Source organism: Hyperoodon ampullatus, assembly GCF_949752795.1.
Source record: "Hyperoodon ampullatus genome assembly, chromosome: 10".
NCBI classification, from domain to species: domain Eukaryota; kingdom Metazoa; phylum Chordata; class Mammalia; order Artiodactyla; family Ziphiidae; genus Hyperoodon; species Hyperoodon ampullatus.
Window position 1 is genome coordinate 93,443,539 of NC_136923.1, and position 288,358 is coordinate 93,731,896.

Consider the following 288,358-nt stretch of genomic DNA (forward strand, 5'->3'; position numbering starts at 1 on the left):
CTGCCCCTGTAACGACTGCTGCAAAACCAATGCTGAAACTATTTTTCTTTTCACTTGTTTTCCTAAATGCGAAAATACTCTTTGGATTTCTTTCCCTTAGCAAAAACAGGTGCTAATGTAAGTCTTTCGTAAAAGCAAAGTGGCGTAAAGTGAACTTTTGAAAATTGGGGGATACCTGTAGCAACAAGGGCATGATAGAACAGAAACTAGAACTTGAATATCCTGACTTTCTGTGCAGTGCACGTTCCATAATTCTAAAGAATTGATGGGAAATTTGGGTAAATGTGCATTATCAATGGGAGCATTTAAAGAGATATATAATTCTTCTGGAACATGACAACGCTATTGTGGAACCTGTGTCATTTGGCACCCTATTTTATAAGGAAATTCCAGAACTTTTCTTTTTTTTAGTATGTTAATAATGAAAGTAATTTTTAAAAATGCAACTTAGAAATTAATAAAAAATTCCTTTGCCCCAATCCCAAGCTCCTCTCTGGAGATCACTGCCAACAGTTGGATCATCCAGGCATTTTTTTATAAACACACATCCACACTTATACCCACATACATGATTATGGTGTTTGTTGTTATTTACATAGAAATAGAAATTGCCCTGGAACTTTAAAAAACAAAGCAGGTAATATCTTTCCATGTGAGTACTCTCTCACTCATTTTTCAGCTGCTTTGCATGTGTGGCTTGGATGTACCTTGATGCATTTATCCATTCCTCTGCTGGTGAACACTGAGATTGTTTCCAAGACTTCATTGTTAGAATGCTACAATTAAGATTTTTGAACATACATGTTTTCCACTTTTGCACATATTTGTGCCAGATAGATCCTTGGAAGAGTTGCTGTGTCAAAAAGACACATATTTTCGATAAATGTTGTTGAATAACTACAGAGAATCGAGGCCACTTGACTGCCAATTTACATTGACAACCCGGCAGTGCTCTTTGCCAGCAATAACACTAAATATTAATCTTAATAACCTTGCCAATCTGATAAGCAGCAAGTTCACACATCTTTGATTAGTGAGGTTAAGCTTATTATGTGCTTATTCATCATTTGTGTTTTTCTCTGAGGGTTTTTAATCTTTTTTCCCCATATAAATTAGGTTGTTTGCCGTTTGTTTATTGAGTGCTAGGAGCTTCTTACTGCAGTCTTCATGCTAACCTTTTGATTATGTATGTTGCAAGTATTCATATTTTCTCCAGGTCTGTTGTTTGTCACGTAATTGTGTTTAGGGAGTCTCTTGTCATATAGAGGTTTTAAATTATGAAGTCAAGTGTGCCAATCTTTTCCTTTATAAGGAAGCTCACATTTCTGATAGTCTTTCAATATAAATTATTAGTCCCCTAGTCACTCCTAGACTAACTGCAGCAGTGATACACTTTTTGTTGGAAATAAATCATTCTAAATTTAAAATGCAAATTCAAACTTGCTGCTGATGTCTTTGACTAACAAAAGCAATCTTTGGGCTTCCCTGGTGGCACAGTGGTTGAGAGTCTGCCTGCCGATGCACGGGACATGGGTTCGTGCCCCGGTCTGGGAGGATCCCACATGCCGCGAAGCGGCTGGGCCCGTGAGCCATAGCCGCTGAGCCTGCGCATCCGGAGCCTGTGCTTCGTAACAGGAGAGACCACAATAGTGAGAGGCCTGCGTACTGCAAAAAAAAAAAAAAAAAGATAAAAGCAATCTTTACAAAGGAAAATAAAATTCTCCTCTTAAATTACATACAGGTCAGAGAAGTCTCTAGAAGGCCCAGATAAATGGCGAGGATTTCAATTTGGAAACTGTGACATGATTGGAAATCTCATGTTAGAAAGCGCAAGCAGAGTTATACAAATTTCTGTCTCTTAACAGGATGTTCATGTATCTCAATACCTATTGTTTTTGTGAGCTCAATTCTTGCTCCTAGGAGTCAAGATATTATAGGTGATTGTTAACATATAAATGATCGTTAAGACTTTATAAGCAATTAACACCTTTGGATGAGCCTGTCAACTGTTTGAGGAAGTAGAACTCAAGAAGATTAAATTTGTTATATGAGATAAAGCTGGGACAGGTTTATCTTTGCCGCTATGAAAAAATTGAGGTCTTCACAGGAAATCACAGCCATGAAAGCCAGCATTGACTCTAAAACCACAGGGCACACAAAGGAGATGTGGGGGGAGGGGGGAGAGGTAGTAGGTGGTAGGGGAAGAGAGAAGGAAAAAATAGATTAAGACTGAGAAGAAGTCTAGAGAACTTCTTTTGCACTTACAGATGATGTTACATGGTTATTGTCTTATTTCTCTGCTACATTGTGAGGATCAATATCCCATCTCTAGTGACTGACCTAAAATAAGTATTCAGAGACTATTTGCTGCTTATTTTCACATAAATTTTGCTTATGTAACCCCTGTATTACCATTCAGTGACAGTGGTAACCTTGGTTCTTTGTGGCTGGAACAATGATACCCACTGGGGTGATCAAAATTAACAATAAACTTTAGCCATTACTGTGCTCTGGTAGGTACTATACAACTGTTTGGTCTAAAAATGGAGTTGGAAGGAAGATTTGCTGTTTGTGCTTGGACCCCAATGCCCTTTTTAAAGCCTAATTCAGAGGTTTTGAGAAGCCAGTGAGGGCATTCTGTCCCAGTGGAACTTTATCAGTTATGACAGGGATCAGTGGGGACTCTCTCTCTCTCTCCATCTCATTGCCTCAAGACAGATGGAAATGAAGACTGTATCAGGACTAAAAATGTTGTCCAAAATCAGGGGTAATAAATAGGCAAACAAATAAGCAGCACCCATCACCATTCCTTTGCAGTGTATTCTAGAAGGATGCAGAGATACATAAATAAAGATATAAATATATATAATCAGCAAGCCTGGGCATTTAGAGTGCTTATGTGAAAAAGATCCAGAAAGCCGAAAAGGAATTCAGTAGGCAATAACAGCTCAGTGCTAAGCTGAAATTGATGTGGCAACTCCAGTGAGGTCATACTGTTTTGGAGCTTTTACTAGGGGGCCAGACTGCTTGGGTTAAAATTCTAACTCTGCCACTTGCCAGCTATGAGTGTGGGCACATAGTTTAACCTCAGAGGCCCTCATTTGTAGAAAGGAGATAGAGTAACATCCGCCCACAGTGATGCTCAGTAGACTAAGTGAGGGAATGTGGATCACACACTTAGCACAGTGTTGGCTCATTCCCTGTCATTCCCTGCTTACTTTGAAAAGCTCAAGCTGTGTGAAGTTTGGGTTTGCATTTGGGTGCCCTGTTCCTGGTTTTCTGAAAAGAGTGGATCTGATTATAGATGTGTGCTTTAGAGCCAAAGATGTCTTGACTGTCAAAGAATCCCTTCTCCCCAGTAGAGCTCCCAATGAAGAAAGGTTCTTGGGTCCCTAACCTGCAGCTCTGAAGTAGGCACCTCAAAAGTCAGGTGTCTACAGGACACGAGGAAGGACACAGGAGGAAGAGAGGAGCCAACGATTCGTGCTCAGATGGGTTTCGTTTTGTTCCTCCTCGCTGCATAAGGCACTGCTGTGGTATAATTGAGCCCCATACCATTAGAGCTAAGTATTAAAAAAAATTTCCCTGATTTGTAGTCATTCAGGTCTGTCATCATGGCTTAAATATCCCAGAAAAGCAAGACAAAGGGGCAACAACCACAACCCCCAATTTAATGTCTTTTATCTAACAGTAGCTTGGTATATACAACTTTAAGAAAAATCAAAATTGTAAAACAATTTAGAATGCAGAGAGCCTTACAGGAGGGTTTCTTGTATTACAAACATACTCCTTACAGAATTCCTTTAAGTAGCAAGTTATGCTAGCACATCAAAACAGTATTGACTTACCCAAATTTATTATTTGTAGCTTTCTTTAGTATTCCTGGGTTTATGTGAATTTTTTCTTCATTTTTATTACTACAGAATAGCTCAAACTTCAAATCTTTTAACCTAGAATGAAATATGGCAAGGTTCATATGTAGTATATACTTACAGTGTTTTATATCCTCCTTTCCATGCCTGTGGACCAATTCCCAAATAAATAATGCGACGTACAGGCAAGGTTTCTGGTTACCTCTGACCCAACCCATTTGTACTCTCTGCGTGACTGACACATTCATTGCCAAGTATCTCCAGCCCCTTGCAGACATGTCAAGAGAGATGGCTGTGATCACCTAATTAGAGTAGAATCAAGGCAGGGGAACCCACACTGGTCATCCAGGATTCCTGTGATCAGCTATTATCAGAGTCCCCAGGCTTTCTCTTCTGATGAAAATGTCAACCTCAGGAAAAAAATGTCTGCTACAGCTTCTCAAAACACAGAGGACAGAGAAATTTAGAGAAAGTTTTTTAGAAAATTTAAACCAGGATCATCTGTTATGAGCATCAGTAAGGATCTTGCACAGGACTATGAACTTTTACATTTGCTCTCCTTCACCTCTCTCACCTCTTCTCTCCCAAAGGTCATCCCAGTCAAACAATCACCAGCTCTGTTTCCACTGTTGCCACAGCCTCCCTATCAAAAGTGTGAGCAGAATCCAGAAAATAGTTGCATAGATTTCAAAGTACAGCTACCTTGTCTTTTCCTACTACTCATGACATTAGTCTTCATCAGTAGACACTATTAAACTCATTTCTTTCTATTTTTTTCATTTCTCTCCCTTCTTATCTAAACCGTTCTCCATCTGCACATGCAGTAGGTAACCCACATGCTGGCATATATCTGACTTACCTTATGATGGAGGATGTGGCATGAAACTGCAGCATCCTTTTTTCCTGGGTAGGAAAGTGTTCTGGACATACCACACCAGGTGAGATGTAGGTGAGGACCAGATTCTGGATGATTTTGAATATCAAACTAAGGAGTTTAAATTCTGTCATACAGGTCAACAATTCTTAACCCTGCTGCATGTTAAAATAACCTAAGGAGATATGAAAAAATATTGAGATGCTGATTATCATAGTCTGTTTGGGCTGATACAACAAAAATACCAAAACCTGGGTGACTTCAATAACAAACATTTATTTCCCACAGTTCTGAAGGCTGGGAAGTCCAAGGTCAAGGCACCAGTAGATGAGGTGTCTGGTAAGAGTTTCCTGGTTCATAAACAACCATCTTCTTTCTGTGTCCTCACATGGCAGAGGGGCAAGAGGGCTCTCTTAGGTCTCCTTTTTAAGGGCACTAATCCTGATCCTTAGGGCTTCACCCACATGACCTAATCACCTCCCAAAGGCTCTACCCTTTCATACCATCCCATTGGTGGTTAGGATTTCAACATATGAATTTTTGGGGGTGACACAAGCATTCAGTCTATAGCTCTGATTCAAGTGTCTGGCCATCAGTATTAAAAAATTCTCTCCAGGTGACTCTAATAATGCAGTTAGAGCTGAGAACCACTATTAGAGGGACTGAGGAGCCATTGGTTGTTTTTGAGTAGTGGAGAAACATGGTAGAACTGATGCTCTAGGGAGCTGATGCCCAAGAGTCAGGGTGGCCTGAAGGAGGAGGCTGTTAGGAGTCTATCTCAATTGTACAGTCATGAGGATGTGATAAAGGTCTGCACTGACATTTGTGTTCAATTTAAGCCTAAATTGTGGTGAAGAACACAGTTCTCTGAGTTTGTGACCACTATGTGCACCAGGGGAGGTCCTGCACCCTGCTTCCTAAACAGTGACCTACCTTTCTAACCTACATAGCACAGAAAACCAGGAGCTGGGAAACAACAAGCCTTGCAAATGATCCTTTCTCTACTTAGCAATGCTGATGTTATTTTCAGCAACTGCTAGTGATGCTTTGGGAAGAATAACTTGACCAATACCCTTAACTTTTCCAGTACAGACCCAACCTAATCATTAGTTTCCTCCCTCCAAATTCACTCTCAAGCTGAGTGCACAAAAGGAAAATTCCCAGCCAAGTGAAACAGAGTTAATTCCAAAGCCATGTCAGCCACTACCCATTCGTTATTTGTGCTGTTCATCAGATCAGAGGGTGCCCCACGATCCTCCAAGCACTAAGACTCATCCAGCAGCTTTCCAATGACAGCCCCAGAGGACTCCCGTGGGATTGACATGGAACAGTCATCAATTCAGAGAACTCATCCTTAAGATTCTGTTCCTCTGAAGCCAGTTCTAGTACCAGAAGTGCACATGCCGAAAAATATCAATGTTTTTCTACCTATTGCACAGATAATCAAATCCAAAGTCTTTATCTCATTGTAAAAGGTCCTTAAAAATCTGGCCCTCCACCTCCTGCGTTCTCTCTGGCCTCATCTTGGCATACTGCCCTCTCTCTACCCCTCCCCTGAAATCCACACTCCAACTGAAGTAACTAATATTCTCTCTTTGGTTCATTTTTTTGGCCTGCCTAATTTCCATTCATTGTTTATGTCCCTGTTTAGCTATCATTTCTTTCAGGCAGCCTTCTCTGTTTCCCTAAAATTCGATCACATAACCCTCCTGGTGTTCCAATAGTATGCTGTGCTTTTGGGACCCTTGGGACATGAGCTTTTCCATGTTAACATGAGCTCGTGTCTCCTATGAGGGCAGGGACCATGTCTGTCTTTTCCATATTGTACCCTTGGTACCTAGCCACATGCCTGGCTAATGGTAGACAACGATAAATATTTGTAGAATAAATGAATACAATATACTCTTATTAGTTTTGTTACAGCATCCGTAAGCACTCTGCAGGATTCATTGACTGAATTTAGGAGAAAGATACCTAAGTGGCATCATGTAAATTCATCTCAGAACTATTCTTCATTCTAGTGGAAATGGATTGTAGAAGTGATGAAATTGCTGCTTACTAGTGAAATTACTGTTCTCCAAAATAAATGGATTGACTAAGTATTGGGGAGACCTTTTCCTCTTGCGTGAATAAGGCCTGTGGTGGTCAACGTGAGAGATGTAGACAGTGCAGAGTTCCTCATTTGAAATTCAAGAGCAAAAGAACATTAAGCAAAATTTCATCATGATTTTTGTGATACTAGCAACAGCCCAGAAATCTTGAGGGGAAAAAAGTCACACATAATAGCATGAAAAGGCAATGGGCTGGGTTTTTTTTAAAAACGGCAGAAAAATAATAGCGATGAAAAATGACCATGTTATACCAAATCCTTGGAGAATGGCCTTTATCATTCATTACTACTGCTATAGGGCTCGTGCGCGTACTTTTTAAACCTGACTAAAATATTTAGCTTTCCAGGGAGAAAGATTCTTTCATTTTCTTCCCTTACTATACCAGAAGGGTGTGTGTTCACTGAAAACTGGATTAAAATGAAACATCAAACAGTGAGTTATACCTGCCTAGAACACTGTGGTCATTTGTCATTTATTAGAACATCAACATTAACTATTTCAGAATTTTTAAATACCTATTATGAAATAAGGCATTCTTCCTGTGCAAAGGAAGTGCATTCTGATATGGAAAAATAAAAGGATACCTTTTATATTGATAGGAGAATGCAAAGATTTCTAATAAAATGAACTAAAAACTGATATGCACTATTTAAGATGATTTATATCTACTTCTATTATAGCATGCACATTTTCAGATAAAGTTATTGCTTACACTACCTCTTCTTGACTCTTTTAGAACATAAATAATAACATTAGACCATATACTTAATAAACACTAAATTATACATTCAGCTGCTGGAAATGGTAATCAATTTCTAAAATGCTCCAGCAATGTGACTTGACTATGAATACTTCCCTTAAGTAAAATATTTTGCTTTTTTTAAACTTTGTGAGCTAATAGTTTTAAAGGACACCTAGTCAAGGCCAAGATGTCTAACCCATTAGACCAGAATACTTGCATCCTATGCATGATTCATATGCCATGTTAGGACCTGCACATAAAGCACCTCTGCAGTTACAAGATTTCAATTACATTGGACACAACTTCTGTACCCCTCTTTGCTGGGTGGTGTAAACATTCCTATCTGAGCTCGAAAGCAGTAACAGAATTGTGACTTGAGAGAGGAGTCAGGGCCAAAGGCTGGCTAGGCAGTTCAAAACCATCTGTCGAAGGGGCTAGGCAGAAATAAAGTATGAGGCCACCATGGGCAGAGAGAGACCAAGAGAATTGTGGAATGAGGAGCAGAGAGAGAACAAAGACCTGGAAGAATTCTGGATTCAGAGTGTGATGGTGGCAGGGCTGTACTATTAGAAGGATTGTTACATGGTCTGTAATTTTTCTTAAAACACTTCATCACAGAAAGGCTAATAGTTTTCACTATTGTGGTGTTGATATTTACCAAAAGAACCACACACGACCCAATTCACCTACAACATGGCATCGGCACAAGTTCATATGGCCTGGTTGATTCATTAAAGAGGCCGGACAGAACCTTCAACCATGCTTCTTGAAAGAGAAGTCTAGATAGACTCACTTTCTCACTTTATCATTTCCCATTAACTTAGAAAAATGTTTTTGTTGTGAACTAAACACAAAACCAGAGGAGTGTATACAAATATACAGTTCAATGAATTGCCATAAAGCACACACCCATGTAACCAGGAATAGAACTTCTCAGCCTCCCACAAGCCCACCTTATGCCAAACAAAGATGTCCACTACCCTAACCTTTATGGTAACCACTTCCTTCCTTTTCTGTATGGTTTTGCCACTTAAGATGACATCCCTGATAAACTGGAGTTTGGGGTTTTTTATAATAGTTTTATTGAGGTATAATTGATATACAAAGAACTGTACCTATTAAATGTGTACAATTTGATGAGTTTGGACTTATGCAAACACCTGTGATACCATAACTGTCACTGAAGTAATAGACATATCAACCACCTCCCAGAGTTTCCTTGTGTCCCTTGTTTTTGTTTTTTGGTGGTAAGAACGCAAGATCCACCCTCTTAACAACTTTCAAAGTACATAATACTGTACTGTTAACTATAGATTCTATGTGGTACAGCAGATCTTTAGAACTTATTCGACTTAACGTAACTGAAACTTTATACCCCTTGAATAGCAACTCTCCATTTCCCCCAACCCCGCCCCGCTCTGGCAACCACCATTGTATTCTCTACTTCTATGAGTTTGACTATTTTAGATACCTCACATGAATGGAGTCATGCAGTATTTGTCCTTCTGTGTCTGGCTTATTTCACTTAGCATAACGTCCTCCAGGTTCATCTGTGTTGTCACAAATGGCTGTATTTCCTTCTACTTTAAGGCTGACTAATATTCCATTGTATGTATATACCACATTTTCTTTATCTAGTCATAAAACTAGAATTGAAATTTACCTCTTTTTTTCAACTTCATATAAATGGAAATCTGCAGTGTGCATTAGTTTGTGTCTGGCTTTTTGGATTATTTTGTTCAATGTTTTGTTTCTTAATTATATATATGTTAATTATGTATTTGTTTCTTAATTATATATTCTAGATATGAGTTAATTGTCAGTTATATGTATTTCAAATAATTATCTCACTCTGGCTTTTTTACTCTGTTAATAGTGACTTTTGGTAAGCACGTATTCTTAGTTTTAAAGTATTAAAATTTATTTGTACTCTTTTATGTCTCATTTAAAAAAATTGGAGGGATTTTGATTTGACTTTGTAATACAAAGTTAATTCTGTAATACAGAATTTAAAGAGAATTAATGTATTTACAATAATTGTCTTTCAATCCTTCAACAAAATATACCTCTCTACTTATCTACATCTTTAATATCTCCCAATAACATTTTATAGTTTTTTTGAGTAGGGATCTTACACATCTTTTGAGTCCAAGGTAGCAGAAAAATGTAGAGTATTTGACACCTGGATAGCATCTATAACACTTTCTCTATGTGATAAGATTAGTTTTGGAAGCAATTACATAATTATCAGTAACAATAATTTTCCTGATTTGTTCTTTCATTTTAAAATATACTAACAATTAAAAATAATAAAGTTAAATTTTAAAAATATTATTCAAACTCAATAAAAGAGTTCATGCATGAGGTAAAATTTTCCATTGCCAAGCAAAATTACATCTTGCAGTCTGCACTCTGTTTTATTGTTTTAAATTTTAAACACAAATAAAACCTCCAAAAGGTCACATGGAAAAACAGATTTGAAGTAACTCAAGTAACGAAGTAACTTCTATTTCTTTGTCTTTACTATCACAGGGCCATCACATTCTTTATTTCGAATCTACTGCTTAAATTGAGGAATAGGTAGTTTTCTAAGGGTAGGAAGCACTGTGCCCAAAGTGAGCTCAAAAGATTCTGAGAAGGAATGGACTTACTCTCAAAATGAAATACGTCTAGCTGAATATTCATGTAGAGTTCTTTATCTTTTTCTCATTGAGTTGTAGAAATTCTGTATGTATGCTGAGTATAGCACAGATCTTCTACTTGTTCCGTTGCCTTTAACTCTCAGTTGTGTCTTTTGAAGGACATACGTTCCTATTTTTGATGAAGCCCAACTTAATCTTTTTTTACAATTATAATATTGGCATACAGTTTACCTTAATTAATAATCTACCTGGACTAGATTTTTGTCTATGACAGAGGTCATATTTTTTTCCCCATGTGGACCTCAACTGACCCAGCATTATTTATTTGTTTATTTATTTATTTATTTATTTATTTGCAGTACGCGGGCCTCTCACTGCTGTGGCCTCTCCCTTTGCGGAGCACAGGCTCCGGACGTGCTCAGCGGCCATGGCTCACGGGCCCAGCCGCTCCGTGGCATGTGGGATCTTCCCGGACCGGGGCACGAACCTGTGTCCCCTGCATTGGCAGGCGGACTCTCAACCACTGCACCACCAGGGAACCACCCCCCCCAGCATTATTTATTGAAAAGATCATCCTTTTTCCACTCTTGCACGGTGCCAGCTTTGTCAAAAATCAAATGACCTATACACGTGAACTGTTTCAGGACTCTGTTCTGTTTTATTGGGTTGTCTACAATTGTAACAATTCCATGTTGTCTTTCATCATTTTATATTAAGTTTCAATGTCTGGTAGAGCAAGTTCTTCCACTTTGCTCTTCTTTAGGTTTTCCTTGACTGCTTGCAGCCCTCAACATTTATAAATAAATTTTAGAGTCAGTGTGTTAGTTTTTTGTATAAAACAAAAGGAAATCAAACAAGCCCTGTTAGGCTTTTGATTGGAATTGCTTTGAATCTTCTTTCTTTTCACGAATTTTCTTTCATGAAAAGAACAAGTGAAATTTTATCTCTAGATTTGGGAAGAAAGACATATATTTTATTTTTCTAGAATCCTGAGAGCTGTACAGTAATGATAGATAGAAATCAAATGATCTCATTTTAAATATTTATTTTTTAAGCAGAATAGTTTATTCCACAGATAATATCTCAGTTTTGAAAGGTCTCTGGTAAGCTTCTTAAATAAATTGTTTTCCTAAAACAAATAAGATTCTTTATTATCTAAACAGCTGGATGTTTCCTATTGCTTTGAACATGAGGGGAAACCAACAATTCAGGATCCATTAGGTCCAGTCTGGCTCCTGGACAGAGGAAAGAGGCTTTGTGTAATAATACACTTCTCAGTTTATATCCTTGTGAAAGATTATAAGGCAAATCATGTAATTTTATAAGTATTAATTATAATGTTTATTTAAACATTTTAAAAATAATGGTTGTATAATCAATCATTATTTGATTTAATTATGGTGCACAAGAATTACTGAATTGTCAGGAGAACTGGATGTGATTCTGGCAAGTCATGAACACTCTCTAGGCCTCCGTTCTCACCTGTAAGATGGGAGGGTTGAGATGATCTCTGAAATCCCTTCTAGAACCAACATGCTATTTTTCTACCTACCTTACATCTCCCTTCATAGTGCTAAAAACAACAGCACCATTATTATACCATGGATATATTTACCATTTGACTTCCAGCCTTTTATTGTTTCAAGAAAATTTTAATGTTTTGTATATTAAAAAATCTTTAAGGGAATTATCAAAAAGTTCTTTACCAATATTGGAAAATCCATATACTATTAAAAAATCACAAAAAATGTAGCATAGTATAAATTTCCAGTTACAAAAATGAATAAGATCTGGTGATCTAAAAGTACAGCATGATGACTATAGTTAACAATCCTGTATTGTATTTTTGAAATTTGCTAAGAGAGTAGATCTTAAAACTTCTCACTACAAAAAAAAAAAAAGGTAACTTGGTGAGGTGATGGATGTGTTAACTAACCTAATTGTGCTAATCATTTCTCTCTATATATAATATATATAGATATAGAAATATATCTATATATATTTATAAAATCTTCACATTGTACACAAACTTACACGATGGTATATGTCAGTTATATCTCAATAAGCCTGGGGGGGGAAGAACATAACATAATGTTGAAACTGAACAGATGGCTTTTATATAATAAGACATACATGTATTTAGTCTTGGGGATCACTTGAATAGAAATAAGGATTGGTGAAAATAAGAGGCATCCATGCTTAGACTCTCGTGAAATTAAGTGCACGTCAGTAAGACTGAAGTATCCCTAAAACTTTGACCTCCAACTCACTTTCCCAGCAGCTATTTTCTTCCAACTGGGAAGCATCACATATATTTAATAAGACCCAGTCCATCTCCCCAAATTATTTTTACTTCTCACTTTCTCTAGGTACTTGGACATGGATCCTATATTCTTTTAGCTTTTCATGCCCCCCAAGTCTGCTAATATATTAGTTATAAATATGGCAAAAGGCTATATTCTCAGCTAAATTATACAGGTCCTTGAGTACAAGGTCAAGAACAAGATCACTAACTCGATTGAAATGAAAATGTTAATTGAGTTACAGCTCTACACTTGGCATAGAAAGATGCAAAAAGGCGAACCAACCATCTCTAAATGTAATGAAAACCAGCTTTTTGTTATGGCCAAGACACTCTGACTTCATGTAAATGTCAGCTTGCTCATTAAAAGACCCACCCCACCGACCTTCCAGATATGTGTCCTAGTACAAGGTCATATCAACGAGGCTGATCTCTTAGCTGGCCAGGGACCTGGGGGTGTTTTGCTCCTAGGAAAACCATGGGGACCTCAACAAAGGAGGATGGGGGTGGGGACAGCAAGAATGGAGCCTCTGAGCATCAGTTTTCTCCTTTCCCCTAATTTTAAAGACAAATGACCAATTCTGAGTTGAGATGTTTTCTCCTAGAACTCTAATTAAATTTTTACAGTTGACTCCTGGCTATTGGGGTTCAGTATTTTTAGAACTGAGAAAAGAAACGTATGCCTTCTCTATCAGATTAAAACATAAGACCAGAGGCGGCAGAAAGGGTGAACTTTACATCACTTTGATTTCACTTCCACGGAATACTCAAGAGGACAAAACAAAAACCAAAGAAAATAGATGTCTGTGCTCACACTTAAATTTGGGAGAAAAAAAATTACTTATGATTAAATGAAATTCAAGTAATAATCTGATTATCAAAACCAAGACAAGAGGTGTGTTGATCTTTTTACAATATTTATTCATATTTCCTCTTTTAATATAATCTGTAGGTTGACATGATTAGAAGAGCTCTTAGAAGTACGAATCACTTATAGGAATGAAGTTTTCTTAATCTCGATAGCAATAGAGGTGAACTTCTGGCTTTGAATACGAGTGGCATCCTCTGACCCATAGTATATGTAACCCAGGTTAAAAACGTTTAGGATTCCACTGAAAGTTAAATGTGCACATAATTGCATTATATGTATAGTATTACATTATTTTCTAAGTATTTCTAAATACTTTGAAAAATAATACAAATAGCTTTCAAACCTAAGAAAAGATGTCCATGTTTCTTTTGTTGTTTTTTTATTAAAAAATTTTTTTATACAGCAGGTTCTTATTAGTCATCCATTTTATACACATCAGTGTATATATGTCAATCCCAATCGCCCAATTCATCACACCACCCCCACCCCCTGCTGCTTTCCCCCTTGGTGTCCATACGTTTGTTCTCTACATCTGTGTCTCTATTTCTGCCCTGCATACCAGTTCATCTGTACCATTTTTGTAGGTTCCACATATATGCGTTAATATACGATATTTGTTTTTCTCTTTCTGGCTTACTTCACTCTGTATGACAGTCTCTAGATTCATCCACGTCTCTACAAATGACCCAATTTCGTTCCTTTTTAAGGCTGAGTAATATTCCATTGTATATATGTACCACATCTTGTTTATCCATTCGTCTGTCAGTGGGCATTTAGGTTGCTTCCATGACCTGGCTATTGTAAATAGTGCAGCAGTGAACATTGGGGTGCATGTATCTTTTTCAATTATGGCTTTCTCTGGGTATATGCCCAGTAGCGGGATTCCTGGGTCATATGGTAATTCTATTTTTAGTTTTTTAAGGAAACTCCATACTGTTCTCCATAGTGGCTGTATCAATTTACATTCCCACCAACAGCGCAAGAGGGTCCCTTTTCTCCACACCCTTTCCAGCATTTGTTGTTTGTAGATTTTCTGATGATGCCCGTTCTAACTGGTGTGAGGTGATACCTCATTGTAGTTTTGATTTGCATTTCTCTAATAATTAGTGATGCTGATCAGCTTTTCATGTGCTTCTTGGCCATCTGTGTGTCCTCTTTGGAGAAATGTCTATTTAGGTCTTCTGTCCATTTTTTGATTGGGTTGTTAGTTTTTTTAATATTGAGCTGCATTAGCTGTTTATATATTTTGGAGATTAATCCTTTGTCCATTGATTTGTTTGCAAATATTTTTTCCCATTCTGAGGGTTGTCTTTTCATCTTGTTTGTAGTTTCCTGTGCTTTGCAAAAGCTTTGAAGTTTCATTAGGTCCCATTTGTTTATTTTTGGTTTTATTTCCATTACTCTAGGAGGTATATCAAAAAGATCTTGCTGTGATTTATGTCAAAGATGTTCTTCCTATGTTTTCCTCTAAGAGTTTTATAGTGTCCGGTCTTACATTTAGGTCTCTAATCCATTTTGAGTTTATTTTTGTGTATGGTGTTAGGTAGTGTTCTAACTTCATTCTTTTACATGTAGCTGTCCAGTTTTCCCAGCACCACTTATTGAAGAGACTGTCTTTTCTCCATTGTATATCCTTGCCTCCTTTGTCATAGATTAGTTGACCATAGGTGTGTGGGTTTATCCTCTGGGTTTTCTATCCTGTTCATTGATCTATATTTCTGTTTTTGTGCCAGTACCATATTGTCTTGATTACTGTAGCTTTGTAGTATAGTCTGAAGTCAGTCAGTCTGATTCCTCCAGCTCCGTTTTTTTCCCTCAAGACTGCTTTGGCTATTTGGGGTCTTTTGTGTCTCCATACAAATTTTAAAATTCTTTGTTCTAGTTCTATAAAAAATGCCATTGGTAATTTGATAGGGATTGCATTGAATCTGTAGATTGCTTTGGGTGGTATAGTCATTTTCACAATATTGATTCTTCCAATCCAGGAACATGGCATATCTCTCCATCTGTTGGTATCATCTTTAATTTCTTTCATCAGTGTCTTATAGTTTTCTGCATACAGGTCTTTTGTCTCCCTAGGTAGGTTTATTCCTAGGTATTTTATTCTTTTTGTTGCAGTGGTAAATGGGAGTGTTTCCTTAATTTCTCTTTCAGATTTTTCATCATTAGTGTATAAGAATGCAAGAGATTTCTGTGCATTAATTTTGTATCCTGCAACTTTACCAAATTCATTGATTAGCTCTAGTAGTTTTCTGGTAGCATCTTTAGGATTCTCTATATATAGTATTATGTCATCTGCAAGCAGTGACAGTTTTACTTCTTCTTCTCCAATTTGTATTCCTTTTATTTCTTTTTCTTCTCTGATTGCCGTGGCCAGGACTTCCAAAACTATGTTGAATAATAGTGGTGAGAGTGGACATCCTTGTCTTGTTCCTGATCTTAGATGAAATGCTTTCAGTTTTTCACCATTGAGAATGATGTTTCCTGTGGGTTTGTCATATATGGCCTTTATTATGTTGAGGTAAGTTCCCTCTATGCCCACTTTCTGGAGAGTTTTTATCACAAATGGTGTTGAATTTTGTCAAAAAAAAAAGCTTTTTCTGCATCTATTGAGATGATCATATGGTTTTTCTTCTTCAATTTGTTAATATGGTGTATCACATTGATTGATTTGCTTATATTGAAGAACCCTTGCATCCTTGAGATAAATCCCACATGATCCTGGTGTATGATCCTTTTAATGTGTTGTTGGATTCTGTTTGCTAGTATTCTGTTGAGGATTTTTGCATCTATATTCATGAGTGATATTGGTCTGTAATTTTCTTTTTTTGTAGTATCTTTGTCTGGTTTTGGTATCAGGGAGATGGTGGCCTCATAGAATGAGTTTGGGAGTGTTGCTTCCTCTGCAATTTTTTGGAAGAGTTTGAGAAGGATGGGTGTTAGCTCTTTTGTAAATGTTTGATAGAATTCACCTGTGAAGCCATGTGGTCCTGGACTGTTGTTTGTTGGAAGATTTTTAATCACAATTTCAATTTCAGTGCTTGTGATTGGTCTGTTCATATTTTCTATTTCTCCCTGGTTCAGTCTTGGAAGGTTATACCTTTCTAAGAACTTGTCCATTTCTTCCAGGTTGTCCATTTTATTGGCATAGAGTTGCTTGTAGTAGTCTCTTAGGATGCTTTGTATTTCTGCAGTGTCTGTTGTAACTTCTCCTTGTTCGTTTCTAATTTTATTGATTTGAGTCCTCTTCCTCTTTTTCTTGAGGAGTCTGGCTAATGTTTTATCAATTTTGTTTATCTTCTCAAAGAACCAGCTTTTAGTTTTATTGATCTTTGTTATTGTTTTCTTTGTTTCTATTTCATTTATTTCTGTTCTGATCTTGATGATTTCTTTCCTTGTGCTTACTTTGGGTTTTGTTTGTTCTTTCTCTAGTTCCTTTAGGTGTAAAGTTAGATGGTTTATTTGAGATTTTTCTTGTTTCTTGAGGTAGGCTTTTATAGCTATAAACTTCCCTCTTAGAACTGCTTTTGTTGCATCCCATAGGTTTTGGATTGTTGTGTTTTCATTGTCATTTGTCTCTAGGTATTTTTTGATTTCCTCTTTGATTTCTTCAGTGATCTCTTGGTTATTTAATAACGTATTATTTAGCCTCCATGTGTTTGTGTTTTTTACATTTTTTCCCTGTAATTGATTTCTAATCTCACAGCATTGTGTTCAGAAAAGATGCTTGATATGATTTCAATTTTCTTAAATTTACTGAGGCTTGATTTGTGACCCAAGATGTGATCTATCCTGGAGAATGTTCCATGTGCACTTGAGAAGAAAGTGTAATCTGCCGTTTTTGGATTGAATGTCCTATAAATATCAATTAAATCTGTCTGGTCTATTGTGTCATTTAAAGCTTGTGTTGTTTCCTTATTAATTTTCTCCTTGTATGATCTGTCCATTGGTGTAAGTGAGGTGTTAAGGTCCCCCACTATTATCGTGTTACTGTCGATTTCCTCTTTTACAGCTGTTAGCAGTTGCCTTATGTATTGAGGTGCTCCTCTGTTGGGTGCATATATGTTTATAATAGGAATCACTTTTAATTGTACAAGTTTTCTAGTTGCATTAGTTTAAGTTTTTTCTTTTTTTAAGAAGGGTTTTATTATATTTAAGAATTGAATGGTCCTAGCAGCATGTCCCCAAATCTCTCATTTCAGGGCCATTTAGTTTTCAGTTAAGGCAAAATTTTAGTTGAAATAAAATGTTGTTATTTATCTTGTGCCTTACAAAGTATGAACAATTATGAGACTGTGGACTCAGCTTCAGCTTTGTAGAATCTCCTGGATTAAGAAATATCTGAACATTTAGGATAGATTGGTGGGGAGGACCCATCAGAGTTCATTTTTGTATGGGGCCAAGGAAAGAATTCATGAACTCAAACTAACTCAATAAGCTTGTTGGGGGAGGACCAGAAAAGGGGCAGGGGGTTGACAGATACAATACTCTACATAAAATAGATAAGCAACAGAGAGTTACTGAACAGCACAGGGAATTATACCCAATATCTTATAATAACCTATAATGGAATATAATCTGCAAAAACCCCCTGAATCACTAGGCTGTACACCTGAAACTAACAAAATATTGTAAATCACCTTTACCTCAAAAGAAAAAAATCTCAGTGTAAGAGAGATCTTTACAGGCCAGGTCCAGTGGAAGTTTCAGAGGGATTGGGGGTAAAAACTGAAAATTCTGTCATGTATCAGGGTGAGAGGCTTTGGAAACTCTCCAAGCGTATGCCCTCTTCACCTGGCTGCTGGCCCATAGGGGCTCCAGCTCTCTAGCAACGGTGGTGCAAGGGTCCAGTCAGCATGGGCCACAACCCTCCCGGCCCAGTGGAACCCAACAGAAGTGATACGCACGCTCAACATTGGCAACTCTCCCTAGTAAAGGTGGGTCTTTCCAGAAAAGGCCAGGAGATCCTACAGGTGCCACATGGTAACAGCTTGGGAGCACATGTGCAATTCCTTTGGGAAGGTCTCCCAAATAGTTGTGGAGCAAACGTTGTGGAGAACTTGGGTCCTGCAGCAACAGGGATCAGTGAAAGCCAGCACAGTATGTGCTCTAACTAACATTTTTAAACAAGACTAAGTTACCCTCAGAAAACTCGAAAGATAAGTCATCATATCTCATAACATAAAATAGCACACATGTAGGCAATGCGTTTCTACAAGAAGCTGATTACAAATAAAGAAAAGCCCAAAGAATAGAACAAAATGTGACTTACCCTGCTGCGTCACCTCCCAGTCCATTCAGAGTCAGCCTCAGGTTGCTCCTGGGAGGCCCTGCACATTCCTCTCCCTTCGTTTTCCCCTTTCTGCTCCACTTCTCCCAGTGTCCTGGATCCATCCAACAGGTGACCCTTGTCATGAAGGTTGTGAAGATTTCATTCCTGGCTTCATGCTTGCAGATGATGGTGGCTTCTTAGAGTCCCACAAGGTGCTTCATATTCTTTAGTGTGGCTCACCCACATCATTGGGACCACCTGGTTTCTTGTTAAAATACAGATTCTGATTCAGTAGGTCTGGGGTAGGGCCCAAGATTCTGCCGTTTCTAACAAGTACCCAAGTGATACCAGCGTTGCTGGTTTGCAAAAATGATCAAAAGGACCAAAAAATGTTTTTCTTGAGGACGTTGATTACCATTCATAGCATAACTTCAGATCACCAGGGATGGAAAGAAACAAAAGAGATGAAGAAGACTGAGAACACTATCCTTCCATATGCAGGGAGATACACAGCAAACTTGAAATAATGTTCAGATACAGCTCTTGTGTTGTTCTGCTGCTAACAATCCATCCCTCCCTCCTTCCCCGCCAGTAGGAGAGTGACGGAACCCATAACTAGGGGTGGTAGGGGAAAGGCTGTCCTGCTTTTGGCCTGGGCCCTGGGCTTCCGCAGTTCCTCTACGGCTAGTTCATCTGATGATCTGAAGCTTGTCTCATTGTAGCTCCCATCAGCCTAATGAAGCTCATACTAGTCAATATGCAAATTACAAAGATTTCTCTTTCTGTATTTGCAATTACTGAGGCGGCAATCTTTGATGTAAAGCCTTTGCCAACTCTGTTTCCATTAATTTATTACTTTTGTTCAAAATTGTTATGAACTGCACAGTTTATTCCATCGCTAAAGGTACAACTCCCCTTAGTGTAAAAACACTCACAAAAAGAAGAGAGAAACCCTGATGTAAAATGACAGTAACCAAAGACCTTTTAATGAGCATGTGAGCCCTCTTGTTTTTATGCATCCAGATGGTCTCTGGCCTTTCCTTAGAAGCCTTTTACTCTGTGGTTCTTTTTATGTCTCACCATAAAAATGCTCCTTCCCAAACTAATTATAGTTTCAAAATCCACTTGCTGCCTTACTGCTGTTTAACCATACAATACTTCACTTGTTTGATTCACTCATACATAACGTTATTTCAACATGGAGGATGTGAAGTGATGGGAAGAACCCCAGATCCTGGGAAATAATATACTGGATTTTTGCTTTTAACTTGTATATAATCTGCAAGTGAGCTGTGAGCTGAGGAACAGTTGATGACATTTCGTTGATAATAGATATTTAGGAGCTAACAGGGTGAGAAAAGAATATTGGCCTAGCTCTGTAAAAGCACTATTGATTATAGTTATTTAGGCTCAATTTCCATGCAGCTCAATAGTAAATAGGCCTACACTAATATACATGTGCACATATCATTAAACGTTCGCTTTTAGTGTACATTTCGATTCACGCAATCAACTATGTGCAAGTCACGAGCCTAAAGTGGTGGGACCCATGCTGCAAACCTCACGAGACATATTTCATATGCCTGGTGTCCTAGTTCTTTTGGCGGTCTTTTCAATTATTTATACCACTTGGATTAATGATTATTGTCCTGTTGCCCTTAGGAATATGGCCTGAATGCCCACATCAACATCCCATTTCACCATGTGACTCCACCACTGTTTTTGTTTCTTCCTGTGTACAGCCATGATCTTGGGGCCTTTGTTTGATGGTGGTTCCTTCCCTGTCTCTGGAATGTTCCTGTCCCTGCTCTTGGCTTCCTGGTAAGTCATCCTTCGGGACTTTGCTTTAGATGCCTTCCTCTTCTCTCCCTTTCTTCCCTAAGACTGGATTAGATGCTCCTCTTACAGGCTCCTTATACTTGATAGTTCATTCATTTAAATTTTTTTCATACTCTGTTGACATTAATTGTTTATGTATCTGTGTTCCCTTCTAGACGTGAGCTCCTTGGGAGGAAGGAGTTAGTTTTAGTCATTGTTGTATCTGCTGTGCTTAGCACAGTGCATGACACTTAATAAGAGCCAATAAAAATTTGTTGAATAAATAAATGAATGAGTAAGCCCTTCTCTCCTGTTTAGCCCCAAGCACACTGCTTCTTCATGCCTCAGAGGACAATGGCAGGCTGATTAGAATAAATTATTTTCAAGACTACTGTGATTAATGTCCAAAGCCATGTTAAAATTTGGCCAATCAATTTTTCTCTTTATAAATCAACACCAGTCTGGCTATATCCACAGCTGTCATTTCACTGACATAATGAAATCCTTCATTACTGTTTCATCATGAGTTTTCAAGTATAAGAGCAAAGTAAAATGCCTTTGCTTTATTTTAAAATGCCCAGGTAGATTGGAATACTATGAAGAAATATTAGAAATTAATTTCATAATTAAAGAACAAAGTTAGTTAAAAACTAACGGGTCCAGAGTTTCATTTCATTCCCCTGATGTCCTGGTAAGGCATCATCATAGTATTCGGTCTATAGTAAGCTCCCAGTAAATGTGAGCTGTTATCTTTATAACCTCTTCCTTTATCTTCTTCTGCTACCCATTCCTTCCCCTTTAAGCACTGACCATAGGAAAATAGACTTCAAACTCTGAAGAGGATAAAAGAGCATTGAGATTTAATTCATTTCTGAAAAAGGGTTAGCTGCTCCTGCCCTCTTGCATGTACTAAGCCTCAGTCCTTCTTCTTAAGCTTCAGCTCAGTTCAACAAGTGGTTATTGTACATCTTCTATGTGCCAGAACTACATTAGGCTAATCTAGTGCAGCTACTAGGGTGAGTATAAAAATCTATGATGCTGCCAGTTCTTAAGCAGCTTCAAAGTCTATCTGTGATTACTCCCTTAGGGACTGGTACTAAGTATTTCCATAAACTCATTCTTACCACTGGTCTCTGTGCCTTTAAATATGCTCTAACACCCCATCTCTGATCAACTCATTTTTTCTTTTTTTTCCAGAGCAGAAAGCATGTTCCACTGGGAATAGACATTCACAGCCTATACAGTAATCTCCACAGTGGAGTAAAGAAGATCCTACAATGTATGTATAATATACATAAACACTATTAAAGACAGTTTGCAAAATATAACCCAACCTCATGAATCAACAAAATCCACAGCAGACTCCAAGAACCCTGAGACAGCCTGTCACACCTCAATGGAACAGTTACATTCACTGTGTTCTTATGAAGCCTATTTTGAAAATCAAATATACATTGAAAGTTAAGGCTTTCGCTTAAAGTCATGCAGCAAACAAATCATCAGGCATGCCTGGAATTCATTTCTCTAAGATCTCCTGCTGTGGTTAGCTATTGTGGAGGTGGCCAGATGGGAATTAACTTCAAATATTTTGCAATACTTTTCTACAGTGAGGTGAACTAAGGATACAACTTTAATATGGGTGTCAGATTCCTCTGTGGACTTTATAAGCCCTTTAAAGTTATATAAATATCAGCATCCATTTGCATGGGGTACAAAATAGGATCAGCTGTAGAAGGGAAAAGAACATTAGGTTTCCACTTGGTAGGCTTCTGCAAGCACTGAATTTATGCATGTTGCAATTCCTAGTTTATACGCATTGAAGGAGGTGATGGGGAGTGGGGGGATGGTGTACATACAAATTGGCCATTTGTATGAGACGTTTGTAAGTCTGGTAGTGCCTCTCTCTTTTTTTTTTTTTTAAGTGTATGGGGGTATTTATTGGACTTGCTGTTCACCCAGCAGTTTATTACTTTCTCCAAAGAGCAGAGGAATATAGAAACTTTATTACAAGGAAAATCATGTCTGGTGTCTTAATAACTGTACTTGTGTAAACAGCAAGGGGTACCTGCTGAAGGAAATCAAATTCAATATGTTCAGCCACCCTGTGAGGCATTGTTTTCTGGTACTTTCTCTTAACTTTTTTTTTTAACATCTTTATTGGAGTATAATTGCTTTACAATGCCATGTTAGTTTCTGCTTTATAACAAAGTGAATCAGCTGTACGTATACATATATCCCCATATCCCCTCCCTCTTGCGTCTCCCTCCCATCCTCCCTATCCCACCCCTCTAGGGGGTCTCAAAGCACCGAGCTGATCTCCCTGTGCTATGTGGCTTCTTCCCACTAGCTAGCTGTTTTCCATTTGGTAGTGTATATATGTCCATGCCATTTTGTGTTTGTGGACACAGATTATCTTTTGCATGTTGATAGAAATTCGAGTTTGATGGAGGCTCCTTTATAATAGATAGATGATGACTGGCGAAAACAGAACAGTGGGGATTATGGGTCTCAGGAGAGGAGATGATTGATGGGGAAAGCAGGAAATGTGAACCTAAGAAAACAAGGTATTAGCGGAAATGATAAATTCAACCAACAGCAAAACCATAGAGGTATAACAATAATAGATGTCAAACTAATCTGTAGACTGTTATTTGGTTAAAGATAAAGCAGAGGAGTGTCTTCTGGAACTTGATGCTGGTGGAGAGTGGAGACGCTATGACTAAATATGCAAAAGAAAAACAATAGCTCAGGCTTAAGGGGCAGGTGTATGTATAGTCATTAAATTTGGATAAATTCTCTGAAAAATATGTTGTCAAGAACTGGGACCAAGAAAAGGTACCAAATCAGCCTGGGGTGGAACCATTTAGACCAGGATAAGTCAGACTTATGTCTGGGGTGCGTGACTGGACTGTGTCTCATCATGGTTCCCATCAAGATAGGCACATGGGAAACTTGGCAAGACAGGAAATGAGTGTCAGCCTGAGCTGCATACTGGGGACACAATGAATAGTAGTCTCCTGCCCATAATGGGTGCAAAGGATGGTGGGGGAGACATGCATCCCAATAAAGGGAAACTCATCCAACTCCCACTGTTTTCCAGCCATATTCATATTTTTGTGCTTTTCTTCTGAAATTGCATATTAGAAGGCCTCTGGACCTTTAAAAGGGTTTTAGTCACCTGCAGATAAGTAGGAAAGCTTGCAGGAAGTAAAAGAGTATCAGGTGGGCCTTTATGATCTCTCTAAAATCCTACTGTCGGTTGTCAGGCAACATCCCATCCACCTGCTGCCTTGTCGGCAGAGCTCCAAATTCGGTTTGGAATCTATTTCTCCCTCACATGAATCAGGGGAGGTTGATCCCAACCCCAGCCCAGCTACAGGGGCAAATCCGAACCCATCTAAGCCAGCCTCAGTGGTCCTGCTCCGCTTGCCCATGGATTGTTTAGGGCTGAGCTGTGGTCCATTGTGACCCATGAGTTGAGAGAGAAGATCTTCTGGGGGGCCTCTGGGAAAGGTTTCCTCACTCTGAAAAGAGACATGTACGAATACATGGTCTCTTCTTCCTCTCGATGTGTCTGTGTCTGTGTGTGATGCACAAAAAGGCAGCAGCCATCTTCAGCCATGGGGGCGAGTGAGCCTAAGGATGAGGATGATACGCCCAGGCTGGCAGAATAGAATCCGGATCCTTGATGACCTTTTTTCGAACCAATGAATTTAGTGACCATGGATGTTTTCTTCTGTAGAACACTACATTTCCTGTTAGTTTAAGCCACTTTCAGTTGGTTTTGTTTCTCTTTCTTGTGAGCAAAAGCATTTTGACTGAGACACACACTGTTGTCTAGAAATGTCTGTGAAGGTTATTCTACATTAGTAACATGGGTGCCTGGCGAGGTTGAGTAGGAGGTACAGCTGTTTCCTCCTCTTCCCACTCTAGGTCATTTCTCCAGCCTGTGGAAGTAATCAAAGGCTTATTTGTACAGCTCCTGACCAGTGCCAACGATTGTTGCCCAGGTTTTTGCGCATGAATCCCGGAAACAAGAAGCAACTGGTGCGAGCACTGTCTTTTCATCACCTATTTCTCGTTAAGACCAACCCTTCACCTTCCATCCACCTGGACTCCTAGATGCTAAAGCTCCAGTGTTCTTTCCCTCTGTGCTCCCTATCCCCTCCCGAGTAGGATCTTCTTGGTCACCGATCCTTCTCCCCAACCTCCCAAAATATGGTTACAAGGCTGTGGCCCCTTCCCCAGACAGAGCCCATCAGCAGCCAGAACACTCAGGAGAACAAAAGGGGGAATATGTGAGTGTGCTTTAAAACTCCATGGAAAAGTGAGCTCCATGGGTGGGAGCATTTGGGAGACACCTGCAGAGTGAGAATGAGTGGAATTCGGAGTCAGGAAGGTTGTAAATAAGGGAAGCCCAAACTACACAGGATACACTTCAGGGCCCTCATCCTTGAACACAGGCGGTTGGGATGATTCAACCGTATTAGGATAAACGGTCAATATCTTCCTAGTTTTAGATACTGGAAGACAGTGTGAGAAGAGCAAAACTTTTATTTGCTTGTATAAAAGTAATACAAATTATAGTAATTTATGCAAATGGCATATTATTTGTGCCTAATTGCCATGCCACCATATCAGCTCTGCATACACTAAATATGGTGTGAGCTTTATTTGATAGCCTGTCCCCAGCCTCACTAGACTTACTGTGCATCACTGTCATCAGCTGATGTAGTATTGAGTACTAACTCACAGCTTTATAATGTTGGAACGGCCACTGCCTATAATTTACCTACGTGCTTCCCAGCATTCCTCGTGTTCCTTCATGATCCACTGTGGAACTTATTTAAATTTTCAAACAGTATTGCCTTTAGAGATGCATAATTTCAACAATTTAGTTTTTGTCATGTCTAATATTCTTCCCACTGCTTGGAAGGATGTCCACTCTTTATTTGACAGTCACTTAAGTAATACTTACTAAATGCCAGGCGTTTTTTTCTAAGTGATTCACAAATATTATTTCACATCATCTTTATAATAACCCCATGACATACTGTGCCAGACACTCTTGCCCTGCACACATGTCCCCGGTCCACCCCGAGTACCCCTGCAGTCCCAGTGGACTGTTCCGTGTGGGCTAATAGTGAGGACTGCTTGTCGGTGATGAGCATCCTGGTTGCTCACCCTACACAGAACCCCCGAGGGTCCGTGGCATGGCTACGCCCCATTCCCCTCAGGGATGACCTGCTCTTTGATGGCTCTGCTTGACATTCTCTCTGTTTCACTTGCCCTCCCTCCTTTACTTATGCTTCCTGGGATCACCTCTCAAGTAATCACCTGCACCTAAGCTCTTTCCTCAGGGTCTGCTTTGGGACTACCCAAGCACTAAGTTCTATTATTGCCCTCATTGTATAGATGGATAAACTGAGGCATGGAGTGCTTTAGTAATTTGCTCAAGTTTGTCTGGCTAGGAAGTGGTGGAGCTGGGATCTGAATTCATGCTATCCTAGGCTGCCTCTAAAAATCGTATTCTGTCATTGGTGAACCTGTGTGCCTTTCACTCATCCATACTGTTCTCAGTGATATAAACAGGGAGGAGAGGTTTGTCAGACTTCGGCCCTCGGCCAAACCTGGTGCAGGGCCTGCTTTTGTAAATAAAGTTTTATTGGAACATACCCATGACCATTTGTTTACGTATCGTCTGTAGCTGCTTTTGTGCTACAATGGCAAAACTGAGGAGTTGTGATAGAGACCGCATGGTTGGCAAAATCTAAAATTTTTACTATCTGGGCCGTTACCAAAAAGGTTGCCAACTCATACTATTTCTCCTTAAGGCATGATCTTTCCCAATTGGAATCTGTTTAGCAGCTATCAGTGGACTCCCAGAATATGGCTTGACTTCGGGCTGGGTAGCTTTGGGGATTCTGAATGTTCTGTCAGTAAGCCTGTTTCTTGCTGTGCTCTTCTGGATGAGCCCAGGGGTCAGCGACATACTCAACTGCTGAGCCTGTGGCTTACTTTTCTCCCAGCTGCCAATCGAACGACTTGTGACTATTTCTTCTTTTCCCAACCTTGTTGTGTTTTTTAAGAGATACAAGATATCCCTTTCCCATTAACCAGTATACAACACTAGCCATGCTTAAATAAGTGGGTTAGGCCCAAAGGAAGCTTCTGCCAGAGATGTAATCATGCAGAAGAGGAGCTTGACTAATTCTGTGCAGGCAAAAGAGATCTCCTCTTATTTTAGATGATTCAATGGGAACATTAGGATTAGTTCTGTAGAGTTGTTATGCTCAATGTTTGTTTGGGAATTTTTATATGTATGCCAAGCAGTTTCTGCTGGCCTGGCATCTCAATATTTGCTTTATGCATTTACACACAGGTGTCAAAAGCACGTTTACACACGTTCACGTCAAAGGCACCCATTTCCTAAGCTAGGCATTCAAAAGGATATCTTTTTATGCACCACTTATGCCGATCTGCCAATTTGGAACTTTTTTTTTTCTTTCTTCAGGAAACCATAGTAACACTGTGAATCACTGAGGGTGTTGATATTTGTTTAACCACACTTTGATAATAATATCTGCCTTTCCAGTCAATGCTTTGAGAACATTCTCAAATATACCTGTCTTAGTTCAGGCTGCTACTAAAAAGTCAATAGGCTGGCTGGCTTATAAACAAGAGGAATTTATTTTTCACAGATCTGGAACCTGGAAGTCTGCAATCAGGGTGGTTGGTCTCTGGTGAGGTTCCTCTTCTGGAGTGGTGACTTATTGTATCCTCACATGGCAGAGAGCAGAGAGAGGAAGCAAGCGCTCTCATGACACTTATAAGGATGCTCATCCCATTCATGACAGTTCCAGCCTCATGACTGCCTCTAATCATAACTGCCTCCCAAAGACCCCACCTCCTAATACCATCCCATTAGGGGGGTAGGGTTTCAACATACGAATTTGTGGGGGAAATGAACATTCATGTCCATAACAATACCACATTATAAAGCAGGGAAAGATGCCACTTGGCACTGAATGAAAGTATACCAAGAAAGTAGAAAAATCTTCATGCAGATTTTTCCCTTCAGCCAGAGTCATGTAGTAACTGTTTACATATTCTAGACTTAGAGACAAGGTCTTCCGATAGCATGATGAGTACTTCTTAATCTAAACTCCTCTATCTTCTCAAGAAGGTTTTTTTGCAGGTCAAAGAGGTTGAAGTAGGGAACTGCACACACATAACTCTTGCAATACCTGAGAACAAAGTTGATCCACATGCACAGTTAACTATCTTGCCCCAGCACAGCTACAGTTTAATCGAGGTCATTTATGAAACTCAGTGATTTCCATTTGTCCCCAAACACCTGGCCATCCCATGTACCTTCTCAACTTTCAACCATAATTAATTGATGATAAAGAATCACCAGTTCAGACAAGTGAATCTTACCTTGGGAAATCCTCTCTTCAGTGCACTGTGTCTAAGAGAGAAAGGATTGTTCTGAAACCATAAAGCAAATAAACGATGACCATTTAATAAAATACCTGGAGTTTACAAATCTTCATTCACAGCCTGAGCTTGCTGGGAATGTGTCAGAAGCAAATCTGCTCAGAGAATTTATTGTTTGTTGATCAAAGGACAGTGACTGATGTTCCTCCCCTTGAGAGGTTTTGACTGAACCACTGCTGAGACTAAAGTTGGTCATCGAGTGACAATGATTTGAAATCATTACCTGCTACCCTTACCAGTTTGGTCATTCAGGGAGCCACCTGGAAAGTGCAAACAATATGCTAATCACAAAGTTCCTGAATATTTGGGGCTTTCAGGGGAACCTTTTCGGGACAGTGATTCTCAGTGGAGGGCTGGAGGAGAAGAGGAGAGGGGAGGAGTGTGTCCAAACCACCCGAGCCCTTCAGGCTGAACAAAACCCCTCTCCCCTCTTTGTCCCCCATGGATTCTGATACACTTTGCCCCACACCCCACCTCCGAGCTGAGCGAAAGCCTGAGACTAGTGTTACTGCATTTCCACTGCTCTTAACAACATCCCTGCTCGGTCCTGGACACGCTGGGCCATGACCATCCTTCCTGGGAGGCTCTAGCTGCCTGTGGTGGGGCTTGTCAGTCATTTGTAAAGGCTGAGCTCCCTCAGGTATCCAAGGTGCTTATTGCTCTGAAGTTTCAAAAAGGCAGGACCAGACTTCCCTGGTGGCGCAGTGATTAAGAATCCACCTGCCAATGCAGGGGACACAGGTTCGATCCCTGGCCCAGGAAGATCCCACATGCTGTGGAGCAACTAAGCCCGTGCACCACAGCTACTGAGCCTGCAGTCTAGAGCCTGCGAGCCACAACTACGAAAGCCTGCGCACCTAGGGCCTGTGCTCCTCACCAGGAGAAGCCACGGCAATGAGAAGCCCGTGCACCACAACAAAGAGTAACACCTGCTCGCCGCAACTAGAGAAAACCCGTGAACAGCAACGAAGACCCAACACAGCCAAGAAATAAATAAATAAATGAATGAAAATTTAAAACAACAAAACAGGCAGGGCTCACTCACTAGCTTTCCTTCTTCCATCGGTATTCAGACCCGCAGACCTTCCCCACGTGGCCTCTCTCTCTGTTACATGTTCTTGGCTTTGCTTCCTGCCCTAGTTCTTGCAGCTCTTCCCATTTTTACATTATTCATGGCTTTTATTTCTCCCTTAGTAATTTATTATAAATTTTATTCCTGCTTTCACACCCCCTTAACCCAGGTTTTTATCTTGAAAAATGACTGCTTTGAATTGACCAGGAAAAGAAGAAGGAGCAAATTATCAGTATTATTTTTTATTTTAGAGAGAGTTTCTAAATTACTGTATTTTTGTGTTCAACAGCTGTCCCCAAGCTTGCCATGAGACAGTGCTTCTCAACCTTGGTGGCACATTGGCACCATCTGGGACGCTTTAAAAAATACTGGTGTCTGGACTCAGCCCCAGAAATACTGTTTTATTTGGCCTGGGGTGAGACTTGGGCACCGGGAATTTTAAAAGCTCCCCTGGTGATTGTTCTGTGCAGTCAGGGTGCAGAGTCACTACCACGGGCAAGGCTGTCTTTGGAAGTTCAGGATGCGTCCACCTCCTCTTTCAGCATAACTGTCTGCCTTTAAGATTCCATCCTACATCAGGGAAGCTGGGCTCAGGTTTTTGTCCTACCACTGCATAGCCCTGGGCAAGTCCCTCCCTCGGCCTGAGCCTCACTTTCTTCATCAGTAAAAGCTCCACTCTCCGCCCCAGTGAGGCTGTGATGTGGCACTGCCCACTGATGCTGCAGACCAGACTCCCAGGTTAGAACCCCTGGTCCACACTGCAGTGCATAGAGTCAGGGGTTCAGGGGAAACGAAATGAAAGTGAACCAACTAATGGTGCCTGTAGCCATGCAGGGATCCCCTGCCTATCACACCAATATGCCCCTGCTATACACACTGAGAAGGAGTCACCTCTTGGGACCCCAGACCAGCTCTTTCCAGCTTCCAGCTCTCAGAACTTCTGTGCCTCCTACTGGGTACCAGGCAAGGGTCCAAAGTGCCTTTGCAGATCACTACCACACACGTCAGCAAAGCTTTCAACTCTCTGGCACAGACCTTGAGGCGGTCCAGTGGAATTCTTTCCTGCCCTGGTCACTACACGTAGCCATGGAACGAGAGAGGATCCAGAATGTGTGGAGGAAGCCAGCCAGGCAGGGGGCAGAAGCTCACCTTCCTTCCCTCTGAAGAACATGCGTCGGTGCCCCTTCCATCACGAAGCAGAGGCTCGATGCATGTGAACAAGAGACTGGAATGTATGGACTCCGACCCCAGTTTTGCAGATGAGAAAACAAAGGCAAGTCTTCTAACTAGACACCAGTGGTCTCTTTCCACGATGTCACACTGTTTCTCCCCTGGTAGTAAGAGGGGGCCTTGATTTACACAGGTCCTTACTAAGAAGTAGAGTGTGTTTAAAAGAAGTGAAGGAAAGAAAGGAAAGAGGAGAGGAGAGGAGAGGAGAGATATAACAACCCATGAACTTATGTTCCATGACACTTGAAGCTCAGTCTGTCCCGGGCATTTGCCCTTGCTTTCCTCTCCTCTGGATTACTGTTCACCCATTGGCACATGGTTCATCCCTTCTCTGTTCAATCATCCCCTCAGTACCCGCTCACTTCTCTCTTTTTTTGGCTGCGTTGGGTCTTTGCTGTGTGTGGGCTTTCTCTAGTTGTGGTGAGTGGGGACTACTCTTCATTGCAGTGCATGGGCTTCTCATTGCAGTGGCTTCTCTTGTTGCGGAGCTCAGGTTCTAGGTGCGTGGGCTTCAGCAGTTGCAGCATGTGAGCTCATTAGTTGCAGAGCGTGGGCTCAATAGTTGTGGTGGGCGAGCTCTATGGCGTGTGGGCTTCAGTAGTTGTGGCACAGGGGCTCAGTAGTTGTGGCTCGCGGGCTCAGTAGTTGTGGCTCGCGGGCTCTAGAGTGCAGGCTCAGTAGTTGTGGCACAGGGGCTTAGTAGTTGTGGTGCTCAGGCTTAGTTGCTTCTCGGCATGTGGGATCTTCCCAGACCAGGGATCAAACCCACGTCCCCTGCATTGGCAAGCGGATTCTTAACCGCTTAAGAATCCGTTTGCCACCAGGGAATTCCCCCTCTCTCCCTGCTATTTTTTTCCATCACAATGATCGATACTTCCGATTCTATTATTTATTTATCTGCTGCATGTTTACTATACCATGAGCTCCCAAAGGGATAGATTTTACTCGTCTTGTTTATAGCTCTGCTCCAGTGCCTAGCACAGTATCTGGCAAAAAAAAAAAAAAAAAAGCAGAGTGAATGAATAAATAATGAATGAATGAATGAGTAAGTGAGTCCTTGGGAAGCAGAGTTGTCTGCTTTTGCAGGCATGAGACAAAATGGTCCCTGTGCCACTGACGCTACCTGACACCTCATTCCCTGGCCTGGCTCTGTTCTGCTCCCCACTAGAATGCAAACTCCATGGAGGAAGGGACTTTTGTCTGTAATGACCCCTGCTTTCTCCCCAAAGCTAGAAGAGTACCTGGCAACATAGTAGGAATTCAATAAATATCTGTTGGTAAATAAATGAATACCTCACTCGGGAGAGTTAACACCCATCAATCTTTGGAAAAGGTGGTACTTTTCAGGCGTGTCCCCTTTGTTGTCAGCATCTGGTTTTTCACTCTTGTCCTTGCTGACATCGCTCCCACCTCCATGGTGCCCAGCGGCCAGTGGACTTCCTCCTCTCCTCCCAGCCAAATACAGCAAGTCTCCACATCAGCCTCTAGCAGCTGCCCCTGTGTTGCTTCTTCCTTTGCTTCTTCCATGTCTTTGCTCTTGCTGTTTTGGTCTCCCTACCCCAGTGTTTCTCTTTCTCTATCCAGCAAAGGTCTACGGGTCCCTCATGGTCACCTCTTTCCTGAAGCCTTTCTGACCCACAGCTGGAAGTGCATTTTTCCTTCTCTAGATCTTTATGGTACCTGGCACCCCTCAAGTGGTACTTAGGACTTATTAAAAGAGATGGTGATTTTTTGGAGCTTATGTTGGTGAGATTTTAATCCAAGAATGTGTCCCCAAGACCTGGGGACAGGTCTCAGCAGCAGGGAGTCAGCTTCCCACTTACCCTTATGTTGACACAAGAACCTTTAAGCATTGCCAACATCTTTCTTTCTACACAGTTGAGGCCACAGTGCTTCTCCTATTCTTAAGCCTTGGAGAATTCCAATAGCTTTGCTGCAAACGGGGTTAGAAGGACAGATCCAAGAACTTTCCCAAAGTGCAGCTCCTGTCCTTTCCCTTTAACCCCCGAACTCCACCTGAGCCTCTTAGTCTCTGGGGAAGGGTCTCAGGATGAGAGGACTTTGTTTTCCTCTTTCAAACTCCTCCCATCTTCTCCCCCTCCTCCAGAAGCCCATATTCTCCCACAGCCTGCAGGCAACTCTGGGCTTCTCATAATAAATATCCTCCTTCCTCCACCCATCAAATTAGCATTATATTTGTTTGCTTCATTTCCTAGTAGACAACAGCTTACTGTGTTAGTTTCAGACTTTCACAGATTCAAAAGCATAAGGCTTAAGATAGAAGTTTCTCCCTTAAAACAGACCACGGAATTCGGGTCTAAAAGGAGGCTTTTTAACACCTCTCCAATATACTTTCTCCCCTGCTTGTCCACCCCAATTTTTATGGGAAGCATGAGGCAATCAGGAATGTGGGTGGACATTTCTGTTTTCTCAGGAGAAGTCATATCAGGAGTGGGAAACAGTGATGAGTGACAAGATTTTGAGAGATGGAATATTTTCAGACAAAGATTATTCAAGGGCAAACAGACTTTCCTTACACTTCTTCAGAGGCAAATTTAATATCTCCATATTGTTATTCCCACTTTTTTATGTCCTATCCCATTTTCACCCTTATATGTAGTCTATCGATTACTCACAAGTTGCATGCTCAGTGGGGGCATCTTTCAGAGAAACAACACTATAAATGTAAGAAGGCTTATGTGATATCTCATAATACCCCACCTTGTTAAAATAGCTAAATTCAATGTTATTCATTTATTCACTAATTAATTTACTCATTCATTCATTCACTCACTCAATATATATGGAGTCATGACTCTGTGCTGAGCAGTGTGCTGGGCAGTGCAGATACAGTGGTGAACATGACCCAGGCCCTGCAGTCATGGATCTTATGTGGAAATGAAAGGAGTCCGATGGTAAACAAGTGAACATACAAGATAATCATAGATTAGAATAAATGCCTTCACTTGGGGAGATCTAACTTAGATAAGGGAGTCAGGGAAAGCATCTTGATTTTTGAGCTAAGACCTGGGGAATGATGATAATCAGGCTTAAAAAGAGCTGGGGTGGGAGAGTCTTCCAGGCAGAAGGTACAACTGGTGCAAAGGCCCTGAGGCATGAGAAGGGTTGTGTGTGGCCTGAAGGAGGCCGGTGTGACTGGAGCCCAGTGAGCTGGCTGCCCTGGGAGAAGGAAAGACAGAGCCCTGCAATTGCTTTCTGGTCTCCAGGCCTCTGAGGAGACTTCGTGTTTTCAACACAACCCTTGAGTTGCTTGAATTTGGAATATTCATTAATCCAGGAGCGCATGTACTTCAGATGTTCCAGACATCTGAACCTTTCCTGGCAAACAGGAACCTTTCCTGGAAAAATCACAAAATTCTGCTCAGGGTGTCTAAACATCTTTGCCTCGTGAAACCTCCTCACAGCCAAAGTAGCATTTTTCTCAATATGGGAGACCTGAGTTCATTGCTGGTACGTTATTGGGTTCCGTAAAGTACAAAGAAGGAATCCAAATGTATAGCAAACACAGCTTCTGTCCTTGGATCATGTGAACTCTTCAAAATATAGCTAGTCTTGGAGGAGGAATGATCATGTTCGCAAAAGTAATCTTGTGCTTCAGCTAATCGCCAAGACAACAGCAATGCCATCTACGTATTGAGATAGCCCATTTTTCTTTCTCTTGTATCCCTTGAATCTTTTCTCATGCAATAAGATGTTTGTGAGAAACAGTAAAGCAATATAAAATATGACTCACCAAAAATGCCCTGTATTTCAGATTAACAAGAGATAATTCATGTAGACAGTTGTCACAGTCCCCAACAACCCCAACAAATGCTCAACTAGTGTTAGTTGTCCTTATTATTGGATAGAAGGAATAAACCCCAGCTTCAATCTAAAGAGTTTAGGTGTTCAGAGGAACAAAGCCCTCAAGTTTTATCTGAACAAAATCTCATATCACTTTGTTTAAGAAGGAAACCACAACCTTCAAATCGTAAGTAAACATACTTCCTTTTTTAAAAAAAAATTTATTTTATTTTTGGTTGCATTGGGTCTTCATTGTGGTGCGTGGGCTTCTCATTGTGGTGGTTTCTCTTGTTGTGGAGCGTGGGCTCTAGGCGCACAGGCTCAGTAGTTGTGGCGCACGGGCTTAGTTGCTCCACGGCATGTGGGATCTTCCTGGACCAGAGCTCGAACCCATGTCCCCTGCATTGGCAGGCAGATTCTTAACCACTGCGCCACCAGGGAAGCCCGACATATTTCCTTTTGAAGCTGAAAATCTCCCTGGATTTGTAAAACAAGGCACTTAGGATGCTATCCTTGGACGGGCTTTGTTTACTTGTTTGGTTTCCTCCTATTCTTGTAGGCCAAAACTTATTATCCTAATGGTTGACTAAGATTTTTTTTAAGTCCAGTTGGGTCAATCTGACAAATTCCAAACTGTTCTCAACAAAAATCTCAACTTAATTCAGAGTGCTGTTTTTAGGCTTAACAAACTGTTTGCAAGGCTGTTTGGCTCAGAGGAAAACTGCTGTACTGTGTCTGCTTCCTCGCTGACTTCATGTCTGCATCTGCAGTGTGGCAGGAAGCGACATGAAACCTGTTCTCCTGCTCTGTGGTTAAATGTGTTGGACGCCCTGGGGGGCCTCCAGAGACTGGGACTAGAGGCCTGCAGATAGAATGGCAGGATTACCAGCTTCACGAACCCATGATTCTTCAATCATATAATAAGCAGTTATACCACCCAGGAGTTCAAACGTGCCATGGGGTGTTGTTGCCACACTATGTTCATCTCTTGTTTGGGTTGGGGGATAAAGGAAGGGCAGGCGTCCCCTTATGAAGGCCACAACTGTGTGGGGATTTCCTCCATCACATCATCACACAGCTGTCTCCCTCTCAAGTTCATCGGGTAGGGGTCCTATGTCCCCCACCTTTGCGTCTCCAGAGTTTATCACAGTGTCTGTGCTCAATAAGCACACGTTGAATGAGCTTAATTTTTTTTTCAATATTTATTTTTATTTATTTATTTGATTGCAATGGATCTTAGTTGCCGTTTGTGGGCTCCTTAGTTGTGGCTTGCCAGCTCCTTAGTTTTGGCATGCGAACTCTTAGTTGTGGCATGCATGTAGGATCTAGTCCCCTGACGAGGGATCGAACCCAGACCCCCTGCATTGGGAGCGTGGAGTCTTAACCTCTGCGCCACCAGGGAAGTCCCAAATGAGCTTAATTTTAAACAATTCCCACATATTAGGACCAGCTTGGTTGTCTCACAGAGGACTGGGTCAGCAGCTTGGTGACAGTGACCTCTTGGACCACCCAATCACATAGATGTCCCTGTTACTGTGACAAGAACAAAGCATTGCCAGGAGACAGCAGGTCTGGGAAAGCATAAGCCATCCATACCCCTGAACCTGGCCCCTAGGAATCCAGCATAGCTACCTAACACCAGCCCTTCTCAGCACATTTTCACACCAGGACACACAGAGAAAGTGAGAATATTTGTACAGCAAACTGAGATAAACCACTAAGTCTGCTCGAGGCAAAAAGAGGCCGGCCTGAGGCTTCCAGGTGCCCCAGGTTGCACCACCTCCAGGGATCACAGAGATGTGCCCAGAAGCATATCTGAACCACTTGGCAGGACCGATACCCAGCCTGCGACAGCGTGGTGGCTAAGATGCCCTGCTGTGCTTGTTGCACCAAGTAGTTGTTAGCTAACTAGGGGCCCTAAATATAAAATCCATGATCCAGGGCCCTAAATATAAAATCCACTCCCAGCACCATCTTTCTGTATTTGCTCAGTCACATAATAATAACTTGTCCACCAGTATGTAGACAAGCGTGATCAGTTCAGAGCCTAAAACAGCTGGGCATGCCTATGGGTCGGGAATGATGCAGGTTATACAAAAGTCTCTAAAGATATCCACAGTACCTTATATCTGTACAGCACTTCACAGTCTATGAAAAGTTTTAGTGTATTACACATCAACTGATAACCAGGTATAGTTGAGAACCAGCAGAGTATAAATAAATAAATGAATAAATAAATCTCTGAATAAAATGTATCTTAAAGTTCAGTCACTAAGACTCATACCCCTTCCTCACAAACCCTCAAATGTTCATTGAGAATCAATTTATTCCTAGTTTACAAATAGCTTTAACAAACTTGGATTGGATTTACCAATCACTAAAAGCAATAAGGAGGGAGGAAGTGTCATATGTCCACTTAAGATGGACATATGACAGCAGTGAGAAGTGACAGCAGGTAGCAAGAGAAAATACTGATAAACACAGAAATCTGGGACTAATAAAGAGGCAAACAGTCCCATGGACTTAAAACTGATTTTGAGGGCGTCATTGTCTTAACACAAGACCGTATAATAATTGATATTAAAAAGAATTAATTGAAATCCCAAGTCAGGAGGAGGTTAAACTATGTTCTTTATACTCTGTTAAAGAATGTATAAAAGAGTGTGATCTATTTTAGAGAGATTTCCATTTAAAGTCTTAAAAATTCATTGCTTGAAAATATAAATCCTGAGCTATATAGAAAAAGTCAGCTATCAGCTGCTTTCCAAAGGGCTCCAGATAATCAAAATCTTACAGTATATGGTTTTATATTTTGCTGTTTGTTGGATAGAGTTTTATGTTCAGTGTCCTTTATTTTAATAGCCAATATAGAAAATGATTTCTATTTTTTCTTTTTCTTTGTTTAAGCCCACTACATTTAGTTGCTATTTATTGAAACAGACCTTGATTGACTTTGAGTGGCCCTCAGCTAGACTTTTTTTTTTAATTTTTTTTAAGTCTCCTCACCCCTGTTCCAGATAATGAAACTGCAGTATCCCAGCTATTTTTAGCATCCATTGGGAAGTTAGAAGCAGTGTTCTGATCTTTGTCTAACATAATTCAATACTTAACATTGAAACAATGGGCTCCTGTATGTCAAGTAGCTTGGACACATTTATCTGACTGAAAAATCATTCTTCCCTTTGAGAAATATCAAGGCTTCCCAGTATTCCTACTAAAGAACAGTCAAATATTCAGATCTCTTAAAAATAAAAAATGAAGTATGAATATACAAGTTTGTGGATGGCCTCAAAATATGGTTATAGCAGAACTTCAGCAAATTCTATCCAGAAATTCCAATAGGATTTGGGGGTGGAGGAAACTCAGCCATTCTTCTCCACTCCAGAAGAGATTTCAAGAAAGGGAGGAAACATGATGAGCACCTACTATGTGCCGACTGTTGAGGGTTATGTTAATTCCTACAACATTTCCATGCAGAAGGTGTGAGTATCCCAAGAAAATAGAGGTTAAGAGAGGTGACATAACAAGTCCGAGTGTCGCAGCCAATGGGTGAAGAGAATCGTCCCTAATATAGTGACCAGAACAGGAGCCCACAGGCCCAGGGAAGACCCTCCACTAAGGCATTTACAGATAGGTTACTTTTTCCAGGATGAGAGAATGAAATGCACTGAGGGCATGAGGTGCCATAACACATGTAAGAGAAACACTACGACTCCCCATTGGGTACCATGCCCATAATTATCCTAGAGCCCTGCTATCTAACTTTTCCCGAGGATGCTGTGAAGAGGAGTCAGGATACGATTGTGTGAAGCTGCAGGAGCCACTAAGCAGAGCAGCAGGGCCCATCTTGCAGATTAACCAGGAAGATTTCAGGGATAATTGGAAGATTGTGAAGATCCAGGGCCGGGTCTCTGCTGGGGACCCTTGATAAGCTGATTACGGAATATCCTTATTTGATTAGATTTCTATCCAATTGCTTATCCACAAATCTGAATAATGCCTGATTAAACAGTATTTGATTAAATGTGTTTGCTAGCAAAAAAAATTATTCATAAAGAATTGTGAAAAACCCTCCAGTAACTCTTATTTACTCACATGAGGCCCTCCCAGAAATAACATCCTTCTCTTACGGTTTCATTCAGGTAATATGGAATAAAGTCCAGTTTTTAAAATAAGCTGGATGATATACAATTTTGTAGCAAGTTCGAATTTCTCAGGCCACAAACTCAGAAGTGCCAAATATGGAGAGTTCTTTGTTTTATCATAATTGTACTTATTTTTTGTCTTGAGCCGGATGTTTCCTGATGGCAGAAATGACTTGACATGGCAAGTCAGAGTTCTCTGAGTCATTTCACAACTTGCTGCTCTCTCTCCCTGGGGTGCCATCTAAGTTCTGAGAAGATTATGGAAAGGCGAAGCATTGAGGGGGTCAGCTGACCCTATCGGCTGTCCTGGCTACACGCGGCATCATCTCCTTGTCCTTAGGGCACTGCCCCCAAGTCCTCTGTCACTGGACTGCATCCTTTCCTCTAGGACCCTTGAGAAAACATCACAGCCCCTGTGCTCCATAGGTCTGCAGGGGGCTTATATGAAAGCACCTCAGGCCCATCTCCCCAGGTGTCCCCTGCTGTCATCTCTCCTCCCCTGTGTCATAGTGAAAGAGCAGACACCATGGGTACCTACCATCACTCAAGACCCCAGGGAAAATTCAAGGCACAAAATGCCCAAACTGATGTAGAGGATCCATGGCACCCTGCCTTTCAGACTAGGCCAAAGGCAGCAGGGTACAGACCCCCATCATTTCTTCTCTTATTATTCTCCTCCCTGACTCTCCTTGTCTCCTTGTCCCCAGATGGAATCAAAACTTAAGAGCTGAGCACATTGGCTCTTATGTCATAGGATCAAGCATTTTCTCCAAATCTGTTGCTTATGGCAGAAACATTTGCTTTTAATACCCAGGAGCAAGGCACTGGGACACAAAGGCCCTTTCTGACAACCTATTATATCTGCTGGGAGTTCGAAAGTCTATTTTGAATCTCAAAGGCTGAGAGGTCTTATTTTAAGTTGTTCTGTTGTGGCCTTTCCTCCTTGAAGCTGTAAACCCTGCAAATATGACCCTCTCTAATTCCAGGGAGAGGCAAGCAGGATTATCCCATAAATAACCTAGCAAAAGATGCTGTACCTGAATCCAGTCTCCATGCACCTGGGCCTCCAGGCCCTTGAGTCCCCAGGTTTCCCAGCCTCCCCTCAGCAGCTGACCCCCAAATGCATATTCTGGCTTCAGCAGTCAATGAGTGGGTCCACAGGAGTGGGGTGGCATCCCTCTGTTTCATTGTGTCCAGGTGTGCCCCAGCCCGAGCATGCTGCTGAGAGAACAGGAGCACACAACCACCTGGAGACACATCTGCCCATGAATTCTAGTCATGCATGGAGGCCCCCAGAGACCCCTGCTTGGTAACTTCATTATATCGCTGCTTCTACACTAAGAGGTAACCCCTCCAACCAACATCGTCACCTGGGGATCACTAGCCCATGATTATATGAAGACCATTTTAACCACTGGGCTTGTGGACTGGAGTTAGGGGCCAAAATTGAGTTGCAGTTTGTACGGAGAGGCATTAAACAGTTCAGGTAGCTCTTCAGAGGACCTAGTACATGTTATACCAGGGACTGCTGGCTCCCTTCCATCCTTATAAGAGAACCTTTGTCTTTTAAAAGGGCACAAAGCTCTCAGGAATCAAGACTATATTGCCCTACCTCTGTTGCAACCAGGTGTAACCACATAATTAAGTGCTGGTCAATGAGATATTTGTACAAATGCTTTTCGGCAATTGCAGTAGAACCTCCTAGAAAGATAGCTGGCACACATACATTACATCACCCCTTCCTTCATCTGCCAGCAGAATGAGGTTTGATAGCTTTTGCACCACGAGGAAGAGAGTCATACCCTAGGGATGGATGGTGGGGCAGTTTATTGGAGGGAGCCTTGTTTACTGAAGGCTTTGCTGAGTAGCTGTAAATGCATCAGGTTGCTTATCTCCAGACTTTTTAAGTGAAAGAGTAAAACCTTGAGTGTTTAAGTCACTGCTCATTTGGATGGTCTATCTTATGCACCCGAACCAACTTCTGATAGATCTAAATTATAACTAGGTCCAATTCTCTTTGGGCTTGGGGTAAGGGTGATGGAGGAGAGTGTCAGACAGCCATCTGAAATTGTCAGCTTACAAGTAGTGACATTCATGAATGACTCTTGAACTCAGCAACAGCTTCAAGAATCAGGCTGGGTGCAGAGAGGTTTTTATTCTGCAGCTGTGGAATGTGTGTTTGATGGTGTCTCCTTCCTTTCTAGCAGTGAGAGGAATGGCTATGATGTAAAGGGTCTGTCTATTGTGCTTCAAGATGTCAAGTGCCCCTTTCCGGTGACTTGTGGGGATTTGCTGTTGTTGCCATGGAGACCAAGTGACTCCGAGTTCAACCACGATAGCTAGGCCTTTTTATTCAAAGGGACGTATTTTGAAGAGGAAGCCAATATGTAAGATAGTAAGGTGACTCATCTTTCAGTAATGCAGCGAAGCACCCTGAGGCCTTCCTTCAGGATCTTAATGGATATTATCCCAAGAAGCCCATATTTGTGAGTGAATCCTGAAACAATTAATTAAATACATTTTCCCTACCTACCCAGCACCTGTCTTCAAGGAATTCTCTTCCTCCAGAATTTTAAGGAGGAAAATTAAGCCATCAACTCACCTTTCTTCATCGTATCAAATAAATACATATTTTCCAGCTCTTTTTTCTTTCTCTCTCCGACGCACTTGAGAATTTTTCTCTGAACCAGCAAGTTGCAATGGAAATAGCACTGGACTTGGAGTTAGGAGCCCCAAGCCTGTTTTTGGCTCTGCCCTTAATCAGCTGTATCGCTTTGGGCAGGACTGCTCTGGGCTTCAGTTGCTAGATCTGATCTTGAGGAGGAATGTGAGATGACCTCTAAGATTCCTTCCAAACCTAAGAACCTGAAATCCCTCCTGATTTGAATTCTTCTCTCATGGCAAGTACCTTAATCAGGTTTCTCTGTTTCTATCTTCCCCAACCAGCATGCAGGCTGGTGTAACAGGTACTCAATACATGTTTATTTGATGAGTAAAATGAATGAATGAATAAATGATCAATCAGTCAATCAGTGTGTCTTCAAGACTGATTTACCTAAACATTATAGTTTTCAGGTTCTTTTTTCTTCTTCCTTAATCAGCCAGACTCAGAAATTGATTCCATACCTGGAATCAGTATCTACTGAAAGCGACTTGACTTTGGAGCCAAGGTCAGGGGCCCCTTGCTTTCTGTTGACATCCCCGGCCAACGTTTGTCCCTCAGTTGCACAAACCTTGACAGTTTGTGCAGGAGGTGCACAAACTGTGCTTCTGCCTTTTCCTGAGACAAAATTATATGAATAAAAAACTAATCCCAGGGCTTCCCTGGTGGCGCAGTGGTTGAGAGTCTGCCTGCTAATACAGGGGACACGGGTTCAAGCCCTGGTCTGGGAAGATCCCACATGGCTGCGGAGCAACTAGGCCCTTAAGCCACAACTACTGAGCCTGTGCGTCTGGAGCCTGTGCTCCGCAGCAAGAGAGGCCGCAACAGTGAGAGGCCCGCGCACTGCGATGAAGAGTGGCCCCCGCTTGCCACAACTGGAGAAAGCCCTCGCACAGAAACGAAGACCCACAGCCAAAAATAAATAAATAATTATAAAAAACAAACAAAACAAACAAAAAAACAAAACTAATCCCACGTCTGGTCCTTGGTAACATCCAAACTGAGCTCAAAGATTTTCAGATCACCTGCAGGTACTTTTCAAAGCTCATTTCTTGCCCTGTAGCAGACTTTGAATCACTTTTCTTAGTCAAAGGTCAAAAGAGAACAAAGGAATCTAAACTCTTTCACAGCCATTTCTGGAGAATTCCAGAGAGGAAGGGAAACTGCTGTAGGGGAAAAACGAAGCAGGCAGTGGAGGCCAGAAGTGACTGGGTTTAAATTCTGGGTCCCTGGACAGGTATTCTTGGTGCCCTGCACTCTTCAGGCTCTCCAGGGGAACTTTCTGTTTCCAGTGTTTGCCAGGTCTGGGAGACCAGCACCTGAGCTGCCATTTGTACCATAAAGCAAAGTGCACTTCCTTCCTGAGTCCCTCTCCTCCCCAGGCTATGGGTCTCCTGATATCATGGCTGTTGCTGAGATTCGGCCTCTGTACACCGGTGCCAGATTAAATCTCGGAGACAGAGTTTTGGGTGAAGTAGAAAGAAATAGCTTTATTGCTTTGCCAGGCAAAGGGGGGCCACAGTCGGCTAATGCCCTCAAGACTGTGTGTCCTGCCCAAGAAGGCTTAGTGAGGAGTCTTACAGTGTTCAGGGAGCAGGGCGTGATCAGCTCGTGGGCATTCTTCTGATTGGTTGGTGGTGAGGTAAGTGGGAGTCGGCATCATCAACCTGCTGGTTCCAACTGGTCTGGGATCTGCGTGCTTCTGGGCAGCAGACAGTTCACTTCTCCCACCTGGTGGGGTTTCAGTAGCTGCAAAACAGCTCAAAGGACATGGCTCAGAATAGTACCTATGGGCCTTGAGGAAGAACTAAAGGTCCTTGACTTTGTTTAATGGCTAAAGTATTATTATTTTGTCTTGTTTGACTGTTTTCCTTTCTTTCTGCATTTTCTCACTTCTCTGATTAAATTTATTCTTTGACTAAAGTTTTCCTACAGACAAAAGGCCGGCAGAGAACATGGGTGGCATCTATTCTGGGGAGGCCTCATAGGGTCCTGCTCGCTTACACGGTCACCTCTCGTCCCTGGGATTTGTAGACCTTCCACAAAGAGGGGGGATGGGGCTCATTTTGTGTGAACCAGGGACAACGTTGTGCAATATTTCCGTTAATCCGTATGGTACCCGTGTTACAGGTGATGAAACAGGATCAGAGATTAAGTTTCAAGGTGTACACTGTGCTGATTTTGAAAATTTATATATTACCATATGATTACTTCAGTAGCATCACCTTAAACTTCTATCATGTCACATACTTATCATTTCTTTCTTTGTGGGAAACAATTAAGACCTTAGCAACTTTGACGTTTATAACACAGTGTTTTTGACTATAATCCCTATGCCATGCCTTAGACCTTTAGGACTCATCCATCTACTGGTTATGAGTTTATATCTTCAACAACATCTCCCCCAACTCCCCCCCACCTCCAGCCCACTGTACTCTCTGTTCTTATAAGTTTGGCTTTTTTGTCTTTCTCTGTCTGACTTGTCTCACTTAGCATAATGCCCTCAAAGTTCATCCGTGTTATTGCGAATGGCAGGATTTCCTTCTTTCTCAAGGCTGAATAATGTTCTGTTGTATATATATCCCACAACTTCTGCATCCATTCATCTGTTGACGGACACTTTTAAGTTACTTCCTTAAACTCACCTTCCAGGCAGTGGCAGGTGGCAAATTCAGCCCCAGTTTCCCGTGTCTCCAGAGCCAGCAGTCTTTACCATCGTTCCTTCCAGGCACTTCCTGTTACGCCTGTTATGGGGCACCTGGGCTGAGTGCTCATCCTCCATATTCATTAATATTTCCAGAGGTTGCTGAGTGCCAGAGGGGTTGGATAGTAATTATCATTTTATGGAGAAAATTTCAACCCAGGAATCTCCCGGATTTCTGATGGTTGTTTAATGATCTAGTTAATATGTTCATGTTTTTTTTCCTTTTTGCCTGATTTTATTTTTCACTGTGTAACACGTTTTCATGGTTCAAAATCAAAATGATATAAAAAGTCTTTCTCACAGATGTCTCATTTTCATTCCTATTCCCCCTTCCCTGGCCCCCTATTCACATCTGTTATAGGTGACCATAGTTTCCGGTTTATTCTTCCAGTATTTCTTTCTACAAAAGAACCAGAACACGTAGACACACATACATGCATGAATGTATAATATATTTGTATATGTATATTTATATTCTTATTTCCTCTGATTTCATACACAAATATAGCATAGCACATTACTGTTTTGCACCCTTTTTCACTTAGCAATGTATCCTGTAGAACAATCTGTGTCTACAGAACTCTCTCATTCTTTTTATATGGCTGCCAAGCACTCCATTGTGTACTAGGCCCTTAGTACTAGTTTATTAACCTCATTGGTTTTCATTCTTGGACATTTCTATTTCTAATCCTTTGCTATTACAAAATAATTCTGCAATTAATGGCTTTATACAAATATGTTTTATATTGGTGGAGGTAGATGTATTTTAGGGGATTTCCAAGGAGCTGGGTCAAAAGGTAAATGCATATGTAACTTGGTGAGCTGTTGCTGAACTCCTCTCCATAGACGTTGTACCATTTTGCACTCCCACCTGCAATATGTGAAGTGCCAGATGCTCTAAGCCCAGCTAACAGAAAGTATTGTTCAACTCTTGGAGTTTTCACCAATCTGATAGGTGAGAAATATCTCAATATAATTTTAATATAAATTTCTCTTATTATAAGTCTGGTTGAACATTTTTTTTCATATTTTTAAAGGCCATCTCCTTCCTTTTCTCATGGATTGTTTGTACATTTTACCCATTTTTCTGTTAATTTTTCTTTTATTGTTGATGATATTTTATTTAAAGAGTGCTTTAACTATTTGAGAGCTTAGTCCCTTATTGATATAAGTTGCAAATATTTCTCCCAGTTTGTCATTTGTCTTTTGACTTTTGCCACACAAAAGATAGTATTAATGCTTGGACAAGTTTATTGACCTGTTCCTTTATTTCTTCTGAACAGTGAGTCACAGTAAGGCTTTCCAACTACTACGTTGGAAATTTACCCAAGTTTTCTTAGAAAAATAAATGGGTTCACTTTTCACATTGAGATCTCTAACCCATTTGGAGTTTTTCCTGGTATTCTGTATGATGTATGGATCCAATTTCATATTTTTCCAAATGGCTTTTCAGTTGTTGCAACATCTTTTATTAAAAAATCCAACTTTCCCCATTTATTTGAGATAGCACCTTTCTCATACCTTAAAAGTGTTCTTCTGTCTCTTTCCGGACTTTTAATTTTGTTCTATTTGTCTTTCTATTCATTCTTATACATTCTGAATGAGAGGGCAATAGTTCTCTACATTTGTAGGTGAAATGCCACCCTTTGCTGATTTTTTTTCTTTGTTGTTGCCTTTCTGTTCACACCCTGCTTTATTTTTATTGAAGTCAGGTTTTGTGTATTTGGCAAGCAATGAGGACCTACCACACTCCAAATACCGATGGTGGGGGGACAAGGGTGGGAGCAAAGACTCCTTGTCTAAGAGGGGAGACACTCACACATCAGTCTCAGGCTTGTCTCTGCATAGTGATTGTGGGACCTTCCCCCAAAGCCCCTGTGATTATTCCAAAAGCTCTTAGGATGTGTCTTAAGGGAGATGAGGTTCAGACTTCTGGCCTCCAGAGCAGTGAGAGGGAAAATTTCTGTTGTTTTAAGCCATCCAGTTTATGGTACTATTTAAATGGCAGCCTTAGGAAATGAATACAATCCCAAAGTTTTGTTTTAGGAGGAATTTGACCCACACAATTCCTTCCCTGAAGGAGAGACACAAGGAAAAACATTGTAAGTGCAAGTGCCCTTTTCTCTTTTTTTGTGAAACACTAATTTTTATTTCTCCACAGACTCAAGATCAACTCATAGGAATGAGGTGCTGTTTCTGGGCCTACATTCCCATAGTGAAATGGGGTCAGCATTAAGCACCTTCACTCTTGCCAACAGGCAGTGGTTCTGACAGACACATGCCCTCTTCTCCAACCAGGTGGTCCTACTGGTTGCCTGTTTCCCACCTGGAATTATCCTTACCTCCCCCTCTCCTTTCACTCAAAGCCCCATCTATCCCGGAGGCTCAGTTCAAGCTCCTTTTCCTACAGAAAGCCTGTCTTGACTGGACCAGGCACAATGATGTCTCCCACCTCTGCATTCCTATCATAATCTCTGTGCATATGTAGTGTGTGTTCCTCGCTATCTCACACAGGTATGGCTCTCTCATTCCAACCTGTTGATAAGTGCCTGAAGCCCAGGGATTATGACTCTGGACACTTAAGGCACTGCCTTGCACATTATGAGAGCCCAGAAAATTCAGTAAAGAAATGAATAGGTCTGAAAGTAGATCATCAACCATACACAAATAGAACCCCAAGGGCCATGAGCCGGAAAGTACGTGACAAGGGATTCTATTGAAAAAAGAGGAAACCAAGCAAAGATACTTGGGAAGAAAACATCAAAAATGACATTTCTCACTACAATAAATTTAGGAAAAGCCAATGACTAGAGAAAGCTGGCCAAATAGTTAAAACTGATTTCTCTGTCTCCACTCAAATGTTCTGTTTCGTTTGTACTTATTATTCCTTCTCTGTCTGATTTTGGCTCAGGGTTTATTGTTTTGATCAATGTTTTGTACTCTGCTCATTAAAGGTATCTTGAAAATACGAAATTTTATTGCTAGAAAAGAATTTAGAGATTTCCTTATTCATTTTGAGGCAGGAGAAAGACAGAATTTGGAACCAATCATGAGTAAAAAGCCAAATCCTCTGTTTGTTAACTGGGGGATGTTGTGTAAGTTACTCACCTCTTTGGACTTTGATTTCTTTACTATAATAATGAGATAGTAAATGCCTTCCAGGAGTGGTTAATTGGGAGGATTAAAACTATTGTGGACATTGGCTGGGCACAACAAAAAGGCACTCAAAAATGGTAGCTTTTTCATAGAAACAGGAAAACTTGTCCTTGGAGTAAGTCAGATCAATGGTTTTCAAACTCTGTTTCTTAGAGCCCAAGAAGTCACCACTCAGCCACACTGTAGCCACCATGTTGGCAGTAGCTGAAGGCAGAGGGGCTGCCTAGTGGGCAGAGTTCTGGTCCACAAACCCTCCTCAACAAGGGAAGCTCTACTTTCCTCTATTTTATGTATTGGAGCTCTGTGTAGGATTGATTCATGTAAAAAAAAAAAGAGTTCAAAAAGTTTAAACTATTAGAGTAGGACAGTGCTTTTTTTTTTTTTTTTTTTCTTTGCGGTACGCGGGCCTCTCACTGTTGTGGCCTCTCCTGTTACAGAGCACAGACTCCGGACGCACAGGCTCAGCGGCCATGGCTCACTGGCCCAGCCGCTCCGCGGCATGTGGGATCTTCCTGGACCAGGGCACGAACCCGTGTCCCCTGCATTGGCAGGCGAACTCTCAACCACTGCGCCACCAGGGAGGCCCGGACAGTGCTTTTTATTCCAGGTTTACGAAGGCATTCCTGTCTTAATTCTTAAAACTAAGTATTTCTGTCATTTAGAACAAAGGCCCCAGTATCAGGAGGAATACATTTGATATCAGTGGGTCTTTTGAAAATCCTCTGTTACTTGGGAAAACTATTACTGTTTTCCACAACAGACACCCAGAAAGTTAACTTGCTCCAAAAAAGAAAAAAAAAAGTATATTGGATAAATCCAATAAATACCTAAACTACATACATCAAAATGTTTTGAAAGAACAAATGAGATAAATGCTGGAAAATCTTTGCTATAAAAACATTGGGTGCTATGATTATGTTCGTGCTGTTCCATCATCAGTATTTAATTTGTACTCTCTTATCTTCGCCATGCTCCCCACAATCTGGAGATTAAACCAGAGGCAGGGATTGAAGGTCAGCCAACCAAAACTCAAACCCATAAAGGTCTCATAGCTCTGGTTAATTAAAACAACAATGTCTAGGAGAAGACAGAATAACAGGGAAGATGTCTCCTGACTGGGATGATGGTGATATTACTGCAGCTGCTGCTACTGGCTACCACCAATAGATTACCACACTCCAGGCATTATGCTGAATACTTGAATCATCACAAAACCCACAAAAAAAGCATCATTATCCCCATTTTTTACAGACAGGAAAACTGAGGCCCAGAGACTTTAAGTAATTGCACATTGTCACCTAGCTAGTAAGTGGAGTAACCTAGAGTCTGCCCTAAGTTTTCTGACTCAAAGACCAGGCTTTTAACAGCTATGCTACTCTAATTGTTAGGAAGGTGATAATGGACAAGATAATTCTTCTGACATTTTAGACCTGCTGTTTTTCCATTAGAAAATTCAATACAGTTATACCCTCTCTTTCTGTTTTAGGGAAATGTAGAAATGCTTTAATGACTGAATAAAATGTTTTAGGTCCAGTTCAAAAAGACAGAGCATGTGCGTTTGCCTACCCTTTCTCCCAAGATCCTATTGAAATGTCAATAAAGATATATAAAGACTAAGTCTATTAGAATCCTGAAAACAAATAGAATGTCCACAGCAGAAACTTCAATGACTTGGATAAATTTCTGGGAGTCAGAGAGCAGATGGGACCATATTGATGTAGCAAAGCAGAGTAATGCACAAGCCAAAACATGCGAGTGAGACGTCTTCAGCCAGGATCCTCACCTAGGGAGGCTCCAAGCTTGGGGCCCGTGGGCAAAGAGAACAAACAAGGGCCTGAGGCAGTGATCAGGGGAGTTGACCACAGAACAGACAAACCACAGAACAGCTGGGCCACTCAGGCCCTCCCTTCGCACTCCACGTACAGAGCAGCTCTTTATCCTTAGCGGGAGCACCAATGACTGCATTGTGAAGAGAGTAAGATCTTCCTGAAGGGAATGGGAGCTTGCGTGGAGGCAGAAAGAAGCATTTTCTAGCCTCAGCTTTAGAGCCTCCACAATGGACATAAATCCATCTCCACTCTGAAGTGGAATTCTACCCCCAGGTAAAGCTCTTCTGCCTTGGGCAGTTGTGATGGTCCTGAACTTGCTGGCTAAGTGGAGGCTTGACTGGCAAAGCCATCCACTTACACAGGGCTGTAATCAGCCTTCCCATTCAGAAAATGGCCTTCTGAGTATACACACCTATTAGTGAAATCCACTCAATCAACCTATATTTATCAATATAGTTCTTAGTACATATGAATAGTCAACAAAGGATCACCAAACATTTGAGGAAAATCAACGAGATGCAAGATAAAGACTGAGGTGAACACAGACTGGCTTCTGAGGAAACAGAGGAAAAATAATGGGAGATATCTTATAAAATATCTCATTATCTTCACAGAGATTCAAGAGGTTACTGCATCCTTTAAAAAAGTACTGGCTGCTAAGGGGGCAAAGTGAATCAGAGAACAAGAAAGGATTATTGGAAATTTGAAATGATTATCAGAATTTTTAAGAATTCAGTGAAAGATCTAAATAGTGGAATAGAAATAGTTGAAGGCCCAATTACGGACATGATTTTTAAAGTGAAGACATCTCCCAGGAAGCTAGATAAAAAAGAAAAAGACATGGATAATAGAAGAATTGTCAGTAAAAATAGATTTTTAAAAAGGCTCAGTGTTTATTTACAAGCAGTTCTAAAAACAATGGAAGGAAGGATGTAATCAAATACATAATATAGAAAAGTACTTTGATCTGAAAAAAGACTCAGGTCTGAAAAACTGAAAAAAATCCAACAAATACCAAGATTTTGAATAAAATTACCCTCAGTTGTACATAGACCCATCTGAAGAAACTGTAGAACACTAGGGCTAAAGAGACAATCCAGAAGCTTCCCAGGAAGAAAAGTAGATTACCGCCAAAGAACAAGTGTAAGATGAACAGCAAACCTCCAGCAACCCTGAAAGCTAAAAGACAATGCCATAACGTCTAAAACACTGAGAGAGATTTGGAGTCCAGACAATCAAGTGTAAAGGCAAAACTGAGAAGATTACAGATACACAATGACACAAACTGTATGTTTCATGCATCCTTAACAAATTACTTAAGCATGTGTTCTAACAGAACATACAAGGAGCCCAAGAGAAAGGATGGCATGAGATTCAAAAGCATAAGGCACTAATCCAGAGAATACTGAAATGAAATCCCAGTTTGACAATTGTGCAGCAAATCTAGGAAGCAGTGAGCCCAAAAAAGTCAGAGGACTCTGTGAAGAATGTCTTCAAGAAGAAAGTAGATTTCAATAGGAAATATAAAGCAATCATCTTTTCTGTTAACAAGAAAAAGGAATGCCAGATAAAAACTCTGAAAAAAATTTAAAAATCTGTACAGAAAACCTTTTCTCAGATATGAGGCAAACTAAAATATACATCATTTCAAGTAGCTGTACAGAATAAGAAGAGAACATTGATTTGATTTTAATGTTTGGAATATTTTTCTTTGAGTGAGACAAGTCAACTCTCTTCATTTTTTCTATGGGTCTAATCACCCTCACTGGTTTTACAGTAAGTTATTATTCTGGTTCTTATTGCTGCATAACAAATCATCCCAGAATTTATGACTTAAAACAACAACAGTCATCTCTCATAATTTCTGGGGGTGAGGAATTTAGGAGTGGCTCAGCTAGGTGGTTTGGCTCAAGGCATTTTGTGAGGTTGCAGTCAGATGATGGCTGGGCCTGGGGTCATCCTGAAGGCTCCCTCACTCATATGTCTGGTCCCTGAGCTGTAAAGACTAGAGGGCTAGACAGATGAGGACTGGGAATTCTTTGGCATCTCTATGTCCATGTAGCCTGCCCAGGTGGTTTCTCCAGGACGGCAGCTTCAGGGTAGCCAGACTCCTTTCATAATTGTTCAGGGTTCCAAAAACATGTGTTCCAAGAAAGAACCAGGCAGAAGCTACGTTGCCTTTATGACTTAGACTAAAATTTGAGAGGCTATTGCATCCTTTAAAAATGTACCAGCTGCTACAGAGCATTGCTTCCCCTGGATTCTATTAGGCAAGGCAGTCAACAGAAGCCCCCTGAGGTTCCAGAGAAGTGGAGATAGATTCCACTTCTTGATGGGAGAGTGGCAAAGCTCTAGAAGAACCTGTGGGACTGGAAATATTATAGCAGTCATCTTGGGGACATCATCTTTTTACACTAAAGTCAGTGTAAAAACTTTATCATACATATCAAGGGAAAGACAACCAACTAGAAAAATAGACGAGAGATTTGAACAGACACTTCACAAAAGGAAGTAGTTAAATGTCCAATAAATACATGAAAAGCTGCTCAACTGCATTAGTCATCAAAGAAAAGCAAATTAAAATCAAAATGCAATACCTGTACACATCCAACAGAATTGCTAAAATTTGGAAGACTGACAGACAACCCCAAGACCAACACCAAAGTTGTCTTTGGTAATAATATATATGAGATACATATTATATATATATATATAATATATATAAGATAATAGAAGAATTGTCAGTAAAGAAGAAGAATTGTCAGTAATTGTCAGTAATATAAGAGAAGGATTGTCAGTAAAAGAAGAATTGTCAGTCTTGGGTGTGGAACAAGGGGAACACTCATGCCCTGCTGGTGGACAGGGTGGAGATGGTAGAAAGCAAGCATAATTACTCTGGAAAACTGTTGGCCAGTATCTGCTAAAGGTGAACATATGCTTACCTTTCAACTTAGCAATTCCCCTCCCAGATATGTAGCTAAGAGAAACACATGCACGTCTATACCAAAAGACATATTCAAAAATGTTCAGTGATATTATTAATAAGAGCCCTGTGTTAGTCAGGGTTCATCAGAGGATCAATAGGCCATATATATATATATATATATATATATATACCTATGTCAGATATATATATATATATATAGAGAGAGAGAGAGAGAGATCAATAGGTCATAGATAGATAGATAGATAAAAAGAGATTTTACTGTGAAGAATTGGCTCATGCAATTAGCAAGTTAGCAAGTCCCAAGGTCTGCAGGGTGAGTTAGCAGGCTGGAGACTCAGGAGAGTCGATGGTATAATTCCAGTCCAAAGGCCAACAAGCTTGAGACCCAGGAAGAGCTGACATTTCAGTTTGAGTCTGAAGGCAGGAAAAAGCTGATGTCCCAGTTTGAAGGCAGTCCGGCAGGAGGAATTCTCCCTTACTCAGGGGAGGGTCAGCCTTTTTGTTCTATTCAGGCCTTCAACTGTTTGGATAGGGCCCACACACATTAGGAGGGCAATCTCCTTTACTCAGTCTACAGATTTAAATGTTAATCTCCTCCAAAAACACCCTTGCAGAAATATCCAAGATGTTTAACCAAATACCTGGGCATCTCATGGCCCAGTCAAATGACATAAAATTAACCATCCCAAGCCCCAAACTAGAAGCAACCAAACTATGTATTGGTAGTGGGAGAGCTTACTCGTGTATGGTCACACAAGGAAATGAAGGCAGTGATAGTGGATGTCATTAGCTGCACACAATAATACAAATACATCTCATAAACATTATGTTGAATGAAGATATCAGAAAGGAATTCATATAGTGTGATTCCATTTCTATAAAGTACAACCCAGAAAAAATCATCTCTAGTGTTAGAAATCAAGATATGGTTGTGTTTGAGGAGGGAAAGGGGCACTTTTGAGGTGCTTGTAATGTTTTTTACCTTGATCTTCATGGTTGTTCGTTGGGGTGTTTGCTTTGTTATAAGTCACTGAGTTGTACACTTGTGATTTGTAAATTTTTCTATATGGGTTATCCTTTAAAAAATTTGTTTTAAACTTTAACAAAAGAGAGTGATTGGGGAGCTGTTTAAACCTCCTAAGAAACATGAGCAAATATTACTTTCCTAATTTAAAAAATAATTAGAAAACAAATTTTCATCAAGTCAGTATCATAGCAATTTTGCAACATGCAACTCAAAATAAGCAAAACTATTCTTCAGTTGAATTTGTTTTCAATAAAATACTTACTTAAATGATTCATTATGATAAACACTCAGAAGGCAGAAAATTTTTCAAGTGAATAATGAATCATTTACAAAAGTATTACTGCTTTCCATAAACTCATTAACAAGCGATAGTAAAAAGATTACAAGTATCTGGGAATTGGCTGAAACATTTATTTTAAAATAAAGTGGCATATATACAAGTTTTACTATAATATGATGTTTCATTGTCATTCTATCTACGGCGAATGTTCTTTCTCCAAATTAAACCAAATTAGAAACTACAAAAGGAAAACTTTGGAAAAATAACATTTAACAGAATTAACTTTAGTCAGCAGATACATTCAGACTGCAAAAATATTGGAAAATGCAGTTAAACCCCTGATGCAGATCACAACGAAAACCACTTTAATTTTTAACAGTAGTATGTGTCTATTTGGACTAAACATTGCCTTTTTTTACTGTTATCATATTTTGTTTTGGCCTTTAAAGTTTTAAAGATATTTAGTGTTGGAAACATGTTTTTAGTTTATCAAAACAGTTTTTAAAGACTGGAAATAAAAAGAAAGTGAGCAAAACAAGCCTGTGCATGTATGTGATTCATTTTAAAAAATCATTTGAAATCATGAAAGACATTATGCAGACAAAATTAATATTTATTTGTGTTATTTATTGTAAATATTTTATAGCAAAATTAATGGACAGTAAAAGAGCTTCTTAAGCATGTAGCAGGAAACTGAAAAACAGGAATAGGGTATTAGAACCTTCCTTCTAAAACAAAGACTATCTTTTCTCCACTCCTAGCTTATAAAAGTGGCAACACGCAGATTGATTCTCGTGGAAGGGTAATATTGCAATTTTCTATAAATACTCTTTGAACAACAAACAATAAACAAAAACAAAGTTCTCCCTCTTTTAACAACTTAGTTTCTGATGGAATAGATTTCATAATAGTGTCAGGAGACCCAAAAGGTTATATCAACATTTGCTGGATGGGGCAAACCTAGAGCTGCCCATGGATTCTTGGCCAGATGCAAGGTCAAGAGGTCAAAACAATTGACCAGTAATGGACGAAGATAAACCTGGGCAGGATTGTCCTTTGGCTCCCAGAGTCCAGGTTAAAAAAATAAAAGACCTGGACTCTGGACCCCTTTATTCTCATGTCATACTGGAGAAGGGAACAGATTGAATCTTCTCTGGATTCAGCACTGATTCTGTTACAGAGTAAAGGTGAGCCTTGGACATGTTTCCCAGTGGCAACAACTTCATGAAAGCATCAGAGGGGTACAAATCGTAATCTAAGGGGATAAAACCTGGAGCAAATTAATTCAAGGTGGAGTAGCTCCCATCTTGCTTTCTTCTCAAAGTTCTGGGGTCACACCTGTTTTCCCCTCTGTTGAGGGGGCAGAACAGCTGCTAGAACCTCTAGTTTTGTGTCTTGGGGGCTTCAGTCCTGCCATTACTCTAAGCAAGCCAAGAGCACTAAGAATCATATTTCTTCCTTTTCCCTCCATAGCTTCTCCTTTTAGTTCTCTGGTTAAATAGAGATGAGGGTGGAGTAAACAGGGCTAATATTCGACCAATGAGCCCCTGACTGATTATTTAGCTCCACCAATGGTCTGATTGATCAGTGTCCCTGCTTGCTTTTAAATATTTCTCCTGAGAATAAACAACCTTTTACCTACCTTCTGTTCTTGAGTAGCTGTGAGACAAAACTGTTTGCTAAGAAAAAAGGAGAAAAGAAAACCTTTATTAACGTTTTTGAAATGCAAACTTCCCTCGTTTTTAAAGTAGGAATAGGTGGAATTGTAGTTAGTGGGACAGGTAAGCTACCTATGACACAGATGGCATCCAAGGGAGAGTAGCACCCGGCGGTGGTTCTCGACCCGGGCTGCCTATTGGATCACCTGGGGAGCAGGGTAGGGCCTGGGCAACAGGATTTGCAAAACCTGCCCAGGTGACTCCATATGTAGCCAAGGTGGATAATCATTCTACAGAAATATTTGGAAAAGGGAAAGTTGAGGATGACTGGATTAGAATAGACATACAAAGACATGTCTCATGAGAGAATCTCAAACGTGTAGGCAGCACTAACTCAGAGACATAGACTAGTGACAGAGACATGGGTACCTTTTCAACAATTATCCTTTAGTATATGATTAAGGATATACTCAAAAGAGACAAAAGAAAGCCCAGTGAAAGCAAAGGTAAATTCTTTCAACACAGGATTGACCTATCAGTGCTCAGAGAGTGTAATCAAAGGATGGTACTTTTCACTCCAGTTTTATTGAGAGCTAATTAACATACATCACTGTATAAGTTTAAGGTGTAAAGCATAATGGTTTGACTTACATATAATGTGAAATGACTACCACAATACATTTAGCTAGCATCCATCATCTCATACAGATACAATAAAAAGGAAAAAAAGAAAAAAAATTTTTTTTCCTTGTGATGAGAACTCAGGATTTACTCTCTTAACTTTTATTCGGAATGGATAACAGTATTATCTACAGTCATTATGTTGTACACTATATTCCTTGTACTTATTTATCTTCTGACTGGAAGTTTAGGGTGGTACTTTTTAAATTCGGTTTCTAAAAGGTTTTTATTTTAGGAGATTAAGATGTTTTATTTAGAAGTTTTACAGAAAAAGTGTGAAAATAGAGTTTGCATATACCCCTCACCCAGTTTCCCCTATTATGAACCTCTTACATTAGTATGGTACATTTGTTGTAATTAATGAACCAATATTGATACATTAATAATAAATAAAGTCCATAATTTCCTCATATTTCTCTAGTTTTTAACCTAATGTTTTTTTCTTTTCCAGGACCCTGTCCAGGACACCACATCACACTTAATCATCTTTCACCTTCAGCTTCTTTTGGCTGTGAGTTACCCAGGCTTTTCATATTTTGTATTATCTTGAGTTTTGAGGAGTACCAGTCAGGTATTCTGTAGCTTGTCCCTCAGTTGGGGTACATCTGATGGCTTTCTCATTATTAGACTGGGGCTATGTGTTTGGGGGAGAAAGACCACAGAGGTGAAGTTCCGTTGTCATCACGTCATGTCCTGGTATGTACGAGCAACATCACTTAGCACTGTTGATGTTGACCTGGATCACCTGACTGAGGTGGTGTTTGTCACGTTTCTCTACTGAAACGTTCCTCTTTCTCCTTTGTCCACACAGTACAAGTTAGAAGGAAATCACTACGTGCAGCTCACACTTAAGGAGTGAGGAGTTATACTCCTTTCCTTGAGGGTGAAGTATCTGCATCAGTTAAAGGATGGTACCTCTTTTATGTGCTTGCATCCACCAACTAAACGCATGAAATCTGTTCCCAATCCAGTCAGGCCTCAGTGGCAAAGGTGAGGCTTTTCAGTATTCCACTCCTCTGCTAACTAGAGCCCAGCTCCCTCTGACTAAGACCCCACTGCTGCAGGTCACACTTTCTTTCCCTTGGCCCTTCTGCAGCCCCAGTATTTCTAACACAGGGCATGGTGGAAATTCTGGGATCCCAGAACCAGAAATAGAACCCCCATAGAAAATGGTTGAATTGTATCCCTCCCCAGATTCATATACTGAAGTCCTAATGCCCAGTACCTCAGAATTTGACCTTATTTGGAAATAGCGTCATTGAAGATATAATTAGTTAAGGTTAGGTTGTACTGGGGTAGGATAGGCCCCTAATTCAATATCTGGTGTCCTTATAAATGGGAAATTTGGACATGTTGACACACACATAGGGGGAACATTATGGGAACATGAAGGCAGAGATTAGGGTTATGTGCCTATCAGTCGAGGAATGCCAAGGATTGCCAGCAAAACCACCAGAACCTAAAGGAGAGGCATGGAACACATCCTTTCCCAACGCCTGCAGAGGAATCAGGGCTCTGCTGACACTCTGCTTTCAGACTTCTGACCTTCAGAATTGGAGGACAATAAACTGCCATTGTTTAAGCCACTCAGTTTGTGTTACTGTTACAACAGCCCTAGGGAACTAATACACCCTCCAAAGATGACTCTTCTCATCACAAAGAGAAAAAAAAAACTCTTTGAAAGACCTATTTAGCTCATCCCAGGACCAAGCTGAATTCCATGAACACTCACCCATTACCCTATTCTGTGACTATTTACTAAGCAGGTGCACTGTGCTCAGAACCCATAAGCCCCTGGGGAGCAGTAGAACCTTAAAGATCCAGCCATTAGGCTGAGGACAGAGACAATGCTGAGACATGGTAGCATTCTATTTTCCTGACTATGGCTATTCACATTCCAGATTCCATATCAATACCAGTGAGTGTGGTCAATATATTTCTCCTCTCTCTGTCTCTCCCTCTCTCTCTCTTTCTCTCTCTCTATGTATTTTATATATATGTGTGTGTGTGTGTGTGTGTGTGTGTGTATATATATATGTATGTATGTATAAAAGGTTGACATATCTTAGATCAGGTTCCCTGGAAAAAACACTGACATTTGTATGCTGGGGTATTCAGGGGGGGAGTGCTCCCAGGAACAAGACCAGCATGAAGATGAGGGAAGCAGACCTGGACAGAAGTCAAATAGTGATGTAGCTGCATTAAAGGCCTCCGCCAATCCTATGGGGAGCTCTGGAGCTGGGATGACCCTTCAGAGATGTCCTGACTCGAGGCAGGGGTGGTGAGTCTTTGTACTCCTGCAGTGACCACTCATTAAATAACTTGAGCAAGGCACTTTGCTTCAGGCAAAGGCAGTCCCTGGAGAGGGATTCTCCTGTGAGCTCTCAGCAGCCAACATTCCCAGCAGCCAGAAGAATAACTGCCTCAGTCCTGAGGGGGGATTCCAGAGAATGCACTATAGAATTCACTTCAAAGGACATCTGTTTCTGGATGAAAAATAAAAATCTCTTAACCAACATTTATTGGGTATCTAGTAGAATTAGTAGACAAAAGGCACCTAAATTGGCTTCCTGGACCATCTTCCTGGAAGGCCATAAACACAGAGATAGGCAACGTTGGAGATGGACAAATCAGAATGGAGAATGTAAGTTAACCCTAAGGAGAGTGGTGCAAGATCAAATAGGCAGGGATCAGGCGCTGGGTCAATTAACTCTGAGATTTTGCAAAAAGAAGAGCTGACCTGTTCTGTCTCCTGTTAGCGAAATGGCCTGGGCTGAATTGTGCAGTAGACAAAGTTGGGGGCTTCCCTGGTGGTACAGTGGTTGAGAGTCCGCCTGCTGATGCAGGGGACACGGGTTCGTGCCCTGGTCCAGGAGGATCCCACGTGCCGCGGAGCGGCTGAGCCCGTGAGCCATGGCTGCTGAGCCTGCGCGTCTGGAGCCTGTGCTCCGCAACGGGAGAGGCCACAACAGTGAGAGGCCCGCGTACAGCGAAAAAAAAAAAAAAAAAAGACAAAGTTGGGCTATCTTCTCTTTCTTTAGGCACCCGTCCAAGCACCTGTTCTTTTGTAAACTGTGTGGCTCTGCTCAGGGATCTCAGGCTCCTCCTGAAGGTGACGCCCAGAGCCTTAGCAGAACTCTGGTTGGCTTGCACGAGTGTCTCCCTGGAGGAATGAACCCCAGGCCTGCAACTTTACCCACACAGAGCTGTTGGTGGCTCCTGCCTCTGATCTACAGCCATCAAGGGAGATGGCGCCCTGCATTCTAGTTCCATGGAAACTCACTACCCCTACATCAAGGCCAGCCTCTCCTTCCTATCTCTATTTGTTTCCTAGGATTACCTTAAATTACTATAACCTGGTGGATTCACACAACAGAAATTGATTCTTTCACAGTTCTGGAGGCCAGAAATCTGAAATCAAAGTATTGGCAGGGCCTTGTGCCCTCTGAAGGCTCTAGAAGATCTGTTCCATGCCTTTCTCTCAGCTACTGGTGTTTCCAGCAACCCTTGGCATTCCTTGGTTTATAGACACATCACTGCAGTCTCTGCCTCTGTCCTCACATGGTATTCTCTCTGTGTGTCTCTGTCTCCTCTCCTCTTCTTATAAGGACACCGGTCATATTAGATTAGGACACACCTACTCCAGTATGATCTCATCTTACCTTAATTACATCGGCAATGACCCTATTCACAAATAAGGTCACAGTCACAGGTACCAGGGATTACGACTTCAACGTAATTTCCAGGGAGGGGGATACAATTCAAATCACAACACTGTCTAAAGTTATGATGCCTAATTTAATGACCTAACATGTACTAATAGAAGAAACCTTGACAATTTCCTCAAGGCCTCTCAGCATAATGTCTGCATCTTTGTATTTTGAGAAAAATTGCAATCCTGCGGTTGACCTTCTGAGATCTAGTGTAAAAATAGGTAATGGGATAATTTCAGTCCACATAAGATGGGCAATATGAGCCAATATGTATCCAAAGTGATACAAAGGAAAGGTAGTTTGAGGCCTCTGGGGCCTTAGTGGGGGTCTATGAAATAGTAAGTACCAACTTCACCTACTCTTGGTCAGACTCCACTAACTACTTCCATTCATAGAACAGATTATATTGCTGATGAGGCCAAGATTTTTTTTTTTTTTTTTTTTTTTTTTTTGTGGTACACGGACCTCTCACTGTTGTGGCCTCTCCCGCTGCGGAGCACAGGCTCCGGACGCGCAGACTCAGCGGCCATGGCTCACAGGCCCAGCCGCTCCGCAGCATGTGGGATCTTCCCAGACCGGGGCACGAACCCGTGTCCCCTGCATCGGCAGGCAGACTCTCAACCACTGCGCCACCAGGGAAGCCCCGAGGCCAAGATTTGACCTTAATCCAGAACTACTTTATCCAAACCACAAGCCTAACCCTCACCAACCTTGTCACAGAGATAACAAGAACAATGATCCAGAGAAGACCTGTCAGAGAGGCCAGTGCAAAACCCACCCAGTCACTGGATAAACCTAGCTAAGATCCTCCAATGAACTGGGTCACAGAGGCCTCCATATTGGTAAAGGATCCCATCCTATTCTAAGCTGTGTAACTTTAAGACAGCTGCATTTTCATTATGTTCTTAAATAGAAATGATGATGAGATACTGTAGAACTCTGGCCATCCAAGTGTTAAGACGAATCACTGTGAAGCTGGCACCAGAAGTTGTTGAGAGGGTGCTGTAAATCTCAGAAAAGGGCAAAGTGCTCACGTTTATATTTTGTTGCTAAAAGAGAAAGAGAGAAAAAACACAGCTTTTTAAAAAATTTGTCATCTGATTTCACATGTAATTTCAGGCCTGCTTAACTCCTTCCTGAAAAGATCTTTGAAGGGATAAAAGAAAAGAAGTCTCTATCCTAAAGCCCAATAATGACTAGAAATTCCAGAAACCAACCCATCAGCCCTATCAGATCCCATACATGGTGAGATGGAGATGGAGATCATTTCCAACAATGATGAGGCTCATGACTGTCTTGAGGAAAAAAAAAAAAAGGCAATGGAAAGATGTATGGCAGCTGAGCAAGCTGTAAACTTCCTGTTTGGAAACCTCCTGCAGGTTATCTAGACTCAGAGCCTAACTCCTTCCCCCATAAAATGGGGACAGTCAGACTTTTCCTAGGAGCAGTGGAATGTACTGGCCAGACCATAAATCCCAGTTCTAATAGTGCCAAGACCTTGGGCAAAGAAACTACTGAATGTCCTAGAATCTCAGTTCCCTCATCTATAAAATGAAATTATAATAATATCTATTCTCATAGGGTTGCTGTAAGAATTAAAAGGGGTACAATATGTTCAATGTTTTCTCTATACCAGGTATGGGATATGCAATTTTTTATTCCCACCACATACAAGATAAAGCACCTCTAAATTAGAGACGTTTGCATCTATTAAATCTTTAATCTAGCTCCTAGACATGCCTGCTACCTGGATGTACTGCTTCATCCAGCACAACACACCCAGGCACTGTGCATCTGAGATTGTCAAGTAGGATCATTTAAATCCACAAGTAGATGGGGATTGAATCACCAGTGGGTGTTGGAATTATCCTCAGGTTATGGATAAAAATGCAGCCCAGCTACAGAGCAGTTAACTTCATTCCAGAAATCAGTGAAGTGCAGTGTGACATGGTAGGAGCAATACAGTGAAACACTGGTAAATGTAAACACAAATTAAACAAATAAATGAAGGAAGAAGAGATCATATCATTTGCTTTTGTTTTCCTTTTAGTATCTCAGTTTAAAATTGCTCTTTGAGGGCCATCTGACTCTGGTGACTCAGGGTAGGAGAGGGAACTCAGAGAGCTCCAAGGAGAAGTAGAATAGAAGCCTCATCCCTTGTGAGGCCCTGTCTACTAAAATAGTAAGTGCAACTCTGCGCTTCTAGGGGAAATTGGAGCTCCTGCCACAAGAAAGCAGAAGAGGAGATTTTTATTGATCAGGAGGCTGGCACTGACATTTGGGGAGCCTTCTTGAATGAATAAGGTTTGGAATTACCCATCAGGAACTTACTTCTCACCTAACTAAATTCCACAGCCTGGTTCTGAAGTTCCTTTAACCTTTCATCACAGAGGGGGCAGACCTCTGTAGCAGATCAGAACTTTTGCAGGAAATTAGGCTGATCAGTTCCTGTTCCCTTTGCAACTCTGGAGTGAAGGCTTTTGTTCCCAAACCCTTTCCTGCTGTTGCCAATCCCTTCACACACCCACACCCACATAGAGAGAGATATATTCTTTCCCTCAACAGAGTTAAGGCTTATATTAACCCCTTTCTTGGCCCTAAACTGTTTACTTGAAGCCGTGCCTCTCAACCTTAGAATGAATCAGTTGGGGAGTTTTAAAAAATCCTGATGCCCAGGCCATACACCAAACCAATTAGATCAGCATCCTGGGGGGTGGGACCCAGGCAGGGGTAGTTTTTTAAAGCTCTTAGATTATTCCAATGTGCAGCTAAGGTTGATATACACTGACTAATGAAATTGTGAATTGAAGCATTAGGGTGGTGTAAAATATAGTACAGGGAGCAGTCAGCCTGCCTGGGCTTTGAGATTGTCCCTTGTCATGTCCTAGAGTACAGGAGCCTCTGATTCTCCAGAACTCCTAAATGTCATGGGGCCAGAATATCTGGAGCAGACATCACAGTGGCTGTATCCGTCTACTTGGACTGCCATAAAAACATACCACAGACTGAGGGGCTGAAACAACACACATTCATTTCCTCACAGCTCTGGAGGCGGGGAGTTCAAGATCAAGGTGCTGGCATGGTTGGTTTTTGGTGAGAACACTCTTCCTGGCTTGTAGATGGCTGCCTTCTTGTCGTGTTCTCACGTGGCCTTTCCTCTGGGATTGAGTGGAGGGAGAAGGGGTGGGAGGGAGAGAGAGGAAAAGAGGGCGAAAGAGAGAGAGAGAACTCTGATATCTCTTCTCAAAAGGACACTCATCCTATTGGATCAGGGCCCCCTTCTGACTCATCTTTTTTTTCCTTTAATTTTTAGTTTCTATTGGAGTATAGCTGATTTACAATGTTGTGTTAGTTTCAGGTGTACAGCAAAATGATTCAGTTATTCATTTCATCTTAATTACTTCCTTAGCAGCCCCATCTCCAAATACAGCCACACCTGTAGTTAAGACTTCAACAGATGAATTTGGGCGGGCGAGGTACACAGACATTTAGTCCACAACCGTGGCCATGACCCTAACGGAGGCTCCAGCAATCACAGCTTACTCTGATATCATACGTCCCTGCTACTCATAGTGTGGTTCATGAACCAGCAGCAACAGTGTCCCCTGGAAGCTTGTTGGAAATGCAAAATGTTGGGTCTCAACCCAGCCAGACTCCCTGAACGAGAATCTGCATTTTAACAAGATCCCCTGTGATCAGTGTGTACATTGATGCATGAGCAGTGTTGTAATAGACTTGCCTCAATTCTGACGACTCTTCCAATCCTCAGAAATTTTAGCAGATTAGTTTGCAAAACAGCTAGCCATACCTTCTGCACACCCGGTTCCTCGATCTCAGAGAAGGGCCCACTTTCTCACCCTGTAGGTGATGGGGGTGAACCTCCTGGCTGTTGAGTTTGAGGAGTTAAGATGAAAAGTCCAGAGTGACTGTATCCCCACCAACTCCACCCTCTTCTTCCTGGAGTGTGCTCCTCCCCTCCAACCCTTTGCCTTTGCCTCCAAGGATTTCTCCGAAGAAAAACAGTCCAGATCAGTTTTGAGCCAGTTGCAGTGAGCATCTGTGAGACATCTTACTTAACCATCCAGTCCAGTCCCACTGGTTGAGCAAGAGTCTGTTTCTCAGGGGCTCCCTCAGGGCCCAAGAAGACCTGAAAAGGGCAGAGGTGAGAGGAGGGTGGGGCTGGTGCAGCCACAGCCCTACAAGCTCCAGTGACTAAACTCTGCTCCTGGGGGTGGTGTGGGGTGGAGTGAGGCTTTTAAAGTCAGAGTGTGTATGAGAAATAGAACCGGGCTAAAGAGCCCTCCATCTGTCTTGTCACAGCTGTTGCCCCAATAAGCATGCCACCAGATTACATCTCTTTAGGAATTCATTTTGTATCAGTAATGAAAGCTGCAAGGAATTTAACACAATTTCTCTCATGTCCTTCTGGAGAAATGTAGTCTACATTCCAGTTAAGTGAAATTTGTCACCTGACATGGGAATACTGTCAATTGCCCAACCCAATGTCTGTTATCGCCTTCTGCCTCAGCAACAGAAACCCAATGTACTCAAGACTCCTTCAAAGGAAGGGATACCTTTTGCCTCTATCCTTTGTCCTCCCTGTTGTCTGGATTAGTGATGTAATGGCTGGAGCTCCAGCAGTTATCTTGAACCATTAAGTGGTCTTTTGGTGTTCTGAGACCAATTTCAATGTGTTGGAGGGGGCATTTTCCACACCACCAACAAGTCATTCTCAAACATCAGCAGGGTGTCCAAGAATTCAACTCAATTCTGACACTATCTACTTGGGGATAGCATCAGATTCCACAGGCGGAGGGCTCAGTCCTACAAGACTGCCCTCCCCCACTTCAGACACCAGTAGCAAGCCCAGGTTTCTACCTGTGCTTCTGATCGACTAGCTATAAATCAGAGGTTCCCAAGACCCCCTCCTCAGGTTCAATTAATTTGCTAGACTTGCTCACAGAACTTAAACATTTTACTTAACAGATCACCAGTTTATAGCAAAAGGATATAACTCAGAAATAGCTAGACGGACGAGATGCATAGGGCAAGATATGTAGGAAGGGACACAGAGCTTCCATGTCCTCTCGAGGCCCACCACTCTCCCCAAATGTCCATGTGTTCACCAACCCAGAAGCTCTCTGAACTCTTTACTCTTAAGTTTTTATAAAAGCTTCATTACAAAGGCATGAAAGACTGACTCATTGGCCATTAGCAATTGATTCAACCTCCATGTCCTCTCCCATCCCCTGGTGGGCAGGAGGGTAGGGGGTAGACCTCTAATCACATGGTTGGTTCTCCACACACTTAGAGGATTAGAACTTTCCCATCCTTAGACAGGGTCCAAAACTCGTCACATTAACATACCAAGAGACACTTCTGTCACCCTCAACACTTAGGAGATTCAGAGGGTCTGAGAAGTTGTGAGTCAAGAACTGTGGACAAAGACTAGATATATATGAAAAATATATTTTGGTCATCTGAATGACCAAATATATATTTCTTAATAAATCACAATATCACAGGTGGCCTTAAGGATAGAAGCCACACGTAAGGGAGATGAAAGAAAGAAAACCCCTGGTCCTTGATATCTTTCAGAGTTGCCATACCAGCTCTGCACTGTCTATTTTCGGTTTAATTTAAGTGAGAAAGAGCTAAACTATCTTGTTTACGTATTTATTTTTCTGTTTCATGTAACTGAACTTAATCTTAACTGATATGGAGGTAAAGAGTGTTATTGGGCTTCCCTGGTGGTGTAGTGGTTGAGAGTCCACCTGCCGATGCAGGGGACGCGGGTTCGTGCCCCGGTCCGGGAGGATCCCACATGCCGCGGAGCGGCTGGGCCTGTGAGCCATGGCCGCTGAGCCTGTGCGCCCAGAGCCTGTGCTCCGCAACAGGAGAGGCCACAGCGGTGAGAGGCCCGCATACCGAAAAAAAAAAAAAAAAAAAAAAAAAAAAAGAGTGTTACTATTTTAAAAAGTGAATGTATGTCAACCTAGAGGAGGATTTCTATTGGCTTTGAATTTGGTCAATATTTTCAGTAGTTCACTTAAACTTATGGGTGATCTTATATTTATAGATGAAAAATCTTGGAGGGCCAGTTATGTATTGGATAATAGGTAAGTATCAGATTTCAAGAGAGGGAAACAATAGGTCAAAACTAAAAGGATAAAATTTAGTGAGAATAAACATAAAGTCTGGCTTTGGGTTTAAAAATATCTACTATTTACATGCAAAATGAGAGAACTTGAAACTGATTGAGAACTAGGGATATTAATACAGAGTTCTTCTATCCTCCACACTAGTATTATGTTAATACAGTCCTGCATAGTACATTTTCCAAAAGGCCATTGTTGGTACAAAGTTTTAACATGAACACACATGTTTATCATTTCTCCTCTCTGGGCCTTGCTGCAGTAAACAGAGCTGTAAGCAGAATGCATATTTTTTGTTTGTCTTTCTTGTGATCTTTTGTCAGTCTGGACATACCTACTAACTTGTTGAGCTTACCCATCCATTTACTCATAAATTCATTACTACCTGTTGAGTGCTTACTAGGTACTCTGCTTTGAGACTACATAGATTCATAGCCAGTGGTCACAGAGGTATCAAAGACCAATCAGGAAAGCACTCATGGAGCAAGACTCTGCCCTTCCCCTCTAATCGCCCCTGCACCCCTGACCCTAGAGGAGCCAGAAGCAGCAGAGAGAGGAGATGGATGCACAGTGCAGCCACAAACCATGTCCCACTCCCCCGCTGCTGGTCCCTGGTCTGAAGGTCCCATCTGAGCTGGAAGGAAGAGAGAAGCATTGTGTTGAATGTAAGATTGAAGCTTCAGTCTTGTACTAGAATAGGCCTTTTAATGCCTAAAGAGTTTCAGCGGATAGGCTAGCAAGAAGTAAGAAGACAAACTTCTGCTCACTGTTTAAAGGTAGTAATGAAACAAAAGTAAAGCTGTCTTCTGGTTGTACCCTATGTGTTCAGCCTATTCAATGAATATCGACTCTGTAGAGGATATCTTTAGAAGAAAGAACAAGAGACTAATAATAGGGGTTGGAGGAGAGAAGTGGGTGGCTGGGGGTTGAGTGGGAAGGAAACATATTCATGTCTTTTGAATTCTGTACTGTATGCAGGCATCACCTATTCAAAGACCAAATAACTTTTCTGTAAGGACTTAAACAAAGAGATGGATAAAATGGAGCATATTCAGAGGAGAATGACTTGAATCATAAAGGGTCTGATCACTATGCTTAAGGAGAAGTGGTTGATGGACCAGAAAATATTTAATCCAGAATGAGAAGACTTGGGGGCTGTAGGCATGGGGGTAGTATCTTAGTCTGTGTGTTTTCAGAGGACAGGGCTGGGATTAAAGAGAAGAAATTACAGGTAGGTGAATATTACTTCACCTTACTTACTTTCACTTTCCTTTTTAAGTATGAGCTTCCATCTTGTTAATGACAAGAGGTTCCAAAAACGTTTGCCACATTGAGTGAAAAGTGGCCTAAACAACTAACGTCACTTTCAAGCTGTGGTTCCAGGGCACTGGTGTTTTGGTTTGGTGCACATGTGAGAGTCTCAGGTCTTTTTGAAGTTGACATCTGCCAAGGCTATCTTCCTAATTCCCACCTGTCAATTCTAGTCACTGCTTAGATTCAGTAATCACAGCAAGATGGATGGGGAAACAGCAGAATGGTGGGAAGGTTCCAACAGGTGAGCTCCAGGGAGCTGGCTGCATCCACTCAGCACTGAGGGGCGGGAAGGAGCACAATATGCTGGTATGTGTAATACTCAGGTGTAGGAGTCAATGTCAGGAACTGCCAAGGCTCTGAGACTTTCCCCTGCTTGCAAGCTAGGTTAGCCTGCCATGGTTTCGTAGAAGTTGGAAGAAGATACAAGACTCCCGGGTCAGACACAAAAAACTTCATTAGTCATGACAATACTGGTTCTCCTTGGCTCCTAAGTCCCATGGGGGCAATTCAGAGGCAGGCCCAGGTGAACGGATGCTGTGCACCCAGTGGGCCTGTCACAGCTGAGGAACCTTAAGCTGTACCCGCTAATCTTCTTTTTTTTAACTGAAGTATAGTTGATTTACAATGTTGATTTATTTTCTAGGATACAGCAAAGAGATTCAGTTATACATATATATTCTTTTTCATATTCTTTTCCATTATGGTTTATTACAATATATTAAATATACTTCCCTGGGTTATATAGGAGGACCTTTTTGTGTGTTCTATATATAGTAGTTTATATGTGCTAATCCCAAACTCCTAATTTATCCCTCCCCTGCCTTTTCCCTTTGGTAACCATAGGTTTGTTTTCCATGTCTGTGAGTCTGTTTCTGTTTTGTAAATAAGTTCATTTGTATCTTATTTTAGATTCCACATATAACTGATATCATATGGTACTTGTCTCTGTATGATTTATTTCACTAGTATGATAATCTCTAGGTCCATCCATGTTGCTGCAAATGGCATTATTTCATTCTTTTTTATGGCTGGTATTATATATATTGTATATATATACAATATTCTATTGTATATATATACACCACATCTTTATTCATTCATCTGTCAATGGACATTTATGTTGCTTCCATGTCTTGACTATTGTAAATAGTGCTGCTGTGAACACTGGGATGCATGTATCTTTTCGAGTTAGAGCTTTCTCCAGATATATGCCCAGGAGTGGGATTGCTAGGTCATATGGTAGTTCTATTTTTAGTTTTGTAAGGAACCTCCATACTGTTTTCCATAGTGGCCGCACCAATTTACATTCCCACTAACAGTGTAGGAGGGTTCCCTTTTCTCCACACCCTCTCCAGCATTTATTATTTGTAGGCTTTTTAATCATGGCCATTCTGACCGGTGTGAGGTGATACCTCATTGTAGTTTTGATTTGCATTTCTCTAAATTGGCAAAGTTGAGCATCTTTTCGTGTGCCTATGGGCCATCTGTATGTCTTCTTTGGAGAAATGTCTATTTAGGTCCTATGGCCATTTTTTGATTGGGTTGTTTTTTTGTTATTGAGTTGTTGAAACCCCTAATCTTATAACCCCAAACTTGCCCAACCTTTACCCTTGAAGGAGATAGGACCCTTTTTTTTTTTACCCTAGTCAGGAAACAAATCTGCCTTTTGCCCTGGAGAGACCTCTATCTTTGCTAAACCACATCCTTCTGGGATAGAAAATGTCACAAGATATATAGAAACACCATAGAAAATTGCCCTCAATAATGTCCACCTGTAGGAATGAAGTTCTGGGCTCATCTTTTTGTTTGTAGTTGGATGTAGACCTGTCAGCTGGCTACACAGCCCTTGGCTCCAATTAATACCTTTCTGGACCAAGGAAGCAAACAAAGGTCTTAGAGTTGGATGGACCTGGATTAGAATCTTAGCTCTGTCATTTAATGACCAAATTACTTGCCTAGTATCTCTGACTCTCAGTTTTCTAATTTGGAAAAATGGGCCAATGATACTCACCTGAGTGTTGTTATGAGGATTAAAATACATAATAGATATAATTGTCTGGATAAGTGTTGATTGATGACCTAATATTCTTTGAATTTTACTGAAAAAAAATAGCATCCTGGTTACCCAAACTGTAGGAACTTATAAATGCTTTTTCTGTGATTTAGTTCTATAAATTAGAGGGGGTGAGTAAGGAATAGGAGAAGGTCTTTGAAATTCCCCAATGCAAAATCACTCATTTGTGCCCCTCAGTAACTCCTGGGGCAGCTCTCAGATCCTAACATTTCAGTAACTCTCCAGATTGGAGAACAAGTCATCTCAGCTTTTAGGTCTCTTGACTCAACTTACTGATGACCACCCACTTCTCCCTCCTGCGGTGCCTGCCTCAGCCCTTCTCTCTTAGCGAATTTAGGTTCTCTACCCTCAATTCTGCATCATAATCACCCCTTCCTATAATATCATAGATTTCCCTAGGGAACTCCAACCAAGTATCTCTCTAAACCTGTTTGGGGCATAATTTTTTCTGGCTGCTCCAAGCTTGATAGATAAAGAAACACTAAGTAAAGACTAGAAACCTGTACTTTATAAAACAATACTAAAACAGATGCCTTAATTATAGGAGACCAAATAATTTGTCGCCATTGCTTCATAAGATTATTTTTGCTTTGTTGGTTCCCAGACCAGAAATAGCTGCAGGGCCTCAGGTGTATCTTTTGTGTTTTTTCATCCTAGATGAGCCAAGATTTATCACTTTATTAGTGAGAATCATCAGGAAGAGGGAATTGGGTTTTGCTGCAGACAAGGAAATTAGAGGCAACAGTTAACAGTTGAAGTATCGCAGCAGATTTTGCAAAAATACTATCTTGCCATCTAAACTGGTTCTCAAACTTTATCGTGCAGGAGAATCACCTAGAAGTCTTGTTAAAACTGACTGCTGGGGCCCATCCCCACAGTTTCTGATTCAGTAGGTCCAGGGTGGGACCTGAGAATTTACATTTCTTATAAGTTCCCAGGTGATGCTGACAGCAGCTGCTTCAGGTCCCACACTTTGAGAACCAGGCTCCAAAGCAGTGATTCTCACCCCTGGCTTTACATTACAATCACTTGGGGAGCTTTCAGCAAGTACTGCCTGGTTCCCAAGCCCCTGAGATTTTGACTTAATTGGCCTGGGGATGGGCTCTGGGTTTTGAACAGCCTCCCAGGTGATGGAATACAATACCAGGATTGAGAATCACTGCACCTCTAGAAATTGCCCAGAAATACATGCTCTTCTCTCACTCCCAGCTCAGCAACTCAGGAGAAAAATGGATGGATATAAACAAGTGATTATTACAAGCCTTGTTGGATGTAAGCAAGTCATTTGAAAGCCAACTGGAAAGTGAAGGAAGAGCGTCTGAGCTGCTGTGTGTTTCTGCCAGTCAGGTCTGCAGATGGCATCAGCTCATGGGACCCAGTGTAGAATGCACTGGGTCTTCTTCAGTTGTAAAATAATCGACTCCGTGGTCCCTCCCCACTTCAACAGTGGGACCCAGTGTAGAGTGCACTGGGTCTTCTTCAATTGTAAAATAATCGACTCCGTGGTCCCTCCCCACTTCAACAGAGGGGCCCAGTGTTTGGATTTCAGTCCAATGAGAGTAGAAAATAGGCAAGCTGCTCCCTGGGTGTGGTGACTCTCCTGGGACCCTGACGGGGTGGGAAGGGTGCCATTTGGTCACAAAGTCTCATTTACAAAGGGCCTCTTATTATTATTATTGTCGTTGTTGTCATTTTAAAAGAATCCTCTACAAAAGAATAGTATTTTCTCAAATCTTGTTACCTGTCCTCAGCGTGTAAGTTTAGACTAGTTGTTCTCCACGCTGACTGCACATTAGAATCACTAGGAACACTTACAAAGAGAACCTATCTCCACGCACGGTGACCAACTAGTCCCAGATTCTCAGGACATTCTTCATTTTAGCAACGTCCTGCATCCTGGGAACGTCTCAGTCCCGGACAGACAGGGGCAGTTGGCCACCTTGCCCCACCCCAGAACCATTAAGTCAGAACTTCTGGGAGTGGGCCCTGGGCATCAGGATTTCAAAATCCCCCAGGGATTGTAATGTGCAACCAGGGTTGAGAACTGGAGGGTTTTAGATTAAATGAAGTTGTGCGCAGTGTGGTGTTTTGGTGCTTTCTGGAGCCCCGATAGCCTCAGGGTATATTAGTGGTGTGTGTGTGTGTGTGTGTGTGTGTGTGTGCATGCGTGCATGTGGGCGCGTGCACGCGCGCGTGTGTGTGTACATACTGGGAGATTTTCAAGTGGAGAGGAAATGGACTTCCTCTCCGTACCTGTGATTTCAGGGTCATTTTCTCAGGACTGTTAAAACAATTGTGACATTTCAAGTCTCACAGAAGCTGTGTCTTTAGCAACCACATCATGTTTGATCATCTGAAAATGCTCAGCATTTGTGGAGTGTGGCACCAAGGGGTTCCTACAGCTCAACTTACTAAGCCCTTCAAAAGTGCTCAGAAGTGGGTGTGGCCAGCTGTTTCAGTTCTGTTGGCAGGAACAGTGGAGGTCACCCTTGGCGATGCTGGCAGTCTCATAAGGAAAAGCCCCTTTCCACTTCTAGGCACATTTTAAAACTGGTGATAAGCTGTGACTTAAATTAAAACAACAACAACAACAAAAAAAGCAACTCAGAACAAATAAAGCTACAGAGACAGTCAAGCGGGCAAGATGAAATATGTAGCCCATAAGATGGTGAATGATGCTCTTTCAGGGATGATTTCGGGAATGTTCTGCTTTTACAAACCACTAATTCCATTTTCATGGGAGCAAACCAGGAGGCCTCAGGCTGAGCACCCTTTCTGCAGTGTAAGAACTGTCTCACGCTCTTCTGGCAAAGGGAAAACATTCACCTAGTTGTTCGTGTACTACACGTGTGATAGTGTGTTTCATTCCATTGTCTAGAATGAAAGGGGCCCTGCCCTTCCTGCTGAAAGATGCCGGTGTAAGGAAGGCACCCAGGTGAAGGACCAGGATCAGGTGCCTGACCTAACTTCCCGGTCCACCCACCCCCCAGACCAGCTCCCTTGGGAAGCCCAAGGAGGTGGGGCTGTGGGGCAGCCAAAGTGCAGGCAGTCAGCACCCAGAAAGCAGAGCATGGGAAACAGGGCTCTGGCCCCAGCAGTCAGGACATTCTCGTCCACAGAACAGCTGGCCAACGGGTAGGGCAGGAGGGCCAGGCAAATTATTGCTTCTGGTGGTTTCTTCCCTCTGGATGAGAGAAATAATCATTTCTTTGGAGGAAAGTGAAAAAAATGAGTTTTAATTGGTGACCATCCAACCCCCAAAAGCCTAATTTTTTAAAAAAGCAGCTGACCCGTGCCTCCGGCAACACGTTTTGGTATTCCGGTTTCAGATGCTGAGACCTGGAGTGACAACATGGTACAATGAAAACAGCAATGAACTTGGACATCGAAGACTAAGAAGTAGCTTCCTCAGGGGGTCACCTGACCTCTCTCTAGAGCAAATAGGTTTCATCTTGGCTCACCAACCCATGTTCCTCAAGTTGGGGCCAAGCTTGACTGAAAGGAATGCCCTGGTCCACCAGGCACGCAGCCCAACGTGGTGACCGAGAGTGTGGGTGCTGGAGCCAGACCACCTGGATCAGGTTCCCAGCCTGCCACTTACCTGCCGAGTGACCTTGGGCATGTCACTTAACCTCTTTATGCCTCAGTTTTCTAATCTGAAAACAGGGATAATCATTCTACCCACCTCATGGGATAGTTGTGAGGATTAAATGGAAGGATGCCTAGAAACTGCTCACAGCAGAGCCTGGTACAGAGACGTGTCCCATGTTAGCTGTTCTTATTCATTAGAGCGAGTAGGCTTGTTCAGAATAATATGGAGAAGGACCCACAGCGTGGGACATCTTGAGAGCCACGGAAAGAATGATGAGAAATATTGAAATTAGTTGCAGGAAGCAAGCTTTTTCCTAGCAAGGAACTGTACAAAAATGCATGCCACCATCGGGTCCCCCTGGCTAACATGCAAAATGTCATCTGTGCGCAGCAAACCCATAATCTTTTTCCTTCTTTTGGCTTCCCTGTTGCCACTGATCACGCTACTTGTAGTGCACATGAAACAGTGCCCGGTACATAGAAAGTTGTTGGTAAAAGTCAGCGGCTATTGTGGTGGTGGTAGTAGTGATTGCTTTTAATATTAATACTATCCCTAATCTGGATAAGAAATAACACCTGACAGCAAAGAGGGGATTAGATGATAGGAGGGAAAGTACTTTGCAAACCTGAAAGCATTTTACAAAACTAAGGTATTATCCCCATGCCCCAGTGAAAGTGATTAATTACACAAATATTTGTGAAGTGCAAACCACACAGCTCTATTTTGTGGAGAAGGAATTAATGGTGTTACCTTATCTGAACTTTGATTCTAACAGACTCTCCTGCTGGCTAGTGAAGAATGGCTGGCAGCAGCCTTCCTCGAGGCTGAGAGAATTTTTTTTTTTACATCGTTATTGGAGTATAATTGCTTTACAATGGTGTGTTAGTTTCTGCTTTATAACAAAGTGGATCAGTTATACATATACATATGTTCCCATATCTCTTCCCTCTTGCATCTCCCTGCCTCCCACCCTCCCTATCCCACCCCTCTAGGTGGTCACAAAGCACCGAGCTGATCTCCCTGTGCCATGTGGCTGCTTCCCACTAGCTATCTATTTTACATTTGGTAGTGTATATATGTCCATGCCACTCTCTCGCTTTGTCACAGCTTACCCTTCCCCCTCCCCATATCCTCAAGTCCATTCTCTAGTAGGTCTGTCTTTTTTTTTTAATTTTATTTTATTGAAGTATAATTGATTTACAATGTTGTGTTAATTTCTACTGTACAGCAAAATGATTCAGTTATACATATATATTCTTTTTCATATTCATTTCCATTATTTTTTTTATTAGTTTCTGCTTTATAACAAATTGAATCAGTTATACATATACATCCGTCCCCATATCCCTTCCCTCTTGCGTCTCCCTCCCTCTCCCACCCTCCCTATCCCACCCCTCCAGTCGGTCACAAAGCACAGAGCTGATCTCCCTGTGCTATGCCGCTGCTTCCCACTAGCTATCTACCTTACGTTTGGTAGCGTATATATGTCCATACCTCTCTCGCGCTTTGTCACAGCTTACCCTTCCCCCTCCCCATATCCTCAAGTCCATTCTCAAGTAGGTCTGTGTCTTTATTCCTGTTTTACCCCTAGGTTCTTCATGACATTTTTTCCCCCTAAATTCCATATATATGTGTTATCATACGGTATTTGTCTTTCTCTTTCTGACTTACTTCACTCTGTATGACAGACTGTAGGTCCATCCCCCTCATTACAAATAGCTCAATTTCATTTCTTTTATGGCTGAGTAATATTCCATTGTATATATGTGCCACATCTTCTTTACCCATTCATCCGATGATGGACACTTAGGTTGTTTCGATCTCTGGGCTATTGTAAATAGAGCTGCAATGAACATTTTGGTACATGACTCTTTTTGAATTATGGTTTTCTCAGGGTATATGCCCAGTAGTGGGATTGCTGGGTCATATGGTAGTTCTATTTGTAGTTTTTTAAGGAACCTACATACTGTTCTCCATAGTGGCTGTACCAATTCACATTCCCACCAACAGTGCAAGAGGGTTCCCTTTTTTCCACACCCTCTCCAGCATTTATTGTTTATAGATTTTTTGATGATGGCCATTCTGACTGGTGTGAAATGATATCTCATTGTAGTTTTGATTTGCATTTCTCTAATGATTAATGATGTTGAGCATTCTTTCATGTGTTTGTTGGCAGTCTGTATATCTTCTTTGGAGAAATGTCTGTTTAGGTCTTTTGCCCATTTTTGGATTGGGTTGTTTGTTTTTGAGCTGCATGAGTTGCTTATAAATTTTGGAGATTAATCCTTTGTCAGTTGCTTCATTTGCAAATATTTTCTCCCATTCTGAGGGTTGTCTTTTGGTCTTGTTTATGGTCTCCTTTGCTGTGCAGAAGCGAGGCTGAGAGAATTTAACCTGCATGAGGTTCCCTACAACAGCTGAGATCCCAGCAATTCATCATTGTAATGTTTACTGAATCAGGCAGTTGACATGGCCCTGTTGTTTACAGCTTGTTTAAATACCTGGAAAAGAGAACAATGAAGCCTGAGCAGTGTGAGGACCTGCTTGGTTCCCATCAGTGCAGCCTGGTGCAAGGGAAGGGGTGCAGATGGGGAGATGACAGGCAGGTCTCAGTGAGCCCCCAGCCTGTGCCCTTTCCCCGGGTATGGGCCACCTCCAGCTCGGCTTTGTGCCGAGCAGACACTTGACACTGTGCCAGACGCTATCTTGGCAGCTCCTTAAGCTGAGTAATGAGACTTGGTTTGTTAGGAGCCTTTAATTACCAGCCTAATGTACAAAAACATTTCTCTCTAGAGACGTTCACGCAAGCTAAGCCTTTGTTCACCAAGAAAGCAAGCTGCTTCCTCTTCTGGCAAAGAAGATATGACTCCAGGGTGAGATTTCTCTCTGGTGAAATCTATCCTGCTCCAGCCATGATCCACCCACATTCTTGCTCCCCTACCCAACAACCCATGTAGCAGAGTGTCTGACTGTGTCTGCTGGGTGACTGTCCCCTTGCTTCCCCCTTATTCTGTCTCTATCGTGGACAGAATGACTGTATTTGGAACCAGTCTCTCTAGGATGGATTGATCCCTCTATCAATTCCTCATTATTAAACCCAAGCAGGCTCCTGACAGTGATGGGAAGCTAATGAGCTTGCTCTTTCATTCTACAGGATGACCATTAAGACATTATTCACTCTCCTGAAATCTCCAGTCCTCAGCACCCCACAAACCCCCCAAAAGAGAACTTTGTCTATTATGGTACAAAGAGAATAAATACCATCAGACTGCATGTCCTGGATTTCCTGCTCACAATGTCTCATTCCTGATGCAACTGCTCCCTTTGCCCCATCCTTCCTCTGTCTAAAGCCATCTCCCCATCTACACCCCCTCCCCTGCCTAAAACTATCCCAGCATCAGGATCACACCCCCTCCTATGCTTTCACAGCTATTAAAATACATAAATGTCTCCTCTCCTTTATCTCCCCCCCACCACAACTCTCTCCTGACTTCATTTCATCACCATCAAACATGTGCTTCTTTCTCCAACGTGAAAGATCCATTATTTAGATGAAATATGTATCACAATTTTACATACTATCTCATTGATGCTTCACGGGGGGGAGGGGTGACTTAGCTTGACTAAGCATTAAAACAAGCCAAAGAAACCTCCCTCCCTTGGTCTTGATCCTACGTCACCTCTAGAGATGGTCAACCTTCTTTAAAAAGACTGCCTACTCCCACAGTATCAATTTCCTTCTCTCTCCGTCAATCCGAAGTCCTTTTAATTTGAACCCTATTCCCAACACTGTAATCAAACTCTTGCCAAGGTTACCAAAGACCAGATTCAATAGACATGTCCAGCCCTCACCTTGCCTGACCTCCTCCAGCATCTGCCACGTTGATCCATTCTTATGGACCCACTTTCTACCTCTGGCTTCTGTGATATTAACACCTCCTGGTTTTCTTCCTACCTTTTAGCCCTCTTCCTCCAATGACCAACTAACATTTCTAACCATCTCTCAAAAACTGGTATTTCCAAAGTTTCTGTCCTAGGCCCTCCTTTCTTCTCACCTTTCAATTCTTTCTTGGCAATATCTCTCCGGCTGATCTCACCCATTACAATCTGTATGCCAACAACTCACAAATTACCAGTCCAGCCCTCTCTCCTAAACTGCAGACCCATGTATCTGAGTGTCATCCATGTATTAATATCTGCATATCTTGCAGGTTCTACAAACTCACTGCTTCTAGTATATCTGTTAAGTTTTAGTTGCTGATAGCAAGAACATTCTAGATATTTTAAGCAGAAACATTCTAGATATTTTAAGGGCTTCTACAGGGAATTGCATGCTTAAGCATTGTTGGAAAGACTAGAGAAAGTTCCAGGCGAGGTGTCCAGGAATGACACCCAGAATAATGCTGCAGATTTAACCCTCTAGGGGAAGTGCTATCTTTGCCACAGCAAGAAGCTGAGGAATTAGAAGCCTGTTGTCCCAAATGCAAGCTTAGCTCTGATGCATCTGGCAGGCAGCTGTGGTCAAAATCACTTGATTCAGAGGCTCTTACAGCTGCTAGATTTGAATCAGCCAGATGGATGCTTTGGACTCTGTCACCTCTGCTCTGAATTCAAGATTCATGTGAGTGTAGCCGATTGATGGACCTAAACCATGTAGCTTTTGGCTGTCTAGACTCTGGAGTACAGGATGGGCCACCAGAAGGAGTGTAGAATAGAGGTCAAGTGACTCAATCTACTGTATCCCTGACAACAAAGAGCTCATCGTTTCCCAGCAGACGCTTCTCTCCTAAGGTCCTGTATTTCTGTAAATTTCACTCCCTCTACCCAGTTGGTCAAGTCTGAAACTGGGAGTAATGCCCCTACGCCATTCTCCTCTGATCCATATCCAATTCATGCCAGTTCTACCCCAAATATCTTGTAACTCCATTTACTACTCTCTGTCCCAGGCATCCATCATCTCTCAACTGACCTACTATTAACAGCCTCCTAACCCCCTGACCAGTCTCTCTGCCTCCAACTCTGCCATTTTCTAATGCATTCTCCACAACATAGCCAGAGAAATCTTCGTAAAATATAAATATGAACATGACACTTTTCTCTTTAAAAACCTCAGTGGCTCATTTAACGTGTGTCATCTGCTCTAGCTGGTAATTGCCATGAAGGCAGGTACTGGGTCTCACTCACAGCCATATGCGTCCCCAGAACCTTGCACAGTGCCAGCACAGAATAAGTATTATCGTTTCTATGGCAAAAGATGTTGCTCTTCCTCCAGGCACACAATCCCATCCTCATGTGGTAATTAGCCAGGTTTCTTTCTGCCTGGTCTTAAGCAGTAACTTAGCAAGGGAAGCACAGTGTTGAACAATATAAGTCAATTAGCAGTGTTAGCAATATGAGCATCCTTGCTGTTTGAAATCAGTCTTTCAAGATAAAGTTGCCTCTTAGAGATGAATATACTGTGATAAAAAAAAGTTTGAGGAAAGTGGAGGGTCAAATACTCCTTCTTCTCACCCACTCTATTTTCTTGTGCTCTAACACTCCCTCTCTTTTATCCTTCTCTACTTGCTCTTTTTTTGTTTGCTTGTTTTCATTCCACATGGTTTCTTTTCTCTCCCCTACACCTCCCTTCTCATTTAATATCCACTTTCCTGCAGCCTAGTGGAAACCTACAGGGCCTTCCTTTTGGCCCCAATCCCCTATAAACACGGACTTCCATGTCAAAACTTGCACTGCATGAGTGAGGATTTACTTAGTGCTTCCTCTGTAAAACACTCTCCTCCCAGAATTGTTTTCCTCTGGAATCTTTGCCCCACGCTGCAAGATTTCACTGAGAGCCAGGATTCTGCCAGCCCCATACCGTTGTCTGCTACTGTGGAAGTTCCTCTTTGCCAGTGTTTTTTGGAAAATCTTTTATTAACTTTCCAAAGTTATTCTTGGAATCAGATTCAGAATGTCCCTGGAGGAATAAACAGGCTGCAAACAGACTTCAGAAGAAAACAGCAACTTTATTCAAGGTAGTCTTACTTTTACATACATCAAAACAGTACCACACCAGCGCCATGACAGGAAGCACACAGACATGTGGACCATAGCGTGCCTGAAGGGGAGGGTGGGTCCTGAGATGTATTCACATTGCCCTCCCCTCGGGAAATCGTGTTCCTCAATCTCCTGGGTTGGATCACTGTCTCTGGCTTCTTAATGTTGTTTCTTGGGCTTTGGGTTGGATGCCGCTCCAGGAGGAGGTGAGCGCAGGCACAGAAGCTAAGGAATGCCAAACGCTGAAGCTGAGCTGCTTCCCTTAATGGCTGGAACGATATCTTGAATCCTATCTCTCAGGCTCCCACCTGCAGATCCCTGTGATTCCCTTTTTCCTCACCCTTCTCAGGCCTTGTGTTGTTATTGGCCATCTTAGCAGTGTGTCAGCCCAGACATTTAAATGCTGCTGAGTTTTACCCAAGCTCATCTAGAGGAAGACACTCTATATCTGCGTCTGATAGTGACTTCTTTTTCTCCATTTCTCTGGACTGTTTTTCTAGAGAATAATAGCTCACATCTATTGGGGGCTTTCTAGGAGACTCAGTGTCTCAGCTGCCCAAAGTGCTCTATATGAATTAATTTGTTTAAGCATCACACCTATGAGGGAGGGGGCTCTGATCTGTCCTGTTTTACAGACAGGAGAGCTGAGTAGGGAGAAAAACTAATCTGCCCACAGTCGCACAGCCGGGAAGGGTGAGAGCTCAGATCAGAACCCAGGTGGTCTTGTGCCAGAGCCCCCAACTTATCAATTTACCCCTTCCTTTTCCTCAGGCAGGGGCCTGGAGAGACCATCTCCCGTCTACCAAGGAGGCTTTCTCTCTCCAGCCAGACCACAGGCCCGTTTCCCATGCATTCTGATTGATAGGGCTTTTAAGTGGATTATTTATTCTCCTCTCTTCAGTACCCCAGTTCAGAACCATCAGATAGATGGAGATCAAAATGTAAGCTTTCTCCTGCAGAAATCCAAGTTGGCCTTTGTGCCTGTGGTAAGTGACCAATGGGCCTGTGAATGCTCTCAGCCATGCCTCTCCCTCCCTACTCCCCCATGTAGACTTTGGGACAGTCCACATGAGAGAAAAGGCTGTTCTGCAGAGCAAGCACATTTACCCACAATTGCTGGCCCACCCCGGACAGGGGCAGAGAGAGAAGAAATCAAGACGGTAAATAACCAGGACTAGACTTTACCTCCAACAAACTCAACAGCCATTGAATCAGCCAAATAACGTTTTTGAGCCTGCTACTTGGCATTGCACCACTGACAGTGAGCAAATAGACAAGGTCCCCAGCCTGTGGCAGCCAGAAGCCTAAGACAGACACTATTGATCTGCATAGGCAAAGCGAGAACAGGGCAACAGCTGTCACGCATGACAAAGGTAGCAAGATCCATGCATGGGTTAAACGAAACCGGCATGAAGTAGGTTGCTGGGAGGCTTATATATTGCATGAGGAGCGAGTTTGTTTCTGGAGCCAGGACTGAAATCAGGGGTGGAATCAATTGTTATTTCTGTCCAAGCACTTAGTATCCTTTCTCTCACTCCTTCTTCTAAAATAGCCTCTACAGGACTGGTGGGAATTCTCTAGTTCTTGGAGAATTGAGTAAACCATATTTTTGAGCATCTGCCATGAGCAAAGCATTATGCAAGCTAGAAGGTCCCCAATTCTGTGTCATTGGGGCCCAGGGCCCATCCACTTGCCATGCAGCCGACACCAAAGGCAACAAACCAGGCATCTCAGCCCCAGGCGCACAGCTTAGTGCTTTATCTGTGTCCTCTCCTCCCATGAATTAGGTGGCATCCTCCCCAACTTAAAGATGAGACTGAAACTGGGAATGATCGTTACTAACAACTAACATTTCTTGAGCATTTACATGCTAAGCAGCTTAGGCTCATCAGGACAGGGAGCTGCGTGGTGACAAATTGGTTGCGGGAACAGGCCCAGGGAGCCCGACTGGCCGGTTCAAGTGCTAGCTATGACCCCTGGCAGCGTGTGACTGTGGGCATGTTAACCCCTGTCTGTGCTTCAGTTGCACCATTGGTAAATGGGTAGTAACACTACCTGGTCAGTAGGGCTGTTACGAGGAGGAAAGGAGTGAATACGTGTGAAGCACTTAGAACAGTGCCTGTCTCACGGAGGGCACTCCATGGAGCCTGGTGAGCTCAGGAAGGGGTGTTTTACAGACAAGGCAGTGGAGGCCTATTTCATGAACACCCAAGGTCCCAGGCAACAGAGGAGGAGCTAGGACACAAACGCAGGTAGTCCGGCTTTAGGGACCAAACATTTACCCAGTACACCAGCTGCCTCTCTCACAGCTGTTACACAGGAGAGGCAAGAGCGACACTGTGGCTCCACTGCGCCCCGTAGAAATGCCGTGCCAGGGCCCCACAGATCGTCAGTGACGGAACTGTGATTCAGACCCAGATCAGCTCTACATTGCACTCCCCACACCCCCTCTCCAGTCTCCGTACCGCACCCGCTGTGGCTCCTGTGTGCAGCTGATACCCTCCCCCAAACGAGACTTTCCTAAGCATGGGGAGCTCACGAGGCCCCGCGTTCCAGAGGCCTTGGGGACCTGGTCTAACTTTCTGCAGCTCAGCTTTGATGTTTTTAAACCACCAACCGTTTTGAGCATTATCATATGCAAAACAGAGTATTAAATATTTTCTAATATAAAGAGAAATGAGCAGTTTGTTAGCTAGTGGAGGAGACAGGCAGGGACACAAGTAGCACAGAGGCATGAACGAGGTGAGAAGGACAACCGGAAGGGCCAGTGCTATGGCAGGAGCCCACCCCCTGTCACTGGGTCTCTCGTGCTGGAGTGGAGAGTGTCACAGAGCCTCCCAGGTCTGGGGGTGGGGAAACAGGCTGCTTCTCAGTCCATTCCTGTGCACCGAGGATCCAGAGCATTCTGGGATCACTGGGACCTCCCTCTACGGCTGCTGAGCTGCTTCAAGGACACCAGGGTCGCAGAACAATGCCATTTGGCAGATGGCAGAAGCTGCCTCAGGGAAGGAGAAAGGCTGGCTCTGCTGTCAAACCAGAGACAGAAAACATTTTCGCTGAGTTAGAGAAAGGGAGGAGTGTCCTTTTCTGTTTAGAAGCAGCAGATGGATTCAGTATTCCAGTACTTTCTGATCGTTTTGTAGGTCATACACCCTCTCGAACACAGAATGAGCTCTGTGGACCCATGCCTCAGAAAAAAAGAACTTGAGCTCATGCAATACGTTGCATAGCTTCTGGGGTTTCTTAGACCCTTTGGAAGACATCTGTGGATTCCCAATGGGTCCATAAATCCTGGGTTAAAAACCCCTCCTTGTAATGGGTTTTAAAAATGGCTGCAAATTCCTTGCTGTTCCTGTCACCTGGAGGTGAGGTCTCTGTCCCTTCTATTGAATCTGGGAAATCTTTGACTGCTTCCGCCAATAAAGTATGGTTTCCAGTTAGTTCATGAAAGGCCATGCGGTGTCTACCTAGTTCACCTAGGATGGTCAGTTTGGGGATGCTCCCTCTCAGAACCCAGCTCCAGGGCATGTGGTCAGGCCATGTGTAGGAGCTATGAACAGTTGAGCTCAGCTATTATGGGTTGAATTGTATCCCTCAAGGGATGTTGAAGTCTTAACCCCCGGTACTGGTGATATTTGGAAATAGGGCCTTTGTGGGTGATCCAGTTAAGACGAAGTCAGTAGAGTGGAGCCTAGTACAGTATGTCCCCTGTTCATATAAACAGTAGGAATTTGGACACAGAGATAGACAGGTGCGTGGGAGAACACCATGTGAATATGAAAACAGAGATCAGTGTGATGCACCTTCAGTCCAAGGAATGCCAAAGATGGCCAGGGAACCACCAGAAATGAGGAGAGAGACATGAAACAGATTCTGCCTCACAACCTCAGAAGGAACCAGCCCTGCCAACACCCTGGTCTTGGACTTCCAGCCTCCAGGACTGTGAGTCAATAAATTTCTATTGTTGAAGCCACCCTATTTGTGGAACTTTTAAATGGCAGCCTCAGGAAACTAATATAGCATCCTTGGGGTCATCCCTCCCCACGGTCCAGGTGGGAAGTAAAGAAGCCACCTCAGAAGAGGGATCTTCCAGATCCCCCAGACATTCAAGTCACCTGCAGCTACTCTGGTCTTCCCAACTGAGGCCACAGACATTGGAGGGTAGAGACGTGTCATTGCTACTGTGTCCTGATTGAGTTTCTGACCCACGGGATCCGTGAGCACAATATAAAACGGTTGTTGTTTTAGGCCACTAAGTGTGGGGCTGTTTGTAATGAAGCAGTGATTAACTGGAACGCTGTCTAAAATTCTCCTGACCTCGGACCACTCGAAATTATGTCCTCTTCCTTTTATGTCTGCAAAGAGAGCTCGTTTAATGAACTAATTTGAGCTGAATGTCCATGGTAATGGCATCATAGAACCTGAGAATTGGAAGGAAGCTTGATACTCACATTTAGGGAGAAACAAATTATCCATAGTCCCAACTTCATACAAATCAAACAGCCTTCATTTTCCCTTTCAATCCTTGTGCATACATAATTTGCAGATAGTTTATTCCAGATTCATTCAACATAGTTATAATCAAACATAATTTTCGAGGCTGCTTTATTCAACTTGCAGTTTATCATAGCATTTTCCATGTTGCTACATAGTTTTTATTATTTTAATTGGCTGCAAAGAATTTCATAAGTGATTGTACTATAATTTACTCAATCATTGTCCTTTTGACCAACATAAAAACCTTGATGTGAATCTTCTTTAATTGTAATATTTTAATCATTGTTCTAAATCGAGGTCGGCAAACTGTGGCCTGAGGGCCAAATCCACCCACCCCATTTTTGTACTGCCTGCAGGCTGACGATAGCCTTTAAAGGTTTAAATGGCTGGGAAAAAAAATTTAAAGCATAGTGTTTTGTGACGCTTGAAAATTATATCAAGTTCAAAATTCAGTGTGCATAAATAAAGTTCATTGGAACAAAACACACCCGTTCATTCATTGACATATTGCCTACGGCTGCTTTCCTAGTACAACGGCAGAGTTGAATAGTTGAGACAGACTGCATGGACCACAAAGCCTAAAATATTTACTCTCTGGCCCTTTACAGAAAACATCTGGGGAACCCTGTTCTAAATGTACATCGTCATCCCCTCACTCCACTCGGCATTCATATCTCTGATAATTTTTTTCCTCTGTCCAGAACCTTTTTTGCTCGTCTTTCTAGCTATCATTATTCATTTATTCAACAGTGATTTGTTAAACACCTGCTCTTTGTCTTGTCAGACGTTGTGGGGTATAAAGCTAAATAAGGCAAAATCCTTGCTTTCAAGGAGTTTACAGTTTAAGGAGACATTCAAGACAGAGACACACATCACAAAATTACAGGTTTGAAAGTCCTGGGAGGCACAAAGAAATGCTATGGGGTCCAGATGTGGGATAATTCCTAACAGCTGGGAACGTGACATTTGAGCTTCAGAGAAGCAAAGGGAATGGCAACCTGGGTAGAAAAACAACTACAGCCTGGGAGACTATTAGCATGTGTGTGTGTGGAACAACATGACTGCAGGGGAGATGATTATAGAAGCTACAGTGGGGGATCAGGCGGAAGGAGGGAGATGTAGAAGAGGAGAAGGGGTGGAGACGGTGGGGGAGAGAGAGGAGGTTGGGGTCAAGCTAAGACACTTGAGAGGGGAGAGGACAGGATATCATCTGACAAAAAAGAAAACCTTCAAGTTTAGAATCACTAATACTTTTATTTCCCTTTGGCCAAAGGCAGAGTAGACAGATACATTTTTTAAGTTCTTCTACGAAGCAAAAGAATCCATGCTCTATAAAACTTGAGAAATTAGAGATGCCAGTTAGTTACCCAGGAGTGGCACTTCTCATGCAGGTCTTTAAGATGAACTGTTACATCCCATAAGAAATAAAATTAAATATAAGAAGTCTGGATGTTTCCAGGAGGGCTTCTTATACACATCCTAGCAAGAACTCTTTTGGGCTTAACGAATGCCGAGCAGGATGGTTACAAATATACATTTTTTCACAAGGGTCTACATTCAGAAGAACAAGTAGCGTTTCATTCATGTATTTCCAGTCTTCATATCTAGATAATTAGTTGTTCCAAATGACCTTGCTTTTTGGAATTCCATCTTCTTTCTGCCTGAATATCCCCTCCTCACTTTTATCCCGGCTTCATTTTACTAATCAGAAGGGCTTTCAATATCAAGGCTACAGAGAGGGTCCCTTATACTAAGCCCTAAAGAAATCTAACACCAATAAATATATTAAACTTCTACAAATCTTACCCATTCTTTAAAGCTCGGCTCATGAATCAACTCTCCCAGAGCAGTGCTTCTCAAACTTTAAAGTGTGTACAGTGGACTGAGGATCTTGTTAAAATGTGGATTCTGATCCACCAGGTCTGGAGTAGTGCCTGAGACTTTGCATTTCTCATAATATCCCAGTCATACTGATGCTGCTGGTCCATGGATACTAGCAAGGGTCGGGATTATTCCAGCCCCCAATTCATCGTTATCTTGTAAATGCCAGTGGAACTCTGTTCTCTCGTATTCAGTCTTGTATTGTTTCCCACTTCATGAAAGTTAGTCTTAACTTCCCAGACTGGGAACTCCTGAAGGAAAGAATCGGACCTGATACGCATCTGTCCCCTCAACGTGCTACGCCTGTCGCTAAGCAGACTAGGCCCTCAAAGAGCATTCTGAGAATCAGTGAACAAGTCATCTGAGACAGCTCAGTGCAACCTGCAGTCAGAGAACTTAGCACTTGGGCAAAAGTACTAATTCGAGGCATTATCCTCACCACCACCCAGCAATCGTGCCTGTGGGGAGTAGGCATTGTTTCGATACACAGAGCAGGTACAAATTTGCAAGCCTTATACATGGATGAACAAGAAATGGAGCCTGTTTTTCTTTCCCATAACTGAATTTAATCATAATTAAATGATTCACCTTCTGCTTGATTGCAGAAAATATTATCTTGACCAAATTTGGGTAAACCCAATTACTTCTGGTTTCTCTGCCTTTTTAGAATTTCCCCTCCCCCTCTGTCTCCCCTATCAACCTTCCCCATTGGCATTCACTGCCACTGTCACCACTGCCATTGGTCTTCAGTTATCAGCTCTACCCTGCTTCCTCCTTTTGTCCCCTCTATGCCCAGGGGTCCTTTTTTTTAACATCTTTATTGGAGTGTAATTGCTTTACAATGGTGTGTTAGTTTCTGCTCTATAACAAAGTGAATCAGTTATACATCTGTTCCCATATCTCCTCCCTCTTGCGTCTCCCTCCCTCCCACCCTCCCTATCCCACCCCTCTAGGTGGTCACAGACCATGGAGCTGATCTCCCTGTGCTATGCGGCTGCTTCCCACTAGCTATCTATTTTATGTTTGGTAGTGTATACATGTCCATGCCACTCTCTCACTTTGTCACAGTTTACCCTTCCCCCTCCCCATATCCTCAAGTCCATTCTCTAGTAGGTCTGTTTTATAGCCATTTCATAGCCCCCCTTATAAGGCTCAAGGACTTTTAAGTTCTGAAAGCCTGCACCAAGGTCTAGTTTCAAGCAGGGAACTCCATAGGTGATTAGATCAAGATATTAGCCATGAACCTGCCACATAGCACAGGGAGGCGGCATCCTCCTTGCTTTTCAGGAGCTTCTCGTTAAGAAAAAAACAGAGAGTTCCCCAAATAAACGTGAGATTAGGTGAGTGAATGTATTTAGCAGTTGACTTGGTGTCTAAAGGTAGACTGAACAGTATAAATATGAAACTCAAGCTTCAGGGCTCCTCAGTTGCATAGCCCCCTTCCAAGACCCTGTTCCTGATTTGGTTTTGTTATCAAATTGGGGGTTCCACTGTTCACTGCTTACAAAATCAACATTCACAAATGTTGGTAGCAAAGGAAAGGTGCCTTTAATCAGAATGTCGGCAATCTGGGGAGATGGTGGACCCAACGTCCCCAAAAAACCACCTCTGAAGATTCTGCTGGGCCATGAAATCTTTTCAGAGGAAACAGAGAAGTCATCTCAGTTAATCATTGAGACGGGGGGTCAGAGTCATCACCACCCCGTGCTGTGTGCAGGTTTATGTGCAGATTTATGTTCAGGCCTGTCACGTCCTCATGATCTTTCTCCAGGTGTTACCTTGTTCACACAGTTCGGTCACATAGTTTGTTCGGAAGATTACTGAAGGGAATCTGGGAAGGGATCTGGTCGTCTGTTCAATACTTACTCTTCGTTTCTTTGATCTGTAGAAAGAACCGACAAGTTAGGCAAGGTATTGTGTAATTAAAAGATTTGAAAGGTGTGCTTGGGCCAGAGATGAGTAGAGCCTGGGGGCGCCTGGTTTCAGAGTTAGTTACCATATAGCTTTGCTAAAGCAACAAGAGAAGGGGCTTCCTGCCGAGGGCGGTTTCCTGCAAAGAGCTGCTTACCGGTTCTTTTTCTCAGAAAGGGCCCCTCAAGTTGCATAAGCTTCAGTCTGCACAAATCCTAGGTCTGCCCCTGGTGTATTGTTGAAGGCCTGAGTGTGATGATTGGTAGTGATGATATTGGTGAAGAAAGGAGTTCAGTGCGACATGCCAGGTGGACACGGGTCAGAACGCGCTGTGTTCCCCTCAGAACCTGATATTTCTCTTCTCCACCGTGCACGTCTGTGACTGGCCCCATTGTTCACTCAGTCTGGCCTCAGACCCCACGGTCACACCCGCCCCTCCCTTAGTCACCAGTGGAGTAGATGCCATCTCAGACATGTTTTCAGCCAGTGTCTCCTTTCCAGTCCCACCGCCATCACCATGGCTCAGGCTGCCGGTATATCTAATCCCAAACCCCCCATAGGCTGCCAGCCATCTCCTGGCCCCCTCCGGCCCCACCCCTTCTAGGCACCGTAACCTGATCTCCTCCTGGTTCTGTTTCTCTGGAGAACCCTGACAAATGCAGCATCTAAAACACGTTTATAAGATTAATAAAGCTGTAGTGAACAAGAGCGATCCTGTACATTCAGGAAAGTCTCTGGGCTGTGAGGGATTCGTTTATCAGGCCTCTGACACACGATAGCTATAGGAAAGAGTGTGGGCTTGGAGACTGATTTGGTGAGCAGCTGCTTGGTTGCCAGGAAGACAAATCCACTCAGTCCAGGCAGAATGAAGGGGATTGTTGGAAGGATACAGAGACCCTCCCTGAATCTATGGGCAGGAAGCAGAGCAGGGCCTCCCAGAAAACCGAAAGCACAGGGCAGTTTATCTTTCATCTCCCTGGTCTGGAGCCGCACCGGTACCCTCTCTTCCTGCGTGTCTTTTCTCTTCTCCCGTGGAAAGACAACTTGCTCTGCAAACTGCACCTCCAAATATAAGCACACTTGAAGGCACCGGGGGTTAGGACGTCATCGTATGAATGTTGTTGAAGGGGGGAACACAATTCAGTGCATAATACACCCCTTCTGACAGGGAATCTAAGTAATTTACTTAATCTGAGGTTCCTCTGCAAGAAAATGGGACAGTGTTTCCTTATATGATTTATATGGAGACTGAATAAGGGAATGGACATAGGCCATAAAATGATAACTATTCTCACTATTATTTTCTCTCCAGTGGGCAGGCAGGGCACCCACGTCCTGAGCTTCAGAACTGTCCTTGTTTGCTCCTGCCCTCTTCTTCTGTCATGGGTTAGTCACAGTCACTGCATATTCTCACCTTACATGGAATAAGCAGGATATTTTAAACATCAATTTTATTATCCAGTTATGTTAATGGTGCGTGAAATAACATGTGAAGAGCCCATTAAACGTTCTGAAAGTGTTTCCATTTCTTAAAAATGAGGGAATAATAAGAGAGGTCCACATAATTCATTGCTGAGGGGGAGAGAGTCTGACTTTCATCTTCAGATGCCCTTCTAGGAGATGCAACTTTCAGAACTTGAAATTCAGCGTTTCAAAAGAATTTGGGGAACAGCTGACCCTCCTAGGTATTATCCAGACGCATGTTTTTGATCAAGAAATAATTAACAGTGTGGGTAAAAAAGCACAGGAGTAAAACATTAGTACCTTGTAGTGGAGAAGAATTTTGATCCAAAATGAAAATTTTTTTCTTTCATCAAATTCTACTCTGCTGTCTGACTCATACCTCATCGTAGGACCACACTCTGTCAGTCCCAGTTATAACCTGCTTAGAAAAGGCTGAACGATAAATCCATAAACAACTTCTCTCCAGACCCTCCTTCCCACCACCCCAGCCCAGATCCTCTCCAGGGCTGGAGACTTAATACCAGCCCTGCCCTGGGCTCACAGGAACTTCAGGGAACAATGGATTCTTATTGCCTGTGCATGAACCTATGATGGCCATTTACTCATTTCTTCAGACGGTTTTATGTCCTAGAATTATAGATTCCTTAGAATAGTTTGTACACCTGGCTTCTAAGAGGACACCACACTCTCCTGTATTTCCTTCTACCACATGGGTCACCACTGCTTGGGAACCTTTGCTGGTTTCTCATCTTTCTGACCCTTTACCATCAGATACCCTAGGACTTGGACTTGGGCTTCTTTTCTTGTCTATTTACAGTCATCCCCTTGGCGCTTACATCCAATCTCACGGCTGTAAGTACCAGCTATAAAGTGACAACTTCAAGATTTAGCTCTCTCCCTCCTGGACTCCAGAATCATATGTCAAGCTGCTTACTGGGATGCCCAACAGGGATCTGAAATGTAACTTTCCCAAAATCAAGCTCCTGATCTTCTCCCACAGACTTGCTCCATCTACAGTATTTCCCATCTCACTCAATGTCACCTAAGTCCTTCCCATTGCTCAGACCAAGGCCAGGAACTCTGCATCTGTCCTTGACTCGTCTCTTTGTTTCATACCCAATCCAATGGCAAATCCTGCCAGCTCTACCTTCAAAATACATCCTGACTTACTCCTTCTCACCAGCTCCATGGCCCTTTCCCTGGCCCATGCCACAGTGAGGTCTCATCTTGACCACTGCTCTGTCTTTGCTCCCCTGTAGACTACTCTCCACACAGTGGCCAGAGGGATTCTTTTGGAACATAAGCCAGACCACATCAGTCCTCTGCTCGACCCATCTGTGGCTGCCATTTCAATGAGAGCAAAATCTAGAATCTGTACAGTGACCTCAAGGCCCTTTGATCTGGGCTCCCCACCATCACTTCTCCCACTCCCTCTCTTCCTCTCCCCTCCTTTCACTTTGCTCCAGTGACACTAATCTTCTGTCTATTCTTTAACCCATGCCAGGTGTGCTCCCTCCAGAACATCCTCCTGTTTCATTTACCTGGAAGGCATGTCCCACAAGAGCCACATGGCTGGATTCCTTTCAGCCTGTTAAGGACTTGATGAGATGTCGCCTTCTCTGTGAGGCCTTCACCATTCAAAATTACAGTCAACTCCGCAACCTGTACTAGACTTTCTTTTCCCCATTCCAGCTGTGTTTTCTCCTCTGCCTTTTTCACCATTTGACATACTAGATGTTTTCTTGCATGTTATATTTACCTTCTGTCTCTTACATTGGAATGTAACCTCCATGAGGTCAGGGCTTTGTCTATTTTGTTTACTTTTGTATCTCCAGCACCCAAAACAGATTAATCTATTGTATGGATCTATGAATGATTGTTGTTGCTGGAAAATTCTTTAGAGAATATCTAGTCCAACTACCTCTATTATATAGCTGAGAAAACTAGAGCAAATCCAATAACAATTTGATAAATATTACATAATTTGTTAACGGCAGAGCTGAGATTACAACCCAGGTTTCCTGACTCTGAGTCCAGCCTTTCATCAAGTAAAGTATCATCTGTCTTCTGTTCAAATGGATTCTAATGTTTGGGGACAGAGATTACGGTCTCAAATTTCTCTTTAATCATAGAACCCAACACAGTTCAAAATAATGGTAGATTTTAGGGTCACTAAACCAGTGGCAAATTCAAATTGTTAAGAGTATCAGAAGAGACGTTTTTCCATGAGCTTTAGGGGACACATGACCTGATTTATTAGTCAGCTTCTAACAGAGAGATGATAGTAATACCAATGATAGCCACCATGACTGAGTACCCACCACATAGCAGGTTTGTGTACACTAGGCAAGGGTAGCCATTTGTCTAATCAGTGTGCCCTCTGGAATGCCGATCCCAAGGCGAAAGCTTTCACCACTGGTTTAAGCAATTAAATGTTAGGAGGCCACCTCTGCCCGACTGCCAAGCCCCGTGCCATCATCCTTATTCCACTGATAGTGCTTCCTCCTCCTTCTCAGAGCTCCCAAGGAGCACATGTCTACAGAAGTGGGTCTTGGGGTTGGAGAGTTTAGAAGGAAGAATAAGAACATATTATGAAGTACCATTAGTGATGCCTAAATGGAGTGGACTTCAGGGGAGCTGCTAGTGAAGGGGAACCAGAACAGGACCGAGGGGCACATAAAGTGTGTTGGAGGGAGAGCAGTAATGGGCAGGTCCATGTGCTTTCCAGTCAAGTCTTGAGATGGGCAGGTGTCAGAGCCAGAGAGCTTGGTGAAAAACCAGGAGGGGGAAATGGGAAAACTGACGAAGTAAGACAAGGTTAAGGCCGTGATGACGAACATGTGACAGAACATCCTTTTACAAAGATCCTAGTGAACTGTGCTGAGTGAGGCGACATTTGAAAAGATGAATGCCAGGTGTCTGTTGAACGCTTGGCCTCTTTTACAACTGGCGTTGTAAACATTGGCAAACACATCCTTTTTTTTTTAACATCTTTGGAGTATAATTGTTTTACAAAGGTGTCTTAGTTTCTGCTGTATAACAAAGTGAGTCAGCTATATGTGTATATATATATCCCCATATCCCCTCCCTCTTGGTCTCCCTCCCACCATCCCTATCCCACCCCTCTAGGTGGACACAAAGCACTGAGCTGATCTCCCTGTGCTATGCAGCTGCTTCCCACTAGCTATCTATTTTCCATTTGGTAGTGTATATATGTCCATGCCACTCTCTCACTTCGTCCCAGCTTACCCTTCCCCCTCCCCACGTCCTCAAGTCAGTTCTCTACGTCTGTGTCTTTATTCCTGTCCTGCCCCTAGGTTCTTCGAAACCTTTTTTTTTTTTTTTTTTTTTAGATTCCATACATATGTGTTAGCATACAGTATTTGCTTTTCTCTTTCTGACTTACTTCACTCTGTATGACAGTCTCTAGGTCCATCCACCTCACTACAAATAACTCAATTTCGTTTCTTTTTATGGCTGACTAATATTCCATTGTATATATGTGCCACATCTTCTTTATCCACTCATCTGTTGATGGACACTTAGGTTGCTTCCGTGTCCTGGCTATTGTAAATAGAGCTGCAATGAACGTTGTGGTACATGACTCTTTGAATTATGGTTTTCTCAGGGTATATGCCCAGTAGTGGGATTGCTGGGTCATATGGTGGTTCTATTTTTAGTTTTTAAGGAACCTCCATACTGTTCTCCATAGTGGCTGTATCAATTTACATTCCCACCAGCAGTGCAAGAGGGTTCCCTTTCCTCCACACCCTCTCCAGCATTTATTGTTTGTAGATTTTTTGATGACGGCCATTCTGACTGGTGTGAGGTGACACCTCATTGTAGTTTTGATTTGCATTTCTCTCATGATTAGTGATGTCAAGCATCTTTTGCCATACCTTTTGGAATGCCTACAAAATGGTGGTGGGAACAGTAGGGTCTATATTTGAAGTTCAGTCAAAACTTGTGGAATAGAAGAATGACAATGGTGCATCAGTTCTACTGGCTTACCTATCTGTAGAGCTGTTGTATTCCTATTTTGGAACAGTCATTAGTGTTTGGAATTCTGATGGCTGCCAGGAAATTGTCCAGCAAGGCTTAAAGGAAGAGCAGAATTTTACCCTTGAAGGATGTATCCCTGGTACATGTTTTAAGGAAAGATAAACCTGAAAAAGTCTCTCCTTCCCATGATCTGGGCAGAAGGCTCATGTGAAGAATACATGCTTTCAGCTGAGAGAGACCAAAAATCTGTTAGATTTTAAAAATAGATTTGATTATGTGACTTACGTTTAAGCTCACTCCACCAGATTTTGGACTACTTCTTTGTATCTTGATATCAGCGGGAAATAGGGAATTTTAAATGATACCAAAAAAAATACCTAAGAGTCAAAGAAGAAAGCCCAAGCCAGCAAGGCAGAGGAACTGATGGAAACTAGGTGACCTGAACACACGAGGAAGAGGCAGCAGCAGCCCTGCAGCCCAGTGCTCTCCCAGGGAGGCCTAGTATGTCACCCCTGTGGACGGTGGGCCCTTCCAAGTGCCCTGGCATCTGGCCTTGTGCTCCTTCCCAGTGAGGCCCAGACAACATCTCATAAAGCTGGATCAACCCAGGAAAACATCAACAACTGTTTTTCAATCTATAATCTCAGGTGACACTCTTTAGGAATGCCCACTTTCTATCTTGTTGTTACTGACATGTCCATTGTGAGAGGTGAGATCCATGATTGGTCTACATTGGGTCACCCTTTTTCATTTCCCAGGGCTGCCTTTACAAAGTACCACACAGAGAGTGCCTTAAACCATAGATATTTATTCTCTCACAGTTCCTGAGGCTGGAAGTCTGAGATCAAGGTACTGGCAGGGCCATGCTCCCTGTGAAGGCACCAGGGAAGAATCTATTCCAGATCTCCAAGCTTCTAATAGTTCCTTGGCTTATGCATCATAACTCCAGTCTTCACATGGCACTTCCCAGTATGTGTATCTGTGTCTAAATTTTCCCTTTTCATAAGGACACCTGTCATACTGAATTAGGGTCTAACCTACTCAAGTATCACCTTGTTTTAACTTAGATAATTATATCTGCAATAGACCTATTTCCAAATAAGGTCACATTCTGAGGCACTGAGTGTTAGGACTTCAGCACATAAATTGGGGGTTGGGGTGGTATAAATTCAATCCGTAACAAGAACATTTAATTAATTTATTTATTTAAAAAAAATTTTAGGTTGGGTAGAACATTTAATTTATTTCCTGGTGTAAGAAATCATTTATCTTTAATTTTTAAAAAATTTTATACAGTTTTTAAAGATTACTTTCCATTTAGAGTTATTACAGATTATTGGCTATACTCCCTGTGTTGTACAATACATCCTTGAGCCTACCTTACACCCAGTAGTTTGCACCTCCCACTCCCCCACCCCTATGTTGCCCCTCTTCTCCCACTGGTAACAACTGCTTTGTTCTCTATGTCTATGAGTCTGTTTCTTTTTTGTTACATTCACTGGTTTGTTGTATTTTTTAGATTCCACATATAAGTGATATCATACAATATTTGTCTTTCTCCATCTGACTTATTTCACTTAGCATAATGCCCTCCAAGTCCATCCATGTTCCTCCAAGTGGCATCATTTCATTCTTTTTACGGCTGAGTAGTATTCCATTGTATATATTGTACCACATCTTCTTTATCCATTTGTCTGTTGATGGACATTTAGGTTGTTTCCATACCTTGGCAATTGTAAATAATGCTGCTATGAACACTGGGGTGCATGTATCTTTTTGAATTAGTGTTTTTGTTTTTTTCAGCTATGTACCCAGGAATGGAACTGTTAGTTCCTATGGTAGTTCTCTTTTTAGTTTTTTGAGAAACCTCCATACTGTTTTCCACAGTGGCCGTGCCAATTTACATTTCCACCAACAGTGCACGAGGGCTCCCTTTCTTCCACATCCTCGCCAACATTTGTTATCTGGTTCTTATTGATGACCGCCATTCTGACAGGTGTGTGGTGATATCTCATTGTGGTTTTGATTTACATTTCCCTGATGAGTAGCAAAGTTGAGCATCTTTTCAAGTACGTGTTGGTCATCTGTATTTCCTCTTTGGAAAAATGTCTATTCAGCTCTTCTGCCCATTTTTTATTTGGGTTGTTTGCTCTTTTGATGTTGAGTTGTATGAACTGTTTATATATGTTGGATATTACTCCCTTATCAGTCAAAGCATTTGCAAATAAGTTCATAAGAAAACACCACATAATGAAAATATTGGGGTTCTGTTTTACAGAGAATAAATATGGTGTAAGGTCCTAGTAGTAAAGCAGAAGGGAAGTCCAGGTTCTAGGGTGTTAGTAAGAGTACAACAGTTAGTCCCCACTCCCTCTACCCCTGGGTAAAGGCAACAAACTTCATCAGCATCTTTAACAAAAAGAGAGAGTTAAATCGTACTTTTGAAACAGGGTCTAAGCACAAGTCAGCAAACAACGGCCTGTGGACCAAATCTGTCTCTCCATCTGTTTTTTTTTTTTTTTTTTTTTGCGGTACGCGGGGCTCTCACTGTTGTGGCCTCTCCCGTTGCGGAGCACAGGCTCCGGACACGCAGGCTTAGTGGCCATGGCTCACGGGCCCAGCCGCTCCGCGGCATGTGGGATCTTCCCGGACCAGGGCACGAACCCGTGTCCCCTGCATCGGCAGGCGGACTCTCAACCACTGCACCACCAGGGAAGCCCTCTCCATCTGTTTTTGTTAATAAAGTTTTATTGAAACACAGCCCTGCCCATTTGTTTACATATCCTCTATGGCTGCTTTTGCACAACATCAACAGAGTGGAGTAGCTGCAATAAAGACTGTGTGACCCACAAAGCCTGAAACATTTACTATGTGGTGCTTTACAGAAAAACTTTGCCAACATCTGGGCTAGCACAAGGCAGTGCTCAGAAAAACAACCATCCTAGAGAAAAGGAAAATTCTAAGGAAGTAACACAGCATAGCTATTAGAGATTATCCAAGGCCTAGGGACCAGTGTGAAAGGTTATATAAAGTTCACCAGGGTTGGACTACCTCCTCAAGCATGCTGAGCAAACTCCTAAAAGGCCAGCCTTGGGGAACAAGTATCCCAAGATAGCAAAACCCTATGTTCTCTCTCTCTCTCCAATGATAAAAGATCATATTCTACGTTCCCTCAAGGCAAGGCCAGCAACAAAACCTTTTCACCCATGAGATTTAGTGTCTAATAAAACAAATCACCTCATTGGGAAGAGTAACCTGGCCCTTTCGTCTTGGTTTCTTCCTTGAAATTTTAACTCCTATGTGCTCTAGGGCAGTAGTTCCCAATCACTGAGGCTGGTCTTTGAGGAGCTTTCTCCAGCCCCTTGTGAAACAAGGAAAATAAAGTGGGTCTTTCACAGCACTGTTTTATTCCATTCACAATGCCATCCTTTCTTCTGGACTCTGTGCTCCCCCTTTGGGGTTCGAAGATGCCCCCATCCTGTATGAACTGATGGTGAAAGTGGTTGGTAGCTGGTGTATTTATTTATTCTCTCATGCCCTCACTTGACCAAAGAAAAAGCTGCCAGCCCAACTTACTTTTTAAAATTTTACCTGAAGATTTACAAGCCCTAAGTGGTAAACATCTGGGACACATTACTCTGGGAAGGGCCCGTGATAGCTCAGCTTTCCTGCACGAGGCACCTGCCGTCAAGAATTGGTGCTCTCGGGTGACTTACCTCCAGCAAATGCTGATGGTACCCCCGGCCCTCTGCTCCAGAATGGCCACTTGGCTCCCTTCCGTGTGGTCACACTGTCTGCTCGAAAGTCACAGAAACCCAACTGGGGTTAGCCTAAGCAAAAGAAGGAAAACGTTGGCTCATAAAATCCAGCTGCTGAAGGGACAGGAGGGGGCTGGCCCCAGGGCTCACGCGAACCAGGGTCTCTAGCCCCCCGTGACCACCTTCTCCATTTCTTTCCCCTCTTTCTCTGCACTCCGTCATTATTTCCTCATGAACAAGGGCACTTTAAGCAGCTCCAGGCTTCCCTCTCTACAGCTTTGGAAGCAGAGGAAACATGGTAGGTTTTGGTCAGCTCTGGTTGAAAAATCCCAGAGACATACTGTGATCAGCCTGCCTTGGATTACATACCTGCCCCCAGCCGAAGGATGCTTGGGTCCCAGAAGCCTCGTGGTTCCCCCATCACTCCCTGAGGTCTCTACTCAAATGTTCCCTTGTCAGTGAGGCCATCCCTGGCTACTCCTTCTAAAATGGTACTCCTCATCGCCCCTCCCCCCAAAATTCCTATTTCCCCTTACCCTGCTCTAGTTTTTCCCTTAGTGTGTATCATCTCCTAACATATACTTTACTAATTTGTTTATTGTCTGGCTCCTCCCACTAGAATGCAAGTTTCATGAAACAGGGATCATTGTCTGTTTTGTTTACTATATCCCAGTGTCTACAACAGTGCCTGGCACACAGGGGTTCAATGAATATTTGCTTATGGAACAAACAAATGAATGGCCTTGATTGTTAATCTCCCCTTACTAGACTATAATCCTCCCAGTAAGGTGGGAATTCTAAAATCTGTTTTGTTTTAATTGACAAATCCCAGTGCCTAGAAGAGTGCCTGACACCTAGAGGACCCTCACTGAATATCTGTTGACTTGAATCAGTGAATCGCTGTGACCATGGACATGGCCCCGTCATAGCCCTCCATCTCCACTGGCTACACAGCTTTATTGATTCATTTCCCAGAAGTGGAGTTCCATTGTGCATCATAAATATCCACTGTGCTTTCCTAACTTGGAGTGAGGTGAGCTTGAATTTGACATTCTAATGCTGCATAAGGTTATAGCCGGGTACAAAGCAATAAAATATGTCTGTCCACATGAACCACAGTACAGTGAGGATGGATACAATTGAGCCAGAGTTGACAACCACACTTGACAGAAAACACCAGGTTTTAAAGAAGTTCTTTCATCTTTCAGGCACTCCTATAACTTGCCAGGATCCTTCTGCACTTTTCTCAACCTTACAGTTCAAGAAAAACGCAGGTTTCGATTGATAAGCTGTTACACTACGCTGCCTATGTATTAGCTTTCATCCCTTATGTTACAGACGTTACGGTTTTGTTTGATTTTTTTAATATCTCCATAAGCACACCTTCTATTAAACCAAACCTTTGATCTCCCCCTACTCTGAATGTCTCCCTGTGACCTATTACCATGGAGATGATCACATACACCTCATTTCATTATGTAAACAGCAGACAGTTCTGTCCGCCTTAATCTCACAAATAGGCAGTTTCACTTTTCCCTTTTCTGCTGTAAGTTTTCATTTTAGGGGAATTTAGAGCACTTGCTTAAGGACTCAGATGTTTCAAGTCAACAAAGAAATTAAATTTCTCTTGATGAATTAACTAGACTCCTTCTAATTCAACATTCAATTAATTCGAATGTAGAAGAGATCATCTTTTACAAACTGGAACCCAAATTCACAAAGAGATCAGAGTTTCCATTTCAATTTAATTATCTGAAACTTATAAGTGCCTTATTAGAGTTAAGATGACAAAAAATATATATTTTTAAAATAAGAGGTATTCCCTGGAAATAAAATCTGGAGAATATTAGATGGCTGTCATAATAGCTGTTAAGTGCAGCCAAACAACTCAAAATATCTATCTTTCTTACTCATTTATGAGTAGGGTTGCCAGATAAAATACAATACTTAGGACATACTCTTACTTAAAAATTAACTGTAGTTTGTCTGAAATTCAAATTTAACTGAGCATTTTGTATTTTTATTTGCTAAATATGGCAACCCTATTTTTGAGACACAGTTGGCCATCAAATACTGCATACGCCATTCAAATTTTTCCTCGTTACCAGGAAAAACTAAGGAGTCTCTATTAGGAGAAAAGGGAGAGATGCCACTCGGGAACCAGTGGGTCTGCTGGGGGATCAGAGACCCAGCTCAGATCCTGGATGTTGGTTTCTCAGCACAACATAGAGCCACTAAAATTTGGTGTAGCAGCTAAAGACCCTATATCCAGTTTCACGCAGGATAGGAGTGGAGAAAATAGTTGTAATTAAGGCCTAGTGGCCAAGTGGTCCTTTCATGATATGGAGCTGTTTTCTAATGTACATTGTAACTCTTTTAATGTTGGTAAAGGAAATGCCACAGAATTCTCTTGGACTTGTGCTTCTGATAAGCTTCGGAGTAGAGTCCAGAGAACAGAGTTCTCGCCCCTACACTGTAACTAACTCACTGGGTGGGCTTGAGGACATTACTGGCATTTCGTGCCCCCCTTTGAGCCTCCTTTTACAGTTTTTTCCATGAAATGGGAAAGATACTGACCCTGTCAAACTTGTGTTGCTGTTGTTCTCAAATAAGATTGTCTATGATTGTCTAAGATGGTATAAATTACATGACTATTATACAGAGCATGCAAACATCACGTGAACACAAGGTCTTATTGTTATTATGACCCCTTTGTTGATTCCAAAGGTTGTTCAGTCCTGTGTGTGACAGGAAAGACCAGTTAGGGCGGGAGTGTGGTGGGCCGCCTGTCAGAACTGAAAGACCCCGTGGGTTAACATTCGACTCTTCCCACTGGGAGCTGGGACAAAGAGGTCTTGGGTGTTAGCAAGACAAGCACAATATCACAGGAGCAAGAGCACAACCTGCTCTGGGACAGCTCTCCCGGGTGGCCATGGGACTAACAGCTGCCATCCTCCCCAGGAAATCCTGTCTGCGGAGTCACCGAATTGCACCTCAGCAGGGCCTGTCAAAGTAATTCCAGTCACTGCAGTGAAACCAGATCCCTTTTCACTGATGAAGTCGCTAGTTGCCATTCTGAAGCCAGGAGACAATAGGTTATAGCCCTTCACATAACCAGTATCCTAGCCAGTAGCTCCTAAAAAAGGAGATGGGGCAAGGGAGAGAAATGTTCTGTTTCAAGGTTTTATAAGGTAATTTCTCTGTGTGCGCAAAGGACCTGAAGGGAGGCCAAGAAAGAGAAGGACTTCCCAGCTGAAGCTTGAACTCAGGAGTCTTTGTGGCCTTTGTCGTTTGGGGCTGGCGTACTGGCTGGGGTCCCTGTTAAATTCTGAATATTGATGAGAGACATTAAGAGCAGCTCAGCTAGCCCCTCAGAACCCTCTGCTTCCATGTCATCTGCCTTCAGTAGGGTTTCCCTGCTCTCCTTCCTTATTTTCTCTTTCTTTATACACCTTTAGTCACAATGGGGAGCTGGAAAAAGTATGTATATATTAGCACACGTTGTGTGACATCTTGTTGCTTAACTTCACTTGAATCAAATAAAACATTTTAATGGCTCTCCTTAAAAAAAAACCCTCCACTTAAGAAAATTAGGTTGATTTTATTTCTGCGTGGTCCTTATCTTCCCTTCTGGGTCTATAGCTCTCAATAAAATGATTCCCTACCTTTGCCCTAAATAGTGTATTTTATAATTCAAATTCAAAATATTCACATTTCCCTTTCAGTTACAATTATTTTTAAAATTCCACGTTGGTAGTCACTGGCAATCTGTAAAATAGTCGTTTCTATAAAATTAGATTTTTGTTTCTAGATATATTACATGTAGATATATACTGGAAAACTGATATTAATTTCAACTCATGATAATCTATCTTGAGTTACATATTCCTTAAAAAAATTTTTTTAATTTTTATTGTGGTAAAATGCACATAAAACTTACCATCTTAACTATTTTTAATTGAACAGATCACACTGTTGTACAATCAATCTCCAGAACTTTTTTCATCTTGAAAAACTGAAACTCGATACCCACAAAATAACTCCCCATTTGCCCCTCCCTGCAGCCCCTTATCTCTTCTAAGTACCCTATATATGTGAAATCATGAAGTATTTGTCTTTTTGTGACTGGCTTTTTTCACTTAGCATAATGTCTTCAAGTTTCATCCACGTTGTAATGTGTGGCAGAATTTCCTTCCTTTTTATAAGACTGAATAATATTCCATTGTATGTGTATGCCATATTTTGTTTATTCATTCATCTGTCAATAGACACTTGGGTTGCTTCTACCTTTTGGCTGTTGTACATAATGCTGCTATAAATATGGGTGTAGAAATATCTCATTGAGACCCTGATTTCAGTTCCTTTGGGTATATACCCAGAAGTGGAATTGCTGGATCATATGGTAATTCTACTCTTAATATTTTGAGGAAATGCAGTACTGTTTTCCACAGCAGCTGCATCATTTTACATTCCCACCAACAGTGCACAAGGGTTCCAGTTTCTCCACATCCTTGCCAACATTTGCTGTTTACTGTTGTCATTTTTTTTAGTAGTGGCCATCATGAAGGATGGATGGATGTGAGGTGGTATCTCACTATGGCTTTGATTTGAATTTCCTTTATGATCAGAGATGTTGAGCATCTTTTCAGGAATTTGTTAGCCATTTGTATATCTTCTTTGGAGAAATGTCAATCAAGTCCTTTGCAATATATATATATATATATATATATATACATTTCCAATCAAAGATACACTGACTACACACACACACACACAGACACACAATTCTAGTTTAAGATAGGCTGACATAAGAAACTTCAGTGTTAGTCTTTCTAAGATATTTCTGAAATATCTTTTAACCATAAATGATCAGTTCTTAAGATTATATTCACCATAGGATATATATCAATGAGTGTTATGCTTTCAAAGAGGAAATTCCAGGAAACTAGGAGAAGCCCAACCATTTTTCCAAATTCCTTCCCTTATACACAGTTGGCAGCTTCACCCTGAAGCTCAAGACATAATTCCCAGTTAATATGAAAACACACCCAGAAGGTCTAATACTTAAGTGCTGTTCTCAATCCGCATAAATGAGGCACTGTAGAGTAGGGTTTTTTCACGAGGTAGAAGGAAGGAAGCAGGGCATGAACAACCAAAGAGTTGAGGAAGAACTGAAATATAAGGCCATTAGGATGAAAACTGATAGGAAGAGCTCCTACTTATATGGTAGTTACAACATGCCAGGCATTGTTCTAGGTGCCTAGTATGCATTAACTTGAGATGCATACAAGTGTTTCTGTTTTATAAATGAGAAAATGGAGACATGAGTTTAAGGAACTTGTGTAAGTCCCCACAGGTCATAAGTGGCTGAGCCAGGCTTCAAAGGGATCTAGCACGAGCGAGTGTAATCATTATGCTCCCAAATGCACCTGACCCCTCCTGGCTGCAGCCCTTGTGCCTCCCCACCCACTCACTGGAGGCCAGTGTGGTGCCTCTAGAGCTGAGCTTTAGTTCTCTCAGAAATGATCTCATACACACAAACGGAAAGCATCCAAACCAAGATACTTAGGCCATCCTTTAAGTAACAATTAATTCACCTACTGTCTTCATTTCCTGGGGCCAGATTTCCCCTGTATCATTCTACCTCTATTTGATTATATCATAGGAGGTTACCTACGGAGGCCCTGATTTAAGCGCCTAGAGAAAGCTGACTACTGAGCGCCCATGAGGCACGAGGCACACACATTACTACTCATGTCATCCTCCCAACCTCCCTGCAAGGCCTTCCTTTACCCTCACAGGGGAGAAAAATGAGGCTCAGAAACAGAAAAAGACTTATCCCAAATCGCACAGTCGGTGGATGGAGGGAGCAGGATTGGAGCTCAAAACTGCGACCTTCTGCCTGCTGCCTCCCCCCTCCCCGCCGGGGGCTCTGAGGATCTCCCCCAGGGTCTCGTCTGCTGAAGGGCAGCCCAGCACGCTCTCCCTGACGTAGACCTTTGGAACCTCAGCCACCCAAAGGCTAAACCCCCCTCGTCCTTGTTACCCCTCTCGCTAGGCTCTGTACTCATCTTCAGAGCCGACTTTGTGGACTTCCTCCCTGCGGGTGCTCAGGGCTCTCGCTGTCAGAGACGGATGTGTGTTTCACACAAAAGCTGGCACCACAACACAGCCTGCTTCCCTGTGATCCAGCTCCGGGTGCAACCTCCACCCTCACTTCTCCTCACTCCCTGACTCCACAGGTGGGTCTGCTGGTAGACGTCCTCCACTGCTACATGCACACCCACCACATACATGTCAGTGACACACATGTAAACACACACTTCTCACATACTACACGTACATACCCTCACACACACACACCACACACCACACACACTCACACCTTTACACCTCAGGGACACACAGACCTCATACACTACACATACATCCCCCCTCACACATACATACATCTCATACCACACACACTTCATAACCACACACAAACCACAAACACACACCTATCTATACCTCATACACAAACCCACATATACACCTCAGACACACACATAAACATATACACATATACCTCACATACTACACACACACACACACACACACACACACACACACACAAACACACCCCTCACAAACCCACCCTACATATATGTAGGACAGGAAAAAAAAATTTTTGTCTATACTCTTAGGTTCCAGGGCTGGGATCTATGAATTAAACTGACAAAAGACAGGTTAACAAGAGAAATGGTTTATTACATATGTATACAGTGACCTTCATAGAAAAACAGTGAAGCCGTTAGACCCAAGGGCTTTATATATCTCTTTAACCAAGAGCAATAAATTTGTGTAGAAGTGACAAGACAAAGGGGAAGGGGTTTAGACTTCAGGGGCAGTACATTGTGGGAAGAGAAATAAACGGGGAAAACTAATAAAACGGGGAAGGTAAGGGCTAGTTAGTAAGGTTCCGTTTATGAGACTCATCTCAGGGTTGTTTCCATGATGAGCTTCGCCCTCCCTTCCTGGGGTGGGAGGGGGGAGGGAAGACCCCTTCACGACGAGGAGTTTATGCTCTGCTTTCAGGTGGAGGGGAGGAGGGCAGAGAGTGTTTCCTGTGGCTCCTTCTTCTCAGTTGCCTGTAGCTCAAAATGACTCATACGCCACATGGGGTAATATATTCTGATCCCCTTTATATACATGTCAAAGACACACACGTAAACACGCACATGTGCCTCACATACTGCACACACATACAGTCAGCCCTCCATATCCATGGGTTCCACATCCATGGATTCAACCAACCACAGATCAAAAATATTTGGGAAAAAACAAAAAAACAATTCTAGAACGTTCCAAAAAGCAAAACTCAAATTTGCCACACACTGGCAACCCTTTACATAGTATTTACATTGTATTTACAACTATTTAAATAGCATTTACATTGTGTTAGGTATTGTAAGTAATCTGGAGATGATTTAAAGTATACCGGAGGAGGTATGTAGGTTATATGCAAATACTGTGCCATTTTATGTAAGGGAGCTGAACATCCTTGGATTTGGGTATCCATGGTGGGAATCAATCCCCTGAGGATGCCGAGGGATAACTCTACATGCCCACCTCATACACTCACACATCTCCCACCACACACACCACGCCACACTCAAACACACACACGGCCCTATACTTCACATGTTATACACACACCCCACACATACACCTCAGAGACACACACATAAAACTACATACATATACTGCACATACTAAACACACACACACATATACCTCACACAGCTCACACACATCTATACCTCACGTGCTGCACACACACCACACACCTATGCATGCTCCACCCACTCACTCTCCCTTCGTCCTATGAGATCTGCCTCCCTCGTGAAGCCTGTCCTGATACCACCAGCACGAGTCTAAACCAGGAGACTCTCTAGGGGTCCCGTGCAGCTCTCCATGCCCGGCCCATCATCTCCTCATTGCTGGTGTCTGTCTTCTCCAGCAGAAGATTGGCTTCTGGTGGCTCGAGCCTGTGTCTGATCCACATTTCCACCCCCTACCCCTGCACCAGGCATAGCACCCAGCACTTCAGAATCTCAGCAGATATTTCTGGGACGAAAATTTGCTATTCCTCTGATATAGAGCCCACTGGATTAGTAAGCCAGCATAGCCTCCTAATTCCAGACTGTCTGGGTCCAAATACTAATCATTATAAGCTGATGCTTAACCTCAGAACAGTTTGCTAATCTGTGAAGTGGAGAAGATGTCAACAGCAACTAACTCTCGCTGGCTGGCTGGGAAGATTCAGTGAGGTTTTACACTTAGGTAGTACTACGTACATTAGTTCTAAACAAATAACGTTATCGGTCGTTACACTGGGGATGTAAAGCCACACAGCTCCGTTAGATAAAGCCAACCCCGATATCTGGTCTAACCAGGCAAGATGCCGATTCTGCCACCTTCCTGGCCCCCTCTCTTATCTCAAGTAGACAGGTGTTGCAAGCACAGTGGATTCGAGAAAAGTGACTCTCAATCAGGTCTAACCAGGCTGGGCATCTCTGATCCCAGGTATATTAATAAACAGATCTGCCGTCTAGCTCAGATCCCCCAAAACATGGGTGTTCCTGTTTATAGATGTAGTCTTTGTTCTAATGTTGTCTTTGTTCTAAATCCGTGCCAGTGCCCGGTTAGTATTTCTGACGACTGGTTCTTTCTATTAGGTGACTTTCTGAATAAATGAAAAACATTTCCCTATGGTCTGCCTGTCACAATTTTTTTTTTCTATTTAATTGGTAACACTTTCTGACCTCTCCAACTCCTGTTTGTTTCCTAGCGAGGTGAAGATTTGATTTCTTCCCTATTAAAATTTCCTTTTGAGTCAAAATGGGTATATTGGAAAAAAAATCTAGCTAAGGGAAAGGGTAAGAGCAGAAGAACATACAATTCTGTGAGTTAAAATAAGAGTGGTTCAGGTCTGTCAAGATGCCGGCAGGAGCTGGGCTGGGTCGGCGGTCCCGACAGCCCTCCCGCCAGGTCTGCACAGACCTCCTCATGGGACGGCTGCCTCCTCTGAGACCAGGGTCCAAAACCCCCATGTGGCAATTCCATCCACTGCAAATGCTGCATATTACAGTGCGTTAGAGAAATGGAGAAATGTCACGATTTTGTTGCTGAAAGACTAGGTGGGAACGGGGGCGGGGAGGCCAGTATGAGTGCAGTTCCACTTTGACTCGCTGGAAATAGATTTCATGCCGCTTCCTTCTCCTGCACGTGCTGCCTTTGGCGTTTCAGGCCACCCTGGGCACAACTCATCCCTGATTCAATGATATTGCTCGCTAGTTCACTGAACCTGAAGGATTGGCCTGAGAAAAATTGGGGGTGGGTGGGATTATTTCTGGGGCCCCTTATATTCCATCGAGGTTACAAAGCCACCAGGAAAGCTGCCTGGGGCTCAGGTCCCCCCTGGTTGATGCTTCCGGTGGTGCTTTGCGCACATCAGACACTTGGATTGCTGTACTTTGTGAAATGCTTTAACACAAAGAACAAGGTACGCTGAGCACCAAGGAGGACGCTGTGGCAGATCTCATAGCAGCTGACATCATCAGATCTTTCAGACAGGGGAGCTGAGCTATAGGCTGGTTTAGATCACTGCCCAGGTCAGTTAGTCAACCACGTATCCATCAGATTCCTATGTGACTGTGGTAGTCTGCAAGGGCTGCTGTAACAAGTTGCCACGAACTGGGTGGCTTAAAACAACAGACATTTATTCTCTCAGAGTTCTGGAGGCCAGAGGTCTGAAATCAAGGTATCAGCTGGGTGGGTTGCTGGGATCCCCAGCAAGGGCTCCGAGGGAAGATCTGGCCACGTCTCTCTCCTAGCTTCTGTGAAATAAAAAACGTTGCCTGCTATATCAGTAAACAAAGGCTGTTGCAGCCATCAAGTCACTACAGGCACCCCAGATGGTGAGCCCTGAGGGGACTCAGGATGGAGAAAAGCAGGATACTGGCCCTGGATAGTTAAGGTGCATTTCAAAGGAATGATTTCCAAACGCCCAGATTCTTGCATCTTCCCATACATATTAAAGTGTTAAAATCATTAACTTGAGATATCCGGTTTTCTTTAATTAACAGTAATCTTTTGAAGTTCCAACTCCCTGGTCTTTGTTGCAAAAACTCTTAGATATCCTGGCTCCTCCCTGACCTCTTCGGAGCCTCCCGCAGAGCTATCTGAGAGGCTGCGTCCCAGGCTTACGCCCTCCACTTTGACCGCCAAATAAAACATAATTCTCAACTTTTAGGTTGTGCATTTTTTCCGTCCACACTTCCGGTGGTCAGCAGTCCCTGGTGTCACTCAGCTTTAGCATCAGAGCTCCAGTGTTCCGTCTTCACATGGCGTGTCTTCCCGGGGTGTATCCCCTGTGTGTGTTCCAATTTCCCTCCATTTGCGAGGACACCAGCCACTGCATTTAGGGCTCACCTTAAAGCTTTTCCTGGTCACCTTCCCATAACCAGCTTCCTCCACACTCCTCTCTCTTTCATCTTCCGCCAAAGGTGGTATTTCAGCCTAAATTCTAAGCCACCTCTGAGAGTTAATCACTATTCTCTGGGTATCTCCCATGTATACAGAAAGTATACATGATAATAAACTTCTGTTGGTTTATTCTCTTGTGAATCTGTCTTTGGTTACGGGAGCCCCAGATAAGAACTTAGAAGGACTGAGGGAAACCCATGTTTTCCTCCCCTACAACCTCATCTTAAATGAATTAATAGATTCTACAAAGACCGTGTTTCCAAATAAGGTCATATTCACAGATTCCAGACTGGCATGAATTTTGGAGGACACTGTGCAACCCAGTACAGTAACCTTGACCCCATTTACCCTTTTCCAGCCTCGGTTTCTTTATCTGTACCTCAGAGAGTTCCTGGGAGGATGAAGTGAGAAGACCCATAAGAAGGGCTTTGCCCTGGCTCAGGCAGTCAGTGGATGTTGGTTACGCCTGTTGCTAACATGTCCTCATCAACACTATTGTGACCGAGCCAGGATCACTTATGCCCGACGTGCAGCAAGCCAAAACACTGAGACACCAAGGTTTGCATCAAAGAGAGGGTTTATTCTCAAGGCAGCCAAGCAAAGAGATGAGAGAACAAACCTCAAATCTGCTTCCCCAAAGGTGAAGGGCTCGGAGTCTTCATGGGATAGAGAATAAGGACGGCGGTCCGGTCCGAGGCATGGGGACAGGGGGAGCGGACCATGGGGAAAGGTGATTGGAAAAGGTGCGGTAATCGTTGTTCTGAGCAGGCGTAAAGAGCTACAGGCCTTCCCATGTTCAAAAGGTCACCAAGTGGACACTTGCACATGCCCAGTTGCAGGGTCGTGGTCCTCTCCCATCTTAACCAGCTCAGCTCAAACTAGACACAGCTGACTCCAAGTTCCTGGAAAACACCTCAGACAAACGCCTCATTGTTAAGGCTTCTTGCCCTGGGAGGACATGCAAGCCTTCTGTGGCAACAATTAAAACGACCTTGATAGTGAAGGCAGGTTACAGGTGAAATGGATTTAACTAATGATTACCCACGGTTTCACCATCCTCAGCATCATCACGTTCATCTCCTTCAGCCACTGGGGTTACAGGAGCCGTGAGAGACACAAAGAGCAGCACACAGCCTCTGCTCTCAAGGGGCCTACGGTTCTAGCTGAGGATGCTACTCTAGCATGCCTAAAATGCTAGAGTGCTAAGCTCTATGGTACCAACTAGAACGGCCAAGGAAGAGGACGCCAGAGTGGAAGTGGTCTGAATAGACAGCACAGAAGATGCCCCACGGGAGTGAGCTTTTAAAGGCGTCTCAGGGGCAACCTGGGCCCCTACAGAGCCATGACCCACTGCCTGCAAGGAGCACCTCTTCATTCCTGTACCACGGAACCAAGTCAAGGGCACAAAGTCCCATGGTTGGTGGCACCCACATGCCTTATTACTGAGGGAGTCTGGACTCCTGATTCTGAGAGGCATTCACTTCTCCCTTGGAAAAGTACACGTCTGACTGAAATAACATTGTCTGCAATTTTGGTGAAAATTCTTTGAGATTTGGGGTTCACGGGGGCTCCCAGGGGACCTCCTTTACTTACCTTAAAGCTTCAAAGAACATCAGTCCCACAGTGGGTGGGACTCATCCCAGTGTTGACTGAAAAGAAAAATGCACAACCCAGAAGTTGAGACTTACGTTCTGTTTGGTGGTCTTTCTGAGGACTTCAGCCCAGGAGGCAGCCTCGCGGGTAGCTCTGAGGGACCAAGAAGAGGCGAGGGAGGAGCAGGGTAAATAGTTTCTGCAACAAAGACCAGGGAGTCAGGACATCAGAAGATGACTGTTAAAGAAATCAGACATCTCAAGTTAATGTATAAGAAGGTGCAAGAGTCTGGGCTCATTGAAACCATTCCTTTGATAGGCACCTTAACTCTTTAGGGGCAGCATCCTGCTTTTCTCCATGCTGAATCCCCTCAGGGTGCACAGTTGGGCGGCTGCAGAGGCTGGGGGCTTGAGGGCTACAACATCCTTTGCTGACTGATGTGGCAGGAGACATTTTTGGTCCACACCTTCTAAATTTGCAATGCCTGTGCAATACTAGCTGTGGTGGGAAACCTGTAAAGCTTGTTATCAGAATGCTTCTCCCACCACTGGAAAGCCTGAGCTGTTGTTGAGGAGCTCAGCACTACAGAAGGCCAAGGGTCAAGAATATGTATTGCTAAAACCACACTTCGGAGCATTCAGCGGCTCTTGAATTAACAGTGCAATTGGCCCTTCCTCTGCTCTAGCCCTTCCATCTGGAGAGACCTTGGAAAACCAGCGCCATTGTCATTCCTTGAGTGTGCGCTTCTCAAGTGTTCTGCTGAGGCAATTGTCTTTCTTTCATCTGCCGAGGGTCTTGCCTTTCATGTGAGTATCACAAATAAGATGAATCCTGTTCGTCAGTGAGTAAGGGCTAGAAGGCAAAATTATTCCTCTAGTAGTGGATTCCCTGGGCTGAAATAATCTGATTGGCTTTCTTTGATGTGAAATGAGAGATAAATTGATTCATGTAAATGTGTTTCCCTTTGAAGAGTACTCCGATGCACTGAGTTGGGGCAAAACATGATACATTCGGTGGTGGTGTAGCAGAAGGTTATATCCTTTTTTTGTGTGTGTGTGGTACGTGGGCCTCTCACTGTTGTGGCCTCTCCCGTTGCGGAGCACAGGCTCCAGACGCGCAGGCTCAGTGGCCATGGCTCATGAGCCCAGCTGCTCCGCAGCATGTGGGATCCTCCCGGACCGGGGCACAAACCCGTGTCCCCTGCATCAGCAGGCGAACTCTCAACCACTGTGCCACCAGGGAAGCCCCTGAAGGTTATATCCTTAAAAGTCAGATGTGAGTTGGCCATTGGGACTTCACAATACAAAAGGGGGCTGGGTTCATAGAGCAGGTCACCAAAGCTTTCATACATCCAGTGCATCTTTACTGAACCTAATAATCTAGCCCAAATTCTTGGTCCTCTAAGAAGAGGTCAAATGTATAATGATAATATAGCCAGAATTTTCTAGAAGGGTTCAGATATTAACTCCTTGCTACTGAATGGCCAGGTCATAGATCCTGATGTTCACCTTGAAAACATGGCTGCTGTGATCTTTTGGTATGATGAGGAGGATGAAGAGATGCAGAGGAGGGAGAGTGTGTCTTTAAAATTACGAGGTGCAGGGCTTCCCTGGTGGCGCAGTGGTTGAGAGTCTGCCTGCCGATGCAGGGGACGTGGGTTTGTGCCCCGGTCCAGGAAGATCCCACATGCCGCGGAGCGGCTGGGCCCGTGAGCCATGGCCACTGAGCCTGCGCCTCCGGAGCCTGTGCTCCACGACGGGAGAGGCCACAACAGTGAGAGGCCCGTGTACCGCAAAAAACAAAAAAACAAAAAAATTACGAGGTGCAGAGGAAGCCCTTGACAATTCTTTAAAAAGATAAAGTACCTCGTCCTACCTTATCTTCTGTACCTTTTTCTCTTACTTCCTGGTAAAAAACAATCATTGCAACAATGATGATTGTGATAGCACCAGTAATAATAACATTGAGGGTGACAGCTAACAGTTTGATATGTGTCAGGCACTGTGCTAACTGCGATACAGATATCTTCCCATTTAACCCTGCCAACAATGTAATGAAGTCATTATAGCACTGTTATTACCCCCATTTTACAGATGAAGAACTGAGGCTAAAGGTCACACAGGTGGAATTCAACCTCAGCAGTCAGTTCAGGGACTCACACCCTTCATTCCCTGCCTTTTGCATTCTTCTCATGCTGTCGAATCTCTTAAAGTGTCTGGACAGAAGAGTGTTAAACACAGTCTGTGGGAGAAGCTGGAAGAGGCCAGGGCCCCTGCAGGGGGAGGTAGGTGTTATGCTACAGAGGTTGATGACAGAGGTCACCTTCTGGGCGGGTAGGTGATGTCAGAGTACGGAGAGAGAAGAGGGCAACAACCAGAACGAGCTCTTTAAGACTCAGAAAGGCAGGAAACACCAGAGACCTCTGTCCACCAACAGGAAAGGTCAGCCTCTGGACAAAGATTCAGAGACAGTCCCTGATCCTTGTGAGTGCAGACCCTTCTGGAAAGCCAAATGCTAGCAGTGGGCCAAGGTCTAAGTCAGACCACAGGACTCAGGGATCACTGCTGAGTCTCCTCATTATTGGATCAGAGGGCCTTGTATCGCGGCTGAATATGGGCTACCCAGGGCTTGCTTCCCGAACTTCTCCCCTGCCTTCTTGGTGAACTTACGGATTCGCGAGACCTGCCCCAAATGAGGGCAGCCTGGGAATCTGTGTTTTTACAAGCATCCAGGTGATCTTTGTGATCAAAGAAGTTTAGAAAACATTGAAGGAGATTATTTAGAGACTGGGGGCCACACCTGCAAGTAGAGGTGAGGAAGGCTTAGCTGTGGGGAGAGGAGAGCATGGGATCAGGAAGCTAGACAGGAAGTCATAGTTTAGGATCACCAAGTATCCCAGTTTGCCTGGGCCTGGGAGGATTCCTGGGACACGGGGCTTTCAGTTTTAAATCTGGGACAGTTCCAGGAAAGCCCTGTTTTTAACATAAAGCCACATCCCTTCTTGCCATGGGCCTCACATGACCCCGGAATTCTAAAACTATCTATATTTTCCTTTCCCAATAGAATCCAGCTTCCCTGGGCTTTAGAAGGAAAGCCTTGCTGAATAAAGAATTGCACATTAAATTATGTATGACTGAAAGCTCCACTGGCCTCTCAGAAGTATTTGCCTTTTTTAAAAAGGGGGACTATAATTTATTTTGCCTCCTGCATTTCCTTTGCCGCTGAAATTATAGAGTATCTTCAAAAATCAACAGTAAGACTTATAGCTGCATTTCAGAAAAATGATACAAGAACGTACTCTGCAATTTCTTTTAAGTTTGCTAGAGAAAATAAAGATTTACACTTCTCTCTCAAAGCTAGTGTACTTTCCACTCATCATAGTTAGTTATGAATTCTTACTGTCCTTTCAAAACAATTTTCATCTCTTTCCTTTCCCTCAATTCAGTACTATGACTTTAAGAAAAAATCTTTCCACACATATCTCAAGTCATTTGCTTAGGACTTGCTAGGACAAATTAGAAAAGCAAGGTGGATAATTAAACCAAATATTGTATGGAGAGTTAATCCAAATTCCAGAGCAGAGTGGGGCTTTACAGAAAAATAATTATGATAAAATACAAACGGGGTAATGGAATGACCCAAGCCTCTGAGTTGACATTTGCTGGGTGCGTGCCTCACACAGGCCGCTGAGGAAGGCATGTCAGGCGTGACTTTTCCCAGAGCCACCAAGTCCCCAGAACAGAAAGATAAGTTGACTGGGAAGGAACCCTGAGCCCTGAGTCTAGTTATAAGAGAGAGAAAAAGAGTCCTTCTCCCTCCTTCTGTCACTGTTGCTGAAGTTTAGCACAGGGTGGAAAAAGGGCAGTAGCCCCAGAAAGGAGACAGGAACAGCATAGTGATTCCCCTGCACAGACTCCTCCTTCACGCTGCCTACGTTCAAATCCCAGCTATGCCCCACGTTAGCTGTGTGACGTTGGGCAAGCTACTCAACCTTCCTTTGCCTGAGGTGAAATAGTAATCGCATATACCTTACAAGGTGGTTGTGAGGAGAATTCATAAGCTAATATATATAAAGCACTTAGAACAAGACCTGCCATTTAATCAGTGCTCTGTAAGAATCTGCTTATATTAAGAAGGATAACGGTAACAAGTAGTAAATAAGCCATAGAGGTAATGCACAGTGTAATGAATATAGACAATAATATAGTGCTGTCATTATGTAATGTGACAAATATCACTACATTGGCAATCATATTACAATATATAAGTGTATTAAAGTAACACCCTGTATACCTTAAACTTATACAGTGCTGCATGTCAGATTTATTCAGTTAAAACAAACAAAAAGAAGAAGAATGGTAGAAATCTCCACATCTATATCTTGAGCGTATTGGTTAATTTTAAAAATTGCTCTGCAGCAGAAGCTGCACAACAGGGCCAGATGCAATCTGCCGAGTTGTTCTCCTGAGTACCCAGGGTTGTCTGAATAAATTGCCACATTTTAAAAGATCAGAAACTCTCACATAAAAATCTATGTTTCCAGCTGTTTTTGAAAAATAGAAGGATCAGGCCACACTGGGATTACATCTGCATGGCCATCATCAGCCGGGGCTGAGTGGGGTCAGCTATTAAATGGAAGATGTGCTCACTGATTTGTCAGGGACCGGACACAACCTGCTTCACTGTAGGCAACTGAACTTGTAATAATTATTCTGAGGCAGGGATCAGCAAGCCATGGGCCAAATCCAGCCCGCCAACTGGTTTTGTAAATAAAGTTTTATTGGAATATAGCTACAATCATTCATTTACATATTGCCTATGGCTGTTTTCATGTTATGGCAGAGTTGAGTAGTTGGAACAGAAACGGCATGGCTCACGAAGCCTAAAAATATTTAATCTCTAGCCCTTTATGGAAAAAGTTTGCTAAATCCCATTTCTAAGGTATTATCTTTCTGTAGAGAGTTTGCTCAAAGATGGCTTATTTTTATATTTTAGAAAATATATAGTTTATTCAAAATTTGAAAATGTATTATTATTGTTTAGAGGGAGAGTGGATTAATCCGAGACCCATTATCTTGAATCACAGAAAAGCTGAAACACCTGGAAGCTTGATCCAAGTGACCGTAGTTTCCTGTCTTCCCCTGGTGGCACTGTACCTAAACTGCAGGAACAATTCTTAAACTACAAGATAAAGATGAGACAGTAGAGCCTTTATGACACCATCTTTAAGAACAGACACTTAAATTTTGTTATCGATTATAGACATCTTTTCCTAGAGCATCAAATGAAATGGCCATTTCCTCTTGCTTCACTTGAATGACTTGAATCAAAGGCAGACCCCAAATATTGAACTCCCCTCTTGTTACAGTTTTATTTGTTTACTTTCTAAGGAACAAAATGAGTCTCACTAATGATCTCTAAATTCTCTTCAACTCTAACATTCTGTGAGTCTGTGATCCAAAAATTAGGAGCTACCACTATTGCGTGTTTGTCATGTACCAGCTACCTGGCATACATTAGCTCATTCAGTCTCCTCAGGTTCCTCATCGGGAAAATAGGGATAATCACAGTACCTCCCTCATCAGTGAGGATTAAATGAAGTAACAGGTAAAGCACTTACAGGACAGCCTGACCTGTAAGAAGTGCTCAGTAAAGTCTGTTATTATTTTTATTTTATTCCTGACCACTCAAAACTCAATATATGACCTCACTAAGGTCTACCCTTTCTTGAGAGTTCTATGCTCTAAAAATTTCTTGACTCCATCCCATCTTAAGTGTCTCCTCTTTCCTCATGGCTCTCTGGAGTGATCAAAATAACCTGAGTTTTAGCTCTCAGCCACTGTTACTGTGTATTCATGATCTGAATATTTATTCAAGTAGTTTTTGAAGGGAAGTATTTCCCACAGCGCATTCAGCATTCTGAATTCAGTAGTGGGTTCAGAAGCCAATTGTGTTGTATATCCCCCAAAACTCATTTTCTAAGCCGACTCTTCAGTGTCTTTCATTATAACTTGTATTTGTCCATCTCAAACTAAAATGCCACATGATGTGATAATTAAAACTTCACATCTGCAGCTTTCTGCAATTACAATAAGCCAAACTTATTTGTGGATAATTAAACCAATCTCAGGCATATCAGGAACACATGTTTACCGATTAGAACTGTAACACGGTAAGCCAAGTCCGTAGCATTTGTCTTATTCTTTCCAGGAGGGGAGATATTTCATAAACTCACGGACAGTTTTTAAGTGGCCCAGATAAGTTCCCAGAAGCTTTTGTCAGTCCCACGTCTGCTCTTTGCTTTAGGATAATCATTTATACCTTTCCTTCCCAACTTTTTCTGTACAATGAAATCACCTGGAGAACTTTGCAAATGCTAATGCCTTGGTTACACCCCACAGCTTCTGATTTAATGGGTCTGGGTACAGCCTGGGCATCAAAATTTCTAAAGCTCCTCTTGTGATTCTAATTGCAACAAAATTTGAGAAACCCTGATCTATACCATTATCAAATGAACACGGTTGTTTAATTGGTCATAGTTTCATTCTTTTATATATGTAGTGCACCTTGACCCCTACAGATTTAGAAAATGCCTCAAAATTTTCAACATTCTTAAGCTGTGTACCAAGTCATGTACAGGGAGCTCTGCATTTCCAGAACGTTCTGTGCTCTGTTATATTTTGGAGTGTTGCATAATTACACAACTCAATAATGGGTAAAAAAATACTCCACTAGACATTAATAGGGATTACAAGAAAGAAAGAAGTTCAGAACCACAGAAATAAATAAAATTAAATAGTTCTTTACTGTGGGATTTCCCAGAAACTTTAATATGCTAATGTGTATCTAAATCTTCAAGAGCATTTCCCAAGCTCATTTGATCACAGAATCTTTCTGTCACCCCCTCCACCATCCCAGTGTCTCATAACATCTTCCAGAACAGTCTGGTGAATACTTTGACAAACACTGGTTCAAAGGGTTTGTTTTCTGGCAAGAGGCAAAGAACAGGGTTGCTGAAAGAAGCACAGGACACAGAGCTGGTGCCTACGAGGGCCTAACTCTGCCTTGAGAACAAGGGCCCCAGCTTCTGGGAAGCTGACCTTAGAAGTCCTCTTGCCTATTGAGGCTGGCAGCCAGGCCCCTGGTTGCTCACCTCTGCCTATACCTGGGTGAGCCATTTCTCTGTCTTCCAACCCCTGTGGGTCATAAAGAGGTTCCGACACGTGGGAACTATAAGTTAGTGGCACGGTGTACGGAGCGAGGGTGAGGATCAATGCCAGGGCTCGGTGCTCTTTCCCACCAGGGCAGAGAGGAAAGCAGAGGGAGATAAAATATATAGCCCTGTTTAGACCTAACAGTTCTGTTCTTCTGACCTCTACCATCTACCAATGCTGGCAGCATGAGCCTGAGTCAACATTTTCATCTATAAAACAGGGATACATGATACCTAAGTGTTCTCGTGGAGATTAAACATGACCATCCATGTAAGTGAAAGGGCTATATGAACCATAATGGCCTAGGCAGATGATGGAAGTTACTTTTATTATCATGGTCATTATCATCAGTAAGATTCTCTCCTAAGTGTGTCTGAATAATAACCCAGGGGAAACTTGATTGGAGAATCTATAACCATGCAAAATCGTTTTACTAGTTTTTCGTAAATATTGCAAAGCAGGAGAGACAGAGAGAAGGATAGAGAAAGAGAGGCACTCCTAAATTCTTCAGAGGTATTCTGTTTTTTTGTTTTCCTGAGACCTTGAAAGTGAGCTGTAAGTTCACATTATTCCACTATTTAGTAGTCTGTTGTCTCTTACCATCATTTCAAATGCATCTTATTGGTAGACAGTTCCTTTGGGAGAGCACCTTAATGTTTGAGTGGGAAATACCCCCATCTTTCTACAAGTTGGTGCCTGTTTAGTAAGGCTAAACTGAAGCAGCACATGAGTGGGCAGAATATGAACAGCAGTTTATCTCCCTTCAGGCTTTTCCCATTGTCGCCATTCTATTTTTGCAGGCATGACTGTGAACATGGCTGGGAGGTAGTTTCCATCCACCTTAACCAAACCTCGAGAGCCCTAGAAACTCTGAAGCTGGAGTCTAGCTACACTTTAAGTCATGGTTCTTTTCAGTAATAATCCCTCTTGATCGACTGTTTCTCATCGTGTTCATTCCATGTGCCAATTTGCCAATATGCACAGTTTATTTATTCTCTAACTGGCACGGTAAACCCTCTGTTCTTCCTTTTGTTGTGCAAATTTGTACTGGATATGTTTGTTTTGTTTCCCACTCAGCGGTGTCCCTCCCTTCCGCTCCACCCATCCTGTGTGGAAATCCTCCCTTTCTTTCTCTGGTGCCTCTTTCAGGCTACTTGATGCCAGGCCCTGGACCACCTTTGTCTTTGAGGAGCTCCCCCAACAGAGGCAGCTCCTTGGGGTTTTTCTTTTTGCTTAGACCACGCCACATGGTGTTTGGTCTAATGTGTCCCAGCTTGCTTGGAGAGAGAGAAATACACATACGCTTTGAATGGCTTGACTCCTAATCCACAAGAGAATTACATCTTTGTGCTTGATAAATACAACTGTACTGAGTACCCCTGACTTCCAAGCTCATAACAGTAACCAAAATAGCAATAAACTTCTATGCAAGTACATGCACTGGGGTTTCATAGGTGTCATCTCATTAGACCTCCTCCACCTCTTCTCTGTGGAGCCTCGCTTAATGGGAAGTAGGTGGCTGAGCAATCTTCTAATTCAGAGTCAACAGGAAGCAGGCAAGGGTGAAGCTACATTTTTAGTGAAGGGCCAGGAGCCATCAGGGGCCTGGAAGTAAAGAGAAACTTGTTGTTTTGGGGGCTTAAGGTCGTGTTTTCAACCCATAAGCTCTATCAAATCTAAGAGAATCTATTATAAAATGTAAACAGCAACATTATAGCTTGGGATATTCTATGAAGTAGGCATGAATGTGCACACACAGCCAAGTGTGCCCTACCCGGGGACCCCTCTCTCCTCACCCTCCACCCCCAGTACCTCCACTGATTCTCTCCTCCCTTCACTGATTTCTCTGCTCAAATATCATCTCATCAGGGTTGACCTCATCAGAACTCCTCTTTTAAAGAAACATCCAGACTTGTCCCTTCTCATCCCCTTATCTTGCTTTACTTTCCCTTTTATTACCGTCTATCTTTGCCAGTGTCCTCTCATTAGAATATAAGTTCCACAAGAGCAGTGATTTTTTTCCGCTTTATTCACATAGGACCGTGCCTAGCATACAGTAGGCACTCAAACATCTGTCCAATGAACAAATCAGTGAATGACCGCATAGAACCAAGAATTATTAAGAGCAAAGTGATCTTCTCTTTTTTCTACTTCTTTTAATAAATATTCGATACCATGTGAAGAGTAGTAAAGATTGCAATTCAAAAACAAACAAAAAATTTTTTTAATCATAGACCAGGACAATTTTAAAGAGTTAGGAAAATAGGGCTTCCCTGGTGGCGCAGCGGTTGAGAATCAGCCTGCCAATGCAGGGGACACGGGTTCGAGCCCTGGTCCGGGAAGATCCCACATGCCGCAGAGCAACTGAGCCCATGTGCCACAACTACTGAGCCTGCGCTCTAGAGCTCGCGAGCCACAACTGCTGAGCCCGCGCGCCTAGAGCCCATGCTCCCAATGGGAGAGGCCACCGCAATGAGAGGCCAGCTTACTGCAACAAAGAGTGGCCCCACTCGCCGCAGCTGGAGGGGACCCTCGCGCAGCAGCGAGGACCCAACGCAGCCAAAAATAGCTAAATATATAATTAATTTTTTAAAAAATAAAGAAAATAAACTCATTCACTTTGCAATTACCACATTAAGGTGAATTGCTGGTAACTCAAAAGCTGTTCAACCTTGTTGATAAACAATTTGAAAATGTAAATGAACAACAGCAACAACAAAAAGAAAGAAAAAAAAAAGAAAGAAAAGAAATAGGTCCCAGCAGCCTAGCCTCACCAAAGGAGCCAGAGAAGGAGGCTTAAGTTCTACAGACTCCCTGACCTTAGAAAAATGACCCAAATTATACAGAGTGAACTGATGGTAGGTTCTTAAGTGACTAACCTGCTCTTTGGGAACCTGGTTACTTTTTAAACTTTTCTTTAAAGTATTCCCTTTCTGGATATTATTAAATTCAATTTTTAACTATTGTTAGGGCCTGCAATAAAACTTGTCAGGCCCTGTGCTTGGCCCTGGGATATCACTATGCACAAGTCAGACCCAGACCCATGGCCCCTAGAACTAAGACCATGGTGGGAAATGGAGACAAGTATAGAGACCATTACCACCCAGTGTGGCAAGGAAAACAGCACATGTTACAGTGTTGGCAGCCAGCTGGCTCTTAAGGTGGGTTAGTAGGTGCGTAGGTGTTTGTTGTTATGATTATATTTCATAATTTACATATATGTACCTATATATATATGTTATTTTGTACATACCGAATGTTACATAATTTAAAAGGTGAAGTTCAGGGGACTGTGGAGGCAGCCAGGGTGCTCCCCATCGTTACCTAGTGGGTGCCACATGGAAGGTGAAACCAGCATAATGAGTAGGAATGAGCCAGAGAAGGGGAGACAGGCCAAGGAGAGTGTCCTCAGGCAGGAGGAGCCCAGAGGAGGGGCCTGGATGGACGTGAGGGAGAGCAGGACCGTCTGAGGAAGGCAGAGTCGTCTAGCATGGCTGAAGCATAGAGGATGATAGTGGCCCTGAGCAGGAGCCCAAATACTAAGGACCTTGTGAGCCAGTCAAAGAAACGGAGCTTTATCCCAAGGACAGTGAGGAGGCATGGAAGAGTTTTGTGCTGAGTTGAGTCACAGGATCAGATTCACATCTGAGAACCATCACACAAGCTGCAGGGTGTTTACTGAACTGAAGGGAGCAAGACTGGAAGCAGGAAAGTCACTTGAGACACATTTGTTTACTTATACATTTTACAAAGATCAGAAAGTTTGAAAATGTACAGCACCGGTAAGAGTGCAGACAGGCAGAGAATGTAAATCAACATGTTCTCCTTAGAGGGCAATTTGTCAATATCTATCATAATAAAAAATTCATATACCTTTGATCTAACAGTTCCACTGCTACAAATATATCTGGCAAATAAACTTGCACACCTGAGAAGAGATATATGTATGAGATGTTCACTGAAGTACCCATAGTATAAAGACTTTAAAAATGAGTTAGATGGTTCTGTGTAGGCATGAAAAGGGCTCTTAGGTATGTTGTTAAGTGAATAAAGCAAGATCCCAAATATTGGGTATGATATTCTCCCATGTATGTGAAAAACAACACATGTGTCCACTGATACATGTATGGTTTTGTCAATGCATAGAAAGATATTTGGTAGGATAAATGGCTTGCCTCTGAAGAGAAAGCCTGACGATCTGGGAGAGGAGAAAGGTTACTTTTTATTAAATATATTTTGTATTTTATTTTAGTATGTTAAGAGCACAATATAATATCTACCCTCTTAATAAATATTTAAGTGTACAATACAGTATTATTGACTACAGGTACAATATTGTACAGCAGATCTTTATTTTTTAATTGAAGTATAGTTGATGTATAATATTATGTGAGTTACAGGTATATGGTATAGAAATTCACAATTTTAAAGGTTATACTCCATTTATAGTTATTATAAAATATAGGCTATATTCCCTGTGTTGTACAATATATCCTTGTAGCTTATTTTATACATAATAGTTTGCACCTCTTAATCTTCTACCTCTTTATTGCCTCTCCCCTCTTTCCTCTCCCCACTGGTAACCACTAGTTTGTTCTCTATGTCTGTGAGTCTGTTTCTTTTTTGTTATATTCACTAGTCTGTTGTATTTTTTAGATTCCACGTATAAGTTATGTCATACAGTATTTGTCCTTCTCTGTCTGACTTATTTCACTTAGCATAATACCCTCTAAGACCATCCACGTTGTTGCAAATGGCAAAATTTCCTTCTTTTTGATGGCTGAGTTGTATTCCATTGTGTGTGTGTGTGTGTGTGTGTGTGTCTGTGTGTGTGTGTGTATATACATACCACATCTTCTTAATCTGTTCATCTGTTGATGAACGCTTAGGTTGCTTCCATATCTTAGCAATTGTAAATAATGCTGCTGTGAACATTGGGGTGCATGTATCTTTTCAAATTACATAGTGTTTTTTGGACATATACCCAGGAGTGAAATTGCTTGGTGGTATAGTAGTTCTATTTTTAGTTTTTTGAGGAACCTCCATACTGTTTTCCACAGTGGCTGCACCAATTTACATTCCTACCAACAGTGTCCAAGGGTTCCCTTCTCTCTACATCCTCACCAACATTTGTTATTCATGTTCTTTTTGATGATAGCCATTCTGTACAGCAGATCTTTAGAGCTTACCTTCCTTATCTGAAACTTAACTGATTAGTGTTTAATTAAAACATAACACACGTGATGAAAAGATCACATAATATAAAAGTGTATAAGCATATGTATACATATTATATTTTAATTAAACGTTATGGGGATGTTGTGCAAGTGTGGATGGATTTTCTAGTACCTGGCAAAAGCTCACATAACCTGTCATTCCTCAGCCAAGGCCTAGTTAACCCTTGCTACTCCTAGAGGTCCAGTAAGAGGAAGTTTTCAAGGTGGCTTGTTTACTTAACTTTTCTATGGAGAGAAGAAGAGAGAGCGAAAATAGCCTGTGGCCCCTAGAAGGCCGTTTTGGAGGCCTGATCCATAGGAGTTGCCTGGCCTGCTTTGGAAACTTAGAGTAATGAGGAATCTACTTATAAACCTTGTACATCATTCCATTCCAAGAAAATCTTGGGTCAAGCTTTCACCCCCTGTCAAACTGTCTCCTGCTCTCCTGCTTGTCTAAACCTTTCTGCAAGCAGCTGCTAAGGCCCTCTGCCCTGGACAGGCTGTGGGAGGGCGGCCTGGAGGGGGCTTCCTGTGAGCCAGAGGCCACCCAGCCCACTTTGCCCTCCTGCTCTGAGCCCACTCTCCCCTCTCTGCAACCTTAGCAGAGGTAGCATGTCTTCTTTACTAGCTGATAACGCTTAGAGGGAGGAACCTGGCCTGGAGAAGAGGATTCTTTCCCAATGCGCACGCACACGCACACGCACACGCGCACACACACACTGGGCATCAGAGAACCTTTTCACTTGACTCAGAGGCAGGGGCATTACCCCCAAGGATTCCCAAGCGCTTTCCCAGCAGGTGAACTCAGGTTTATTTATGCTGGTGAAAACGTTTTCCTGGGGGTTAGGCAGGGGTTGGAATCTAGCCCATCCACTTATGTCCCTGTTCCCCATTCCTTTGACCTATTTATAAAGAGTGCTTCATTTATAATTTGATGTTTACTTCAAAGTACTCCAGGGAACTTCTGCTCCATCTTCCAGCCTCCAAGACCCTGAATAATTGATTTTAAAAGTAGCTCATGACATACGTGCTCCATGAGGGGAAAAGAAAGTGTCATGCAGAAAGGCAGTTTAAATGGGCAGAGAGACAGGTGAACAATCCTCTTTATGTTCTGAAAACCTCAAGCAAATATATATGTACATGTAATAGCTAATGATGAGCTAGCAAATTTGGCTCGGCATCGAATGAGATCCAGCTCAGTATCAGAATAGGCAAGTGGTAAGATTGCAGAGTGTCATAAGTGCCCTCAGCCAGGTTCCTCTCTGACCATTCCTTTTATGTAGCAGTGTTTGTTAATTTTGAGAAATAGGCTCTTCTTAAAGGGAAACAAAAAGTGTCTTACAAACTTTAGTTTGAGAAAAATTGATTTAAAACATAATGTCCTTTCACCAGAGAAAAAGGCAGCCATGTGAGATGATTATACAACATATATTAATTAGCTTGGTTGTGGTAATCATTTCACAATGTATCAAACATCAAAACATCACATTGTGTATCTTAAATATATGCAATTAATATTTATCAATTAGACCTTGATAAAGCTGGAAAAAATAAATAAAAATAAAAAACATAATGTCTTCTATAATAATTGCATTCAATTGTAACAACCACGGCAAAACGGAAGTTTTAATTTTATGCATAGAAAATTGATACTTTTTTTTTTGGATTGTCTTGTAAATGCAAACACAGGATAAAAAATTCTCAGAACTCAGACTTCAGTTTGAGAAACATCAGTGTAAGCTATTCTTCCTAAGAAACCTCTGGGAAATGTTATATAAACTGGTAACTGTGCCATTAATCTGTCAGCTCACGGTTTCTGCTTTACAACACATTTGTTCCTAGTCACTTCATTATTACTTAATCATTACAGAGGCCATGGGGAAGTGGGACATAAGATTGACAAGTTTTGGTAGCTGGAGGACAAAAGGAGAAAGAATTGCCACTTGGGATGTGGCCAGAGTGGTGTATAATGATGGGGGACCCTGGCCTCTAAGGTAGTTGTTTCAAGTGCTGGGAAGGGAGGAGTATTAGTTTCCTAGGGCTGCTATAACGAGGCACCAAAAACTGGGTGGCTTACCCAAACAGAATTTTATTGTCTCAGTTCTGGAGGCTGAAAGTCCAAAAGCAAGTCTGTGCTTTCTCTGACATCTCTGAGGGAGAGTCCTTCCCAGCCTCCTCTAGCTTCTACTGTTTGTTGGTGATCCTTGGCACTCCTCGGCTTGTAGCTGCATCATCCCAGTCACATGACCATCTTCTCCCTGAGCGTGTCTGTGTGTCCACATTTCCCCTTTTTATAAGGACACCAGTCATCCTGGATTACAGGCCACCCCAATGACCTCATCTTAACTTGATTACTTCCATAAAGAGCCTCTCTCCAAATAAGTCAGATTCTGAGATACTGGGGGTTAGGACCTCAGCACATCTTCCTTTGGGGGACAAAATTCAATTTATAGCAAGAGGGACTTGGGAAAGCTCTGGGTGGGTGAGGAGAAGGGATGGTACAAAACAGAAGAGGGCCTGGGGGGCTGTCAGCTCTAGCCTGAATCCTCTTTATAGCGGTGCACAGAGTTGCCTGGATCAGGAGAGAAAACAAAAACATGACTTTCTGTGCAGCACAAAACACCACAGAGCCCCATTCTCTGCCCCTAGACTATAGTGCAGAGGTGGCTCCAGCACGTGGGGCAGACAATTTAAAGCACAAAGCAAGACAGATTTTTTTCTCTCATTAAGAGAACTCTCTGGAAAGAGCTACCCTTCCTGTGATAAGCTCACAGAGGTGAACACGCACCTCAGGAGCAACGGCTCAGTAGCTGGCCTGGCCGTCAGCCAAGAAAAGCACATCTGCTCGCACTCGGCAAGGCACCCTGGGGGGTGATACTGAAAGTAAAATATAGCAGCTCTAATGAAGTTTCCACAGCAGTTATTTGATAAATTGGTGATTTTGTTGAGGCGGGGAGAAAGACAAGGGTGGGGGAAGGGTGAGATTAAGAAAAAGAACATTTTCGTCAATGTAAAAAGAGGAAGTTGTGAGCTTGCCAGTCAGAGCACTCGTGATTTAAGTCAGAAGACCATTTTAATTTAAACTGGACTCCAATTTTTAGGGCATGGGAAGACCTGGCCTTATAATCCCATAAATTTGAAAGTAGTTATAGACGTTCACTGCACAAATAGCTTAAAAGCATAGTCTTTGCTTTCAAGTCTTTGCTTTCATGTGATCTGTTTTAAAGAAAGTTAAATGGGTCTAAAACTGACAAGTGACTTTTAGAACACATTCATTTTTTGTTGACAGTCCAGCTAAATACGTAGTTGTGACAGGATGTTAAAAACCATCACTTGACCATGTGTCCCTTCCCTTGTAAGTGGGTTGTCCCATTCAGGATGGGGGACATGCTTGGGCTAAACCATGCAAACACCACACCCAGGATTCCATTGCTCAAGGGCTGATGGTTTCTGGTTTGCTCATATAAGTTGCAGTAAAACCAGCTGACTCTTCGGAGTTCAGAAGAACCGTGCTGCAGTCTGTAGGATATTTGGGGGGAAAGCCTAATTCTAATGTACAGTTACTCTAAATCATTTTCAGGAGTAAGTTTGGTATAACTAACAAAGAAATAAAGTAAACACACATAACTCATCACCTGAGGACCAGTTCCAATGATCATTATGCTGAAAGGGCATCCACTGACTTTAGGCTCTGTTCAAGGAACTGTGCTAAGTACCAGGGACGCAGTAGGTATAACACAAACTCTGCCTTCAAGGGAAATGCAGTTTATTTGTCCGTTCATCCCTTTGGCCAGCCATTCAAGCAGCAAGTGTTTGTTGAAGGTCTAGCATATGCCATAACTGTCCCATTCTCTAGGGAGATGGAAAAATCTCCCCTCTGTCAAGGAGGGTCAGAGTCTAATGGGAGGAGAAATGGGTAACAATTACACTGCATCATATAGATGCAAGTACCAGAGCTATGGGGCATCACAGAGGAAGAAAACAGCACTTGTAGAAAATAAACCTCAGTCTGACAAACTATAAGGCCAGGAGAATTTGAGGCCATATGGGGAGAGCAGAGAAAGGAATACCCCGTTCCACTGAGAATGACAGTCACCAAGAGGTCAAGCAAATCCACTTCTAAAGAGCACTTGAAAGGGGCCAGAAAAGAGGTGACATTGGGAGGAATCAGACTATGATGAGGCAATAATTGGAGAGAATAACTGAGGACTCTTGGCTGTTTTATTTAACCCTTTCTAAGCCTGTATTTATCAAAGGTTCTTGTAAGTCTCAGAAGTTTGGTCTGCCTAAAAGACGCCAATAAAGGAGGAGAAATTCTCAGACACGCCCCACCTCCCTTTTTTACACCTTTCTGTCTCCCAGACTTTCTCCTCTGCCTCCCAGATGCCCTGTGTCCTGCTGCCTGCTGATTCCTCAGGAGGTCACCCCATTTCCCCCTACGCTTACACAGTGAACTGGAATTTTGCTGCGCAGTCTAGCCTGTGAATGATTGAGAGCTGTATTAACTGTTACTATGTTAACCCTCCCACTATATTTTGCATTTTAAAAAGGATCTTATAAAGACAAATGAATCAGCTCTTAGTAATAGGCTTCAAGGGTTAGAGGTGGGAAGATATTCTTGTTCTGCCTATTATATTATGGGGTGGCCCTACATCAGCTCTATAACATTCCTCTGAAATAATGGATCTAGTAACTGTTTGATCTAGTTGAAGGCCTAGATTTTTCCTTAATACCATAAATGTGGGTTTAAAGCAATCATGGGATTATGTGTTGAATTTTTCCAGTGCAGGGTGTCACATTTTAATTTCCTTACAATTTGATCCTAGAATAATGGATCCATAGGGTTTTGTTCAGTTTTGTTTTGTTTCATTTTCCTCATTTGATACAGTTTTGAACCATTACGCGTGAAGCAAACAGTTTCTTTCCAAAGCACCGCATGACTCAAGGGGTGAGAGCAGGCCAAATATGTAGTACTAGTGGGTTTGTTTTGGGAAAAATTACATATGAAGTGAAAAGCTCTTTGATGGGCTGTATTTGTGGCTGTTTTTCACTGTGCAGATTATGACATTGTTGCTATTCTCTACTGCTTGTGACATAAAACAACAATTTCAGTTTGCTCATAATTTTTTTGAGTCAGGAATTTGGGAAGGCCCTGCTGGGACAGAGGCCTGCATGCTCCACATGCATCAGCTGCGGTGGCTCGATGTGCTGGAGGGCCCAGTCCAGGATGACTTATTCACATGACTGGCAGGTCAGCGCTGGCTGTAGGCTGGGACCTCCACTGTGGCTCTCAGCCAGAGACCTTGGCTCCCCTCCATGCTGGCCTCTCCAGGGGGCTGTTTAGGCTTCCTCACAGCATGGTGGCTGCGTTCCAAGAGCGAGTGTTCCAGAGGCCAAGGTAGATGCCAAAAGGCTCCTGCTGACCTAGACATGGAAGTCGTGTGGCATCACTTCCACTGCATTCAACTGGTCAAACAAATCACTAGTCCAGCCCAAGTTCAAGAGGAGGGAAATTAGACTCCACTGCCGAATGAGGAAGTAGCAAAGAATGTGTGGCCATCTTTAACTGACCACAGACCTTCTCAGATAAGAACTATCCTAGAAGGTCGTAAAGTATTTTTGACTGTGTTATTAAAACCACCACAGAGGAAACTATCTTCTAACAACGTACTTCATCCTTCTCCCTAAATGCAACCTGTTAGCTCCTGCCCACTGTACCACTGAAAATGTTAAGACTGCTTAGTCTCCAGGTTCAAGGGCTCTCTGGGTGCTCACTTAGGCCTATGTTCCCACAGCTGGACTGGACTGTCTATTTACTTTCCCTGTAATCCAGCTCAGAAGTGACATGAGTTTTAGTGTTTTTAACTCTTATGAGCAGTTTGGCTTTAAAGAAAAGAACAGGAAAATCTCTCTAAACATATTTATTTCTTTAACAAATACTTATGAATGCCTACTATGTCCAGAGCACTGTACTGTGTTCTGGAACATGGAGGGAGGGGAGATGAGATTTGCTGTCCTCACAGTTGCTTCCAGTTGCATCAGGGAGACAGGTGTGTTCATAAATAACAGAAAGGAGTAGAAGAAAGCAAGCCTTGGAAATGCTGAATGTGGGCTGAGAATGGAAACAGCCCACTTTGAGTTTCTGACTCATAAAACCAGTATTTGTGTGTAGAAGGAGTGGCAGTCTTGGGCACTGACGGTTGTCCCCATCAGCAGAAAGTAGAAGTAGGAACATAAAACCTGGACTCAAGTGGTGTACCAAGAAAACAGCAGTATGGTGAAGTGGTTAAAGCCCAGGCTCTCGAAGCGGACTGCCTGACTCTGCTAGCTGTGTGACTTTGGGCAAGTTACTTAACCTCTCTGTGCCACAGAAGCCTTACTTGTAAGATAGGAATAATGATTGTACCTAATGCACAGCATGCTTAAGAGAAGTAAGTGAGTTAAGATTTGTAAAGCCCTAAGAATTGAGAATGGTGCCTGGCACACGATAAATACTATACTATATGAGTATTTGTTATATAAATATACTAAGCCCTCGATAAATGGTATCTATTTTCTTATTGCAGTCTCAGTCCAGAATTGGAGGATATTACCTGAATGTGTTATTGAGGCCCAATATTTTTACTCACCAACAATTGTAGGAAGCTCATTCTTAATGTAAAAGAAAACCTATAATTTAGGAGAGGGAACAACTGAATATAACTGTAGTTGGAAATTTAGAAGCACAATATTGGTTATGTTGTAGACACCCATGTAATTGTGTTGAATGAAAGATTATGCTATTCTCTTTCTCTGGAGAAGGGCTTTGATGTTTGGGTAGAATTTGAATATTAACTATTAAATATCACTTAACCAATATGTGTGGAGTTCTAGGCATGCAGTATGAGTGACATGACTGAGACACACCTAATGATACAGCTGCAAGTGAAAAAGACAAGGTCCCTGCTTGTAAACTCCTGGTGTTTACATCCCAGTGGTGAGATACAGAAGCATGGTGTGCCAGGTGGGGACACAGCATAAACAAAGCACACACAGAGGAACAAGCAAGATGCAAGTGTCAGGGAACAGAAGGAGACAAAACAGACCAGAGCGGGTGGCCTGTACAGTGCAACTCAGGAGAGGCAAGTAGAAAGTCATCCTCATTACCAGAGAAGAGGTCAAAAGAAATGGCCCGAGCCAGAATGTTAAGCCCCTAGAGCTCCCTGCAAATGGGTTCTATCTAATGCTTGTGCACTAACTGACATTCCAGTCTCCAGTTAAGACAGGAGGAGTGAGGTCAGACAGACACTACAGCAAGAGTTTTGGTTTCACATAACTTTCTGATTTCAATGGCTGTCAAACATTAAAACAAGGCCAGAGAATGTAGTAAATTTTTCTTCCCTGGAAAATTTTAAGAGCAAAATAGAGCACCAAATTTAGGAATGAGTTAGGGAAAAATAATGTTAAAAAAAATAACCTTTGAAGAACTTCAGTCCCTCCCAGGACTCTGATTTTATATGCCGGTGAAATGCTATATGTTTATTAGATACTTTTCTGGGTTTGGGTGGTTTGTAATTCTAAATGTAATAACTAGTTTCTCCCTTGGACTGAAAGCTCACATGATCTCTGACAAGCAGAGGGCTGCGTGAATTATGCAGAGTTGGTTACAAAACCAAACTCTTCCAACTCTCAGATTCTGGGGTAAATGGGAGGAAATGGCCTAAAGAAGAAACTTCCCAAATCACACACTGATTTTAAATACTGACACGTATTTAAAAATCAACCAATGTTCTCAAATTGGAACGCCGTCACAGTTACCCCAAATGCAAGTAAATCAGATTAAAATGGGGACTGGAAAGCCTTTAGAAAACAGAGCAGAAAATAGAAGGGATGGAGAATGGCAGGAAGAGTAGTAATCCCAGCTTCACACTGTGAGAAGCCAGAGGCTGCTTGGATCCAGATCTCCTGATTAAACCACCTTCACAACGAGTCTCTCTTCTCTGCTGGAAGGTCTACAAATTCTGATGGGGTATTTGGAAGCACTTCAAAAGCTGCTAAATAAAAACAATCCTCTTAAATTTTCCGTAGAAAACGAACTTGGGGCTTGATGTGTAGCCTCCTACTTCTTCTTACCTGGTGAACCAGAGTGGGAATAATAAAAAATTTGCCTTGGAGGTCTTTAATCCAACTTACACCCAAATCCAGAGTGGAATTAAATACTGCATATAGAAGTTAGAAATGCAATCCTTCAACATGGGAGCAAAACAGGTTGGTTTCTCAATTCCTTTTCTGAAACCAAAGAAAATTAACTGATACTTCTGACCATCTGACACTTAACAGCAGCCTCTGTCCTCTTTGGGAGACCTGTATTCTAGCGACAAAATCAGGCATTTAAATCATATTCTGACATCTCAAATGGCAGAATTCTGATTGGAATTTTATGCTATAGCTGCTGGGGAAATGTTAATCAACCACCTTTAAAACTCGTCTATCAATTAAATCCATTTTAATTTAAAAGCTATTTACCGTGCACATACTGTAGATATGAAACTTTGGAAAATATACCCTACTTCAGCCTCCAAGAAGCTTGTGGCCCAAATGAGCAGCTAAGAGATGTGCACGTGAAAAGTGAAATAACAATTGAAGGTAGTACATGATTAAGAATCACCTGGGTGATATACCAGAAAAGACAAAAGCTGTAATTTGAAAAGATACATGCACGCCAATGTTCATAGCAGCACTATTTACATTGGCCAAGACATAGAAACAACCTAAATGTCCATCAACAGATGAATGGATAAAGAAGGTGTGGTATGTATACACAATGGAATACTATTCAGCCATAAAAAAGAATGAAATTATGCCATTTGCAGCAATGTGGATGGACCTAGAGATTATCATACTAAGTGAAGTAAGTCAGACAAAGACAAATATCATATGATATCACTTATATGTTGAATCAAAAAAAATGGTACAAATGAACTTATTTACAAAACAGAAATAGACTCACAGACATAGAAAACAAACTTATGGTTACCCAGGGGGAAAGTGGGGCAGGAAGGGATAAATTAGCAGTTTGGGATTAACAGATACACACTACTGTATATAAAATAGATAAGTAACAAGGACCTACTGTATAGCATGGGGAACTATATTCAATATCTTATAATAACCTTTAGTGGAAAAGAATCTGGAAAAGAAGATTTTATATATAGATAGATCTGAATCTCTTTAGTGTACACCTGAAACTAACACAACGTTGTAAATCAACTATATTTCAATCAAAAAAACCCAAAAAACATATTAATGCAACCAATAATAATAGTGACAATAAATAATTGTTCAAACAGTGATACCAAACTTGACTTGTTAGACTATATAAATGTCAAAAAATAAAAATGAAGGCAAAAGTTGCTCTTAAAGTCACCTGGGTGATTTATGTACGTATGAAAGGCATTCTAAGGAGCAAGGGGTCATGCTAGGTTCATGTGGCCCTAGCAGGTAAAACTGGAATTGGGTCTTAAAGTATGAGTAGGTTTCAGCCAGGCAGAGAGGGCAGGAGGGAGCTCTCCTGGCAGGAACATAGGCTCAGATGACAGCAGCAGATAGAAGGTGACAGGTCAACTAGTCACTTACTCTTTTTGAAAATCACCATGCTCACCCTAAATGACAATATGGATTTGTAAAACCCTTGATATTCAATTCATCTATAATATTACATTGGGTTCAGTCTGTTTCTACTTCATGTCATTTTTGTACCCTCCTATGAAGAGCGCAGAATATTCTAGCATTGAGAACACCTTAAACATTAGAAGCCATAACTCTTGACATTAATTCAATAATAGGTTTTTGCTTCGTGGGCTAACGCATTGTTTTTGCCAGACAAAAGGAGAAGAAGAGACAGGAAGGCTGACAGACAACTTAAAAATATCTCAAGATGACTTATTTTGTTTCCTTAGGGAAGAGTTAAAAGGAATTGGATCAAGACTTGTTCTATTTGTGTCAGGACTAAACACAGTTATTGTAAAAAGCTTGTAAAACTTCAGATGCTTTATCTAGAACTGCATTTTAGCTTTTAGGTATTTCTAGTATTTCCCCAAGCTGCTCATCTGAGCTTGCAGAAGACCTAAGAGTTGCATTCAAAAAATGGAAACCGTAGCAATCTCACACACCTTTTCATTAGAGCATCTTCATTTATGGCTCAACCTGAGCCATAAAAGGGTGACAGCAAAAGTTGAAGGGACTTTTTTGTGTGAGTATAATCTAACTTATCTCCTGTGCTTCTGCTTTTATATTTCCACAATTCATTTTTATAATTCTTTGGGTTTATGGCATTTTTATATACCTTATTTCATCTAATCGCCATAATAGCTATAGAAGGTAGATATTATTAACCCTCATTTTATGGCTATGAAGGAACTGAAGCTCAGAGAGTTTATAAATTATGCAGAGAGAAAAACCAATCTCTGGCCAGTCTTTCTGAGTACAGTAAAAAAAATTGTGATCATAGTGATGATATGATTAGAGATTTTCAAATGTTATGTATATAATAATAGTATGTAACATTAATAATGCCTTATAACCATATCACTGTATTGGTTACAATATGGGAAAGAAGGCAGAAATTCAAAATGGGACAAAAATCACTTCTGATATAGCAACATCAGTGGATTTGAAACTATTGCCTGGGACTTCCCTGGTGATCCAGTGGTAAAGAATTTGCCTTCCAATTCAGGGGACATGGGTTCCATCCCTGGTCAGGTAGATCCCTCATGCTGCGGGGCAACTAAGCCTGCGTGCCAACTAAGCCTGCGTGCCGCAACTACTGAGCTCACGTGCCTCAACTACTGAGCTCGCACACCTCAACCAGAGAGCCCATGTACTGCAAACTACAGAGCCCATGCGCTCTGGACCCTGTGTGCCACAACTAGAGAGAAGCCCGCGCGCCACAACGCAGAGCCCATACGCTGCAACAGAAGATCCCACATGCCTCAACGAAGACCCCTGTGTGCCACAACTAAGACCCGACGCAGCCAAAAAAATAAAGAAGAAAAAAAGAAACTGTTGCCCAATACTAGTGATGTGGCTGAGATAGTAAGGTATTTAATAAGAATTTAAATTCAAAAGTGCACCACTAACTATTTTCAAGTTAAATGATTAAGAGTAAAAGAGAGTTTTCCTAAATGTTCTCTAAACACCTACAATTTGACTATGATACAAGGAAGTACATTAACATTTGTATTTATGGTCAGTCTGCGGATTAAGTATCTCAAAAATGCATTCTGGAACGTTTTGATTAATTGTTTAGTGGATTGGCTACTAAATTAAATACCTTGTATATTGACGCATCTTCTGTATCGGCATAAGATTATGTAAAAGTTACTAATTACACATTCTGAGATTGTATACCAAGCTCAAATCTAGCTCGAGTTCCCCTGATATTCAAGGCTAAGTTCAAGGATAGTCATTTCTAAGATACTCTTCTTTTCATCTTGATATTATGTATTACCATGTCAGTATTTTTGAATCCCTCCCTTTTTTCATTTTAATCAGACTCAGATAACGTTACATATCTGAGCTTACAATAAAATCACTGGCAGCAGAAATCCTTCCTTCTAACTGTCCTCCACCCTCAGCCAGGTACTTCCGAATGTCCTTTTGATCAGCTGTTCCCGGGGGGGCCGATGGGTTTGAGATTCCAGAAGAGACTAAGCATCTTCGCTAATCTAGTCATTAATCATTAATTGCTTTAATAGTTTAAAACTTATGCAAAGACAGTTCATCCATAATTATGCACGTATTATACCTTTGGGCATATGAAATGTGAGACAATTTTCTATAACTTCTAAGGGCAAGGTAACAGATGATTTTTCAGACATTTTTCCAGAGGCTACCAACAAATAAATGTTTTTCAAGGAAATAATTTTTAAACTTATTTCCCTTAGGAGGTACCCCAGGGGCCTCAAAGGGCATTACAGATGGTAAAAGCAGGTATTATGTTTAATCTTTCAACTCACCTCACACGGAGCAGTGAAACTGTTTCTAATAGTGATATGCCTCATAATGTTTGAGGGCTACCAAGAGCAAAACAGTGATAGAAAACTATTGCTTTAAGGCTACCTATAGTGTATCTCTAGATACCTTGGAAGGTATATTGAAATTCTCAGAAGCCATGTCAAAAGTTTAAGTCACTTTGTTTTGTGTGGTTATTGGTTGGAGGTGTTATTAGGACCAGGGCTTTGAGTTTTCTGCTCACCCAGTATGACAGTACATTTCAAATCACTTTTATCCAGGTTGCTGAAAAATCACTAGCTAGTAAAGTGGTGAATCATTTCCAATTAAAATCCAAACCAGCAATTTCCTTTGTACTGAGGACATTGTTTCCTATCACCACTCCTAAAGCTGCCAGCTCTTGTTTCTTTGCAAGGAACAAGCTAAAAAGAATTAACAAATGCTTTTCTATTTCCGCATTCCTGCTCCATCCCATGAGAGCCCAAACAAAGTACATCACATGTATGTAACATGGAAACTTTATTTTCCAGGAACAATTTTGGAAATTTTGGTTAAATTTTGACATTGCACACTGACTTACTAGAGCAAGATGTGTTATTTACTTAACACATCCCTAAAAATATTACCAAACCTTATTTGGTTATGAGGCCTGATCAAATGCCCTCCTTATTAAGATTTAATCTACTTCATTTAACTCTGATTTTATAAAGAACGCTTAAGGCATTTTTATTACATACTTTTTATGACAATATCTAGAGTCTATTAATATTATTTAACAACAAAGGAAGACATTTATCCTTACAAAATGAAGTACACCACCCATCCACTGTTAATTTCCACACATTTATCTCATGGACTTTTTAAAAAATTAGAACTTGAGAAGGAACTTGGCAGATATGAGTCAGTCTAATGAACTAGAAAGAATACAGCATTTGTAGTTAGAAGACTGGGTTTTCAATCCCAGTTCTGTTACATGTCAGCTATGTGGCCTTGGGCATATAAATCCTTTGACCTTTCTGAGTTTTTCCTTATCCATTAAATGGAAACGACAATTCCTGCTTTTCACTTCCTCCCACAGACAAGGGGCAAACGTGGCCTGGTATGTATTGATAGAACTGTGACAGTTCAAAGTTGCCCCACCAGCCTTTTTCTCAACTCTCCTGACTTCTCCAGCTGGGTCTCCAATGGCTCCCAGCACACTCAAAAGTTCAACAGCACCCTTACCCATGTGTCACCCTCTTGATTTAGAAGAGAAATATGCAGGCCTGTCATGGAATTACCATTTATTCTTATTCACTGATGATTCCAGACAAGTAATTCTGAGAGTCCCCACAGGGCTTAATAAAATTTGAAAACAGAAAAGTCTTCCAAACATAATTATCTTCTAAACGTCAGTCACTTATGAAAAACCGCCACGTCCCCACTAAGTCCTGTTATCAGTCAGGGCACTCTGTCATTCAACAGAATGTCTCTGCAAAAGTCATTTCATAGAATGTTTCTCTCTTTCTCTCTCTCTCTCTCTCTCTCTCTCTCACACACACACACACACACACACACACACACACACAAAGACTTCCTACATTATTTTGGTAACTATTAATGGTTGGATAATGAATTCCTTTTAAAATTCTTAACCATTCCTTATAAATAAGCTCTGGTAAAACCAAATTTTAATAACATTTTTATTCATTCCAATCATATCTACTTCATGGTGTAAGGCTTTATGAAGAGTCAAATTATTTGGGTAGTCTGAGAAATGCAATATATACAGATATAGATACATACACACATACAATTTAGTAATTTGAAGTGATTTACCTAAGTTGATTATATTAAGCAAATTATTATCACAAGTCTGTGATAATCATTATCACCATCACTTTATACATTATAGACCCAAAGTCATTGAGACCAAGCACATTTTTTAAATTTTTGGTTGAATTTTTACTGTCTGTAAAACTGAAAAGACCCATGAGATGTCCTGTTTTTCGACAAAATAGTTGTAGCCTGTTGTGATCAATGATAGATGTATTTGGCTATTTCTCTGCTCCTAACCAAAGGCAACTGCGTTTTCCCACGTGTTCCCACTATTAGCCCTCATGGTGGCTTTTTCTATTTATTTTAATTTAAAAATGCATTTCCATTTAGAACATATCTTGATGGCACAGTAATATGCAGCTCTGAGCGCTCCTGGGGAGCAGAAACAGCCTCTGAAGGCCAGGAGCCTGAATCCACACGCCAAAGGGTGAGAGGTGCCGCAATTCCTAGGAAACGTGAGGACCGGGTACGAGCCCCCGCCTTGCCCACTCCCTCCCCCTCTAGCAATGCCATCTAGGTTGAAAATGGGTTACGGCAAATGTCAAGGAAAGTCTACAAATGGGCTACATGTGGAGCAGTCTCATGTTGCCATGGTAATAGGAAGACAGGGAGGGGGCATTAAAAGCTACTATTTTTGATTCGTAGACTGTTTTAGTAGCAACTGTCAAAGTCATCTCTGTAAAGCTTAGCTGATAGATTCTCCATCAGCTGTCTGAAAACTGAAAGATCAACCCATTGTTCCTTCTACCTGACCCCTAGCTACAAACCTGATTTCTTCCCTGACTTGGCTGATTTGATTGAATTTTTTTTTTTTTTGACAATAGCAATACACAGGGTAGGACCTACTCACTTATGCTATCAGGAACAAAATTACTTGTTTGGTAAGCAATTAGTTAAATTTATGGACTGGCGGCACAATTTTGCCTGAGTTGAGCATCATTGTTGTCTATCCCATCATCCATATAGACCAGGTTCTGCAAATCTCAGCACTTGTACATTAGTACAAAGGCTAATTCCTCTGGCATATGAGGTGGATGGGACTGCCGGTTCCCTTCCCCTTCCTACCTTCTCACTACTTTTGTAAGTAGCTCTGTATCACCATAAATGAGTCAGTCATCAATGCATTGCCTCTTCACTCCAAATGCATCCTTCAGTACCTGCTCTGCCATAATGGACCGGACCCTAAGCTTTTCTCCTTTACATTGAATGTGATATAAGCTTTGTCAATAGAGGGCGCTGCAAGGACACTGCAGGAGGTAGGAGGTTTCTCTCCCAGGTTCTGGTTACTGCACTCTGCTTTTCTTGTTCCTGTTGCACGGCCGTTTAGTGGGGCATGTGTGAGGGCACAACTGGTGGTGTTCTGCCCCAGCTGCATATCTGCAGTCCCTCAATGACTTTGTAGCCCTGCCTGGGCCTGGTGACCACCTGCTCATGGCCTTCCCAATGTGGACACCCAGCAATCCAGGCTGTGTGCTCACAGTGGTACCCCTACTCTCTCTGCATCTGCCCACCTTGTTGTACACCTGCCCCAATTACCTGCACCTCAGAGGGATCTTTCCTACTTGCCTGGCACCTACAGACCAGCTCTCGAACTGGCAGCCCAGCAAAGTTCTCCGCTTCCCAGTGGGCTTCAACTACGCCTTCTGAGCCTCAGGCTTGGGGAGGCACCGTCACAAGTTGGTCCTTCCTTGGATACTCTCCCTCAGCCCTATAGTACCCTTTAGAGTTATCTTTACCTTTTTATAGTTACACTATCACTGCTTAATAATTCTTTACAGTAAATTTCCCCTGCTTAAATTACTGTGTGCTTTCTGTCTCCTGATTGGAATCCAACTGATACACCCCCTTCCCAAATGACCATCAGTTTGATCACCAACCGTAATCTCACTCCCTTCCTGGACTCATTCTGTATCCACCAAGGCTCCAGGGAATTGGTCATAGTTTGGTACAATCAATGCATGTGTCTACTTAATGGTTTTGCAACCTTTCAAAAAGTGATGCCCACCCTCTCTTTGTGAGTAATGACTTCTCCAGGTAAAATGGATGAAAACAAATTGGTTAAAAACAACACTCCTCCTTGAAAGAGACACTATTTCAGCCCCTAAGAAACTCTTCTTTAGTCAACTACACTTCAGTTAAAAAGAAAGAAGAAAAGAAAGATACTCTTCTTTACCTAGGAGGTTATATAGAGCCAATTTATGGTATGGTTTTTGCGATTGTTAACGTTGATAAACTCCAGCTGAACATACAGACTCTATTAGTCTAAAGTAACTAAATAACTGTGGGGTTTTTTTTTAATGAAAAGGGTTTGTAGCGTGTCAGGTGAGCAATTGTGGCTTCCATTAGCCGAAGACATTGTGAGTACAGAGGCTAAAAGACGTCATCTAGCTTACTGTGATCCTTTCCATAAAATTGGTTAGTATCACAGCCTCCACTTCTGACTGACTATTATACATTCATGAATTGGTACACAGAAAGTATTAATCAGCTTTCCAGGTAGCAAGCTCTTTCCAAAGCAACTCCCAATTTGAAGAATCCATTTTCTTTTGTGACACTGAAAGCTATTTGATTTTCGGAGCATTTTCCTACCTCATGGCATAAAGATAGAAACTGAATTTTTTAATAATGTGCTTTAATTAGAAGAAACTTTTAAATAAAATGAATGGTAAGAGTTTTTTTTTTTTCATTTTTTTGTTACCTTATTTTTATTTTTATTTATTTATTTATTTTTTAGTTTCTGCTTTATAACAAAGTGAATCAGTCATACATATACATCTGTTCCCACATCCCCTCCCTCATGCATCTCCCTCCCTCCCACCCTCCCCATCCCACCCCTCCAGGCGGTCACAAAGCACCGAGCTGATCTCCCTGTGCTATGCGGCTGCTTCCCACTATCTATCTACCTTACGTTTGGTAGTGTATATATGTCCATGCCTCTCTTTCCCTTTGTCACAGCTTACCCTTCCCCTTCCCCATATCCTCAAGTCCATTCTCAAGTAGGTCTGTGTCTTTATTCCCGTTTTACCCCTAGGTTCTTCATGACATTTTTTTTTTTTTAAATTCCATATATATGTGTTAGCATACGGTATTTGTCTTTCTCTTTCTGACTTACTTCACTCTGTATGACAGACTCTAGGTCTATCCACCTCATTACAAATAGCTCAGTTTCGTTTCTTTTTATGGCTGAGTAATATTCCATTGTATATATGTGCCACATCTTCTTTATCCATTCATCCGATGATGGACACTTAGGTTGTTTCCAGCTCCGAGCTATTGTGAATAGAGCTGCAATGAACATTTTGGTACATGTCTCTTTTTGAATTATGGTTTTCTCAGGGTATATGCCTAGTAGTGGGATTGCTGGGTCATATGGTAGTTCTATTTTTAGTTTTTTAAGGAACCTCCATACTGTTCTCCATAGTGGCTGTACCAATTCACATTCCCACCAGCAGTGCAAGAGTGTTCCCTTTTCTCCACACCCTCTCCAGCATTTATTGTTTCTAGATTTCTTGATGATGGCCATTCTGACTGGTGTGAGATGATATCTCATTGTAGTTTTGATTTGCATTTCTCTAATGATTAATGATGTTGAGCATTCTTTCATGTGTTTGTTGGCAGTCTGTATATCTTCTTTGGAGAAATGCCTATTTAAGTCTTCTGCCCATTTTTGGATTGGGTTGTTTGTTTTTTTGCTATTGAGCTGCATGAGCTGTTTATAAATTTTGGAGATTAATCCTTTGTCAGTTGCTTCATTTGCAAATATTTTCTCCCATTCTGAGGGTTGTCTTTTGGTCTTGTTTATGGTTTCCTTTGCTGTGCAAAAGCTTTGAAGTTTCATTAGGTCCCATTTGTTTATCTTTGTTTTTATTTCCATTTCTCTAGGAGGTGGGTCCAAAAGGATCTTGCTGTGATTTATGTCATAGAGTGTTCTACCTATGTTTTCCTCTAAGAGTTTGATAGTTTCTGGCCTTACATTTAGGTCTTTAATCCATTTTGAGCTTATTTTTGTGTATGGTGTTAGGGAATGATCTAATCTCATACTTTTACATGTCCCTGTCCAGTTTTCCCAGCACCACTTATTGAAGAGGCTGTCCTTTCTCCACTGTACATTCCTGCCTCCTTTATCAAAGATAAGTTGGCCATATGTGCGTGGGTTTATCTCTGGGCTTTCTATCCTGATCCACTGATCTATCTTTCTGTTTTTATGCCAGTACCACACTGTCTTAATTACTGTAGCTTTGTAGTATAGTCTGAAGTCAGGCAGCCTGATTCCTCCAGCTCCGTTTTTCGTTCTCAAGATTGCTTTGGCTATTCGGGGTCTTTTGTTTTTCCAAACAAATTTTGAAATTTTTTGTTCTAGTTCTGTGAAAAATGCCAGTGGTAGTTTGATAGGGATTGCATTGAATCTGTAGATTGCTTTGGGTAGTAGAGTCATTTTCACAATATTGATTCTTCCAATCCAGGAGCATGGTATATCTCTCCATCTATTTGTATCATCTTTAATTTCTTTCATCAGTGTCTTATAATTTTCTGCATACAGGTCTTTTGTCTTCTTAGGTAGGTTTATTCCTAGATATTTTATTCTTTTTGTTGCAATGGTAAATGGGAGTGTTTTCTTGATTTCATTTTCAGATTTTTCATCATTAGTGTACAGGAATGCCAGAGATTTCTGTGCATTAATTTTGTATCCTGCTACTTTACCAAATTCATTGATTAGCTCTAGTAGTTTTTCGGTAGCATCTTTAGGATTCTCTATGTATAGTATCATGTCATCTGCAAACAGTGACAGCTTTACTTCTTCTTTTCCAATTTGGATTCCTTTTATTTCCTTTTCTTCTCTGATTGCTGTGGCTAAAACTTCCAAAACTAGGTTGAATAAGAGTGGTGAGAGTGGGCAGCCTTGTCTTGTTCCTGATCTTAGTGGAAATGGTTTCAGTTTTTCACCATTGAGGACAATGTTGGCTGTGGGTTTGTCATATATGGCCTTTATTATGTTGAGGAAAGTTCCCTCTATGCCTACTTTCTGCATGGTTTTTATCATAAATGGGTGTTGAATTTTGTCGAAAGCTTTCTCTGCATCTATTGAGATGATCATATGGTTTTTCTCCTTCAACTTGTTAATATGGTGTATCACATTGATTGATTTGCGTATATTGAAGAATCCTTGCATTCCTGGAATAAACCCCACTTGATCATGGTGTATGATCCTTTTAATGTGCTGTTGGATTCTGTTTGCTAGTATTTTGTTGAGGATTTTTGCATCTATGTTCATCAGTGATATTGGCCTGTAGTTTTCTTTCTTTGTGACATCCTTGCCTGGTTTTGGTATCAAGGTGATGGTGGCCTTGTAGAATGAGTTTGGGAGTGTTCCTTCCTCTGATATTGTTTGGAAGAGTTTGAGAAGGATGGGTGTTAGCTCTTCTCTAAATGTTTGATAGAATTCGCCTGTGAAGCCATCTGGTCCTGGGCTTTTGTTTGATGGAAGATTTTTAATCACAGTTTCAATTTCAGTGCTTGTGATTGGTCTATTCATATTTTCTATTTCTTCCTGAGTCAGTCTTTGTAGGTTGTGCATTTCTAAGAATTTGTCCATTTCTTCCAGGTTGTCCATTTTATTGGCATAGAGTTGCTTATAGTAATCTCTCATGATCTTTTGTATTTCTGCAGTGTCAGTTGTTACTTCTCCTTTTTCATTTCTAATTCTACTGATTTGAGTCTTCTCCCTTCTTTTCTTGATGAGTCTGGCTAATGGTTTGTCAATTTTGTTTATCTTCTCAAAGAACCAGCTTTTAGTTTGGTTGATCTTTGCTATCGTTTCCTTCATTTCTTTTTCATTTATTTCTGATCTGATCTTTATGATTTCTTTCCTTCTGCTAACTTTGGGGGTTTTTTGTTCTTCTTTCTCTAATTGCTTTAGGTGCAGGGTCAGGTTGTTTACTCGAAATGTTTCCTGTTTCTTAAGGTGGGATTGTATTGCTATAAACTTCCCCCTTAGAACTGCTTTTGCTGCGTCCCATAGGTTTTGGGTCGTCGTGTCTCCATTGTCATTTGTTTCTAAGTATTTCTTAATTTCCTCTTGATTTCTTCAGTGATCACTTCGTTATTGAGTAGTGTATTGTTTAGTCTCCATGTGTTTGTATTTTTTACAGATCTTTTCCTGTAATTGATGTCTAGTCTCATAGCATTGTGGTCGGAAAAGATACTTGATACAATTTCAATTTTCTTAAATTTACCAAGGCTTGATTTGTGACCCAAGATATGATCTATCCTGGAGAATGTTCCATGAGCACTTGAGAAAAATGTGTATTCTGTTGTTTTTGGGTGGAATGTCCTATAAATATCTATTAAGTCCCTCTTGTTTAATGTATCATTTAAAGCTTGTGTTTCCTTATTTATTTTCATTTTGGATGATCTGTCCATTGGTGAAAGTGGGGTGTTAAAGTCCCCTACTATGATTGTGTTACTGTCGATTTCCCCTTTTATGGCTGTTAGTATTTGCCTTATGTATTGAGGTGCTCCTATGTTGGGTGCATAAATATTTACAATTGTTATATCTTCTTCTTGGATCGATCCCTTTATCGTTATGTAGTGTCCTTCTTTGTCTCTTCTAATAGTCTTTATTTTAAAGTCTATTTTGTCTGATATAAGAATTGCTACTCCAGCTTTCTTTTGATTTCCATTTGCATGGAATATCTTTTTCCATCCCCTTACTTTCAATCTGTATGTGTCTCTAGGTCTGAAGTGGGTCTCTTGTAGACAGCATATATATGGGTCTTGTTTTTGTATCCATTCAGCCACTCTGTGTCTTTTGGTGGGAGCATTTAGTCCATTTACATTTAAGGTAATTATTGATATGTATGTTCCTATTCCCATTTCCTTAATGGCTTTGGGTTCGTTATTGTAGGTATAGTCCTTCTGTTGTGTTTCTTGCCTAGAGAAGTTCCTTTAGCATTTGTTGTAAAGCTGGTTTGGTGGTGCTGAACTCTCTCAGCTTTTGCTTGTCTGTAAACCTTTTAATTTCTCCATCAAATCTGAATGAGATCCTTGCTGGGTAGAGTAATCTTGGTTGCAGGTTTCTCTCCTTCATCACTTTAATTATGTCCTGCCACTCCCTTCTGGCTTGTAGAGTTTCTGCTGAGAGATCAGCTGTTAACCTGATGGGGATTCCCTTGTGTGTTATTTGTTGTTTTTCCCTTGCTGCTTTTAATATGATTTCTTTGTGTTTAATTTTTGACAGTTTGATTAATATGTGTCTTGGCGTATTTCTTCTTGGATTTATTCTGTATGGGACTCTCTGTGCCTCCTGGACTTGATTAACTATTTCCTTTCCCATATTAGGGAAGTTTTCAACTATAATCTCTTCAAATATTTTCTCAGTCCCTTTCTTTTTCTCTTCTTCTTCTGGAACCCCTATAATTCGAATGTTGGTGCGTTTAATGTTGTCCCAGAGGTCTCTGAGACTGTCCTCTGTTCTTTTCATTCTTTTTTCTTTATTTTTCTCTGCATCAGTTATTTCCACTATTTTATCTTCCACCTCACTTATCCGTTCTTCTGCCTCAGTTATTCTGCTATTGATCCCATCTAGAGTATTTTTCATTTCATTTATTGTGTTTTTAATCGATGCTTGATTCATCTTTAGTTCTTCTAGGTCCTTGTTAACTGTTTCTTGCATATTGTCTATTCTATTTCCAAGATTTTGGATCTGGGAAATAGAATCTTGGATCAGCTTTACTATCATTATTCTGAATTCTTTTTCAGGTAGACTGCCTATTACCTCTTCATTTGTTAGGTCTGGTAGGTTTTTATCTTGCTCCTTCACCTGCTGTGTGTTTTTCTGCTTTCTCATTTTGCTTATGTTACTGTGTTTGGGGTCTCCTTTTTGCAGGCTGCAGATTCGTAGTTCCCATTGTTTTTGGTGTCTGTCCCCCGTGGCTAAGGTTGTTTCAGTAGGTTGTGTAGGCTTCCTGGTGGGGGGGACTAATGCCTGTGTTCTGGTGGTTGAAGCTCGATCTTGTCTTTCTGGTGGACAGGTCCACGTCTGGTGGTGTGTTTTGGGGTGTCTGTGGCCTTATTATGTTTTTAGGTATCCTCTCTGCTAATGGGTGGGGTTGTGTTCCTGCCTTGCTAGTTGCTTGGAATAGGGTGACCAGCACTGTAGCTTGCTGGTCGTTGACTGAAGCTGGGTGCTGGTGTTGAGATGGAGATCCCTGGGAGATTTTCGCTGCTTGATATTATGTGGAGCTGGGAGGTCTCTTGTGGACCCGTGTCCTGAAGTTGGCTCTCCCACTTCAGAGGCACAGCACTAACTCCTGGCTGCAGCACCAAGAGCCTTTCATCCACCCGGCTCAGAATAACAGTGAGAAAAAGTAGAAAGAAATAATTAGTAGAAGAAAGAAAGAGAGATTGAAAGAAAGGAAGAAGGGAAGTAAGGAAGGAAGGAAGGAAGAAAGAAAGAAAGGAGGGAGGGAGGAAGGATGGAAAGAAAGGAAAGAAAGGAGGGAGGGAGGGAGGAATGAAAGCAAAAGGAAGAGTGAATGGAAGAAGAGAGGGAGGGAGGGAGGAAGGAAAGAAAGAAAGAAAGACAGGAGGGAGGGAGGGAGGGAGGAAGGAAAGAAAAAGAAAGTGGAAAGAAGAAGGGTGGGAGGGAGGGAGGGATGGAGGAAAGAAAAAGAAAGAAGGAAAGGAGGAGCGGAGGGAGGGAGGGAGGAAGGGAAGGGAGGAAAAAAAGAAAGAGCAGGTAAAGTAAAATAGAATAAAGTATGAAATATAGTAGCGTTATTAAAATTAAAAAGTAATTATTGAAAAAAAACACGGACCGAAAGAACCCTGGGACATATGGTGGAAGCAAAGCTATACAGAGAGAATCTTACACAGAAGATTACACATACACATTCACAAAAAGAGAGCAGGGGGAAAAATCAAAAATCTTGCTCTCCAAGTCCACCTCCTCGATTTGGGATAATTCGTTGTAAAAAGAGGAAAAGGGCGAAAAGTCTGAAATCTTGCTAAGTCCACCTCCTTAATTTGAGATAATTCGTTGTAAAAAGAGGAAAAAAAAAAGGGGGGGAAAGTCTTAAATCTTGTCCTCAAGGTCCACTTCCTCAATTTGGGATGATTCGCTGTCCATTCATGCACTCCACAGACGCAGGGCACATCAAATGGACCGTGGAGCTTTAATCCGCTGCCTCGGAGGCTGCACAGAGAGATTTCCCTGTCTCTGCTCTCACAGCTCCCGGGTCTCAGCCTTGGACCTGGCCCCGCCTCTGCGCGTAGGTCGCCGGAGGGCGTCCGTTCTTCGCTCAGACAGGACGGGTTTAAAGGAGCCGCTGATTCGGGGGCTCTGGCTCACTCAGGCAGAGGGGAGGGAGGGGAATGCCCTCTCCTCGCGCACCAGGCAACAAAAGGGAAAAAAGTCTCTTGCCTCTCCGGTAGCTCCAGACCCTTTCCCCGGACTCCCTCCGGGCTAGCACTAACCCCTTCAGGCTCTCTTCCTGCCGCCAGCCCCAGACCTCTCCCTGCGCTCCGACTGAAAGCCGATACCCGAGCCTCAGCTCCCAGCCCCGCCCGCCCTGGCGGCCGAGCAGACAAGTCTCTCGGGCTGGTGTGTGCCTGAGGGCACCGATCCTCTGTGCCAAAATCTCTCTGCTTTGCCCTCCACACCCCTGTTGCTATGCTCTCCTCCGCTACTCCGAAGCTTTCCCCCTCCGCCACCTGCAGTCTCCGCCCTCGAAGGGGCTTGTAGTGTGTAGAAACCTTCCCTCCTTCACGGCTCCCTCCCACTGGTGCAGGTCCCGTCCATATCCTATTGTCTCTGTTTATTCTTTTTTTCTTTTGACCTACCCAGGTATGTGGGGAGTTTCTTGCCTTTTGGGGGTCTGAGGTCTTCTGTCAGCGTTCAGTAGGTGTTCTGTTGGAGTTGTTCCACGTGTAGATGAATTTCTGATGTATCTGTGGGGAGGAAGGTGATCTCCGCGTCTTACTCTTCCGCCATCTTCCTCCGGCCCGTCGGTAAGAGCTTTTTACAGAAAGGAACATCAATCTGAAAATACACTGTTCCCATCAGATCTTGTTGAGAATGGCATGTTGTTACTGGGAACAGAGTAAGATTTTTCAGGGCAAAATCACCCTGGAATCATGAAGGACATATTAGGAACAAGCTTCCATTAGCAACAGTCGTCTTGGAAGATGCAGAGTCAGTGAAAGTTTTTGCCTTGTAAAATGGATAGCTTTTGAAAAAAAAAATTGAAAATTAAACAAAAAAAAAGTTCATTAGGTTTGGACCTTGTATCTCTCCTTAGGGAAGTAGTTTATATGTAATGGAGTCATGATGACTTATGTAGATAACAAAATTCCAGAAAAAAAAAAAAAAATCTCCTCAAACCCCTCCTGCCGTTGTGAACAGAGTACTCCCATTAAAAGACCCATTCCTGCGGACCTTTAGCGGTTTGGGATGTGCAAGAGTTGCTTATTAAAATGCAGATATTCCTACCAGGAATGACCCTTTAAGTTCCTGTGAGCCAACTTTATCACAGAGAAGTCTTTGGAGCTGCTTTGTAATCATGACAGGTCCACAAGTTTGGACACAAGCTAGATTTCTGGTGAGTTTTAGAGGTACCAGAAGAATAAGTACACATAGTTCTACAGCACTTTGTTGTTATAGGCTCACTGACATCCATTGTCTTGTTCAGGAAGAATTGCTTGAAACATACATAGTTCACCCATTCTCCCAGGTGGGCAAGCCAGATCATCAAAGTGGAAGATACTTTGAAATACATTCCAAGCAACTTCTACATGTTTTGTTTTGTTTTTCTGGTTGTATTGACTTTGGTGTAATGCCATCAAAAATCAATACAACAAACAGCCCTATGAAGCTCATCATCACATTAACTGTAAGACCATTGTCAAAGATTTTGCCATTATTTCATACACTGTCTTCTTTACATGGAAAAATTTCCTGCCTGGTCTTGGAACAAATGATATTTGGCAGTTCTCTTGGACAACTGGTTCCTTTTTTATATTATGGACGCTGTGAAGCATTCTATAGACAAGATTTCCTTTTTTCTATCCCACTCATATTTTAATTCTCATTTGTCTTCATTATGTGTTTCCACCTTTGTTTTCCTTTCATCTTTTATCTGGGTTTTTAATTTATGCTACATTTGTGAATAGTATATGTGTAAGTATGTGCATCTGTATGTGACGTGTATGATTATGTGCATGTGTCTTTAATAGAGCCTTATTTATAACCTACCTTAAATAATTTTCAGAGCAAAGTATATTCAAAACACATAAACAACTGGTTTCATTTAATTCTCACACAACCATTTAAGATGGGTATGATTGTGCTTTTGATTTTAAAAATGAGTAAAGCTTAAAGCTGTAAAACACCTTATCAATGTCATGAAACAGGTATGTAACAGAGCTAGTCTGAAGCACATTTTCTTTTTTGTCTTTAATTCAAAAGCCCATGCTTTCCCTCCCATACTTAACATCATGTTGAAGGAGAAAAAGATATTAAAGAAGATAATAGAAATTCACAGTTTTCCCTAGAAAGAGTCACTTCCCATGTTCACTGTACAAACAGAATGCTTAAATAAATGCAATTAGACTATCCTGACTCTTAGAGTAAAATATTCCAAAATCAGCCTATTGGACCCATCCTAAATGGGCCGGTAAGCCCCCATAGTGGGGCCACTTGGGTGGTCAGCCTGTATTCAGTAGAACCCAAATTTACCCAGACACTCAAGGAACCTCCCTCAGTACTTGTGAATGAGTTGGTTTCATCATCTCTTCTTTAAACCCTGCACTCAGAGGCTTGGGAATTGCATTTATGTGTGTTGAAGCTGATTAGCTGACATGACCTCTTTCTTTTCAACATATAAAGCATGAAACTTCAATCTCCAAAGCTCTTTGTGCATTTATTTTTAATGAGTATGTTCCCTGATCAGACAATCAAATCACAAGCTCATCCACAGAAGCCTGGAATCCAAACAAGATGCCAGATAAAAACTATGAGAAAAAAATAACCTGAGTGAATAGTTCTCTAGCTGTCAAGATCAGTTGCAGGTACTTGTTGTCTTAAGAAATATACAGATACATGAAGGATACCAGTCACATCTCTTATTTCACCTTTATCTCTGTGAATATGGGATTTGGTTGCAGGGAAGGGGAGAAGCTTGATAAAAATGTTTTTGGCCTTGTGATTGCGTGGCCCTTATTTTCAAGGCTCATAAATTCCCATATCTAGATATCTAATTAGTGTTACAATCTAACTTAGAAAACTGGCTCTTAACTTAGGACCAAATGGCTCCTAGAGGGTGGGGGATGGGTGGAGTTTAAAATAGCATTCAGTCAAATAAAGGGTGGTCTGCTCTGATTGCCCTCTGGAGGAGGGTTGAACTTGGACTCATATCCTGAGGTAGAAGATACCTTAGTCATCTACCTCAAATCTTCTCAGTAACATCCCCCAAATGCCTCTCTTAATTCTGCTTGAAACTCCCCATCTCCCAAAGCACCTCTTCCACTCTCAAGACATCCCAACTGCCCAAGACTCCCAATCACAACACAGGCAGGTCTATTACCTAGAATTAAACGCGCCTGGCAGCAGAGTACTCTCCCATAAAAACCTCTAAAGGACCTTTCCTTCGCTGTTGTGAAGTAACTGGGAATAATCAAAACAGTCAAATGTCTCCATGTGAAAGACGGCTAAAATGTCACTCAGGCAGGTTATTTACTGTAGGACCACAGACTCATCTGAAGAATGGATGGACATGTACCCTAAGCTGTCTTTGGGGTCCTGGGGTCTCCACATGGGGGAAGAGAATGACTCTAATGTTCAGTTAGCAGTCCCTTATGTTTCTGTACTGTTTTTAAAGGAAATTATGAGCACCATACTCCCGACAAGTGGGACCTGCAGCCTCTCCCCGAGCCACTTTAACAACAGAAGGGTTTTCCCCTCCTGTTTCTCCTGCTCCACTTCCTTTTTTGGACCTCAGATGCATCATTTAAATTAATCATAATCCCTGGGTCACGACACACTATCATCACTGTTCAAACATGGCTTCCTCTTACATTTTTAAAATTTATTTATTCACGTATTAATATAATATAATAAACATTCATGAGCCTACCATCCAACACAAAGACTAGAGTACTGATATTAATTGTATGTACGTTACCTGTATGCTCTGTAATCTTCCTATCTCCCAACCTTCCCTCCCCCAAGATAACTACTGTATTGTTGATCATTCTCTTGTTTTTACATATCTGTAGTTTATTACATATATATGTGTTCCCAACAGATGTTGTTTAGTTTTACTTTTTAACTTTATAAAAAGGATATCATACTGTAGTTAATATTCTAGGTTTACTTTTTTCAGTGCATGTTTAATTTCTCAGGCTCATCCAGATGGCTACTTGTAGTTCATTTGTTTTCACTGCTATATAATATTCCATTGTGTACATATACCTTTATTTATTCTCCTGTCAGTGGACACTTGGCTTGTTTCTGAGATTTTGCTATCACAAATAGTGCTTCTATGTCTATTCTTATACATGTGTAGAATCCAGCAGAATTACTGGATTATATGGTATGTGAATATTCAATTTTCCAAGGTAATACCAAACTTTTCCAAAGCAGTCATAACAATTTACACTCCTGCCAACAATGTATAAGAAATTCTGCTGATCCACATGCCCTCCAATACTTGCATCATCAAACATGTTTTTTCTTACATAAAATGCCTGTTTGTGACTTTTGTCCATTTTCTTACTGTATTAGTTATTCGATTTTATGTAGGCACTCTTTATATATTGTTGGTATTAGTACTTTCTCAGTCGTATGTGTTAAAATCTTCTCCCAGATAGTAAGTATTTTCTTTATGGCATCTTTTGACAAACAGATGTTCTTATTTTTAATATAGTCAAATCAATCTTTTTTGTCTTGTTTAAAACTCCTACCCTCTCCCAAGTCATGATGAATGCTGTAATGAGCCACCCAGATCCCTGTTCAAACATGAGAGACTCCTTAGCTGAGGAGACCTCTCTCCCAAGGTCATGCTGCCTTCCTGGGGCAGCCTGGGCCCACTGATTGAAGCAGAGGTCTTATACAGGCTGAGCCCTTTCACTCAAACTCAGAATAGCTCTCAAAGATCATCCTATGTCCAAGTCTCTCTGTAGGATCAGTTGAAGCTTCCAATGAGACAGCATTCCTGCTCTCCTCCCTTTGCACGATCCTGCTTCCTTCCCTTCCACAATTATTGATCCCAAGAACACTGCCTAATAACCTCCTACAGCTAATCGCTGAGTCTGCCTCCCAGGAAGTTCACCTGCAACAAGGGATCAAAAGATAAACACCTGGTTTATATATATATATATATATATATATATATATATATATATATATATATATATATATATATATATATCTTTATTTGAGTATAATTGCTTTACAATGTTGTGTTAGTTTCTACTGTACAACAAAGTGAATCAGCTAAAAGTATACATATATCCCCATATCCCCTCCCTCTTGAGCCTCCCTACCACCCTCCCTATCCCACCCCTCTAGGTGGTCAAAAAGCACCGAGCTGATCTCCCTGTGCTATGCAGCAGCTTCCCACTAGCCATCCATTTTACATTTGGTGGTGTATATGTCGGTGCTACTCTCTCACTTCGTCCCAGCTTACCCTTCCCCGCCCCACGTCCTCAAGTCCATTCTCTATGTCTGCATCTTCATTCCTGTCCTGCCACTAGGTTCATCAGTACTGTTTTATTAGATTCCATATATGTGCATAAGCATACGGTATTTGTTTTTCTCTTTCTGACTTACTTCACTGTGTATGACAGACTCTAGGTCCATCCACCTGATTACAGATAACTCAGTTTTGTTCCTTTTTATGGCTGAGTAATATTCCATTGTGTATATATGTGCCACATCTTCTTTATCCATTCATCTGTTGATGGACACTTAGGTTGCTTTCATGTCCTGGCTATTGTAAATCATGCTGCAATGAACATTGGGGTGCATGTGTCTTCTTGAATTATGGTTTTCTCAGGGTACATTCCCAGTAGTGGGATTGCTGGGTCATATGGTAGTTCTGTTTTTAGTTTTTAAGGAAGTTCCATACTGTCCTCCATAGTGGCTATATCAATTTACATTCCCACCAACAGTGCAGGAGGGGTCCCTTTTCTCCACACCTTCTCCAGCATTTATTGTTTCTAGATTTTTTGATGATGGCCATTCTGACTGGTGTGAGGTGATACCTCATTGTGGTTTTGATTTGCATTTCTCTAATGATTAGTGATGTTGAGTATCCTTTCATGTGTTTGTTGGCAATCTGTATGTCTTCTCTGGAGAAATGTCTATTTAGGTCTTCTGCTCGTTTTTGGATTGGGTTGTTTGTTTTTCTGATGTTGAGCTGCATGAGCTGCTTGTATATTTTGGAGATTAATCCTTTGTTAGTTGCTTCATTTGCAAATATTTTCTCCCATTCTGAGGGTTGTCTTTTCATCTTGTTTATAGTTTCCTTTGCTGTGCAAAAGCTTTTAAGTTTCATTAGGTCCCATTTGTTTATTTTTGATTTTATTTCCATTACTCTAGGAGGTGGGTCAAAAAAGATCTTGCTGTGATTTATGTCAAAGAGTGTTCTGCCCGTTTTCCTCTAAGAGTTTTATAGTGTCTGGCCTTACATTTAGGTCTTTAATCCATTTTGAGTTTATAAGAATTAAATTAGAACACTTCCTAACACCATACACAAAAACACCTAGTTTTTACTCCTCTTCACAAATCCTCTGGTTAGCAGTTGCACGTATTAGAATTTTCTTATCCTGAAACACAGCTAACGCCCTAGTAATCTCTGGTCCTTGTTTCTACTTTTTGAAACCAGACAGAAGGAATCTATTCCCTCTTCCTCACGACATTTTAAATTAGATGAGGACAGCTATCCTGTGCCCACTAAAGCTTCTCTTTTCCAGGCAAAAAAAAAGTCCAGTTTTCTTCCATTGCCCCTAATGGGACAGGGTCTCCAGTCTTGTCTCCATCCCTGTTGACCTCTCCAGTTCACTCATATCTCTTCGCTTACTACTTGATATATTGAAATAGATCTTTGAGGTACACCATATGCAATATCAGAAACCCAGGTCCTGTCAAACCCTGGTACTTACTTCGTACATGACCTTCATATAGAAAGAATTTGGAACACTGAGAAATTGAAGCCTGAGAAAGCAAATCACCCCAGGGCTGAAAAGGATCCTGTCAGGTCAACTCATCCACTCCGCTTGCTGGCAACTCAATCTGCTATAGCAGGGACGCAAAAATTGCCTTTTCTATTGGTTCCATTTTGTATCCAACTAAAATGGTTTACAGTCCCTCATCCTCATTATCCCCCAGTTCCTAGTAAATCTTTTCCAAAAATTAAGGGAAGGAAAAGTCACATCTCCCGTTCAGTAGTAGCCCAAGATCATAGCTATTCTTTATGAATACCTTTCTTGAAAGAGCTAAAACATCACCTATTTCCCAAATGGGTATTGGAAAGATAATTGAGGCTTCCAAAGCTGGATTTAGAGGGTAAAGCATTGGTACCTACTGCAGGCAATGTTGTCTGCAGCCTTTCTCACAATCTTATATGTATTTCTCTCCCACCGGTGGGTCTTTCTCCCTTTGTCACCTTATACCCATTGTCTCCCGGAGCTTCTAGTCTGCTTCTTCTCAAATGCTCCAAGCTACAAAATGACTTCCTTTATTTTCTTCCCTCTCTTTCTAAAATCTCATGCAGTTCTCACTTAGGGTTCAACAAAAAGCTAGCCAGCCAAGCTAGTACAAGTGGCTGTGAAAGTAACTTTCCACCTGAACTTTTGCAGAGAAGTTCTCGTGTTTTAAATAAAAAAGAGGCCTTTTCTCTGCTTATTAAAGAAATACATGTCTCCTACTGGAAACACTGAAAAATATAGAAAATCATCACACACACACACAGAAAAAAAAAAATCCCATCACACTAAAATAATAACTACTAACATTTTGGTGTGTATCCTTTCAATCTATTTTCTGTGTAAATATATTTTTTCTTTTTAATTTTCTGAATTGGGGTAATATTTTTTTGAAACTCACCATTTTCACTTAATATGTCAGAAATATTTTTTCATATCATTAAGTACTCTAGACTATCATTTTTAACAGCTACATTGCATTCTATCATTGGGTGCTACATAACTTATTCTACCAAGTCCCCATTGTTAGATTTTTGGTTGTCTTCCAGTTCTATTATTTTAAGTAATTCTGCAATAAATATTCCTTGGATAAATCTTGCTATGCATTCATATTTATTTCCTTAGAATAAATCCTTAGAAGTGAACTTTAAGACCGGGCCGTGGGTAAATACTTCCAAATAGTTCTCCAATTCACTCTGCTCCATGGCCAGCAATATTTTAAAAATGCCTACCTATTTCCCCACACCCTCAATATCACTAGGTGTAACTGTAAAAAAATAAAATACTTCCCAATTTGGTTGGAGGCAAGGGGCCATTTCTCTTCGTGGTGTTTATATTATGTCTCATTTATTTTCTTTACTTACTGGTAAAGTTAATTTGCTTAATAAAAGACTTCCGAGCTCATTGACCATTGGTATTTCATATTTTCATGTACCTCTTTTTTTGTCTTTCAATTTGTCTACTTTTTTTTTCTCCTGGATCTGCATATCTCTGTATGCATTAAGGATGGATGCTTTGTCGTCCATCTGTGTTGCAGTTTACCCCATTTTTGAAGAGGAGATTACCTGGTCTTCTTCATCCAAATGTCTCTCTAATGGATAAAATTGGAGGCAGTGTAATAAAGTGATATGAAATTTTTCATAACATATAAAGGAGAGGGCCGTTTCCCAGAGCTCCTGAAGGTCCCCATGCAGGTAATAAGGGCAAGTAAAAGAAGGCGGCTCTTTGCATGAGATGTAAGCTACTAGAGCCTGGTGGAACCATACGCTCCAGGGATGCCATGAAATGAGAGTAGCCTGTTTTCAGCCCTATGATGACTATATGACAAGTCCTGTGATGGCTCTCACCACAGCTGTCAATATGACAAAGGCCTCGGGGCTTTCCTGTCTCCTAAAGATCAGCTTCATATCAATTAGTATGTTTAGTGTGTCACCAGGGACAAGAGGAAGAAACAGTACTTCCTCCTGAGATAAACGCTTCCATTTAGAGCTCATTAACAAACCAGTAGCTCAGAAAGCTATAATCATAATTTAAGCAACAAAGACACACTTCCAGGTCAATGCCTTGGGGAGTGGGTTCGTTTTTGTTGCTTGTTAAGGACCTTATTAGGGCTTTAAGACACATACAAAATCTTTGCCTCAGCGAGACTTCCGAGCTCGTTTAAACTCCCAGCATGCCATCAGGGCTGGTATGAACTTTTCCCTGTTTAGGGTTTATTTCTGACGAGAGAGAAATAAATGCATCATACTTTGTGAATGGGTCCTCTGGGAACCAACAAAGAAAAGTAACAGGAATGGGGAGGGAGATCCCCAGGGGGCTGGATGTGAATAGTTGTCCTGAAGCCTGGAAGAAGGAAAGAAACTATGGTGTTGGTGTCATTGTTTTTAGACTCTTATATGTAAATATTTTTATATTCTGACCTCTGCTGCTCAGTTGTGGTGCATCCTTTGAACAAGGACATTCAATGACACACACTGCACCCTAGTATCTCCTCCTTCCCTGTATCACCCAACTTCAACCAAAAACTATGAGGCCAATCAATCACATGTGTGACAAACCCTGATGTCATATTAAACTAGTTGTTGAATCTGAGGTAAGAGAAAAACAGGCTGGTGAAGTCTCCATTTTCATTCCTTTGGCCTTTTCTAGTAGTCAGGGTAATCAATGCTAGTAGGTATAACAAACAATCCCCAAATCTCTCCTGCATCACAGTCCAAAGCAGGCCAGGCAGCTCTCCTGGGAGTCTGTCCTGCAAGCACTAACCTAGGCATCCGAAGCCCCTTCCATCTTGTAGTGCTGCCAGCTTAAATGTGGCAGGTACCTGTCATGGAAGATAGCTCTGGAAGGGGGAGAGAGAATATGGAAGAGGTGATAGAAGACACAGGGGGTCTTATGGCTGTTGTCCAAAACCCAGTCACATGGCCCTGACCTAACTGTAAAGGAGGCTGGGAAGACACACTCCTTTGTGCTCAGGAAGAAGAAAATGAAATGAGATTTGGTAACCATAGCGTCATCTCTACAACATCTGAGTTGGTTTACCCATATGAATGATTCAACCAGCTAAAAGATCCCTCTAGCCTAAAACTTTCTACACCTGCAGTCTTGTTGGATACATGAAATGTCCACAGCAATATATCTTTCTTTAAGACTTTAAAGAGTACATTGAAGGTGTCTAAGTGCTTGCCATGGACAGAGTCACCTTTTAAGGAATATAACCCAACATTCTTTCCTGTGTCCATCGTTCTCAGCATCTTAGGGAGGCAGAGTCAGCTACTTACCACCTTACCTACCGCAGGTTAGACCTGTGGGCTGTGCTTGGATGATCTCTCACGGACTGGGCATGAGCAACTCAGACACCTCAGAGCTGGCTGGTGCAATCAATTAAAGAGAGATGATTCATACCAAATTGCTCCAGAACCGCCTGATCTAATGCTCTCTTTTGTGAATCATAGATCGGAGGGGAATCAGGCCTTCAGCTCAGGGTTGCTCTCTTGGGATACACCGGACAATTCTCCCTATTGCTGCATAGGGAAAACTAGGACCCTCAGTAACTGTATGCCAGTGAAATAAACCCCATTTTATAGTCTGTCTGGGCCTATCATTTAGCTCATAAGAGGTCCCTGGGAAAATCCCAGATGGGGCCTGAACATTTTCTGGCACAGAGTGTGAAACAACTGAAACCACGGCTCTAACCAAGGTGGGTCAAGGAAGGATGGCAGCGGTCAGGGGCACCTGAAATTCTGCAATTCTGAAATCCCGTCGGGTCTCCCGACCCTAAGGGATAGGAAATGGTCCTTAATTAAGCCTTGGTTCTGCTCCGTGGGAATGGGTGCCGAGCCCACTGTTTTCCATGACTCCTGATTCTACTGTCTGGAGTTCCTTCCTTTTCATTATGTTTCTTGGCTACATAAAAGACAGCATTATAGAATATGCCCTCCTTGAAGGGTGACCAACCATCCCAGTTTGCCCAGAACTGAGGGTTTTTCTCGACTGCAGGACTTTCAGTACCAAAACAAGAAAGTCCCAGGCAAACCAGGATGAGTTGGTCACTCTACCTTCTTAGCAGCTGGGCAGCTTTCTCAGACTGCTTCCTGCCTGTAGAAAGTTGGAGGCCCAAAGATATTTTTACATCTTGAAAAATCAGTCTCTTAAACCAGCCTATGGTGCTTTGGGCAAGATACTCACTCAAAACTTCGTTGGTTTTTTTGTATTTGATTCTAGACCACTCTTTGTGACAAAAATCATATTCACGATTTTTTTGAGATATCCAATTTACTTATTAGCCATTACTTTGATATATCAGGCTTCTGTGGGCCCATTGTGCCCCGCTGTAGGAGAAAAAAATCTATTAGGCACCTCTTTAATCCTTTCAATGACTTTTAAAAGCTTGATTTGGTCTTTCTCTGGATGCTGAGCCTTAGTAGGTTTTTCATACTTATAGAACTTCTCAATGTTCTATTTTACTGGTTGGAGATGAGAAACAGTTTTGCCATTCAACCCTGAAAGTTCCAAAATCCTTGAACGCTATATGTTTCCTCTCTATTCTGCTTGCAAATCAACCAGTTCTTTTCAGATGCCATCTCTTTCTTGTAGTATTTTATGACACACAACTTGTAACAAACAGCTCACACCATTGATATTCTGTCTCAGAACCTCCTTAACCCTCTTCCTAAGCTCTTTTGGTACATTTTTTGCCTTTCAGGTTTTGACAGGTGACAATTTTGCCAAATATTTTGCCACTGCATAACATGGGTCATCATTTTTCCAACCTCTGTTATTGTTTCCTTACTATGTGCTGATGGAGCTCAAAGCCACTGCCACATATATTTTAGGCCATACGCTGCTTCCTGTACCAATTTCCATCCTAGAGAGGTTTACACTGTAATAATTCTGCATAACAAATGATTCCAAGATCTCAGTAGCTAAAATAGTAAACTAATTCCACACTCACATATCTGTAGGTAACCTGCAGTTGAACAGATATCAGCTGGACTTAACAGAGCTAAGCTGGACCACAGGTGTAGAGTGAGTTCTCCATCATTTCTGGGTCCATCTTTGATCTGAACATCCTGAACTAGCTAAGAGAGTCATCAAATATTGCCACCATTCCTGATGACCTTCAAGGTAATGGATCACGTTTGGATGTGGGTGTTGACCTACAGCTCTCCCCAGCTTGAAGAGCCATCTTATTAAAAGACTGCAAACAATTTTCTCTCTCTCACTGAAAAAAAAAAAAACCCAGTTATTAATTTCATAATATCATGCTTTGTTTTTATTATTGCAAAAATTATTACTCTTTTACAAATTTATTTTAAATGTCTGTAAGGAGTTTCTGGTGTAGTACTATTTGGGACAAATACTACTTTAATCCATAGAGACTTGTAATGATGAAAACCAATGAGATTGGACCCATCACACGTTGACTGAGTGCTTCTTATGTATGTGAGAGCTGTGGTGAGTACAAAACTTGTCACTGTTTTCAACAATAATGATACTGATGTAACACTTACATTGGGCTCGGCAGTGTTCTGAGTGCTTTCTATGTAGCAATACAACCTGCACAACAGCCCTCTCACACAGGTGCTATATTATTCCCATTTTATGGAAGAAGAAATGGTTGCACAGAAAGATGAAGTACTTTGCAAAAGCTTACACTTCCAGTAAGTGGCAGAGAAAGGATTTGAACTTAGGCAGCTTGCCATCAAAGCCCATACTCTTAACACTGCACTAGACCAGCTTCATGTTGCCTGTAACCCACTGGAGAAGACTGACAATAATGCGAAAACTAAAGTACCATGGACTGAATGATCATGGAAAAAGCAACTCTCCTGTAAAGTCTGGAGTTGACCATTATCAGAACTAGTTACTCAGTTAATGAATCCACGAGGTAATGGGACACAGGAAAGGTACGTTTTAAAGGCAGGGACGCACCTAGAAATGGTCAGAACATAGGCTAACTAGGAGAGGGCAGGCTTAAGGGAAATAAGGGAAATGATCAGGGCTGGTCGACAGCAGTGTAATAATGGGAGCGCTCTGTGAAACCATGGAGGGAAATGTAGAAAGCTGGGAGATGATTTCTTTAAAACCCCAATATTTAATAAATATGGCTGTACCTGACCCTGCCATATCTAACTCCTACCACCTTTTTTTTTTCACTCATAACTGGACATTCTCAGTAAGCTCTAACTTTGCCAACTCAAAATTAGTCTTGCTAATTCAGATAAATGTTCCCTGGGGATGTTACGACACAGGCGAATTCATAGCACGTGGTTGCTTGCCTCTGAATTTAACTGCTGGTGAAAAGCTATTACATTTACCCTCTGAGCTAATAAGAATGACTGCTTCAGTCTCATCTAATCTCCTGAAGGGGTTTGAAATGGTGTTTTGTTTTGTTTTGTTTTGTCTTGTCTTGTTTTGTGACCACTGTTAATGAGAAGATGCATGTGAAAAGCACTAAAGAAATTATATATCACCAAGTAAATGTTAGTTGTCATTGTCTAGATTTCAGGCACATGATAGCTTTAGTTTCAAACATTACTCTGGCTGAAGCTGATGTTGAAATAGCTCAGAAAGTGTTAACTAGTCCAGTTCCTGAATAATACCAAGGGGTCTAAGGATCAGACAGATAATGGGGGTTTACCCAGGACAAGCTCATGGACACCCAGTGTCAGGGTCTCCATGGAAACCATGAAATCATTCAGTCATTCGACAAATATTTATTGAGTGCCTACCCGAGCCAGGCACCGATCTACGTGATGGGCATTCAGGGTTATACACAATGGACAAGACCCCCATCCAACAGCAAGGACACATAACCAAACTGCTTAGATTCAAATCTTGATTTTTGCCACTTACGAGCTGGGTGACTTTGAGAAAGTTTCTGTGCCTCCATTTTCTCATCTAAGAAAAGTGAATAAAGGTCACCATGAGGATTAAATGAGTTAATATTTGCTAAAACACTTAGCACAGCGTCAGAATCATAGTAATTAATATAGTGCTTATTAAATAAATGGGACTATATTTAGTGAATCAAGATAGACAATAAACAAATAAAGTAAGTACCATGATGAGGTACAAAGGGCAACATGACAAAGAGTGACAGACGAGGTACTGCTCAGGAAGGGCTTCTCTAAAGAAACAGTCTTCAAGGGGAGACTGAGGTGATGAGAAAGAGCCAGAGGAAGGACTGGGGACAGAGTGCTTCAGGTTGTGAAAGACTGTAGAACAGCAGTGAGCTTGGTATGTTCTAGTAACAGAAAGCTGAGCATGGCTGGGTCTCATGGAGCAGATGGGAGAGGGTGGGAGATAGAGGGAGATGTGGGACACAGAAAGAGATGGAAGAAAAGTTGAGAGATGTGGGTGGGGGAAGTCAGAGGCAAGCAGAGATCAGGTCGTGTGGGGCTTTGTGTGTGAGGGGCTGGGGTGAGGACTTTTTAGAGTTTATTCAAAGGGCAGTTAGAAGTTTTTGAGCAGGGAAGGAATAGAATTTGTTGTGTGTTTTAGGAAAGTTCCCTGGCTGCTCTGTGGAGAACAGACCATGCGATGTAGAAGTGGAAGCGGAGGCCAGGTGGGCAGCTGTTGCCCTCGTCCAGGTGCGGGATGATGCTGACTTGGACAGGGATGCACGCAGTGGAGATGGAGAGAATAGAACAGATTTGGGATTCGTTTCAGAAGTAAAATGGCAGGACATGATAAATAGGATGTGAGAGGTGATTTAAAAAAAAGAAAAAGGAAAACAGTCTGTTGAACAATTGGGTGGACAGAAGTACCAGATGGAAAGTTGAGGGCGGGGCAGCTTGTGGGGCGGGAGCACTGGGCGCCTGGGAACATGGAGCAGATGGTGAGAAATCCGGCATCCCAGGTCTGCCTCTTCCTATCATTGTGACCTTGAGCACAAACTCAACTCCCATTCTTGCTTGCTTGATCAGCGACATGAGGATGCTAATACCTTCCCTGATCACCTCTCAGGGAGTCTGTAAGGATCAGATTTGATAAGAAAAGTAAAAGGCCTTGAAACCCTTAAGCCACCATGTAAGTGTTAGGTATTATTATTATCATTGTCAGCACATCTGGGGCCCAACATCTCAGTCACTGAATATAAGTATTCAACAGAATTCTAATAAAACATTAAACAATATATTTTAAAAGACCTGGCCAATCAGCTTGCTTCCCCTCAACACAGTCATAGAAAGAAGCTGCATACCTAGCCATGTCCCATATCCATCATCACTTCTGTCTCCTCATTATAACCCAGTGGCGCTGGCAGCATTCTGATCATGAACCCAATGGCTGTGTTCTGGATCTAATGCGCTCTGACACTGTTGAAAGGAATTTTGTTTTGGATTTTTAAATGGGAGAAAATTCACAGCGTTGAGATGTCACTTCCAAGGTTAGTGAGCCTAGTCAGAAAGAACTCTGAAGCAGGGAAAAATCAATCCTTTCTGGCTTTCATGGATGGAGTCATAGTCCATAACTGACATTAAGATAAGAGCCTCCTTACAGTTCAGCAAATTTGCAGAAAAACCAGACCCCTGAATTTCATTATGCGCAACAATGGTATCTTTGTCCAAATCTATTTGTTCAGTGTAGCACAATTTATTATATTAAAAGAATATAAGTGATCTAAAAGTATGAGAAGAGAAGCTTGGTTAGTTAAATTATGGTATCTACCTTCAATGAACTGTATATACTTTTAAAATGATTATACATATTGCATATATTAATATAGTTATGTTAATAACAAACTATTAAGTAAAAAGTCAGGTTATAGGCTTTGTATATGGTATATAGCCTCATTATGTTTTTAGCATATGTATTTATGCACGTAATATATATACATGATTTTTTTTTAAGTTTTGGAACGATTTCAAATGCACAGAAAAATTACCATTATAATACAAAAACTTCTCTCCTGAGCCATTTGGGAGTAAATTGCTGGTATGAGAGGCCTCGAGTGAACCACTCTGAGAGCTTGTTTCAGTCCCTGGAATTGGAGGAACACAGGGTCTAGTGCTTGACACCTGCCTGGGAGGGGAGGTGGCTGGTGTGTAAATGGCCTGCATTTCCACATTGGAGAGCCCCCCCACCCCCACTGCTTTCTAACCCTGAGCAGGTCCTGGATGGAACAGGAGCTTAATTGTATGGGACTTTGCAGGAGCTGGACTTCTTTCCTGAGTGTGACCAGTGCACTTTTTATGGTTATGAAAATGACTGGGAAAGTTCTAGGACCCACCCAAAATCGTATTCAGGAGCAGGGAGGAGTGAGTTGAGGGAACCTGTTGAAAGAGGCAGAGGTGGAAAATCATAAAGCAATTTTCTACTTGTACTCTATTGAGCTTGTTTGATAAACTGGATACTTAAAAGAAAATATTTATTTTGAGCATGAAACTTGTCTCTAAATGTGAGAAAGAATTCTGCTCATTTTAATAAGCTATTTTTTTCCAGCTTTACTGAGATATAATTGACACGTAACATTGTGTAAGTTTAAAGTGTACAGTGTGGTGATTGGGTACTCATTACTTTTTTTTTTTTTGGCCTACTGTAATCTATTGATAACTTACTGATTTTCAAAAATTAGCTTGGTAACCCTCTACTACATATCCCATTTAATTATTGTGTTTATGTGTTTTAAGAATCCTGCTTGCAAAATAACATGAATAATACTTCTCTCATAAAATGCCCCAGGAAGGACTTTTTAAGTGTTATCCACATGGTAATTCTCTAACACACTTCCAGAAAGAGTAGATTACACATGAACCCTGACACAACCTGTTATCTCAGGAGACACTGAATTAAGCTTGGAAAAAGAGGATATTACATTCGGTTTCCATAGCATTCCATTTTATGATGGCAAGACACCTATCAACGTCAAACTGGCAACAATAATTTACCCAGGGCAATTTTTAAAATGTGACCTGAATTACTGAGATCTCAAATGCCAAAATATCAGTTTTTTAACTTATAATTTTTAAAGTTACTGGTTCTTTCTAGAATTACACAAATCCCATTTTCCCAGCTGCTGGTTTATCATTTTATTTTATCCTTCTGGTTGTCCTAAAACAGTACAGGAATTATTTATTTTCAGAAAACATTTTTATTGTTTGCATGGCAATTTCCTCCCATTATTTTGGAAAATAAATGAATTGAATGTTCTTTGAAAATAAATACTTCGAAGCACATGGGAGAAAATTACAAGAAAATTATGAAACCTAAGTTGAAAAAGAAAACCGGAGGTTTATGAGAATCAGCTAAATTCTATGCTGACATGGGTTTCTGACATTGTCCTCTGTTAGACTGTGTGACTTGCAGAGCTGGTTTGCTTTTTGTAGCCAGTACTTAACTATGGAGGTCACAAAAGTCCCCCCATTGGCATATGTGTCCACATGTCATACGAGAGGGCCATGGGTACCTGGAGGGAGGTGGCAGTGGCTGGACAGGCATAGGCGACTGCTGGGATATGATCCCTCTCCTGAGGTCTTCAGAAAATGAGAAAGAGACATTCTTAAGTGTAGAGACCAGGAGGAAAGGTAGTTCTGAGCTTCTGCTCTGTTCTGCAACTCTTCCTCCCGCAAAATACAGGCCAAATCCCCTCTTCATGCCTCCTGTCCAAGGAATAGCAAGGAGTGACATCATCAATTTAATAACAACCTCTTGATGTCATCAAAACTAAAATGCCTCCCAGATGGGAGCCAATTAGCAGGTCTTAGTTTTATTCAATCTCTTCTTCTTCAGGTTTCAGTGCAATTTCAGGGAATTCCATTAGCTGCAAGGGTAACTTTTGCCTTATCTGCAAACACTCCTTTACTTTTAAAACAAAATTAATTTAGTTATTTACTTGGTTTTATATAGCTCTTACATTTCAGAAGGCCATCATCTGGTCTTCAATATACCCAAACCTACTTTTGGCTTAAAAAAATGCAAAAACCAATGCCAATCTGCCCCTTCAGGAATCACCAAAAAAAAAAAAAAAAATCAAGTCTGCAAGGAAAGACGTTTGGAGGCGAGGTACTTTTAGAACACTTGCAGCCGTCAGTGTGTCATTGTGTGATGTGGAGAAACAGGAACACATGAGTGATATTCCTGGCTTAGTCCACAATCAGCCATGTGGCTTAACTCTGTGGCCTAGGTTACCAGAAAAACTCCATAGTCCTTTCTGCCCTTAAAAAATGATGTATGATTCTAGGTAAAGGGACTTTATAATTCAACAAATGCAAGATCATAAAATAATTTTTTAAAGATTCATAGAAGTTAATAATGTACCACCACCATAATTTATCCATGAAAAGAAAACATTTTTATAATGCCTGAAATAGTAACAGTGCCAGTACTTGTTATTTTCACGTGTTGAAAGCAGGTATTCAGTTGTTTTGCTTTTGAATGAAACACACTGCCCTCTCCTGAACTCCCACGATTAGGGGCTATGTTCCTTTAAGGCAGGAAGCACTGTTTTACTTGACATGCTCTGTAACCTGGGGAAATCCAGTGCAACATCAGCGAGAACTCCTGGGGCTCCCTGCAAGAAATGTTCCAAGATTTCAGATTTCTGAGATTGAAGAGTGTGAAATGTATCTTGGAAACAAGGCAATAAATGATGTATTTGGACAGAAATCTCTGGGATAAAAAAATAAGAGGAAACTGCTGGCTTGATTTTGCGGTAACATTACCAAGACTGGAGAGCAAAAGGGCATATTTCCCAAAAAATATCATGATTGCCACAAAGTTGACCAAGTTGTGTTGTGGATAATTAGGGGCCCCAGTGTTCTAAATCATTCAGGCAAAAAAGCCAGCCAGACAAGAGAAGGGAGTGAGAAATGTTAGGTAAAGAAGGATGGACGGGGCAACTACAATAGACCACCTGCCAGGTGTTCTCACCTAGGGTCCCAGCTGCTGTCCTCTGGACCCACAGAAGAGATCCTCACCATGATGGTTAGTTTTATGTGTCAGCTTGGCTGGGCCATGGGTGCCCAAACATTTGGTCAAACATTATTGAGTGTTTCTGTGAGGATGTTTCTGGATGAGATTAACATTTGAATCAGTAGACGGAGCGAAGTCGATTGCCCCCCTGATGTGGGTGGACCTCATCTAATCAGTTGAAGGCTCAAATACTGTAAAACCAAAAGACTGAGTAAGGGAGCTCCTCCTGCCTCACTGCCTTGAGCTGGGACATCAGTTTTTTCCTGCCTTCAGATTTGAACTGAAACATTGGCTCTTCCTGGGTCTTGAACCTACCAGCCTTCAGCCTGGAACTATACCATAGGTTCTCCTAGTTCTCAGGCCTTCAGACTTGGACTGGAACTTACACCATCAGCTCTCCTGGGTCTCCTTCTTGCCAACTGAAGATTTTGGGACTTGGCAGCCTCCATAATCACATAAGCCAGTTCCTTATAATAAATGTGTGTGTGTGCGCGCGCGTGTGTGTGTATCCTATTCGTTCTATTTTCCTGGAGAGCCCTAATACACTCATGTTCAAATATCTTCAAATACAAGAACATCTATCCATTTCTTAAAGGGGAAAAAAATACTTCTTGATATACTGCAGAGAAAGTAACATCCTGTGCGGCCCATGTAGTACAGAAGCACATATTTAATCATCCTGCTCACATTCAAAAGCCTGTCTGGAGACCTAAATAGAAAGGCAGACAGAGGACCCAGAGAGTCCATGAACATTGTCTTTAGTTATGGAAAGCAGGGAGTGCTGTGATGGGAAGCAGGGCGTGCTGCAGGGCAGGGTAGGGAGAGGAACAGTGGGACACAGGGATGGAAACAATGTGCTCCTGCTCTCGGCCAGGCACGTGCTAGGTGTCCTCCATGCAAAATCCAAACAACAATCTTGGGAGGTTGGTGCTTAATTTTTATTTATTTAACACAATTTAGAAAATCATATAATTCCATTGATTTTAAAGTCGATAAGTCAGGAAAACAAGGCAAAGATAAATTAAAAGTATAGGAAAATGAGATGAATTCAGGGGTGAGTTTCATCCAAAAAATGCAAATTACAAAATCTTACGCATGAGCCAGAAGTAGAGCACAGATTGGTCTAGTAGCGCTCTAGCTCTAGTGCAAACAGGAGAGCAGGCTCAAGTTTGTGACTCACAGCCTTCAGAGGACAATGGCAAGGGAAACAGAACTCCTCCTGGGGTTGATACAAGAGAAACATCTTCCCCAAGCACCTCTGGAAACAGAGCCCTGTGGGCTGTTGGGAGCAAGACCCTCCCTACAGAAGTCCTAATGAGCAGCTTCACAAGGCCACTTCTCATGATGTTCTTCCATGAGGGCAAGTAGAATAATACCATTCAGTAAAAGCAATCGTTCAGGAAGAAAAGCACCAGCCCAGATACACAGCTCTCCGAAGGTTCCTCTTAATCCCAAAGGTAATTTTTAGAGTAATCTAAAGCAAGGCTCTTACTGGGGCATTTTGGAAATTTACTCTGAAGTTTTGGGTCATCACAATGTGATGCTGGTTCCTGGCATTCAGCAGGCAGGGCCCTGGACATCCTGCAATGATGGGTGGCAGACAACAAAAACCTTCCCATATCCCTTGAGGCTTTATAAATATAATACTGGAGACGGAAAGCTTGTTATCACATGCTGTCATAGATAGCTGGTGGGAAGGCAAGATGGTGAAACTTCTAGAAGAAGAAGAATTTTTCTAGAAGAATTTGGCAATATCTAAAACTCTAAATATTTGACCCAGCAATTCTACTTCTAGGAATCCACTCTCAAGTTACACCTCCACAAATACGAAACAACATGTGCACAGGTTACTTGTTGCCACATTAGCTGGAATTTTAAAAGACCGGAAACAATACAAATGTCTATAAATGGGGAATTATGTTGTCCCTGGTTGAATCAACTAAGGGACATCTATACAATAGAGCGTGATATAGCCCTAAAATAAGAATTAGGAAGGTTGACATGGAGTGACTTTAAGATATGTATAATATCTATAGCATATGGTATGTTACCTTTTTTTTTTTTTTTTTTTCGGTACGTGGGCCTCTCACTGTTGTGGCCTCTCCCGCTGTGGAGCACAGGCTCCGGATGCACAGGCTCAGCTGCCATGGCCCACAGGCCTAGCCGCTCCGCGACATGTGGGATCTTCCTGGACCGGGGCACGAACCCATGTCCCCTGCATCGGCAGGCAGACTCTCAACCACTGCGCCACCAGGGAAGCCCTAACTTTATATATTAGAAAGAAAAGGAAACCCTAGAATAATAAGCCAAAAATGAAAATCATTACTCATGGGAGGTTGAGGGAGGAAAATGAAGTGGACGGGGTAGGAATGGGGCAAGAATTCTCTTAGAATAACTTTACTCTTTTTATTGAAGTATAGTTGATTTACAGTGCTGTGCCAATCTCTGCTGTAGAGCAAAGTGACTCAGGTATACACAGACATACATTTTTTATAGTCTTTTCCATTATGGTTTATCACAGGATATTGAATATAGTTCCCTGTGCTATACATTAGGACCTTGTTGTTTATCCCTTCTAAATGTAATAGTTTGCATCTACCAACCCCAAATTCCCAGTCCATCCCTCTCACTCCCCCACTCCCCCTTGGCAACCAGAAATCTGTTCTCTATGTCTGTGAGTCTGTTTCTGTTTCTGTAGATTGGTTCATTTGTGGCATATTTTAGATTCCACATATAAGTGAGATCACATGGTATTTGTCTTTCTCTTTCTGACTTACTTCACTTAGTATGATAATCTCTAGTTGCATCCATGTTGCTGCAAATGGCATTATTTCATTTCTTTTTTATGGCCGAGTAGTATTCCATTGTATATACGCACCACTTCTTGTTTATCCATTCATCTGTCGATAGACATTTAGATTGTTTCCATGTTTTGGCTATTGTAAATAGTGCTGCTATGAACATAGGAGTGCATGTATCGGGGTTTTTTTGAATTTTATTTTATTATTATTTTTTTATACAGCAGGTTCTTATTAATCTATGTTATACATATTAGTGTATATATGTCAATCCCAATCTCCCAGTTCATCCCACCCCCACCACCCCACCACTTTCCTCCCTTGGTGTCCATACGTTTGTTCTCTACACCTGTGTCTCTATTTCTGCCTTACAAAATGGTTCATCTATACAATTTTTCTAGATTCCACATACATGTGTTAATATACGATATTTGTTTTTCTCTTTCTGACTTACGTCACTCTGTATGAAAGTCTCTAGGTCTATCCACGTCTCTACAAATGACCCAATTTCGTTCCTCTTTATGGCTGAGTAGTATTCCATTGTATATATGTAGCACATCTTCTCTATCCATTCATCTGTCGATGGGCATTTACGCTGATTCCATGACCTGGCTATTGTAAATAGCGCTGCAATGAACATTGGGGTGTACGTGTCTTTTTGAATTATGGTTTTCTCTGGATATATGCCCAGTAGTGGGATTGCTGGGTCATACGTTAATTCTCTTTCTAGTTTTTAAAGGAACCTCCATACTGTTATACATAGTGGCTGTATCAATTTACATTCCCACCAACAGTGAAAGATGGTTCCCTTTGCTGCACACCATCTCCAGCATTTGATGTTTGTAGATTTTCTGATGATGCCCATTCTAACTGGTGTGAGGTGATACCTCATTGCAGTTTTGATTTGCATTTCTCTAATAATTAGGGATGTTGAGCAGCTTTTCATGTGCCTCTTGGCCATCTGTATGTCTTCTTTGGAGAAATGTCTATTTAGGTCTTCTGCCTATTGTTTGATTAGGTTGTTTGTTTTTTTAATATTGAGCTGCATGAGCTGTTTATATATTTTGGAGATTAATCCTTTGTCTGTTGATTCGTTTGAAAATATTTTCTCCCATTCTGAGGGTTGTCTTTTCATCTTGTTTATAGTTTCCTTTGCTGTGCAATAGCTTTGAAGTCTCATTAGGTCCCATTTGTTTATTTTTGTTTTTATTTCCATTCCTCTAGCAGGTGGGTCAAAAAAGATCTTGCTGTGATTTATGCCCAAGAGTGTTCTTCCTATGTTTTCCTCTAAGACTTTTATAGTGTCTGGTCTTACATTTAGGTCCTTAATCCATTTTGAGTTTACTTTTGTGTATGGTGTTAGGGAATGCTCTAATTTCATTCTTTTACATGTAGCTGTCCAGTTTTCCCAGCACCACTTATTGAAGAGACTGTCTTTTCTCCATTGTATATCCTTGTCTCCTTTGTCATAGATTAGTTGACCATAGGTGCATGAGTTTATCTCTGGGCTTTCTATACTGCTCCATTAATCTACATTTCTGTTTTTGTGCCAGTACCATATTGTCTTGATTACTGTAGCTTTGTAGTATAGTCTGAATTCAGGGAGTCTGATTCCTCCAGCTCCACTTTTTTCCCTCAAGATTGCTTTGGCTATTTGGGGTCTTTTGTGTCCCCAAACAAATTTTAAGATTTTTTGTTCTAGCTCTGTAAAAATTGCCATTGGTAATTTGATAAAGATTGCATTGAATCTGTAGATTACTTTGGGTAGTATAGACATTTTCACAGTATTGATTATTCCATTCCAAGAACATGGTATATCTCTCCATCTGTTTGTGTCATCTTTGATTTCTTTCATCAGTGTTATAGTTTTCTGAGTACAGGTCTTTTACCACCTTAGGTAGGTTTATTCCTAGGTATTTTATTCTTTTTGTTGCAATGGTGAATGGGATTGTTTCCTTAATTTCTCTTTCTGATCTTTCATTGTTAGTGTATAGGAATGCAAGAGATTTCTGTGCATTAATTTTGTATCCTGCTACTTTACCAAATTCATTGATTAGCTCTAGTAGTTTTCTGGTGGCATTTTTAGGATTATCTATGTATAGTATCATGTCATCTGCAGATGGTGACAGTTTTACTTTTTCTTTTCCAATTTTTATTCTTTTTATTTCTTTTTCTTCTCTGATTGCAGAGGCTAGGACTTCTGAAACTATGTTGAATAATAGTGGGGAGAGTGGATATCCTTGTCTTGTTCCTGATCTGAGAGGAAGTGCTTTCCATTTTTCACCATTGAGAGTGATGCTTGCTGTGGGTTTGTGATATATGGCCTTTATTATGTTGAGGTAGGTTCCCTCTATGCCTACTTTCTGGAGAGTTTTTATCATAAATGGGTGTTGAATTTTGTCAAAAGCTCTTTCTGCATCTATTGAGATGATCATATGGTTTTTATTCTTCAATTTGTTAATATGGTGTATCACATTGATTGATTTGCATATATTGAAGAATCCTTGCATCCCTGGAATAAATCCCACTTGATCATGGTTTATGATCCTTTTAATGTGTTGTTGGATTCTGTTTGCTAGTATTTTGTTGAGGATTTTTGAATCTATATTCATCAGTGATATTGGTCTGTAATTTTCTTTTTTTGTAGTATCTTTGTCTGGTTTTGGTATCAGAGTGATTGTGGCCTCATAGAATGCATTTGGGAGTGTTCCTTCCTCTGCAATTTTTTGGAAGAGTTTGAGACTGATAGGTTTTAGCTCTTCTCTAAATGTTTGATAGAATTCACTGTGAAGCCATCTGGTCCTGGACTTATGTTTGTTGGAAGATTTTTTGTTTGTTTGTTTCTGTTTTTTGTAGTATGCAGGCCTCTCACTATTGTGGCTTCTCCCATTGCGGAGCACAGGCTCCGGACACGCAGGGCCAGCGGCCATGGCTCACGGGCCCAGCCGCTCCATGGCATGTGGGATCTTCCCGGACCGGGGCACGAACCCGTGTCCCCTGCACTGGCAGGCGGACTCTCAACCACTGCGCCACCAGGGAAGCCCTGTTGGAAGATTTTTAATCACAGTTTCTATTTCATTACTTGTGATTGGTCTGTTCATATTTTCTATTCCTTCCTGGTTCAGTCTTGGAAGGTTATACCTTTCTAAGAATTTGTCCATTTCTTCCAGGTGTCCATTTTACTGGGATAGAGTTGCCTGTAGTAGTCTCTCATTACGCTTTGTATTTCTGCGGTGTCTGTTGTAACTTCTCCTTTTTCACTTCTAATTTTGTTGATTTGAGTCCTTTCCCTCTTTTTCTTGATGAGTCTGGCTAATGGTTTATCAATTTTGTTTATCTTCTCAAAGAACTAGCTTTTAGTTTTATTGATCTTTGCTATTGTTTCGTTTCTATTTCGTTTATTTCTGCCCTGATCTTTATGATTTCTTTCCTTCTACTAACTTTGGGTTTTGTTTTTTCCTCTTTCTCTAGTTCCTTTAGGTGTAAGGTTAGATTGTTTATTTGAGATTTTTCTTGTTTCTTGAGGTAGGATTGTATTGCCATAAACTTCCATCTTAGAACTGCTTTTGCTGCACCCCATAGGTTTTGGATCATCATGTTTTCTTTGTCATTTGTCTCTAGGTATTTTTCGATTTCCTCTTTGATTTCTTTGATGATCTCTTGGTTATTTAGTAACATATTGTTTAGCCTCCATGTGTTTGTGTTTTTTACATTTTTCCCCCTGTTATTGATTTCTAATCTCATAGCATTGTGATCAGAAAAGATGCTTGATATGATTTCAATTTTCTTAAATTTACCAAGCCTTCATTTGTGACCCAAGATGTGATCTATCCTGGAGAATGTTCCATGTGCACTTGAGAAGAAAGTGTAATCTGCTGTTTTCAGATGGAATGTCCTATAAATATCAATTAAATCTATCTGGTCTATTGTGTCATTTAAAGCTTGTGTTTCCTTATTAATTTTCTGTCTGGATGATCTGTCCCTTGGTGTAAGTGAGGTGTTGAAGTCCCCTACTATTATTGTGTTACTGTCGATTTCCTCTTTTATAGCTGTTAGCAGTTGCCTTATGTATTGAGGTGCTCCTATGTTGGGTGCATATATATTTATAATTGTTATATCTTCTTCTTGGATTGATCCCTTGATCATTATGTAGTGTCCTTCCTTGTCTCTTGTAACATTCTTTATTTTAAAGTCTATTTTATCTGATATGAGTATTGCTACTCCAGCTTTCTTTTGATTTCCATTTGTATGGAATATCTTTTTCCATCCCCTCACTTACAGTCCCTGTGTGTCCCTAGGTCTGAAGTGGGTCTCTTGTCAGCAGTATATATATGGGTCTTGTTTTTGTATCCATTCAGCGAGCCTTTGTCTTTTAGTTGGAGCATTTAATCCATTCACATTTAAGGTAATTATTGATATGTATGTTCCTATTACCGTTTTCTTAATTGTTTTGGGTTTGCTTTTGTATGTACTTTTCTTCTCTTGTGTTTCCCACTTAGAGAAGTTCCTTTAGCTTTTGTTGTAGAGCTGGTTTGGTGGTGCTGAATTCTCTTGGCTTTTGCTTGCCTGTAAAGCTTTTGATTTCTCCATGGAATCTGGTTAAGATCCTTGCTGGGTAATCTTGGTTGTAAGTTCTTCCCTTTCATCAGTTTAAATATATCATGCCATTCCCTCTGGCTGATAGAGTTTCTGCTGAGCAATCAGCTGTTAACCTTATGGAAGTTCCCTTGAATGTTATTTGTCACTTTCCCCCTGTTGCTTTTAATAATTTTTCTTTCTCTTTAATGTTTGTCAGTTTGATTACTATGTGTCTCAGCATGTTTCTCCTTGGGTTTATCCTGCCTGGGACTCTCTGTGCCTCCTGGACTTGGGCGGCTATTTTCTTTCCCATGTTAGGGAAGTTTTCGACTGTAATCTCTTCAGGTATTTTCTTGGGTCCTTTCTCTCTCTCTTCTCCTTCTGGGACCACTATAATGTGAATGTTGGTGTGTTTAATGTTGTCCCAGAGATCTCTTAGGCTGTCTTCATTTCTTTTCATTCTTTTTTCTTTATTGTGTTCCACAGCAGTGAATTCCACCATTCTGTCTTCCACGTCATTTATCCATTCTTCTGCCTGAGTTATTCTGCTATTGATTCCTTCTAGTGTATTTTTCATTTCAGTTATTTTATTGTTCATCTCTGTATGTTTGTTCTTTAATTATTCTAGGTCTTTGTTAAACATTTCTTGCATCTTCTCGATCTTTGCCTCCATTCTTTTTCTGAGCTCCTGAATCATCTTCACTGTCATTATTCTTAATTCTTTTTCTAGAAGGTTGCCTATCTCTACTTCATTTAGTTGTTTTTCTGGGGTTTTTTCTTGTTCCTTTATCTGATACATAGTCCTCTGCCTTTTTATTTTGCCTATCTTTCTGTGAATGTGGTTTTTCTTCCACAGGCTGTGGGATTGTAGTTATTCTTGCTTCTGCTGTCTGCCCTCAGGTGGATGAGGCCATCTAAGAGGCTTGTGCAAGCTTCCTGATGGGACGGACTGGTGGTGGGTAGAGCTGGGTGTTTCTCAGGTGGGCAGAGCTCAGTAAAACTTTAATCCACTTGTCTGCTGATGGGTGGGGCTGATTTCCCCCCCTGTTGGTTGTTTGGCCTGAGGTGACCCAGAATTGAGGCTACAGGCTTTTTGGTGGGGTTAATGATGGCCCCCCTCAAGGGGGGCTCACTCCAAGGAGCACTTCCCAGAACTTCCGCTGCCAGCATCCCCATCCCCTCAGTAAGTCACAGCCACACGTTGTCTCTGCAGGAGACCCCTCCAACACTAGCTGGTGGGTCTGGTTCAGTCTCCTATGGGGTCACTGCTCCTTCCCCATGGGTCCTGATGGGCATACCACTTTGTGTGTGCCCTCCAAGAGTGGGGTTTGTGTTTCCCCCAGTCCTGTCAAAGTCCTGCAATCAAATCCTGCTAGCCTTCGAAGTCTGATTCTCTGGGAATTCCTCCTCCCATTGACAGACCCCCAGGTTGGGAAGCCTGACATGGGGCTCAGGACCTTCATTCCAGTGGGTGGACTTCTGTGGTATAATTGTTCTCCAGTTTTTGAGTCACCCACCCAGTGGTTATGGGATTTGATTTTATTTTGATTGTGCCCCTCATACTGTCTCATTGCTGCTTCTCCTGTCTTTGGATGTGGGGTATCTTTTTTGGTGTCCCAGTGTCTTCCTGTCAGTGATTGTTCAGCAGTTAGTTGTGATTCCAGTGCTCTCGCAAGAGGGAGTGCACACACATCCTTCTACTACACCATATTGAACCAATCTCCTTGCATGTATCTTTTTGAATTATGTCCAGGTATATGCCCAGGAGTGGGATTACTGGATCATATGGTAATTCTATTAGAATAAATAGTTTTAACTTTTAAATTATCTTTATGTTTCACCTATTTTTAAAATATTAAATCAAAAGAAAAAACTAAAATTAAATGCAAACAAATGAAGCTAACTATCACCATAACATAAACACAATGGCAAGGAGAATTATTTCCAGTAACTTTCAAACACAGTTCTCTGACAATTCATTCTTAGGGGGATACAATCTAAGGACAAAACTGTAAAGAAATCTTGAACTTGATTCAGAACGTTTAGAGTCAGTAGTACTACTGGTACTGTATTTCTTAAAGTACATTTTATATATTGCAGAAGAAGGCAAATAAGTAAATAGTTATTAGAAACCAAAATTTTTAGCTCAAGAAAAGAGATAAAAATATATAATAAAGGGAGAATTTCTGTAATGTTTCATTTGAATTAGAAATAGCATAAGAACTCAATTACAAAAAATTACCTACACATCCTTACCTCTGTTTGCTGATAGGGACACCCTCAAAACAATGAGCACAACTAATTCCCAGATTTTGGTTTCTAAATACATCTCCCACTAAAAGAAATTAGAGACCTTTGGATAAGTGGATAATTCCAGTTCTAAGGAAGGAAAAGCAAAGTTGCTTTCAAAGATGAATGGTAGATATGTCAAGAAGTTACAGGAATCTGAATGTGATACAAGACAACTGGCCTGGATTCTTCCAAAACAAAAATTAATGTCATGGGGAAAAAATGGTGGAGGGATTGTTCTGGATTAAAAGAAACTAGTAAAACATAATAAAAACAATAGATGAATGTTAATTGGATCCTGATTTTTAAAAATCACAGTTGTGAAAGTAATGGTTGGGTCAATTGAAGAATTTTGCACATGGACTAGATATTAGATAATATTATGAAATTACTGTTAATTTTTTTGGCATGATAGCAGTATTGTGAATATGTAAGAAAATATCCTTATTCTTAGAAGCTGCATAATGAAGTAAAGTGTAATATCTACAAACAATTTCAAATGATTCTGAAAAAAAAAAGTTGAAATTTGGTGAAGGGCATACACCAGTATTCATTTTGCTGTTCTTTTCACTCTTCTATATATTTGAAAATTTTCATAATAAAAACTTGGTGGGGGGCTTCCCTGGTGGCGCAGTGGTTGAGAGTCCGCCTGCCGATGCAGGGGACACGGGTTCGTGCCCCGGTCTGGGAAGATCCCACATGCCGCAGAGCGGCTGGGCCCGTGAGCCATGGCCACTGAGCCTGTGCTCCGGAGCTTGTGCTCCGCAAGGGGAGAGGCCACAACAGTGAGAGGCCCGCCTACCGCAAAAAAAAAAAAAAAAAAAAAAAAAAAAAAAAAAAAAAAAAAAAAAAAAAAAAACTTGGTGGGGGGGGGAAGTTTCTACTTTTTTTTTTAGTGTAGACCCTTACTTTATTTTGTATATAAGCCCAAAATGTTTATTGGCACAGTTTTTGATCAGTGAATTTTTCAGGAATGCACCTTCTATATGAATCAAGAGAAGCTCTCAGTTTTGTTTGAAATTTAAACCAAACTTATTCACCATATACAACCCACCTCTACCAACCTGCATGGACAGCTGTCACAGGTAAAGCATCTGACTGCTTCATTTTTCCTTCTGGAGTGGCTGTGCTCGGCATTTAATACTTCATATTGAAATATACCACATTGTATTATAACTTAATCTCCTTTTATGTCTTCTTTATATTCTAGTTAATATAGTATTTTGATTTAAAAAAATTTTATGTGTAGGTAGCTTATGTTTCTCAAGAATTTCATTTCATAATAGTAAAAGGAGTCAATATAAAGCTTTGTTCTAGGAAGGTAGTCTGATAGGGTAGGAACTGATTTGGCTGCAGGATGGCCATAGTACACATCCTTCAGGGCAAAGCATACAGGCATGATTTTTCTCAGCTAACCTTTTGACAGAAATTGAGTGGCAGCCCCATAAAGGGGACACCCACTGGGGAACTGCCTGACTGTCAGAAAAGAAACCAGACCCCAACAGTGAACCTGGCCTCGGCATAAGCTAAAATCTTCACTCCCTTACATTTGTGCTTGAAAATAGAAAAGTTGCAATCAGACAGATATGTAAGACTCCAGAAAGTTTCATTTGAGGGTTTGTTTTTGGTCTCTGTGAGAAGAAATTTCACTGAAGTGTCTTATTTTCTTTTTTATAGCATTTCAAGAAGTGTGTGATAGCTCTGAAAGTAAGTACAGGAATTACCTTTTTCTGAACCAGAATTGGAATATGGTTTGACAAAGAATTGTCTATGACTTCAGAAGGTATTATAAAGTTTTACAGTGGTACAAAATGAATCATATCCAGTTAGACAGTTAATGAGTATTCTTTACTGAAAAGAGGAAAATTTCCCTACTAATTGGTCCGGAAAATATAGGACATATTCTTACCTTAAAACGCTGAACAAAAGATACAGAAGGAAGCAACATTCATTCATTCATTCAGCTAGCATTTATTAAATGCATTATATGTGTGAGGATAAAAATATTGAGAGGCACTATCCACCCTCAAGGAGGTTATAGTTTAATGGGGAAGCAGTTAACATGCAGTTAACTGTTAAAATAGTTAACATGTGTGCTGTGTGGTATGCATGTTAGGATGGGGGAAGGAACAGGTCACGGGACAGACATACTTGTTAAGAGCCAGATATGGGGGGAGCCATTACAGAAAAAGCTGCTTTTGTGGAGAGATATAAAATCAAAACCCTCTGTGAAGCAAGGGCATTATATAAGAAGAAGGTGAAAGATATCATCTTACCTGGTAATACAATACCAGAGCTAGAGAACAGCTCATGAATAGGCAGAAAGAAAGTGCTGCCCAGGTGAATTCTGCTTGAAAGAAGGTATCTAGGGACTTCCCTGGCGGCACAGTGGTTAAGAATACGGCTGCCAATGCAGGGGACACAGGTTTGATCCCTGGTCCGGGGAGATCCCACATGCTGCGGAGCAACTAAACCCATGCACCACAACTACTGAGCCTGCACTCTAGAGCCCTTGAGCCACAAATACTGAGCCCACGTGCCACAACTACTGAAGCCTGTGCACCTAGAGCCTGTGCTACACAACAAGAGAAGCCACCGCAATGAGAAGCCCATGCACCGCAACGAAGAGTAGCCCCCCTTCGCCACAACTAGAGGAAGCCTGTGCACAGCAACCAAGACCCAACGCAGCCAAAAGTAAATAAACAAATAAATAAATTTATAAAAAAATAAATAAAAGTAGTATTAAAAAAACAACAGAAGGTATCTATACTGTAGAATAACAGTATAGGGGCTTCCTTGGTGGCACAGTGGTTAAGAATCCACCTGCCAATGCAGGGGACACAGGTTCGAGCCCTGGTCTGGGAAGATCACACATGCCACGGAGCAGCTAAGACCGTGCACCACAACTACTGAGCCTGCACTGTAGAGCCCATGAGCCACAACAACTGAAGCCTGCATGCCTAGAGCCCGTGCTCCGCAACAAGAGAATCCACCACAATGAGAAGCCTGTGCACCACAATGAAGAGCAGCCCCCGCTTGCCACAACTAGAGAAAAGCCTGCGTGCAGCAATGAAGACCCAACACAGACAAAAATAAATAAATAGAAAAACAGTATAAAGTCAGAGCATAGGTCATATGGACTTTAGGATTCTAAACAGCACAGAGGACACTGGTTCTATTTATTTACTTTCTGCCCAGGATCTGAAACTTCTTCCCATGTGGGGGAACCTCCTTTGTATAGTCTTGGCAGCCATATCTGCCTCCCCACCTATGGCAGTGAGGGTGTGGACACCTGACTAGGGACAGCTCATCCGATGCTCCAACCCCAGAATCTCATTCTCAGCACGTAAAGCACAGGACAGTGAATGCCATTCCAGTTCTCCAAGGACCCAGTGCGGGGAGAAAAGTGAAGACTCCTCTGCTGCTCTCTTCATCCCTGCAGGGAAGGTGAGAAAACAGAGCTGCAGAGATGTTAAGAAACCTGTACCACATCATTCAGATAGATAATATCTTGGCTGTAGACAAGGAGATTGAGTACCAAGAATGAAATTGCTGGGAGCTCTGTTGCCAGAGTAACCCGGTGTGGGTGTTGATGATGGTTCCTTCCTATCGCAACGATACCTGTTTCCTTCTGCTGAGATCCTGAAGTGATGCCGTGTGGCTGACAGTGTCTTGGTGCTCTGGAGGGGTGTCAGGCCTAAGCCTCTGAGATGGGAGAGCTGAGTTCAGGACACTGGTCCACCAGAGACCTCCCGGCCCCTTGTAATATCAAATGGCGAAAGCTCTCCCAGGGATCTCCATCTCAACACTAAGACACAGCTCCACTCAACAACCAGCAAGCTCCAGTGCTGGACACCCTATGCCAAACAACTAGCAAGACAAGAACACAAACCACCCATTAGCAGAGAGGCTGCCTAAAATCATAATAAGTTCAAGCCAGCCCAAAACACAACACCAGATGTGGCCCTGCCCACCAGCAAGACAAGATCCAGCCTCATCCACCAGAACACAGGCATCAGTCCCCTCCACCAGGAAGCCTACACAAGCCACTGAACCAACCTCAACCACTGGAGGCACACACCAAAAACAACAGGAACTACAAACCTGCAGCCTGCGAAATGAAGACCCCAAACACAGTAAGTTAAGCAAAATGAGAAGACAGAGAAATACACAGCAGATGAAGGAGCAAGGTAAAAACCCATCAGACTAAACAAATGAAGAGGAAATATGCAGTCTACCTGAAAAAGAATTTGGAGTAATAATACTAAAGATGATCCAAAATCTTGGAAATAGAATGGAGAAAATACAAGAAGCGTTTAACAAGGACCTAGAAGAATTCAAGAGCAAACAAACAATGATGAACAATGCAATAAATGAAATTTAAAATTCTCTAGAAGGAATCAATAGCAGAATAACTGAGGCAAAAGAACGGATAAGTAACCTGGAAGATAAAATAGTGGAAATAACTACTGCAGAGCAGAATAAAGAAAAAAGAATGGAAAGAATTGGGGCAGTCTCAGAGACCTCTGGGACAACATTAAACGCACCAACATTTGAATTATAGCGGTCCCAGAAGAAGAAGAGAAATAGAAAGGGAGTGAGAAAATATTTTAAGAGATTATAGTTGAAAACTTCCCTAATATGGGAAAGGAAATAGTCAATCAAGTCCAGTAAGCGCAGAGAGTCCCATACAGGATAAATCCAAGGAGAAACACGCCAAGACACATATTAATCAAACTATCAAAAATTAAATACAAAGAAAAAATATTAAAATCAGCAAGGGAAAAGCAACAATTAACATACAAGTGAATCCCCATAAGGTTAACAGCTGATCTTTCAGCAGAAACTCTTCAAGACAAAACGGAGTGGCAGGACATATTTAAAGTAATGAAGGGAAAAACCTACAACCAAGATTACTCTACCCAACAAGGATCTCATTCAGATTTGACAGAGAAATTAAAAGGTTTATAGACAAGCAAAAGTTAAGAGAATTCAGCACCACAAAACCAGCTTTACAACAAATGCTAAAGGAGCTTCTGTAGGCAGGAAGCACAAGAGAAGGAAGAGACATACAACAACAAACCCAAAACAATTAAGAAAACGGTAATAGGCACATACATATCGATAATTAAATGTAAATGGATTAAATGCTCCAACCAAAAGACATAGACTGGCTGAATGAATACAAAAACAAGACCCGTATATATGCTGTCTACAAGAGACCCAATTCAGACCTAGGGACACATACAGACTGAAAGTGAGGGGATGGAAAAAGATATTCCATTCAAATGGAAATCAAAAGAAAGCTGGAGTAGCAATTCTCATATCAGACAGAATGGACTTTAAAATAAAGACTATTACAAGAGACAAAGAAGGACACTACATAATGATCAAGAGATCAATCCAAGAAGGAGATATAACAATTGTAAATATTTATGCACCCAACATAGGAGCACCTCAATACATAAGGCGAATGCTGACAGCCATAAAAGGGGAAATTGACAGTAACACAATCATAGTAGGCAACTTTAACACCCCACTTTCACCAATGGACAGATCATCCAAAATGAAAATAAATAAAGAAACACAAGCTTTAAATGACACATTAAACAAAATGGAATTAATTGATATTTATAGGACATTCCATCCAAAAACAACAGAACACACTTTCTTCTCAAGTGCTCATGGAACATCCTCCAGGATAGATCATATCTTGGGTCACAAATCAAGCCTTGGTAAATTTAAGAAAATTGAAATTGTATCAAGTATCTTTTCCGACCACAACACTATGAGACTAGATATCAATTACAGGAAAAAATCTGTAAAAAATACAAACACATGGAGGCTAACAATATTTACTAAATAACCAAGAGATCAATGAAGAAATCAATGAGGAAATCAAAAAATACCTAGAAACAAATGACAATGAAAACACGATGACCCAAAACCTATGGGATGCCGCAAAAACAGTTTTAAGAGGGAAGTTTATAACAATATAATCCTACCTCAAGAAAAAAGAAACATCTCAAATAAACAACCCAACCATACACTTAAAGCAATTAGAGAAAGAAGAACAAAAAACCCCAATGTTAGCAGAAGGAAAGAAGTCATAAAGATCAGATCAGAAATAAATGAAAAAAAAATGAAGGAAACAATAGCAAAGATCAATAAAACTAAAAGCTGGGTCTTTGAGAAGATAAACAAAATTTGATAAACCATTAGCCAGACACATCAAGAGAAAAAGGGAGAAGACAAAAATCAATAGAATTAGAAATGAAAAAGGAGAAGTAACAACTGACACTGAAGAAATACAAAGGATCATGAGAGATTACTATAAGCAACTATATGACAGTAAAATGGACAAACTGGAAGAAATGGCCAAATTCTTAGAAAAGCACAACCTTCTGAGACTGAACCAGGAATAAATAGAAAATATAAAGAGGCCAATCACAAGCTCTGAAATTGAAACTGTGATTAAAAATCTTCCAACAAACAAAAGCTCAGGACCAGATGGCTTCACAGGCGAATTCTATCAAACATTTAGAGAAGAGCTAACACCTATCCTTCTCAAACTCTTCCAAAATATAGCAGAGGGAGGAACACTCCCAAACTCATTCTACTAGGGCACCATCACCCTGATACCAAAACCAGACAAAGATGTCACAAAGAAAACTACAGGCCAATATCACTGATGAACATAGATGCAAAAATCCTCAACAAAATACTAGCAAACAGAATCCAACAGCATGTTAAAAGGATCATGCACCATGATCAAGTGGGGTTTATCCCAGGAATGCAAGGATTCTTCAATATATGCACATCAATCAATGTGATAAACCATATTAACAAATTGAAGGAGAAAAGCCATGTGATCATCTCAATAGATGCAGAAAAAGCTTTCAACAAAATTCAACACACATTTATGATAAAAACCCTCCAGGAAGTAGGCATAGAGGGAACTTACCTCAACATAATAAAGGCCATATATGACAAACCCACAGCCAACATCCTTTTCAATGGTGAAAAACTGAAACCATTTCCACTAAGATCAGGAAGAAGACAAGGTTGCCCACTCTCACCACTATTATTCAACATAGTTTTGGAAGTTTTAGCCACAACAATCAGAGAAGAAAAAGAAATAAAAGGAATACAAATTGAAAAAGAAGAAGTAAAACTGTCACTGTTTGCAGATGACATGATACTATACATAGAGAATCCTAAAGATGCTACCAGAAAACTACTAGCACTAATCAATGAATTTGGTAAAGTAGCAGGATACAAGAGTAATGCACAGAAATTTCTTGCATTTCTATATACTAATGATGAAAAATCTGAAAGAGAAATTAAGGAAACACTCCCATTTACCACTGCAATTAAAAGAATAAAATACCTAGGAATAAACCTACCTAAGGAGACAAAAGACCTGTATGCAGAAAACTATAAGACACTGATGAAAGAAATTAAAGATGATAGAAACAGATGGAGAGATATACCATGTTCTTGGATTGGAAGAATCAACATTGTGAAAATGACTATACCACCCAAAACAATCTACAGATTCAATGCAATCCCTATCAAACTACCAATAGCATTTTTCACAGAACTAGAAACAAAAATTGCACAATTTGTATGGAAACACAAAAGAACCCGAATAACCAAAGCAATCTTGAGAAAGAAAAATGGTGTTGGAGGAATCAGGCTCCTGGACTTCAGACTATACTACAAAGCTACAGTAATCAAGACAGTATGGTACTGGCACAAAAACAGAAATATAGATCAGTGGAACAGAGTAGAAAGCCCAGAGATAAATCCATGCACATATGGTTACCTTATCTTTGATAAAGGAGACAAGAATACACAATGGGGAAAAGACAGCCTCTTCAATAAGTGGTGCTGGGAAAACTGGACAGCTACATATAAAAGAATGAAATTAGAACACTCCCTAACACCATACACAAAAATAAACTCAAAATGGATTAAGGACCTAAATGTAAGGCCAGACACTATAAAACTCTTAGAGGAAAACGTAGGCAGACACTCTATGACATAAATCACAGCAAGATCCTTCTTGACCCACCTCCTAGAGGAATGGAAATAAAAACAAAAATAAACAAATGGGACCTAATGAAGCTTAAAAGCTTTTGCACAGCAAACGAAACCATAAACAAGATGAAAAGACAACCCTCAGAATGGTAGAAAATATTTGCAAATGAAGCAACTGACAAAAGATTAATCTCCAAAATTTACCATGTATATGCTCATGCAGCTCAATATCAAAAAACAAACAACCCAATCCAAAAATGGGCAGAAGACCTAAACAGACATTTCTCCAAAGAAGATATACCAATTGCCTAACAAACACATGAAAGGATGCTCAACATCACTAATCATTAGAGAAATGCAAATCAAAATTACAATGAGGTATCACCTCACACCAGTCAGAATGGCCATCATCAAAATATCTATAAAGAATAAATGCTGGAGAGGGTGTTTAGAAAAGGGAACCCTCTTGCACTGTTGGTAGGAATGTAAATTGATATAGCCACTATGGAGATCATTATGGACATTCCTCAAAAAACTAAAAATAGAACCACCATATGACCCAGCAATCCCACTACTGGGCATATACCCTGAGAAAACCATAATTCTAGAGAGTCATGTACCAAACTGTTCATTGCAGCTCTATTTACAATAGCCAGGACAATGAAGCAACCTAAGTGTCCGTTGACAGATGAATGGATAAAGAAGATGTGGCACATATATACAATGGAATATTACCCAGCCGTAAAAAGAAATGAAACTGAGTTATTTGTAGTGAGGTGGATGGACCTAGAGACTGTCATACAGAGTGAGTCAGAAAGAGAAAAACAAATACCTTATGCTAACACATATATATGGAATGTAAAAACAATAAAGGATCTGAAGAACCTAGGGCCAGGACAGGAATAAAGATGCAGACATAGAGAATGGACTTGAGGTCACGGGGAGGGGGAAGGGTAAGCTGGGACGAAGTGAGAGAGTGGCATGGACATATATACACTACCAGATGTAAAACAGATAGCTAGTGGGAAGCAGCCACATAGCACAGGGAGGTCAGCTCGGTGCTTTGTGTCCACCTAGAGGGGTGGGATAGGGAGGGTGGGAGGGAGATGCAAGAGGGTGGAGATGTGGGGATGTATATATATGTATAGCTGATTCACCTTGTTATACAGCTGAAACTAACACACCATTGTAAAGCAATTATGCTCCAATAAAGATGTTTTTTAAAAAAAGAATGAAATTGCTAGCTCAAAAGAAAAAAAAAGCACAGGGTAGCATTAATTCTGTTCTCAGTGACAGTGTTCAGTGGCCACCTTAGCTGCTGCACCAGTGGCAGCATCTTAACCAGGCTGTTTCTGTGGCATATGCCCTTGAAGCTGTTCAGCTTCTATTGGTTCCTAACTGCATTCTGACCTCGTTCTTCAGTTTTCCCATCAATGTGAGCATGTCTCGATACTCTTGTGAAGAATGTGTAGAGATGAGTAATTTTTAGACAGGAGAACAGGTGAAGGTAAGCCAAGTAATTAATGACCAGAAAGTTTTTCTCAGCCTTCAAGATGGGCATGATTGATGGGCAGTTGTAGGAAAAAAGACATGAGGAAGGTGGTGACAAGTAGAATCAATGTGAGACAATTTAAAAGACAAAACCGGGCTTCCCTGGTGGCGCAGTGGTTGAGAGTCCGCCTGCCGATGCAGGGGACACGGGTTCGTGCCCCGGTCTGGGAAGATCCCACATGCCGCGGAGCGGCTGGGCCCGTGAGCCATGGCCGCTGAGCCTGCGCGTCCGGAGCCTGTGCTCCACAACGGGAGAGGCCACAACAGTGAGAGGCCCGCGTACCGCAAAAAAAAAAAAAAAGGTGGAAGAATTTAACTCAGTGTGTTCGTGGAAAAGAATAAGGAAAAAGGAAATATTAACGAGTTATCCAGTTAAACTTTGCTTATAGGTTTGTGTTAAAAAAAATTATTCCACTATAAATGTAATATCAAAATACAGAAAAAATAACCAAAAATTATCCATCATCCTATTAAGCCTAACATAACTATTAGCATGTTGGCATGTGCTGTTTTTTTTTCTTTATTAAATAGTATTTTTTTAGATTGGTAGTCATTCTGTATCCTGATTTTATGTTTTCTATTATTATATAAACAAGTTTCTCTGCTGGCTCAAAGTCTTAATATAGATTTTAATAGCTGCATAAGTCTATAAAGGAGATAACCTTGATTTCCTTGGTTCTAGATGGTGTGTGGGTGTGTGCACCACTTATTGTGTGACCACTATGTAAATAGGGCTCTATATGCATTTTCTGTAATCCTCAAACATCAAATATATGATCACCGTTACAAGTTCAGAGAAGTTGGAACAAGTAGCGATAAAGCAAGGTCTATGCTCAATTTTGCCCAATTCCAAGTCAATGCCACTTGGAACTGGGCAAAATTTCCACTACACCATGGCACCTCCCCGTTAGTTGTTGCCAACTTTTTTTACTCTGAATAATATAGTAATTAATATCTTCATGTTGATAGTTTTCCCCTTAGTTTGGATTGATTTCTTAGAAGAGCTACCCAGAATCAGAATTACTAAGTCACAAGAATATTTTTGCATCTCAGGACATATCGCCGAGTGGATTTTCAAAAGGTCAAATGTCCTTTATAGTGCTGTCAATAATGAGTAAGAGTATTTCAGTAGACTTTTGCCAGCACTGATCATTTTCTTAACAGTATAATTTTCTTAATTTTCTGGCAGAGGTTTTTGATATATCGATAATTGGGTAAAGAAAAATGACAAATTACATGATGCAAAAATACTTCACTTTTTAGTTTACAAATGATTTCAGTATGATAGATGTCATGTCAAGAGGCCTAATCAGTAACCATTCCCCCATCTTTCCTGCCATCAGGACCCCAATGTTCATCAAGAATTCACATTCCTCTACAAGACCTCTGGGAAGGCTGGCCCCATCTCATTTCTACAGGGGTAAATCTTAATTAGTTTAAAACAATCATGGTAATTTTATTCCCTTACTGGGGATGGTCTTAGGAAATGACATGTGATCCTATTCTGGCCAGTAAGCAGGGGTGATTCCTGGGAAGAGCTTCTTTACCATTGTCCCCATTTCTGCCTCTGGACATTGGCCAAAGTGAGGATGGGCTGCTTGGAACTACTATAGTTATTTGAAACCATCAAGGGGGATAAGTGACTTACTGAAATTGACAGGTGGAAAGAACATGGATCCTTACTGAGGACATGGAGCCCCTTAATTGACCATCACCATGATGCCCCTCCATCTAGATCTCTTGATTTATTTGATAATAAATCCCTTATTTAAGCCCACTTGGTCTGAGTTTTCTGATTCTTTGCTGTTCCTTGAAGCAGACAATATCCCATCTGACACAAGGATCATATACAAGGAGTCAGAGGCCTTTATATATTGGACTATGGTATCTCCAGTGTCAGTTTGGTCCTATCCATGAAGACTGTAGTGGAAACTGCCAGAGTGACCCAAGAGGCCTGATAGGGCAATATAAGGAGACAATGTGCAGTGAGTTTATTCTTTTTAGGAAACTGTAACTTGCAAAAGTGGGCTGGAAGTGATCCTACCTAGTGAACCTGCAACAAAAGAAGACCAGGCATGATTTCCTTCTTTAAAACCATGTGAGTTCATGGCCTCCATCCAAGATATGAAATCTATGATCCCTGAAAGAGGAATACACAGTAAATGAGAAGAGGCCAGGAAATGGAGCTCACATACAGTCAAGGTCATTTGGAGTTCAGGTTGCCAGCTCTGGGGTTGACTGTCAGCTTAGGAAAGGCACTTCCTTTCCTGGTGCTTCAGTTTCTAAGTGGTCGTTTGTATTCATTTTAGCTCCAAAGCTAAATGATTTGTTCTACCAGTTTTGAGAGCTACAAAGTAAATGATCAGGCAGGATTTACCTCTATGTATTACTCTTATTATAGTTATCACTAATACTAGAAAAAAGTAAGGTACCGTGGTAAAGAGTATGTGCTCTGTGATCATACAAATCTGGGTTCAAATACCACTTGAGGTGTGAGGTTGGGTGTCATTTAACCTTTCTAAACCTTGGTTTCCTCTCCTGTTATATGAGGATAATAATAATTCCCTTACAGGGCTGTCGTGAGGATTCAATGAGCTAATGCATGTAAAAAAAAAAGCTTAACCCATGGTAGGCATTCAGTAAACTACTAGCCATTGTTATACGTAGTAACAATAACAACTAGCATTTATACGGCAGACAGTTCATGAGCCAGTACCTGGGTCTCCTAATTTGATTTTTGTGTTCTTTTTAATACAGCTTACAGCCTTGTAAGCTAAAATTGAGTGTCAGACTCCTAAAACATAGAGAAAATAAGAAGAAAATATGTACAGAGAGAGCTATGTTGTATAAACATGCATAATACTGTAATAATAAATATACTGTAATAACACCAAACTATACCCTCTTCCATAAAGCTGCCTGTATTTGCCACTCTGCTATCTCAGAGGACCCCCAACCCCGTAGAACAAGTAGGCAGTTAATAGTTTCGTATTCTCTGCCCAAACCAGAATATTGATGTTTTCCTCCCTCTGTGAAATGTTGACAGCAAGCCTCGAGAGGACCAGGGGACAGTCCATAGACTGGGCAGTTAGGTGATGGAGTCAGCTCACTTCTCTCTAGAAAGAGAAGCAAAGCGGAAAATCTGCACCCAAGCATAGCCCTCTCTTGCATTCAAAGTCAGTTTTCAAATGTGCACTCTTCTCAGGGTAAGGAAGAGTGCACAAAAGTTATCTGAAAATAGAAAAGGAAGCCATTAAAAATCCAGGTCCATGTTTAAGGTTAAAGGATAACCAAACAAGAGAGAAGGGAGCAAATAGAAAGAAGGACTTATAGAGCCAGGAGCACAGCAGTGTTGGTCTCTACGGAACAGACTCTACCTCATCAAAGAATTTCTACTGCCTTAGGAAAGAAATACATGTTATATCTGGCTAGACAAGTACAGTCAGACCATCTCTGTTGAGTTTGGGTTTTTTGTTGTTGTTTATTTTTATATATTTTTATAGAACAGTGGCCAATATAGCATATTAATATATTCAGACTACTGTTCAGACAAAGAAAATGGTGAGAACAGTAGTGAAAGATATCTTTAGCTCCACTTACAGTTGTTATCTGAAGGTAATAATAACCTTTTAGATGGATAAGAATAAAAAGCTTAAGAGACAATGACGTAATCAAAAGAAACACAGTGAGAATGGAATCTTCCCTCTGCTTCTTCTCAAAAACCTTAAATTCTCCACATGTAAAAGGGCATGCACAAAGGAGAGGTTTTAAGATTAAAATTGGGGCTAAGAGAAACAATTAAAGTTTCCAAATTGGAAACTAATACAATTAAAGGGCAATCTGAAATAACAAGCTCTGCTCTCAAAACCCATAAATGTAGGAGAAAAAAATTCCTATACACCCCTACTTGGGATCAGAGGGGGATGCCCAATAACCAGAGTCTCAAAAATCCTTTCAGTAAGATCTAGAAATCCCAGTATCCCATAGGGATACAAATCCTGTCAAAAAGGTTGGGCAAAGGGAATCAGGGTCATAAGATATTAACAACAATAATTAAGACCCTTGAGAGTACATGTTCAAAATTTTAAAGACAAGTAACATTTAACTAATGGGAAATTTATATTTATAGTATTAAGGAAAAAGAGATCACTTTTACCAAGAAGAGGAAATGAAATATGTTTAAGGTAAACAGAAGGAAACAACAAATTGTCTTTTAAAAAAAAAGTCAACATAGTTTTCAGTTTTAGAAATCTTATCACATTAATTTGATATACGTGAGCAATGGATGACTGGCCAGAATGGAAATATATTATGACTGGAAAATAAGGGCAATAGGCAAAAGTTGATGGAAAAGTTATTAGAAAGTTCTGGACTTCCAAAGAGGCCATGTTCCAAATCCATTGTCCTAGACTACAAATTTTAGGGTGTGTTGTGAATAGCAGGTAGGTTCTGCTTCCCACGCAGCATTAAGAGTGTATAAACATACTCCATTGGTTGAGGTTTGAAAAGATTTTTTTTTCTTTTTTTTTTTTTTTTTTCTTTTTTTTGCGGTACGAGGGCCTCTCACTGTTGTGGCCTCTCCCGTTGCGGAGCACAGGCTCCAGATGCGCAGGCTCAGCGGCCATGACTCACGGGCCCAGCCACTCCGTGGCATGTGGGATCCTCCCAGACCGGGGCACGAACCCATGTCCTCTGCATCGGCAGATGGACTCTCAACCACTGCACCACCAGGGAAGCCCCTGAAAAGATTTTAAAAAACAAGAATAGGGGTAAGAAGGAGATTTAGGCCAGAATGGAAGCAAACACCTGTGCTAATCCAGGATGCAGGAGCAGGGGTGTTGCCAGAATTAGTGGACAGTTTAAGCATCCCATGTCGAAAAAGAAGCTGCCAAGCAAGGGTGGTCTGAGACCATGAACGGAGATTTGGGAGATTTTTCTGAATTTTGGAAAAAGAAGGCTTTGATCCCAAAGACCATAAACATTTCTCTGAAAAATGTTATTGTCAGACTTCAAGAAGCTGTTTTGCATCTGACAAAGTACCTCTAATCACTACTGAAAAATATGTTTTTGCAAGAAAAATGCATTCCGAGCTCCAGTTGGGGGAGGGGGAGGTGGTACCAAATCAGGAGCTGTAGAAGACGGTGACTGGAAACGGATGGAACACAAAGGGGCCTTAGAAATATTCGGGTCCAACTCCTTTGTGTTAAAGGAGAGATTGGTAGAGGTATGTAATTACCCCCAGGTCACACAGCTAGGAACTAGAATGCAGGGCTAGATAAGAGACCAGTTAAGCAGATTCATCAGAGGACGTCCTCTCTAACCCCTCCAGGGAGAATTACCGGCTCCTGCCCTCCAACCTCTTGTACCTCCAATATAGCATTTACCAAACTGTAGCCAAGTAAGCCACCATCACACCTTCCTTTCCCTCTCTCCCACACTCTCTAACGGCCCTCAGGATGCAGACTATGTATCATTTGTCCCTTTCACCACAGCCCTTAATGTAAAAGGCTTAATATTGAGCCTTACAGGTAGATTCAGTAAGTATTTATGGAATGAGCTAATGAACACCAAAAACGTAGATGGCAGGGTGGATATACACATCAGAGGACGGTACCTTGGGCGCCGCCAGGACTCCAGATCAGAGAAGGTGATAGTCTGGGGATGTCTGTCCACGTTGGACCACTTAGAGTCACTGAGCACACACTGACAAAACACAGTTTACCTGGGGAAAGGTGGCTAGGTTAATGAAGGTTCTGGAAACTATAAATGCATTGAGGAGTCATGGAGGGAATTAGAGGTATTTAGCCTAAAAAAGAGAAGTTTCAGCGAGTGGTTTTCAAGATGCATTGATATTTTACAGAGATGCCCAAGGGGCTGCCAAGAAATAGGGAGCAGAAAGGAAGTGGGTAGAACGGCAGGCACAAACCCAGATTGAGAAGGCGGAGTCTTGCTTTCATCTGCTTTACATATTGGGCGGTAGCATAAGATTCACAACAAGCAGTGATGGGTACGTGGGGGGCTCACCCCCAGGGCACTATGATGGGGGTCTTTAAACATAAGGAAGAAGATTTAGACTTGCTCTTTGTATCCCTAGCACTCGGAACTAGAAACACAAGGCAGATCTCAGGTCACATACGGAAAGTAACACCCAGGGATCAGACGTGACTGTAAGTACCTGCCTATATTGCGGCCCTACGTTGTCCGTTGGCACAGCCGGGGTCACTGGGCCTGCAGGACTGGCGCGTGTTTCCCTGCCCACCAGCTCCAGGCTCCGGGGAGGGATTAAGAGGGCCTGCAGTCAGCAGCCCAGAGCTCGGTTGCTGAGCAGGTCTTGCTGCCATTTCCACTGTGACCCTAGGTTGGACTCTTCTTATTAGGTCTTATTCTTCACAAGACAAGACCCCAAATCATAGCCTAGTTTCTGCATTGTTCCCACATACCCAAGCTGTATAAACTTCTCAGTACTACAACTGGTTCTCAGAAAACAGAGATTTTGTTTCTGAACCTTAATCCTCACCACCAGGTCTCTTTCACCATAGCCCTCCAGCCAGCCATGTTCCCTCCTTACTGCCTGTGCTATGATGCCCTCTGGATGGCGCTCCGCCACCTTCTGGCACCACCACCTGCAGCCCCTTGTGCCAGCCCTCCTTGGCACCCCCTGACATCCCTGCCGGGCCTGGAACCCTGCCTACTAGCTACTGCTTGGCAACTCTGACACTCCGTGTTCTTGTCCAGATTTCCTCCTGGCGCCTAGGACTGGGTGCTGAACACATGGCCATCTTCTCCCAGGAGACCGTGATGATTATTATGTCCTCTCCTTAGAATGTCGACTCCATGAGGGAGCTGTTCTGTTCACAGGTGTAGCCCAAGTGCCTAAAACAGCGCCTGGCACGTGGTAGGTACATAACAGATATTAGACGCTGGTTTTGTTTTGTTCCTTGGGCCCTGGTCCTTCCTGATTTTATGCCATTGACTGAACTCTGCAACTAGCATTATCTTACTGCGTATCTGCCTTAGAAAACCCCAGCTCCCTGGGGACAGAAAATGGATATTCATTTTTTTTAATTGGGGTATAGTTGTTTTACAATGCTGTGTTAGTTTCTACTGTACGGTGAAGTAGAGTTCCCTGTGTGCTGTACAGCAGGTTCTCATTAGTTATCTATTTTATACATATTAGTGTATCTATGTCAATCCCAATCTCCCTATTCATCCCTCTCCCCCTTTCCCCCCTTGGGGTCCATACGTTTGTTCTCTACGTCTGTGTCTCTATTTCTGCCTTGCAAACTGGTTCATCTGTACCATTTTTCTAGATTCCACATGTATGCGTTAATATACGATATTTGTTTTTCTCTGTCTGACTTACTTCACTCTGTATGACTTCACTCTGTCTCTAAGTCCATCCACGTCTCTACAAATGACCCAGTTTCATTTTTGCATTCCCAAATTCAAAAAGGAATTTCATTCCTTTTTATGGCTGAATAATATTCCATTGTATATATGTACCACACCTTCTTTAATGCAAATCAAAACTACAATGAGGTATCACCTCACATGGGTTAGAATGGGCATCAACAAAAAATCTACAAACAATAAATGCTGGAGAGGGTGTGGAGAAAAGGGAACCCTCTTGCGCTGCTGGTGGGAATGTAAATTGGTACAGCCACTATGGAGAACAGTATGGAGGTTCCTTAAAAAACTAAAAATAGAACTACCATATGACCCAGCAGTCCCACTACTGGGCATGTACCCTGAGAAAACCATCATTCAAAAAGACACATGCACCCAAATGTTCACTGCAGCACTATTTACAATAGCCGGGACATGGAAGCAACCTAAATGGCTATTCATTCTTGTTTGGAGAGTCAGCAAGCGAGGGAGGGGGGAAGGTGGCTGACTCCAATGCTTCCCAAGGCTCCTTAGGGTTTATCAGGAAAAGATTCCATGGGAAGTTTTTTCTATACTCCTTATTCAGGAAGGAAAGCAACTTTCCAAGTCAGTGTCTGTGCCCTAAACTGGCTTCAACAACCACCAGCGCCCCTACCTTCACCACCTGCTGCTCCTTCTCGGCAGCCACGCCCCCAGTGGACAGAGCTCGCAGGCAGCCGCATCTCTCACCCAGCACTCTGAACCCTGGCCACAGCTGACGGGACCGGGGGTGACACGTGATCCAAAGACAGTCCATTTGTAGGCTGACCAGCAACCCGGGACGTGGTCCAGTATGGTAACTGGGCTGGGTCAGTCAGGGTCTCCTCAGGAACGTGAGCTGAAAGAACGGGGCAGATAACAGAATCTGAGGCTGATGGAATATTCTGGGGTGAGGTAGCAGCCATGAAGCACTATTCTCAGGGCAAAGTTTTGAGGAAGGAGGAACTGAAAGGAAACAGATCAGGAATGAAACATAAAATGCATAGAACAGGGGGAGATGAGCCAGCCGGGGGGGTGGCGGTAAGAAACTTGCCAAGGAGCCAGGTCAGGCCAAGAGCCACCAGGTGTCCTGCTGGGTTCCCAGACCCACCTCCGGGTCCTGCTCTTCCTGCTGGGGGGTGCTTCTGAGCACAGGTCTCCCTGGGATAAACATGTCCTTGTTTGAGATGCACTGGAGCCTTGCCACTAAAAGACCCTAATGAAAACACGTTCTGGTTGGGGGAATGCACTTGTTTCCTCTTGCTGGTATTACAAATTACCCTAAACTTAGGGACCCAAAGCAACACAGATTCATGATCCTGCAGTTCTGGAGGTCAGAATTCTGAATCGGGTTTCTCTGGGCTACAATCAAAGATGTCGGAAGGGCCGTGCTCCTTCGGGGCCTGTAGGGGAGAATGCTTTCTGGCCTTCTCCAATTCCTAGAGGCGCCTATAGCCCTCGCTTGTGACCCCAGCCAGCAACTACGTCACCCCAACCTCTCCTTCCATGCTCACTTCTTTCTCTGACTCTCCTACCTCCCTCTTCCCCTTATGAGAACCCTAATGACATCCTTGGGCCTTCCCAGGTGGTCCAGGATAATCTCCCACCTCAAGGTCCTCAACCTGAATTATATTTGCAAAATCCCCTTTGCCATGTAAGGTAACATAGTCACATAAGGTTCTGGGGATTAGGACATGGACCTCTATGGGAGGGAGCATTATTCTGCCCACTGCAGGGAACAAGGGGTAATCCCCTCAGGACTGCAAAGTAGACCAAGCCCTCAAAAATCATAAGTCGGCTCCAGAGGGCTGCTTACATTCTAAATGCTTTAAAACAGGAAGGAACTGAGCTGGTAAACAGGCAAAGCTCCCTCTCATAAGCATCTGATCAAGAGGAGAGCATCCTCCGTATTCTCAATGCTGGTTTCCATATCTTACACAAACACAGGGCTTCCTGGGAGTGTGGGCTTAATTTGAAATGCAAGGTGAGAGTCTCACCCTCATTGGAAGGAAGTCTGATTAGCATTGCAGTGAATAAGCAAGCAGTCCTTGGAGAGTGAGGCCGACCAGAACCGTAGGAGAGATTGGTATAGACCCACCTTGGATGCTGGTCCTTCCTCATTAAAGAATTTATTTAGTTATATTTCACTCAGAAGAGACTGTTGACAGCCCAGATGCACACGGCTGGGTAATTATAGGGCTCTAAGAAATGACGTGATAGGAAGAGAGGAGAATAAATGATAAGAAAATAATGCCTGGTAGCAGCTTTGACTGACAGCACAGAGCTATACCATCAAGCCTGAGTGTGACAAGGGGAGAAAAGGAAAAGAAAGATGCCAGGCCCTGCCCCGTTCTAGCTGTTTCATTTCAATCCCTTGTTCCTGCTCCTTGTCTGTTGTGGAAAAAAGCCTCAGATGCCTTCTTTAGTGTTTAGCTGGAAAGGAGCCTTCCAGGCCTGGGGTTTCATGGAAACCAGGTGTTTAGTTTAAAAAGCAGAGATGAAAAAAAAAAAAAAAACACAACCCTTTGCTGAAATCAGTTTTTCAAAAAATATACAGGCCCTCAGCAGCCGAGCTTAGTATCTTCGGAAGTCAGTGACTAATTATTCAAATGCATCCAGGGGCGGTAAGTATCCACCCACATTCCTGGGTTGTAGAAACCCCAAATAGATAATGATGCAAGGATTCCACACCAGTTTGTAAAGAAAATTAAATCAGCATGATTCAAACATGTTTATTCTTTTCAATTTTATACCAAATCATGTTTCAGACATGGCCTGAGGGTTATGGGGCTTCCTCTAAGGCTTTTAGCCTCAAAGGGATCTACGGTTGGTGAAATATAGATCTCTTAAGGATCCACAATTTTCAGTCTGAGTTCTGAAGTCAGAGTTCATTGAGCTTTCTATTTGGACATTTTTATGTTACTGGGACCCAAATGTTAACACTGAACTCATCAAAAATAACTTGTATCTTTAGTGTTTCCCAGATCACCAATAATCTACAGAGACCGACCGAGTGTAAAGTCTTAAGTGCCAGGCAGACTGTGCACAGATTCCTTCTGTTTCCTGTTTTTTTTATGAGCTATCTGCTGCTGTGTTGCCCCACCTGTGAGTATTCTGTTTTTCCCATAGTGATTAGTTTGGATTATGGAATGTGTTGTGTAACAAATGAGATTAGGAAGAAGAGGGAAAAAAGAGCAAAAGGATATTACTTCTGACCTGTTGAAATAACCTAAGGCAATTTCTGATATAAAGGACAGCTTGTAGGACCCATCAGAGCCTAGAGCTGGGCTAACTCCTTCCTAGTATGTGTTTTCCACAGACTCATGTAGAAGGAAGCCAAAAAGAGTCAGCACACTCTCTGCTCAGAGATGGATTTATTCCAACAAGGAGGCCATACAAGAAAGAGGAATGAATACACACAGTACGACCCTAAATAGGAGCAGAGTGGGATGGAGATTCTATAAAGGGCAACTGGGTAGAAATATTGATTCTTAGGAGCAGAGAGTCTTAGAAAGACTGGAAGACGAGATATTTCTGCTCTTCGATCTGATTTCAAATTTTGCGTCTTCAGCAAAAAGCCAGAGGCAGAGCCCTTATGGGCCCAGAGGGAGATTAATGAAACGGCTTCTAGAAAACCAAAGCAGGACAATTTTGAGGCCAGAGTACCTTAACAACCATGCTCTGAGAACTACAAAAACCACAATAACAATAAAGATTATAGAGGAGGAAAGGAAAGGGAGGCAGAGAAATGATTTCCCCCAAAGATTTCCACATCCTACTCCCCATAACTTATGAATACATTTGGTTACATGACAAGGGGGAATTAAAGTGGCAGACGGAATTAAGGCTGCTAATCAGGTGACCTTGAGATGGGAAGATTATCTTGGATTATCTGGGTGGGCCCAATGTAATCACAATGTTCTTAAAAGTGGAAGAGGAAGACGGAAAAGAAGGTCAGAGTGATACAATGTAAGAAGGACTCAACCCGCCATTGCTGGTTTTGTAGGATGAGGAAGGGGCCATGAGCTGAGGCATGCAGGCAGCCTGTAGAAGGCGGAAAAGGCAAGGAAAGAGTTTCTTCCCAGAGTCTCCAGACGAGATGCAGCCCTGTGGACACCTTAATCTTAACCCAGTAAGACCAATTTCAGATGGACTTCTGACCTCCGGAACTGTAAAATGATATACATGTGTTGTCTTAAGCCTGTAAGTTTATGGTCATAGGAAACTCATACACCTGCCTGGTGAGTAGGGGAACATAACATGTCTGAATTGGTCTCGATGAGGACTAGATATATACCTCATGCTCCCCTCAGGAAAAGGAAGTACTTGAGAACTCCAAGCAGTTGTTAGGAGAAAAGGAAATGTTTTCAGACTCCTTGATCTTAACACCTCTGCCTATTAAGCTGGGGGAGTCTGAGCTGTGCAGAGGGACCACTGTAATGGAGCTAAGGAATTAATCTTCTGGCCCCCAGTGAGATGCAGGCACCTCTGCTAAGGATTGCATGTTAGCAATGAAGAGACTTTCCTGGCATCACGGCCTCTGCTCTGAGAAAGATCTCAGATGTGCTACTATTTTTGTTTCAAAACTAGAATCTTCATATGAAAGTCGTGGTGTGGCAGATACTATTGGAAGCAAATCCAAAGGTCTTTCTCCCATTCTTCCTTGCTGAGAGAGCCCTGTTTTGTTTAGGTATTTACCCCCACTCCTCCCCCATGTGATTCAGGGTCCAGTGGTGATAGATCTAAGCCAATCACAGTAGTCTCCTTTGCCCATGATGCTGTCATTATGGTCATGTGATACAGTTCTGGCCATTGGGCTGTGAAGGCAAGTCGGCTTGAAGGCTTCTGGGAACAGTTTTCCTCAAACTTGAAAAGAGACTCATGAAAGAGAAGAGCCTCTTTTTGCCTCTGGATGTTGTTGTGATGAGGCAGTGATTTCTGGAATTACGAGCCAGCATCTCCAGACCATGAAGATGTGAGGCTGAGAGCAAAGCCATATACCAAGGTTAGCAGAATGGAAGGACAGAAAGAACCCGGGTCCCTGATGACACCATGAAGCGCCTGAATTAACCAATTTCAGAGCTGCCCTACGTGGGTCTTCTTATTTATGAGACTATAAATCCCTTCAATTTTGTGTTGGTTGTAACTGAAAGTATCCCACCTGATGAACAGATGGTTAATTAACATCCATAAAACATAAAAGTTAATGAGAAAAAGATGTCTATTTCAAGATTTTTTTAAATTAAGCAAAAGAAAAGAACAGATAATTGCCAAATAAAGAAAAATAGACTATAAACATTTGAAGAAGTATTCAGATCTACTAATAACTAACTAATGGCCAGTAAAAAGAACCAGATACTATTTTTTTGCCTCTAAATTGGCAAAAACCTTTTGTCAGTGATAGCATGTAATAGTGTGGATGGCTTAGGGATGTAGGTGCTTCTCTTGGAAATGAAATGGACACATCCTTTCTAAAGAACACTTTAGTCACACATGTTACAGAGACAGTCCCTGCCGGCTGGATCAGAGATTGGAATATCCCTGGTAACAACCTTCTACCCTAATATCTATTTAAATTCATTGATTTGCTGGTGAGCCTAGAAGCTGTCTTGGAACTATCTAGAAATATGTCTTCATCTGAAGTTCAGACGTGCTTGGCAAAGTTAGATGGGACCACCTGACGCTAAGTTTTAAGAGGAAAAACAGTGTCCTTGGAAGGAAATCTTCCATGGGGAAGAAAAATCAGACAGACTTGTCAGGCAGCAAGTTCTCCAAATGGACAAGGTAGTGATTCCAAGCGCCTTGGCAAGAGCACAAGTACTTGGACACAAGCACAGATCCAGCCACCAGGGATGTTCTAGGGAGAAAAATCTATATAGTTGAAACCAGAGATTCTTAGTACAGAGGTTATAACAGCTCACAGCCCAAGAATCTCTTAATGGGGTCCCTCTGTCACTGTATATTAGAAAGCAGGGAAGGTGAGCACTGGCAGCCCAGAGCAGAGAAGGGCATCTCAGAGCATCTCCAAGGCACATCAGCAGTGAGGGTGCCCATGTGTCTGAGGAACCGTCAACCAGTGTGAAGTGCCTTCTAGACACTCCCTGATAGGCTGGAGAGGAAAAGGAAGCTACAGAGGAGACTCAAGTAACTGCAGGTGCTCAAATAAGAAGAGAGGTTCTCAGGCTAGTAAAAGCTGTGTCTTTTTTTTGTTTTTGTTTTTTTGTAATGTTGAATGTTGAGTTCATTACCTCTTGTTTTGAAAATGCACATCAATACAAGTCTTCGGGTTTATGGGATAAAAAACAAATCACATCTCAGTTTATAGCCCTTTGCTTACTGAGCCAGCCTCCTCTGAGCTTGTGAATTCTGCCCACTTCTTGAAAAGGTACAGGTGCTCAGGTCAGATCAGCAACAGGTGAGTCTCCCGATGACCCTGGGAGGACTTGCTGCTGGAGAAATTCAAGACAGCCCCCTGTTCAGTCGAATCACAGACATTGTTCTACTTTTGAGCCAAGTAAGGGTGTTGATCTTCATCACACCTCTATGTTAGATGTTCCTTTTGCCAGTAGGGTTGAGTGTCTTATTTAACTCTTAAAGCATACCAAGGACTGTGAGTCTGTGACTTCACTTGTGTCCAAATGCTAAAAAGACCTGAGAGGCATTCACTACATCAGGAGACCTAAATCTCTTCATATTATTTGACCTAGCAATTCTTCTTCTACAAATTGATCCTAAGAAGATAATCGAGATTCACTCAAAGATCTTTATACAAGAATATTCATCACAGTACTTTCACAATTGCAAAATATTTTTTTAAAAAGTTCAAGAATTGGGGGCTTCCCTGGTGGCGCAGTGGTTGAGAGTCCGCCTGCCGATGCAGGGGACGCGGGTTCGTGCCCCGGTCCGGGAGGATCCCACATGCCATGGAGCGGCTGGGCCCGTGCGCCATGGCCGCTGAGCCTGCGCGTCCGGAGCCTGTGCTCCGCAACGGGAGAGGCCACAACAGTGAGAGGCCCGCGTACCGAAAAAAAAAAAAAAAAAAAAAGTTCAAGAATTGGGAAAGGGCTAAGTAATTTATGATACCATCCTTAAAATTATGTTTCTAAAAAGTATTTAACGATGTGAGAAAATGTTAAAAATTAAGGAAAAATTAATACAAAGAACTCAATGTGTATTATGACCCTAATTTTGTGTTTCAAAAAAATGGAAAGAAGACTGGAAGGTAATGCATCCAAATTTTGCATAGTAATTAACTCCAGGTGCTGAGACTATGCAGGATTTTACTTTTGATTCTTTTAAGGAAGGGGTTATTTTTCATTTTTTATGTTTTACGGTTGTTTTACTATGAATGTGAATTGCTTTTGTGACTAGTAATGAGAAATAAGAGTTATGAGAATTCCATGCTAATGAACTTGAAAACTCCTACCCAAAATCTGATATTTCAAAGCTTATCATTTTAAGAGAAAGAAAAAGAATAGAATAGTGATGAATGGGCGTCCTGTTCAGAAAAGAGAACAGATTCACCACCAAGTTCTTTTGGGTTAATCAATCCACACGACAACACTTAAGATGATTGCATTCTGAAGCAGGCTATTCTAAAGCCATATTTTTCTGTAGGCATTTGGTACATTTCTCTATGATTGAAAAGAGATGATTAGTTCATGCTGGATGTCCTCATTTGTTGTAAAATTTTCCTCGGAATTACGATATTTAGTTTTAATGTAATATTGCAATATTATTTCTCTTCTAATCTTTCATTTGTCTTCATTCATGTAAATACAGGGTTTAAATATACCATTTTTCACTTAGTGAATTTAAAACTAGAGTTTAAGATATCTTTTTAAAAATACTAAAAATAAATAAATAAATAGGGGTAGTGAAGGAAACATTTATCCTCCAGTTTCTTTTGCGGGCCTCTCACTGTTGTGGCCTCTCCCATTGCGGAGCACAGGCTCCGGACGCGCAGGCTCAGAGGCCACGGCTCACGGGCCCAGCCGCTCCGCGGCATGTGGGATCTTCCCAGACCGGGGCACGAACCCGCGTCCCCTGCATCGGCAGGCGGACTCTCAACCACTGCGCCACCAGGGAAGCCCTATCCTCCAGTTTTTACATTCATTATAATCCCACCTTACAAGAAGAACAAATGAAATGTTTGGGTAAAACTTTGATGTGGTGAGCAATGAAGAAGAGCTCTTTGGAAGAACAGTTATTTGAGCTTGGCAGTGGGTCCTCTGACCCATCCCCATGGGGAGCTGGCCTGGCAGTCTTTGTGGGGTGACAGCTGGAGGCTATGGGATTGAGGGCTGCAGAAAGTGCCCTATTCCCTGCTTTCTGCCCCAGACTGCCAGCTCCTGAACTGGGCCCGTGTCCCTCCAGCAGAGAGTAAATGAAGCAGCCACATGCTGTAATTTCTCAATTTGGTCTTCTGCCTATCATGTACTCCCTCTGATGCCTGCCTTTTGCAAGCCACACCCATGCAGTGGTATGCTGGAGCTGGTTTGTACTGGCCAACAAGAGCTGGTCATTAACTCTTCAAGAATTTTGCTGTTAATTGAAACCAGCTATGGCAGGAATATTTACACCCTGGAAATCAGCCACCATTACAAATAAATCCACGTGGTGCCTCCCTACCCAGGACTGGTTTCTGAGCCCACACTGTACCTACCACTCATCCTGAGCATGAGTTGTCTGTGCCACACTCCCCTAAACCACGCTTCTCCCAGCAGTCTATTTCCTGTTACTGAGACCTCATCCCAGGGAGTGTGTCTGGTCTCCAGATTCCTGTGACCCTGTGGGGCGTGGACCAAACCCCAGATGTGGCACCATCTAGTAGAATTCCACAAACTCTGGGCATCTCAGGGGACTCACTGCTTTGTTTACCATCAAGTTCTCACACATCTGAGACAGCTCCTGTCAAAATAGAGGCAATAGACCAATTCACACATTATTTCAGACTGCAAACCTAATGGGAAGATTTCAGAGGTTCTCCTATTGAATAAACAAGCCCTGTCAATGTTCTATAAAAAAAATTCTGGAAAGAGTCTAAATGACAGTCCCCCAGTAATATTTTAATTGAGATGATGCCGTGTGACAGAACGGATCCCATCCATGACTTTCCCTTGGCTCTTGTGTGACCTTTCCCCCCATTTCTCGACAGATTCGTCTTGCTGAACATCTTGTGGAGAATGTGAAAAACATCCCCTTTTTTCTCTGTCATGCTGAAATCTGAATCTCATGAATTTATTTTCCTTAGAATAACCCATGCTGCATATTCTGATCACTTCTTCAATTATATTTGTAACACTCCTCTTCGAAATAGCTCTGAACATTCTCTCTCTCCTCCTACCCCTCTTTCTAGTCTTGATCCTTCAGTGGAAGATTATTGCTTTGAACTTTAAGTTGACCATAGCCAGGGAAATATCAAAGGGGTCACGGATGTGTCATTTTTGTGGGTATACATTCAGAGTATAGTTTTTTGTTTGTTTTTTATTCTTGACACCATCTTTAATGCTTTTAAGCCAAGGAGGGTAGCTTAGGAAGGTCCTATAAGATAGTCACAGACTTGGGACTTCCCTGGTGGCACAGTGGTTAAGAATCCACCTGCCAATGCAGGGGCCACAGGTTCGAACCCCGGCCCAGGAAGATCCCACATGCCATGAAGCAAATAAGCCCGTGCACCACAACTACTGAGCTTGCACTCTAGAGCCCATGAGCCACAACTACTGAAGCCCACATGCCTAGAGCCCATGCTGTGCAATGAGAGAAGCCACCATAATGAGAAGCCCATGCACCACAACAAAGAGTAGCCCCTGCTCACCACAACTAAAGAAAGCCAGTGTGCAGCAATGAAGACCCAAGGCATCCAAAAATAAGTAAGTAAATAAATTTTTTTAAAAAGGTAGTCACAGACTTGAGATTGCTCAGAAGAGTAACAAGTACACTCCAACCCATCTACATGTTAATCGCGTCACCCATATGTACGTAGCCTGTTATTGTTCTCAGTCCTCTTGAGGCTCCTCTCCTCAAGGAGTTTGGCTGTTTATCTAGTAGGAGAGATAGAAAAGTAAGAAAACACAGTAGGATCTGATATTATCTGTGCAGTAATATAGGTGTGAACAAAGTAAAGAGATAAAAGTGGTAAAGAAGGGATGACTAAGTCAGCTGGGCAACGTATTAGTTTCCTGCGGTTGCTGTGACAAATTATCACACATTTGGTGGCTGAAAACAACACAGATTTATTCTCTTATTGTTCCAGAGATCACATTCCAAAATGAGTCTTCTGGAGCTAAAATCGAAGTGTGTGCAGGGCTGTTTCCTTCTGAGAGCTCCAGGGGAAGAAGCCCTTCCTTGCCTCTTCCACCTTCTAGAGGCTGTCTGGAGGTGGCTTCAGCCTCCAACTCCTCCAAGACCATGGGGGCCTGTGGGACAGCCCAATGCTCTACAACTTGGCTATCAGCCTACCTTAGCAGTGGACCTCCCACCACCATCCTCAGGTCCTACAACTGAAATACAAAGGATTTCCCAATTTTACTTTGGAAAATAATGACAACTTTTTTAAAAGCTATCTGTTATTATCACTTGTGTGTAACAAATGATACTAAGTGATGTATATGAATTATCTCATTTAATCCTTAAAAATAACCTCTGTGGCAAATACTAGCTTTATCCCCATGTTCAAGATGAGGAAACTAAGGCTTAGTGAGGTTCAGCCATTTGTCCATGGTCACTCTTGCCAAGTAGCAAGAACCGTAGCTCAAACTTAAAACCAGCTTCCTCTGGTTCTAAAGCATCTGTTGTAACCACAGCTCTATTCTATGCTGAAGTCAGCTGAGTCCCCATCTAGAGATTTATTCACTAAGGGATTAGATGCAATAAAGTAGAAAAGATATGAACACAGGTCCAAGAACTTAGTCACATATAAACATATAAATTTGGGTCAATTGCTTTATTCCTATGTGCCTCAGTTTCTCATCCATAAATTGGAGATAAAAATATTACCCATTTGAGAGGGTCTTTTTTTTTCTTTTTTCAGTGTATCTGGTGTGGAGCCTTAGATTCTACCATCTGAACAAGAAAGCCCTCCAGATGATTCTCGGGAATCACTCTCTGAAAAACTCTGAGCTCTCTTCAGGTAGGCCTTATAGTTGAATTGGGGTCAACCAGTAATAACCAGAATGGTAAGTTTTCAAGAACAAAGAAAAGCATTATTAGTTAAAATTGCTCCAGTAGGAATCTGAATGATAATAAAGCTTATTTCCTTTTTTATTAAAAATTTTTATTGACATATAACATTATATGAGTTTCAGGTGTACAATATAATGATTTGATATTTGTATATATTGTGAAATGATCACCACAGTAAGGCTAGTTAATAACACTGCAATGTGTATTTGAAAGTTACTAAGAGAGTAGATCTTAAAGAGTTCTCATCACAAGGGAAAAAATGTAACTATGTGTGGTGATGGATGTTAACTAGACTTACTGAGATAGTTTAATGAAGATTATATCAGATAACATTTGCAGATACTGTGTACCTGAAAGACAGTGATCAATACACGTTAGCTATGTTATTTAATTAAGAGTTATCATATTATTGAAAGTAGAGAATAGACACATCTTTGTGTATATTCTCTTTGTGAGGACTGGACCAGGGGAAGGTATTCTTTGATGCAGAACCTTCAAGGGAGACTGGTGATAAGCATCTTGGTGAACAATCTAGGTCCAAATAAATGTTAACTCTCCTGCAAAGGGTATGCAGGGTACTGGCCATGGTGAAGGACCTTTGTCTGTCTGTCATTAAGTGTTCTCTCTCAGCTCTAAATTCCCTTCTACAATTTGCTCAGTGATACTGGAGTGAGACAAACAGGAGGGAAGAGGACAGGGCACAACCTTTAAAAGAATGACGTAGTCCTTGAGGATAGACATAAACTGGCTAGAACCAACTAGTTCCAAGATGGCAGAAGATCCACCTTCCAGTAGACCCTGAGCCTTGTTATACACTCATTGTAATGCGTTAGCTAAATGACACACCCACAGGTGCCGGGACAGTTCTGAGGCCGACCAAAAAAGGCCAAAAAGTAGGCGGTGGCCCAATTCCTGGAAATCCCCACTGCTTCTCCAAAATAGTTGGAATAATCCTCCCACTCGTTAGCCTGTGAAATTACCCAGCCCTTGAAAACTAACCGCCCCATATCTCGGGGCTGCTCTCACCTTCTGAGATGGCCCACACTCTGTCTGTGGAGTGTGTTTCTCCCATGACCACTCTCGCCTTTTGAGACAGACCAGATTCTGTCTGTGGAACGTGTATCTCTCTAAGTAAATCCACATCTTACCTATCACTTTGCCTCTCCCTGAATTTCTTCTTTGCTGAGACAAAAAGAACCCGAGCTTAAGTCCTGAGACCAGGTGTGCAATCTTAATTAAAAGACAGTGGGTTCAGGGACTTCCCCAGCGGTCCAGTGGTTAAGACTCCGAGCTTCCGCTGCAGGGGGCCCAGGTTCGATCCCTGGTCGGGGAACTAAGATCCTGAAGGCCGCACAGCACGGCCAAACTAATAATAATAATAATAAAAAAAGACAGTGGGTTCAAGTCCCAAATCTGTGTTTTGGCTGAGATTGAGTCCCAGCCCGTGAGTTCAAATCCCATCTGAGTGGTGCAGTTTTTTGTTTTTTGGTTTTTTTGCGGTACGCGGGCCTCTCACTATTGTGGCCTCTCCCGCTGCGGAACACAGGCTCCAGACGCGCAGGCTCAGCAGCCATGGCTCACGGGCCCAGCCGCTCCGCGGCATGTGGGATCCTCCCGGACCGGGGCACGAACCCGTGTCCCCTGCATCGGCAGGCAGACTCTCAACCACTGCACCACCAGGGAAGCCCAGTGGTGCAGTTTTAAGACTGTTTGTCCTTTCCCTGTTAGGCATCAGCAGTCAGGGGTGCTAGATGAAGACGGGAAGGGAGAGGCGGAAGAGGGACCTGCTGCTGTGCCTGTGTGCACCCCCGCCCCCGCATTGTGGCACCTGTAGGTCGGTTCTAGTTGCAGGTGGTTCCCATTGCCAGCTTCTTTTCACTCTCCCAGAATCTGGCTCCCGGAGCCCACACCCCCTCCGTCTCCCAGCTCCAGGGGCTCCTCCTCCAAGCTCCTGGGCAGCAGTCAGGCAGTGTCTTCCCCAGAGGGCTGTCACCCATGTGGGCCCCTGTACAAGCTTCTCAGTTCTGGAGACCTCAACCTCTTGCCTTCGTTCTCCCAGCCCTAGAGGTTCCAGTTGCTTCCTGCAGTAACTGTCTCTGTGTTAATTCTGTCACATTGCTGTTCCCTTTTTGTTTATCCTGTCCTTGGACAAGCTGTTTAATCAATTCCCTAGAGTAGATTCTCTCTATTAGAGTAACTCACGTGGATTCTGTTTCCTGACTAGACCCTGAATGATAGGACACACACACACACAACACACACTTACACTGTTAACACTGTTCACAGGGATTTGTGTATATACACACGCACATTTGCACATGCTTTATCTGTGCAAATGTGTGCAACTGCCTCAGTTTGTTCCAGCCCTGCATCTGTTCCATGGGCCCTCATTAATGTTCTGTCCTTTCCCGATTCTAAAATGAAGTAGAAAGAACAAAGTGACAGAGTTCTAGGTGATGGAAAATCTTTTCCTTCTCATAAACACAAACATCTGTTCGATGCGTCCATAGTCAAACACTTACAGGCCGACTCTTTGTAACATCAGTCATTCGTGGTGGCCACATTTGTTAAAGACTTACTGGCTCCAACGGGAAATTTTAAGCAATTCGATGACAGAAAAATTCCCTATTGAAATTTTCACTGCTTCCTTCATTTATTCGACCTCTATCGCTTTCCACTCAGTGCCTGGTACTCTAGACACTTCAGATACGGAAAAGGATAATACAGACAAAGTCACAGCTCTCACGGGGGAAGGACAGGGGAACGAGGGACCGGGAAGCTATTCCCAGACCAGTGGCTGGGAAGACAGCGTCGGGCTTCGGGTTTGGGTGACCGCAGCAGACAGAACTGAGGTTACGTGCGAGGGCTCTGGAGTCCGGCCGCCTAGTTTCAGGTCCTGCCTCCACCACTTGCCAGATGACCTTGGAAATTTCCTAAATTTATCCGTGCCTTCTCTTTCCTCTTTTTACAAAACAGGGATAATAATAAATACCTCTTCAAAGGGTTACTAGGAAGATTAGACAAGAAAATAAACAGTGCTTGACACAGTACAGGCACTTGGTAAGTGCTAGTTGGTATTCCTGTCAGCGCCATCATTAGAGATGTGCTTGAAGGGCTCCTTTGCCCTGAAAATCTGACTTGTTAATCTGCCAGGGGACCCAGAAGGGCTGAAGGGCAGGTCACAGTTGCCCATTTCCCAACAGCATCATCCTGGAAAAGTTACATAGTCTCTCTGAGCTTTCGTTTCTTCATGTGTCAAATGGTGATGATGGTGCCTGCCATGCAGAGTGTGGCTTGCACAGATTAGCCAATGCATACACACCCACAAGTCCCTGCCTACCAAGTACCTAATAATTAGCACTCACTCCTCCAACAAATACTTTGGGAGACGTACTATGTGCCAGGCGTTATTCTCACTATGGCTAGAGCCAGGAACAAGACATAGTTGCTGTCCTAAAAGGGCTCACCTTCTAAGGAGGAGACAGACAAGAAATACACCAGCAAGTCACCACCAGGGGTAGTGGTGAGTGGGGGGTGACCTGGGAAGTTCTCCGTAGAGGTGACATCTAGTAGAGACAGGAAGGAAATGAGGGAGTAGGCTGTACAAAGATTCGGGAAAGGAGAATCCCGTCCAGGGACAAAAACAAGTGCAAAGTCTCTGGGATGGAAATAGGGGTGTTCAAGGGCAGGAAGAGACAATGTCACCAGATCAGGGAGAGTGTGTGAGAGAGAACCAGATAGGGGCCAGCTCAGGCAGGGCCTGATAGTTATAAGAACACTGGATTTCAGGCCAATTTTTAAGGGAAGGCATTGGAGGTTGAGGTCAGAGGAAGCAATGTGATCTGATTATTATTTTTCTAAATGATTACTCCAGGTGCCCTGTGCACAGCTACCTGTAGGGAGAGAGAGTAGACGCAGGGAGTCCAGTGGGGAGGATTAAGGATGTATTCTGAAGGTAGACTTAAAAGGATTTGCCAGTGGATTGCAGTGAAGAAGACTAGGAGAGGAGCATGTCCGGGTGAGGGACTGGGCAAAATTAGCTCAGATTTAGCCATGGAAGCGGGGTGCCTATTACACATCCACGCAGAGGGGTTGAGTGGGCAGTTGGATATACACGCCTGGGGCTACCTTCTCCCCCTCTCTGCTTCCCTTCCACCGTTACAGGGTTATTTATTAGAGTTAAGCCAGTGACCTAAACAGATGCATTAAATCACCATTTGGTCATTTGGTATGAATCTAGTTAATTTATTTTACAGCAGTTTGCTGAAGGAATGAGAATATTTATGGCGCACAGGAGCCTTTACCTGGCCCTGGAGAGAGGTCAGTGTGTCCAGAATAGCAGAAGGAGTGCAGAAGCGGGAGGCGAAGCAGCACCAGAAATGATTTTCTCCTGCCTGGCAGAGCTGGCCCTGTGTATATAACCTGTGCTGCCTTAGAATTTCACACAAGACTTTTGAATCACGCTGAGTACCTCTTTCGGGTCATTTACTTCCCTCTATCAATTACTAGCCAAGCCAGACACAGTCTGAATTTAAACCAAATCACAGTCGCTTTTTCCACCCACCACCCATTGAAATTCTCATCAACACCGTTATCAGTGACTGCTGGAGCTTCCATCCTTCCAGGGAGACATCCCTCCAGGGACGGAGACAAAGAAACACCCACGTCTTGGAAATAACCTTTCCAATTACCTTTCTTCTCTCTCCTGATGAGCCTGGCAGAATCATGTACCCCATCTCTGTATCTCATAAATGGTCTCCGCAGAGCCAGAGACAGGCAGTAGCTCTCCTCCTCCTCACCTTAGCGTCCCCGGCTTGCTGCTCAGCACTGCTTCTTGGGGTTCTTTATCATCTTAATTGCATCTTGCATGCCCACCTTTCCGCTCGAGGAGCTGTGGGTATTAATCATTTCTGAGTCACTCTGGGAAACGCTGAGTGCTTTATCTTTTGCTCTGTCACCAGCATAAGGATACAGGAGGTCGTAAGCAGGCAAATGGCTTCCTTCTTGATCACAACCTTCCTAAAATCTTCGCTGCTCACCGTCTTGGCAGAAAACTTCAGGCGTTTTCCCCTGGGTAGCCATTCTTCACTCTAGCGAGTTGCCTCCAAGGTCAAATTCATCAATGTCCACTGTAAAATTACCAACTATCTGATGTTTTATTAACACTTTGCAAGCATCATCCACAGAGGTGAATGAGAGCATGCTGCAGAGCAGTGGTTTCAAGGTTTCCCACAGCATTAGCATCCCTGGGACCTCACGAGCAATGCACATTCTCAGGCTCCACCCAGACCAACTGAACAATCAGGACCTATGCAGGGGTGACAGGGACACAGCAGTGTGTTTTATCAAGCGCTTCACGTGCTGAAACACACTCAAGTTTGAGAACCACCGCAGAAGTGCTTAGAATGGGTAACAGGATGCCAGTCACTCCGGTGACGAACAAACCCAGTGCCTTAGGTTGGGTCGCTTCACCTTGCACCTGACAATGAGGAGATCAGACCTGATCATTGATCGTCTCTCCACCACTTTCAGATCCAAAATTCTAAGAATGTGGGGGGGGGGGGGAGGGGAACAGTATGAAACAATGATGATGGTAATTATTAATATTTCTTGAGTGCTCCCTATGAGGCTGGCACTTGGACAGGCATTCTCATTACCTAGGAGACACACACGTCTTGGAAATGGACAAATAAATGGTACATTGTTCTAGTCTCCCTCCAAGACTCAGCTTGGACTTTCCTGACACACAGTTGGAATTAGGTGTGTGCCCCGCACTCCACCACCTCCACATGCATTGCTCGTAGCTCTTACCACTGGTCATTAAGACTCTCGGCCCTTGTCCTGGTTTCTCCCAATAACGTGAAGGGAGGGAGCCCGTCTGTACCCCAGCATCTAGCCAAATGCCTGGTATTTCATAAATATCTTCATATCAGTAACCTTCACTCTGTGCCCAGAAAAGCCACAGGCATTGGTGATGTCTTGAAGCCCCTTCAATTCTCATCTCCTCTCCCCTACTCATCCCAACCACCCTTGTTGTTTTTATACCTCTTCCCCACCAAGCTCTATGATGTGGCCTTTAACATCACACACGCCATGTTCCTCAGCTAAGGCCGCACTCTGCATCTCTCAGTCGACTCCATCTTGGCCTCATCTCAGAAAGAACTGACTAGACCTTCCTTTTACAGAGATGTCTAAAAGGCTGTCATCTGATAGATGCATTTTCAAACTCATTGATTTAGCTGTGATGCACAATTTCTAAGTGGGAAGTATAATAAAACCATTTTTTTAAAGAGCTATTTGTTTTTTGTTTTTTTAGTTTCTTTCTTTCTTTCTTTCTTTATGGCTGCGTTGGGTCTTTGTTGCTGCGCCCGGGCTTTCTCTAGTTGTGGCAAGCGGGGGCTACTCTTCGTTGTGTTGCACAGACTTTTCACTGCGGTGGCTTCTCTTGTTGTGGAGCACGGGCTCTAGGCGCACAGGCTCAGTAGTTGTGGCTCGCGGGCTTAGCTGTTCTGTGGCATGTGGGATCTTCCCAGACCAGGGATCGAACCCGTGTCCCCTGCATTGGCAGGCTGATTCTTAACCACTGCGCCATCGGGGAAGCCCAGTAAAACCATTTTTATTAATTTATTCCTGTATTTCTCTTCCTCCAACAGCAACAGCTCTTCTCCTTCACTAATTGTCCCACAGTAAATTGCTGGGAAAGGTCAGCCTCAGGTCTCCTTAGTGAGTTGATGTTAACATTTCTATAAGCCATGCAGAAAACAAATATACACTGTGAGAAGATTTTATCGCCAGTTCTAACCATCCCCATAGACCAAGCATTGTAGTGTCTACGGAGGAGGAAGCCTCGAGAATGCAGATGTGCCCAGAAACAGCCTCACTACTGGGTCCATACACCACTCATGCCCACTAGCATGCTTTCAGAACCTGACTTAAGATGCTGTTGTAGGCAGAATTCTCAGATGTGGCCTGGTGTACACACCCCTTTGCCCAGTTATTCGATCAGACACTAATCCAAGTGCTGCTGCTGTGAAGGGATTTTGCAGATGTAGTTAGATTCCAAGTCCATTGACCTTAGGAAAGGGAGATTACCTTCAGTGGGCCTGACCTAATCAGGTGATCTCTTCAGTGTGATAGGACTATTCTTGGCCAGAAAGATTTGAATCATGAAGGACATTCTCCATCCCTGACTTTGGAGATGGAGGAGACCACAGGGCAAGGAATGCAGGTGGCCACTGGCTAAGAGCCAGCAAAGAAATAGGACCACAGTCCTACAACTACAAGGAACTGAATTCCACAACAACCTGAATGAGCTTTGGAAGCAGACCCTTCCTTAGTCAAGCCTCCTGATGAGAGCACAGCCCAGCCAACACCTTGATTTCAGCCTTGTGGAACCCTGAACAGAGAACCCAGACATGCTATGCCCAAACTTCTGACCAACAGAGCCGTGAGTTAATGAATGGGTATTGCTTTAAGCTGCTAAATGTGTGGGTAATTTCTTATACAGCAATAGGAAACTAACAGAGGTGCTAATAGGTAACACCCCCTCCTTTACCCTAAAATGTAGGTCTGCCCTTATCACACAGATACCTCATACACTCCATGCCTACCCCCACCCCCATTTCCATTCTTAACCCTGCCAGAGAAGGTTCTAGAAACACAAAATATAACAACTCCCGCATTATAACAGAAGGCAAATACAACATGTGAGGACAGGAAGAGACCAAGCTGTCCTGTGACAGACAGAATGACCCCTACAGTCCCTGCTTTGCCCCTGAGTGTGGCTATCATGTGCTTTCTGCAAACAATCCATTATTTTTATGCCCTCAGTCATCTAGCATATAACCTCTCACCCTCACTCCGAAGCCGTCCTGTACTCAGTGCCCTGAAATATCACAGATGGTGCCAAGTGCCTCGTGGCTTCCACGACCCTCGAGTTGTCTGCTTCATTTTACTGGCTGTAACAGATGGCCTGGTCTTGCTGCACCACAAAATTGAGACAGGCCGTATCCTTCAAATTCCTTCCCGTGCACACTGTTGGAAAGGGAGAGTCATTTATGGTCTCTCCTACTGGATTGTCTGTAAATGATAGGGCTGCATTATAGATTAAATTTTCTGCAGGAATATCCAGCTCAAGGCTGAGAAATTTCCCTGCAGGGCAGATTACAGGGAAAGTGTGGGGTGTCTTTATTTTTTTTTTTTTTTAACTTTCTGGTTTTGGCAATTAACATTTAATGTAATACATCACCATGAATCACTGGGAGAGGCTCTCCTACAGTACTCATTAGCTTATTAAAATGAACACAACTGTTCTGGCTGATCTAAATTGTAGAATGATGACAAAAATAACAATAATAATACATCTCATATCAATTTTATCCTGTCTTCTGTAATATTTCCGCTTGCCCTCCCCTGAGTCTGCGGGGTAGGGATGAGAACTTGAAACTAAAAGGGAAACCTGCCACCACAGCCTCAGGACTGTCATCCTCTCAGCTCAGGATGGCTCCCGCCTGGGAAGCTCTGCTCTGTACCTCAGGGAGCAGGAAGGGGTGAACACTGTCTCCTACACACCCCAGGCCATCACTTGGCCACTTCAACCTACTTCTGAGAGTCAGTATAGCCTAGTAAGTCATTCCCAAACTTTGTTGCACACCAGAAACAGCTGCAGATCTCTAAACAATACTAAAGCCTGGCTCTCATCTGAGACACTCTAATGTCATCAGTCTGGACTGTAACCTGGGGATTTGGGGGGTTTTCAAAGCTCCCCAAGTGATCCCAATGTGCAGCCAAATGTGGGAACCACTGGCCCAATAGTCAAGGCACACTTCGGGTTAAGGCTTTACCACCAATAGCAGGACAACTTTGAGCAAGTCACATATTCTTTCTACACCTCAGTTTCCTAATCTGTAAAATGGACCTAGTCATGGTATCTACCTCACAGGTATTAGTAAATGAAAGCATACATGCTGATGGTTTACCCCAGTGCCTAGCACACAGTAAGCAGGCAGTATGTGTTAATTATTGACATTGTAATTGTTGCCCTCATTATTATTTCTCTTGGCCTCTCTGGAGATCATGGAACCAAAGATTCTTTTGTTAGCAAGGACTTGAGGAGTCATCTACGTTGAGGAATTACTGTTCAAAAGTCCCCAGCAGGTGACCATCCAGTTTGGCTTGCTAGCACTTTCTCCACCCAGTGGAGCTCATCGTGATTGTTAGGTTCCCACATAGACAGTTTGAGGGTACGATGGGAGGGGGGGAATTGGGGGGTTCAAATTTGACAAAGTAGGTAGTATTGTGAAGCTTCACTCACTCAGCAAGCATTTATTGAACATCTGCACCAAGTACTGTGCTGGGACCACTAAGAGAAAGACATAAACTCATGGTCCACTTAGCACAAATCACCAGCTCTTGGTCACCCCACAGCCAGTTAAAGCTGAGAAGCCCAGATGATCCATTGGTAAATTAATTCTTTTGCTGGGGCTTTTCTGTTTGCTTGGAATCCCTCAGAGCCACGGTGGTGGCCCAGTTCTTCAACCATCCTGACCTATCCATCCCCTCACGCCCTACCTTTGATCAGTTTCTTCCCACTCCTTTCCCCTACCCTGTGCCTCTACTCTGTGTTCTCAGACTAGCTGTGTCATTCAAATATCCCAACTCTTGTGCCTCTTCCAATACTACTTCTCTGCCTATCCTCGTGGGTTACTATCTTTCTGTATGACTTGTTAATCATGACCACGCCATACATACCTGCTCTTCCAAAACAACTCATATGGATGCCTGTCTAGGATTTTATCCCCTTATAAACCAATAATCAATATTTTAGAGAAGTTTCATATAATCCTATCATCCCATTTTTCTGTTCCTCTTCCCAAGAAAATGCCCCAAAGTTGTCTATTCTTTTTTTTTTTTTTCTTTCTTTTTGCAGTACGCAGGGCTCTCACCATTGTGGCCTCTCCCGTTGCGGAGCACAGACTCCAGACGCACAGGCTCAGCGGCCACGGCTCACGGGCCCAGCCGCTCCGCGGCACGTGGGGTCCTCCCGGCCCGGGGCACGAACCCATGTCCCCTGCATCGGCAGGCGGACTCTCAACCACTGCGCCACCAGGGAAGCCCCAAAGTTGTCTTTTCTTGAGTCTTCACGTATTTCTTGATATTTTCTTCTAAACCCTCTATTCTCAAGTTTCTGCCCCTAGCACACCACTCAGTCCCACTCATCCGTGCTACTGGTGGACCCCTGCCGTAAATGCAGTTCTGACGCTAACCACCCAGAGTTAGTACAGACACCACAAGTTAAGGGCTCAGTCTCCATGAGACTGCTGCAATATCAGGGGTCCCTAGGCCACCCACACTTATGACCAATGGTGTGGTCATCAGTGTGACCCCTACACATTCAGGGGTTCCCACCCCTACACACTCAGGGATTCCCACAACTCTCAGGCTTGATAATTCACTAGAAGGACTTACGGAAGTCTGGAAAGCACTATGCTTATGATTATACAATAGTTTTATTATGAAGGATACAAATCAGAAGAAGCCAAATGAAGGAACTCACAGAGCGAGGTCTGGGAGAGTCCTGAACACAGAGTTTGTGTGCCCCTCTCCATGGAATCAGGGCATGTCACCCTCACAGTACATCAGTGTGGCCACCAACCAGAAAGTTCCAGCCAGCTTCAGTAATAGACATGACTGATTGAATCACTGGCCTCGTGATTAAAAGCAACCTCCAGCCCTTCTCCACTCCTCAAGGTCAGAAAACTAGGCTGCTATCACAGGGCCCAAAACTCCAACCCTCTAAACACAGGGTTGATCTCTCTGGCCTGGGTGACCCCCATCCTGAATCATCTCATTAGCATAAGCTATCTAGGAGCCCACCCCGAGTCACCTCTTTAGCATAAATTATCAAGGCACACCATGAATAAAAAAGACATGCCTACCACTTGGATAATTCCAAGGAACCCAGGAGAAAGGCAAGCCAAATTTTATTATACAGCAACCTCCATCTTGCAGATCCAAGAGCAGTGTTGTACTTCTTAGCAGTGTTTGACAATTGGTCACTTCTTTTTTCTTGAGAGTTTTCTCACTGAGCTCTCTGGTTGTCCTCCTACCTCCCTGGCCATGCCTTTTCCTTCACTGGAGGCTACTCCCCTTCTTAGCCTCTAAGTCTAGAGGGCCCAGACCCCTCCTCTAGCTCTACCTTCTTTCGCCCAGTCCCAGGCCTGTAATTAACAAAAGTACATTGAGCCGCAGCTGCGTCTTGTCATCCTGGGGCCTGTGTCACTGCAGCAAGCCCCAGAAACCCAGACCTCTGTTCCACAGGAGATCCGCACAACCCGGCACCTCAGACAGAGGTGCCACTGCTGCAGCAAACGCACCTGTGCCTCAGGACCGAGGTGCTGTGCTGGTTCGGCAGGCACCTCAATCCCAGCACCCTGACTCCACTGCCGCTCTGAGTGCCAGCATGGCTGACCTGGTGCAAAGAAGAATCCCCTCGGCTAGAACTCACTCCCATGGGCAAAAAAAAGGAGACTAGGTAGATCCCAGCAGCCTTTTCCTCCAAGGTCTCTAATAACTCTAGCAATCACTACCACCCGCAGGACCTTCCAAGACTTGGCTAAAGAAGATGATGCACACTTGGCTGATGTTGATTTTGGCTGTCACAGCTACGTGGAGCCTACACCACTGTGCCCTCCCAGGAATCCCTGACGCTGACCCCACCCAGCTGGTGCCCTCATAGCCACCTTCAAGAGAAGTTCTTTCCCCACTGAAGAAAGTCTCAGAAGACTGGGAGAGGTGACCGCTTCCTCGCCTTACTACTCTGGCTAGTAGTAAGCCTTGGAGGCAACAGGCTGCGCACGGTAAGTCAGCCCCCTATTTTTACCCTAAATGTTCAAAGCTGAACCAGACACAGAACTGTATCAGCAGTCAACCCACTAGGCAGGTCCCCCTCATTGCATCTGTACCTCTTTTCAATTCCTTCCAAATATTTGTATAACCGCAGAGCACTAGCAGGCCCGGGCAAAACTAAGAGGCCACCTAGAGCCCAGACAGAAAGAGAATCCAACATGAGTTGTTTAAAAACAGTGCAAACAGCAACAAAAACTTGTGACTTCCATTTCTGTGACATCTCCAAATTGTTTTGGAATTTATCAAAAACACTTGGAAGATGTAAACACTGGGAAAGTAAAAGCTATGGATTTGCCGAGCTGGCTAGAGTCTCCTGTAGACCAAACTAAGCTGTTTAAATGCTTGTGCCTGGCTGCAACTGGGGACTTCTGTTCCTCTGGCAGGGGGGCTGAATCAGAACGAAAATTATGCCTTGACCTGACTCAAAGGTGTGCATTCCTAGTTCAGTGCCTTGGTCCTTGAGCTTATCCAGATGATGAGATTTTTGAGGGCTGGGAGCTTGTCCTTGGCATCTTTGAGTCTCTTGCAATTCTTACTGCTCAGCCTCATTTGTAACTGGAGCCCCATAAACATGGACTGGTTCCTTGCTGCACGTTACTAAAATGTGACTGGGCTTCTGGGAGCTTGACATGTTATCAAATGGAAGTAGTATTTTGTATAATAATATGAATAGCTTATAGGTTGTGCAAAGGGAGTCTATAACAGGCAAAAAGAATGTTCTGGAAAAAAGTTTAATTTATAACACCAAAGAAGAGAAGAGATGGCACAATTTCAAATAAGAAAAACCAGGTGTCTTGCTGTTGCTAGTAGAACTGTTCTGACTGATCCCAACATCAGTCTCTTTCACTTGGCTGGGGAGAGAGTCCACCCACAGTAGAATCACGCACTGACCCCTGGGGGTTCAGCAGATAGGACAATGACCTAGAAGCCTGACCAGCTGCAGGAGCAGCCAGCAGATACTCTGCATGCTGAAAATGATAAGTTACTATAAACTGTGCCATGAGCCGCATACAGAAGCAATTTGTAAATGGTTCCTTACAAAGTTGGGGGACGCTGAGGACAAGCCAGAGCACACAGGAAGGATGGAAACTCACGTCATCCTCTTATGCCTCCAACCTGATGATGAGCTTTTATCCCGCAAGATGCAGAAGCTAGACCCCTTTGTCACGGAGCTAAACCGCCGCCTGGCCCAGGGGTTTGAAAAGCTGAGGGAGGGTCCCAGAGAAGGTGAGGTAGCTGCAGGCCAGCCACTGTCCTGCACCAACAACATGTGCCAGCAGATAAGCGATAATGTGCATGGGCTGCTAAGCGCAAAGGCAGTGTGGATGTCTCCAGTCTTGTGTAAAATGTCACTGTGGGCCACCCTAACTGGAAATATGCAGGGAGGGGGACATCTGGGATGCACAGTGCAGACTAGCCACATTGACACATGACAAAGCCGACACACTTTCTGAGACCAGCTCCTCCCTGCAGGGCTACGTGCGTCTTTGGTACAAGCAACCTGTCCCTGACCTTCTCTGTCTTCTCCCACAGTTCCCTTCCCACCTGATTCCCCCCCTTGCTTCTTTTCATTTTCCCCATTATCCGTGAAGGTCAAAGTATCTGATGATTGGATGTTTCAGAAACTGTTAGGATCAAGAAGGGCCCAAAAGGGCCCAGCAAATACCTAACCAGGCTGTGGGGACCACTGCTCTTCAGTGGGATGGAAACTTGGGGTGCAGACCCCAGACCCAGGGTTTCTGACACCCTCTAACCAGACTGAAATAGGCTTGGACTTTTTTTGGTTCTATCCTTCAGAGCCCAAAAAAATGAAAGTGAGGCAGATTATAATGGTAATTTTACTTTCTCATATTTGGAACCATATCTACCCAACATTGAACAATATTCTGGAAATGCAGAGTTTTGTGTTTTTTGTTTTTTGTTTTTTTTTGCGGTACGTGGGCCTCTCACTGTTGTGGCCTCTCCCATTGCGGAGCACAGGCTCCGGACGCACAGGCTCAGCGGCCATGGCTCACGGGCCCAGCCGCTCCATGGCATGTGGGATCCTCCTGGACTGGGGCACGAACCCGTGTCCCCTGCATCGGCAGGTGGACTCTCAACCACTGCGCCACCAGGGAAGCCCTCCAGAGGCTTTTTGTTTTTCTCTTCTTTCCACAAAGGGATAAGTATCTTATTATCACAAATGAAACCTTAACAGATTCGGAGAAAGGGCTGTACCACCCTTAGGAATCTAAATCCAGATCCTTTACCCATTTTCCATGGATACAAATCTCAATTGTTCACCACCTCTCATTGATCATAATCAAAAGATAGACGAGACAAATTTCCAAGGGGAGGCTTGGTCCTTAAATAGAAATACCTGTTTCCATGGTGACATCCTATTAAGTTATAGTTTGGAACAGGGAACTGAAAAAAGTAGTTGACTAGAGATTCTGAATTTTAAATCCATACCATCAGTTAGAGCATTGAGGGATTTGAACGCCTCCAGAATAATTTCACACGCTGGGAAGGATGAGTCGCCAGTCACTTCAGGAGGGCCATCCCTCGCTGAGGCAGGCAGCTTTGTATCTAGGCCTACCAGGAAGAGCTGAGGAGATACACGTGAGTTTAGTTACTGACCCTGAATTGGGAAAGTTCTGGCTTTGTCCACAGAATTTAAACTTCTCTGAAGCATGACTTAAGAATTAGTTATTCAACACGTGGATTTTCCTCTCCTGGGGTCAATTAAATACTCATTAGAGGAATGGTTCACAGCCTTGGCTGTAAGTTAGAATAACCTGGAGAGCTTCTTAAACAATACTGATGCCAGAGTCCCACCCCCAGAGATTCTGATTCAGTCCGATTGGACTTGGGCCCAGGCGATGGTATGTTTTCAAAGCTCCCCAGTGAGCCTAAAGTGCATCGGGGGTCTAGGGTCTCTCTCCTGGTTAAATCGTTTCCACGGTGGCTTAAGAAGAGGCAGGTCTCCACTGCTCGTATTTCCATTTAATGGGTGTTTGTTAAGCAGCGGACTGAGGAATGAATTAACTTATCTGACTTAACCTGTCAGCAACCCCCTGGGGTAGATGTTATTATGATCTCCATTTTGTGAGTGAGAAAACTAAAGTGTAGAAAGGTTAAATAGTTGCCTGAGTTTGCAAAGCCACAAAGCGTAGAGCTGGCTTTAAACTCTGACCTGGTGTCAACCAAGCCCATGCTGTTAGCCACCATTATACTTCCCGTCCCATCACTGGATAGTCCACCGGCCACTGAGAAAACGCCCAGTTGTCCAGTTCTCACCCCTTCACAGAAGAGGCAGAAACAAGGAGAGAAAATAAATGCATCTCATAGGCTATACGTTAGAGGTCGGATAATACGTGCATGGAGTTAGTCCTGGCAGACAAGGTCAAGGACACCAGGTGTAACCACTTTATTTTCTAGATGAGGAAACATAGATCCAGAAAGGGTAAGTGATTTCCAAGGTTCATAAGTAGGTTGACTTCAGAGTCCCATCTCCTCGTTCTACGTGAAGTCGTTTTCTCTGGCACCCATTAGTTTCCCGTTTACCGTCTAGTAGAGGAGAGAGCACAAGGGCACCGGCAAACTCAACTGGCAGCGGTAACGTGAGCGAACGTGTGCTCAGAGGCTAGTGTGGTGTCATAGGCGGGGCGTACGGAGGAGGAGGAATTGCTTGTGGCTGGTGAGATTGGGGAAAACTTCACGGAGGAAGTGGCTTTTAAGTTGAGCCCAAATCAGGTAGGCTTCCATCTTGCTGAGCTGAAAGAGAGAACATTCCATAGGGAGCGAAGAGTGTACGCAAAGGCAGGAAGACGGGAGATGTGTTGACCATCAGGTGGCCTGAATTGTCTTAAGCGGAGGACACCTGTGAGGAAAAGAAACACGAGACAAGATGAGGAAGTGGGAGCGAGGGCGCCGACCGAGGGGGCTGGACCCTAATCCAAAGGCAGTGGGACCGTGGCTACTGAGTCCAGTGAGTGGGGACTGTGCTTACGAGGCAACACAGTGCGGACTGAAGCGGACAGTGACGAGGGTCAGAGACAAGTCATAGAATCTGTCCTCTCACAAGGCAAGCGAGGCCGAGCTACTGACGAGGTCTTGGGAAAGGAGAGAGGATCGAGAGTGGGGTGGGGAGCAGGGAGGTGCAGCGGGGATGGGATAAGGCGGGGTGTGTGTGTGTGTGTGTGTGTGTGTGATGAGGCCGTGAGAGACAGAAACCAGCCTCAGCGGGGGATGGGGCTGTGCGCACCCTGGACTCCACCGCGTAAAACAGAAACCAGAGAAGAAAGAGAAGGTGGGATGATAAAATCCTTCTGGTCAAGGTGAGAGCTCAGCGGGAGAGGAAAGGCCACAGGAAAGGGGACAGGGCTGAGGTGAGCTGCGGGCGGGAGGAGAGGAGAGGGCGGAGGTAGAGGGGGTTCGACTGCAGAGGACGCGCGTGCGCTGGGAGGGGCCGGGCGTCAGAGGAAAGCCTCCACTGTCCGCCCCCGGGCCTGGTCGGACGGGTGACCAAAGTGGTCTCAAAAGGGACAGTAAGTGGCGAGAACAGAGCTCTGGGGGAATGTTAGGAACCCAACTGCACGGAATCAAATCCTCTTGAACACAAGCATAGTCCACGGAATGGGTTGAGATCATGCCAAGGGACCGAATTCCATTTAGTGAGGATTTAGCTTAATTAAAGTGTTTGACTTGCATTCAATTGATGTAAGGTATAGTCTTGCAATCCTTATTGGGCAGGAGTTAAGTAAATTATACTTGCTTAGGGCTTTGAAGGCTCTTGGTCTGATCTAACCTAAACTCCTGTAGTAAGACGGAGAGTATTGGTGTGAGAGGTAGGAGTATTGTGGATATTACGATTGCTGTTGGTAGAAGAGTTGTTCGTTTTGTGGAGTGAAATTGTCATTTTATTCTTAGGGAATAGATAGTTTAACTGCAGAGACTTTAAAGCAGGTGTAGGCATAGCTAGATATACCAACCCCCAGAGACCAGAAACGGCAGAAGCCACACCACCCCTGGGCCTGAGCAGAGAGCAGTGAAGGCAGGGCTGCAGTCCCAGAGAGGACGGTCATCCATGCGCTGCCAGCGCAGGGATGGGCAGAGAAGAAACACCCTGACTTCTCTGCCGCTGCCAGGCTCCTGTGCGGTTCCCATTGGCTGCTCACAGCAGGACGTGGAGGGCAGGGCAGCCCAGCTGATGATTGTTAAGGACCAGCCTTCCCAAGCGCAGAGCAGGGCAGAGAAGGGATTTGGGGGCAGAGCACGTGGAGGCGAGCTAGCATGCCCAGCAAGCAAACAGCCTCGGTCCCGAGTCCGTCAGAGTCCGCTGGCCGGGGACAGACACTGCTCTTCTCTCCGGGCCGGTGAATGATGGGCCGAACCTTCTAGGGGAGGAGGGAACCCCGGGCTCTGCACAGCTTTGCTGCTGCAACTCACCAGCCGCTTCTTCCCAAATGTCTGAAAACTAGCATCTTTGGAATCTTGCATGAATGCTTTGTGTTGTAAAAATGACAACCGGATGAGCATGAACCTTTTCTGTGATGGCAGACCTTGTCCTCTTACGCCCATATTTTCCATAAACTCAACTCTGCCAAAGTATTTTTGTACTAAGTGTGAGAGGAAGCTTGGGAGATGTGGTTTGGCAGGTGAATTATGGGAATTCCCAGATATTTGGTTTTTGAAGATAAGAGGAAAATTATTGCATCCCTCATAAAGCCCTTTGCCATACCCAATACCAGAAAAATTTAAATGGACAGGTTTGGAGCAGGAGAAAGGAAATGCAGGGAATGACAGCTTTTTTTCAGGGGAAAAAGACATTACCAAATCATATGCTCACATTGATTTTCAGAAACATAAAACTAGAAGAAAAACCTTCCATCAAATTTCAAATCTTCCAACTTCCAGGCTATCAGCTAGAAGTTGGTTTCCTGATCGCAGTAATTCTCATGAAAGGACCAATGAATCTGAATTCGCTTAAGGAGAATTTTTCTCTTCCAAAGAGTATCCTGCTAACCTAAATGACTCTCTCATTTGTAGAACAGGGAGAAGGAGATACTTCTGACCCGGGAAAAACGTCTTCAGCCATTTGGTATCCTATTTCCAAATATTATTGCCACCAGACTTTTGAACTCAAGAACTCAAAAGAGCTTTTCTGAGTCACCAGTTGTTTTCCAAGAATATCAGCTAAGGAAACAGTAGAAAGGGATGGGGATCAATCCCTATTTCCAACTCAGCGTCAGTGAGACCTCTCAAAGTCAACTAATTATACGAACCACCTATGGTTTTTGGCAAAAAGACACTGATGACAAGGAGAAATAAGTCCTCTTTAACGTAAAATACCCCACTACCCTCTAAACTAAGACGAAGGCTCACGTGTGACCAGTGCTAAGGAGAGGAGTATACAATGCAGGACAGAAGATTAGGAGATTTGGTTTGTCAAAAAGGCCAGGGAAGTCTTTTTTTTCTTTTTTTAATTGAAGTGTAGCTGATTCACAATGTTGTGTTAATTTCTGCTGTACAGCAAAGTGACTCAGTTATACACATATATACATTCTTTTTTATATTCTTTTCCATTATGGTTTATCCAAGGGTATTGAATATAGTTCCCTGTGCTATACAGTAGGACCTTGTTGTTTATCCATTCTGTATGTAATAGGTTGCATCCACTAACCCCAGACTCCCAGTCCATCCCTCCCCCATGCCCCCTCCCCTTTGGCAACAACAAGTCTGTTCTCTATGTCTGTGAGTCTATTTCTGTTTCATAGATAGGTTAATTTGTGGCATATTTTAGATTCCACATATAAGTGATATCACCCGGTATTTGTCTTTCTCTTTCTGACTTACTTCACTTAGTATGATAATCTCTAGTTGCACCCATGTTGCTGCAAATGGCATTATTTCATTCTTTTTTATGGCTGAGTAGTAGTATCCCACTGTATATGTGTACCACATCTCCTTTATCCATTCATCTGTCGATGGACATTTGGGTTGTTTCCATGTCTTGGCTATTGTGAATAGTGCTGCTATGAACATAGGGGTAAGGCCAGGGAAGTCTTGACCTGAGATCTGAAGGATAATTAGAAGTCAACTAGGCAAAGAAGGTAGGGAAAGTATGTTCAAAGGCCCTGTGATAGAAAGGACCATGGCAGGTAGGTGAAATTAAAAGTAGTCACTAGTGACTGGGACCGAGATTATAGGGAGGTAGGGAGTTTCTGGGCCAAGAAAGTCCACAGGTCCATGCAGCATCTGTAGCCAGCGTTCAGGAGTTGTTTTTTGTTTCTTTGCTTGCTTGCTTATTTGTTCTCTATCTTTCAAGCAATGGAGGGAAGGAGGGAAGATGACACTCACAGGCTTGCCTTTTAAGACAGTCACTCTGACTATAGTATAGAGAATGGAATACAGGGGCAAGGGTGATGGGGAAGACCAGTTAAGAAACCATTGCGGGGCTTCCCTGCTGGCGCAGTGGTTGAGAGTCCACCTGCAGATGCAGGGGACACGGGTTCGTGCCCCTGTCTGGGAGGATCCCACATGCCGTGGAGCGGCTGGGCCCGTGAGCCATGGCTGCTGGGCCTGCGCATCCGGAGCCTGTGCTCCGCAACGGGAGAGGCCGCAGTGGTGAGAGGCCCGCGTACCGAAAAAAAAAAAAAAAAGAAACCATTGCAATAGTCAAGGCAAGAGATGATGGGAGCTTAAACCAGAGTGGAGACAATGACCAGATCTGAAAGATATTTAGAAGAAAAAAATCATTGAACCTGGTGACATTGGAAATGGGAGTGTAGCGGGGAGGGATCAAGGATGGCACCTACACGTCTAGCTTGTGTAACAGGTGGAACCATTCACCAAAATTGGAAACACTGGAAAGAAGACCAGGTTGGAGGGGAAAGATGATGAGTTTAGGTTGAGGCATGCTGTGTTCAGATGCCCTTGAGAAATCCAAGAGGAAATATGTAGGAGGAAGTTGGGCCCTCTGGTTTCTGGACCTTCCAGTAGTACAGGGTGCTGTCTGGACACATTTGGTCTTTGGTAACCACATCCGGGCCCAAGTTGTCTCCTGGAGGATGAAGCTGTGCTAAAGAACTGTCTGTCTGTGAGCTTCCCTAGTCACAAAAATTAGAAGGTAATTCCCATGTACCAGGGTCTGCCTTGGACAAACTAATGAAGCCAGTTCTCTGTGTCCTAGCCTTCAATCAGCATAGGGGATAAAGCATGGAGTCAGACAGCCATGTGAACTTAGGCAAGCCTTCAATTTCTCCCTGGGCTTGAGCCTCAGTTTCCTCATCTGTACAATGGATGGGGTTGGGGGTGGGTAGTGGAATGGCAATGTAAAAGGAGGGTTACTAAAAGAATCAAATGGTATCTGTTAAATGCCTGACATGGTTTTCAACAAATGGCAATTCTCTTTTCCTTTCCCTAGAAGGTCTCCATTTCTGTCACATGAATTCTGGGAATCTCTGTTCCTTCTTTCTATTAGAACAAGGGTGTGGCATATCTTTCTGTGTGTGTGTACATTTAAGTTTTTTACCTTTTTGCAAGTTTTTAGCTTTTAAAGTTAAAAGTTAAGTTTTTAACTTTTGTATTTTACAATTAACTACCTGATTTTCCCATGTTGGCTGAAGAGAACCATTAACTGTAGTTCCTAGTTAAATAAGCAACTCTCTATGATTCTCACCCAGCAGAGTTACCCAGGTGGGAAGTAGTTTGATTGCAAATCTACTGCAGTTTGGAGCGTCAGTCAGGAGCTCTTCTGAGCCCATTGTTTATTGCTTTTGTTCATGAGGTTGTATCTGTGGCATTGCTTTTCCAACCAATAATCACAAGGCTTCTCGCTATATCCAGGTTTGGGCTCATTTGAGAGTCCTCCTGGCCCAAAGCCCCAAAATGAATTTTGGATACTCCACAGACATCTCTATTTTGCAGCCAACAATCTTAAACACAACCTCCAAATTTGATGAGGTAACATCTCAACAGGCAGAGATGTGATTTTATTTATATTGTATATGGAATGGAAGGCTTGTCTGCCCAGATACAGAAATTTAGAGCTCAGGAAACTAGTGTGACCAGCCATCCCAGTTTGCCTGGGACAGTGGAGTTTGCTGAACCTGGGAGTTCCAGGTTTAAAACTGACAACATCCCAGGCAAACTGGGACAAGTTGACCTCCCCAGCAGGGAAGGGATGGGCACAATAGAAGACCTTTCCATCCTCTTTCAACACCTGGAAGTAGGTGAAGTTCTCATCAGCTGGTCTTCCACCCCCACCTATGGGTAAAGTGGCCCAGGTAAGGCGTGCTCCTTGGCAGTCTCTGGTACAACTGCACGCTTTGTGCTGGACTCCAGGGTCTAGAGAAATCCTCACTCTTTGAATTCTAAAAATTGTTGGAGAATAGCAAATAGAGCAGCTGGGACTTCCCACTTCTGGAATCCTGGGAATTCATTCAGAATTATCTTTCAGTCAGACATTATGCTCCAGGGCCCAGTCTTATGGCAGACAGAGAATGGGGAAGTTGACAGACTCTCCCATTTACTAGCAGTGTGGCTTGGGCAAGTCCTCTCTAAATGTGAATTTCCTCACCTGCACTTTGGTGATGACAACATCTCCTTCAAAGAGCAATGGTGAGGGACTTCCCTGATGGCGAAGTGGTTAAGAATCTGCCTGCCAATGCAAGGGACACTTGTTCGAGCCCTGGTCCAGGAAGATCCCACATGCTGCGGAGCAACTAAGCCGTGCACGACAACTACTGAGCCTGCGTTCTAGAGCCCGTGCTCCCCAACAGAAGAAGCCACTGCAAGGAGAAGCCTGCACACCACAACGAATAGTAGCCCCCGCTCGCCACAATTAGAGAAAGTCTGCACAAAGCAACAAAGACCCAACGCAGCCAAAAATAAATTAAAAAAAATTTTAAAATCTAAAAAAAAAAGAGCAATGGTGAGAATCCTGCAGGTACCAAGCACTCACTAACAAAGGCACTGAACTCATGCCCGTTTCTCTCTCCATCTCCGTGCCCTTGATGAGACATATATTTAGGGATGGTGTGATGACAGCCTCCAAACGTTCCTCCATGAGTTTAGATTCTAACACTCACTGTTAGAATTGCAGAACGTTGAGTTGGAAACAAACTTTTCAATGTTCTGCTCTCCTCTTCTCCAAAATGAGTATCATTAATGATCCATGAGCCTATGAGTTATAAAAATCCAGATTCTCCAATCTAGCCATCCAACAGATAAAGAAACTGAGCTCCAGAGTGGACGGGTGGGTGACACACTTGCTACATAGCAGATCTAGAATCCAGTCCTCTAACTTCCAATCTTCTGATCCAGTGGCTCCTCCATCACACTGTCTCCTAATCCCTTTCCTCAAGGATTTGGTCTCTGGCAATAGAAAGAGTTGGGAGAACAAGAATAAAAGCCTTAAGAAGATACAAGCACCTTACTGATGCTTGATTGAAGGGGGCAAAAGCTGGTTTTACTAGAAGAAAGTGGGAAGGCCAATGGGGGAGGGACAAGAAGACAGGGTTTAGAAGAAACACTAACTAGAAAGAAGAAAGCAAACTTTACCCAACTAGTCTACGTCAAAGTGACCCCAATCAAGAGACTCTGCTTGACTGCTCGATGATAGTGACCCAAACGTGGCTACTTTTTTTAAGGGGTCCAATTCTAGCTCCTGTGACAATTACTAAGACATAGGACTCCCTGATGTGGAAAAGTGGAAACAGCAGCCCCCTCATAAAATGGGGTGCTGGTGCCAGCTTTCCCAGGCTATCAGATGAGCCTCTTTTGTATCTAGGGCACAGGTAATAGCAGACTCACCCTGTTTCATTATATCTGTGATTCTGCAGTGCTTCTGCTAACAACCTCGGGGCTGCCTCTGTAATTTAGGCTTGTGTCTTTAGACGGCTCTCTCCTTGATAACTCGTGCTGGTGATGTGAAATCACTTTGTAAGCTGGGAAGGAATGGAATGCATCATCGAAAAGTTGTACCCAATTTGCCCAGCCTAAGAATCTGACAGTTGGAAAGGTAGAAAGTGCTTCTTGCCAAGAATGGATTGTGAAATGGATTAGAAAATGAAGGCTGTTTGGCATTCACCCCTTTGCAGCTCACAGGTAGCCTTGAGGGCTGCAGTGTAACCCCACCACTTTGCCCAAGAGGGAACTATGACTATGATTTCAAGTTACTTTAACTGTAGATTATTTTGTCCTAAACTGTAGTTAAGAATTAGGATTCAGACTTAATTCCCACCTCCTTACTAATCTGTGAAGAAAAATAAGCCTGTTTATCAGGTCCTTGGGAAGTTGGAGATTTAGCTAGATTTAGTAATGCCCTATGACAAAGATAAAGTCTTTCCAAGAATAATAGAAGCAATATAGAATGTGATATTCTAAAAAGTATGTTCAATTATGCATTAGATTAAAATGGAAAATAAATTATAGGTGAAATTGCACATAACAAAGAAGATTTCTGAGCTCTGTCCCTGACCCACTTATTAAGAACTTATTATTCAGTGGGTCAGAATTTCATTAAACCAAAAGAAGTTAATGATTTCTTGAAGTTTGTCAAAATGGGCTTGACATGCAGTGAGAAAATAATAATATCAATAGTAATAACTTATGTAAATGCTTATATTGTGTCAAGGGAGAAACCAGTCACTTCCATGCATCTTATAGTTGACACAAAAATAAGCACACAATAAATGTTAGGTATTGTTATAGTCATCACATTTAACCATTACAATCCTATGAGTTATGTACCTTTATCGTTCCCATTTTGTACATGAGCAAACTGAGGTCCCAAGACATCGGTAATTTGTCCAGCCTCCCACAGATGTATGTGTTGGACATGAGGTATTAGTTCATTTCTGTCTAACTGGGAGGCCATGCTTTGGACTGCTATGCTTTAGTACCTCCCTGCTGTCCATATTGCCCTTGTTTATGGCCTTTGTCCATGCAGCAAAATCAATTATGCAACTAAAGATAAGAATCACATAGATTACATATGTGAATTTTTAGCATTGTGTATGGATAAGAGTGTGGGCTTTGGAACCCTACTACTTACCAGCTGTGTGGTAAGTTACTAAACTCCCTGTGTCTTGGTTTCCTTGTCTGTAAAATGAGATAATACCTCGCACACAGGGCTGTTGGAGGGAAAAAATTAACACCGTAACTCCTCTGTAAATGTTATCTATTATTTTTACTAAATGAACCTGCTATCTTTTTTTAAAAAATTTTTTGGCCGTGTGGCGCGTTATATAGGACCTTAGTTCCCCGACCAGGGATCGAACCCACGCCCCCTGCGTTGGAAGCATGGAATCTTGACTACTGGGCCACCAGGGAAGTCCTGAACCTGCTATCTTAAAGGTAAATAGCCTCTCAATGACAGTACTTGCCTACACAATTTTTTTTACACAGTTTTAGCACAATATTTTGTAAAATGTGTAATAAAGTCTTGAGACATTTTTCCAGCTAGGGAAGACACCATCATCCTAGCTGACAGCTGTAAATCCTAGGACACTGAGCTTGCCCCAGCCCTGTGAGTGATGGTTCTAGAGTGTCTTAAACCACAAGGAATGGAGAGTCAATTGTATCAAGTACTTTTTCCCTTTGGGATTTGCACACACTGATGATTACACGTTGTGTGAAGATGACTGAAATGATCAGAGTCCTTTTCACATGGAGCAGGTCTGAAACTGTCATTGCTGTCATGGCCACAGCTACTGTTTTCAGAACAGCCAGGTTGGTCAGCTTCTGGTTAGGCAGGAGGCTCCTGCTTTCATTGGAGAGACATGAGGCTCCCCAGGCAGGCTCTCCTGCCAGAAAGTATGAACTCCACATCTGTCATTCCACCATTATAGCTTCATCTCTAGCTCTCAAAGGCCCTTTCTCCTGAAGAATCCACTAATAGGATTTAAATACACCTGGAGGGTTCCAAGATTTTAGCAGAACCCACCCTGATTGCCTAATCAGTTGACACCTTCTGCAAGCATCCAGATGAAAAGTAAAATACGTCTAAGGACTGGACCCAGGAGGGTGAGGGAGCAGGCAGCGAAGCCAACCTAAGAGTCTCTGTCCTGATGGGTCTCCAAGGCCCTTGAGGCACTAACAACCTGTCTTGCCCTTAAAGAGACATTCATTAATTGAATTAGCTGTTTGTGCCTTTGTCTACAAGATTGTACAGAAAAGCTTCTGAGATGCATAATTCCCATAGTCTTTATTTGCCTTCACTGAAGGGCCTGGTTATTAAATTATGTTTGTCATTAAACCATTAGTGATTCGCACAGTTAAGTCTAATTAAAAATGGGCCACTCTGCTTAATGATTGTTGCAAAGGAGATAACTCCTCAGTAATTCTAAACATTTACCTTCCATCTAGTGGGAAATGCAGTTTTTACCAGGGGCTGGGCCACCAGGAGCTTTCTCAGTACATGCAGGTCCCTCTCAGGCGGGTTGAACTGTCCGCCTGTTAAGGACACTATCTTCAGATGTTACTCAATTATCTTCAAGCCGAGGAGACAAGAGGGGAAATGAGGTCAGTGCATAGGACCACAGAAGACATTCCCTCTCCACTTCTGTGTAGTTCAAATGAAAAAATTTCCTTACTCAACAACGAAGGATTTAAGATTCATACCTAAATGTTAATTTTGTGAAAATCAAAATTGTTTTATCTTCGAGTGAATTGTATTTGCTTTCCCCCCCCCCAAAGTATATTTACTTATTTTAAAATCCAAAGTGTCGTAATTAGTTTTCACAAAAAAAGTACTGTCTTTTGGGCTTCGGGTCTTTTTGTTTTTGATTTATTGAAGCAAAAACTGATTACAAAATTGTTATGCTGATACCTTCATACATCCTTGCTCAATCCCCTGCCCTGGAACATCACATTTGGATTTTTCAAGCCTGTCCTGCCTGTTCAGTTCTCTAGTTATGGAGATACAAGGATAGTGATAATGCACAAAGGTGGGCAGCAGAGAGGACCACTGTTCAGAAGTATTTCTTTCTTCTCCTGTCCATGTATAAAATCCAGGAATTATTAGCCTAGACCAAGGACCCAGCTATTGCCAAATCCCTAAGAGTTCTATGCCCTCTTCTCCCCGGGGGACCCCAGCATGTGCTGGTTCAGAGGCATCAAATGTGCCGGAGATCCCCTCTCCTGCTAGAGAAGCAGCGCTCTTGGTGAGACAAGAGCCAGAGTTTGGCCTTGAATCTTGGCTCAGCCCTTAGTATTTGGTGGGTCTTGGGAATGTTCCCCAGCTTCTTGAACCTCGATTTCCCCACTGACAGAAGCAAGGTTTAAAAAAGATTTGTAATGAGAATTGAATGAGACCACGTTTCAGAGCAAACGGCAGAAGATATTTAGCCAACGTTAATTTCCTTTCTCTGATCTAACCATTGATTATGAGTTTCTAACTCCCTCTATAAACCATTCTCCTTTTCAGAATTTTAATCTAGTCTTGTCTTTGGCAGCTGTCCCCAGAGGAGTTATGATTTATGAAGTTTCAGGACAGAATGCTAATTTTAAAATCTTTGTAGCTGCTATAGCAAGCATAACTTAGGGCACACACAGAGCACAATACATATTTGATGTGTAGTGGGTTGAATGGTGGCCCTCCGCAAAGATACGTGTTTGCCCTTATCCCAGGAACCTGTGAATGTGACCTTATTGGGGAAAAAAAGATGCAATGAAGTTAGGATCTTGAGATGAGATCTTCCCGGATTATCCAGGGAGGCCCTAGATGCCATGATAAGTGTCCTTATATGAGTAAACTTAGGGAGAGAACACAGTCAGAAGAAGAGGAAGCAATGTGACCATCGAGGCAGAGACTGGAGTCTTGTGGCCACAAGTCAAGGAACGCTGACAGTCACCAGACACTGGAAGAGGGAGAGAATAGATTCTCCCCTAGAGTTCCCAGAGGGAGTGCGCCCTGCTGGACTTAGAACTTCTAGCCTCCAAACTAGAAGTAAGAGACGAAATTTCTGTTGTTTTAAGTCACCAAATTTGTGGTGCCTTGTTACAGTAGCCACAGGAACCTAATACAAGGTGCTACTATTATTAATAAATATAGATTTCCTTCCTCTCAATTTTGTTGTAAACCTAAAACTGCTCTAAAAAGTAAAGTCTTAGGGCTTCCCTGGTGGCGCAGTGGTTGAGAGTCCACCTGCCGATGCAGGGGACACGGGTTCGTGCCCTGGTCCGGGAGGATCCCACATGCCGCAGAGCGGCTGGGCCCGTGAGCCATGGCTGCTGAGCCTGCGTGTCCGGAGCCTGTGCTCCACAACAGGAGAGGCCACAACGGTGAGAGGACCACGTACCATCAAAAAAAAAAAAAAAAAAAAAAGTAAAGTCTTAAACATATATATGCATATATATATATGTGTATGTGTGTGTATATACATATGTTTTTTATTTTAAACCATTACTTTTTTAGGTTTGATACAGAGAAGTTAGAAAAGCCCCTTCTCTTGGTATTTTTCTAATAACAATCTTTACTAAAACAAAGGCAGTCAAGGGTGGAAGGAAGAGTTTCTCAGGACATTGAAGTCCTATTAAGTCATTCTGCTTGTAATCCCCCAAAATGTGCCATGAGTACTATGGAAAAATAAGAAGAGAAACCACTTTTTAAAAAGTGTTTTCCTTTATACTCTTGCATGTCAACACTGACGGTGCCAGGGAGCCGCAAATACCAATGCACTTGACATTGTTACCAGTGGGGGACTTTCCATCCTCACCCTCCCAGCCGCCCCCAATCCAGTAAACAATGATAATGAAGACATCTGTTGACTCCATCACCCCTCTTGCAACGCTTGCAGTGCTGGTAACCTCCAACACTTTATTGACAAAAGTAAAACTTTGGCTCAGTTCTCTGTTCTTTAAAAAGCCCACATATCACTATTTGGCATCTCCAGGTTTGACTCATTCAGGATATTGTATTCTTTTCATGAGTACACAATGAGCTAAAGTCCTCTCAAGGGTATAGGTGTGCGTTCAGGAAGAAAAGTTTATGAGATTTTCTTCTTAATTCTGATCATTGAAAATTAGGTTTCTCATAAAAAAACAATATCCCTTTTTCCTGAGGGTGTTGTACAACTGGAAGATCAGAGCACATCATGAACAAAGTATCAAATTGAATGTAAAATGGATTAAAGGTGATTTAGAAATTTGAGCAGCAGCAGGGAAGCTGTGGTACCTGTGATAGTGTTAAGACTCGAGTTTGGGGTGATTATCTTACATCTCAGTTCAAATGAGGTTAATGGGCTTTCAAATCATCACTGGGGGAGGGCAGGCAGAACCAGCATCTTTCATGTGAGAAGTCCAAGTTCCTTGGCTTGTTTTACAAATCCTTTAGTATGTGACCTTTTACTTAAGTCAATACTCCTTTTTTTTTCCCATTTCTTCCACTTATTTGGTACATTCTATTGCTCTCTTCCACAAGAGTAAAGAAAGCATTGCATAGAACAGAATTTTGACCTAATTTTGACTTTCTTCAGGAAAAAATTTATGCAGTCATTTCCTGCTTTTAAATACAAGCTATCCCTGGAGATGAAGTGGCTCATTATGGGACAGAATAGTAACTTCACATATTCCTGTATCTTTGTTCCCAGCACATAGTAGGTACTCAATAAATACTGACTACTGAATGAATATGTTTAAATGTACATTTTTGAGCATCATAAGTAAAAAGTATCAAATGGGTAAGTCATGAAGCAAAAATAAGTCTTTATTAGGCTGCATGGAAAAAGAACCAATAAGTAATCAGTATTTAATCAGGCACTTTTTAGGCGCTGGGAATGCAGTGAATGAAGCAGTCTCTTCCCTCCTGGCACTGTCATTCTAGCCGGAAGAACAGACAATGAACAAACAAGTGTAAGGCAAAGTTATGATCTCTACTTGAGAGGCATATAGGCATTCAGTCAAAGCCAAACCTAAGTGCTGGTTAACTTCCAGGTCCACTGACTCTGGTCCTTTTGACTCCTTATTTTACCCCCCAACCATCACCAGATTTTAAGTGCAGTATATTTTAACTGGAAAAGGCTCATGTCTGCAAACCTGCATTTAGAGCTGCCACCTTCCTAAGGCCTTTTCAGGCTCTATATCACTGCCCAGAAGCAGACACCAAAAGTCTAAACCAGCTTCCTAAGGGGTGTCCTGCAGATCTAAGAATGAGAGTTATTTATTTATTCAGTTCTTCAACAAAACATTTATTGCATGCCACGTAGTCTCCTAAATACTGATGTTGAGGATACAGCAGTAAATAAGTCAAAATCCCTCTCTTCTCATGGAGCTTCTGTGCTGCTTGGGGAGGTGAAGGGGGCAGATAGTAAGGAAATACTTACACACACGTTCACAGTGCTGTGGAAAAACGCAAAGCAAATATATTTTAAATAAGATGGTCTAGTGAGTGGTCATTTGAGCTGAGACCCTAAAGAAGTGAGGGAGTGAGCCATGCTGATGTCTGAGGAAGAGCATTTCAGGCAGAGGCAGGTACAAAGGCCCTAAGACAGGAGGTCCATGTGACTGGAACACAGTGACAGAAGGGGTAAGTGGTCGGAGATGAGGTCAGAGAAGTAATGGAGGGCCGGATTAGGTAGTGTCTCAGAGGCCACTGTAATTGTCATTCTACACTCTCTGACGTGTAGAATCAAATATCGAGAGTTAGAATAAGCAGCTGGTAGAGCGGAAAGGAATCCTCTTTGGAATCAGAAAAATGTGGGTTCAAATTCTACCACCACTATTTGTAGTTGAGTCATCTTGGAGAGTCACAGAAACTCTCTGAGCCTCAGTTTCCTTGCCTGTAGAGTGGGCTGGTCATAGAAGCACACAGGGCTGTTGGGGGGATTAAATGATAGGACCTTTGCAATGCACCTAGCACAGTGCCAGACCCCATCAGGGATCTCAGCATATGGTAACACGGTACTTCCATTCCCTCTTTTATCTCAAGCTCTTCAGCTTTTACTGTGACTGCGATGGGAAGACATTGGAAGATTCTGAGCCAAGGAATGGTGTGACTTGACTTGAGTTTTTAGAAGCCGCAATGTGGAGGGTAGATTATGGGGAGCAAGGGTGGAAGCAGGGAGGTGATTTAAGTGGCTAACTCAACAATCCAGGAAGAAGATGGTGGGATTTTGGACAAGGAAGTTTGACGTGGAACTGGTGAGAAGTGGTCAGATGTGGGATATGTTTTCATGGAGCTAATAGGATTTGCTGATTTTTGCATGCAAAGTATCAGAAAAAGAGAGGTGCCTCCAAGATTTGGGGACCAAGAAACTGGAAAGTGAAGTTACCATGTACTAAGGTGGGGAAGATTTGAAATAGGCTTGGAGAGGCAGGTGCCAAGAGTCTGTTTCTGAACATGTGAAGTTTGAGATGTCTGTTACATACTCAAGAGGAGCTATCAATTACACAGATAGACGAGGCCAGGCCAGAAATGAGAGCTGGTATCGTAGGTGAGAGAACTCCATGGCAAAGGACTTAGGGATGCTGGGCTAGGGATAACGGGTTGCTTTACTCTAGGACTCCTTACAGCTTTTAACACAAATGTACTTTGTGAACATCCAAGAGAAGGATTTAAGGTTTACCACACTTATTTAACTTACTTATGAAGTTTTACCACACTTATTTTAGGGAGCTTCCGGTCACACTATTATTCTATAGGACACCCTTTGGAGAATACCGTTGAAGACAGTAAGTATTAGTTTTATAATAGAATGATCTCCACCTTGCAGCAAGATGGCACAAAAAACAATAAGCGTTTGAAATGTATATCCTTTAATCAGTACCTGACTACTTTTGTGCTTCTTCGCATTTTCCCTTGTGAATTAATAGAACCCCATTCTAGTTTGGAAAGCAGATTGTTTTGAGGTTGGTTATATGAATTAAACCCTAAGATCTTGATCAGCTCACCCCTTGGGTGAACTAATAAACTCAGGTTTCTAAACCTGCAGGGCTAAGGGCTCAACCTCCTGAAGTCCAGGCTGACATAGTTCAACTTGCCTTTATCCTTTACTTTTCTTCAACTCAGTGGGTCTTACAGATTCAGGCCACCACCTCTTATACTCCTCTTGATCAATTTTAGCCTAGAACCTCTTGTCCGATCACCATCACGGTACTCTTCCCTGATGATCTCGTGTTTTCCCATAACTTAAGCCACATACAGACTGATGGCTCCCAAATCCACATCTCGCGCTTCCAGCTTTCTCCTGAATCCTAGGATGGTATTTTCTTTTTTTTTTTTTTTTTTTTTTTTTTTTTTTGTGGTATGCGGGCCTCTCACTGTTGTGGCCTCTCCCGTTGCGGAGCACAGGCTCCGGATGCGCAGGCTCAGCAGCCATGGCTCACGGGCCCAGCCGCTCCGCGGCATATGGGATCCTCCCAGACCGGGGCACGAACCCGTATCCCCTGCATCGGCAGGCGGACTCTCAACCACTGCGCCACCAGGGAGGCCCTAGGATGGTATTTTCTACTGCTGTCAGCATCTCTATTGTGGTATCCAAAGGCATCTCCAACTCAGTGTTTCCCAAACTGAGATCAACCTTTCCCTCAAAACTTGTTCTTCCTCCTGCAATGTTTACTTCCATCTACAGCACCACTGTGCTCCCGCTGCCCTACAGAGTAGCCTGGAGTCATCCTTCCCTAGTGACCTCCATCTGCTTTCTGCTGCCCCACCCAGGCCCCCAACGTGCAGTCACTCATCAAGTCATGTCATCACTACTTTCTAAATCTCCCCCAGCCTTCATCCTCTTCGCCCTCCGCTGACACCTCTCATTTCAGGTCCTCATCCTGTTCTACCTGAATTGTTTCATTAGCCTCTGGGTGTGTTCCTGCCATCTGCATGGGGCCACCACCACCACCAACTGGTCTTCCTCGCTGCTGCCAAGGTTACCTTGTCAAACAGAAAACTAGTCACATGACTTCTCTGGCTAAAAGCCACCATCAGTGGTGTCACACTACCTTCAGAATAAAGCCCATGTGTTCAGGGCCTTTCACAGTCTGGTCCAACCCACCTCACTCCCACTGTGCCCCCAGGACACACAGAACAAATCTTTCTCCCCATGACATGACCTTTGATACCTCCGTACCTTTGCACGTGCCAGAGCCTTGCCTTTACTGGTAGCATGCCCCATCTCCCTTCACCCCTATCCAAAATAGCATCCCTGGGGCTTCCCTGGTGGCGCAGTGGTTGAGAGTCCGCCTGCTGATGCAGGGGATACGGGTTCGTGCCCCGGTCTGGGAAGATCCCACATGCCGCGGAGCGGCTAGGCCCGTGAGCCATGGCTGCTGAGCCTGCGCGTCCGGAGCCTGTGCTCCACAACGGGAGAGGCCACAACAGTGAGAGGCCCGCTTACCACAAAAAAAAAAAAAAAAAAAAAAAAAAAAAAACCTAAAAAAACAAAATAGCATCCCTTATCAGACTTGTCGAAAATGAAAACTTCTTTGAGAGTCTTCCTTCTGGACCCCTCAAGCAGGCAGATCTCTTTGGTACCTAGAACTTTTTTTTTTTTTTTTTTTTTTTTGCGGTACGCGGGCCTCTCACTGTTGTGGCCTCTCCCGTTGTGGAGCACAGGCTCCGGACGCGCAGGCTCAGCGGCCATGGCTCACGGGCCCAGCCGCTCCACGGCATGTGGGATCCTCCCAGACCGGGGCACGAACCCGTGTCCCCTGCATCGGCAGGCGGACTCCCAACCACTGCGCAACCAGGGAAGCCCCCTAGAACTTTTATATGTAACCCAGGTGGGCCTTGGCAGCCTGGAGAAACAAGGGAAGAATATGGGTAGACTCAGTGAATGTTTCCTACCAATGAAAGTTAAGCATTTGGAGCTGGGACGAACACTCTGTAGGTGAGTGGGTTTTTTTGTTTTGTTTTGTTTTTTTGCGGTACGCGGGCCTCTCACCGTTGTGGCCTCTCCCGTTGCGGAGCACCGGCTCCAGATGCGCAGGCTCCGCGGCCATGGCTCATGGGCCCAGCCGCTCTGCGGCATGTGGGATCTTCCCGGATCGGGGCATGAACCCGCGTCCCCCTCATCGGCAGGTGGACTCTCAACCACTGCGCCACCAGGGAAGCCCCTATAGGTGAGTGTTTTTAAGGCTAATGATACCGATCACAATGATTCTTAACAGCTTTCCAGGCTGAAGAAGCAAACCCACGGAGAACTGAACAGAGCATGACGAGGTCGTACAGAGACTGGAGTTGAGAGTTCGTTCAGTAACCGAAGGGAGCTGAGTCGTCTTTTTGTCCCACAGTAACTAGAGTTCATGAAGCTCATTCTACTTTTTCTGTCTCCCTCTCTCTGGATCCATCCATATCTGCTGCTTTACCGCTTGCCAGATATCTCTCTATCTCACATTCATACTCAACAACTGAGACTCTGACCTCAGAGGCCCCTGGAAACCCTTAAAAATGCTTCCCTCGGGTCAGGCACACAGTTATAATCATAGGGGTTGCGAGCACAGGGCACTCAGAAGTGACTGGAGCTGCGACAAGTATTACAGTGGCTTGTCAAGTTCAAGTACCTTCCTTGTGTTTCAGAAATCCCTAATGTGTCCACGTGTATTCCCGAACACCCATGATGGTCTTCTGCGTCCACATTTCTTTCCCTGTTACCCAGAGGCTCCATCTCTGGCTCCCTGGTCAATGCAAAGGTAGGTGTCTCTTCCCTTACGCAGATGGTGTCCTGTGGCCCCTGCCTTCTCCAGCCTCACTGGTCTTAGTTTGGTCTGCAACCATGCTTGTGTCAGAGCGCAACTGTCCTCCTCCAACTCATGCTAAAACCTGTTAGACCACAAAAGGGAGTTTCTAGTGGCACCTCTCTTGTGATTCAAGTCTTTTCCTTTAATTTGCTTGTTTGCTTCCTGACAGGTCACCCATTCACAAGGCACCTGTCAAACTCAGGAGGTGAGACCAGAAGACAGTTTGACCACCACCCTCAAAAGCATTCTTCCTTGCCAGTATCCCAAACCAGATTGTACATTTCAACTCTCTCCTCAGGGTGAGTTCCTTCTTTTTCAAGGGCAACACCAGGGAGTAAATTGCTTATAAATCTTAGCATGAAACCAAAGCCTCAGCCAATTTCTCCATGGAGTTATTGTCTGTCCCAGGAGGCTCATCGAACCCCCATAACCCATGACATTAGCACCCTATGGCCCAGGAAGCTTATCAAATTCCCATAACCCATGACATTAGCACCCTATGGCCCAGGACGCTTATCAAATTCCCATAACCCATGACATTAGCACCCTGTGGCCCCAGGAAACTTATCAAACTCCCATAACCCACGACATCAGTGCCCCATGTCTTGCCTACCCCACCACCACCCTCACTGTGCCCCTGGGTAGGTGGAGGCTCAGAGCCCAGGTCCTCTCTCTTGCTCCAGGAATATACAATTCTGATTATCCTAACACTTGCCATGTTATAATTATCAGAGACAGAAGGAAACCAATATTTACTGATAACTAATATGACCCAGATTTTTTATTAGATGCTTTACATGCATGATAATCTTTCATCTTCATGTCCACCCTTTAAGAAGGGAATAATTATCTATACGTTACAAGTAAGAAAATAACTCAGAGAAGTGACACGTCCTATCACAAGATCTCACGGCTAATGAGGACCACCCTCTCTCCTGCCGCCAACGACCGTGAGCTCCTCCTTGGCAGTGACGGTCTGTAATTCATCACTGTATCTCCGCGGCATCTGTCACACTCTAAGTAGGGGCTCAAACATTTTTCTAAGGAAGGAAGGAAGGGAAGGAAGAAAGGAGGAAGGAAAAATAAAGGCCTTGATTTCACCTTGCACTTAGTAAGCCCTTAATAAATGTTTATGAATGAATACTAAGGTTTGAGAGAAGCCCTCCAAGTTTCCCCTGAGGCAATCGAGCGATGTGATTGGCAGGACTCAATTTATCCGCCTCCTCCAGGCAAGCTTGTGAAACAGAGCAAGAATGATGGGGCTGGAGCTAATGTAATTTCAGATGAATCCATTAGAGTCCCTGTACTGCTGGAAACTGGGACGCAGAATTAAAGTGCCCTTTATAATTTATACTCAAACACAAATGGGATGTGGAAAGTTGAACCTTTGCTTTATATTCTAATACCTTTTCTTCTGGCCCTCGTATCGGTTATTAAATGAACAGAGCTTCAATAAGGGCAGAAAGCTGGGGTGATTTAGGAGCGATCCTTACCCCAGCCCAAGAGCTAGATGAGTTGACTTACCGAGCTGTTCTCCAGTCTCTCAATTTTATGAGTATGTTATTTGGGTAACAGGAGGCAGGAGAGAAGAGACAGCCACACTGGGGAAGCGCTGTCTGATGAGAAGATGTCAGGTCCGAGGGAGTGGACAGAGAGGCTGGGAGTCTATTTCTTCGTGGCCCTGCACCCCGTCACTGAGACACTGTAATAAATAAACCATTGGCTATGAATGTGTCGATGTTTCCATAGCCTCTGTGCATAAGAGGGGTCAGCCGGAAAAGTATGAAGTCCACGGCCATGGAGTTCTGCTTATTTATCATTCACAAAGAGATAAAGAGGATAGCCCAGGGATTTCTGCTTGGGGCAGAAATGGAGAGAGAGTGAGAGAGGGCATATTTTAAATTTATACCATTATCTCATCTCTAGGAAGAAATCAGGGGGATCAAAAAGTTAAAGACTGCAATGCAAATCTCCATCTCTCCAAACCTCAAGGGTTTTAGGATCCTAGGATTTTAGAGCCAGAAGAGCTTTTCCGGGCATCTGATTATTCTGTCGGTGAGGGAGCTGGGGCCTACCGGGTGGACGCTGGCGTCAGTGAGAGGCAGGGCCCAGGTCACACTCAGGCCCCCTGGGGCCTCCCTTGTCCTGCTCTTCCACTGGTGCAGGAGAGTCTGCCCGTTCAGTAGTTCCCAGTTCACCGTATTCTATCCCAGTTCTACCAGCATCTCAGGATTCAGCACCCTCCACAAAATAAGCGTAACAGTGCCTACTCTTTATAGACTTGTTTTAACTTATCACATGAGATAATACACATGGAATGAAAATGTTTTGCAAACTTTAAGAATCAAATGAGATAACAGATGTCAGATGAGAATGATTTGCAAATTGTAAGCCCTGGAATGTGCGATCAACCTCTGTGTGAATATAAGCATCATTAACATTGATGACATTAAAAAGTATCTACCCCATTATATAGCATCAGTGTAAATAATAATAGCAGATTTCCAGTCTTTGTACATGACTTTTCAATTGACATCTCCTTTTCTTTTTCTTTTTTTAACATCTTTATTGGAGTATAATTGCTTTACAGTGTTGTGTTAGTTTCTGCTGTATAACAAAGTGAATCAGCGATATGTATACATACATCCCCATATCTCCTCCCTCTTGCGTCTCCCTCCCACCCTCCCTATCCCACCCGTCTAGGTGGTCACAAAGCACTGAGCTGATCTCCCTGTGCTATGCCGCTGCTTCCCGCTATCTGTTTTACATTTGGTAGTGTATTTATGTCAATGCTCCTCTCTCACTTCGTCCCAGCTTGCCCTTCCCCCTCCCCATGTCCTCAAGTCCATTCTCCATGTCTGTGTCTTTATTCCTGTCCTGCCCTTAGGTTCATCAGAACCTTTTTTTTTTTTTTTTTTTAGATTCCATATATATGTGTTTGCGTACGGTATTTGTTTTTCTCTTTCTGACTTACTTCAACCTGTATGACAGACTCTAGGTCCATCCACCTCACTACAAATAACTCAATTTCACTTCTTTTTATGGCTGAGTAATATTCCATTGTATATATGTGCCACATCTTCTTTATCCATTCATCTGTCGATGGACACTTAGGTTGCTTCCATGTCCTGGCTATTGTAAATAGAGCTGCAATGAACATTGTGGTACATGACTCTTCTTAAATTATGGTTTTCTCAGGGTATATGCCCAGTGGTGGGATTGCTGGGTCGTATGGTAGTTCTATTTTTAGTTTTTTAAGGAACCTCCATACTGTTCTCCACAGTGGCTGTATCAATTTACATTCCCACCAACAGTGCAAGAGGGTTCCCTTTCTCCACACCCTCTCCAGCATTTATTGTTTGTAGATTTTTTGATGATGGCCATTCTGACCCGTGTGAGGTGATACCTCATTGCAGTTTTGATGTGCATTTCTCTAATGATTAGTGATGTTGAGCATCCTTTCATGTGTTTGTTGGCAATCTGTATATCTTCTTTGGAGAAATGTCTATTTAGATCTTCTGCCCATTTTTGGATTGGGTTGTTTGTTTTTTTGATACTGAGCTGCATGAGCTGCTTGTATATTTTGGAAATTAATCCTTTGTCAATTGCTTAGTTTGCAAACCCTCTAATAAAAATTCCTCTAACTTTTTTTATAAGCTCTTTTTTCTCATTAGACAAAGTAATATATACTCATTATAGACCATTTTTTAAATAAATTTATTTATTTCTTTATATTTTATTTTTGGCTGCATTGGGTCTTCGTTGCTGCACGGGGGCTTTCTCTAGTTGCGGCGAGTGGGGGCTTCTCTTCATTGCGGTGCGCAGGCTTCTCATTGCAGTGGCTTCTCTTGTTGCAGAGCACGGGCTCTAGGCGTGCGGGTGTCAGTAGTTGTGGCATGCAGGCTCAGTGGTTGTGGCTTGCGGGCTCTAGAGCACAGGCTCAGTAGTTGTGGCACCCAGGCTTAGTTGCTCTGCGGCATGTGGGATCTTCCCAGACGAGGGCTGAAACCTGTATCCTCTGCATTGGCAGGCAGATTCCTAACCACTGCGCCACCAGGGAAGTCCTAGACAATTTTAAATACCAAAAGACATAAAGAAAAAAATGTCACTCATAGTCCCAAAACCCAAAGATAATCACCATTAATCTTTTGATATATTTCCTTCCAGTTTTTTGCCATGCATATTTTAGTGAGTTATCATCATATTGATTTGAATATTCTCTTCCCTGATTTTTTTCATTTAACATTATAACTTAAATATTTTTCCATGTTACTAAAAATCATTAAAATGTCTTAATGGTTGTATAACATTTTATCCTATAGATATACCATAGTCTATTTAATCATTCCTTCTTATGAGCTATTAGATTGTTTCCTTTTGAAAAATATTATACATAATGCAACAATTAATTGTGAATAAATTTTTCATGTATCTCAATCTATAAACAGTATTTTAGGATAGTTTAGTAGAAATAGGACTCATGAGAAGAGGAATTTTTAAAGTTTTGGTACATTTGTTGAATTATTTTCAAGAAGATTTTATCAATTCACCTTTGCCCATCAGGGATGCAGTAACAAACTACCACAAGTTGGGCGGCTTAAAACAACAGAAATTTATTCTCTCCTATTTCTGGAAGTCAGAGTCCAAAATCAAGGTTTTGGCACTGCCTTTTCCCTGCGAAGGCTCCAGGGAAGAATACTGCCTTGCCTCTTCTAGCTTCTGATGATGGTCAGCAATTCTTGGTGTTCCTTGGTTTATGGCAGCATAATTTCCAATCTCAGCCTCCATCTTCACATGGCCTTCTTCCCTATATATCTGTGTGTCTCCAAATGTCTCTTTCCTTGTAAGGACACCAGTCTTTTGTCTTCCACCCTAATTCAATATAACCTCATCTTAACTTGGTTGCATCTGCAAAGACTCTTTCCAAATCTGACCCCATTCACAGGTTCTTGGGTATCAGGACCTCAACATGCCTTTTGAGAGGACACAATTCAACCCACAACAAATGGTATATGAGTGTTCCCATCCCATCCTGTGGTCCCCAGCAATATGACTTCACATTTTAATTGTATTATGTATATCCTCAAAACAGAAGTAGATTTCCATAAAGATCTTCACCAGTGTTGAGCATGGTGGAGTGATTACTTTTCAGGGTTTTTTTTTTTTTTTTAGGTTAGTCTTCTTTACCTAACCAAGATTGATATTTATTTATGTTAATTTTGGGAAGAGCACTGATCTGCTTTTGATGTCCAGCTGAGCTATCTCTGCTATGGGCCCAGGCCTCCCCCAGAACCTCAGGGAGGGAACTTTTATCAGGAGCCACCCTGAAGAGGGGGAAGCTCATGAGCTTGGGAATAAGACAGATCTGGGTTCAAATCCCAGCTCTGACACTTAGCACTGCATCACCTTGAACAAGTACTTCGTCTCTCTATTTTCTCCTCTGTTAAATACGGATAGAAAACACGGAAGGGTCAAGCACTTAGCCCATTACATGGTAATTACTCAGTACATGTTAGCTATGGTTATTCATGTTGATTAAGGTTGTTGCCATTGGTACTATTATCATACTGCTGTTGATCCTTCCCAGTTTTTATGTAATAGGGTCTGTCTCTCTGCCTAGGTATCTGTGTCTGGGCACTATTCCTGGGGCTCAAGCATTTTCTGTCTGACTCTGTCTCCCTCCTACCCAATCATTTATTGTGTGGATTCCTAAAATGCACATTGCATGCCTGGATTCTACCCTGATGTCCTTAGTTCCCTTGCAGGTCCTTGCTTTCTGCCACCAAATTGTCCCCTCACGTCAGGGCATATCCTCTGCTACAGAGCCAAGTCCAGACAGTTTGGTTTCCCCCTGGTGCCCCATCATATTTCAGTCCTTCAAACCTGACCTGTATATCCAGAACTTGCTTTGCATATGAGCCCTCTTGCCTAGTCTGACATCAGATATTGCATGGCATCTCCCTTTAGCCAGGCTTCTCTTCCATCCGTGTGGTATATTGTGACTTTCCAATAAGTGATAACCTTTTCTGGACCACCCCAGGCCCAGCTCCTTTCTCTTAGCCTGTCCAGTCTCTTCTGTTCAAGTCCTGGTTTTAAGAATTAACCTTATTAGAATCATCCACATTCTCCTCCTCAAAAAGATTCTTCAGTACCATATGCAATGATTCTTAGAATAAAAAACCCATATGACATTTCCCCCAAATTCATTAGTTTTCTGTTCCTCAAGTATTTTGTACTCAACAGGATCAATCATGGGGACTGGAATGGGAAGAGAGGTAACAGTCAATGCTAAAGTGGTCTGGGGCACATTTTCTCCCACTTCCAATCGGGTGGCAAATTACTTACTCCACTTAATATGGTAAGGGAATTATAAAACTCATCTATACATATTTTGTCCTGTGTATTTATGTTACTTTGGGGTGCCTGCTTACAGTAACCACAGTCAAATCCATTAAAGATGACTTTTATCTCTTAATGTCAGAGCCATCTCCTTGACCTACCTTGATGCATATTCATGGTGTCATTAACAGCTGGGCCATGCCCTTCAAGATAGCAGGCATAGAATAATGGGTCCTCCATGACCTGGAATTGCGTGGTAAAATACCACACTTTAAATGATGTTGCACACAAGCAAGACTTAGTCCTATGAGTCAGAAATAGCCTCTTTGCCCTCCAGCACTATGAAAGAAGTCCTCCTAAACACTGCAGGACATCTTCAAGCTGGCAAACACCAGTGCCTTCTTTGTCCTCTCCCACATCTCACAGGAATCAAATCTCTTAATTCAAGAAAACAGCCAGAGAGTATCAATAAATGGTTAAAAATGCCAAGACTTTTGTTCTGATCAAGGCAAATCTCTAGAGGCAAGAGAAGGTACCATACTGGGTCTGATCCAGTTTCTCTAGTTGTACAGCTCATTTCCATGATTTGTAACTCATAGCTATAGGTGTTATATTACATGCCTATATATTGGCTTACGTACATGTGTACGCCTATTGAAAACCTTTAATGTGACATGCCCATGCTCAAATTCACTAACTGGCAATGGTGCTGTTCAAGGACCTGACCTTATCGTATTTTATCAGGTAGAGCAGTGACATAGCTCTAGGAATGAGAGAACTTTCCGTCTGGGCCCTTGGAGTCACTCAACCTTTTTAATTAGGAGAGAGACTTGGGACCTTCTTGGGGTAGCAACCACTACCTACGGGGTTGTATCCAACATGGTGCTGAGTTCAAGCTCAGGTTAAGAAAATGACTCCAGGGTAGAATTCCAGGAAACTGGGAGCTTAATTCATAAAGAATAGCATCTCATGGGAAATCAGATGCCATGGGAGACTCACACGACTGAAAAAATGATAAGCAGATGAAGGAATGTAAGGCAATTCGGAATGAAATTAGAGTCGCCTTAAATCTGACTGAGGTTAACAGCTAGGATTTGATAATTTAAAGAATATTTACTTTCATTGCCTTAAAGAAAATGGAATTGTGCTGAAGTACAAGCAGTCAAGGAAAATCTCATTCACAGCACCTACAGCGCTGCCTGACATATGTGAATTATTTGCTTCAATCAGGGAAATGCAGGGAGAGATGGCAACGGAGTGAAGGATGCTGAGCTCTTCACCCTTTGGAAGACGAGGACCTCAGAGCTGAGCTCCACGGCCAAGTCCAGCTATGATTTGGTTTTAGAGAAGGTTTGAGACTAGGAATCAGGTCTCTGACTCAGGGTTGCAGCCCTTACATCAAAGGGAATTTCGTTCCCTCCCCAATATACTGATGGGCTCATAAGTCAGTCACCCTTCACCCTCCTCTTTTGGGGCAGTCTGTCTGGACTGAATCCCAGGGCTCTCACTGGCCTCTTGGCTCCATCAAATGCTGGAATGTTGCGCTTCTCAACAGCAGGGGGCAACTTATTGTCATTTGCTGGAAAGTGGGAAAAATTATTTTCTCATGCTTCTGGGCCTCTCAGCAAGGGTGACAAAATGAAACATGAGTTTCACTCTGCTTCTGAATAAATAAAAGCTTATTAGCCTACACTTCTTAATTAAATTTTTTTCTGCATCATATTCCCCCTACCGGGAATTGAGACCTATTTTAATCTCCCCTTTCCTTGAAACCAATGTCCATTCCTTCATACTTGAGGGTGTTCCTTATGTCAGAGAGCTGTCGTCAGGGTTTTTCTTCATATTGCTCAATAACTATTGTGCATTGACTTAGCTACACTGTGCATGAGACTTTGAAAAATGTGTGGCTGGTCCTAAAGTTCAGCCCCTATTCATTCATTTGATCTTTTAGCCAACATTCCTTCAACTCCCCCTCGCTGTTCTGCGGATTACAGATTCAGTGCTACAGATACACAGCTGACACCCTCAAAAAGTTCAGATTCGTACAGAGAGGGTGGGAGGTAGGAAAGTTTAAGATAAATCAGAAAGGTTATCTACCAGATATGCAACATAATTTCAGGAGTCTCAGAAACCATATAAGAGCCTTAATTAATGCCCCCAAATTCCTACATGTCCTCAAAAATACTTTATATTATGAAAATAAAGAAAATTCCCTATAGGCATTCAGAAGGGGGGGAAAAAAAAGGAAACCTTGCCCAAAGAAGAACAAAAATCAGACTCCGCAGTAACAGAGGATAATGGTGCATCATTCTCAGAATTTTGACAGGAAAAGCTATAGCCCAAGAATTCTATACTCAATCCAGAAAACAACAACAAAAACAAAAACAAAACAGTAATGTTGCCAGATTTAACAAATAAAAACATAGGACACTCAAATTAAATTTGAATTTCAGATAAACAATATGTTTTTAGTATAAATATGTTCTATGCAGTATTGGGGACACACATACTAAAAACATGTTTAGTGTTTATCTGAAATTCAAATTTAACTGGGTGTCCTGTATTTTATCTGTCAACCCCAATATAAAAAACATTTATACTTCAGACATTTCAGACATCAAGGAGCTAGAAGACTTAGCATGCCCCGTATTTTCTAAAACAGTTGCTTGGGATATTCACAATGTAAAGAATTTTAAAATTTGAATAAGAAAGTCACGATTAAAGGGGGCTAATGGGGCTTCCCTGGTGGCGCAGTGGTTGAGAGTCCGCCTGCCGATGCAGGGGATGCAGGTTCGTGCCCCGGTCTGGGAGGATCCCGCATGCCACGGAGCGGTTGGGCCCGTGAGCCATGGCCGTTGGGCCTGCATGTCCGGAGCCTGTGCTCCACGACGGGAGAGGCCACAACAGTGAGAGGCCCACGTACAGCAAAAAAAAAAAAAAAAAAATGGGGGCTAATGACTAGCAGTGAGCACCAATTACTAAAAATTTTTAAATTGGTGTAAATATGGTTAAAATTCTAGGAGAAGCTACATATTATTAAAAAGTAATGATTTAAAACTAATACATATACTAGTCATTCGAAGTCTATAATCTTAGATAGTATAACCAAGAAGTGGATGCAGTCAATGGCTGGGCACAAATTTTAAGCATATTCAGAGAACAGTTCACACAGCGTAGCAAGGTTAGAGAGAGGAATGACAACACACCTCCTTATTTTGTAGAGTGCTGTTGTATGTATGATGTCATTTGAACATGATCTCATTTGGGTCTCACATGACCCTGGGAAAGTTGAGAGAATTAATAAGGTCAGTAAGCACATGTTTCTCATCTGTACCATTGGAAAAAACAAGGCTGAGGGAGCATTAATGGATCACCCCATATTTAGCCACTATCAAGTAGCAAGATCTTGTCTCCAAGTTCAGAGGGTGATTCCAGACCAAAGTGAGGTGTACTGTCGGGTTTGTCCAACTCTCAAATCCAGTTTGTTGCTAACTACGAGGTCAGAGAAGCCCCTCCCACTCAATATTTGTTGATTAATTAACATTTTTCCAGTCAAGTCAACTGATTATTGATTGAGTTTCATGTTCTCAATCATATTCTCTGGGGTACGTAGAAACGGTGTGAAACATGACCTTTGTCTTCTGGATTTAAAATCTACTTAGAGAGGAAACCAACATACATGCGACAACCTGATAACTTCAGGGGATGGCTAGGTTTCTGAGCTAGAACATTACAAAATAGTATAACAGAATGCTTCTAATTTTTAAAATCTATATATTTTTAGTTATGCTTAGGAAAAAAACCTGGCATGTTGGAATACTGGGGAGTTTTATTTTCTTCTCTGTAATTTTCTGCATTTTCCGAGTTTTCTACAGGAAATAGAAAATACATTAGACATCAAGAAAAGACATCTTGTTTTGTTAAATTAGATATTTCACAGAAGACCAGAACTTAGAAATGTGGCCTTCTAAAAGGTGGTAATTCCAGACCTGCATTATCAGATATGCGGCTGTTGGACATCTGAAATTCAGCTAGCCCACGTTTCCAGGTGGTGTGAGTATAAATTACACTCCATATTTTGAAGACAGTACAAAAAAAAGATGTCTCAATTTGTGTATTGATTACATGTTGAAATGATAATATTTTGGATATATCGAGTTAAGCAAAATACACTATTGGGTTAAATGAAATAAAATTAATTTCACTTGTTTCTTTTTACTTTTTAAATACAGTCACTTTAGAAAATTTTAAAATTACATGAGTGGCTTGCATTTGTTGCTCAGAGTGCGTTTCCACTAGACAGATAGCGCTGCTCTAGATGGATAGAACACCTACGTAGAGGCTACATGGAAATCAGATTTTCTAGATAATGCCATCAGTGTACCTACACAGCCCAGAGAATTTGTAACTGGACACGTTACCAAAAAAAGGTGAGTTAATTCTATTTAAAATTAGGGAGAAATCTCAGTAACAAGAATCAGTGCTTCCTCAGAATCAGGAATCATTGAGGAGGGTACTTGGGATTTGTTTTTGTTTTTTTTAATCTTCCTCTACATGGTATATTCTTTTCCAATAATGTTTTGAATTTTTAAAAATACAAAGCAGAATCTAATTTCTACAGTTTGTGAAACAGATGCCACCTACAATTTACAAGGCGTTCAGAGGCAGGTGACAGATGGGTATGCAAGAGAGGTTCATGGAGAAGGTGGTACACACGTGGAGTCTGGAAGGATGGTGAGTTTTACACAAGCAGATGAGAGAACAAGGCTCTCAGACAGCCCTGCTAGCGTCCTAGCCGGCGCACACACACTGAGCACTCAAGCCTGTGGCTGGGAGCAAGGACATGCTGCTCAGACAGGCAGCTCTTTAACTTCCTTGAGCCTCAGTTTCCCCATCCGTAAAGTAAGGATAATAATGCCCACCTCAGTGCAGTTGTTGCAAGGATGGAGTGTAATACTCTCTATAAAGTGCTCAGCAAAACAAAGCACTCGAGTGGTTATTATCATTACTGTTATTATTACTAATGGAAACTAAAGCTGTGCTGGTTGGAGAGAGGACCAGATTATAGAACATTTTGAAACCCACGCAGAGGAGTTAAGGAAAATTAAGTGTGCAGGGTGGACTCGAGAGGCAAGAACTAGACTCCAAGAAGTCAGCTGTGAGGCTGATGTGATGAGGGTGAGAGGTGGTGCAATTCGTTTCCTGGAGCTGCTGGAACAAATTACCACAAACTGGGTGGCTAAGAAGGACACTAAGGTACTGTCTCACAGTTCTGGAGGTTGGGAGTTGGAGATCAAGGTATCAGCAGGGCCACACTCCCCCCTGAGGCTTTAGGGGAGGATCGTTCCTTGCCTCTTTCAGCTACTGGTGCCTCCAGCATGCTTTGGCTTGTGGCTATGTCATTCCAAAAGTGAAGGCCAACATCTTCAATCTCTCTCTTCACATCGCCTCCTCCTCTCTGTATCATCCGTCAGATCTCCCTCTGCCTCCCCCCCCCTTTTTTTTTTTTTTTTTTTTTTTTGCGGTACGCGGGCCTCTCACTGTTGTGGCCTCTCCTGTTGCGGAGCACAGGCTCCGGATGCGCAGGCTCAGCGGCCATGGCTCACGGGCCCAGCCACACCGCGGCATGTGGGATCTTCCCAGACCGGGGCACGAACCCATGTCCCCTGCATCGGCAGGCGGACTCTCAACCACTGCGCCACCAGGGAAGCCCATCCTTTGCCATTTTAAGGTAGTATTTACAGGTCTGCCTTTTAAAGTAAACTATCTATAACTTACTGTAACTTTGGGGGCCATTTTTCAGCCCACCACAGGTGGTAAGGACTTTGGCAGAGCAGATTATCAAACTGTCCCAACAGCCCAGACATTAGCCTCTGGTGTGCCAGGTCCCAGGAGAATGGCCAAGGCCTGGCATGGGGTGAGGAGAAGCACTCAACTGTAGCTATTTTCCAAGTGATTTGGCTTTACTGGTACAACCTAGCAGAATGTAAGCCCTGTGTGGGATAGAAAAGGAGAGAAAGAGACTAGAAGAGACTTTTTACAGGCAAAATTGATGGGCCTGATTTTGAAAGATGAAGTTCAATGGACACTGTGTAAAGGGAGAGCTCACCATCAGTGGGAAAGACATGAGGGCATATTTTCCAAGTAGTCCAAGGTTGAGGCTGTTCTCCAGTGTGCTCGGCATCCCAGTCCCTGATACCGCTGCACCGGCACAGCTCCCTGCCTGGGAGACGTTAATGAATTCACTTCTCAGTCTTCAGACCTGGTGAGGATCCTGGCGCGAGGCTGCCAGCAACTGCAGTGTGTCAAAACAGACTGTTTACGAAACTCCCGCAAACGTGACTAAACCCAGGGGACTGCTCTAAATTAGGAGAAAACAGGTTCTTTCAAGACAGTTAGTGCCCTCTCCAGAAACTATTAATAGAGGGTTGCTTTTCAGTACCTCCTGAGCTGATCAGGAGGTCGATGAGTCCTAATTAGCATGTGAGGTTTTTGAATCAGCAAGAACTGTTGTTCCCGTGGCCCTGGTTTAACAAGCAATGAAGACAATGTGCCTCTGTGTTTTTCCCATTAGGCAGGTAGACTGGAACGGAGATTCTTTCTTTCTTTTTTTTTTTTTTGCGGTACGCAGGCCTCTCACTGCTGTGGCCTCTCCCGTTGTGGAGCACAGGCTCCGGACGCGCAGGCTCAGCGGCCATGGCTCACGGGCCCAGCCACTCCACGGCACGTGGGATCTTCCCGGACTGGGGCATGAACCCGTGTCCCCTGCATCAGCAGGCAGACTCTCAACCACTGTGCCACCAGGGAAGCCCGAGATTATTTCTTGATGATCTTTTTCTGATATTTATTAGACATCAGTACAAGGTTCAGTGATCTAGCAAATCCACTTCTGGTATTTTCAATGAGAAAAATGATATGAATGCTCATTAAAAGTGCATAATTTGACCCAAAGGCCAGGAAATTGAGAACTAAGTTCAGCAGACCTACTTCGACTCCATTCTTTGCGTAGATGGGTACTTTGCATAGATAGATGAGTGATCATGATTAGGACTTTATGCTTGATCAGAAACTCCTCTGGTGAGCCTCACAGAAAAAGAATAGCATAAGTGCAATGTACACTTACTGCAAAAGTTGAGTTTGCTTGCTATAAACATGAGATTAGCAATAACAGGATGTGGTAAGGCCATGCCTCCTTCCACCCACCCCAGCCCCAACGTGATCAATGTGAATTTATTTATTTTTGCTGTTATGCAGCCATGGAAAGAAAGCCCAAATTTCAGTGGACTCACCACCAAAGAGCAACCAAGTCCTGCTCTGTACGACACCCACTAAATGTCACACAGCTTCAGAAAAACAACCCTTGCCTTCCAGGAGTTAATAATTTAACAGTCCTCAACTTTTCATTGCCTAGGCAAAAATTATTTCCATTCATTACATTCATTTGTTACAGATGCTTACATTTGATTTCTCAAGAGAATAGGAATAAAAGACTGAAGAAAATGCTTCGACCTGTATTTTCTGAATCCCTATCTTTAGCAAGTCCCACACTTCCCCCTTCACAGCCAAATGCTTCATTAGTTTTGTTTTGTTTTATTCTTAAGAAATGCGTAATAAATCCCAGGAATCAGGACTGTTTAATATTTAGCCAGACACTTTTCATGAAGTGCCCTAAGGTTAGTCTAATTGCCTGGGCAAACAGCAACTCCACCTGCTTGCCTGTAGACACCTCGGAACAGCCTTCACCTCCAAGCATCCCCACCATCTATTCCTGATAAAGCTGGTCCTGACTGAACATAAACCAGTCACTGGACAGAAGAGGTACCTCAAGAAGGCTCCTGGCCTTAGTTATTTTTCACACTCCAAAAGAGGAAGGCGGGCTGAGTCTGAGTCCTGATCTGAGCAACAAATGAGAATGAGGCAGCGTAGCAGCCATGAGAGTGGGCCTTCAAATCTTCTCCTGCTGGGAGTGCAGTTAACCGAGGGCCGGGCAGTTGTGCTCCGAAATCCATCTCCAGGGTTCCCTGCAGGCCACACTTCCCAAGGCTGCTCTGGGGTGGCTAGGCACAGCAGGGATACTAAGGCTGGTCTGCCTGTGGGAAATGCAGGACTCTTCAGACAGGAAGCTTTGCCGAACTTTCCGCAGAATTGGATTGCAGTCTAAGTCACTTCTACCCACTCTTCATTTCTTCCTTCTCTGGGGTCAGACTTGCATCACTGTCTTTTCAAGCCCCTGTTGGCTTTCTCCACGTTTTCTTTCACAGTTTTTTCCCCTAATAAATTTCTTGCACCGTTAACCAATCTGGGTGTCTGCTTCTCAGAGGACTTGGAGTATCAAAAGCTGGGATCCGCTAAGAGAAGCAGAAAGCAGCTGAGGGGAGGAGAGGAGGGGGAGCATGGTATTGATTTAAAGACCAGACTCACTTCCTGAGATGCGGGCCATGAGGCCTCAGTGAGGCTTCACTCAAAGCTTATAGTGATGGCTTTGTAATGTGCCTACTTGGCCAGGCTGGACTACATTCCCCAGAATTCCCTTTTCTCGTATGTTTCAGGTTACGGCCAACTCCAAGGAATATTCTCTCGCGAGAGTTGGAAGGAGGCATAGTAGCGGCCTCCAGTTTGTAGTGTGGCAAAAACTCGCTGCTAGTCTGCTGAGTCGCTCCGTTGAGATGAAACAGCGCTGGGCCTGCCATTACCATCCATCCCCCCAAATCTTCCTTCAGTTTTCCTGCACCCTGGGCCAGGTGTATACGTGTTCAGCAACATGACGCAGGGCCTCAGCTTCTGAAGAATACCCGCACCAGCGAGGCCTGAGGGAACAAAAAAGGATGTGGGTTTCCGCCTGCCCACGCGAGCTTCCCTTCCGTCTGCTTCTGGACTTCGGGCTCCAACACTTGTCAAGAAGACAGCCTTGTGGAGACTGCCTACCCAGCTCCCATAATTGTGTAAGCCAATGCCTAATAATTCATATTTTTTCAGTCATATATACATGTAAATATTTTTCATGGTTAAACCCTGAGTGATGCACTGATTACGTGCCCTCTCCCCAGTTTCCTTCCTGTCAGGGGTTCAGAGTAGGAACTAGGGTAGGCGCTGGGGCTCCAAAGAGCTCACAATGCCAACCCTCTGCTGCTTTAGGCCAGAGCTGGACACCTACAACATGAAGATGAAACTGCGTCGTGCGTGCATTCACAGCCCACCTGGCAGAGGTGGAAGATGGATGATTTGGTTTTGTTTTTTAAATTATACCCAGCTTTGTGGTCCCACCTCCCTGCCTGGGAAACCAGCCAAAAACAGTTGTTATTGGGACACCTACTACCACCACTACTTCCCTACTGTATAGAACAGGAATCCTGGGGCTCTCAGAAATGGGGTGGGGTCTAGCCCTTACACCAGGGCGGTTGCTAGCCCTTCTCTTCCTGATTTCCCAGTGCCAGTGTTGAGACTGATCTTCTGTCATCTGTGGAGCATACCTGCCAGGGAGAAGCCTCTGACATTCCAGTCTGCCTCAGCGTGGGTGACGAGGCTCCAAAGCCAAGAAGTCCAGTGATGAGTTCCAAGGAGCCATGTACTGCACCATCGGAGATCCTGACACCTTGAGAGGTGCATGGGGCAGGTACCATCTCCTCCACTCACAGGACCTTCCGTCCTCTCAGTCTCAGAGAACCCAGTTCTTCCTGGGTCCAGCTACTTCTCTACCCGCTGTTTACCTCCTGTAAGTGTCAATTATTCAAAATAACAGCCTCTTTATTCCCCCCTGGGTTTAGAAAAACCCCAAGGGGATGTTATCTTCTACTTCGCTCATGATAAGTCTGTAAATATTTATTTCTTTTTAATGTTTAATCCGTGGGATTAAGAATCAGTATAACTTTGGGAGGAAGGATGGAGGTAGAATTTGGAGGGGTCACAAGGTGGGCTTCTGGGGTGCAGACAATGTGTTATTTCTTGATCTGTATTCATTGAACTGTACTTTTGTGTGCTTATCTCTGTTATACTTCAGTCTTTAAACGTTTAAGACAATCCAAATGCTATCAAAGTTGCATACAGTAAAAAAAAAAAAAAAAAAAATCCCTTTCCCACACTTATTTCCTGTACCTCACTTACCCTCCTCAGGTGAGTAGCCCTATTTAGGAGCTCCAGTACCTTGTAGGCTTTGCAGTCATTAGTGCTGTTCCACATCTCCTTCTGGGCACCTGGTCCCATTGCCCTTCTGGCATTTCCCGGCCCTCCTGTGGTTGGACAGGATTGCGTGACTAGTTCTGGCCAGTGAGTTGTAAGCAGAAATGATGCATGTCACTTTGGGGCCAGGGCATTCCATCGCCAGTATAAGGTCCTCTGGACTTCTCTTTTCCTCCTTCCGCAGTGACATGCTGTTTTTTGGTTAGTGTTCTCCTTCACCTTTGGTCTCAGAGGAATTACGACAAAGAGCCAATTCACAATGGATACGGGCAAGAGGCATGAGCAAGAAATAAATGTGTGATGTTTTAAGCCACTGAGATTGGGGGGATTGTTTGGTACTGCACTGATTCATAGTGAGACCTCGTGTGTGTGTGTGTGTGTGTGTGTGTGTGTGTGTGTGTGTTCTGCATGTGTATATCTCTGAAGAGTACCCCAAGACAAGAAATTTGAAATAGAAATATATGGGGAAATATGAGTATAGTTAATGTATCTGTATCTGTTAAGATATTTTCATCTCCAAGTATAGAAACCCGAAGTGGAAGTTGCCTACACAATAAGACTCTTACTTATGTAGGAGAGGTGTGGTGATTCCAGGACTGGTTGAGCTCAGCTGCTCAACTGTGTCATCAAAACCCCAGATTCTGGGCTTCCCTGGTGGTGCAGTGGTTGAGAGTTCGCCTGCCGATGCAGGGGACATGGGTTCATGCCCCGGTCCAGGAAGATCCCACATGCCACGGAGCGGCTGGGTCCGTGAGCCATGGCCACTGGGCCTGCGCGTCCAGAGCCTGTGCTCCGCAACGGGAGAGGCCACAACAGTGAGAGGACCAAGAAAAAAAAAAAACCCAGATTCTTTCCCCTCTGCCATCCTCAGTGTTTTGGCTACCTCCCCTCTTGGCGCAAGATAGATGACTGCAGCAGATTCAGTTGTGTGTCTCCCTCGGGCTCTCATAATCTGTCTCTCTCAGACACACACACCAATGCACACAAATATGCAGGCACAAGCCAGAGACTATTCAACAACATGTTCAGATTGAAAAAGGAAACAAGGCTTCAGCCATTATGATCATTTTAGCAGTTCTCTGATGGTGATTTCAAAGCTCTTTGAATGGTGTGGTGTGTTTATTATTAGAGTTTTTAACGCAATATAAAGTGTTCTTTTGTTAGTAGACCACAAAGTCAGGTAGGACCTGTGACAGCCAAGAATAAAGAAGAGTGACAGAATGACATTTGCTATTTCCTGCTACCTTGGTTTTGCGTGATGCTGAGCTTTGTAGTCTTGAGCAAGTTTAACTTCTCTCAAGCTCACTTTCCTTCTCCTCCCTGTAAAGGGGTTAACAATTGTACCTTCATCACAGATCTGCTGGGAGACTTAAATGAATTAATACATATAAAGTGCTTAAACACTTTCTGGCCCATAGTAAATGCTATGGAACCAGTAGCTATTGACATTATAATAGGGTTTGGGGAGAATTAAATGAGGTAATGCATGTAAAGGACTTAGAATAACATGTAGTAAGCACTCAATATAGCTTTGCTACTGATACTACCACTATTATTATAGCTTTAAGTAAGAAGATTGAAGAAGTTAAGGAGAGTAAAACGTATAGTTAATCCTTTTAAACTGAATTTATCAGTATGAAATACCATTGTCATCTTCTTAATTATCATGACCCAATAATAAAATTTCACTGACCATCTACAGCATAACTGATCCATAAGAAAAGAGGTCATCATCCTAAATATGCTCTAACAATTTTCTAAGAGACCTGAATTGTGCAGACTGTCTCTTTAAAACCTTTCTATAAAAGATAACTAAAACTGCCCAGGAAATACTTAATTGATTCTTATTGCCATCAGCATACTTCCTATTGATTAGATTTATAATACTGGATTTAAAAAATGTTTTTACAGAGTTTACAGTTCATTACGGTACTTTATATAATCTTACTATTTTTTAAAATAGATCTTGGAAAAGTACCATTTGGGTTGAACATCTGGTTTGTAGTCTTGGGGTTATACAAGTATTATTTAGTGTGAAGCCCTGGTATCTGTTGTTAATGGGTTAAGAAGGCTCTGTGGCCCACAGGAAACTGAAGGAAACAAGGACACGAGCATTTATTAAGTGCTTCTATGTGTGTTTATGTCATGGTTATTTATACATTATTTTATCTAATCCACACCACAACCCTGCTTTGTGGTATCGTCATCTCCATCTTCCCAGGTGAGGGAACTGAGACATAGAAGTTATGTGACTTAAAAAAAGTAGGGGGCTTCCCTGGTGGTGCAGTGGTTGAGAGTCCACCTGCCGATGCAGGGGGGAAAAAGTAGGGGGCTTCCCTGGTGGCGCAGTGGTTGAGAGTCCGCCTGCCGATGCAGGGGACACGGGTTCGTGCCCCGGTCCGGGAAGATCCCACATGCCACAGAGCGGCTGGGCCCATGAGCCATGGCCGCTGAGCCTGCACGTCCGGAGCCTGTGCTCCGCAACGGGAGAGGCCACAACAGTGAGAGGCCCGCATACCGCAAAAAAAAAAAAAAAAAAAAAAAAAAAAAAAAAGTAGGAACCAGGAATTAGACAATGGAAGACCAGAGATGGGAGAGCAATCAGGGTGTAGTCCAGGTGACTAAGGGATGGATGTTGTACCCAGCTGCCTTTTAGGGGAGCACAACTCTGCTGTGCTTGAAAGCATTGACATTTAGAAAATGGGTTTTCTGTAAATCCACCCTTTATAAGGTAGTGTCTAAAGATATACCTACAGGAACAAATGTGCATTTCCTGTTTTCTGAGTGGGCATATAATAAATGCTAACTGGCATTGCTTACAGGTGTAAAATTAATAATGGAGTTGGACTGATTAGGAGAATAAAATCAGAGCTCTCAGTGTCCTGTGGCTACAGCCCAAGAAGCCCAGCTTAGGAGTCCCACACCGACTTAGGCCAGCTTGAAAGAAGATGCTTTGTCATTTCTTCACCAAAAAAGCATTCATTAACCACGTCAAGTAACTTAACATAGTACATTGTCATCTAGTGAACAAACGAGTACGATAAACCAACAAGGGCGTTTCCTGAGTGTGCCAGCCATTGTGCTGGGCACCCGGACCACTAAGGCAAAGATTCATTGTCTCATGGAGCAGAAGTGAGCAGGTAACAACTGTGAAAAGGACTTTTTTGTTTGTTTGTTTGCTTTTTATTTTTTGGCCACACTGCATGGTATGAAGGATCTTAGTTCCCTGACCAGGGATCGAACCCGCGCCCCCTGCAGTGAAAGTGTGGAGTCTTAACCACTGGACGGCCAGGGAAGTCCCTGAGTACAATACTACTAATTAAACAATAAACCTTATTCCAGTTTCATGTACTTTTCCGTAAAAAAATTAAAATGCGCAGGGACAAAAACTTGAAGAGAGTATGCAGAAATGGAAATTGTGTGTGTGTGTTTGAAATGGTCAGTATTATGCACTGATTTTTTTGTTGTTGTTGTTGTACGTGGGCCTCTCACTGTTGTGGCCTCTCCCGTTGCGGAGCACAGGCTCCGGACGCGCAGGGTCAGCGGCCATGGCTCACAGGCCCAGCCGCTCCGCGACATGTGGGATCTTCCCGGACCGGGGCACGAACCCGCATCCCCTGCATCGGCAGGCGGACCCCCAACCACCATGCCACCAGGGAAGCCCTATGCACTGATTTTTTTCCATGAAAAACTGTCTTTAATATCTTTATTTTATTGTTCAATTTTTTTAAAAAAACATAAATTACCAGGATTCTTCTCTTTTCTACTCAGTAGGCTTAAGTAGGCACTTTCCAAGGGAAATGTCATCAAATTTACAAAAATTAATACAGGATACATAATTAAATTTGAATTTCAGATATATTAATACAGTGAATAATATTTTTTAGTATTGATATGTCCCATACAGTATTTGGAATATGCTTCTATTAAAATATTATATTTTTTCTCTGAAATTCAAATTTAACTGGGCTTCCTATATTTTATCTGGCAACCCGACAGGAAAATGACACATAGGGAGAGTGTAGCTTAGTGTACTGCACCTGGGGTCCTGTGTCATGGGAAGGGAGATGGCAGGATGTCTTCCAGTAAGAAGACACAAAAATTAGTTTTCCACCATTCGTACCACGTTCTGCTAGAGGGAAGGTTTCCCTATCAGAGGATAGAAAGAGGCTGCAGGGAAAGGGCACCCATTAAGCTATTTCAGAAGGTGTTTAATGCAGCTGTTACCTTGGCCTGACCCACCTCAACCAAACCTAATGTTGGGGGAGGGGTATGAAAGGGTAAGATGGAGGGGAATGGGTGTGGGCCAGGGTTAAGCGTGGGGGCCTGAGAGTATGAGGGGAGAAGCAAATGCCCTCAGAATCAAGAGCAAGGTAAAGAGACCTGTCTCTACCCCCCAGCACCCCTACTCCTCCCACACCCACCTCCACCTCCCTCGTTGCCCTTAAAACAAATAAAACTGGCGGCCCATTTGAAGTAAAACTTCAAATATATGCCGTCGGGGCCAGTACCAGTTTTCTGTTACTGCCTCTGGGACCAAGCTGTAGTCCTAAGCAGACTACTCAAGATCTATTTCCAGTGAGCTTGCTGCAGCGCCTAGTTCCAATATAAAATTTCTGGAATCCAAAGCAGTAATTTAGGAAGCACCATAAAAAGCACCTTGAGGCTTTAACCAACGAAAATCCCGTAATCTGACAGGTTTACTTTGCATGGGAAATGTGGGCTGCTGCCTTACGTAAACTCTCGCACCAGCAATGCACGGAGTGTCTATGCTCTGGCCAGGAAGGGTCTCTTCCTCTCTCCCATCACTGGTCCCCTGCCCAGCTCCCCTGTGCTCCATCCACCCTGGATGAGAGGCACATGACAAACGTAGAAATTCACTAGGGTGCCCTTGAAGGCCCCTTTAGTTACCACATGGAAGTTGCTGCTACCACCTGAGAGCTGCCCATCCTTTGGGAACCATCTCCTACCAGGCTATTTTTCATTTCAAATTAAAAATTTCCTGGGGCTTCCCTGGTGGTGCAGTGGTTAAGAATCTGCCTGCCGGGGCAGGGGACACGGATTCGAGCCCTGGCACAGGAAGATCCCACGTGCCGCAGAGCAACTAAGCCCGTGAGCCACAACTACTGAAGCCCGCGTGCCACAACTACTGAGCCTGCGTGCCACAACTACTGAAGCCCACGTGCCACAACTACTGAGCCCTCACGCCACTACGACTGAAGCCCGCGTGCCACAATTACTGAGCCTGCACACCACAACTACTGAAGCCCACATGCCACAACTACTGAGCCTGTGCTCTAGAGCCCATGAGCCATAACTACTGAAGCCCGCACACCTAGAGCCCATGCTCCGCAACAAGAGAAGCCACCGCAGTGAGAAGCCCGCGCACCGTAACGAAGAGTAGCCCCCACTTGACGCAACTAAAGAAAGCCCACGTGCAGCAACAAAGACCCAACGCAGCCAAAAATAAATAAATTCATTAAAAAAAAATTTCCTTACTGTGCTGCATGTTTTCCTTTCTGTATATAAATTCTGTTTTTCTTCCTGCTTCTGCTTCTCTTGGAAGCCCTAACTTTTAAGTGATTTGCTCCCACCATATATGAACACGTCTTGACATCTAACCCTCAGAATAGTCTTTGAAAATTATTCCTCCTGCTTAGAGGATCCCAGAGGCATTGTGGGTAGTAGAATCAACACAGGATCTTGAGGCAGAAAATCTGGTTTATGCACTAGCTTTTTCCCTCACTACCTGCATGACTGTGGGTGACTCACTTAAGCTCTTCAGATTCCCTGTCTGTTGAAGTGGACACAGTTCCTCCTGCTTATCTCACGGCTTGGTTATATGGAAGAAATGGAAGGCAGTGAGAATGGTTTATAAACTATAAACCTGCTGTGCTAATAATTGCAAACATTTCTCAGTGTTTATTATGTGCTAGGCACTGAGTTTTACATGCTTATCTCATTGAATTCTCACAATAACTTCACAGGATAAATATTATTACCATTTTACAGATGACTATACTGAGGCACAGTGCTTAAGTATCTTCCCAAGCATCATAGCCGTAGTAAATGGTGGCCTTGGGATTTGAACCCAGGCCATCTGGCAGCCAAGCCTACTTTTTTGCCACAGGGCTGAGTTACTTCTCAGTTTCGTTACTGTATTAAAATCATTGTTAGAAAGTGAGGCTAAAGATGCTTCTGTCCTGGCCTCACTGGGGTAGAAGGCAGTGCCATTGCCATGGGCTCTACTGTGAGTCCTTCCTTTTGAACCTTCACTGTAGATCCCCTTATGAGGCTGAGTTGGAGGAATCAAAACGACTTGCTGTTTAAAAAGTCTTTTCTGTTTCTCCCTGTGATGTTTCAGGGGATATATCTGGCTAACAGTATATCCTGAATTGAATGCTAGTGAGGATGCTGTAACAGAGTCCTCCTTTTCTAAGACAGACAACAAGGCAGAAACAACACATTTATGGCTGTGAAACTTCAGACAGTCTGCGGGTAGCTGGGCGTAGCATGGGATTCCTCGAATGTCAGTAAGTAGGGCATGTTTTAAAGGAACAGTATTCTCGTGGATCATGAAGACCAGTTCCATGGACTCCCAATTTGAGAAATGCCGATGTGTACTAGAAAGCACCGCAGAACCTGCACTTAGGAAACCCAGGTTCTCCTGCCATCACCACTACCCAGCCAGGTCGATGTTGACTAAACTGTAAGATGAGATCAGCCAGATCTGCGCTCACAGAGGCCATCAGCCCAAATGGGCGGGCAGGTGACCAAATGAGTGAGTGCCCAGAGCTGGTGAGGGGCCACGGGGAGCAGCTGCTTGGCCTCTGTGCACTGCAGCCGTGAGGGATTGCCGGTGCCGTCTCTTGCCAGTTTCTGAGTTTTGAAGAGGAGCCTGACATTTCATGCCTTTATGAAAAATCTGTTGATTTTTGTGTTTGGATTCTAACTGTTGGAAATGAATACGACAATGCTTAAAGCACTGGGAGAACCAGAAAAAAAACAGCTCTGTGAGCAAGAGCCGTGGCTGGAAAACCACCAGACTGAGACCCTGAACAAGGTCAAGAGTTTTCCAGTGACGTCCGCCAGAGTGCCATAGAGCCTCTGTGAGGCTCCGGCGGGGGGTCCGGGGCAGCTTTTCCCCCATTTCAACCAGAACAGCTCTGTCTGCTTTTCTAGTGACATCCCACTGATTTGTTTTGAGAAATGCTCCCACTGCTAACACCTGGAAGAGTTGAGATTTAAGGGCAACTCTAGTGGTTGGTGTAGATAGAAATGTGTAGATAGAAATGGTGTGCTTTTTTAAAAAGAACCCATTCAGTGGGTCCAGCGGGCTGGAGCGAGGAGGTGTCATCCCTCTCCAGGCAGCAACTCACTGCTTCTGCTTCTGGACTCACTGTTTGGGTGGTTTCAGTTTTAGCAGGAACCTCTTCTGCACCTTTGTGTTTCACCAAGACTGAAGCATGAAATAGCGGTCTAGAAAGAAAAGCCTAGCTCAAAAGAAGTACCAAGTTCAGCCAGCCAGCCTGTTTGTCCCACTTAAGTTCTCTGAGCTTATTTAGCAGCAAATGGTGGTGGTGTTACTGTCCCGGAAATGCCTCTGTAAAAGGCAATTCGTCTCGGAGTGCAGTCTTCCCCTGGTAAAGCTTGTCTTAGACCTTTCACTGCCTGTGTGTTTATTCTGTGGAGAAAGAGGCTGTCGTGTTCAGGATTGCACACAGCACAGGAGCTGGAAGTGACACAATAATACAAGAGTTTGGGAGCCTCCCCTGGAAACATGTGAGGGAGTTTTTGCTGCATTCGACAGTTGAAAAGATGTAGGGGGTTGGCAGTCCTGGCAGACGCAACAGATAAAAACTGCCACTTGGATATGGCAGGGAACCAGAGAGAGAGAGAGAGTGTGTGTGTGTGTGTGTGTGTGTGTGTGTGTGTGTGTGTGTGTGTGTGTGTGTGTGTGTGTGTGTGTGTGTGTGTGTGTGTGTGTGTGTGTGTGTGTGTGTGTGTGTGTGTGTGTGTGTGTGTGTGTGTGTGTGTGTGTGTGTGTGTGTGTTGGGAGGGGCGGTGGTTACAGACTTGTCTACCTTCATTCTCTCAGTGATAATTCAAGTGGTTCAATGATTATTTTACCATGTTATCAAGCCTCTACCCTAAGCATGGGGGGAGGATTATTTGGAATGTTCTAAGGAAGCCAAAGGGAATGTAAGAGAATATAAATGAAGGAAAGATATATGAAGATATCAGCAGGAAAATCTCTTGATCACTGCAGTGTGATTTAGCTTAATAAGTTTCTCAAAGGGAAAGAGCTGGAAGGTCCATCATGGAGAATGGTGCACACCTGAGAGAGAACCGTCCCCGGGCGTTTCATTTGAACAGGGCTTTATGTGGAGAGGGTGGGAGGAGAAGGGAAAGGGGTATGTGATGTTTGCCTAAACCAGCACACGCCTCTGACCCTCAGCCCTGCAAACCTGGAACTTCAGTCAGTGAGATTTCCAGGATTCGCTTCACTTCCCACAGCAACTTCTCTTAGAGGGGAGATGTGCCAACTCCCTGTATCATCTTTCAGTTTGATACAGCTGGTCCCGTATCTGGCCTGAGGGGGACACTGCTTTCCAGCCCTGGGCTGGTCTTCTTCTACACTTCAGCGTCTGTTCAGCTAAGTGAAGTCTGTGGTGGCACAGATATCACCAACTTTCCTGAAGGTCAGGCTAGATGATGTTCTTTTTTAGAGGGACTCATATGGATCTGGTAATAGAGACATTACAATAAAGCCTTTGATCATTTTCTGTACAGAAATCCTCTCCCACAATGTGGCTTGCTTTTCATTCTCAAAGCCTTTGAGACTCTGTTGTGCTTCTAAATGAGATCAACGGCATAACCTTTCTTTGCTTTTGATGCAAACTCATAATTACAGGCAGTCTCTGAAGCAGGAGGTAGCCTCTCTTTTCTGTCCTCACTGTTTGGGATGACACAAAGGCAGCACTTGTGATGAGTGTACTGTTAGTGCGTCGTGAACTGGAGCTCAAATGTGAGAACTCCAGCTCAACCCTCATCTCTTCTGAGTTCCTAGACATATGTATTTTAAGGATAAACCTAAGCACAGAAGTTGCTGAGAAAAGCACTGTTATTTAGATGTTCTTTGACAGGCTCTGTAGATGAGATGTTCTTTTGACATTTCACACAAATTGATGTTTTGACAGGTGCCATTTTATTTAGTTGGCAGGACTCACTTGACTGTTTTTCTCTTCAGCCCTCTGTGAATTTCCTCTACCAGATACAAATACCAAGCTGGCGTTGGCCAGAAGTGATCATCTAAAAGACAAAATTAACAAGTTCTAGAAAAGACCCCAGCCATTCTTGTACAAGCTGTTTCATGGTGTTTTACAACGTGGTGTAAATTTATTTTAATTCTTTTTCTTTCCTCTGGTGAATTATTGATTCCTTAGCCTTGAAATGGAGATTCAAATAAGTACTTGGCAAAGAAGATTTGATGACTGTCCATTATACTGGAAGGGAAACATCATCCTTTCTCTAATAGCTCCATGGGCTTCACTGAAGTGTTATTTACTAGCCTCTCTGGAGAATCATAACACTCACTCGCTCAGCTATAATACCCTGAGGAGAATTCTGTTTCTTTCTTTCTTTTAATATAAGGAGATGAATGTCATGGAAGAATGGTTATTTGGACAACTCTTGGCCTCCTCAGTTCGTTTAAGACAAAGAGAATAGGTACATTTCATTAGTAATATCTCTGGGGACTAAAATGTTCTAAGTTTCTTTACTAGGGGAGAAAGAACCTAGAACCCCCTTCCCCCACTTTTCTAAGCTTTTCTTTCACAAGAAGGTGCTGTCGTTTGCATTCTGCCACTTAGGTACTTAATTTCTCTATTTGAAGCTGCACCCTGAATTCCTAAGTTAGAATGCACCACCTATACCCTCATTTGCTCTCATAATCTTAAAGATGTTGGGACATGGTCATGCCTGTGGAACTTGATAGACTTGAGATCTCTCAGAGCTTGTGTTTTTCATACATGTTCCTCTATTGGTCACCCTCAGCCTTTGCTCAGGTCCTTTTGACAGTGTGGTAGGGAGCTTGTCTGCATTCTGTCCTTCTCCCCTGATTAGTTTACTCAGAGGTGGGAGATGCTTTTCAATCGGGAACAAGATACATCCTTCTCCCTTATAAATCATTGTATACCTTCCTTACAAATCTCTCAATCTTCCCTAGGAACTGCTAATAAAAGAATTAGAAGGAACTTGATAATGTGACATTCTCTGTGTCTGGAAAGGGAGGAAAGCCACCAGAGAAAGAGCTCATCTTCATAGGATGTGGTGCATAGACAGTGGTGCCCGGCCCAGACCCCCTTCCACAGAGGAGGGCAGGGCTTTCTTAGCTGCAGAGAACCCCTTGACTAAGGCCACTTCCCTTCCCACATGCCTTGACTGATTGATGTGGGAGTGTAAAGGCCAGGCCGTCTCAGCCCAACTTGGGATGATTCTGAAGGGCCTTCTAGCTCCAGGACTCCCAGTAAGCTGAGGCTGCTGTGAGGTCTGCATCACAGTCAGCTTCTCCCTCAGCCCACACCTGCTTCCTTCCACAGATACTGATCCAAGGGCAGCTCCTAAGATACATCCTACACACTAAACTCTGGGGAACCCAATCAGTGACAGAGAGTGATGTTATTATCTGGACAGAGGAAAGCACATCACCACGGAATTTTGTCTTCTTTGTCATCATCAGATGTTAGTCTGTTACAACGAACAACAGTTCTAACTAGACTCTGCTGAAATCACACTGAGATGAAACTGGACTAAGAATAAGCTAATTATGAAGGAGGAAAATCTGTAGTTTTTAACTCCATTAACCATAGCATCAATGATGTTAAATTGCCAGGCATTTCATTTCTATTATTTAACCCTCACAAGAATTCTGTGAAGTGGACATTATTCTCATTTTGTGAATAAGGAAATGTACTTGGAGATGTGAAATAACTTGAAAATATTACAAGGCCAAAATGGATCTAAAACTCCAGTCTGTCTGACTGCACACACCTGAATTCTCATCCTTGCCTGGAGGGTCCCTCCTTCAGTCCCTCCTACTCATTTGCTGCCCAGCGAAAATGCTGCTGTTCTCACCTTATAGTTAACTCAGATAATGCCTTAAAAATGTAAATTTTGAAAACTGAGCCTTGCCTAAGAAAGATATTGCTTTCAAATTAAACTATATTCTACTGTACTAGTATAAGTTTATTTCACGGTTTAGGACAGTATCTAATTACACTACTTAAATGAACCTCTCTTTATAATGTGGAAGTCTAATCCGGTTGAATCCTGTAAAATCCATTGAATAGACAGGATATTCTGTCTCTATGCTACTACTGTCTTCTCGTATTAACCAACAAGCTACATATAAGGATACATCAGCATACATATTTTGTAAAAATGTAGCTCAATGTTTTGACCCCTTGCTTCTGGCTCCCCCTTTATACCTTTATTGTTGCTTTGTTGACTTTCCTTCATTATTTAAGTATTTGCTTCATCTTTTAACATGCTGTATATGTTCCTCTCCGCTGTTTTAAATCCTTTTTAGAAGGTCAGTTCCATCTTCTTTATTATTTAACTCCATCTTTTCCCTGGTCTCTTTTCCTGTGATAATGGTACCATAGCTGTAACAACCATAATGTGATATAAAAATATCTCTGATTTCTGTTAGGGATTGGTGCTCCAGAAACTACTGGGGATTGTTTCCTACGTTCAGAACTGAAGAAAACGCTAAATTTTTCCTTAGAGGTTAGTGAAAATAAAGATGCAATTTTTTTGCACTCTAGTTTGTGGGCCCCCTGAAATCTCCCCATAGACCCCATGGTAGTCTGTGGATTCCAAGCTGGGGCCTCGCAGAAGTAGACTGACTCCTAAAAATAATTTAATACCTTTGCCTCTCCATTACCTTCCATTTGTTCTGTACACATTTATTGAGCACCTAGTATATGCTAGGCATTGTGCTGAGAACTGGGTATGCAAGATTTGAATAAAACTGTGTGCCTACCCTCATTGCCCACTAAGAGAAGCCAAGGTATAAACTGATAATATATGTTACAATATAGTACCAAGGTATAAACAAATTATTGTGGATATGCTTGTTTTTGATTCCTAAGTATAAACTGTAGTCTGTGTACTCCCTCTGTTCCCTCTGTAGAAGTCTGAAATAGACTTCTACAATTATATCACTTTTCTCTTTTCTTTCATTTCTCATAAATGCCTTCCACTATGCATCCATGCTAAATTTGGGGGTTTTCCATTAATCATTAATTAGGGTCTAAGTATCTAAAAACAGAGGATAGTTAATGCAGGGAATTGGTCACACAGATGATGGAAGAGCTGAGAAGACAATAGGGAATAGTGAAGCAACTGAGAGATTAGAGATGGAAAACCTTAACCCTGGGCTGGCTGGAGGAACAAAGGGAGGAGGTCATGTTACCAGAACCCAGAGGCTGGGATAGCCAACTCGAAGTTGGAACCATAGTGCGTCAGCATTCAGCAGGAGTTGGAGCCACAGAAAATACACAGCCATGGCAGAGAGAGAGGAGAAGAAAAATACCTTGGCCTTTTCGTTCTTCCTATCTTCCAGTCTCCTGCCAGTGCCTCCCTCTGGACAAATCCAGCTGGAGGACAGCTGACATGACAGCCTGAGAAGTGCAGTGTGAGAGCCAGCCTCTTGCTGTGTAGATTAAAGCTGGGGAAAAGCAAGGGGTGGATCCAAAGGCAGACATGCCCACGACCAGCATAGTTGCCTTCCTTCTTGACAGGCAGTTCTCCTTCCTGGCCCTTCTCCTATAGATATATGACTTCTATTGAACTGTCTCAGGTCTACATTCGATCGCCCCCAGAACTAATAGCAAACACCAGACTATGTGTCTTTTTGTTGGGTCTGTAAGAGGATATCTCAACCTGTCAGTGCTTGTGAATCTTCATTTTGCTCCAGAACCTTAGGTACTACTTCCTTTTATTTATTTATTTATTTATTTATTTATTTATTTATTTATTTATTTTTGGGTGTGTTGGGTCTTCGTTTCTGTGCGAGGGCCTTCTCTAGTTGCGGCGAGCAGGGGCTACTCTTCAGCGCGGTGCGCGGGCCTCTCACTGTCGTGGCCTCTCTTGTTGCGGAGCACAGGCTCCAGACGCGCAGGCTCAGTAGTTGTGGCTCACGGGCCTAGTTGCTCCGCGGCATGTGGGATCTTCCCAGACCAGGGCTCGAACCCGTGTCCCCTGCATCGGCAGGCAGATTCTCAACCACTGCGCCACCGGGGAAGCCCTACTTCCTTTTTTGAATATCTGAAATAACCCACTATGGGGCAAGGTTCTCTTATGTTCTATACTCCAAAGCATGTATTCCCAAAAGGGGTGATATCACCCCCAAAAGGGCAAAAATTAATTCTTGGGGGAGGGCAGAGGAACAGTTTTTTAAAAACCTTAGATGTTATAATGCTTTGGGATCCTCCAAAGCTCAACCTATCTGACATCTTATTCCTTAGTATTTAATTTCTTTTGTCAGGGAGATATTTGATATAATTTTAAACTTAATTAATTTCCCCCCTCAGGGGGGCAAGAATGAAAGAAAAAAAAAAGGGTGGGGGAAAGGTAGAGAAACATTACCCCAAAGGATGAAGAGTAATTTCTTCTTACCTTTCATCTCCTTGACATATTCTTTTTTTTTTTTTTTTTTTTTTTGCGGTACGCGGGCCTCTCACTGTTGTGGCCTCTCCCATTGCAGAGTACAGGCTCTGGACGCACAGGCTCAGCGGCCATGGCTCACGGGCCCAGCCGCTCTGCGGCATGTGGGCTCTTCCCGGACCGGGGCACGAACCCATGTCCCCTGCATCGGCGGGCAGACTCTCAACCACTGCGCCACCAGGGAAGCCCTCCTTGACATATTCTTATACCAATAGAATTTTTTTTTTTTTACTTCCCTTCTGAATTTTTTTCATGTATTATTGTTTTCATCCTGCTTAGAAACTTCTTTAAAACTAGAACTATGAGTTCTGTTACAAACAATTAAAATCAACTTTGGTGGATTTAACCCAAAAAACTGTTTTTATTAATAGGTTATTGGGATCTTAAGAAAATTTCCAAATTACAACAAAATAATTTGAAAGAAACCAGGAAAAATAATTTGATAAAGAAAAAAAGCAAAAATTTGTGAAAATAAAAACAAATTTAAAAAAAATCCAAAAGCCAGTTTTTTGAAAGGAATGACAAAATAGATAAACATTTCTGAAACCATAGATAAAGGAGAAATTAAATAGAATTATAAATGAATACTACATGCGACTCCATGACATTTAAATATTTAGAAGACATGAATAATTTTCTAGAAAAATTAAAATTAGAAAACTCAATAATAAGAAGAAAGCTTGAATAAACCAGTTACCATAACAGATATTGAAAGGTAATTAGAATCTACCACTGGACAAAATACCAGAACCTGATGGCTTCATAGCTGAGCTTTATCTAACCCCTTAAGAACAAATTATTCCAATGTTATTTAAAATATTCCAGTCCTTGAAAAAAGATGAAACCCCCTCCAATTTATTTTATGAAGGTAGCATAACTTTAATGCCAAATCCAGAAAATAATTACAAAAAAAATTTTTTGGATCAATCTCATATGTGTATAGAAGTGTATAAATTCGAAATAAAACCTTAACAAATAAAATCCAGCAAACGTGTCAAAGAAATAATAGATGTATAAAAAAGCAGAGCTAATTTTTAGAAAACCTAAAAATAATAAAGCAGGATTTGTGTAAAGTGCGAATGAATATTAGGAATGGTATTAATGTAGTCTATTACATGAGCAGATTAGAGGGAAGAAAGCAGATGTTTTAAGGTCTTTTGATGAAATTTATCACATAACCTTTATAAAAAATCAAAATAAGATAGAAATAGAAGGAAATAACAAATGTAATAAAAACTAATTAACAAAAAATAAAAATACTATCCTAAATGATAAAACACTGTAACCATTTCTATTAAAATCAGAAACTAGACTGCTATGTCACCATTGCCATTTTTATTTAATACTGTCTTGGGAACTTTAACAATTGAAATAAGATTAGAAAATGAAATAATTGATATAAACATTGGAAAAGAAGAAGTAGAACTAAAAAACCCAAGGGAACCTGTTACCCCAAAATTATCAGACTTAATGAGTAAAGTGCCTGGTTAAAAGATAGATTTACCAAAAAAAAAAAAAAACCAACAGAAGCTATCCTGGAAGTAAGCCTAAAAATAGATATGAAAGAAATTATTCCATTCACAATAGAAATAATTGTAAAATGCTTAAGAATGAATTTTTAAAAAGAGAGTATAGGAAATTATAAAAATCTTAAGGATATAATAAGCTAAAATACGCACAATTGGAAAGGTAAACCATGACTTTGGATGGATAAAATTTTAATATAATAAAAATCTCAATCCTCCTAAATTAATATATAAATTAATGAAATTCTAATTATAATTTGAACAGGAATTCTTTCTCAGCAAAAGGAAGGAGGAGAGGAAAGGAGAATTAAATAAATAATGTCAGGGACTTCCCTGGTGGCACAGTGATAAGACTCCGCGCTCCCAATGCAGGGGACTTGGGTTCGATCCCTGGTCAGGGAACTAGATCCACATGCATGCCTCAAGTAAGGAGACTGCCTGCTGCAACTAAGACCGGGTGCAACCAAATAAATAAATAAATATTTTAAACAATAATAAATAAAATAAATAATATTAGAGTCTATACCAATGGATAAGTATCCAACAATAACCAAGAAAATATGAAACGTAAGATTAGTGAAGGGGGGAGGACATGCTTTAATAGTTATAAGAGCACAACATAATCTGCTCTACTAAAATAAATATGTTATTGGCATAGAATAGACAAATCAAAATGCAACAGCACAGACAACCCATAGTTTAAATCCAGTTACGAATATATTATGGCATTTCATTTAAGTGGGAAAGAGTGAGTTATTTAATAATTGGTGGTGATACAGTTATTTATCCAACTGAAAGAAAGTAAAATTGGACTGCTGTCTTATACAGTATATAGAAATAAAGTCGTATGGCTAAAAGACTTAAATATAGAATTTTTTTAAAATTCCACAAGAAAATCTAAGAAACAACATGTAGACAAGACTGGAAAAATAGACATACAAAATAAAAAATAGACATTTTATTATATATAAATTTAAAACTATTTTTTAGCTAAAACACAAAGTCAGTAACAAATAATAAGCTTAGGAGACTACTTGCAATGCAGAGAACATATGGGAGTTAATTATACTCTGAAAAAATCTTTCAAATTGGAAGAAAGGAATCAACAACAATGATAAAAACTAGGCAAAAGATACAAAGAGATCATTCATAGAGGGCAAGTTCAAATAGTCAACAACATATGGAAAGATCAAAGCTATTAACCATTGAGAAAATGCAAATGAAAGTAATAATAAGGTATCATTTTACACCCAACAGAATGGCAAATATTTTCAAGTATTGTAACACCTATTGCTGGCAAAAATGCTGATAGAAAAGTGAGTTGTTTCAGCTTTTTAGGAAAGCAGTCTGACAACATCTATTATATTTCAATACACACACACAGCTGTTTTGACTATTTATGGGGGGAAAAACAGAAAACCTCATGCTTAATGGAAAAACATTGAAAGCACTCCCTTTGAAATTAAAAAAAACCCAAGGATTTCTGATAATATTTCTCTAGTTGAGCATTATAATAGGTTCTAGCCAGAGTAGTAAAACAGGTAAAATAAGGGAAAGTTGTAAGAATTGTCAGAGAGGACTGTCATTATTTGTAGATAACAAAATTGTATGTCTAGAAAATTTGAAAGAATCCACAGAGAAATTACAAGCATTAAAGTTTAGCAAGTTTGCTTGATACAAAATTAATATATACAATCATATTTCTAAATACTAGCTACTAAATAGTTAAAAAATAAATAATTTTAAAAACTTATAATAATATCAAAGATACTAGATGTCAAGGAGATATCTATCAGAAAATATGCAGGACTATTATGCAGAAAACTAAATTTTTGAGAGAACTTAAAAACTACATAGTAGAGGGACGTACTGTTTTTATGGTTTGGAATACTCATGCCATTTCTCCTCAGTGTAATAGATTTGGTGTGATCTCAGTCAAAATTCAAACAAATCTTTTTTCATAGAACTTGGCAAGTTGATTCCAAAATTTATATAAAAATACAAAGGCCCGAGAATAGTTAAAACCCTCTTGAAGAAGAACAGGTGAGTGGCTAGCTCTTCCAGATATCACAAATTTTTATAAATCTATAAAAACCAAGAATGTATAGATCTTATTGGCATAGAGATAGACAAATAGACTAATGGAATAGAATAGAGAGTCTAGAAATAGAAGCATGCACTAGAACTCATTATCAAGTTACAAATTTTTCTCAAAAGAAGAATTATTACTTGCCCAGAGAGGTGTGGCTTTGTTTAAAACCCAAGGGTCCTCCCCTGTAGTTCTCCTAACATATATTCCAAAGAATCCATACAATGTATTTTCTGGCACTAGCACTTTGAGCACCTTTGGATATTCTGGAAATAGGGGCCAATGGGGAAACTGCCTGGACCAATGCCTTGACAAGGTGGAAAGATTTGCTCTGGGCCCCAGCTCAAAGCTAGCAGCTTTTCTAGCCACCCATTAAGTGAGCAGCACAAGACATTTGTATCAGCTAGGAATTGTATTAGGGACAGGAAATCCAACCATAATAGTTTAACCAAATGGGGGGTTATTTTTGTCAGGTTAAGAAGTATGGAGGTAAACAGCTCAGGGCTGGTGCAGTGGCTACCTATTATCAGTAGTGTCTCAGGATCCTTCTATCTTTCGGCTCCACCATCCTTCACTTGTGATTTGTGCTCATGCATATTGCCTCATAGTCATGGTCACAGGTTGGCTACCACAGCTCCAGATAGGAAGAAGGAGGGAAACAGAGGTGGTACATTTCCCAGAAATCCTGAGCTTTGTGCCACAGTAGCCAATTAGCCATGTGCTGATACTTGGTGACTCTTAGCTGCAAGGGAGTCTGAATATTTTTAACTGGACACGTTGCTACTCAAACAGAATTAGGGTTCCATCAAAAAGAAGAACTCGGGCTTTCCTGGTGGCGCAGTGGTTGAGAGTCCGGCTGCCGATGCAGGGGACACGGGTTCGTGCCCCGGTCCGGGAAGATCCCACGTGCCGTGGAGCGACTGGGCCCGTGAGCCATGGCCGCTGAGCCTGTGCGTCCAGAGCCTGTGCTCCGCAACGGGAGAGGCCACGACAGTGAGAGGCCCGCGTACCGCAAAAAAAAAAAAAAGAAATCCATATTGGTAGACAATTAGTAGTGTCCACCACAGCATCCAAATGTGGTACATATGATTTCTAAAATTTAAAAAGGCCTATAAAGCGTTGTGCCTCTCTTGCTCAGTGGTAAGAAGTGCAGTGGACAGCTACTTTCATTTTGTAGGAAAAGATCCCAACATTCCCCAGTTCCTCAGTGTGCTCATTCACTCATGCTCGCTCTCTTTCTCTCCCCAGCACCCCCTCTGCCCCTCCCTTCCTCCATCCCTAGTCCCCCCACCCCCGCCCCAATGCGCCTGCAAACACATGGAACTTTAGCAAGATAACAAGCCCCATAACTCCATGTGATGTATTCACACACATGATATACCAAGGCACCCAGGTTGCATGTTACTTCCTGTTTCCAAGTTTATCAGTATGATGTCATTAATATAGTGAGCCAGCTCCATGCTCTGTCAACTAAATTTGATATAAACCCAGAGCTGGCATAAGCTTGAGGCCCTGTGGTGCAAATATATTGCTGACTCTGACAAATGAAAACAAATTCCTTATGATGTCCCTTATTATAGGGATAGAGGGAAAAAGCAAAGGGCACTCAATGGGGATTCAAGGATATTCTGAGTAAACCAGGGTATACTGCAGAGGCTGGTCTAGGTTAAAAACTAGTGAGAATGACTATTCAGATTTGGATGAAATTATTTTAACTCGGTTTTATTTTTTTATTATTATTTTTTTTTGCGGTACACGGGCCTCTCACTGTTGTGGCCTCTCCTGTTGCGGAGCACAGGCTCCGGACGCGCAGGCTCGGCGGCCATGGCTCACGGGCCCAGCCGCTCCATGGCATGTGGGATCCTCCCAGACCAGGGCATGAACCCGCGTCCCCTGCATCGACAGGTGGACTCTCAACCACTGCGCCACCAGGGAAGCCCTAACTCGGTTTTATTATTTTGCAGGAGTGCAAAAATAAAATTTAAAAGTTTGCAAAAAGTTAGAGTCTCAGTAGACCTCATGGATAAGGATTCTGATCTGCCATTTATTCTGTTTTGCTCTTGCAGAGGCATGGAATAACACATTAGTGTTCAAGGGTTCGTCACATCACTACATAAGGAAATTGTTGTGTTCCACATTACACACTCCTGCATTCTATTTTTGAATTAGGTAATTGGGTTTTCTCACGAGTTCAGTCCAGCATGCCCTGCCATAGCCTACATGAATCATCTAAATCTTCCCACTGAAATTCTCCAGGCCCTCACTTCCCCCATCAATGGTCTGACTTTCTCTTTAGAGACCAGCTGAGGATGTGACTTCAGCTCTTTTTAATTCAGAAACTTTCAGGATCAAACTGTACATTTGATATTTGCTCTCTGCACACTTCAGTGGCAAGCGATGAATTCTTCTGACAAAGCCATGGAAGCCTCTGGTTTTCAGCATGTGCTTTGAACTGAGAATTTGGAAATTTGAGCATGTCTTTCTTTTTATTTAAGCTATCAGTTATCATTAGAAGATACCACCTCATCCCATAGTCCTTGAATTCCCTGTGACCTTCATTTTCAATAGCATTGATCTCTCAGTTCCCCCAAACTTAGCCTTCAGTGGCAATTCAGTTTAGGTGCGCACAGGTGATGATCTGATTAACCGCTTCACCAGATCATGACTAGAACCCTTAAGAAAATCAGCTGGATTTTCATTGCCCTCAATTTCAAAGACAGATAACAGATATTTCTACACACTTCCCAATATTTCCCTGGAACATTCACAGTTCTTAGTTGCAAAGACTGGAATCCAGCTCTGTCTGATTGAAGCAGAAAATTAATTTATTGAAGGATACTGGGTGGCTCATAAAATTTCTAGAAAAGCTGAAGAGCCAAGTTTGCAGTGAGGTAGCCAGGAAATATACCCCTGAGAAGGAACATGATGACTTGAATAGTCAATAGGCTAATTGAGCCCCTTTAACACTGCTACCCCAGAACTTGATCATTCTGCCACCTCTGACCCTGAGAGACAATGGAGAGTTTCTTATGGTTCCCCCAACTTCATGACTTCATCTCATAAGTGGATGCTGTGACTCAGACCTGACTCTCGCAGTGGAGACTGGGAAAGCAAGTATCTGACATTTCAGTTTCTATAGTGGAAGATGTGTTCTGTCTTTCACTGATACAAGATGGGAAAATCCAAACATGCAAAAGGGTTTCTAGATACGGAACAGCCAAAAGGAAAGACAGATGTTCATTTTACCTTTTAATAAACCAGAAGAAGGAGGACTATTCAAACCTCTTTCTCTTCTCCAGTAGGGAGACAAGATCATATCCGGCAAGAAGACAAACACAGCACACATCCTGGAGGTCACTGAAACGCTTTCGTAACTGTGCCTATTTCCTGGGTCTCATGTTAAATTACAACATTTTGAAGTCTCCCCCATCAGTGTCAATAGCCAAGTCACCTCTTCTCTTCACCGGGGATTTGTCATAACACAAGAGCTTACTTGGCCGCTTTCATCCCTTTGGGTTCCATCCAGTGCTGATCTACTAACTATTAGTATTTCACACCAGATTTTACCACAACCTTGCCTTTCTCTATACTCAATCGAGCTTTTATTTAGTCAACGCTTATTGAATATCTACGTATGCTAGGTGACATGCTAGTATTTGAGGACACATTCTCCAAGAAAGGAAGAGTTAAATATGGGCAATTTTTTTTTTTTTTTGCGGTACGCAGGCCTCTCACTGTTGTGGCCTCTCCTGTTGCAGAGCACAGGCTCCGGACGCACAGGCCCAGCGGCCATGGCTCACGGGCCCAGCCGCTCCATGGCATGCGGGATCCTCCCAGACCGGGACACAAACCTGTGTCCCCTGCATCGGCAGGTGGACTCTCAACCACTGCGCCACCAGGGAAGCCCCTAAATACGGGCAATTTTTGATTAGAAAAATGTAAATGCTCAGATCCTTGATAGAAACATTCAGCATTTAAAGTATCTGTGTCTGAAAACAAACAAAAATAAATAAAACAAAAAGCCCAACAACTCCAGTGAACTCCCCTTGCATTAGAATGAGCCCAAACTCCGAACCATGCTGGGCCTTACAGGCCCTACAAGAGTGGGCCCTGTCTTTCAGCTGACCTCATCTCCCACTACATTTCTCTCCTCACTGATCCAACCCCCTCAGCCTTGTTTCTCTTCCTTGAACAGACCAAGTTCATTCTCACCTAATTCTGCACTTGATGCTTCCTGTTCTCCGTAGTCTTCTCCATAGCTGGCTTCTCAGAGATGACGTCCCTGACCACTCTGTGTAAGACAGCCACTCTCTCTTCCCAGTCACTCTGTCTGATTACTCATATTTCCATTACGTTATATACCTACCACCCACTTGCCCAGTAAGAGCCTGTGCTAACAGAGAGCAGGACCTTGCCTGTCACGTTCATTGCTATCCCCAGCACCTGCACATTGTAAGCCATCAGAAAAGGTTTAATATATGAATTAAAGTAAGGACTGGCAGAGTCCAAACTAATAGCAAGGACAACCATGGGCCTATCAGTAGATCAGATCTCCAAGGCATGCTAGTACATCTTGGATTTTCACATTTTCTGCAGATCTTCCTCCCTCTTTATAAGTTTTTCCAGACGGTAGAAAGGAAAAACGGAAGTATCTTTGGTCCAATCTAGAAGGATCACAGGGACATTGTGGCATTAAAAGCTGGGGAGGGGCTTCCCTGGTGGCGCAGTGGTTAAGAGTCTGCCTGCCGATGCAGGGGAGACGGGTTTGTGCCCCGGTCCGGGAGGATCCCACATGCCGCAGAGCGGCTGGGCCCGTGAGCCATGGCCGCTGAGCCTGCGCGTCCGGAGCCTGTGCTCCGCGATGGGAGAGGCCGCAACAGTGAGAGGCCCGCGGACCGCAACAAAAAAAAAAAAAAAAAAAGCTGGGGAGACCTGGATTTGGTTATCATTTAAAAAGGCAATTTTTTCCAATAGAAGGAAAGTACTTGCCTGTTAAGTAAATCTCACCAAAAGGGAAGGTAAATTGGGAAGGCCCCATTCTGGCTTTTTCTATGTGGTCAGATATGGCAGCATCCACCCTCTTACCTGGTCGAGTGAAAACAACAACAGTGTACTCAGTCTCAGTAAATTTCAGGACTAACAGCAAATAGCAGTACAGGCTCCAAACCGGCTGCTTCTCTTGTCAGTGTAGCAATAGCCTTGGCAACTTCCTTTTTATCTCAGTACTCTAAAGCTATTTATACACTGGCATAGGAAAACATATTATTTGCAGAAATGCCTCCGGATCCTATGTCATTTATACAGGGACAGAAGATGTTTTCAAAGAACCATATTTCTGTAGTATTTTTTGCGACAAAGACTGTACAGCAATGATCTGCCAGGTTGTGTGGGTGTAAGAACAGCCTCCGGTAACTAACCTTCAGTTCTACTTTGGCTCTTTAAATATCTGTTCAAGTTTTTCAGTCTGCCCATATTTAGATTTTGGAATTTAGTCATGATTAATTTGCAGGCTTTAAGAATACAATCGCGTGCCTAGGAGTTCCTTTCTCAATCCTCTCCTCCTCTCTGTTGGGTTATTGGAATCGTGCTAATATCAGTGCCCTTTGGAACTCTTACTTTAGCTAATCTGGAAATATGGCAATTATAGGGATAATGCAAGTCTCTTGCTTCGCTTCCATAGGCTCCTGTGTTAGTTCGGGTCCTTCTAGAAGCAGATGCAAAGACAGGATTAGACATGCAAGAAATTTACCAAGGGAGATGCCAATGAGGGAAAAAGGGGAGGGAGCTGAAGGAGGTGTGGATGGCTGGGAAGGATGAGAGGGAAGTAATAAGGGGGGCCGGATGGCCAGTCTCAGATGCCCCAGAGCCTTAAGAATGTTTCAGCCAGGTTGATGAAAAGCCTTTGAGCCGGTGTCGCCCATCAGAGGAGTCCCCCATCTCGCAGGAACAGGCCTGCATAAGCAACCCTGTCACATTCAGTCGTTGGCCAGAAGCAGCCCACGGGGAGCGGGGACTCACACACATGCTGTGAGGGTCCCCATCTGTCACTGTGCTCTCTGCGGCAGGAGACCTGGGCCGTGCGTCATCAGTGCTGCCACAGCTCCCACTCAGTTTTCTTAACACAAGTAAAAGGTGGTAGCTTTTAACTTTCTTGAAAGCTCTGCGGTCCTGGGCTTCCCCGGTGGCGCAGTGGTTGAGAGTCCGCCTGCCGATGCAGGGGACACAGGTTCATGCCCCGGTCCGGGAGGATCCCACATGCTGCAGAGCAGCTGGGCCCGTGAGCCATGGCCGCTGAGCCTGCGCGTCTGGAGCCTGTGCTCCGCAACGGGGGAGGCCACAATGGTGAGAGGCCCGCAAAAAGCTCTGGGGTCCTAAAGTGGGCCGTCAGTCTACACAGGGAGGGACCGAGAGGTTAGGAGCTACTGCAGGCCCTAAGCCTTCTTCACCCAGAGAGGCTTTTGACTATTGTACGCATTGGGGGTTCTACATAGGACTTCCTTAGGAGGAAAATGATTCCACTGCTTTCTAAATAGTCTCAAAACAGTTAAAGGAATACCACTGGTGCGGAGGTTCCCCTTTGAACACAAATCCTTGATTTGTGGGTGGTTGGAAGAAAAAAAGGTAATTTCTACTTAATACTTCTTTCCCCAGACCATGTTCTTCTACACATTGGGCTTTCTGTATGCTGTTCCATGTGCCTATAATGCCCTTCTCCCTCTTTTCCGCCTAGAAAATTCTTCATCCTTCATGACCCATATCAACTGCCATCTCCCCTCTGAAGTTTTCCCTGGTTTCCTGAGGCACAGAAAACAGTTCCTACCACTGTGTTCCCATGGTGCTTTGTATCTTGATTACAGCATTTATTTCATTTTATAATAATTTATTTATACATTTGTTTCCTCCACATTGTGAAGTTTTTATATTTTATTCTTTCCCTCTTTCTCTAAAGAGGGAAGCATTGGCATCATTCCATAAATATAGCGGTAAATTCTCTTGTTTTACAACTGTGACTAATATCTCTAGCTGGTTAAGAGAAAGCCATCTACTTTCTAAGTAATTTTGAATTTCCACTGCATGTTTTTAGAAGGAATAAAACCCTGACAAAAGCAAAAACAAAAAAAAAGTTGGACATCCAAAAGGTGTCTGTAAACTGATCATCAGTATTAGATCATTTGTATTACAACTTCGTGAGTACTATAAAAAGCAAACATGAAAAGAAAAATTTACCTAAAATTAATTTATCCATTTATTCCACACATACTTACTGAGAAGCTACTGTGTGCCAGGCAGTGTTGCAGGTGCCACCATAGCTAAAGACTATGATGAAAATAAAACAGAGTGAAGTGGTGGGGGGTGATAGAGAGGCTGCTCTAGGTGGGTGATCAGGAGAGGGGCTTCCTCTGATCTGTTAGGGCATGTACAGCTTCAGGGGGATAACATCCCTTGCAGAGAAAACAGCTAGTGCCAATGGCCCAAGATGGACCCACACCAAAGCCAGGGTGATGAGACTTTGGTGAGAAAGGCAATTTGTGATGGGAGAGAAGTGGTCAGAGAGGCAGGCAGGAGTCAGGAAGGTAGGGCTTTGAGGAACAGCATTTGTATTTTGAATTTTTTCTTAGGTGGAACAGGATGTCACTGGAGGATTGTAAGCAGGCAAGTGATCTGATCTGGTCATATCTGATCATATCCAGCTCACTATGGATGCTGTGTATACAACGGATTGTAGCGGGTCAGGACTAGTGAGGAGACATTGGAGAAGAGCTAATAGAGATGTTGGTGAGGGGGCAGCAGTGCAGTGTTAAAATATGCACATGAATACTGTATATGGACACAAGCACATGTGTGTGCAAGTGCATATACACAGAAACATACACATCATAATGAAAGCAAAAAAAATAATTCTGTGACCTCGGACCTCTATAATATCCCAGTCATGCTCACATGAGCAACAATTAAACATGGCTGGTAAACGCACTTCTACCCCTGCTGTTTGCTCTCCGTTTCCTAGTTTACAGGAAATGATTAAACTGAGCAGAGAGGGTGGGAATTTCTGGTTGAGGGTCTGGAAGGACACAGGTGACAGAAACAGGAAGTCTGATCTGTAAGGCTGCTTTTCTTTTTTACTGTCCAAGTCCGCATCGATGAATGAGAGGTGATACATAGTCGTGTCCCCTGAGCAAACACACTAGTTAGACTATTCTGACGGAATTAATGAGGAGGCGGGGGTTGAGTGTTTAATTAGTCGACCATCTGTTCTATTAAATCATCTCTTACCTTGACGGAGCACAGGTTCTTAAGTGAGCTCCTTCTCTCCAGTGTAAACCTCCCAAATCCATTCACCACATTGTTGCTAGAGTGCTGGAGCTAACAGACAACTCTGCGTCCCGTCCTGCTATGAAACCTCCAAGAGCTCTCCATCAGCTGAAGGATGGTTTCAGCTCCTTTCATGCACGCGAGCCCCTCTGTATCTCTCGCATCTTGGCTCTTGCACCTGGCCTCGGGGCACTCTTTGGTTGATCAAAACTGAGGAAAGGAGACCTGCTGTTCCCACCTTGTGCCTTTGCCCCTGCTGTTGCCTTTGTCGATACAGCAAGCCTTTACTTACACACGTATCCATGGAGCCTCAGCGCAGGCTTCACTCTCAATAAAGCCTCCAGGTATCCTTCCAGGTTGCCCTTTTGTACCCTGAAAGCAATGGTTCTTAAAGCATGGCCCATGGAACCCTGGGAGGGAGAGAGTTCCCTAAATTATCATGGGGAGTCCACAAGGTCAAAACTATTTTTGTTCATAATAACACTAGGATGTTAATTGCCTTTTCCATGGTTGTTGATATTGGGTGACAATAGTGCAAAAGGAGTGGTGAGTAAAACTGCTGGCATCTTCACATAAGTCAAGGCAGTGGCACCAAGGTACATTAGTAGACGCTGTAATTCTTCACCACCACACACTCGCAACAACAACAAAAGGCCAGTTGCACTTAACAATGTCCTTGATGAGGCAGTAAACAATACTGATTTTATTAAATCTCAGCCATTGAATACACAACTTTTTAGTATTCTACGTGATGAAATGAGAAGTACAAACTCGAGCACTTCAGCTGCAAATCAAATAATAAGGGTTGTCACAAGAAAAAGCACCTGTGTTTGAGTTGTGAGCTGAGCTAGCTGCTTTTCTGTTTTTGTTGTTTTCACAGAACACCACTTTCATTTGAAAGAATGACTGACAGACAAACTAGGATTATCAGGCTTGGTTATTTGGCAGACATTTTCTGAAAAAGGAACCAAGTGAGCCTGTCACTTCAAGGAAAACAACTGAAAGTATTAGTTGCCAATGATAAAATTTATGGTGTCCTGCAAAATTTTGAATTTTTGGAAAGCATGTATCTGCCAGTGATATGAAGTTGACAGCTTCCCTGTTCTTATAGACCTTTCTGATGAAATTGGTGGAATTATTAATGAATATGTTTTATTAATATATTGTATAATAAAATGTGTAAACATTGGGAAGATCTGCATGACCCAGTGAACCAGTGTTTTCCGAATGACCAATGCATGATGTTACAAAGTCATGTGTGGGTGAAACTCATTCACAGTACAAGATAACCAATGTATTTTAATGTAACAAAGTATAGAATGTCTATTGCTATCACCCAAATGGATCTATAGAATTAGTGTAATATCAGTCAAAATCCTAATAGGCTTTATTTTTGTAAAACTTGAGAAAATAATTCTAAAATTTATATGGAATTGCAAGGAAACTAGAGCAGCCAAAGCAATTTGAAAAAGAAGTTGAAGAATTTTCTACCTGATTTTAAGACTTATGATTAAGCTATAGTAATCAAGATAGTGTGATATGGGTATAAAGAGAGACATATAGATCAATGGAACCTATAGAATAGAGGTTCTACAAATAATTCTACACATATGTTGCCAAAATATTTTTAACAAAGATGCCAAGGCAGTGCAGTGGGGTAAAGATAATCTTTTCAGCAAATGTAACAACTGGATAGTCATTAAAAAAAAAAAGGAACCTCAATCATTATCTCATAATATATACAAAAATTAACTCAAACTTAATTTGAGTATCCATGTCTTAAATGTAAGAGTCAAAATTACAAAACTTCTAAAGGAATACATAGGAGAATTTAGTGACTCAGGGTTTGGCAAAGATTTCTTAAATAGGAAATAGGAAAAGCACAAACTCTTAAAGTCAATAAATTAATCAAAATGTAAAACTTTTGCTTTTAAAAATGCCATGAAAATGAAAAGGCAAGCCATAGATTGGAGGAAAATATTTGCAAAACATATATTTGACAAAACACTGGTATCTAGAATATATAAATAGCTCTTACAGTGATAAGAAGACAAGTTACCTAATGAAGAAATAGGCAAATAGTTTGCACAGACATGTCACTGAAAAAGATCTACGAAAGGCAAGTAACACATGAAAAGGTGCTCAGCGTGATCAGTCATTATGGAAATGAAAATTGTAACCGCAAAGAGCTATCACTGTACATCCAGTAGAATGGCTAAAGGTAAAAAGACTGACAATACCAAGTATTAGAGGGGATGTAAAACATTGGAACTTTCATAAATTGCTAAGGGAATGGTAAATGGTACAGCCACTGTGGATAACAGTTTTATAAAAAGCTGAACATATACTGCATGACCCAGCCATCTTACTCCTAGGTATTTTCAAAAGAGAAATGAAAATATATGTCCACACAAAGACTTGAATATGAAAATTCATAGCAGTTATTTATAATAGCCAAAACCTTGGCCAGGGCGGGGAGGAAGTATATGTCCATCAGCAGGGGAAAGAATAAACAATTTGTGTTATATTCAAACAATGGAATACTACTCAGCAATAAAAAGGAACAAACTACTGATACATGCTAAAGCATGGATACATTTCATAATTATGCTGGGTGGAAGAAGCTAGACAAAAAAGACTACATACTTTATAGTCCCATTTAGATACAGTTCTAGACCTGTACTGTCAAATGTCGTAGCCACTAACCATATATGTCTGTTGAGCACTTGAAATGTTACTAGTTCAAATTGAGAGATTCTGTATGTATGAAATACATACCAGATTTCAAAGACTTCATATGAAAAGAAAGAGAATGTAAAGTATTTGTCTTAGTCTGTTCAGGCTACTATAACAAAAATACCATAGACTGGGTGGCTTATAAACAACAGAAATTTATTTCTCACAGTTCTGGAGACTGGGAAGTCCAGGATCAAGGTGCCGGCAGGTTCAATGTGTGGTGAAGGCCCGCTTCCTGCTTCATAGGTGGCAGTCTCCTTCCTGTGTCCTCACATGGTGGAAAGGGCAAGGAAGCTCTCTGGGGTCTCTTTTAAAGGGCACTAATCCCATTCATGAGGGCTCCACTCTTATGATGTAATACCTCCCAAAGGCTCCGCCTTCAAATACCATCACATTGGGGATTAGGTTTCAACATATGAATTTTGGAGGGGACACAAACATTCAGGCTTTGGCAATATCTCAGTAATTTTATGTTGATTACATGGCAAAATGGTAATATTTTATATATTGTGTTAAGTGAAATATGCTACTAGAAAATTTACAATTGTATATGTGGCTCACATTTGTAGCTCATTTTATATTTCCTTTGGGCAGTGCTCTTATAGAAAAATACAAAGTAATCTGTAGTGACAGAAAACACATCAGTGATTGCCTGGGAATGGTTTGGGGGACATAAGAGGGAGGAATGGACTACAAAGGGACACAGAGACACTTTTGAAGATAATAAAAAAATGTTTACTATTTTGACTTTAGTGATATATACATGAATGTATCCATATGTCAAAACTCATCAAATTGTACATTTCAAATATGTATGACTTATTGTAAGTCAGTTATATCTCAACAGATCTGTAAAAAATCTGTTTATTGATATGTTTTCAGATTGAACATTGCAACTAACCTTTAAGAAACTATCACTTAAAAAAAGAAACTGTCCCTTGTCAAGCTTTTGTGTAATAGTAAAGAAGAATAGCCACAATTATTTGGAAAGGATATTAAGATACTATTCCCATTTCAAACTATATATCTATGTGTGGCTATTTTTTTTTCATATACATCACAAAAACAACATATCTCAACAGATTGAATGTGAGGCATATATGAGAATCTAGCTGTCTTCTATTAAGCCAGATATATTTTAAAGATTTGCCAAATTTTAAAATATGCTAGTCTGACTAAATATTTTGTGTTTTGGAAAATATTATTTTCCATTAAAATATCTTATTTATATTAACACATAATAAGTTTATTATTGGTTACTTTTTACTGATTTAATAAATACTTAAACATTTTTCTGGGGGCTTCCCTGGTGGCGCAGTGGTTGGGAGTCCGCCTGCCAGTGCAGGGGACGCGGGTTCGTGCCCCGGTCCGGGAAGATCCCACGTGCCGCGGAGCAGCTGGGCCCATGAGCCATGGCCGCTGAGCCTGCACGTCCGGAGCCTGTGCTCCACAACGGGAGAGGCCACAACGGTGAAAGGCCCGCATACCGCAAAAAAAAAAAAAATTCTGTTTAACTCATTGTATTTTAAAGATGGAGCCAATGAGACTTTGTTTATACACATAAACATTGTTTTTTAAACATGTCATTGGAATCATATAGAATGTCTGGATGCATCACATGATTTACAGGAATAAGAATTTCTACAAGAAGTTTTTATGATTGAAAATTTTATGAAAAAATTTACATGTGTATTTTTAAAATCAGCTAGATAGCTGATTAAATATGTTTATTTCTAAATTAGTTTCTATATAGCCCAGTCAGTTGAGCTTTAGGAAAAGTCTCTGAGGTAGAAACAAAGAAGTTATTTTTTTCTCTTATCTGTAGGAAGTAATCAGCAGCCAGCCTTGTGTACTTCATGAGGATAACATTGACCCCAATCTTACTGTTCTAGAAAGCTGTATCATTAGGATCCAGAAAGAAGACAGAAATCACACTAGCTGTTTTAACAGAGAAAATGTAATGTAAAGGATTGCTAGACAGATACTGGAGAACCAAAAAGGCAGAAAAGGAGCAGTTGAGGTATTGTGGAGATGGCATCCACAGGATGCAGCTACTACCCCTAGGACTGAGGAAGGAAAGATCAGTAATAACATTTCCTAAGGACATATTATGTGTATACTCTCTGCTGTTCTCTACATACGTTATTTCTAAACCATGTGGTCAATTAGCTATTACTATTCCCATTCTATTGATGAAGAAACTAAAGCTCAGAGAGGCTAAAGCTGGGATTAGAACCTAAGTCTGTCTCATTCCAGAAGCAAGTTTTTATTTTCTTGGTAGTTTTAATAAAATATGACATACATACAAGCAGCACATAGAAATATGTGACATCAGAAAATAAACACCATTGCGCTGTCAATTTACCTATACCTTAGAAGACCCCTATGTGCTACTCCTTATGGCATCTCCCCTACCTCCCAGGTTGCCACGCTCCTGAATTTTGTGTGACTAATTTGCTTTCTTTTTTAAAATAATCTTATTTCATATGTCTGTATCCCTAAACACTATATTTTAAAGTTTTGTCTGCTTTATATTTTATCTATTTGGAAATCATGAATAATGTCAGTCTTTCTCAGAAAAATTCCTTTGACAAAGGAATTAATCACAGACTTCTTACTGTATCTATAGTTCTGGAGTTTTAAAACCAGAGTAAGTAGAAGGCCTAGATTCATAGTTTTAAGGTAGGACTGCCAGATTTAGGAAATAGAAGTATAAATAACAATTCAGCATGTGTACTTCATGCAATATTTGGGACATACTTACACTTTAAAAGTATTTGTTTTTATCTAAAACTCAAATTTAACTGGGCATCTTGTATTTCCTCTGGCAACTCAGTTTTAAGAGGACTTACTACATCAATCTTGATAGCCAAACACCAAGCACTGGCAATGCTGGGGGGTAATCAGCATTGTTCTAGTTGCTCCCACACCATAGGGGTGGAAATTACACGGATTCTAAACTTAGAAGACGCAGGTTCTACTTTATCGGTTCTAGGTTATGTGAACTTGAACAAGTCCCTTAAACTTCCTGAGCTTTGGTGTTTTTATCTTCAAACCTGGGATCATGAGAGGCTTCCTTAAAAAAGCTAAATTCTCATCTATTATTAAAGAAATTCAATTGCTAACATTTAGGCTTGATAAACCAAGAAATAATAGCATAAGAACATTACTTAGAGATATGCAGGGGCCCCCAAGAAATCCTGAAAATGGTAGCAGTTCAGATTCCCAAATGGTCGCCTCTGAGTTGCAGAACCAGGGGTGAGTGTGGGAAGGGGTAGAGAGGGAGAGCTGCTTGTCGTGATCAGATCGCTAGTGGCATTTCATGCTTTTCACGTCAACTCTACTTCGGAAAATTTTTAATTGTTAAAGTAGAAATTGCATGGAAAAAACAGATTGAGTTTCAAGGTAATAAAATCGTGATAATCCTCATAGAATTGACAATACAATGGGAATATATGTGTAAGGATTCTAAGAAAATTCCAGAGCTGATGTCATGCTTGTCTTTTTAGAAAAAGGAAAGGAATAGAATCACCCTGCTGTCCCTGAAGAAACTGACTGTTAGCAGGAGAATTTCCCCCAGCATCTTTTGATAAATCACTCAACCTTGACCAGCCAGCAAGTCCTGGTTAGTCTTTCTAGTTCAATGCTCAGAAGAGTTACGGCGCCCCGAAGGACTTTATCAGTATTTTTTATGCCAGTGATGAATTCAAGTTACTGAATTTAATTCCACAAAAGAAAACTCCTCCTGGGCTTCTGATGCCGGGCAGTGTCTTGAAGAAGGTAAGTTGCCCCTCCCAACTTTGCCTCTGAAATAAGGTAGACTTTCACACAGCTCAGATGAGGAACTTGCAGGGAGCTGGGGCTGGCAGCATGAGTGATCAGGTGTTAGGCAACTTAAGTCAGCAGCAGCGCCTTCTGGGGACACACAGGGGAGATGGGACGAAGTGACTGGTACTGCAGCCCAGGAAACTACATCCTCAGGCTTAGGTCTGCCCTCTAGTGGCTGCAGATGCTAATTTCTCTCCAAAAATGCTTGTTTCTCTCCCACAGGAGTGAGAACTTTGAGTTCCAAATAACTAAAGAAGTACCTAGGGAGACAGAAATGAGAAACAGTTCAGACAGCACATGTTGTTGAGATGCGGGTGAGAGACTGGGTTACAGCTTCTTTGGATGCCTCTCCTCTGAGCTAGTGGTTCTCTAGAAATTAGAAAAATAAGGCCAATAATCAAAGCAAAAATGCATTTAAGTTAAAGGATTGTCTTTCATTCTATGATTTTTGTTCTGCCGAATTTGGGGCACTTTATAAAATGATGATGATTGTAAATGGTAATTTCTTTTAATGTCCCATGTCATCTTCCAAATGTTTTGGAAATTTTTACTCATTTGTTACATCTCTCCTTCTAGGAACCATTGTTCCAAGCCACCTTTCAAATTCACAATCACAGAAGGATTTTCAGTTGGAATGGATGTCCAAGATCATCATTTTCCAGAAAAATTAGGTATTCTCTCCATGATACAGATTTAAGAGCTAAGCAGCATAAGTGATCTGTTCCCATAATTCAGTACCTTGCACATGGCAGGAATTCAGTGGGGAATGCTGAAAAGAATGACGCTCTTAGGCGATAGGCAGGGCCTGGAACCCAGATATTCTGCCACCTAGTATGGTGTCCTTTTCACCACACCAGGCGATCTGCTTGATTGAAACACTGCTAGGTTTTCATAACAGGAAGGGGTTGGCCGGTGCCCGGAATAGCAGGAATCCAGCAGGGAGAATCTGTGTTTGCTGTGCTCAGGTGAGCCTTGGGATGTTTCTTTAGAGAGTCGAGACTAGACTAGGGGACGTTTGGGGCCGTTGGTAACTCCTCAGGTGGCTTTTCCTCCTGGCTGGCATATGACTGAGACTGGGGGGTTGGGTAGGAATTACTGGGTGAGGGTGGGGACAAAGGCCTGGTGTGCTGCAGCGAGAAAATAGGGAAATAAAGGCCTATGTGAAAATGGAATGTTTTCTACAACGTGGAGAGAGCAAGGAGGGGCGGAGGGAGGTTGCCTTAAAAGTAGCCGAGAGATCAAACACATGGGGCTCCCAGAATAACAAGGTGCTCTGAGTACTACAGGGAAGTACCCAGTAACTCTGCCTGGATAACAACTTTAAAATCCAAGCGGTGTGTCAAAATGTGCTCAGAGAAAGTTCTGTAAATTTGAACTTTCATAAATTCTCTCTTAGAGCTCCAGAAAAACTATTCTCAAATATATATTTAATGATGTTGGTGAGGACATAAAGAAATTGGAATCCTCGTGCATTGCTGATAGGAATGTAAAATGATGCAGTCCCTATGGAAATCCATTTAGTAGTTCCTCAAAAGGTTAAACATAGTATTACTATAGGTGACCTTTGAGCAGCACAGGTTTGAACTGCAAGTGCCCACTTATATGCAAATTTTTTTCAGTAGCAAATACTACAGTACTGCACAATCCACTGTTGGTTGAATCCTCAGATGCAGAACCATGGATACAGAGGAACCTCGGAGATGGTGGGCAAGTTATAAGTTAAACTTAGAATTTTGACTAAGAGGAAAGTCCACGCCCGTAACACCCATGCTGTTCAAGCGTCAACTGTATTTAATCCAGCAATTCCACTCCTAGGTATATACCCCAAAGAATTGAAAAACAGTGCTTATAGTAACTCTATTCATAATAGCCAAAAGGTAGAAACAACCCAAATACCTATCAACTGATAAATGGATTAGCAAATTGTGGTATATCCATATAATGGAATATTACTCAGCAAAAACAAGATATGAAGTGCTGACACATGCTACAACATGAATGAACCTCAAAAACATTATGCTAAGTGAAAGAAGACAGACATAAAAGGTCATATGTTGTGTGATTGCATTTATATGAAATAGCCAAAATAAGAAAGATGCATAGAGGCGGAAGTCAGATTAGTGGTTGCTAGGGGCTGGGGACAGGGGAGAAAGGGGAAGAGACTGCTTAATGGGTGCAGAATTTCCTTTTGGGGTGATGAAAATGTTTTACATCTAGATAGAGGTGATAAATTGTGAATGTACTTAATGCTGTTGAATTGTATACTTTTAAATGGTAAATTGTATATTCTGTGAATTTTACCTCAATAAAAATACGATACATTTTTAAATGGTTTAAAAATATATTTAATGACAAGTCACTTTATTTTTTTAAACTTTTAAAAAATTTATTTTATTTATTTATTTTTGGCTGCATTGGGTCTTCATTGCGGTGTGCAGTCTTCTCATTGCAGTGGCTTCTCTTGTTGTGGAGCTCAGGCTCTAGAGTGCAGGCTCACTAGTTGCGGTACACGGGCTCAGTAGTTGTGGCTCATGGGCTCTAGAGTGCAGGCTCAGTAGTTGTGGTGCATAAGCTTAGTTGCTCTGTGGCATGTGGGATCCTCCCGGACCAGGGCTCGAATCCGTTTTCCCCTGCATTGGCAGGCAGATTCTTTTTTTTTTTTTTTTTTTTTTTGCGGTACGTGGGCCTCTCACCGTCATGGCCTCTCCCGCTGCAGAGCACACGCTCCTGACGCGCAGGCCCAGCGGCCATGGCTCACGGGCCCAGCCGCTCCGCGGCATGTGGGATCCTCCCGGACCAGGGCACGAACCCGCGTCCCCTGCATCGGCAGGCGGACCCCCAACCACTGCGCCACCAGGGAAGCCCTCGGCAGGCGGATTCTTAACCACTACACCACCAGGGAAGCCCTGACAAGTCACTTTAACTAGTTACTAGTTAAAGAGATAGTGAAAAGAAGATTGAAGTCTAATTTTCACATGTTCTGCTTGGATTAAAATAATCAAATTTTAAAATGTTCTTTTCTCAACTGGTTGTATTTAAATTGTTATCAACTGTTAATAATTTTATGATTACCGCTGCAATTCACTTTCATGACCTAGGGTTATCACTGTGCAAATATTGAGGATGAATGTAAATGAAAAGATTTCTTGACTCCATGGGCTGTAGATGAATTGCCATAGTTAATAAAATTTACCTTTTCCACAATACTGGAGAGAAAGAAGTTAGAATTGGTTTAAAAAAAAAGATCATTAAGGCCTTTGGAAAGGGGTGTGTCATTGCATTCCTATTTCATTGATTCTAAGCTGCACATTTTTTCACATTTTAATATTGCTGAAATTGAGATGCCTCTTACAGCCACTGAGGCCAGGTGGCTGTCATGATGCAGCTATCACTGCCTGCACCTGTATATCAAAAAGGGCTAACTGGCTGTCAGAGACCTGGGGAAAAATCCAAGACACGAGTGTGGGGCAGTCTTTTAAGAACATTCTTGATCACAAAACATAGACACTAATGACTCATTGTAGTAAAATGATTCCAAAGAGTTGGATTCATTTCAATTCTATTTTTAAATATTGTACAAACATGATATAGAATAATATCTATGCTAAAGAAATCTTTAAAAACTCTTTCAATAAGTGTAAAATAAAAATTCAAGTGATAAAAAAGCATTTTGTTATAGTTATGGACAGCATTTTGTTATAGACAGTTATTTCGTTATGTTATAGACAGCATTTTTTCCCTATCTCCATAGAACATAAAATAATGGTGTGTCATATATACAGTGATGTCTTAGATTTATCAAATGTGGTAATTATTTTCTATAAAAAATCTTAAACATTTGCATTATTTTAGAAAATTATCCATAGTTCCAAATATTAACACTAGTGCACCTTCTTATTTTAAAAAGTGAGCGTATTTTAATTCAGTAGAATTTACCTCCTTCAATAGATGTTTACTGAAAACCCTCAAAAAAAGAACTGTATTAGCTTCAATGTGGAATATTAAAATAAATAAGACAGCCCCTGAACTAAAGGAATTTACAGTCTAGTAGATAAGTGATATTACTCCTCTGGTGTGTTTCATTCCTTTATTCATTCAAAAAATATTTACTGAGCAATTTCTTTGTATCAGGTCCTGTTCAAGGGGCTGGAAATGTAACAGTTAACAAAACAAAATCCTCCACCCTCCTGGAACATACATTCCAGAAGGAAGATATTCAATAAAAAGGATAAACAAGTAAATGTATATTATGTTAGATAATGATAGGGACTAAGGAAAAAAAAAAGACGAGATGCTTTTGAAATATTGAGAGGAGGTTGAGGAGAGGAGGTTAAAGAGGCTATGAAATATTGAGAGGAGGTTAAAGAGGCTATGAAATATTGAGGTGGTTGAAGTTTTATATCTAGAAAGCCCTCACTGAGGAGGAAAACCTGATAGAAGTAGGAGCTAACAATGAGAAGCTCTGGCTAAAGAAGCGCCTTCCAGGCAGAGGGCACAGCAAAGGCCCTAAGGCAGGAATGATGAGGAAGGAGGCAGACAGTCTGAAGCAGTGGAGAAAACAAAGAGTAGGTGGTGGGGACTTCCCTGATGGTGCAGTGGTTAAGAATCCTCCTGCCAGTGCAGGGGACACAGGTTCAAGCCCTGGTCCAGGAAGATCCCACGTGCTGCGGAGCAACTAAGCCCGTGCGCCACAGCTACTGAGCCCACGTGCCACAACTACTGAAGCCCGCGCGCCTAGAGCCCGTGCTCCGCAACAAGAGAAGCCACCGCAATGAGAAGCCCACGCACTGCAATGAAGACCCAATACAGCCAAAAATAAATAAATTAAATACATTAATTAAAAAATAAAAATAAAAGAGTAGGTGGTGGTGCAACCAGAGAAGCAGGAGAACCCAGATCTACAGAGCCTGTAGGTCAGGAGCCTGTAGGAGCCTTTTCTTGTGAGTGAGGTGAGGTGTTTGAGCAGAGAAGTGACACGATATGATTCATCTTTAATAGGAATGTTTTGACTGCTGTGTTGAGAGAAGGCTGAAAGGGGAAGAGCAGAGAAGCAAGGGAGCCAATTAGGAAGACGTTGACATAACCAGGTGAGAGATGAGAGTGTCTTGGATCCGAATAGTGTGAGTGAGCACGATGAGAGGCAGTGGAATTCCGAGTAGATTCTGAAGGTGGCACTCACAGGACGTGTGGATGGATTGGAGGCGGGGCGTGAGATAAAGAGGAGTCACGGAGGACGCTGTGGTTTTCGGCCTGAGCGAATAGAATGGACGAGATGAGGCAGAATCTAGGAGGTAATGACAAGAACTCAGCTGGGGAGATGTTCAGCTTGAGATGCTCTGAGAGTCCACTCTAGAGAAACAACACCTGCAGGGCACTGGCCCCTCCTGAAGACAGGACACACACTGATTGCTTTGTAACCATGGGTCCATGGGATTTCTGGACAGTTTGTGCCAGCCTGTCAACATTGTTCAGTGATCGTGGTGAGGTCGGTGATTTGCATCTGGTCTCAGTGAGACCCCCAGAAGGCTCTGCCATTGGGCCTGGTTACATGGGGGCATTAAGGCCATGTGTGAGGCCTGCGGAATGTAAACCCCAGCCATTTGGGGCTGCCTGGTTGTAAGGTGTCCCACGCACACATCAGTGGCTCCTGGTCCAAGAGAGAAAATGCGTTCAGCACAGCCCTTAGGGAGGGAGCCTGTGCCTAGCCTCTCTGGGCCCCCAGCTGTGAGGCAGCCTTCCGTGCCCCTAGTTTAAGGCTATTGCTGCATTGTGTCCTTTTCCTGTGATAAACTGTAGATTTGTAAGTGCTGTCATTCTGGGTCCTATGAGTGTGCGTCAGCTCTCTGCCTGTGGTGATAGAAATGCCTGGAAATGTAGTCCTCCCCGGGGACAACCCTTGACCAGTGGCTGACACATGTGCAGGGCTGGGGGTCATGTCTAAGAGCCCAGCTCCCTTGTCTCTGGAAAACTCTGAGGTATAACTGAAGCCCCAGAGTTTCCTCACACCCAGGATCGGGTTAAAACTACCCTCTACAAGAGTGCCTGACGCTGTCCCTTTGCCTGGCTTCCTCTCCTCCCACTCTGTGTCTCCCTCTCCTTTCCTGGGAGCATCTCCTCACTAAATCATCTGCA